General features: G+C 33.4%; 18 protein-coding genes, 1 long non-coding RNA gene, 3 other non-coding genes and 2 pseudogenes across 24 annotated transcripts; 16 read left to right on the top strand and 8 right to left on the bottom strand.

Moving 5' to 3' along the window:
- Positions 1 to 3,990: 3,990 nt before the first annotated feature.
- Positions 3,991 to 8,823, top strand: LOC145605744 ((-)-drimenol synthase-like). Its single transcript, XM_081661814.1, has 7 exons — positions 3,991 to 4,085; positions 4,273 to 4,543; positions 5,863 to 6,235; positions 6,332 to 6,544; positions 6,754 to 6,895; positions 7,479 to 7,733; positions 8,045 to 8,823. Exons 1-7 carry the CDS (start codon positions 3,993 to 3,995, stop codon positions 8,339 to 8,341), a joined length of 1,644 nt encoding a protein of 547 aa, XP_081517940.1. The 5' UTR covers positions 3,991 to 3,992; the 3' UTR covers positions 8,342 to 8,823.
- An 8,807-nt stretch (positions 8,824 to 17,630) lies between these two features.
- LOC145605521 ((-)-drimenol synthase-like) lies at positions 17,631 to 21,070 on the top strand. The gene is made up of 7 exons (XM_081661589.1): positions 17,631 to 17,730; positions 17,845 to 18,112; positions 18,482 to 18,854; positions 19,159 to 19,371; positions 19,540 to 19,681; positions 20,130 to 20,387; positions 20,613 to 21,070. The coding sequence occupies exons 1-7, from the start codon at positions 17,635 to 17,637 to the stop codon at positions 20,907 to 20,909; spliced, it is 1,647 nt and encodes a 548-aa protein (XP_081517715.1). The 5' UTR covers positions 17,631 to 17,634; the 3' UTR covers positions 20,910 to 21,070.
- A 9,533-nt stretch (positions 21,071 to 30,603) lies between these two features.
- Positions 30,604 to 40,103, top strand: LOC145605305 ((-)-drimenol synthase-like). The gene is made up of 8 exons (XM_081661344.1): positions 30,604 to 30,714; positions 30,920 to 31,066; positions 35,989 to 36,115; positions 37,802 to 38,174; positions 38,369 to 38,584; positions 39,017 to 39,158; positions 39,409 to 39,666; positions 39,807 to 40,103. Exons 1-8 carry the CDS (start codon positions 30,622 to 30,624, stop codon positions 40,101 to 40,103), a joined length of 1,653 nt encoding a protein of 550 aa, XP_081517470.1. The 5' UTR covers positions 30,604 to 30,621.
- An 18,681-nt stretch (positions 40,104 to 58,784) lies between these two features.
- LOC145605306 ((-)-drimenol synthase-like) lies at positions 58,785 to 62,648 on the top strand (annotated as a pseudogene).
- Positions 62,649 to 72,403: 9,755 nt separating this feature from the next.
- On the bottom strand, positions 72,404 to 75,391 carry LOC145605468 (mannose/glucose-specific lectin-like). The gene is made up of 6 exons (XM_081661524.1): positions 75,285 to 75,391; positions 75,012 to 75,158; positions 74,561 to 74,809; positions 74,123 to 74,326; positions 73,692 to 73,940; positions 72,404 to 72,684 (listed from the first exon to the last, which is right to left on the bottom strand). The coding sequence occupies exons 1-6, from the start codon at positions 75,303 to 75,305 to the stop codon at positions 72,643 to 72,645; spliced, it is 912 nt and encodes a 303-aa protein (XP_081517650.1). The 5' UTR covers positions 75,306 to 75,391; the 3' UTR covers positions 72,404 to 72,642.
- An 8,274-nt stretch (positions 75,392 to 83,665) lies between these two features.
- On the top strand, positions 83,666 to 86,911 carry LOC145605304 ((-)-drimenol synthase-like). The gene is made up of 7 exons (XM_081661343.1): positions 83,666 to 83,897; positions 84,048 to 84,318; positions 84,508 to 84,880; positions 85,061 to 85,273; positions 85,415 to 85,556; positions 85,957 to 86,214; positions 86,472 to 86,911. The coding sequence occupies exons 1-7, from the start codon at positions 83,805 to 83,807 to the stop codon at positions 86,766 to 86,768; spliced, it is 1,647 nt and encodes a 548-aa protein (XP_081517469.1). The 5' UTR covers positions 83,666 to 83,804; the 3' UTR covers positions 86,769 to 86,911.
- Positions 86,912 to 98,574: 11,663 nt separating this feature from the next.
- LOC145604284 (calcium-binding protein KRP1 pseudogene) lies at positions 98,575 to 98,925 on the top strand (annotated as a pseudogene).
- An 11,251-nt stretch (positions 98,926 to 110,176) lies between these two features.
- Positions 110,177 to 111,375, top strand: LOC145605841 (uncharacterized). Its single transcript, XM_081661902.1, has one exon. It carries the CDS (start codon positions 110,375 to 110,377, stop codon positions 111,047 to 111,049), a length of 675 nt encoding a protein of 224 aa, XP_081518028.1. The 5' UTR covers positions 110,177 to 110,374; the 3' UTR covers positions 111,050 to 111,375.
- A 5,857-nt stretch (positions 111,376 to 117,232) lies between these two features.
- Positions 117,233 to 123,401, bottom strand: LOC145605406 (universal stress protein PHOS34-like). 2 transcript variants are annotated; one of them, XM_081661449.1, is made up of 4 exons: positions 122,768 to 123,401; positions 121,225 to 121,543; positions 117,760 to 117,816; positions 117,233 to 117,587 (listed from the first exon to the last, which is right to left on the bottom strand). In XM_081661449.1, the coding sequence occupies exons 1-3, from the start codon at positions 123,224 to 123,226 to the stop codon at positions 117,806 to 117,808; spliced, it is 789 nt and encodes a 262-aa protein (XP_081517575.1). In that variant the 5' UTR covers positions 123,227 to 123,401; the 3' UTR covers positions 117,233 to 117,587; positions 117,760 to 117,805. The 2 variants fall into 2 exon arrangements, with proteins under 2 accessions (XP_081517575.1, XP_081517576.1); XM_081661450.1 differs by having other exon boundaries at positions 117,233 to 117,531; positions 122,768 to 123,400.
- Positions 123,402 to 126,987: 3,586 nt separating this feature from the next.
- Positions 126,988 to 127,069, top strand: TRNAS-AGA (transfer RNA serine (anticodon AGA)). The gene has a single exon. It is a non-coding gene; the product is annotated as a tRNA-Ser (tRNA).
- Positions 127,070 to 140,556: 13,487 nt separating this feature from the next.
- LOC145605094 (tRNA (guanine(37)-N(1))-methyltransferase 1-like) lies at positions 140,557 to 150,723 on the bottom strand. Its single transcript, XM_081661112.1, has 9 exons — positions 149,707 to 150,723; positions 149,434 to 149,532; positions 145,676 to 145,795; positions 145,430 to 145,596; positions 144,206 to 144,276; positions 143,343 to 143,485; positions 142,101 to 142,209; positions 141,102 to 141,214; positions 140,557 to 140,907 (listed from the first exon to the last, which is right to left on the bottom strand). Exons 1-9 carry the CDS (start codon positions 150,622 to 150,624, stop codon positions 140,761 to 140,763), a joined length of 1,887 nt encoding a protein of 628 aa, XP_081517238.1. The 5' UTR covers positions 150,625 to 150,723; the 3' UTR covers positions 140,557 to 140,760.
- Positions 150,724 to 152,696: 1,973 nt separating this feature from the next.
- On the top strand, positions 152,697 to 165,867 carry LOC145603697 (ubiquitin carboxyl-terminal hydrolase 14-like). Its single transcript, XM_081659655.1, has 19 exons — positions 152,697 to 152,990; positions 153,413 to 153,584; positions 154,625 to 154,737; positions 155,072 to 155,405; positions 156,694 to 156,788; positions 157,392 to 157,525; positions 157,605 to 157,661; positions 157,760 to 157,837; positions 158,825 to 158,879; positions 160,377 to 160,457; positions 160,979 to 161,177; positions 161,298 to 161,355; positions 161,428 to 161,550; positions 163,453 to 163,541; positions 163,633 to 163,722; positions 163,829 to 163,999; positions 164,145 to 164,269; positions 164,363 to 164,489; positions 165,148 to 165,867. Exons 1-19 carry the CDS (start codon positions 152,712 to 152,714, stop codon positions 165,324 to 165,326), a joined length of 2,559 nt encoding a protein of 852 aa, XP_081515781.1. The 5' UTR covers positions 152,697 to 152,711; the 3' UTR covers positions 165,327 to 165,867.
- Positions 165,868 to 166,799: 932 nt separating this feature from the next.
- On the bottom strand, positions 166,800 to 174,464 carry LOC145604875 (uncharacterized). The gene is made up of 5 exons (XM_081660859.1): positions 174,341 to 174,464; positions 170,163 to 171,450; positions 168,666 to 168,932; positions 167,720 to 167,875; positions 166,800 to 167,251 (listed from the first exon to the last, which is right to left on the bottom strand). Exons 1-5 carry the CDS (start codon positions 174,346 to 174,348, stop codon positions 167,132 to 167,134), a joined length of 1,839 nt encoding a protein of 612 aa, XP_081516985.1. The 5' UTR covers positions 174,349 to 174,464; the 3' UTR covers positions 166,800 to 167,131.
- Positions 174,465 to 174,604: 140 nt separating this feature from the next.
- Positions 174,605 to 180,408, top strand: LOC145604754 (uncharacterized). The gene is made up of 2 exons (XM_081660694.1): positions 174,605 to 176,631; positions 180,168 to 180,408. Exon 1 carries the CDS (start codon positions 174,704 to 174,706, stop codon positions 176,606 to 176,608), a length of 1,905 nt encoding a protein of 634 aa, XP_081516820.1. The 5' UTR covers positions 174,605 to 174,703; the 3' UTR covers positions 176,609 to 176,631; positions 180,168 to 180,408.
- A 1,038-nt stretch (positions 180,409 to 181,446) lies between these two features.
- On the bottom strand, positions 181,447 to 181,518 carry TRNAD-GUC (transfer RNA aspartic acid (anticodon GUC)). The gene has a single exon. It is a non-coding gene; the product is annotated as a tRNA-Asp (tRNA).
- A 755-nt stretch (positions 181,519 to 182,273) lies between these two features.
- On the top strand, positions 182,274 to 182,689 carry LOC145606321 (uncharacterized). Its single transcript, XR_014105243.1, has 2 exons — positions 182,274 to 182,331; positions 182,515 to 182,689. It is a non-coding gene; the product is annotated as an uncharacterized LOC145606321 (long non-coding RNA).
- Positions 182,690 to 186,308: 3,619 nt separating this feature from the next.
- On the top strand, positions 186,309 to 190,341 carry LOC145605374 (putative disease resistance protein RGA1). Its single transcript, XM_081661419.1, has 2 exons — positions 186,309 to 189,563; positions 189,664 to 190,341. Coding segments are annotated over exons 1-2 (3,234 nt in total). The 5' UTR covers positions 186,309 to 186,331; the 3' UTR covers positions 189,666 to 190,341.
- A 28,838-nt stretch (positions 190,342 to 219,179) lies between these two features.
- On the bottom strand, positions 219,180 to 220,218 carry LOC145604283 (uncharacterized). Its single transcript, XM_081660211.1, has 2 exons — positions 220,065 to 220,218; positions 219,180 to 219,763 (listed from the first exon to the last, which is right to left on the bottom strand). Exons 1-2 carry the CDS (start codon positions 220,216 to 220,218, stop codon positions 219,180 to 219,182), a joined length of 738 nt encoding a protein of 245 aa, XP_081516337.1.
- Positions 220,219 to 226,834: 6,616 nt separating this feature from the next.
- Positions 226,835 to 231,849, top strand: LOC145603623 (vesicle-associated protein 4-1-like). Its single transcript, XM_081659568.1, has 7 exons — positions 226,835 to 227,295; positions 228,400 to 228,470; positions 228,663 to 228,744; positions 229,358 to 229,476; positions 231,063 to 231,140; positions 231,244 to 231,363; positions 231,519 to 231,849. Exons 1-7 carry the CDS (start codon positions 226,995 to 226,997, stop codon positions 231,579 to 231,581), a joined length of 834 nt encoding a protein of 277 aa, XP_081515694.1. The 5' UTR covers positions 226,835 to 226,994; the 3' UTR covers positions 231,582 to 231,849.
- An 808-nt stretch (positions 231,850 to 232,657) lies between these two features.
- LOC145605166 (uncharacterized) lies at positions 232,658 to 235,336 on the bottom strand. The gene is made up of 2 exons (XM_081661196.1): positions 234,245 to 235,336; positions 232,658 to 233,231 (listed from the first exon to the last, which is right to left on the bottom strand). The coding sequence occupies exons 1-2, from the start codon at positions 234,701 to 234,703 to the stop codon at positions 232,863 to 232,865; spliced, it is 828 nt and encodes a 275-aa protein (XP_081517322.1). The 5' UTR covers positions 234,704 to 235,336; the 3' UTR covers positions 232,658 to 232,862.
- A 117-nt stretch (positions 235,337 to 235,453) lies between these two features.
- Positions 235,454 to 235,537, top strand: TRNAL-CAA (transfer RNA leucine (anticodon CAA)). Its single transcript has one exon. It is a non-coding gene; the product is annotated as a tRNA-Leu (tRNA).
- A 5,455-nt stretch (positions 235,538 to 240,992) lies between these two features.
- Positions 240,993 to 249,779, bottom strand: LOC145604927 (cyclic nucleotide-gated ion channel 4-like). The gene is made up of 7 exons (XM_081660915.1): positions 248,993 to 249,779; positions 245,917 to 246,132; positions 245,061 to 245,374; positions 243,578 to 243,686; positions 242,515 to 242,751; positions 242,174 to 242,260; positions 240,993 to 241,724 (listed from the first exon to the last, which is right to left on the bottom strand). The coding sequence occupies exons 1-7, from the start codon at positions 249,587 to 249,589 to the stop codon at positions 241,209 to 241,211; spliced, it is 2,076 nt and encodes a 691-aa protein (XP_081517041.1). The 5' UTR covers positions 249,590 to 249,779; the 3' UTR covers positions 240,993 to 241,208.
- A 6,588-nt stretch (positions 249,780 to 256,367) lies between these two features.
- On the top strand, positions 256,368 to 259,731 carry LOC145605415 (HMG-Y-related protein A-like). 2 transcript variants are annotated; one of them, XM_081661461.1, is made up of 2 exons: positions 256,368 to 256,568; positions 258,943 to 259,731. In XM_081661461.1, exons 1-2 carry the CDS (start codon positions 256,515 to 256,517, stop codon positions 259,426 to 259,428), a joined length of 540 nt encoding a protein of 179 aa, XP_081517587.1. In that variant the 5' UTR covers positions 256,368 to 256,514; the 3' UTR covers positions 259,429 to 259,731. The 2 variants fall into 2 exon arrangements, with proteins under 2 accessions (XP_081517587.1, XP_081517586.1); XM_081661460.1 differs by having other exon boundaries at positions 256,423 to 256,568; positions 258,930 to 259,731.
- Positions 259,732 to 262,243: 2,512 nt separating this feature from the next.
- Positions 262,244 to 286,982, top strand: LOC145604804 (double-strand break repair protein MRE11-like). Its single transcript, XM_081660759.1, has 22 exons — positions 262,244 to 262,385; positions 263,210 to 263,345; positions 263,720 to 263,877; positions 264,934 to 265,024; positions 268,021 to 268,140; positions 268,213 to 268,281; positions 268,373 to 268,464; positions 268,621 to 268,723; positions 268,799 to 268,906; positions 268,986 to 269,048; positions 269,134 to 269,205; positions 269,400 to 269,477; positions 270,185 to 270,247; positions 270,586 to 270,649; positions 276,786 to 276,868; positions 277,848 to 277,961; positions 278,135 to 278,212; positions 278,311 to 278,373; positions 278,764 to 279,038; positions 285,735 to 285,852; positions 286,142 to 286,333; positions 286,624 to 286,982. Coding segments are annotated over exons 1-22 (2,175 nt in total). The 5' UTR covers positions 262,244 to 262,383; the 3' UTR covers positions 286,657 to 286,982.
- Positions 286,983 to 288,358: the final 1,376 nt, after the last annotated feature.

Raw genomic sequence — 288,358 nt, 5'->3', positions numbered from 1 at the left:
AAGTAATTTTATTATTCAACATAGTTTTTTATGTGATGTATCAATTCTTACTTTTGTTTGAATTGCGTTCATTTCAAATAAAATTACAGAGTTATAATTTCTAGCTGAAATTGGTTGAAAATAGTTTTTATTAGGTTCAATGAGTTCAATAAGTTACAATAAGGTTTTTACTCTCTTACAATCAATTCTAACTAGATTTGTTATATATATATCTAGAAAGGATTTATTTATTTATTTTTTTTTAATCATATAAGGTTAAAATTCACAATTATAATACCCCGTAGTAAAAAAATAAATAAAAATAAAGTAAAATAAACATAAAAATAAAAAAGACACTCAAAATTTAAGCACAACTTACATTATCCGATCCGATTGTCAATCACTTTTTTATTTTTATTTTTTAAAAAAATGTTCTCTACTTTTAAAGGTCAATCATGCATGACAATCAATAAATACTTACATATTTCAAATATGTAACTATTTAGAGAAAAAAATGAAGAACAATAATAGAAGATCATACATGATTATATATGATCTTATATTAATGAAATTCTTCTTTTACGTTATTGTCAAAAAAAAAAAAAAAATATTTACACAAGTGTATGTTTTATAAAAATTATTTAATAAATACAATAACTACAGGGGTATTTTGGGTAATCTATAATTTAGATACTACCAGTAATATTTAACTCTCCCCCCACCCCCCCCCCCCTTTACTTAAGTATCCCTACCTTATAAAAAGTAGAAACATACTCTTATGAATAGTGTAATGCCAATTATACCCTTCAAAATGTGTATTTACATACATACCCTCATTAATATGTAGATGCTATTTTAATGAATAGTGTTTAGACCACTATACCCTCTAAAATATTTATGTACTTTTATGCTTTCATAAATGTTAGTTGTCTTGAACATTTATACCACCTAAATATAGTTGATTACACATTTTCTCTTATTGTTTTTTTTAAGGAAAATTTTCTCTTATTGTTAATTTAACTAATTTTGTGATTTAAAAGCCAAACCAAAAAAACCTTCAAGATATGCCTAGCTATGATGCGCGCGTTAGCTGCCCTAGTATAATAAAGGTTTGCTTCAATTAGGTTCAATAAGTTCATACTGCTCATAGTATAAGGCCGGGCCTATTCTCATTAACTGAACTCACCGTACCTGAACTGAACTGAACTGAGCTGAACTGAACTGAACAATGAATATTTTATAAGAGAAGGAAATTAGGAGCTGAACTGAGCTGAGCTGAACTAAACTAAACTAAACTAAACTGAGCTGAACTGAATTGAACTGAATTCAACGTATGAGAACAGGCCTAAGTTCAGATTGAATGTATTCTAAAATTATTGCACTTGATTGGCAAAAGAGGTTTATCATTAATTAAGTATGAATGGAATCATTCATGGACTACTCTATATATCTTCACCATGACTCACGGCTAAGGATCATATACTGAGATCTCCGGAGACTTTATAATGAGGGAATATCTTCATCAAGTGATGATAGTATTTATTAGCATTTTGGCAACTAATATAACTATACCAATAGTTTTAATATTTGCATTACAATTGATCCAAGGACTGCAATTTTATTTACTCCGTACTAACTAAATTGTTCTTGCCTAAAAAAAAAAAAACTAAATTGTTTTTGTTGTAAGCTTGCTAATTTTATTTTAGTACGTTGAAAACCTTATTGAACCAACACCTTTCACACGTTAAGCCAACTAACTTAGGCCCTGTTCACTTCACCTTAAACAAATAATACTCCCTCCGTTTTTTTTTTATTTTATTTATTTTTTTTTTTTTATTTGCATCACTTGTAAGTGCGCGGGATTTTAGGACAATGAATTAATAATGTGAGTGGATGAATAATTTATTATGATAAAAGTAATATGGGGTCCATAAAAGTGAAATTATATGAGAGAGTAGTGGAGACCGTAAGATAGAGAAATGATAAATTAATTTGAGTGGGGTTTAAAGTAAGAGAGAGAAATAATAAAATATAGTGTAAAGTTACTATATATAGAAGTGATGCAAATAAAAAAAATACCCATGAAATAAAAGTGATGCAAATAAAAAACGGAGGGAGTATTCAGTAAAAAAAATTCAGTTCAGTAAAAATAAGTTCAGTTCAACAAAAATAATTTCAGTCCAGTAAAATTAATTTTAGTTCAGTAAAAATCAATAACTTTACAGAAAAAAATATAATAGAAACTCGGTAAAAATAATTTCAGTTAAGAAAAAATAATTTTAATTCAGTAAAAATAATTTAAGTTCAGTAAAAATAATTTAAGTTCAGCAAAAATAATTTCAGTTCAATAAAAATATTTTCAGTTCAGCAAAAATAAGGTGAAGTGAACGGGGCCTTACATAGGTCAACACTTGAAAATAGACAAGGAGGTAATAGATAATAAGGCTCAAACTTGCGACCTTACTTTTCGTTATTATTTAAGGTGTTTTAAAATATTTGATTCCTTTCTATATTATTGTTTTTTGGTAAACCACTTGTTTCATCTTACACTTAGGCCCCGTTCTTTAGAGCTGCTCTGCTTTGCTCTGCTCTGCTCTGCTAAAAAGAAATTTGCTCTGCTCGGCTGTGCTCTACTCTATATTCAAATAATAATTAATAATAACAACAATAATAATTAATATTCAATAATAATAATATATAATTAATATTGTATTGATGATAATAATTTATTATTTTGAATAGTTATAATAATTATTAATATTCAAAATAATTTTAATAATTATTAATATTAATAATAATTAATTTTTATTAATCGTAATAATTATAATTATCAATAATAATATTTAATAATTCAAACGTTTAAGAATTAATATTTAATAATATTTTCAATTAATAATTTGTAATAATTATAACAATTCTTTCAAATAAATAAATAATAATAATAATAATTAATAAAAATTTCTTTTATAAACATTTGATATTAGAATCACAATGTGTAGAAACATTTTATGTGGGTATTGATTGTTAGTTCATTGAGTTGAATTATTTTTCAAATCTTTCCACACATTTTAAGAATTAAAAAAAAAGAGGTTGTTTACAAGTAGTACTTTGTATATTATTATTATTATTATTATTATTATTATTATTATTATTATTATTTTTTTTTTTTTTAGGGTTAAAAATATATGATTAAGACAAATTTATAAGTAAAATCATTATTACTCATTAAATCATTTTATTTTAAAATTTTTGTGAAATAAATATAAGTAAACCGTTGTCTTTTATCTTTCTACTATTTACATATGTTAAATATGGTACACATATATTTATATTTTCACTCACCTAAATCGTATATGCACTTAATAATAATAATAATAACAACAACAACAACAACAACAACAACATCATTAATAATAATAATAATAGTAATAACCATAATAATAATAATAATAATAGTAATAATAATAATAATAACACCAACAACAACAACAACATTAATAATAGTATTAATAATAATGTGGAAATCTGCTCTGCTCGGCTCTGCTCTGCTGAAATTTAATATGCTCTGCTCTGCCCAGAAGCTTAAAAGAACAGGGCCTTACTAGTTCCTACTCCACATTTTACTTTTTATACACCCTTGTTCATAATTTATCCATATTTTTCTTACACCCATCCATTTTTTTACTCTATATTTCTCGTACTTTATTCAATACTCCCTTCGTCTCTTTATTAATGTTCACTTTCTCTTTATTATGTGAGTTATAGGAGGGAGTACATGATTTCCATAATAAATGACCAAATTAAATAAAGATATGGGCAAATAAATGAGGACATGCCTCAATTAATAAAAAATCAGATTTCATGCATATATCAATTAATGGTTTGGTTGGCACTAAAGCCCCTAATGCTATATAATATGGAGATGTTTCAAACCATTTCCTCCAAGTAACACTACATTTGTAAGTTGTTTAGTAAAGACTCAAACTACTTTCATTAGAAAGAACGAAAGAAAAATGTCATCCCAAAAATCTCGTCCTATTGCTAACTATCACCCATGCCATTGGGGTGACCATTTTCTTAATATCACAAATCCGCACCATGACGAGGTAACTATTTTTTACGCAATCAAGATCATCGAGTCTTGATTATATTATTACTTACTCCATACGTTTTAAGATTTTACCAACTAAATTAGCTCAAGTGCTCAACGACATATATCTTTATTTGTATAGATTATGTATATATTTATTGTAATATTGTTTATTGGTCATGTTACAATGAATGAATAATTAGGCAGTCCAAGTTCAAAAGGAGCAAGAAGTGAAACAACAAATAGAGGAAGTGAAGAAGGAGCTGCAGGAGACTAAGAACAATCAAATTGAGTTGCTGAATTTCATCGATGCCATCGAACGTCTTGGATTGGCATATCACTTTGAACATGAGATTGAGGATGCTTTGAAACAAATTTACCAGAGCTATGAAGAGCAATGTGCCAAAGATGATCTCTACCATGTTTCGACTCGATTTCGTATCCTCAGGCAACATGGTTTCTTTGTTCCTTGTGGTAAGCATTTAAACGTTACATGGTGTCTTGACTTATTTGTAATGTTTGTGCAATATACGATCAGGAAGATTTATCATACCTATATTATTACATTTATCATGAAATTAACGATACACCATCGACAAGTCGACAACATTAATGAATGAAAATAAATACTTTGTATGGAGATCGAACTAAATACTACGTAATTACTAATACCAAAGATCGGAGAATCAAATATAACTAATACTCTTGTACTCCGAACTGTGAATAATATTTAAAACTACGAACAAGCAATAAAAGGTTGTGAGATCAATCTCGACTAGAGACACTTTGAGGTTATTCAAGAATAAAGGTTCTCTTATTACCCTTTACCCGACCCTCACTCCCAAGAGGCCTTGCCTACTAAATTGAATAGGATTGACGACCCATGTAAGGTTTCAGTCTAATTAAACTTATTTTACATTTTAAAAAAAAATTAATTAGGGTTATAATGCAATAAAAAAAAAAAGAAAAAATTTGTTGATTAATTGAATTATTGTTGCTGCGAATTATTCAAATTTCGTTTAGTACAGAATTGTATATGTATGTATAAGCACTATGAAAATTTAACTATAATTTAGCTAATGAAGCTAGTGTATAATACTATAATAGAAATGACTTGTCATTTTAAAATGGCATAAATTTATTTGAGGGTTTTTTTTTATTATTATTATTATTATTTAAAAAAAGCTAGTAATTATTATAATGCTGGCACAGATTTGTTTAATATATTCAAAGATCATGAATATGGAAGCTTCATACATAATTATAGTATTATTATTCCGACCCGATCCATACATATTTAATCTAGCTTTATTTTGAAGGTTGAAACTTCAAAGTAGAATCTTAGGCCTTGATCACTTCTTCTTATATTTTCTGAAGTGAAATTATTTTTACAAAACTGAAATTATTTTGATTGAATTATAATTATTTTAACAAACTGAATTTAATTTTACAGTCTCTATTATATTTCTTTAAAGTTATTGATTTTTACTGAACTTAAATTATTATTATGAACTTAACTTATTTTTATTTAACTGTTGAATGTTATTCTTTTTAAGGTGAAGTGAAAAAGCCTTAAAATTGTATCAATGTATGGCGAATCCGCGATGAACAATTTTTTTTTCCTTTCCAAACTAATAGAAAAATTAATAACTTAAATTTAAATTCAACATGCGAATGGATCGCAAATATATTGATTGAAACAATTTTTTTCTAGCCATTAAAAATTTTAGCTTTCTAAAGCTATTTATCATGTGGATTATATTCAATAATGTGAGTTATTAAAATGACGGCAGATGTGTTTAATAAGTTCAAAGAGGAAAATGGAAGATTTAAGGATTCAATCACAAAGGATGTTCCAGGATTGTTAAGCTTGTATGAGGCTGCCCATGTTCGAGTTCACGATGACAAGATACTCGACGAAGCCCTTGCATTTTCGACAACTCATCTCAATGCCACGGTTGACCAATTAAGGTCACCTCTTGCTGATCAAGTTGCCCATGCCCTTCACCAACCTCTCCACAAGGGCATGCCGCGAGTAGAGTCTAGGCATTACATCTCGGTGTATGAAATGGATCCTTCACATAACAAAACTCTCCTCAAGTTTGCAAAACTCGATTTCAATTTGCTTCAAGCCTTACACCAAAAGGAGCTTAAAGATCTTAAAAAGTACGTAATCACATAAATGTCTAACGATATAGAATTTTTCCAATTAACTTAAATTACGTATATGTTTTACTTGTTCATGATGTTTAATTGACGTAGGTGGTGGAAAGGACTACATTTGAACGCATCATATACCCGAGATAGGTTGACGGAGGCGTATTTTTGGATATTAGGAGCTTACTACGAGCCTAAATATTCCTTGGCAAGAAATGTATTTGGGAAAATTTTCAAGGCAACATCGCTATTGGACGATACTTATGATGCATATGGAACTATTGAAGAGCTTGAACTTCTCACTGAAACATTTCAAAGGTTAAATTTTTTTTTTTTTTTTATTTTGATCGGTATAGATATAGTGTTGGTTTTGTTTATCTCAAGAGAAAATTCCGTATTAAGTCAAGTAAATTTTAATGATAAACACTTAATTACCAACTTTGACTATTTTAAAAGGTGAAATTTTATGTTTGAAATACTAATATAAAATGTGGAGTATTAAGAGAGTGTAGTAAATTAAAATTCAGGCCATGGAACAAAAGTTATGTGGATGAACTTCCGGAGCACGTGAAATGGAGTTATCATGCTATGGTTGAAGCATGTGAGGAAACCGAGGAAGATCTTGCAAAAGAAGGAAGATCATTTTGCGTAAACTATACAAGAGAACAGGTAGGTATCAATAGGATTTAACATGTCTTAGATCTCCTACATCTACGAGTAGTCGTTTTAATTACATGGTTTGATCTGTATATTGATTAGACGATCAATGTGTGTAAATACGGGTCTGTTCTCTTCTGCCTAATTTCAGTTTAGTTCAATTCAGCTCAGCTCAGCTCAATGCGGTTCCTAATTTCCTTATCTCAAAAACAATTTAGTTCAATTCACTTCAGTTCAGCTCATTTCAGTAAATCATAATAGGCCCTACCTCATTTGTAGCTAGATAGTTCCTTCGTTCTAATTTAATTGTCATAAGCTAATAATGCTAAATTAATGTGCCTATTACTAAACTGAGCTGAGCTGAACTGAACTGAATATAGCTAAATTGAATTCAACAAAGGTGTCATAGGCCATTGAACTGAAGTGAAATTAAGCTAAAGAGAACAGGCCCTAATATGTTACAAACGAAAAAGGGTGCTATTTGAGTGTCACGTATGTATAGAAATTATCTCTATGTTATTGGATTGACTTTGATGAATTTTTTAACTTCCTTTCTCATGCATTCTCATCTAACATTTCTACCTTTTATGTGTAGGTAAAAGCTTTGTGCCTAGCTTTCTTGCAAGAGGCAAAATGGTGCCATGAAAAATATGTACCCACGTATGATGAGTATATGAAAATTGCCCTAGTTACCTCACCTTATCCTCATGGCATAATTGCTTCTTTCCTTGGCATGAGTGAGATAGCGGCGAAGGAGGTTTTTGAATGGGCAAGCCAAATTCCAATCCCTAAGGCTGTCAAAGCTGCATCCATTATTCTTAGACTCGTGGACGACATAGGTGGCCATGAGGTACTCTCTACATATATATTACCTTTGTTTCATATGAAGTAATGTTTTTAATATTCACGTTTGAAAATATATATATATATATATATATATATATATATATATATATATATATATATATATATATATATATATATATATATATATATATATATATATATATATATATATTAAAATAAGAAAGTGTATAAAAAGATAGATGGACGGTGTAAGAAAAAAGTAGATAACCTACTACTCCCTTTGTCCCAGTTTATAGTTCTTGTTTGTGTTCTATTTTTACGGTATTATGTACTTACTACGTGGTTTAATGGCAGTTTGAGCAAAAGAGAAATCATGTCGCATCAGCGGTGCAATGCTTGATGGAGAAGCATGGAATGTCAGAGGATGAAGCAAATGAAAAGCTAAGACAAGAAGTCGAGGATGCTTGGAAAGATCTTAATGAAGCAATGCTACAACCTCATGTGATTCCGAAGCCTTTACTTACTCGAATTCTCAACTTAGCTCGTTCGGCTGATGTTATTTATAAGGATGGTACTGATGGTTACACTGAAGTTAACCAGACTTTGAAGGAAAAAACAGCATCTGTTCTTGTTCATCCTATTAACATGTAGTAATCTTGTTCTATCTTTTTTTTATTTTATTTTCATGCAATGTGTGTATTTGTTATTTTGTTTTTGAGGTTGCATTAATGCGTGATTGTGTTTACGTAACAATGATTGCATCTTTTCTTACGAGTGATAATTAATAAATGTACTTTTTTTTTTTTTTATGAATGAAATAAACTTTGAACTTTCATGAATCATGATAAGAATGGAAAACTTGTCTAGTGCATTTTTTTTTTCTTTTTGGTCAATAATAATGTAATTGCGTTTGGAAAAAAATTACAATTAATTGAATGTCCACTCTAATTATTTTAAGCAATAATTGAATTATTAACATATTTCTTCCATTTCCAAAAGTGCAACTTTTAATGTATATATGCATATTTCTCTTCTCTCATATCCCTTAGGTTTACATAATTTATTAATTTCCTATCACTTTTTTTTTCTTTTTTTTTTTTAAATATACAATTAAGCTCACACACATATGCGAGTTATACCAAATTTAACTAACTCAATTACCTAAAACATTGGGCCAGTCATTATGAACTCGCACATTTTAATGAGTAGAAGATTTGTTGTGGCAATTTTAAACATCATTGATGCTTATGAGATGAGATAGCTCATCACAAGCTACTCGGTCAACACTCGAGCTTGACTCGGGACTCGAAACGGTTTTTTTTTTTTTTTTTTTTTTACATAAACAGGAGATATATTGATTAAAAGGCTATAGCCTTAATATTTACAGAAAGCATCCCATTAAGATTACAATTAAGACCACGGTTGCTGCAAAAAAAGCCAAAACCATAGGCACTAAATACATCCCAATTAAAGCTCATACATTGAGCTATATGTACAACAGCGAAAAACACAAAAGCTTCCTGCCATCTAAAGGCTAAATTAACAGCATTATACAGCCATAATTCTACCCCGTTAAGGACTACTTGACTCGAATATAAAGCAAATAAATCAATTATTGTATAAGTAATAAAACGTTAAGGACGTTGGTTATATATATATATATGTGTGCGCGCGCGCACGCGCGCGCGTAAAACTATAAAAATAATAATATGATGTAACACAACTTGTACCACATCGAAAATTTGATTATAATGAGTTAGAATAGAATGAGATCAGAAATGTGTAAGAAAACACTAATGGTATTAGATGTTCTACAAACCTACAGCCCCACATTAAAGTGTTGGAAAAGAAGATAGGTAACTAATGAGTTCGAGTTGAGTTTAGTGATACCGGAGCTCGACTCGCATCATAATCCGTCCCTATATACCTTTATTCATTTATGACTTTGGGCCCATGGTCATGACTATCCTTTTCATCCACCACTGGCACAAGGCAGAAAAGCCCACTCCACGTCTGTTTCTCTTTCTAATCAGGGACAGGGAGTTAAAGACAATATTGATCATCTTTTTTCGACCGCCAATATTGATGATCTTAAAGAAGAGATTATGTATCAGCCAAAAACCAATAAGTATTGAAGTAGTTGGTACAGTGTTCAAGTGTTGTTAAATTACTAGTAGCTGGTGGAGGAAAGTTATATAGTTGCATTTATTTTAGACTACTTTACCCATTCAGCCATCAATATCAATCAATCAATATATATATTAAAACTCATGGCAAGACATGATGTTTTGCCATGTGTCAACAATTTTGCCATTTGGCATATGATGTGTCGTCGCCAAATCATACCATAGCATTAATTATTGAAAAACTCTATGCATTAACTTTCATGTATTAATATTAAATTTAATTGATAAACTCTTCATATGCATGGCATGACAATTTCCCTTGAATTGGACTATAACTCCTTAATAATTACATAATAATAAAGTTTGTAAGAAATTAAACATTACTCCATTTTTATTTTGTGCATTAACTCATAAAATTGTAATCATAGAGTAAAAGATTTTTGTGCATTATGGAGTCGTATATATTTTGACATCAAATTTATAAAGATTTGAATTATCATATTTTTATGATTATTTTAATGAAAAAAAATTATTCTTATAATCAAACCAACTCATACAAGCAACAAACTACTTAAGCTATCATATTAAAAAAAAAAAAAAAAAAAAACCACCACTTAATCTCTCAATGACAAACAAGCCAAAATATATATAGATCGATTAAAGTAATAAATTTATTATAACCCGGGGCATCGCCCGGGCCAATAACTAGTTCTTACTTAATGGTCTCATTAAGATTTCTGTAATATATATTTAAAACCTTTTTTTTTTTTTTGAATGGATATATTTAAAACTATATATACTTCCTCTGTTTTTTTTTTTTTTTTTTAATTTTTTTTTTATTACACCATAAAGGGTTTTAAGCTTGTCAATGTATTACTTTGGCCATTAGTATCTTTAATTATACTTTTGTAAAAATTATAAAAAATTGATATTTGAAAAGTAGAATTCGAGACGAATCTAACTAGATCACATGACTATGTTTTTCTTAATGGATAAATCATAAAAGATGGTCAAGAAAATTAAGTGAATAGTGTAAAAGTCCTTATGGTGGTGCAATAAAAGAAAAACGGAAAAAGTATATAATTATATATCCTTTGTAGCATGATTTTTAAGAAAAAGTATAGGAATATAAAATTTTATTAAAATTATTTTAATATATATTATGGTTGAAATGAGACTCATACGCATTTTTTTTTTCAACAATTCGTTATTTGAGGTATGACATTCCATTGAATTACGAAAGTTTTTATTCGTGACGGATTTATCAGATGCTATGATCAATACTTAGAGAAACTCTGGTGCTCAAACCTTTCAAATTGACCGACCACATATATGCTAATGATAATGTCTCAATGAACCTAATGATAATGTCGCAACGAACCTAATATCTATTTACTATGCTTGAATGTGCACGACAATAAAACTGTGTGATTTATAATTGTTTAATTTTCAAATAATAAAATAAACTCAATTATGAGCCAAAACAACATATTGCCTCCATTTTATATAAATTACAACACTTGAATAGGGTTAGGTTGACACATAATTTAAAAAAACATAGTATAAAGTAGGAATCAAAGTAAGAATTTTTTAATACTCAGATATAGTTAGTAGGAGTATATATGATGTTAGTGGTGTTGCCAAGCTAAGCTTGGTCTAATGCTAAGATTATCACCTTTTAATTTTAAAGTTGGGGTTCAATCTCTATTAGTGACACTTTGAGGGTGGGGATCTCTTACTCTTTGTCTCTTCCCCTCACTCTCAAAGTGTCTGACCCGTAAATACTAAACTAAGAAAACTGTGAGGGTTGAGGTTCGGTCAGAGTCTTTCTTCTTACCTTTTTATAAATAAATAAATAAATAAATAATGATGTTAGTAATGTTATCTACAATTCACTTATATTCACTTGAAGGATCGTGTTCGCGCTTGCCTCTTAAAGTGTGACGGTATCACTAAAAAAAAAAAGATTACGAATTTGAGTAACATAAGGTTTTGTGTCCACACAATGGTCAATGGTGGCCTTTCTTCCCAATAATGTTAGTTTAGCCACCTCGTGTTTAAAATTCTGTCGTTTGATGCTTTTATAAGATGACTTGGTAATGAAAACTATTAGCATACTAATTTGGGAGTAATTAAAGGGTATCGACGTATCGTTATGCTAATGACTCTCACTTACTCACTTAAAGGGTATCGACGTATTGTTGTGCTAATAGCTTTACTCAAAGTAATCTACCCTTCACTTTTTATTAGTACTTCATTCGTTCTTTTCAAAAAAAATTTGGTGACTTGTTATAAATTTGTACCACTTATCTAATTTGTTTTTCTCCGTATTTGATAAATTTTTAAGGAAAAATCTAGTCATATATGCATGTTAGATCTTTTTAATTTATCTAGATCTATACTTTTTTTTTAATACTGGTAACTTACTCTTCTATAATTTATTACTTTTGATATTATAAATTAAGAATAATAAAAGAACTACTCTGTCATTGAGTATAGTATGTACAAATTAAATTTGTGATAGTTAGATTAGTTACCATTATTTTTGTAGTATTCCTACTTAATAAGTTAATATATACGCCCCTTTGTTTATTTTTTTTTTAAATTTTAATAACTAAGTACGGAGTATCAAACTATCAATTACAATTACAATTATTACTTCAGAACCAAAGAAGATAGAGAAAGAAAATTAAGGCAAGTGATGAATTTAGTGTAAGAAAAAGAATAGAGGTCGAGTGAGAAAAAAATATGACACATCAAATTCGTAATTTATCAATATTGGTTTCATGCATTCTAATTATATTTAAAGGTAGTATTCGTGATATTCTAAAACATGAGTACTTATAATTAAGTAATAATTGAAAATTATTTGAAAGAATTGTGACCATTATACATCAAATTCGATCGTAACGTAATGTAATTGCGTGATTCACGACTTAATTAATTAGTTGTAGGGAACCGGTTTTACGGTTCGGTTTGGGTTCGGTTTATCGGTTTCACGTTTGTATGGGTCGATTTATAACGGGTTGGAATCATTATCGGATCAGTTCGGGTCGGTTTTAAACAATTTCGGGCCGGTTAGGTTTGGTACTTTTCATTACAGTTTATTTTCGGGTCGGATTCTAATTAGATCGTGTTGTAATTGGTTAGAGTTGAACTCAGTCGGTTTAAAAACAGGTTTTGTCAGTTTAAGGCGGGTTTTGGGTCAAAACATATCGGGTCCTAATCGGGTCGGGTTGTAATCGGTTCAAGTCGTAATCGGTTCGAGTTGAGCTCGGTCGGTTTAAAAACGGGTTTTGCCAGGTTATAACTAATTTCGGGTTAAAATAGATCGGATCCTAATGGGGTTGGGTTGTAATAGGTTCAGATTACAATCAATCCAGATAGAACTCGATCGATTCAAAAACGAGCTTGGTTCAAAACAAATCGGGTAAAATCGGTTCATGACATAAATATAAAGACTTAAATAAGTTACATTGATCAAGTAATAAATAAGAACAAGTCGAGTTGTAAACTTGTAAGTGATTGGGTCATAAACACGTTATAATAATAATTACTCTGTATCACTTTATTAGTTGTATACTTAAATTTGTATTTTGTTTTAACTTGCAAGTTACTAATAAATAGTAATTACTTAGTTATAATTTCTTTATTACAAGTAGTATATATTTAAAATACAACTATTAATTATTAATCATTAAGTTATAATTTTCATTGGTCGCTCAATTCAAACACGAATCACAATCCAAATTCCTCAACAAATTAAAATACTCTCACAACTGTTGATTAAACCTATCTTTAATCTAATCCCTCTCATTCATCACTAAAACCTGATAAAATCTGCCCAAGCCAAATATAAAACCCTTAGAGCCCCGTTTTCTTCACCTAATTTTATTTTGCTGAATTGAAATTATTTTTACTGAAACAAAATTATATTTGCTGAACTTAAATTATTTTTACTGAACTTAAATTAATTTTACTGAACTAAAATTATTTTTGCTGAACTAAAATTATTTTTACTGATTTTCTATTATTATTCTTCTTTTAGAAAGCTGAATTTTACTGAACTGAAATTATTTTTACTGAACTGAAATTATTTTTATTGAACTGCACTTAATTTTACCGAATAGAACTTAATTTTATTGAACTAAAATTATTTTTACTTAATATTATTTTATAAGGTTAAGAGAACAGGGCCTAAGTCTTCATATCTCATTCATTATACTCATCTGTACCGCTTTAGGCAAAACACTTCCTCTCTCACAATTTTTCTCTCATAACGGGTTATGGACTTACGGGTTATGGGCTTAGGGGTTATAAAACGGTCGGTCATAATCGGTTACGGGTTGTAAACAGTTCGGTCATAACTAATTACGGGTTATAAACGGTTCGATCCTAACCAGTTACGAGTTGTAAAGGAATTGGGTTTATCGGATTTTTGTTGGGTTTAAACGGTTTTGGTTTACAATGGGTCGAGTTGCTATCGAGTTCAAAAGTACTTCGGTTCGGGGTGTTCTCGGTTTGGGTTGTATTGGTTCGGCTTGATAACGGTTACATTCTCAAACATTCTGATCGGTTCAGTTTCAGGTTTAAAAAATTGGGTCGGGTCGGTATACGATTTTAAAATTATAGGTTCTTAGCAGTTCGGTTCCTTTCAAAATGGTTCGTATTCACCAGTTCGGGTCGGGTTTTGGCAGATTAATTTGTATAATTTAATGTAAATTATGTACCGTCGTCAAAAAAGTAAAAGTAAAGTATGAAATCACATGATTCACATGATATCAATTTCTGTCGCTAAAATGGGGAAGAAGTTTTCCTTCAAAATATCTTTGTGTCGTGGTAGTGTGGCACTAAGCCAAATTTTTTTTTTACTTTGTCTACCTAATTAAACTTAAAAAAATGTTTAATCACCTGATCATGAGTTCTGTTGTCGTCGATTGCTACTTTTAAGTTGAGAATATTTGATTTGTTTTGGTGAAGAGGAGGTTCAAGTCTTCAAGATAGTTACATTTTCCCTTTATTCTATGATTGGTTGTTTTTAGGATTTTTAGCACTCTCTGCATCCAAATTTTATTGTCACGCACTCACACCTTTTATTCCTTTAACTAATTAAAGGCCTGTTCATATTTTATTTAAATGAGCTGAACAGAGCTAAACTGAACTGTACTGAACTAAACTGCACTGATTGGAGCTGAACTGAACTGAATATTTTATGAGAGAAGGAAATTGGGAGCTGAACTGAACTGATTGAAGCTGAACTGAACTGAAATTAAGTAAACATGATCATGCCTTTAGTTCGTGCGTTGCACAGCTTATATAGTTATTATTTGTTTAACTTAATTGTCAATAGTCTTTATTCGAAAATAATGTACTTCCTCCATTCCCAAAACTTCGACCCTTTTGGGTTGATTTCGCGGTTATTAAGAAACTTAAATAGAAAGAAATAAAAACATATTGGAAAGATAAATTTACATGGGGATTGTAAAAAAATATAGAGATAAAGTATTTTTTTTATTTTTTGACAGGGAGAGATAAAGTATCAAAAATACATGAAAAAACAAAATTTTATATGGGGAAGCAAATTTTGCACAAATATTGTTGTAAATTGGTGGGTATTTTAATGCAAAAGGATCGATTATTTTAGGACTAAAATTAGGCCAAAAGGGTCGAAGTTTTGGGGACAGAGGGAGTAACATGTTCTCAATAATTAATTTTGAAAGACGTATTTGTATTCATTTTGTCTTGGAGCTAATATGGAAAGAATTAGAGAAAAAAAAAGATGATGTCAAAAATAGTTTCGACGAAATTTTTTTTTATTAAAAGTTGACATGTGTCTATTAATGATGTCAGCATATTTTGTATTAGTAATAGTTAATTTATTTGTGTCTATCTCAATTTAATTGTCATGTTGTTGTCGATCTATTACGACAATGACTTAGCTTAATCATACAGTATAATGATATTAAAAAAAAAAAAAAGTCTCAAATTGTCTAGGTACATCAGTACCTATGCTAATGTAAAATTTTAACCGATAAAAACTTTAATTATCATGCAATAAGTATAAATTATAATTAAAAATTATATATTGAAATTAATATTGATAGTCTAACAAGTAACCACATGACTATGTTTTTCTTATGTATTAATCACTAACATAGGTTAAAGAGAATTATGTAAATAGACAAACAGTGCATAAAGCCAAACAGTACACTTATATTATAGCAAAGGGAGTACTACATAATCCCTACAGCATGTTCGATTTTTAAAGGACTATTCAACTTTATTTTATTTTTTTTTATTTTTTTATTTTTTTATTTTTTTTTTGACAAAGATATTCAACTTTGTTTGATGACAAAGAATTATACCATTGAATTGCTGTAGACTTTTGTAACAGTTTATATTAAATAAAATATGTATATATACTACTCGTATGCAATATAAGCCTAGAAGGTATATTTACCTAATTACCCATTAGTCAGGGTTATGTAAAAAAAAAAAAAGAGAGAGAGAGAGAGAGATCAGGTTACCTTTCTATAATACTAAACAAGAATTTATAAATATTGGTCACATGCATTCTAATATTTTGACACGCATTGAATACATATAGTGGTAATTTAAATAAGGTGAAGTGAATATGACCTTTTATTACTATTACGGAGTACAACGTTTAAATCATTTACTTAACTGATGAAAATTGATATTTCATAAATAACTTTATAACTAGGTCTGGCTTTAATTTGTTAGCCCCATGCAAAAAACAGATTCATAATAATAAGATTCATTAAGAACGATAGTCACTTGAAACATAGTTAATTAAAATTAAATGACAAATGTATTTGAATTTATTTAATTAATGTCTACCCTTTTAAATTATTTAAATTCTAATGTGCTGCATATATATAAATTTTTTTTAATACCTTTTCTAATAGATTTTTTTTCTTAGAAAATAAATAGCATTTTGTAGGGAAAATTTCTCATAAAATTGTTCCAAGTGCCATATCCGATCCGATGATTACTTAAGTATTTAGTAAGTACGTATAGATTTTTGGTGAACTGAAATTAGTTTAATTTTAATAAATAAACTTGTTTCATTTTACTAATTAAAACTTATTTTTACAGATACTCTATTATACTTGTTCTTTGAAGCTACCGCCTAAAAAATATTCTTACTGACCATCATATTCTTATTTTAACTATTTTATTGACCATCATTCACTTCCTCTATTTTCTTTTACCAGTAACATAGTCCCATGACATGCATTTTAAGAAAGCTAAGTGATTATTGAAGTAAGCATCGAATCAATTTATATCAAATAAATTTAAATAGCAATAGCCAATAAGAGGAAAAGGTAATGGCAAAAGGGTATTAGGTAAGATGTACGTAGTAGATTATACAAGTATATCTTTGAGGGTCATATTAATTTTGAATTACTAAGCAAAGCTTGGTGGAGTTGGTGGGAAACTCACCTTGTGACTTTGAGGGTCATGAGTTTGAGCCCCACCAACTACAAAATGCTTGGGAGTAGGGGGATTCCCTTACCTCCCCCCTCTACTCTCAAGCGATGACCTGTGGGCTGCGGCTGCGGAGCTGGGCTGGCTAAACCTGTGAGAGGTGCCGGCTCAATAGGGTCCTTCTTCTTACCTTTAAAAAAAATTATTAAATTTGAATTATTTTAATTATTGATGCAGATGACCCTTGCTATATAAATAAGGCTATTATTCAAGCATTTTTATTATCCAAGAGTTAACATTAATATTGCATTACAATTGGAAGTTGTTAGTGAAAACTCAACTTTCTTAAAAAAAAAAAAAAAAAAAATGTCAACTCATCAAAAATCTCGTCCTATTGCTAACTTTCATCCATGTCATTGGGGTGATCACTTTCTTAATATCACTAATCCTCACCATGACGAGGTAATATCCCAATAATCTACTAATTACCTAAACAAATTCGAGAAATTTTTTTATGCTCAACTTTTTTTGTAATCTTAATTGTTACGTACTATATTTTTTTTTTCTATGATTTAGGCCGTCCAAGTTGAAAAGGAGCAAGAAGTGAGTCAACTTAAAGATGAAGTGAAGGAGCTGCTGGAAACAAAGAGCAATCCTCTTGAGCTGCTCAATTTCATCGATGTGATCGAACGTCTTGGATTGGCATATCACTTTGAACAGGAGATTGAGGATGCTTTGAAGCAAATTTACGGGAGCTATGAAGAGCAATGTGCCAAAGATGATCTCTATCATGTTTCGACTCGATTTCGTATCCTCAGGCAACATGGCTTCTTTGTGCCTTGTGGTAAGCATTTTACTTGGTGGCTTGGTGCCTTGGTGTTTTCACAATATAACAATGCCTCAATCAAGTAGAATAAAAAGAAAAAAGAAAAAAAAATAGTCACTAGAAAATTACTTATAAATTTATTATTGTTGACAAATATACAATTTTAAAATTCATATAGATAAATCGCATAATGAATAGGATGTTAAATAAATAGAAAGTGATTTATTACAAAGTGCTTTGTACATATCCATTCAAAAAAAAAAAAAAAAAAAGTACATCGTACTAGTATATATTATTATTTTGAAAATTAGCTAGCATTATACCTATTTAAAAACAATGAGTAATTAACTAATAACTAGTTAATACTATTATGTCATGATGGCACAGACGTGTTTAACAAATTCAAAGACGAAAATGGACATTTCAAGGAGTCATTGACAAAGGATGTTCTAGGATTATTAAGCTTGTATGAGGCTTCCCATGTTCGAATTCATAATGACAAGATACTCGATGAAGCACTTGCATTTTCTAAAGCTCGTCTCAATGCCATGGTTAACCAATTAAGCTCACCTATTGCTGATCAAGTTGTCCATGCCCTTCACGAACCTCTTCACAAGGGGATGCCGCGAGTAGAGACTAGGCATTACATCTCGGTGTATGAAATGGATCCTTCACATAACAAAACTCTCCTTAAGTTTGCAAAACTTGATTTCAATTTGCTTCAAGCCTTACACCAAAAGGAACTCAAAGATCTGAAAAGGTATTCATTTTTTAGTTGGGCCCTGTTCTCTTAAACTTATATTTACTGAACTGAAATTAATTTTACTTATATTTTATTATATTTCTTCTTCATAATTACTGATTTTTACTAAATTGAAATTATTTTTACTGAACTGAAATTAATTTTACTTATATTTTATTATATTTCTTCTTCATAATTACTGATTTTTACTGAATTGAAATTATTTTTATTAAATCTTTTTGTTTTAAAGGTGAAGAGATTAGAGCCTAGAAAAGTATTTTATTGCTAGCTATTCAAATCTCTTGATATTTGAATAACACAGGTGGTGGAAAGGACTACATATGAATGTATCATTCAGTAGAGACAGGTTAACAGAGGCGTACTTTTGGATTTTAGGAGCCTACTATGAACCCCAATTTTCATTTGCTCGGAAAGTATATCGAAAAATTTTCAAGTCAACATCGTTATTAGACGATACATATGATGCATATGGAACTCTTGAAGAGCTTGAACTTCTCACTGAAGCATTTCAAAGGTTTGAAATTTTCAATTCCCATGTAGTCTTACCATAATATTTAATCAAGTCATACTAATTAAGTTTCAGTTATTAACAGCTTACCAACTTTGATTAGGCATTATTTGTCTACTATCTAAGATTAAGCATTTTACATTAGTTGTAATAATCATTATTATTAAAATTCAGGCCATGGAGCAAAAGTAGCATGGAAGAACTGCCGGAGCACGTAAAGTGGTCATATTATGCTATGGTTGAAGCTTGTGAAGAAGCTGAGGAAGATCTTGCCAAAGAAGGAAGATCATCTTTTGTTAATTATACAAGAGATCAGGTCCGCCATGCACTCTTCAAAGATCAAATTATCTTTTAAGTTTATTTTTAGCTCACCTTATTTTAATACGTACCAAAATAAATTCAAATCATACCTTATATCTTAATTATTTGCCATTTTTTTATCACTATATATTTTCAAATTTGTGATGAAAAATACTATGCAAATTTCATATTTTAAGATTACACATTGGTTAATACAAAATTAATAATACATCATTTTATACAGCTTTTTCATTATGGATTAATGTACACAGTAAGTCAAAGTTTAATTTAGTGCGATCAAACAATCAAATTAGACATTAATTTTCATATACTTTTTGTTTGAATAAATAAAGGATAATGCTATATGCAACCCTATGATGATCTACGAGTATCATACACTGCACAGAACCTCAATCAAAACTAGGCCAAGATCTCATTATTGGATTTTTGTTTCTCTATTTAAGGTGAAAACTTTAACCAAAGCCTATATTCAAGAGGTAAGATGGTGCCATCAGAAATATGTTCCTACATATGATGAGTATATGAAGAAGATTGCCCTAGTGACCTCTCCATACCCTCATGGAATAGTTGCTTCATTCCTTGGCATGGGAGAGATTGCATCAAAGGAAGTATTTGAATGGGCATGTCAAAATCCTATGCCTGATATCATAAAAGCTGCATCTACAATAATAAGACTCATGAATGACATAGGTGGCCACAAGGTACATAAATACCATCTAATAGCAATAATTACTACCTCCGATTCTTTTCATTTGCAACAAATTATTTTCTTATATATATCTCACATAAAATACCTCTATGCTGCAAATAAAAAGAAACAGAGGTAGAATTTGATTTAAACAACATATATATTCCGTATTAGTACAATTTTACCATTTTGCAACCGTTATAATTGTATTTGTGTTTGAATTTGTATTTTGGAGTAGTTTGAGCAACAGAGGAAGCATGTCGCGTCAGCTGTGCAATGCTTGATGGAGAAGCATGGGTTTTCAGAGGAGGAAGCAAATGAGAAGCTAAAAGAAGAAGTTGAGGATGCTTGGAAAGTTATTAATGAAGCAATGCTCCAACCTTATGTGATTCCAAAGCCTATACTTACTCGGATTCTCAACTTAGCTCGTTCTGCTAATGTAATGTACAAGGGTTATGATGATGGTTACACACATGTTAACCAAACTCTCAAGGACAAAGTTGCATCTGTTCTTGCTCATCCAATTTCAATGTAATATTTTCTTATGAGTGATGTACCCCTATAGTATATTATCTCTTTTAAGCACGTATGTATATGGTTTGTGTCCTGTATTTTATTTTTATTTTTTATTATAATTATTTTTTTTTACTATATAAGTCTCTAAGTGTTGGTTTTTTGAGGCATGGGAAAAATGCCTCATAAATAATTTTATATATTATTGTGAGAATGTATGTGCCGCCTAAGTTTGTTTGTTTCCTTATAAATAAAAACATTGTTTTTTTTAATAGAATTTTCCAACTACCCCTTAGCTTTGCTTCCTTTTTTGACAAATGTTATTGTGCTTTATTTAGTTGATGCACTTATATACGAGTATATAATATATAAGTATGCGCCTACCAAACTCATTTGTTCCATCATACTCGCCTTTTATTTTTAATTGCACTGTGGAACAATAATAGTGTAGAAACAAAATTTCTACTAGCGAATCTACATATATCATCATATGTAGTTGTATGTGATACCACTAAAATAAGTACACACAAGGATATAATTTGATACTTACGTACATATGTAAGCTAGAATAAAAGAAAGTTTTAATTTTTCTCTTTCACTTCTCTCTAGCTCCCCTCAATTGGCCAACTAAAAAAAAAAAAATTTGTTATGACTCTTATTGATAGAATATACGATAGATATTCTGTATAGAAGGATATATTTGTGAATATTGTAGCATTATCTTTTGAGTTTACCTAACGTGATTAGATTTAACAAGACCAAGAATTTAACAATGGCTTTGAATGGTGATAGAATATACGATAGATATTCTGTATAGAAGGATATCTTTTGTGAATAAGAGTGGACCAATAATCGGTGGAACAAGACCAAGAATTTAACAATGGCTTTAATGGTGCAGCCCAATGATGGAAATCTATATGTTGTGACTTTGAGTAGTTGCATATGGATGTCTGTCGCTATTAGCCTTTACTTACCACCATCACCATTCACTTTGGCTTTAATGGTGCTGATCTCACTGCCATCATCATAATATAGATTCATAGGTATTTTTTTCCTTTCATTTTGTATGCATTTGAAGCTTTAAGTTTTGCAAATTTGATTTTTAAGGTATATGAGTGTTTTGGCCAAAATCTGCTCGCTAGATTCGACCAGGTTCTATAGGACAACGGCTAGATTAGAAAGTATGCAAATGATAGCGTAGGTTTAAAGAATGGGGCTGAATAACCTACGAAAGATGAACAAAGGGGAAAGGGAAGAAGAGACACAAGATGATGACGCAAAAAACCCCAAGAATAAGGGTAAAAACTGCGGGTGGCGTTGAGTCCACCAATCTACTAGTTTGAGAATGAATTACAGGTACAATACAGGTTGTTTTGTGACTAAGAAAAAACCCGTAATTTAGTACTAATTGCTAATGACTATGAAATATGATGCCTAAGGCTCGTATCTTCCCCTTTAACAATGGTCTTCCATCCTATTTATAATAGGGGAGTCTTTTAAAGTCTTGTAACAACTTCCTTGATGATTCCTTGAATATAGGAGTTAGCTGCCTGGTTCAGCTACGAGATTCATACCATGTTCTCTTTGTGTTTATCCTTTGCCTTTTGACTTGTTCTTTGTTGCTGATTAGTTGGAGGATAGTGGGAGTGTCCCCCATGAAAATAGGAGAAGTAGTTTGACTCCTTGATTTGGTCTTCAACGAATGTAGACTGATTCGTAGTGCGGATACATTTAACATTTCCGATTGACTTATTCCTGGTGGGAAATATCTCCTCCTTGATTGTAGGAAAGCTTATAACAACTTTGACTTCATTCAAACTTGGATACTTTTAGAATATTCCTTGGAAATATCTTTGTTTGATTTTATTTAAGACCTGAAACCAGGTAGCTGATCACGTAGCAATCTGTAACCTGCAATCTAGCAACCCATAACCTGCGACCTAGCAACCTGTGACCTGCGATCTAGCAACCTGCAGTCATCTGAACATGTAGTAAAATTTTAGGCACAACAATGAGTATTTTAATTTTTTTTTTTTTTTTTTGAAGGTAATGAGTATTTTAATTTAGAACCCTAACTTAGCTTTTTGTTTGCGTATAATATTTTCCGTTTTCATGTTGTACTTAAATGATCGTTTACATCATTTTACATGTGGACCCGCAGCGTATAGTAGAAAAGATTTTCTAATCAAGATTCACGATTTCCTACACCATTAATTATGCACTAAAAATGTCAATTGATAAACATAAGTTTTTTTACTTGTAGAAGATAAACCGAAACTCCGTCGTGGAATATGGACAACCATTTATGTTAATTTAATTCCTGTAATTTGTTTTGTCATGAACAAGACATTGCATTAAGTGATGATTGGATAACAAGTTAAATTTTGTAGGGTGATGGTTTTATAAGCATTTAATACATGTTTGTGGACATTTTATGTTAGTAGTCTCTCTTTTAAACTCTTAATAAAATAGGTATGGGCTGACATTGCAGAATGTATGGCAATCAACTTTGCTGTGATCCTGTGAAGTTGGGACACAGATATGGGCTGGAGAAGTGGAATCTGATTGCCAAGCTATTGTTAAAAGACTTGTAACAATATAACAAGGGAAGAGAGGTCATGTAGATGGCTTTACCTATTTTTCCGTTTAGATAAAATTTAAATGATGTTTTGTTTAGTAGCTCGCATTTTGATTTTATTAGTTGATCTCATATAAAACGCGAGGGTAATTAAGTTGCTCAACACCTCATTGAGTTAATGCTTTCTGAAGTAGAATAAGGGCCAGTTCACATTTACTGAACTGAACTGAATTGATTGGAGCTAAACTGAATTGAACTGATTGGAGCTGAAAGAACTGAATAAACTGAAATGAATATTTTATGAGAGAGAGAAATTAAGAGCTGAACTGAATTGAACTGAACTGATTGGAGTTGAACTGAACTAAACTGAACTGAAATTAAGCTGAAGTGAACAGGCCCTAAGTATGGGAAAACAATTGTTCGTGTGAGGTTTTCTCCTCCGTATGTACTCATGGACCGGGCGGTTGTATTTGAACTTGATAATTAATAATAAGGCACTAACATTTCTTCAACAAAAAAATATACTCTCAAAAATAGATGTAGACATATATACCGTTTCCTTTTTTCCTCATTAATGATGTCAACAACTAAAATTATAACATTAGATCACTATTAGATTAAAAGATTGTCAAAATACTATGAATAGTATTATCTTGGTTTTTTTTATTATTTATTTTATTAATAGTAGTATAACCAATCTTTAACTGACTATGAAATCTATACTTATCATATAATAATAATAACTAAAATATAAAGCTAAACTTTTATCCATGTCACGAGGCAGCGACACTTGGCGTCTTAATTATTAGCTAAGTGTCGCGACACGTAAGCGATAAATAAGCTACTCCCTCTATTTTTTTTTATATGCATCAGTTTGACCGGCATATTTGTCGAGACGTTACTTTGACCATTAATATCTTTAATTGTGCATTAGTAAAAATTGTAACAAAATTATATTATGAAACTAGACAATATGACAAATCTAATGATATATTACATAATAACATTTATTTATTTTTTAGAGGTGAAAAAATTAAGTCAACCATGGTATATGAATAGTGCAATTGTCAAAGTGATGCATATAAAAAAACGGAGGGAGTATAACATGACACATATGACACTGAATAAGCGAATTTAAGATAAGAAAGTTATTTTAGAGTTTTATTTATGATACTTTTAATATTCCATGTATATAAAATAGATAAACGATTATAAGATAGATTTTTTAAGATAAAAAAACTATTTTACACGAGGCAGGGACACTTGTCGTCTTAACTATAAGTCAAGTGTCGCGCCACGTAAGCGATAAATAAGCTATAACACGACACCTATGACATTGGATAAGCGAATTTAACATAAGAAAGTTATTTTAGAGTTTTATTTATGATAAGATTTTTAATATTCCATGTATATCAAATAGATAAAGAATATAAGATAGATTTTTTAAGATACAGAATTTATTTTAAAGGTTTATTTATGATAGAACTTCTATTATTCCATATGTATATAATATTAAAATAGATTATAACTTTTGAGAAAAAAAAATCTTATAGTTCATATATGTTTTTTTTTTTTTTTTTTTTTTTTGATAGAATTCACATATGCTATTAACATGATTTGTATTAAAAAAATGTTGATATCTAACATTTGGGACAAACACGTATTCAACAACCTGGCAATTGCCCGGACACAAAACTAGTATATAAAAAGGGGTTTCTAAGAACGTACACGTGTCATCTAAACCCCCCTCACTACGCCACGTCACCTGCTCATTATACCACATGGCTCTTCTATTTGTTTTTCATTTCATGTCATGCACTCATCATAATATAATAAAAAAGTTCTCCACCAAGATTTGAACACGCGACCTCAAATTATATGTAATTTTTTATGCAATTTTTTGAATACAACAATATTAATATGTACTTCCTCCGTTTCTTATAGTTGCATATACTTCCCTAACATGGAAATGTCACAATAGTTGCAACATACTATAATTAAAAAGTCTTTTATGTCAAAAGTTGTATTATTACCCTTATTATAATCTCATGGCACACTAAATTATACTCTTAACCATCTCTCTCCTCCATTTAAAGTGTTTTGAATCACATGAGACCCACTTTTCTTAAATCATGTGAAATGTGGTGTGTTGCAACTACTCCCTCTATTTTTTTTATATGCATCAGTTTGACCGACACATTTGCCGAGATGCTACTTTGACCATAAATATCTTTAACTGCGTATTAGTAAAAATTGTAACAAAATTATATTATGAAAATAGACATTATGACAAATCTAATGATATATAATATAATAACATTTATTCAATTTTTAGAGGTGAAAAAATTAAGTCAACCATGACATGTGAATAGTGCAATTGTCAAAATGATGCATATAAAAAAAACGGAGGGAGTATTAAAAAACGGAAGAAGTAGGAAATAACAATATAAACAGCAAATTTAATTACAAGAAATTTAATTATAAATTAAAACATATATTAATGATCAGTTTTGTGTAATAATCTGGGACATCGCTCGAGCCCAAAAACTAGTGATGATGAAAAAAGTCTAAAAATAAATGTCATTATTAAATCCTTTCTTTAGAGTAGACTTCTACTAGCAAACTTGTAGCAATTAATTCAATAATTATAGGCCTTTATTTCAGATCTTTTATTAGAGTAGAAAGAGGTATAGACAGGGAAATGATACACATACAATCATTGTATGTGGTCCCAACATACATTACCAATGAGATTGTGCCACATCAACGAGAGCCAAAAAAAGAAGAGGGAAAATTAGGGGGGAAATATTTTACCATTTTGCCGCCTAATACCATTTTAGGTGGGAATGTATAGTGCCAAGTAGAGCATTAAATACAAGTTTGATTTTTTTAATAAGAAATTTTTATGCATTTAGCTCAAATTCCAAACAATCAACCATACATTTTACTGTTAAAAAAAGGTTTACCCATTAAAGGCTCCAAATTTGAAGAAGATGAAAATTTTACCGTCTTACCGAAGAAAATGACTGAAGCCATTGAAGCCGCCGGCGAATTTTTTGTTGAAGTTATAAAAATCTAAAAATTTAGGAGCTTGTTCCAGTTAATTCAGTTCAAACAAATTAGATTTTGTTCAACTATCCACCATGTTCGATTTAGTTAAAATACTTCTTTATATTTTAATTTTTCTTACATCTTTTTTTATCAAATATTCAGATTTTGACAAAATTCGGAAGGCATTATATTGATTCAGTTAAATATTTATTTAATTTTAATTAATGTTATGTCAATTATCTCAATTATTCATATTTTGACGAACTTCTAATATCCCATAGATTTTGACAACATCAATGTTAACCGGGCATGTCATGCTTTGTAGTTCTTGCAGCGTCCTGGCTCATCAAAAGCTTTATAATTGTTTGGTAACTATCACTATTGATTAATAATACCTATAAATATAATAACGTCAATTATTCCGTTCATTTATTATTTGTAATATAGTTGTAATTGAATTAATTGACAAGGGTTACCATTTAAACATTTGTTGTTACTAGGGAAATATAAAACATATCAAATATATTGATGAATGGAGAATGAAATATATTGATGAATGTGATAAAAGAGGGAGATGGAGATTATAGAGATATGATAACTTAAAAATAAAACAAAATATTTGTTGTACCAAATTTGTAGCTACAATTTTTAGTAAATTTTGCATATAATATGAAACGGATGAATTAAGGGTCTATTTTGTTCAGCTTAATTTCAATTCAGTCCAGTTCAGCTCTAAAGCTTTCAATAAGTTTAGTTCAATTTAGTTCAGTTCCTAATTTCCTTCTCTCATAACAATTCATTTCAACTCAGTTCAGTTCACTTGTTTTTAGTTAATCGAAACATGCCTAAGTTATAAACAAGTGCCAAACTTGTTTTTATTCTCTTTATTTTTACTATATAACACATTGTAAATTGTAAAATAAACAAGTTTATCATAGTTGTTTTTGTTTCAAAATATTAAACTCAAGTACTTTTTTTTTTTTTTTTTTTTTTTTTTTTTTTTTTTTTTTTTTTTTGAAACGTAGCATAACTTATATGATCTCTTTCTTGTTGATGTATGTGATTTATACTTAGCTATAGTGTATGATGTTGTATGTGATTTATATTTTAGAGAAAAGATCACAAATTATGATCCTAATTACAAATCAAATGTATTAACTATATGATTGTCTCCAACATTAACAACTTATTATTGCTAAGTAATTTCATGGGTTTACAATTTATTTATTAATTAAAATCATGTTACTAGAAAAGTGGTTTATAATTATTGTTTATTTGACTCTTAACATATACACGGTTACTAAAGTATTCTTTTGTTACCAATTTATGTTAAAAATGCAAATCTATACTTACTAACATGAAATTTATATAGGGAGTAAGAAATATAGAGTGCCACTTATCGTTTTAAATTTTTAGAATTTTAGCTTAAAGAAAAGGGGAAAAAAAAAAAAAAGCTTTTGTTTTGGTATTTCTCAAATTACACATTGCCATTCTTTCAATCATTCCTACGGAGTATTTGATTTCTTCCCAAACAACCTTCATCATTTTCCTGTAAGTTTATCCTTTCATAGTTCATACAAAGACTAATTACAGTCCGTTGATTAAAGATCTCATTTATTCTTCTTCCCTTTTTTCACTTCTAAACCATGATTAATGCAAATTTTAAGTAACCGTCAAACTCATCAAAATTCTTTATTCTTACTGCAATAAACCATCGAAAGCATCCATTTTTTTCCGTTGATTGAAGGTTACTATCAGATTAAGGTTTTCGGGGAAATCATGAAGAAATGAACATCCATGGCTCCTGCTTTCATTCGTTGGAAATTTGTTGTCCATGGTGGAAGAAAAATAAACAATATTTTTTAATTTAATTCAAAAATTAAATGTAAGCATTGGAAAAGATAAAAAAAATTTGAAATTCAAATAATAGAAACCAAAAATTTCATTTGAAATTCAAATAAGTAAAAAGAACATGATTTGTATTATTATACCCAAAGAACATAATTTGTATTATTATAACCAAAGAACATGATTAATATATATTACCTTAAAGAACATTGTTTGTATTGTAAAGAACATATAGTTTAGACTCAAAGAACATATTGATCAGACTTAAGAAGCATATTTCATTGCAATTAAAAAAATGATAAAAGAACATTCATCAAAATAGGAAGAACATCATCTTCAAACTTAGAAAATAACACCAAAACATAAAAATTGATAACAAAAAATATTTTAAAAAAAAACCTTTTCTCTCAACAACGAATTTGTCAATTACATCAATCTTTCAATTAAATGATTCATCAAACCAATAAAATCAACTCCGAAATTACATTAAATCACTTTGAAATTCAAAATTTACCATAGTTTCTCTCTCTATAAACCCAATTTATTTCTCTTAACGAAAAAATGAAATTTTGTTTATAAAAAATAATATGGAATGTAAATAATGAATCAAGGAATAAAAGTAACAAATCAATCTTTAAAATCAAGATCGAGGAGAATCGTTTTGATTTTTTTTTTATTACTCGTGTACTTTGTATTTGTATACAATGTTCTTTCTACATTTTTATGACTCATGTATTTTGACCAGGTGTACCATGCTCATGGTACACCTGGGTGTATGATGAGATTTTCAATCTTTTTTCAATGTGGTTTGTTGTTGAGAGTGATTGTGAGGTTCTCATTGACATGGTGAATGGGAATTGAAGTGTTGAACCGTTCTTAGTAATGCTTGCTAGGGAGTTTAACTCTTTTACTGTTATCTTGAGAATATTGCTTTTGTTCATGTTTGTAGAGAAGCTTTGCCAGAGGGTTTTCCGCTGCCAGTCCCAAGCCTGAATAAATGAGGAAGGTTATGATAGGCTAGTGATAGCCAATGTAAAACTTTGTCACATTACTTGACATGAGCCACAATGATTGAGTGGTAATAGGATGGGTGACCTCCTAGGAAGTCCTCATATTGGTTCATGTAGTCGACCCCACTAATGAGATTAAGGCGTTCAAACAAAAGGAGAAGAAGAAGATAAAATAGGGATTGGAAGCTCATTGTGTAATAACTCACGCTATGGCTCATCTTAGCCCGCTCGTGTACTCTACTAGAGTGTGGGTAGGATGTTGTCAAGCATGGTGGAAGATTTGCTTACCTCAGATTTTTGCTTAAGTGCTAATAATATATAGTTGGTGTTCCGGCTTGCTAAAAAAAATAATAACTTTCTTAATTATTGTTAAGAAATACAAAGTTCTATATATACAATGCGTTTTTCTGTGTGGCCGGTTTTGAATGCATGCAACCACTTCTTTTCTTATCCCGCTGCACATCATTTACATGGCCAAAACACCAAAGTTTCACCCGGCTTTGACAATCACCAACGTTAAGTCTCTTGTGCCAATCACGTTGGACGCCGATCATGGGATTTATCAATCTACCCTATTCAAGATTTCAAGGTGCTTATTAGGGTTCATGATCTCCATAATCATATTATTAGTCCTACAGAAAAGAAGGAGAACCTATGTACTCCATATCTATTAAATACACTTGTTAATTTGAAGGTGATTACAATTGTTGTATACAAATTCATAAAATGTGATGCATGATAGAATAATATATATTAATTCGAGATTCCAACCATCAGCTTAAGTCATTATTAATAAGATAAATAGTTCACATTATCACATATCTAGACGACACGTTACAGATATTTATTTTCTAGCAATTTATCTTTGGAATGTCAAAATCAATACAGTATGAATTTGTAATGTCTTATGTCGGCTGTTGGCTATGTGATAGGAATGGGTACAATAATAATGATACAATATAAATGTCAATTTGGGTACTTGGGTCGGATAATTTTAAACCGAGCCATGCTAAATTAATTGTGTCCATATGAGTGAAAAATCTAAATCATAATTTTTTCAAATCAGGTCAGATCGGAGTGTCAGCTTAGTTTTTGACACCTTTAGATGCAGCCAATTGACGACGAATTAGTGGAGAATTCATTTATTGACTTAGATGCCCTTGAGGCTTGAGCTATATAACAAGGTAACATCATATTCGGTAGTTGTAACTTGTAAGTGAAAGCTCGACTTTAGAAGGAAAAAAAAAATGCTTGCTCAAATTTTTCGTCCTGTTGCTAACTTTCATCCATGCCATTGGGGTGATCACTTTCTTAATATCACAAATCCTCACCATGACGAGGTAAATTTTAAGACGACAAACAATTAAAATTTATGTCTTGTGTACCACTTCCCAAAACATATGAATTAAATCAACAAGCTAAGCTTGAGAAATTTTATATGTATTATATTTGTTGTATGTACTAATATTTTTTGGCTCTTTGAATTGTTTTTTTTTTTTTTTTTTTTTTGACATGAACTTTGAATTGTTTAAATGTATGATGAAGGTAGTCAAAGTTAAAAAGGATCAAGAAGTGAACCAACTTAAAGATGAAGTGAAGAAGGAGCTGCTGGAAACAAAGAGCAACCCCCTTGAGCTGCTCAATTTCATCGACGTAATCGAACGTCTTGGATTGGCATATCACTTTGAGCATGTCAATTTAGAGAGAATAGAGAGAATAGAGACTTATCTATTGTATTAGCATGTACATGAGTATATATATACAATCCTAAGAGATTAGGGCTCGAAACTATATCACGGCCCATTAGCTACATAATACATATATGGCCTAACACCCCCCCTCAAGTTGGAGCATGCAAATCACAAATGCCCAACTTGCCAAGCAAATACAAAAATTGTTGTTTGTTCAATGCCTTAGTGAAAATATCCGCAAGTTGATCCGTCGTTCTCACATACGACGCCTAATAATGCCATCCTGAATTGCATCCCGAACATAATAACAATCAACCTCAATGTGTTTAGTACGCTCATGAAAGACCGGATTCCGAGCAATATACAATGCAGACTGGCTATCACAAAACAAACTCATGGCGCGGGGATGCGCGACTCCCAAACTCAAAAGTAGGGCCTTCAACCACTTCAACTCATCAGTGGTTTTAGACATTGAACGAAACTCGGCCTCTGCAGAGGACTTAGCCACAGTATCCTGCTTCTTAGTCTTCCAAGATATGGGGGAAGCACCAAGAAACACCAACCAACCAGAAATAGATCGCCTCGTCAAAGGACAACTAGCCCAATCCGAGTCACACCAACCTGTAATATGCAGATCACAATCAGAGCTCAAAAGGATTCCCTGGCCCGGACATCCTTTCAAGTATCGCACCGTATGAAGAGCAGCCTCCCAGTGATCCTGACGCGGTTGTTGCATAAATTGAGACAAAATATGTACCGCATATGCTAAGTCAGGTCTGGTGAAAGATAAATAGATCAAACGGCCCACAAGTCGACGATACATTTCAGGATCAGAAAAGAAAGGAGACTCCGATTTAGCCAGAGTATGATTTTGCTCAATAGGAGTACCTGCAGGACGTGCTCCTAGCAAACCGGACTCTGCAATAATATCCAGAGTATACTTCCGTTGACATAAAAATATGCCCTCCGGACTACGTGCAACCTCAATACCAAGAAAGTATTTCAACACACCCAAATCCTTCATATGAAAACAGTTACTAAGATATGATTTGAATGACGAGATTGCAGAAGAATCATTACCGGATACTATCAAATCGTCCACATACACCAGAATACTAAGTTGAACATTTCCAGATTGCAGAGTAAAAAGGGAGTAATCAGAGTACGACTGGATAAAACCGTACCTTTTTAGAGAAGAGGCCAACTTGGAGAACCAACAACGAGGTGCTTGTCGTAACCCATACAAGGACTTTTGAAGACGAAAAACCATCCCTGGTTCAGAGCCATGAAAACCCGAGGGAGGCTTCATGTAGACCTCCTCATCAAGATCCCCATGCAAAAATGCATTATGAACATCCATTTGGTGCAATTCCCAATTTTTCGCAGAAGCAACGGCAAGAAAAGCACGAACAGTAACCATTTTTGCCACGGGGGCAAAAGTCTCGTTATAATCGATACCCTCAACCTGATGATTACCAAAAATAACAAGACGAGCCTTCAATCGTTCTAGAGAGCCATCGGATTTAAGCTTGACCTTGTACACCCAACGACAACCCAATGCTTTCTTGCCCGGAGGTAATTCGGCCATAACCCAGGTTTCATTATTTTCAAGAGCATCAATCTCCTTTTTCATAGCCTCTCTCCAACCCTCATGCTTCATTGCCTCGTTAAAATTACGAGGTTCAACCATAGTGTCCACAGCTGCAATAAACACACGGTGTGGCATAGAAAATTTATCACAATTCACAAAATGTGCTAAGGGATAAGGAGTACCTGAGGAGCTCGGAGTAGACGGTGAACACGGAGAGATAGATGAACTTGGAAGGGACAAAGTATGTGCGACATAATCTTGATGCCAACCCGGTGGGTGCCTTTCTCTTTGACCACGACCCAAGTCAGCAGAAGAAGAAGAAGAAGGGTGGCTCGGATCAGCCATAGAGCCACTGTCCGTGGCTGTGTGCGTGGCAGCAGAGGCCGCGGAGGGGCTGCGGGCAGAGCTGGAGGCCGCGGGTGGGGTGCGGACCAGCCTGCCAGTGGCAGCGCCACCCTCCGAGGCAGAAACAGAAGTAGCAGGGGCAGCAGTGTCGGGCATAGCAGAAGCAGCAGTATGGGGCGCAAGTATGGCATCATCAGGGGAAGGAACAATAGGGGGTAAGTGAAGAAGTGTCATGTGTAAGAGATGTCTCACCCAACTCCAAAATGTGCTCCAAATCCTCTAAAAAATCAACATCAACTCCAACATTGTCATGAGACACAACCCCCACATTATTGCCACTAACCCCATCATCACACACAAACGGAAATTCATGCTCAAAAAATTTGACATCTCGTGACACAAAAATATCACCCGTTTCCAAGTCATACACCTTCCAACCCTTTTTACCATGAGGATAACCCACAAACACACACTTCCTACTTCTAGGAGCAAATTTGTCACCTTTAGCCTTTTGATTGTGAGCAAAACATAGACAACCAAACACCCTCAAAACATCAAAATCGGGTTCTTTGTGAAAGAGAATTTCAAATGGGGTTTTATTGGCTAATAAAGGAGAAGGAGTACGATTAATTAAATAAACCGCCCCCAAAACACATTCTCCCCAAAAACCAATCGGAAGGTTCCCTTGAAACATTAAGGCTCTACTCACATTTAATATATGTTGATGTTTTCTTTCCACTCTACCATTTTGTTGTGGGGTACCAACACAAGAAGTTTGGAATAAAATGCCATTCTCATTAAAATAGGGAATTAAGGGTTTGAATTCGGTTCCATTGTCACTCCGCACACATTTGACAGTAACATCAAATTGACATTTAACCATAGCAAAAAATGAGAGAAAAGAAGAGTAAACTTCGGTTTTGTCATTCAATAAATAAACCCAAACACCTCTTGAAAAATCATCAACAATAGTCAAAAAATAGTGAGCACCACAAGTAGACGGTGTCTTATATGACCCCCACAAATCACAATGTATTAATTCAAAAACACGGCTAGCCCGATTATCACTATTGGGAAAACTATCCCGAGTTTGTTTTGCTTGTGGACAAATATCACACGCTTTATTCAAGAATTTGCTACTAGAACTAGTACTAATAGCAGGAACTAACTTGACAATCTTATCCGACGGATGACCCATACGACGATGCCAGAGCTCGAATGTTGAAACTGTCGGTTCCGTCACCGCACATACTTTGGGAAGACGCCGGAAATAGTAGAGTCCATCTAATCGTTCACCGCCTCCAATCAGGCTCCCCGAGAGTTGGTCCTGTATAGCACATAAAGAATTAGTGAATTGAACAACACAATGAGAATCATCAATCAATTTAGAGACCGAAATTAAATTGCAATTTAATTTCGGAACGTATAAAACGTTAGTAAGAATTAATCCGTCATCCAAGTACACTCGGCCCTCCTTTGTTGCCATGGCTTGAGAACCATCCGGAAGACCGACGGGGCAAGGAGATATGAATGTGACATCCATGAGACATGACTCGGCACCGGTAACATGATGGGAAGCGCCGGTGTCGATGATCCAAGATAACGAAGGAGACTCACCCGTCATCTTATCTTGTTGACGATTAGTAGCCATAGTTAAGAGAAGACGAACGTGCTCTGGTTGAAGCTCGGCCAAAGCCGAGAGAGTGTCCTGTGAGGGAATAGAAGCAGCAACAGCAAGAGAGGTGCCCACGGCATTAGCTCGAGCCGTGGGCTTGCCTTGATCAGACGAGGCAGCAGCACCAGGGGAAGGGGCAACCACGGCAGCAGGTCTGCCAGAAACAGAGGACCCCTGCTGCCCCCCCTTTCTACCATACTTCTCAACTCACCATTCGGGGTATCCATGAAGCATAAAGCACCCTGAATTGTCATGGCCGGTGCGTTTACAGTGATGACAGTAGAGCTTTGTTTTGTCCACCCGAAACGTGGACTGAGAGGAGCGACGATCAGAGGGCAAAGCAAAAACATGAGCCTCACCCTTCTCAGAATGAGCATGGCTATGAGAAATCGAACGAGAACGCTCCTCCTGCAGAAAAGCTTGGTAAGCCCGGTCAAGAGTCGCCGGAGGTTGTTGCGATAATAGATTAGTTCGAACCACTGCATATTTTTTATCATCAATACCAATCAAAAATTGGTGCAATTTTTCTTCCTCCCTATCCAATTCGTATTTGGCAGCAACATTACAAGAACAATTCCCACATTCACAACCATGGGGGGGTTTGAGACGAATAAGATCATCGAAAAAATTCATTAGAGTAGTGTAGTACTCCTCAACCGTCATAGTTGAGGTTTGTCTGCAAGAAGTAATTGAGGCTCGCAATTGCTGAAGACGAAGACCACTTGCTTCACAAAACCGAGTCTCCAAATAGTCCCAAAGTTTCTTCACCTCCTCGAAATAGGGTATAGAGGCCGCAAGTTTAGGATCAATAGCACGCAAGAGCCATGAAATTAACATGGAATTAACAGTATCCCAGTCAAGAAGCTTTTTCTTCTCGGTGGGTTTTGAAATTGTGCCATCAATGAAGCCAAATTTGCGGCGAGATTTTAGAGATAGAGTGATCGCCCGAGACCAAGCAAGGTAATTATCAGATTTCAATACCACATGGGTGATTAGATTCCCTGGTTGGTCACCAGCACCAAGATAGAACGGAGAAGATGGATCAATTTTGCCTTCGTCTCCCATGTCGATCAATCAAGCAGTAGAGTAAAAAAAATGTAGGAATTAGAGAAATTGCAGAGTTTAGGGTTAGAGTTTAGAGAGTAGCATATAATAGCTCCGATACCATGTCAATTTAGAGAGAATAGAGAGAATAGAGACTTATCTATTGTATTAGCATGTACATGAGTATATATATACAATCCTAAGAGATTAGGGCTCGAAACTATATCACGGCCCATTAGCTACATAATACATATATGGCCTAACAGAGCAAGAGATTAAGGATGCTTTGAAGCAAGTTTACGAGAACTATGAAGAGCAATGTGCCAAAGATGATCTCTATCATGTTTCGACTCGATTTCGTATCCTCAGGCAACATGGTTTCTTTGTGCCTTGTGGTAAGCATTTCACTAGGTGCTTTAATAATGCTTTCACATAATATTTATGCCTTAATCACGTAAAAATTAAGTCGTTACTAGAAACTACTAGTAAATTGATAGGCGTGTCGCATACCTAACAAAAATAACCTAACAAGACCACTACTATGTAGACGGGCAAGTAAGGGTCGGATCCCAAGAGACTATGGTTCAACTAATTAAATAGACTCAAATAAATACTAAGCGAGTAACCAATCAATATCGATAGATCAAAACTAGAACAATATTAACTAATAAGCAATAAATAATAATAATATGAAATTAATCAAGAACTAAAAACATCTAAGATTAAGTATCCCCACTAATATGAATCAATGCAATAGAACAATCCCTTTCCCTCAATTAAATCAATAAATATTCCACAGGACAGATGCTCCCTAAAACAATACTAAGAGTTTCTTTCGATCAACTAATAGCTTCCCTAACATGCAATCATACCTACTTTCATGGAATCATGCATATTAAAGACATTGAGAACGACATCCTATAAGTCCTAGCAAGAACAATTAGCTATTTTCATGCATAAAAGCTCCAACTTTTAATTAGGGTTCTAATATCATTTAAGAATCAACTTTCGTTGTAAACCTAATCACATTCAATAATACTATTTCTAGTTAATCATTGATAATAAAAACCAACCCTAACAAAGAGGAATTATAAATTAATTAAATTGGAAATTGGGAATTAAATAACACATTAATCCATATTAGGGTTCAACCTAACCCTAGATTATGAAACTACTCACACATAATAATAGAAATAACAAGACAAATAATAAAAGAAAACATAATAACAATAATAATTAAGAAAACAAGAAAGAGAAATTAATACTTGAATTAAATTGATGAAATCACAATCATGAATGTTGAGAACAACGAAACTCCAAACTCACGTTCAGGAGCAGCCAAAGAGAATGAAAAAAAAATAATATTTTCTAACCACTTATTAAAGTCTATCCCAAACTATTAATATGCTAGGATTATGATAAGAGTTTGACTAGGATTTAGACTCCTAAATCACTAGTAAATGTACAAATTCGCTACAGCAAAGATTAGGCCACAACCACGTTGCGTCATGCGATAATATGCCACACCTTGGTTGCGGACTAATCTGCCATATACCATTAAATAGCTTGCAAATCAAGTGCCCACAACCTAGTTGCGGTATATCTAGTGATCTCCACTAGCAGGTTGTGTAGGTCTTCATAGTCAACGTTTGGTGAAGCTTTTCTCCCATGTAGACACTTGTAGATTACCCAACTTGATCAACATCCAGCCAATCAACTCTAATTGCATCTTCAATAATCCTAGAATCGTGCACTAAATCCTACAAAAACAAAGTAAAACACACCCGGGAAAAGCAACAATGGGATATAAAGGATAAAAGCTTTAAAAGATTAAATACATAGAGAAAATGTGATGAAAACACATGAATATAACACATAAAAATGAGTACATAAACGTGTTATCATAAATTTATTAACATCGTTACAAAAATTGTAAAAGAGTAACAATAATGTATATTGCATGGGATGTTGAACGCGATCTATTAGTTTGAAAGTCAATTTTATATCTATATAGATGTACCTTTGTGTACCGCCACTGTTAGTAATAGTTATATATATTTATGTATGTTACGATGATGTAGATGTGTTTAATAAGTTCAAGGATGAAAATGGAAGCTTCAAGGAGTCAATAACAAAAGACGTTCAAGGATTGTTAAGCTTGTACGAGGCTTCACATGTTCGAGTTCATGATGACAAAATACTCGACGAAGCCCTCGAATTCACGAAAACTCATCTCAATGCCATGGTTAACAAATTAAGCTCCCCACTTGCTGATCAAGTTGCGCATGCCCTTCACCAACCTCTCCACAAGGGGATGCCGCGAGTAGAGACTAGGCATTTCATCTCCGTGTATGAAATGGATCCTCCACACAACAAAACTCTCCTTAAGTTTGCAAAACTTGATTTCAATCTTCTTCAAGCCTTACACCAAAAGGAACTCAAAGATTTTAAAACGTAATGATCATTTTTTTTTATTTATTACAAAAGTATTTAACTACCAACCTTTGTTTCTTTTTATTTGCAATATAAAAAATTCATTTGTTGCAAATAAAAAGAAAAAAAAGGTAACATTTAATTTGCAACCATGAGAATATACGAGCAAGTTTAAGCTAACTAAATCTCTTGACCATGTTGAACTTATGTCGTAGGTGGTGGAAAGGATTATTGCATTTTAATGCATCATTCAGTAGAGATAGGTTGACGGAGGTGTACTTCTGGATTTTAGGAGTCTACTATGAACCCCAATTTTCATTTGCTCGAAAAGTTGGTCGAAAAATCATCAAGTCAACTTCATTATTAGACGATACATATGATGCATATGGAACAACCGAAGAACTTGAGCTTCTCACTGAAGCATTTCAAAGGTTTGAAATTTCAAACTCCATAGTGTTGTCTCAATCTGCCTCATCATGATATTAATTGATAAATTTCATGTACAAACATTAACAACTTAGGGCCTGATCTAATTTACTGAAAACAATTGAACTGAATTGAATTGAACTTAACTGATTGGGGCTGAATTGAAACTGAACTGAATAGAGCTGAAATGAATTGTTTATGAGAGAAGGAAATTAGGAACTGAACTGATTGGAGTTGAACTAAACTAGAATTAAGTTGATCGAACAGAACAAGCCCTTACTCATACCAATTTTATATGTCCTTTATTTTGCGACGTGGACATTTAATTTTGTTTTATAATATGACTTTGAATAGTAGGCCGCTGCTATAATTTTTATAATTAGGGATTTAAATTAGTTGGAATATATATTAAGAGGTTTAAGTAAATAATGATCCAGACCATGGAGCAAAAGTTGTATGGAAGAACTCCCGGAGCACGTAAAGTGGTCGTACTATGCTATGGTTGAAGCTTGTGAGGAAGCTGAGGGAGATCTTGCCAAAAAAGGAAGACCATCTTTCGTCAATTATACAAGAGATCAGGTCAGCCATATGCATATATTCTCCAAAGATCTATTTTTTTTTTTTAAATGGTAAACTATGGGGAGGGGCCCCTACCCTATCACTGGAATGGGGGGAAGATGGAGGGACTCCAAAGATCTATTTAAATCTTCTAAAATTGACATTTTGTGTGTGTGTGTGTAGTTTGCATACAATATTAGTATTATTTTTCAAGTTTTTAAAATATAGATATTCATTGTATTTGAAAAGTGTAAAATGGCAAATAATGTAGGTGAAAGCTTCATGCAAAGCCTATATTCAAGAGGCAAAATGGTGCCAACAAAAATATGTTCCTACATATGAAGAGTATATGAAAAAGACTGCCCTAGTGACTTCTCCTTACCCTCATGGAATAGTTGCTTGTTTTCTTGGCATGGGAGATATTGCATCAAAGGATGTATTTGATTGGGCATGTCAAAATCCTATGCCTAAAGTTATAATTGCTGCATCTACAATAATTAGACTCATGAATGGCATAGGTGGCCACAAGGTACGTACATACATACCATCTATCGAAAAATAATTTGATTTAAACTATAGTACATTTTTAGACTATGAAGTATTATATAAGCCATAGTGTTTTGCAATCTTAACAATTGTGTTCGTTTTTGGATTGGGGCTTTGGAGCAGTTTGAGCAAAAGAGGAATCATATCGCGTCAGCTGTGCAATGCCTGATGGAGAAGCATGGATTGTCCGAGGAGGAAGCAAATAATAAGCTAAAGGAAGAAGTTGAGGATGCTTGGAAAGATATTAATCAAGCAATGCTTCAACCTTATGTGATTCCAAAGCCTTTGCTTAATCGAATTCTCAATTTAGCTCGTTCTGCTGATGTTTTATACAAGGGTGATAATGATGGTTACACACATGTTAACCAAACTCTTAAGGACAAAGTTGCATCTGTCCTTGCGCATCCAATTCCCATGTAATGTTTCTTTGTAAGCATGTATGTGGTGTGTGTCCTTTTTCCTTTTTTACAATGTACTTTTGAGTTTTCTAGTGTTCGTTGGTGTATTAAGGCATATAGAAAATGCCTTAGAAATAATGTTACATGTGAGATTGTGCCTAAGTTTGTTTTATTTCTTCATAAATATAAACGTTGTTCTTACAAAAGAAAAATATTCTTACACCTTAGCTTTGCTTTTGTTCTTTGAGATATCTTTATTGGGCTAATCCGCTAATGGGCTTTATTGAATACATATATAAAATAAAAGCATATATATAGATACTTTGTTAAAGAATCATCTTAATTAAAAGTTTAAACTGATAGTTGAAATCTAAAATTAGTTTATAATCTTTATATTTTGTATAATGCCCCCTTTTGAAAAGTGGAAGCAACATGAGCCACCTTATACCCACAGCCGGAGGGGTGGATGAGATTTGATCCTGTGACCTTTGTGTCACATTAGCTCTAAGCCTCTAAGCCATGATGGTTATTAAAGCCCAAGATTGATTTATATACTCTATCTTATTAATTGTTATTACTAGCAAAAACATGCCATGCAAGATTGTATAAATGCTTATAGACTGTGCTCCCTCCGTTTCTCAATGATCTTCTCACTTTGATTGTGCACATATGTCAACGGATTACTTTGACCATCCATTAATATCTTTAATTCCATATTAGTAAAATATCTTTAATTCCATATTAGTATAAGTGAATATATATTCGAAAAATATATTATAATTGAATATTTATAATTAAACATTGACACGAATCAAACAAGACTCAACATGACTATGTTATGTTTTATAGTATGTTATGAGTAATTTAGAAGATTCTCTCATCTTATAATAGTGTCAAGATTCTAAATAAGAAAATCATTATGAAACAAAGTGTGTACTATATATTACACTCAGTACAACATCATATCACTATTTTATACTATACTCCCTCCGTTCCCGAAATAACGACCCATTTGGGTTGATTACGCGAGTATTAAGAAAGTTAAATAAAAAGAAGTAAAAGTATATTGAAAATATAAATTTATATGGGGTTTGTTAAAAAAAAATAGAGAGAGAAAGTAATACAATTACATGGAAAATCAAATTTTTATATGGGGAAACTAATTTTTTATAAATATTGTTGCAAATTGGTGGATGTTTTAATGTAAATGGGTCATTCTTTTTGGGACTAAAATTAAGCCAAATGGGTGGTTCTTTCGGGGACATAGGTAGTATAATACTCCCTCCGTCCCTTTTTTACATTCCTGGTTTCCTTTTTGGGTATTCCAAAATTACATTTCTCCTTTCCTTTCTTAGTAAGTATTTTATTTCCAAATATCCCAAATTATCGTTCTTTTTCTGTTTTGTAATTAATGCTCACTCTTATTTTCTCATTCTTACTTTCCTATATTCACCCTTATTTTCTCACTCCTCCTTCAGAATCCTTGTGTCTAAATTTAGATGAATATGATTGGTTCTTAATTTTCCAATAGGAGCATGTTATTGGTCCTTTTTTTTTTTTGCAAAGGATTGATGACATGGCATCATTAAATATTAATCCATCTTTATTTTATTCAAAGACATCATTTAATGTTTTGTACTTCTCATTTTGTTTTGTTTTATTGTTAGTTCCTTAATCCCCGTGTAATTTTACAAACATGAATATATTTTTAAAAAGGGACGGAGGGGGTACCACCATTAGCCTATGTACGTAATTGTGATGATGCGTTTACTATCATTGATTAATCATTCCCTAGATGTCTTGTATACTTCCCTAGGTACTTAGGCAAGGAACATATTCCTACACCAATGTCCCAATGAGTGAATCGATAAGATTGAGTAATTGTAATAAGTGATAATGACTTGTCCTTAAAAAGAAAAATATTGAACGCAGGTTTGGCCCATGTTATTAACCTTAACCTAGAACGAAGTCTAATGATCCAAGCCCACCCTCCCCCCTCTAGAATCGGCCCAATAAACCTTCATCTATACTAATATATTAAAAGGCGTTTATAAGAACGTCCACGTGTCACGTAGACTCCCCTCATTACGCCACGTCACCAACTCAACTAATCATTACGCCATGTCATGCACAAGGGTGTTCCTAAGAACGTCCACGTGTCACGTAAACTAATCATTACACCATATCATGCACTTATAATAAAAAAGAAAGCTCTCGACAAGATTTGAACACACAGCCTCTAAATCTAAAACTAAGTGTTTTACCACCAAACTAAGTTATTTTTTATGTATTCTTTTGAATATAAAATATTAATATGTAACAAATGACAATTCAATATGAATAATAAATATAATTACAAAAAATTGAGTTATAAATTACAATATATATTAATGATCAACCCTATATAATAACCCGGGGCATCGCCCGGGCTCAAAAACTAGTTTATCTAATTAAAATAGTCCAAAAGCCTTGGCGTTGAGCATGTACACTTATTTCATCAGGGAGTTATATCAATTTCACAATTTGGTCAACATAAATGAAAAACAGTTGAATAATGAACAATTTCTCTAGTTGACTTTTTTCAAAGCTTGTGCTAAATAAAAAAATCTATGAGACATTCCATTATCATTTATTTTATGTGTTGTTGCAAATGTTAATTAATGATTATATACAACTATTCACCTATCCTATACTGAAAGCAAATCTTTCTATGACATTTGTCATTACCTTGTGAAAAAAAAATTCTGCCTTTTTCGCTTTTTTTTTTTTTTTTTTCTTTGCGATATCTTTTAGTAAACTCTTTATACCTTGTGTATTTTCTTTCCAGTTTGACAATCATATTCCATATATACCCAAATGAAATATTTTGAATATCTTATGTATACTTTATATTTTGTAATATTACTGTCAAAAATATTAAACAACTGTGCATTGCACGGGATTTTAACCTAATTACATATAAACTTGAAGAGCAATATTTGATGGGCCGGACTTGGCCCAAAGGTACAAGTATGTCATGAGCCTTATATTGGCTTCATCCAGTCTAAAACCTTAAGGGTGTGACCTCATATGAACCAAGTATAATTAGTTACAAAACCCAATTAATTGGCTTAGCCAGTCAAAAACTCAAAATTGGTTTCTAGCCAAACACTAAACAACCAAATTAATTAATCTTCAAAAGAAACCCTTTCACTCTTATTCATTGCTTTTCAATTAAAACAACAGTCTGAGCATTAAAAATTTGGAACCATTATTCATTGTTTATTATTTTTACATAATGTATGGCGGCATGATAGGACAATTGTCGTTTAATGAAAGATAGCTTTTATCCTAACATAGTGATAGTCAGATACTCAGATAAAAAAGGGACTTTCTCTCTCTAGAACCTAAGCCATCGGAGAACACCTCCATCACAATAGTGATTGGAGCTCCGGGAGCTTCCTTCTAGCAGGGAGCAAGTCGGGTTTCACTTCAGATGTCATTAGGCATTTGATTAGCATTATAGTTTCTTTCCTTAAATCAATTCGTTCGTTCAGTCCATTGTGTTAACTAAGATTATGCAAGTATCTACAGATATAGAAATGAGGTCCACTCAGGAGGTGGACTTAATCAATAGGTCAGTCACAAGACTTGATTTGGAAATGGAAGCAGAGAATCCAAATCAAGCTATTGCAGACATGGAAATTACCCAAGGAAGCAAGCAAGAGAGTATGCAACCAGAAACAATGCAGGAGCAGGAGCAGGAGCAGAAAGTAATAACAACAACTCACAATGTGGCAGAATCTGTTACATGAGAAAAGCAGAGCATCAATGTGCCAAGAAAGACAGCAAGCTCATTTTGAGAAGCTGTTACAAGCTCATCCCAGTGGTTCAAGGAAGCAAGAAAGATAATGATAGCCTCACAAGAATGGGATGATGAAGAGGAGGACTCCACAACACACATTCATGCTGTTAAATTCCAGAAAAACAAATTGCAGGAACTTAGGAAACCATGGAGTTTAACATTAATTGGAAAATGTCTTGGGATAAAAATTAGAGCAGAATTCATGAATCAAAGAGTCAATAGAATGTGGAATCCAAAAGGAAGTCTGGAAGTAATCGAAATGGAAAATGGAGTTTTTTTATTTCGCTTCTCTTTGCAAGATGATCTAGAAAAGGCCCTATTTGGAGGACCATGGTTCATCTTTGATCACTACTTAATGATGGCTAAATGGAAACCGAACTTTAGACCATCATCGGAGAGTTTTAAGCACATATCTGTATGGATTAGATTTCCGGAGTTGCCAGTGGAATATTACGACAAGGAGGCACTCTACAGCATCGCAGAGGTGGTTGGAAAGCCAATCAGAGTGGATTACTCCACTGATAAAGTAAGCAAATGTCGATATGCAAGAGTTTGCATTGAAATTGATCTTGAGCAACCGTTAATCACTAGAGTCTGGGTGGGTAAAGCTTGGCAAAGAATTGAATTTGAAAAAATTTATACCCTCTGTTTTGAATGTGGTAGGATTGGACACACTAAGGAGCAATGTCAAATTAAAAAAAAATACAGAAAATCCTCAAAGCACGCTGATGTTGGAGCATCCTATTCCTGCAGAAAATACAACAGGGGAGAGCTCGAAACACCAAGACACCATTCCAACAGCTGATGTATTGCAGAAGAAAAAAGAAAAGAGTATAGGGGTGCAGTTAGAGCAAAAGGAAGGCTACGGCCCGTGGGTGTTGGCGGCATCGAGAAAAAAACATTTTAAAAAAGATGAGAAAAGTAGAAAGGAGGGAAAACAGGATAGAGAGCAAAAAAACACAACTGAAAAGAATAAAGGGAAGCAATCTAGGGAACCCAACAGCCGCCAAAATCAAAATAAAAAAACCCATTGGGAAGTGCTTTTGGTAGAGGAAGGAGAAGAGCCAGTAATAAAAAATAAGAAAACACCAAGTGTACATCGGGACCTTGCAATAGAAAAGAAAAAATACAATCAGAGACAATACCTAGAAAAAACATTAGTGTTGGAATTTACCAACATTAATGGCGTCGAGGTTCCCGGAGCTGTTACCCACGAAATCACTAATGGTGCTTCTTCACCAGCGCCGATTACCGAGTCAAATCCGAGCCTTATATCCCCTTCTCAAACAAATAACAATCCAATCATCCATCCAAACCATTCTGATTATAATTTACCTACTCCCTCTCCTCTCGTTTTCAATCATGGAAAAGCAGGATTCTCTGAGAAGAGAAGTGGAAATGAGCAACAACACAACCACTCGATTAACTCGAACATTACTCCCTCGAATCCAACCAAGCCAGATGAACTCACCATCGAACCCGCAAATCCATCGATTATCACCTTACCATCCATCCTAATTCCAGATTCAAAATCCACCAATTCATCCTACAATTTTCCCCCCACCTATACTCCAATCCAGAATCATAATAACCCCCTCCTTGCTATCCCAGGGCTCACATCAATCACGAGCACAACACCTTTTTCCTACATTCCCAACCCCCTTCCTTTGGCCAGTAATGAGAATGAACCCGATTCCGGTGGAAAGATTGAATTTAATCAATGCGGGGTTGCAAGCAATGATGACTCAATTCGTACACCCATCCCTCCCAGAGTACGAAGCAATCTTCGCCCCTATTGAGGCACCACCAAGAAACCCTCCAATTTATCCCCTACAATTGGTAAATCAGTTTTTAAATCTCATGGAACACAAAAATCTATTTGTGGTTATAGAAACAAAGAAGGAAGTCGTAGGAGCCGAGGTGAATCTCACCTACATGAACACGGGCAATCTGATGCAGGACATTCGGATGATTGCCCAACCACTGTCGATGGAAGAAATATGGGCAATGGGGAAGCTCGACCAATGGAGGGATTGGGGGATGTTATTCCCGACAACGAATAATTATCTCGAACATTCTAGGGGAATTTTTCCTTCTTGCCCTTTTCCCTCTATTTCTATGAAGATTATATTATGGAATGTTAGAGGTGCTTCTAACAAAGAATTTGTTCTACATGCTAAAGAGGTGGTTAGACTACATAACCCGGATATTTTGTTTCTTTTGGAGACAAAATCTACTGATGATATTGCTAAGGCAGTCTGTCGCAGATTAGGGTTTGAAGAGTTTCGAACTCTTCCTGCTAATGGGCTTAAGGGTGGAATTTGGTTATTTTGGCGGAAACCGGCCATCCTCATAGATTTCGTGACTGACTCTCCTCATGTTATCCACTCTTTATTCAAAATTTCTCCTGTCGATCCGGAGGTGCTTATCACAGCGGTGCATGCACCATCGAAAGCAAGGGATAAGAAAGCATTGTGGAATGCGCTAGGGGAAAACTCTCCTCCTACCGCAACTCCATGGATGCTCTTAGGAGACATGAACGAGGTGACTTCCCAATCTGATAAGATGGGAGGAAGACCAGTCTCTAACTCGCAAGGCAGAGATTTCATGGAATGGACTGACTCTGAGGGTCTCATTTATATTAAACACAATGGCCCGGCTTTCACTTGGGACAATGGGAGAGAAGGAACGGAATTGATACGGGAAAGACTCGATAAAGCTTTTGCAAATGTCGAGTGGATGAAGGTACACCCTCAAACACAGGTATACCACTTACCAAAAACGTATTCTGATCATTGTCCGATTCTTATTGATACTAGAAATGCTAATCATGTGTATAATTACCCTTTTTGTTGTAAAGAAGCATGGCTTGAAAATCCCAAGTTTGATGATTTTTTTACCAATTCGTGGAGTAGAGGAAGCAATTTCCATGAATCTTCCCTCTATTTCACGAAAGATGTGAAAATCTGGAACAAATATGTGTTTAATGAGTCCATCCAAAATAAAAATAGATTAATAGCTCGTATTCATGGTATACAAAAAGTGCTTAGTACTAAGTACTCCTCCTTCCTAATTAATCTAGAAAAAGATCTTTTAAAACAATTAAATGAGGTGTTAAAAATCGAAAGAATTAGCTGGGCTCAAAGGGCGGGGGTAGATTGGAGAAAATATGGAGATTGGAATACCAAATATTTTCACATCTTGGTTAAAATAAAAAACTGTCGTAGCAAAATTTTGTGTCTTAAAGATGATAATGGAAATTGGGTACACGGCCAAAATTTGCTTAAACTTATGTGTGTTAATTATTTCAAGGCTATTTTTGCATCAAGGCATTCTAGTCAACCTAGGATTGTCTCTTTTCAACCTAATGCAGTAGTTAGTGAAGAGGATTTGGCTTATCTTGCTAATAGTGTCACTAGGATGGAGATTAAAAATGCTTTAAATATGATGGCTCCAATGAAAAGCCCGGGTCCGGATGGTATCCAACCAAAATTTTTTCAAAAATATTGGGAGGTGGTTGGTAATTCTATTGTCAACCTTGTTACTAATTGCTTTAGGGAGGAAAATATTCCAACTTATATCAATGAGTCTTATATTTGCCTTATTCCTAAAGTTGAAAAACCGGAGAATATGAATGAGTTTAGGCCGATATGTTTATGTAATTCCATTTATAAACTTATCACTAAAGTCATTGCTAATAGAATCAAGCCTCTTCTAGGATATTTAATTAATCCGGTTCAATCAAGTTTCATAGAAGGAAGAACTATCGATGAGAATGTTCTAGTCATTAAGGAAGTTGCTCACTTTTTTAAAAAAGCTAGCTAGAAACGCCTAATGGCTTTCAAAATCGATATTTCTAAAGCCTATGATAGCTTGGAGTGGGGGTTCATTCGTGAAACTTTAATTGGTCTTAATTTTCCTATCCCCCTTGTTAATTTGATTATGAGCTGCATCACTACTCCCTCGATTTCTATCCTTTGGAATGGAGAGGTTACTAGCAGTTTTAAACCATCTAGGGGAATTAGGCAAGGTGACCCGTTATCATCCTACATTTTTGTTCTTTGCCTTGAGAGACTTTCCTTAATGATTGAGCATGAGGTTAAAAATGGTAGTTGGATTCCCATTAAAATTGATAACGAAGTTAGCATTTCTCATCTCTTTTATGCCGATGATGTTTTTCTTTTTGGTAGGGCCTCGGTTGAGAATGTGGATACTATCAAGAATGTTCTTCTTAACTTTGGAAACAAGTCGGGTTTATTTATAAGCCCTACTAAGTCTAAAGTTATTTTTCCGCCAAAGATGAGTCTTTCCCTTAAAAGAGCCATCCTAGATGCCTCGAATATTAAGGGAGCACCATCTTTCGGGAAATATTTGGGAGTTAACATTAGTCCTAATAGACTTAGGAAAGCTGATTATGTGGACCTCCTTAATAAAACAAAAAATAGGATTAAAGGGTGGCAAGCTAAACTTCTTAATATGGCCGGAATATCAACCTTAATAAAATCCGTTCTCAATTCCTTTCCCCTCTATGTTATGCAAACAACGCTTCTTCCTAATTCTATCATAGAAGACTTAGAAAGGAGTTGTAGGCGTTTTTATGGAATAAGGTTGATAAATCTCATTACCTTCCTAGAACTAGTTGGGAGAAGGTTTGCCTTCCCTCGGGACTAGGAGGTCTCGGAATGCGTAATTTAAAAAATTGGAATCTTGCTTTTATGGCTAAACTAGGGTGGAGAATTATTCATGATCCGGATAAGCTTTGGGTTAAAATTCTTCGTACTAGATATTTTAAGAGATCCTCTTTTCTTAATAGTATTCCTAGTGTTAGGGACTCCCCCCTTTGGAGGGATATTCTTACAGGAAAGGAACTTCTTATGAAAGGGATTTCTTATAGAATTGGCAATGGGAAAGACATTTGTCTTTGGTATCATCATTGGGTGGGCGAAAATCCTATTTATTTACTTATTGATAAACCGATTCCTAGCTACATGGCTCATTGGAGTGTGGATTACATAATTGATAGGGGTAAATGGAATACTAAGAGGATTAGTCATATCATTCCCGATTATCTTTGTAGTCTTATTGAATGCATACCTCTATCTAATGTCGCCTTAGTTAAAGATACTCTTTGTTGGGGTATTGAAACTAATGGTCAATTTAGCATACGAAGTGCATACAAGCTTGTCTCCAACTTCACTACTCACCCTTCTTTCCCTTCTATCAATTGGAAAAAGATTTGGCATTTCCCAATCCCCTTCAAGTATAAAATGCTTATTTGGAATGTGTGTCACCAAATCCTCCCTACGGCTACTGTTTTAGCTAATAGAATTAAGAATTTTGACCCTATGTGCACTAGATGCAACCTTGATAAGGAAAGTCATATTCATTTGTTTCGTGATTGTGTTAATACTAGAACTCTATGGTCTAGAATTTTCGAACTTAACAAAATGGATAAAGATTTTAATTATCAGATTTTTTTCAATATTAATTGGGAAGGTTGGATAAATTATAACTTGAATATGAGCACTACATGGAGAGTTGTTTTTGCTGTGGCTTTATGGCATATTTGGAGAGCTAGAAATTACACGGTCTTCCAATGTGCCATTTACCACCCTCTAACATTGTTTAATAGATATAAGATGGATTTGGATACTACTCTTAATATTTTTCAGGGAAAGGGAAGAATCCCAGCCATCCTTATTCGTGAGTCGAGGTGGCAGAGACCACATCAAGGAGCCATCAAAATCAATACAGACGGTGCGTGGGAATGGAGAAACAAAAGCAAGTCTGGAGCTGGTGCTGTGGCTCGCACCTTCGATGGACTCTGGTTCCTGGGGAATTCATGGCGCATCAGTGCAGGGAGTTCTGCCCATGCAGAATTTGCTGCGATCTGTGGAGGTATGCAGATGGCAGTAGATGCTGGCCTTAAGGAGGTTATAATAGAAACAGACGCTCTCTCCCTCAAGCCTACCATTGATGATGTGGAGAAGAAAGAGACGCATGAATTGGTAGCTATTCTAAAGGATATGCAGGAACTGATGAGCAAAGGATGAAACTTTTCTTTTAATTATGTTCCAAGACAAGCTAATAGGGTAGCTCATTACTTGGCCAAACTAGCTAAGGAAGTGGAAGGGGAAGTTAAATTCTTTGAGAATGCTCCAGATTGTGCCAAGGATGCCTATGAAGATGATATCCTACGCAGCATCTAGTATCTACACATGAGGATCAGCCTTTTGGTTTTCAACAATATGTTTTCACCTGATTTTTTTGTTGTAAACCTTAGAAACTTGGCTTCGGTTTTAGATTTCAGTTTGTCTCTTTGCTATAGCCTGCAGATTAGTAGCTCTAATCTGGACTTTGGGCTGCTCTTTTATTGTACTGTAACTATTTCTAATTAATTAATTAAGTTCCTGTTTTATAAAAAAAAGAAAGATAGCTTTTGCCTTGTTTAAGATTTTTAGATTAGATTTAAATTTGGGGATGCCCGGATTATTGCATGGAATTTAAAAAGTATTATAGTTTTGGCCTACACAATCCAATTTTAAGCTATGTATTTTAGATTTTGAGAAAATTTATAAACTTGTAAATCCTTTCAAAAATCAATCAAACTTGATCTTTAATTTCCCTGCCCAACCGATTGACATAAAGGTGTTAAGCCCTGTTCTCTTCATCTTTAAAAAAGTATTAAGTAAAAATAATTTCAGTTCAGTAAAAATAAGTTCAGTTTAGTAAAATTAAGTTCATTTTAGTAAAAGTAAGTTCAGTTCAGTAAAATTCAGTTTTCTTAAAGAAGAATTATAATAGAAAATCAGTAAAAATAATTTTAGTTCAGCAAAAATAATTTTAGTTCATTAAATTTAATTTAAGTTCAGTAAAAATAATTTTCGTTCAGCAAAAATAAGGTGAAAAGAATGGGACCTTAGTGTATACAATGAGTTGGTGATTAATACTAGGGTTGCTTTATTGATCGGACAATGTAGCTCTAGAAGTAAATTTCCAATCCAACATGAATAAGGGACAACATTAGCAACTCCGCGGTACTCGGCTTAGCTCTGCACTAGATTTTGACAGAGTTGGTTGTCGTTTAGACGACCAAGAGACCAATAAGTTGCCACGAAGAAAAACACAATAACCCGAGGTGGAACGTCGGGTGTCAGGGCATACATCCTCCCCAATCAGCATCAATATAAGAAATGACCTTATTGAAAGAAAATTTATAAAGATGGAGATCACAAGACAAAGTACCTTGCAGATAACATAGAATACGTTTGAGAGCATTCATATGCTCATTCCTGGTATCGTGCATGACTGCATGTGAAGACATATCTACTGTACTACATGGGAGATGTCGGGCCAAGTAAAAGAAAGAAATATTGCAACGCGTTGGCCAGAATACGTTACTTAGTGGGATCCTCATATAGGGAGTTCGCAGAGGCACTAAGCTTCGGTTTAGTGTCAATTGGCGTATGGTATATGGGCTACAGTTAGACATCCATGCCCTATCAATGATATTTGTAGCATATTGTTTACCAGTAGCACTGTGTGTGGCTGCAATCCCTAGAAAGAAACTTAGAGGACCTAGATCCTTCATAGAAAATTCAATACCCAAAGAGTCATAAAATGCTTTTTGGGATGATCAGAATTCAGAAGATGCTGTCATAATAATAATTTCATCAACATATAACATAATATATATATAAGCCATATCTGAATTGAACCCTGTCTGTAAATGAACAATGAAGTTTTCTTATATATATAACATAGCGCGCACACAGCTATACAAAAATAATAATATGATATAAAGATGGGCATCGTGCCATGCCATGCCGTGCCGTGCCAAAATTTGCTACACCCCAACCCACGGTATGTGGGCCAACTCGTTTTTTAATTATTATTTATAAAAAATGTAAATAAAAAAAACTATATATATATATTTAATACTACTTAATTTTATATAAATAATGTTATCAATATATGTTTATGTTAATATATGTTTATTAAACAACTTTAATTTAATTAAGTTTATATAAATAAACTTATTTATTAATTAAATAAGTTTATATAAATAAACTTAATTATTAATTAAATAAGTTTATATAAATAAACTTAATTAAATAAGTTTATATAATCAGGCATGGGCCGTGCCACGGGCTGTGTCGGCGGGCCGACGACCGTGCCGCCCGGCGTACCCATGCCATGCCGAATTTTAATTTTTTTCACGGCACGGCCCACAAGTGGGCCTCCGTGCCGTGTCGGGCCCGTGCCCATCTTTAATATGATGTTACACAACTTGCACCTAATGCACCACATGGAAAAATTATAATGAGGTAGAGTAACGTAGAATGAGAGATATATAAGAAAACACTAATAGTATTAGATGTTCTACAAACCTACAACCCCGCATTGCAGGGTTGGAAAAGAAGATAGGTTTAAGAAATGTTTTTAAAGTAATACAACATTATACTACATAATTTTTGTAGGCCTTATATTGAGACATGCTATATTGAATTCAAAATCAAATTGAACTCAAATCGAGCACGAGCCGAGTGCAAATCGAGCACGAAGCCGAGTATAAATCGAGCTTCAGTCGAGCCGAGTTTGAGCTTGAAAATGTAAGCTTGCGAGTTTTCGAGCTCGAGCTGAGGCTAACGAGTTCAAGTCGAGTTACCTCTATTCATTCATGACTATGGGCCCATGGACATGACTATCCTTTTCATCAACTACTGGCACAACTGCACAACAGCCCCGTTCCTGATAATTTATGGGCCCTAGGCATAATGTAAGAGAGGGGCCCTATACATAACCAAAATTTCTATTGACGCAATAGATTTTAATATAAGACAAATAAAAATAACTTATTTGTATTTCATTTGAATAAAACATCCAAGAAAAATTAAAGAGGAATAGTTGTATTACCTTTGTCTAATTGACAACCAAATAAAAGTTGAACAAGCCATAACATTCATCGGAGTAATTTGTGATAGAGAATTATTTTGCTGCTATTTATCTTGCTAATTTTTTTAACCATTGCCATAGTATTAATTAGCCAAACATTTTTTTTGACAAATTAATTAGCTAAATAAAAAAGGGTTTAAATTTGGATAATTAGAGAAGATTTGAAGCGGTATAATTGAAAATTATGTATTTTGGGAATTGTTAATCATGGGAAACTGAGTAAAAGGATGGGAAGAGATTAGTTAACATTGTAAATTCCACCTAATTAAGTGATATGAGCGCTAAATAATAAAAGCTACTCGTAATAAATCTATTTTTCTAATTAACTTGTTAGAGGGTATCTAATACTGTTGGACATATTTATAAGTACGCAAATCAAGCCCATAAACTATTATTCTAATTGGATTTTTTTTTTTTTTTGTAATTTTGGGCCCCTTTCTGGCGTGGGCCCTAGGCCACCGCACCCCAGGCCTACCCTCAGGGCCGGCCCTGCTGCACAAGGCAGAAAAGCCCACTCTACGTCTGTTTCTCTTTCTAATCAGAGTGTTAAAGACAATATTGATGATCTCGAAGAAGATATATGTATCTGCCAATAACCAATAAGTATTGAAGTAGTTGTTATCAAAAAATAAAATAAGTATTGAAGTAGTTGGTACAGTGCTGTTAAATTAGTAATTTAGTATGTAGTAGCTAGATAAAAATAAAATAAAATAAAATTAGTAGTAGTAGCTGGTAGCTGGTGCCTGGTGGAGGAAGTTGCATTTATTTTAGACTTTGTCCATTCTTAATTAATGGTCCCATTAAGATTTATGTACTATTTAAAACTACGGCCTTGTTTGGCAATTGGTTGTTGGCTGTTGGCTGTCGGCTGGTTTGATTGGCTGGTTTGACTGACTGTTTGTATTGTCTTTTTTGTTGGTTGTTTGACTTTTTATTAGTATGTAAACATGTTTGGTAAAATTGGCTGTTGAATGTTATTAGTAACTTAGAAAGCCAAAAGCTACTCCAAGTAGCTTTTTCATTTTGTCTTAAAAGCCAGCTTTTCAGCTAGCTGAAAAAGCCATTTACCAAACACGAATTTTGGATGTTTGACCAAATGAAAAAGTCAAAAGCCAATAAAAAAGCCAATGAAAAGCCATTTACCAAACAAGGCCTACATGTATATTTTTTGACAAGAAACTACATATATAGAATTTTATTAGAATAATCTTAAATCTTAATATATTTATAATGAGTTCGAAATGACATTCATACCCATTTTAATTTCAATAATTTAAGACGTGACATTTCATTGAATTACGAAAGTTTTTATCCGTGAGTGGATTTATTATCATAACATTTGCTATGATCAATACGTAAAGAATGCCTGTTGCTCAAATCTTCCACATATATACTTATTATAATGTCTCAACGAATCTATTTTTATTTTTTTTTATTTTTTTTTTTATTTTTTTTTTTTATTTTTTTTTATTTTTGAGAAGAACGAATCTAATATTTATTTACTATGCTTGTATGTATGTGCACGACAATATAAAACTGTGTGATAACTGATTATTAATTATTTGATTTTCAAATAATTTCAATCAACTCAATTTGAGCCAAAACAACATATTGCCCTCGGTTTGAATAAATTACAACACTTAAATTGGGTTGACTTGACACATAATTTAAGAAAACATAGAGTGAGGAATAAAAACCAACAAAAAACTTCCCACTTTTGATGTATGGAGTAAGGATTGATAATATTTCGTATAAAGTACAGTTATTAGGGATATATATGATGTTAGTGGTGTTATCTACTAGTCACTTATATTCGCTTGAAGAAAAGCGTGCATGTTCGGGCTTGCCTCTTAAAGTGCATCTGACGGTGTCACTAAGAAGATTACTAATTTGAGTAACACAATGGTGGCCTTTCTTCCCAATAATGTTAGCCACCTCGTGTTTAAAATTCTGTTGTTTGATGCTTTTATAAGATATGACTTGGTCAGCATACTAATTTGGGAGTAATTAAAGGGTATTGTTTTGCTAATGACTCTCACTTACTCACTTAAAGGGTATCGACGTATCTAGACATATATGTATATTAGATCTTGATAATTTATCTAGATGTATAGGTTATTTTTAATAACTTACTCTAATTTTTACTTTCGATATTTTAAATCTATAATTCTATAATTAATTAATACTAAACTAGCAACCGCTGATATCATCTTTTTTCAAAGTTGTACACGTGGCGCTATTTTATTAAAAGATTTCCCGCTCAAATGCTATTTATTTTTTTTTTGAAAAAAAAATGCTATTTAATTTTATACAGATATATATAGTAGCTATTATTTAGGTAATTAATTTAAAAATAAGTACATATAATTTTGATAATTTATGTTTTATAGGAGTTATTAGCATAATTAAGGTCAATTAAATTGAACTTATGAATATTGTAAACTCAAAAAAAATTACAAAACTCCCAAGATATATTACTGGTAAATCCATGCATTGCACAGGTACTAATCTAGTAAGAATATTAAAAGAACTACTCTCTCATTGAGTACTACTACGTTAGGTCCCGTGCCATGCACAATAATTTTAATTACTCCATATTTTCTTTAAATAAATTAATAATTTATATAATAAAAATTAAAATTTGCTTATAATTGCGATTGGAAACGCTCAATTAAAGAGGCAAATAATGATCTTGTACAAATAATAAGATAGATATAAGGTTAATTATCCCTCTAAATTATGTTTTATGAAAAAGAGAAAAAAAATATATAATCTTAATTAATTTCTACTTTTTAGAAATAGTCCATAAGAAATTAGTTGATGTAAACAGATTAATTCATTACATACATTACTATTCGGTTACTAAAATGAAGAGAGAAAAAATAGTACTATCCCAAATTTTAAAAAAAGAAACAATTTGAACAATAAGAGTGTAGTCTATTTAAATAACTGGATTATATTTTTGAGAAATATCTCCATTCATATAGTATAGTGATTTCTAAAAAATAAAAATAAAAATGTATACATGAAAAATTTGTAAAATGTTTATTGATATTTAATTTAGATTATGTTCTAAATTTTTTTTAGCTATGTTCTAAATTTGTTCCTATATTCGAACTTTTTTTTTTCAGCCTGTGTTCTAAATTTGTTCTTATGTTCTAAATTACTTTTTCAGCTTATGTTCTTAATTATTTTTTCAGCTTATGATATAATTTTTTTCCTGTGCAATAAATTATTTTTTCAACTTGTTTGCTTATGTTCTAAATTTTTGCTATCTTCTATTTTTTTTTCCTTATGTTCTAAATTTTTAAATTTTTTCAGTTTATGTTCTAAAATTTTCCTATGTTCTAAATTTTCTTTTCTATGTTCTAAATATGAACTCCTCAAAGAGGATAGAGATAGAAAATTAAAGCAAGTGATGAGTTTAGTGTTAAAAAAAGAATAGACAGTGAGAAAAAAAAAATGTCACATCGAATTCTTAATTTATCAATATTGGTTACATCCTTACATGCATTCTAATAAAATTTAAGGGTAGTATTTGTGAAATTCTAAAATAGGAGTACTTATATTTAAGTAATAATTGAAAATTGTTTGAAATTGTGACTATTATACATTTATATATTGAATTCGTAATGTAATGTAATTGCATGATTCACGGCTTAATTAGTTGTAAATTTATATTAATGTAATGTAAATTATGTAATCACATAATTCATGTAATGTAAATTATGTAATCACATGATTCACATGATATCAATATTCATCTCGAAAATATCTTTATGTCGTGGTACTAAGTGATTTTTATTATTATTTATTATTATTTTTTAAATCTTGTTGTCGTTGATAGGGTTGCAAACGATTCGGGTCGAGCCGAGTTTTAGTCTGTTCGAGCTAAGCTTCATATGAACTATTCGTGTTCGAATTATCTCGAGCTTGAACGAGTTTTTAAAAATCTTGTTCGATCTGGGCTTGTTATGAATTTGGCTTGTTCGAGCTTTGTTCACGAACGTACTCGTTTGCATTTCGAGTTTAAGTTCGAGCTTGAACGGGTCTAAATCGGGCTTGATTAAATGAACGAGCCTTAATTTATCATTTAAAAAATGGTTTCTTTTATATTTTATTCATTTAATTTTACTACCTCTGTTACAGGTTATGTGCAACGATTAGACATATTCCCTCTCTGCTTTATGTCAAATCGTTGCACATAACCTGTAACGGAGGTAGTATATAAGATGTTTATATTCTTACTATAGAAAAAGGTAATGATGGAGGTTTCATGCTTTTACGTGATAAAAAAATAATTAGTACTTTTTACAAATACGTATGACTAAAAGATATATAAATTTGTTTGAATTTTAATTGGGCGTGAAAAAACTTATAAATTGACTTAAACGAGCTGTTCATGAACATTAACGAGTCGAACATGATGTTGTTCGAGCTTTGTTCATTTATTTGACGAGCTTAAGATTTTTGTTTAAACTTGTTTGTTAGCTTAACAAATGAGTTTTTGCCAAGCTTTGACCAAGCTCGTTCGCGAGTAGTTCACAAGCTCATTTACATCTCTAGTACTCGTGGACCGCTACTTTTAAATTGAGAATATTTGATTTGTTTTAGTCAAAAGAAGGTTTAGATAGTTTCATTTTCCCTTTATTCTATGATTAGTTGTTTTTAGGATTTTAAGTTCTCCCTTCATACAAATTTTATTGTCACACACTCAGACCTTTTATTCCTTTTATTTATATTTATCTCAATTTTATTGTCCAATAATTATGTTTTCATTTCTTTTTTGTAATCAGCATTATGAAAGTTAATGAGAAGTTTTTGGGACAATGATGGACATTTAGATTAAAACAGCATCCATAATATTATGAAAGAACTTCCATGTTATTGATAAAGAACATGATATGTACTATCATGTAATGAATGAACAACAAGTACATTAAACTTATCAACAAAGGATATGGACATTTGAAATAATTTATTAGAAAATTCAAAAAATATCATTATATGAGGTAATAATGTACATATGGAAAAAGAACGTTGTTAAATTATACAAAGAACATTACAAGTAGTACGCATGGACATACCAAATTAAAAATGAATATAAGAAAAATAATATTGATGAACATGATATATATTATTATGAAAAGAACAATATTTAAATTTTAACTAGCATGAAAAAATCTTGACTTATATTTAAGAAAAAAAAAAAAAATCTCGTAGAGGATAATTAATCTCAGAAACTGATTCTCTTAAAAAGATTTACTATAAGATGTGAACTAAAAAGATAAATAGCAATTATCTTTTACTTAATTAAAATCTATGCTAAAAAATTGTCATGTAATTTACCTTTTAACGGTATGTTCTTTCACTCTAATTATTTGTTCTTTACATTCCATCTCAAAGATTTAAAAGCATTGTGTTCTTTATGTGTAAGCACTATGTACTTTACGGGTGTACTTGCTCGGTGCACTTGGGTGTAGGAATCATACATTGTTTTAAATATTTGCACGACTTTTTATTTTCGGACGTTTTTTAATACTTGCTCCATTTCCTTATTTGGAAAGCTTTTATATCATTTAATTCATTTTCTTTCAACTAATGGACCCAATATAAATCATATTTTATTAATTTTATATTTTCTCTCCTCCAATTCTCTCAACTATTTTTGCTTTTTACATTTTTTTCTTCTTCCACCTACGTCACTGCCTCCATATTTTAATAATTTATCGAAATTCTCCTATAACTCCGCGTATAGAAAAATGGCACAAGTATTTGAAAATGGAGGTAGTATGTTTTTGTGGGTCATATGAAATTTGAATTATTTAAATTATTGATACAAATGGCTCTTGCTATATAAATGAGTCTATTATTCAAGCATTTTTATCCAAGAGATAACATTGCATTACATACATTATTTGAAAGTTGTTTATGAAAACCCAACTTTCGTAAAAATAAAAATGTCAACTCAAACACCTCGTCCTGTTGCTAACTTTCATCCATGTCATTGGGGTGATCACTTTCTTAATATAACCAACCCTCATCATGACGAGGTAATATTAATTTTTGTATTTTGTATTCTTAATTGTTATTTACAAATTAAATATGGTTGCGTTTGGATACAAGTAATTAATTTCAAATGATTCATTTCAAATCATAGAATTCAATTCCGAAATATATGTTTGGGAAACATTCGAATTTTAATTCTATGATTTCAAATTCTAAATGGTGTTTGGAGGTGAGTAGAATTTGTGAAGTAAAACTAGAAATTTATGAATGATTTAGATTTATCTACATTAATCAATGGTTAACTAATTGAATGATCAATCAATCATCAAATCATACAACGATGTCATCGGAAACTACAACTAGGTGCCCAAATAAAATTTGGTAAAAGAAAGCAACGATAATCCAATTCTAAATTAAAACCATTTAAATTTTCCTAAAAACTTTGTAAATTAAATTCAAAGTTTGAAAGCTCTTTTGTTAACAAATTCATACAAGTACTTTTAAAAAAAAATTTATGTCTTAACCGTTGACCCAATTTGATTATTTGAATTGAAAAAAAAAAAAAATCAACTGTAAAATTATCAAATCAATGCTTTGATACTTGTAGTTTGCTTCAAATCTACCAAAAACAGCTTGTGAGTGATTGTAGTAACGGAGGATAGAGAGAGAAAGTTGTGGTTGTTGGAGCTTTGGAGGAGAGAGAAGAGAAAATAGCATGAAAGGAAATTGAAATGACATGTACTCCCTCCGGCCACAAATGATAGTCACTTTTGAAGAAAAATCACAAGAATTAAGGAGAATTAAAGAAAATACATTGAAAAGGTAAATTTACATTGAGTGTGCAATAAAGTGGAGAGAACAAGTAATTAAAGTACATGGGAAAGTAAAATTTACATTGAAAAGTTAAATTTGCACAAATATTTATGCAAATGTTAGAGAATTTTTGTAAAAAGATAATATTAATGATACTTGAAAAAAGCAAATATGACTAACATTTTGGGTCACTAAAAATGGAAAAAGTGACTATCATTCGGGGTCGGAGGAAGTATTAAGTTGGAATTTAAAATTCATCAAACTTGACTGATTTTGTAATTGACTTGGATTTGGGCCAAATACAAATCCAACTATTTGCATTATCTAAATAAGACAATTGACCCAATTCCTGGATTTGAAATGCCAAACAAGCCATAAACAAATTCAAGAAACTTCATATCCGCTAAGAATTTTGTATTTTTAATTGTTACGTACTAAATTTTTTTTTTTTTTTTTTTTTTTTTTTTTGGCTCCTTTCATAAAACGGATTATTTAGGCAGTCCAAGTTGAAAAGGAGCAAGAAGTGAGTCAACTTAAAGATGAAGTGAAGAAGGAGCTGTTGGAAACTAAGAGCAACCCTCTTGAGCTGCTCAATTTCATCGACGTAATCGAACGTCTTGGATTGGCATATCACTTTGAACATGAGATTGAGGATGCTTTGAAGCAAGTTTACGAGAGCTATGAAGAACAATGTGCCAAAGATGATCTCTACCATGTTTCCACTCGATTTCGGATCCTTAGGCAACACGGTTTCTTTGTGCCTTGTGGTAAGCATTTTACTAGGTGCCTTGATGTACGTTTACAAGATATAACTATGCCTAGAAATATAAATTTATTATCGTTAAAAAACAATTTTAAAATTAATATGGATGTTTATGTATGTTATAGAAAGTGATGTTTAAGTTTTAGGAAGTGATTTCTTTAGAGAAATGGCAATTAAAAACTGCGAAATGGTAGAAGTCCATACATTATAATTCATGAAAACAGAGGGAATGGGAAGAGGCAAAGAGTATTTGCTTTAGGTACATAACATTTTATCTAAATTTTTTATGGTCTACTTAATAAATAGTGTAGATTTAGATTTAAAAATGAATGGTCAAGATTATTAAGTTAAAATGACTACAAAATTATTGTAGCCATTACAAATTTGTCCTATTTAAAAAAGCTAGTTTTATGTTTACATATAGTGAGTATGTAACGATTATAATTATGTCACGATGACACAGACGTATTTAACAAGTTCAAAGATGAAAATGGAAGCTTCAAGGAGTCGATAACGAAGGACGTTCTAGGACTGTTAAGCTTGTATGAGGCTTCCCATGTTCGAGTTCACGATGACAAGATACTCGATGAAGCCTTTGCATTTTCAACAACTCGTCTCAATGCCATGGTTAACCAATTAAGCTCACCTCTTGCTGATCAAGTTGCCCATGCCCTTCACCAACCTCTCCACAAGGGCATGCCACGAGTAGAGACTAGGCATTACATCTCGGTGTATGAAAAGGATCCTTCACATAACAAACTCTCCTCAAGTTTGCAAAACTCGATTTCAATTTGCTTCAAGCTTTACACCAAAAGGAGCTTAAAGATCTTAAAAAGTACGTAATCATATGAATGCAATTTGGTCTAACGATATACTAGAAATTTTCAACTTATAATACGTAAAAGTATAACTTGATCATGATGTTTAATTGACATAGGTGGTGGAAAGGACTACATTTGAATGCATCATTCAGTAGAGACCGATTGACAGAGGCATATTTTTGGATTTTAGGAGTCTACTATGAACCCCAATTTTCATTTGCTCGGAAAGTGTATCGGAAAATTTTCAAGTCAACATCGTTATTAGACGATACTTATGATGCATATGGAACTATTGAAGAACTTGAACTACTCACTGAAACATTTCAAAGGTTTGCCTCATAATGACATAAAGTATACCGTGTGTTTAGTTTTGTCTTCGTCTGTCTCATAATGATATTAAGTCATAGATAGATTATGTAAAGAATTATTAGATAATTGTATTATGCAAATGAGAGCATAACTAGATTAGATTCGTGCATTACACGATTTAAATAATTTTGTTATTATGCAAATGAAATAATTTTGCTAACATGCATAAACAATTAATTTTATCATTTATGTAAAAATGAGAGTCAATTTTTTAATTCAGAAATGTGTAGTGTAGATTAAAATAATAATTGTTTTAAAAAAATAAAAATAAAAATAATAATTAATGACATCATCAATAAAAATGGAGGAAAACTTTTTAATTTTTTTTTTTTTGGTGTTTAGAGAGCCACAAAGGGCGGGTGATGAGAATCGATCCCAAGATTTCTTGGAATCAGGAGGGAAGCTCTAACCACTTGAGCTATCCCTCACTCTCAGGAAAACTTTTTAATGTAAAAATGACACATAGGAGTATGATAATCTAAGGGATGATGATGTCAGCAATGTTTTGTTTAGTAATAGTTAATAGAATATAACATGCAATACATACTTTGCCCTAATATAAAGTTTATCAATTAGCCATTTGAAATGTTTTTTTTTCCTTTTCTTTTTCTTTTTTTTTTCTTTTTCTTTTTTTTTTTAATGAGATGAAGTATTTAGCTATAGATTAGAATTTAAGAGGATAAAGGAAAGTTTATTTCAGGGTATGTTGGGACAAAAGTTGTATGGATGAACTTCCGGAGCATGTGAAGTGGAGTTATTATGCCAATGTTGAAGCTTGTGAGGAAGCTGAAAAAGATCTTGCCAAACAAGGAAGATCATCTTTCGTTAACTATACAAGACAACAGGTTCCCCTTATATTCAATTAAAACCATTTTTTCTAAATTTAAGAAGCTTTTAATTTGTTGATAGCCAACTTTTGTTAAGTTTGATTACCACTCAAAAAACCTTGAACACCCATATTTTTTATGCATCTTTCTATCTATCTATATTATACACTAAACTAATCATCAGAGTTATCCCTTAAGTACAAATGTCACATTCACAATAAAAAATTTCCCGCCCAAATATTTTAATTTTTAGCTTTTTTTAATTTCTTTTTTTCCTCTTAAAAACTAACATGATAAAAAAAAAAATATAAGGAATAAAAACTTACAATAATTTTTAAAATATTTTAAATAATTTATCTAAAAAAAGAATTTTAAAGATAGACATGATATGAATTCAAATTGAAAAATAAAAAAAATGTTATATATATGCCATTTCATTTGAACTAACTTCATTTTAATAAACTTTCATTATTTTCAAGTCTTATTATTATAAATCCGTGCATTTGCACGGGGATAAAACTAGTAATCAATACTAAAGTAATCACCGAGATGGGACACTTGGCATAATTCTGTGAAAAAATTCCCTCTAAAACGCTATTCATTGATTTTTTATATATAAAAAAAATCTAAAATTCTTTTATGTATATATATATATATATATATATATATATATATATATATATATATATATATATATATATATATATATATATATATATATATATATATATATATATATATATATATATATATATATATATATATATATATATATATATATAAAGTTTAGACATTAAATAAATTCAAATTTCAAAAAAAAAAATAATGAAAATGTTACATAAGTCATTTAATTTAAATTAACCCCATTTCAATTGACTATCATAATTTTAAATGTTATTATTATTTTGAATCTGTGCATTGCACGGGGCCAAAACTAGTTATATGTTAAAATGCTGTAATGCAAGCTTTTTGAAATTTGACGCATGAATAGTAGGACTGTATGAGTATGTATTTAAATCTACTCCCTCCGTTTTTATTTAAATGCACCACTTTCCTTTTATGGGTGTTTTTTTTTTATGCATCACTTCTTTATTTGGTAACTTTATATTATATATTATCTTCTCTCTCTTACTTCAAACCCCACTAAAATTATTTTATCATTTCTCTCTCTTCCATGGTCTCCACTTATATAATAAAAATATTTACTCTCCCTCACATTCTTTCCCTTTCATGATCCCCATCTAACTTTTACTATACTATAATAAATTATTAACCCACTCACAATATTATATTACTCTCCTAAAACTCCGCGCATCATCAAGTGGTGCAAATAAAAAATACGGAGGGAGTATTAAATAAATAAATAAAAGCCATCAACTATATCTTTGATGCATGATTTTCTCTATCCCTTATCCCTTTTCGCTGCCCCAACCCCAACCCTGAAACCGGAAAACAACCCCCTCCCCATGGGACCCCATCCCCCCACCGAAATCGGCCCCTCTCCCCTTCCCCGACCCTGAATCGATCCCCCTCCCCTTCCCCCTCCCAAAATTGCCACCCTTAACCTTTAAACACCAGCCCGAAACCACCCTAAATGGGATTTAGGGTTTCGTTTATGGTGGTGTCAGGCTGGTGTTTAAGGGTTAGGGGTGGTTGTTTTGGGTGGGGAAGGGGAGGGGGTCGATTTAGGGTAGGGGAAGGGGCGATTCTAGTGGGAAGGGGGTTGTTTTCCGATTTTGAGCTGGGGGTTGGGGCAGCGAGAAAGTTTTTTTAAAAAAAAATCATGGTGGGTTGAAGGTGGCTGACAGGGATCGGTGGCAGTGAGGGTGTCCGAGGAGGAGGGTGGCAGTGAGGGTTCGTTGTTGATCTCACTAACGAAAATTGTAACTAAAAGTATTTAAGTGGTACCAAAATTAAAATTATGTGATTTTGTGTGGTAGAAAAATTAAAATTATGTGATTTTGTGTGGTAGAAAAATAAAATATAGCGTTCGATGGATAGCAAAAGTGAAGTAGTGGTGTTTGAGTGGTAGTAAAGTGATATTTACCTTTAATTAACAAATTTTTTTTTTAAAAAAAAGCCACCACTAGTAGAAAAAACCAATTAGGCACCGATTCAAAACCCCCCCCATAACCCATCAGTTTTGAACCGCTGAATATGTGGGGGGTGGCAATACTCCACTAAATAGCCATCGGTTCAAAACCGGTGGCAAAAACAAGTATTGCCATCGATTCCGGTTAACTGGTGGCAATGATGCTACCCGATTTATTTTTTTTTAAATAATTTTGAACATAAATGCCACCGGTTAACCGGTGGTAATAACATGTATATAATTTTTTTCTGCAATTATAATAAAAAAAATATAAATACAAACCATATAAATACAAACCAAACAACATCACAATCAATATAACAGAAGCGGAATTTCTCACATTATATTCAACAAGTAAATTGTTGTTGTAAAATTAATAAATAAATTACAATACAAACGTTAAATTGTTATTGTACAATACAAAAAAAAATTACATCAAAAACAATCGACCAAAATCAAAGTCTTCTTGTTACATCAATTAACACCTGCATAAAAATTAATAAATAAATAAATAACCATAAATTATTACAACATAAAAAAATGCGAATAAAAAAAATCTCAGAAATCATGCATTTACCCATAAACTTTCGAAAAAAAGTAAGAGTATTTGAAACCCAGAAAAACCCAGAAATTTGAGTCGATAAGAAGCAGAAAAAAAAACTCAAAATCGAAATCCAGAAATCCCCAAAATGGAAAACCAAAAAAATCAAAATCGAATAAAAAAAACCCAAAAATTATTACAAAAAACTCAAAAAATAAACCCTAAAAACCAGACTACTCAAAATATAAATCAAACAAACCCAAAAACGCATGCATGTACCAAAAAAAAATTCAATTAATTAAACCCAAAATTAACCCAGAAAAATCAAATTAAAATCCAAAAATCGATTTAAATCGATTAATTAAACCCAAAAAATTCGAATTAAAATATAAAAAAAAATCGATTAAAATAAACCCAGAAATCCCAAAAAAAAAAAAATTAAGAAAAATCAAAACCAGATAAACAAAATAAGAAAAATCAAAATCAAATTAAAACCCTAACCTCGATTAAAGTCAGTGTTGTATGTTGATGGAAACGAAAGAGAAGAACTGGAGAAGGAGACGAGAATCGAAGAAGAACGAATATGTCGGTCTTCGGTGGTGGTTTTGGTGGTCTTCGTAGTGGTGGTGGTGGTGAGACCAGAGAGTACGCAGAGCATGAGAGAGAGGGAGTGGGAGTGGAGAGAGAGGAAGAGGAGAGAGACGGAGTGAAGAAGGAGGCAAATGAGGGCAGGGACGTAAGGTCAGGGTATAAATAAGAGGGTTTTTTAAAAAAAAAATTAAAAGCCACCTATTTAGTTCAAACCTGTGGGGAAAATGGTTTTTCCCACCGGTTCGGTTTGAAATGGTGGCAAAAACCTCCCCTCAAAATCTCGACTATTTTTCCCCATATTTTCCCCACCGGTTTTGGTGGCCTTAGCTCGGTGCCAATCTCCTTTTTCACGTAGTGCACCCACGTCCACCCAGCCAGGCACCACCCTATTCTGACACCGCAGCCGGTGTGAAATCCGATCAGCCAGCGCGGAATTCCTTCAGCTAGCCACCACCACTATCCCACCACCTAAAAACCCTCTCCCTCCCTTAAAAACTCTCACTCCCCAATTACCGACGCACAGACCGCCAACGCGCGAACCCCTTTCCCGTGCTGGCGAACTTATTTCACCCCTTCTGCTTCCAACTCCACCCCTTTCCCCCCTTTACCACCGCAAAACCCTAAAACCCCAAAATCAAAATCTAGGGTTTCAGTTTTGAGTTTTGGGGTTTTGGCTTGGTTATTTGCAGCTAAATATCAGGCGGCAGCGACGTAAGGGCAGGAGATCTAGGCCGCTGGCGTTGGGTTTCGGCAAAGGTATTTTGTCTAGTTGTTTGTTCGCCGGTAAGGGAGGGGGAACTCGAGTTGGGTATGGTGGTTTAGGGGAGGAACGCGAGCATTGATGCCGGCACGGTGGGGATAGCAACTGGGGGCTGGGACGAGGGGTAAAGCTAGGTGGCGATAATGGGTAGCCGGGATGGTTGCTAGGCAGTAAGTGATGGTGGTTGTTTTTTTCAAATAATTTTTGTAATTTTTTTTTAAAATTAATTAATTAAAATAAGAGCCAATTTTAGGCTGCCACGAGCTTAATTAACTAAAAATGAATAATGGAGTTAAAGAAAATGGCATGTTATGACATTTCTGTTAAACTCTGTGGTATATAGTGAATTTGAAAGTATTTGATGGTATATGGTGAATTAAGTCAAATCTCAGGGGTACATGGTGAAATATCCGTAAAATTCTAGATGATGTTTTGTTTTATAGTTCGCATTATGATTTTATTAGCTAGTCTCTTGTACAACGCGAGGGTTATTATGTTGCTCACCATCTTACTAAATTAATCCTTTTCAGAGTAGAACAAGTAGGGAAAAGCCATTGTCTGTGTGAGGTTTCCTCGTATGTACTCATGGACCTGCTGATTGTCTTTAAACCTTGATTTATAAAGCACGAACGTTTCTTAAAAAAAAAATTAAAATAAAATAAAAAAATAAAAAAAAAACTCTCTTAAAATAGGTGTAGACATTTATGCCCCTAAATATATGTGTTTTTTCCCCTCATTAATGATGTCAACAACTAAAACTGTAACATCAGACCACTATTTTTGTAGATTAAAAGAATGTCAATCTGTTGTAAATAGTATGGTCTCCCATAGTTTAAATCTAGGATAGTATAATGACATAAACTAACAAGCATCCTGAGACGTTAGATAAGAGAATTAAAATTGGAAATATTAATATTAACTACACCAATCGACTCATAATTGTGTCATGCATTTCAAACTTAACTAGTGTGCGGTCCGGGCGTTGCACCGGGTTACCACTTTGATTAAATTGTTTATTTATGAAATATATTATCATCCATTATGTATGTTATGTATAAATGTTAAACATAATGTTACTAATTAACAAAGAGTATAGAAAGCAATTTTTAAAACTCTATTTTTTGAGAAATGTTGATTTTATTCCTCTTAATTTTTTTTCAAACTGTTTATCTCATTTCTTTTTAATTGGTGCGTGTCATTTATAGTTATATTTATTTGTATAGATGATATGAATTATTATTAGCTATGACGGTAAAGAGTTAGATCTTATATCATCAAGGTTTAGTGTTCGAAACCCATCAAATGATTTTTAATATTAATTGATAATGACATGTCATTAAGCGATGATGTGGCACAATGCTATGAGAGGTGAATGACGTGGCACATAAACGATTTTAGGAACGCTTTTTAATATATAGGTATGGATACTATTTTAAGTAATCTATATATATACTTAGTATATAAAAACTCTAACCAAGAAAAACACATGTCTCCAGTCCAACCTATTACATTTCAATATCTTCTTCTCTAACTCAAGTGTCACATGTCTTCTTAAATTCTTAATTTTTTTATTACACTATTTTTCTTTAATTCTTTCATTAAACTTATACGTCCTCCGTTACGAATTACTCGCAACAAAGGGGTATTATTTGTGATACATAAAACATTCCTTTGTTGCGAGTAATATGTAATAATGGTGGGAGTATTTCATCTTCCATGCCCACTTCATCTTCATCTCCCCTCTTCGATTCAACCGTTTGTTTTTCTCTCTTAATTTTAGCCCCTCCACCTTCTTTATTTATTCCTCATTTTCAATTAAAATTTCAAAAAAAAAATTTAATCATGTATCAATTACACATCATAACCATAATGAATTATTGATATTTTCTAATTCATCATTCAATGCAATATTCTATGAATAATTTGTGCATTGCACAGGCTAGAAGCTAGTTTTCATTAATAAATCCCCTTTCTCATATTAAAAAAAAAAAAAAAAAACACTAGCTTTTATTTAATACATATATGAATGTTAATTGATTCATTTTCCTCCAAATTAATATCTTCTACAATTATATTTAATTTCCACCATTTCTTCCCCATTATAAACTATTCATTTTTCATTTAAAACATCTTATAAAATAAAACTAGCTAGTATTTGGGCCCAGGCGATGCCCCGGGTCATTAAATTTTTTCTTGTTGGTAACATGAAATATTCTATAACTTGTTGGTAAGATGCTCAACTTTAGAATTAGAGATTGCATGTTCAAATCTTGCGTGGAACATTTTTTTTTAATATAATTGCATGACATGCAATGAAACATGTATGGAAGGTAGAGCCATGTGGCGTTGAGTGGGTGACATGGCGTAATAAGAAGTTGAGTAGATGATGTGGCGTAATGAAGGGGGCTACGTGGCACATAGACTTTCTAAGGAACGCCTTTTAATATATTAAAATAAAATGTAGATTTATATTGTACTGTACACCTATAAACATTCGGAAGGCTAGTATATTAATTAGTTATCTAACATCTCTTGACACTTTTTAGCTAGATTTTAGTATAAATTCATTAACGGGCCATGAAATAATAATGAAAGAGGTCTAAAATAAATGCCATTATTATTTCCTTCCTCTAGATTGAGTAGACTTTTACTGAAAACAGTATAGTGCAGCCGGGTGCATCATGCGCATGATGCATCCAGAATGAATTTCAGACATAAATAATAATAATAATAACAATAATAATAATAATAATATTAGTGTTTGAAAAAGAACATACATGTGTTTGACAAATAAAAGAACATGTTTGCGTTTGACAAAAATATATGACATTACAAAAAATATAAAGTCTTTACAAAAAGAACGTGATAATACATTAAAGGAACATGTTATTTTTCATGGTTACTCAAATGATATCTTTGAAAAAGAACCTTATGTTTAACAAAAGAATATGTTTGTATTTGACAAAACAGAGGTGATCATTGGGAGGGGCGGGCCAAGGTCAAAAAAATCAGCCCACTTCTTAGGCCAGGTCGGGCCAAGATTCGGGTGCCCAAACTCCCAAACCCGCTCAAAATGGTCAGGTTATGCGGGCTTTTCGAGCTAGGAAAAAAAAAACCGTATAAAAATGCATTCCCAAACCCGCCCAAAAAAACAATGTTTTGGGCTAAAAAATTCTGCTCAAAACCCGTCCAAAATCGGACCGGGCTAACTTTGTTGACCCTTAGGCAATGAAAATAAAGCATTTCTGGACGAGCGGGCAGAATGGATGAGCGAAGGTAGAAAGAAACAAAAAAAAAGAGAGAAGACTGTCTTTTTGAAATGAAGTCTACTAAATAGATTTTTTGTAAACTTCTCCCCCGTGGGGACGGTGCCTCGCATATGGGTAGCAAGAGAGCGCTTACGGGAGGTTCAGTCAAAAACATTTACCGACATTCAGAATCTTTTTTTTTTTTACAAAAAGAACATGCCAATACATTAAAGAACATGTTTTTTTTTCATGGTTACATAGGTGGTTAAATTTAACCTTTTTTTTTTATGTACATACATTAAACAACATATAGTATAATGTAAAGAACATATAGTTTAGACTCAAACAACATAATAATAATCAAATTCAAATAACATATTATGTTCTCATTCTTTATAAATGTCTATAATGTTCTTTTTTTTCGCCCATATTATTTTAAATATACTACTTCCTCCGTTTCTATTTAATTAACACGTTTGATTTAGGCACATATATTAAGAAGAGGAGAGAGAGTGAGAGAGAATGAAAAAGCAAGTGGAGTAGTTTGTAAATGCAAGGTAAAAAAGTTACCCCAAAAGGAAACGTGTCAACTAAAAAAAACTTAGCTTCCTGAAAAGGAATACGTGTCAACTAAAATGAAACGAAGGTAGTATGTACCTACGAGTAATATTATTTTCGGGTGCACCAACCACACATTGGACTTTTACTAGCAAAACAATAGCAATTACTTCAATAATTTTTGGCCTTCATTTCGGATCTTTTATTACAAGGTACAAACTACAAAGTACAAAGTAGAAAGAGATAATAGACAATGTCAAACTCAAAGGTGAAAATATGGAATGGGCCTTTGCAATTAGTATTATATGCACCATGGTGCGCCTAGAAATAGGTGCACCACGACTATACTTTTGAACATTTAGTAAAAAGAAATTGAACATTTTACAAAAAATGAACATTTAGTAAAATGAATATGAATACGTCACCAAAATTGAACATAAACATGCAATTTTTATGTTCATATTTTATCAAGAAATGTTCATTTTGTATACATTAAATGTTCAGTTTATATCACAAAACTATTGAATTATTACGAGTCAGTTCAAAATTTGTCTGACTCGTAATAATTCAAAATTTGCGATTGTTCAGATTTTTTTTACTAAATGTTCAAAATTGTTGTTGTTCATATTTTTTTACTAAAACTTCAAAATTATAGGCGTGGTGCATTGCGATTGTTCAGATTTTTTTACTAAATGTTCAAAATTGTGATGTTCAGCTTTTTTAACTAAATGTTCAAAATACTTGATTGTTCAGATTTCTTTTACTAAATGTTCAAAAGTATAGGCATGATGCATTGCAATTATTCAGATTTTTTAACTAAATGTTCAAAATTTGCGATGTTCAGATATTTTTTACTACACGTTCAAAATTTGCAATTGTTCAGATTTTTTTTACTAATTGTTCAAAAGTATAGGCGTGGCATAGGTGCACCGGTGCATTTTAAAATTTGCCGGGCCTTTGTCCTTGAACCATTCAGTGGTTGGTGATAATGGTAAACTTGTAGTCACGCCAATGGGCTCATATAAACCACGTTTAAATCGCCACAAGGCCCACAACTATATGGTTTTTTTTTTTTTGTTTTTTGTTTTATTAGTTTACTAGATAATGCACGAGCTATGCTCGGTTTTTAATAATGGTAATTGAAATTAAATATAGAAGTCTCATGAAAAATGTGGTCTAAAAATCCATCATAATAGATAATTAAATTGTAAAGTTTTTAGACACATTAATAATTCTAAAAATCTAAACGAAAAAAAAAAAAAAAAAAGTTTAGGAGGGGAAATTCCCTCCAAAAAAAACTTTTATGTAGTTTAGGTATATAGATATTAGATAGATGAGTTTAATATTTGAGTGGTAAATATTAGATAGATGAGTTTAGGTAGCGCCACATGTACATCTTTTGAAAAAGATAAAATCAGCGGTTGCTACTTTAGCATTAGTTATAATAGATTTATCTATTTATTTTTTAAATGCGGATGTGTAGATAGAGGTCCAATCAATTTTGAGCCATTTATTTTTGTCCTTTCATTTTCAAACGAAAAACACCCAAAAAAAATTAAAATTTATTTAACACTTTTTTGTCAATTTTTAAATCATGATAAATCTAATAAGACTAACTTATTAATTTGTGATATGCTAATCCAAGACACGTAATGGAGCGTAGTCTTGGATTAGCATATCACTTAGAACAAGAGATTGAGGATGCATTGAAACAAGTTTATGAGAACTATGATGAGCAATGAACCAATGGCTTTGGTAAAAAAAGGACTAGAAATTTCCACGAAGTTCTAACTTTATTAGTCATACTAGGGCCTGTTCAATTCAGCTTAATTTCAGTTTAGTTCAGTTCAGATCCAATAAGTTCATTTCAGTTGCTAATTTCCTTCTCTCATAAAATACTAAGTTCAGTTCAATTCAGTTCAACTCCAATCAATTTAATTCAGTGTAATTCAGTTCAGCCCACTTCTAGTAAATGTGAACAGGCCTTTAGTGTTTTATTATTCTTGTAGACTTAGCTAATAAACCATGTCTTAGTTTTGGATTTCATCATATAAGAATTATTAACATATGTTATATCGTCATACAACCTCAAAACATAGATTTACTCTGAATATACAACAAAAATAAAATGAAAATAAGGGGACAGTAGCTCAATTACGAGTAAAAGAAAAGTCCATTGATATTGAGAGTCAACAAAAACGAAATGTAAATGACAACACAATAAACACTGGCTCAAGTTCAAATAGAACGAAAAGAGCTTATTGAAAAAAGACAAAATGAAAAAAAAAAAAAAAAAAACAAACAAACGATAACGACTCTCTTCATGTAAGTTGCGAAACACGTTCCGACCATAAGCTTCAATTAATAACATTAAGTACGTCCAAATGGCCCGTAAGTGTCAACCTTCTTGTACTGAAAAATATTGTTTAAAAAATCTTAATTAGAATGTGATACTAATCTATATCTATATCTATACTTAGTATTTAAAAACACAAACCAAAATTGACACATGTCATCATTCTTTCTCACCTTTCTTTATTCATTCTCCCTCCTTATGTTTTCAAAGAAATTCTCTCTTCATCTCCCCCTTTATTTCTTAATAATTTTTATATTTTGTAATCTTTATTTTAATTCAATAACAAATTAAATTTCCTAAACCTTCTCCTCTTCTCATTATTCCATCTATCAATTCAATTTATTCACATTCATAATTCATTTCTTTAATTTGACCCCTTATCTTCCCCCTCTTCTTATATAAATACAAATTTTCAATAAAGATTTTTTCACACTCATTAAGTTTCAAAAACTAAAAAATTAGAGAAACATCTTTCAAAATTCTATGTGAAATTTCTACAACAATTAGGATGATGATTGAAAAGGAAAATATTGAGGTGGCAAGAATACTATGGAAATTCCATAGGATGACATTGTTTACGTGCCATGGGGCTTTAATTTTGAAGATATTAAGCGCAATATAAGAGCCATATATTGGTAAAGACTAAAGAAGAATATCATGCCTTCACATTTCATGTAAAAATTGTAAAATTATATTAAGTGTTTGGTATTTACAAAGTAGTTTTTTATACAAATTGTTGATTAATATATCATGCGATAGAGATATGATTTTACGATTTTAAGCCATTTTTTCTACAACTATTAGTCTATTACCACTAATTCATAAAATATTATAATATGTCAAAAGACGATAAAATAAATTCATTCAAATAATTTGTAAAGGGTTTTTTTTTTTTTTTTTTTTTTTTGGTGACAAGATAATTTGTAAAGTTTCAAATAAATTTATAATTTAAGCATAACCCATGCGTAGAACGGGTCCAAAAGCTAGTTAATTGAATAAAAAATCATACGTATAATTTAACAATAATTATCGCTAATATAATGTTGGATGATAATTTAATTACCTTATCAGATAATCCAATTGAGTTAAGGTAAATTCCATAGGATCCATTAAAACCAAAAATAGTAGTGCCTTCTAATGGCACAGGAGTTGAGAATTGCTTAGCTTCTGTGACCTGCTCTCCACGTCCATATGGTCCATATACTTTTAAATTTGTATAGATCATTATCGAAGCAATTCTGATATCCCCGTTGAAGTATTTTCCATACTCCCCGCTTATTTGTGTCATATACTCTTTTTCATCCAAATTAATCTGTATAGCAAATATAAATACAGTTCGAGTACATTATTGTATTTATACATATCTTTCACTATATTTTAAAAACAATGGATCCGAGATATAATATACTTATATACAAATCATTAGATATGGTCAAAACGTAACATAAAAGTTATATTCGTAATAATAATAAATAAAAAAAAAAGTACTCGTACCTCACTAGTGTCCCCACCAGGTCCACTAAACATTTGGGTACTGATCTTTCCGGTAGGACTTGATACTTCAAAGCCAATTCCATCGACAATGAATCCATGTTTGATAAATACTTTGGAAAATCGCTCACCATCATTAAGCTCAATGTGCCATTTTTGTCCACTTTCTTGGTTACCAAATGGTCCATATTCTTTGATTATATTGCGCTGAAATTTAAAAATTAAAATAACTATATAAATATATATTATATACCAGCACAAATATTAAAATTAGATTTGTTTCGATTAAATGAAGATTTGTAGCACTTAATACAAATTCTTAATTTGGTATTGCTAGGAAGATCAAGGAGGGAGATGATACCAACATATAAATAAAGTTCATTTAGACAACAAGTTATAAACTCATGATTTTATAATGAAATTTGTATATTTCTTACATACCGCGTTATAAACTCCAATAGAATTTAAATATTTTCCATTGGATCCCAGGAACCCAACAATAGAACCATCCAATGCAAGCGGAGTTGAGAAAGGCGTTACGCTGACGGCCCCCTTGGCCACACCATATGGTCCATACCCCTCTGGGCGTAAAGTGGTATATATCTTAATTGTGGTGATGCATATCAGATTATCGTACCTCCCGCTTGTCCCGCTAATATGGGTGAGTTTTTCTCCAACACTTAGCGGAATCTACATTAACATTACATATATCATAGTAAAATACTAAAATCAGATAACTGATAGACTTTTTTTACGAAAGACTGTATTTAATTAATCAAACCGATCAGATGTGAAATAAGTGTTATAATTCAACAAAATCGTTAAATCATATACTCTCTCTTGGTACTAAACTCGACTCGACTCGACTTGTTATTATTACATGTTATGATACCTCAGAAAGTGTTCCGCCAGGGCCTGTAAACCACTGTACAGTTTTTCCAACTGAATCCATGATTTCGAAGCCAATTCCATCGACAATGTCTCCATCTTTGATCATAATTTTTGTGATGACTTGATCATCTTTAAGCTGGAATGTCCACTGCAATCCTCGCACAATAATTAACACAAAGGTTAAACCAAAGAAAGCTAAATTAGAGGAAGAATTTTAAGAGACATATAATAGGGCGAGTACATATGTACGTAACAGAACTCTAGAAATTCGTACGTTGTTTATCGGTGCTGCCATTTGTGGTTGCTTAGCAAGAAATCAACGGGAAGATGTTTCTTTTTTTTTTGAACAATAATATTTTTGTTTAAGCATGCATGAAATAGAGAAGGATGGTTAAACTCGAATGAGGATGAGTAAGATGTTCGATACATATATATAGTTGAGGATATGGTATGAACACTTAGAATTTTACCTATAAAATTAATCAACGGAGGAGTAGTTACTGTTAGTTGAGACAAACTACTACAAGGGAGGGTGAATTGTAATAAGTTTCTATAAGGACATTTCTATTAAATTCAGTTGTATATGGTGAATTTGAAAATTTTTGATGGTATTGGGTGAATTAAGTGAAAACTCAATAGTATATGGTTTTAGATGATGTTTTGTTTAATACTCCCTCCATTTTTAAATACTTACTCCATTTCTCCATGCGTGGAGTTTTAAGAGAAATTGGAGAAATTAATAAAATATGGAGGTAGTGGGGTTGGTGGAAAAATAAAAAACCAAAAGTAGTAGAGAGAATTGAAGGAGAGAGAATATCGAATTAATATTGTTGGGTCCACTTGGTAAGAGAAATTAAAAATATTGTAAAAACTTTCCAAATAAGGAAATGGTGCAAGTATTTAAAAACGGTCGAAAAAGAAAAGTGCAGCAAGTATTTAAAAACGGAGGGAGTAGCTCCCATGATGATTTTATTAGTTAGTCTCGTGTAAAACATGAGTAATTATGTTGCTCATCACCATCTTACTAAGTCAGTGCTTTTCAGAGTAGAACATTATGGAAAAACTATTGTCTGTGTGAGATTTCCTCGTATGTACTCACGGATCGACCAATTGTCTTTAAACCTTGATTTATAAAGCACTAATGTTTCTTAAAATAGGTGTAGACATTTATACCTCAAAATATATGTGTTTTTAATTTTTTTCCCTCATTAATGATGTCAACAACTAAAATTGCTTGTAACATTAGAGCACCCACAATAGTTGTATATAAGGAGCTGCTAGCAATTTCTATATAATTGCTAGCTACATGCTAGCCATTTCTAAATAATTGCTAGCTACATGCCAACCATTGTCGAGCTACAACCTCTTTTATCTAAGTCAAACTAAATAGTTTTAAACTACATAGCTCTATAGATAGAGCTATGTAGTTTCACAACACCCAACACACATATATTGATTTGTTTTAAATTTTTTATTTATTTGTTTATTTTTTTTTTTCATTTTTCTTATAATTTATTTATTGCAAAAGGATGTAGCTTACCATTGTAGAGGTTGCAGTTTAAATCTTTTAATTTAGAGATTAATGATGTGGCAACCCAAAGCTACATGTACATGTAGCTAGCCATTGTACATGCTTTTAGACCACTATTTTAGATTAAAAGAACATCAAAATGTTGTGAATAGTATGGTCTCCAATTTTTTTTTTTTCTAGGATAGTATAAAGACAGAAGCTAACGAACGCCCCAAAACGTTAGATAAGAAAATTAAAATTGATATATATGACAATTAACATTAATTACATCAATCGACTCATAATAACTTTGTCATGCATTTCAAACTTAACACTATTTTAACTAATATATTAATTAGTTATCCAACGCCCCACAACACTTGTTAGCAAGATCCTAGTATAAATTCATTAACGGGCCATGAAATGATAATGAAAAAGGTCTAAAATAAGTGCCATTATTATTTCCTTCCTTTTGAGTTGACTTTTACTGAAAATAATATAGTGCATCCGGGTGCACCATGGGCATGATGTACCCTGAAAGAACAAACATTAGGCATATTTTAAAGAATGTGGGGGAAAAAAAGAACATAATAGTGTTTGAAAAAAAACATACATGTGTTTGACAAAAGAATATGTTTATGTTTGACAAAGAATACGACATTACAAAGAACATAAATTCTTTACAAAAAGAACAAGATAATTAAAGAACATATTGTTTTTCATGGTTACTCAAATGTGTTTGAAAATGAACCCTATGTTTGACAAAAGAACATCTTTTGACAAAAGATAGAGGTGATTGGGCGGGGCGAGCCGAGGTAAAAAAAATCAGCCCACTTCTTGGGCCAGGTCGTCGGGTCAATCTTCGGGTGTCCAAACCCGCTCAAAATGGTCAGGTCCTGCAGGCTTTTCGGGGCCGGGGAAAAACAATTAAAATTGCATAAAACACAATTCCAAATTCGCCCAAAAAATAATGTTACGGACCGAGCCTAACATGACTCGTTTTCAGGCCGAAAATTTCTGCCCAATATCAGGTCGGGCTAAATTTGATCAACTCTAGACAACAAACATAAAGTATTTACAAAAAGAATATGATAATACATTAAAGAACATGTTCTTTTTCATGGTTACTCAAGTTGTTGTATTTAACATTTATTTATGTACATACATTAAAGAACATATAGTATCAAAGAACATGATAATCAAACTCAAAGAATATACTGCCTCCGTTTCTTTTTAGTTGACACGTATTCCTTTTTAGAAAGTTTCTTTTTAGTTGATACGTTTCCTTTTCGGGTAAATTTTTTACCTTACATTTAAAAGTTATCCCACTTGCTTTTTCATTCTCTATCACTCTCTCTCCTCTCCTTAATATATGTGCCTAAATAAAACGCGTCAACTAAATAGAAACGGAGGAAGTATATATTATGTTTGCGTTTTCTATAAATATCTACTACTCCCTCCGTCCCCAAATGATAGTCCCTTATGGCATATTTTTAGTCCCAAATTGATAGTCCCATTTGCTTTTTTCAAGTACCATTAATATCACTTTTTTATCAAAATTTCCTCTAATTACAACAATATTTGTGCAAATTTAACTTTCTCATGTAAATTTTGTTTTTCAATGTACTTTTATTACTTTCTCACTCTACTATTTTATATACCCAATGTAAATTTATCTTTTCAATGTAATTTTACTACTTTTATTTAAGTTTCTTAATTTCCGTGATTTTTGGTCATAAGGGACTATCATTTGAGGACGGAAGGAGTATAATATAATGTTTTTTTTTTGTTTTTTTACCCATATTCTTTAAAATATACTTCGTAGTTCGTACCTAATATTTTTTTCCGTATGCACTATGACTTTTGCTAGCAAAACAGTGGATTACTTCAATATAATTTTTGGCCTTTATTTCAGATCTTTTATTACAGAGTAGAAACTAGAAAGAGACATAGATAAATATCAGAGTCCTTGAACCAATCAGTGGTTGGTTGGTAGAACTGTAGTCACGTCAATGGGCTCATAAACCACGTTTAAAATCGCCACAAGGCCCACTACTATATGAAATTCTTTTTTTTTGTTTTTTTTTTCTTTTGTTTGTTTGTTTTTTTTTATTTATTTATTTTTAAATGTGGATGGTACTATGGTAGAGGTCCAAACCGTCCAATCAATTTTGGGCCATTCGTTCTTTCATTTTCAAACGAAAAACACACCAAAAATACTAAAAATGTATTTAACACTTTTTTGTAGATTTTTAAAATCATGATAAATCTAATAAGACTAACTTATCTTTCTTTCAAAAATAATAAAAAAAATAAAAAATAAAAATAATAAGACTAACTAATCTTTTTTCAATGTCATCCTAGAAGGATTGTTGTTGACACTTGAGAGTGACTGAGAGGTCCTTAACTCCTTATTAGATGGAGAGCCTATTGTGCGGGTGTATATAACAAATTTTAGGCGGTGAATGGGAAGCGAAGTGTTGGGTCGTTGTTACTTGTTATAATGCTTGGTAGGTAGTTTAACTCTTTTTACTGTTATTTTGAGAATATTACTTTTGTGTAGCCCATGATATGGCTCATCATAGCCCGCTCGTGTACTATTGTGGGTAGGATGTCCAAGCGTGGTGGAAGATTTGATTGCCTCTGATTTTTGCTTAAGTGCTAATAATATGTAGTCAGTGTTCCGGCTTTTGCTTAAGTGCTAATAATATGTAGTCGGAGTTCCGGCTTTCTAAAAAAAATACTTATTTTTTTTAAAATTATTGTTATTAAGAAATATGAAGTACTATATATACAACACATTTTTTTGTGTGGTTGGCCACACCGTGTGGTCGGGGTTTGAATACGGCCACTTCTTTTTTCCTTATTCCGCATCGCATCATTTGCATGGTCGAATTACCTATTCAAAGTTTCGCCCAACTTTGACCATCACCAACGTTAAGTCTCTTGTACCAATCACGTTGGACTCTGATCATAGGATGTATCACTCTTGGGCCGCCCTATTCCAGGTGCTTGTTAGGGGTTCATGATCTCCATAATCACATTATTCCTCCTACGGAGAAGAAGGAGAACCTATGTGTCTATTAAATTAAATACACTTGTTAATTTGAAGGAGATTTAATTTGTTGTATACAAATTCATAAAACGTGTTGCAACCATGAGCTTATTAAGACATTGTAAATAAGATAAATATCACATATTTAGACGACACGTTACGGATATTTTCTAGCAATTTATCTTTGAAATTTCAAAATCAACACGAATTTGTAGTGTCCTATGCTAGAACAGGTACAATAATAATGATGCAATACTGCAATAGAGATGTCAAATCGACTACTCGGGACATCTCGGACCGGATCAATTTAAAATACAGTGAGTCATGATAAATTAATTATGTCCATACTAGTGAAAAATCAATATATATATATATATATATATATATATATATATATATATATATATATATATATATAGAGGAAGGCTCATGTAAGAACCCTCCTATATATAAGAACCCAATCTTATATAAGAACCAATCTCAGCCCTTTATTAGTTTTGATCTAACCATTTAAAATGATCCTTTAGTAATGACATTTCTGTAATTTTGAGAATTTCATATTTAAAACATAGAAAAAAAAATTTAGAACATAGTAAAAAAATTTAGAACATAAGTAGAAAAAATTTAGAACATAAGCAGAAAATTTTAGAACATAAGAAAAATTATTTAAAAGATAGCAAAAATTTAGAACATAAACAACCAAAAAAGTTAGAACATAAGAAAAATAATTTAGAACATAAATTGAAAAAAATAATCGTAACATAGGTTAAAATTAATAACATAATCTGAAAAAAACAATTTAGAACATAGAAAATATTTAGAACATAAGCTGAAAAAATAATTTAGAACATAGGAACAAATTTAGAACATAATCTAAAAATAATTTAGAACATTAAAATTTTTTGGAACATAAGTAGAAAAAATTTAGAATATAGGAAAAACTTTAGAACATAAGCTGAAAAAATAATTTAGAACATAGAAAAAAAAATTTAGAACATAAGCTGAAAAAAATAATTTAGAACATAGGAACAAATTTAGAACATAATCTAAAAAACAATTTAGAACATTGGAAAAATTTTGGAACATAAGTAAGAAAAATTTTCGAATATAGGAAAAACTTTAGAACATAAGTTGAAAAAAATTTAGAACGTAGGAAAAAGTTTAGAACATAATTAGGGTTCTTACATAAGAAAGGGTTCTTATATAAGGTGGAGTTCTTACCGGATCCCTCCCCCCTATATATATATATATATATATATATATATATATATATATATTAGATCAAATAAGATCGAATCGGATCGATCGAAATAGTTTGTGACACCTTCATATAGTCAATTGACAGCGGATAAGGGGAGAAATAATTTATTGACTTCGATGCTCTTGAGCAATAACAAGGTAATCTTTTATTTTTTATTTTTTTTTCAAGAAGTAACATCATATTCGGAAGTTGTAGGTGAAAACTCAACTTTAGAAAAAAAAATTTTAAAAAAATGTTTGCTCTAATATTTCGTCCTGTTGCTAATTTTCATCTATGCCATTGGGGTGATAATAACTTTCTTAATATTTTTTAGACCAACAAACAATTAAAAGTCTTCAGTAGACGGTACCACCTCTTAATCTTCACTACTACGTTAAATAATCAAACTTGAGAAATTTTATATGCATATTTTTGTTACTATGTACTAAGGTACGTACCCTTTTTACATGGATGATGAAGGTAGTCAAAGATAAAAAGGAGCAAGAAGTGAGCCAACTTAAAGATGAAGTGAAAAATATGCTGCTGGAAACTAAGAGGATTAAGAACAACCCTCTTGAGTTGCTGAATTTCATCGACGTAATCCAACGTCTTGGATTGGCATAACACTTTGAACAAGAGATTGAGGATGCTTTGAAACAAATTATGAGAACTATGAATAGCAATGTGCCAAAGATGACCTTTACCGTGAAAATACTAAAAAGTAGTGAATTTTGACATTATCACCTCAAGCTTTTTTTATTGTATTATACCACCTATTTTTTCCCAAAAAACTGATAAGTACCACCACATTTCTGAGTGATGTCATCATAAGTGCCACAAACGGCCTTCTTCTCATTTTCCCTCTCTTTCCATCTTTCTAGCTTCTCTCGATTTCCCTTGTCTTCTCTCCTCTTTCCATCTGTTCATTTTGTAAATTTGATTTCAATTTATCGCATTTTGGCAAATTAGGGTATTAATTTCTGCAATTAAACCTTCAACGAATTGAAACTTCAAACAAAAATAGAGCAATTACTTTAAAACGGAGGGAGTATTAAAAAATCAATATATGTGTGTGCATTTGGAGGGAAACTACATAGATGTATAAAAATATGTAGTTTGGTCTTAGCTACAACCTATGAAGTTCCACCATGGCTACTTGGCTAGCATACATCTCTAGTTATTTAGAAATTGCAAGAGGATCGTTTTATGCCCAGGCTAACATATAAGTTGAATATGCCTAAGGACTAAAGTGGTCCTTTAGAATAAGATTATTTGTAATTACATAGATCTCTTTGCATGTCTCGAGGACATACAAGGGAAAGAAAACGTTGGATGAGATTCGAATCCGCGATCTTTGTGTAATGTTGACTTTAATAACATGTTAAAGAATTAATTAAACCCAAAACTTAATCATCGGTTTATATATCTGTCACAACCTCTAGAGCATCACCTTGCAATCTTGCATGCCCCGAGAACATGGGCAGAAATAAAACGATAACGATGATCAAAGGAATAGAATACGTACTAGATAAGAAATTCAATGGACAATCATCAAAGGGATAGAATACTAGAAGATGTACGTGGCACCAAGTCACCAGTATTTTGTTATTTAACACATTTTTCTCACATTTTGCAATTTCTCAATTGTCCCACTAGCTAAAATTTAGTACTACGTACTTCATCAAAATTAAAAGTTGAAAAATTTTCAAAAATAATACGTAATATAAACTTTCACCCATCCTCTAAAAACAAGTCGAATTTTTGATTTTTTTCTAAAACTAGTCGAACTTTCATATCCTCAGGCAACATGGTTTCTTTATGCCTTGTGGTAAGCATTTTACTAAGCTAGGTGCCTTTATGTTATCACGATATTACAATGCCTAGCTAGAAAATTACATATATTTAACAAACAATTTTAAAAGTAATATGGATGTTTATGTCATAGAAAGTGATTTTTTTGAGTATATATTATTATTTGAAAGTTAGTTTTATATTTGGAAAAATACACTTTAATAATCTCAATTATTGGCGATTTACCTAGAATAATCCCAACTAAGGATTATTTTCTAACAGTACCAACTTTGCCTCTTATTTTCTTCCAGCGGTCCCAATGACTGGTAACCTGTTGAAAAGGTAATTTTTTTAATTTTTTTTTATAAATGACACGTGTCAACAAGTAATTAGTTTAGAATTAAAAAAAATTAGGAAAAAAATCAGAAAATAAAAAAATTAGAAAATTCAAAAAAAATAAATAAAAATAAAAACAGAAAATTAAAAAATAAAAAATAAAAAATTTTAATAAAAAATCAGACTTAAACGGCCAAAAAATTTAGAAAATCCTAAAAGAGAGGAGGAGAAGAGGAGCGTTTTCAGCAATATTGTTCTTTTGCCCTTATTTTATATACTACCTCTGTTAAATGTTATGTGCAACTTTAGGGTATTATTTGTGAGATATAAAATATTCCAAAGTTGCACATAACATTTAACAGAGGTAGTATATATAACATTAAATAATACTTTATTTAATTTTGGGGGTTGTAAGGTACACTCTTGGGTATATTTAGACTCCTAACAAAACTGTAGCAATTACTTCAATAAACATTGGCAGGTTCATGAACCATTATTCTCATGATCACATATCTAGCTAGATGTCGTTGTAATGACTTTATGGATATTTTCTAGCAATATATATTCTCCACCAATTTCTCTTTGGAATATCCAAATCAAAAATAAATTTGTAGGTTGTCCTACGTGACAAAGGAATGGGTACAATAATAATGATGATGCAACTAACCAATTGATAACAGATCTTTTATGTTTTTAAAAAAATCTGACAACAGATTAATTATAATGGAGAAGTCACTTATTGATTCTAATGCTCTTGAGCTATATAATAAGTTAAATGTTCAATTATTTTTGTCCAAGAAGTAACATTATATTCAGAAATTGTTAGTTAAAAGTTAAAACTCAACTTTGAAAAGAAAAAAAAATGTTTGCTCAAATATCTCGTCCGGTAGCTAACTTTCATCCATGTCATTGGGGTGATCACTTTCTTAATATCACTAATCCTCACCATGACGAGGTAATTTTTAAAACCGATAAACAATCAAAAGTCTTGAGTACCACCTCTTAAAATATACGAGTACTAATCAAATAATTGAGAAATTTTATATGCATATTTTTGTTGTTATGTACTAAAATTATATGGTACCCTTTTTGCATGGATGTGAAGGTAGTCAAAGTTGAAAAGGAGCAAGAAGTGAGTCAACTTAAAGATGAAGTGAAGAAGGAGCTGCTGGAAACTAAGAGCAACCCTCTTGAGGTGCTGAATTTCATCGACGTAATCGAACGTCTTGGATTGGCATATCACTTTGAACATGAGATTGAGGATGCTTTGAAACAAATTTACGAGAGCTATGAAGAGCAATGTGCCAAAGATGATCTCTACCATGTTTCGACTCGATTTCGTATCCTTAGGCAACATGGTTTCTTTGTTCCTTGTGGTAAGCATATTACAAGGTGCCTTGATGTTTAAAATAACTATGCCTAGAAAATTATATATAAATTTATTTTTGTTAACATTCAATATTATTATGGATGTTTAAGATTTAATAAGTGATTTTTTGAGTATATATATATTATTATTTGAAAGTTAATTATAAAGCTAATATAATTATGTCTCGATGATACAGATGTGTTTAACAAGTTCAAGGATGAAAATGGAAGCTTCAAGGAGTCAATAACAAATGACGTTCCAGGATTGTTAAGCTTGTATGAGGCTTCCCATGTTCGAGTTCATGATGACAAGATACTCGATGAATCCCTTGCATTTTCGACAACTCGTCTCAATGCCATGGTTAACCAATTAAGCTCACCTCTTGCTGATCAAGTTGCCCATGCCCTTCATCAACCTCTCCACAAGGGGATGCCGCGAGTAGAGACTAGGCATTACATCTCGGTGTATGAAATGGATCCTTCACATAACAAAACTCTCCTCAAGTTTGCAAAACTTGATTTTAATTTGCTTCAAGCCTTACACCAGAAAGAGCTCAAAGATCTAAAAAGGTACATATAAATATACTACCTTCGTTACTTATTAGTTGCAACTTTGGAATATTCTATCTCTCACAAATAATCACCAAAGTTGTAACTAATATGTAACGGAGGTAGTATATGAGACTGATGAACATCTATTAATGAACATAAATGTAAGCTATGTAAACTCTTAATATTTGAATTATACAGGTGGTGGAAAGGATTACATTTGAACGTATCATTCAGTAGAGACAGGTTGACAGAGGCGTATTTTTGGATTTTAGGAGCCTACTATGAACCTGAATTTTCATTTGCTAGAAAAGTGTATCGAAAAATTTTCAAGTCAACATCGTTATTAGACGATACGTATGATGCATATGGAACTATTGAAGAGCTTGAACTTCTCACTGAAGCATTTCAAAGGTTTGACAATTTAAAACCCACATATAGTGTACTCAATTTAATTTGCACGTCTCACCATACATGATTAACAACTTAATTAATTTTACTATTTAAGATTCATTTGCAATAATTATTAAGAGAAAAATGTATATTAAAATTCAGACAATGGAGCAAAAGTTGCATGGAAGAACTCCCGGAGCACGTAAAGTGGTCATATTATGCCATGGTTGAAGCCTGTGAAGAAGCTGAGGAAGATCTTGCCAAAGAAGGAAGATCATCTTTTGTCAATTATACAAGAGATCAGGTCCGCCAATGCATTCTTCAAAGATCAAATTATTTTTTAATAATTTTATTTTTATCTCAACTTATCTTTGTACCAAAATAAATTCATAGCAAACCTACTCTCTTATTATCTGCGATTTTTTAACACTATATAAATTTTAAATTTTGTGGTGAAAAAAATTATAAAACTTATGTATCTAAAAATTACATATTGAGTAATACAAAACTAATAGTAGGTCAAAGTTTAGTCAAATCAGACATTAATTTTCATCTATTTTTTTTTTATTTGAATAAGTCAACAACGATACTCGATACATATTACAAATGAGGGAAGGGTGATTTTAGCTATGATGATCTACGAGTATATAAGCCAAGATCTCATTATTGGATTTTTTTTTTCTTTTTTCTTTTCTCTAATCCAGGTGAGAACTTTATCCAAAGCCTATATTCAAGAGGTAAGATGGTGCCATGAAAAATATGTTCCTTCATATGATGAGTATATGGAGAAGGTTGCCCTGGTGACCTCTCCATACCCTCATGGAATAGTTGCCTCATTCCTTGGCATGGGAGATATGGCATCAAAGGAAGTATTTGAATGGGCATGTCAAAATCCTATGCCTGATATCATAAAAGCCGCATCTACAATAATAAGACTCATGAATGACATAGGTGGCCACAAGGTACGTACATACCATCTAATAACAATTAATTAATTACTACCTCAACAACATTTTTTTATTTGCTACAAATGAGGTGTCTCACATTAAATACCCATGTACGTGTTGCAAATAAAAAGAATCAAAGGTAGAATTTGATTTAAACTACATACTCCATATTAGTACAATTTTAAACATACTATGAGGTAAACTATAGTGATTTGCAACCGTAACAATATAGTAATTGTGTGTTCGTTTATTGAATTGGGGTTTCGGAGCAGTTTGAGCAACAAAGGAAGCATCTCGCGTCAGCTGTGCAATGCTTGATGGAGAAGCATGGGTTGTCAGAGGAGGAAGCAAATGATAAGCTAAAAGAAGAAGTTGAGGATGCTTGGAAAGTTATTAATCAAGCGATGCTCCAACCTTATGTGATTCCAAAGCCAATACTTACTCGGATTCTCAACTTAGCTCGTTCTGCTAATGTAATGTACATGGGTTATGATGATGGTTACACACATGTTAACCAAACTCTTAAGGACAAAGTTGCATCTGTTCTTGCTCATCCAATTCCCATGTAAACTTTCTTTGCGGTGTGTATCCTTTTTCCTTTTTTACAATGTACTTTTGAGTTTTTAAGTGTTGTTGTCTCGAGGCATAGGTAAAATGCCTTAGAAATAATGTTATTATATGTGAGATTGTGCCTAACTTTATTGTATTTCTTCATAAATAAAACGTTGTTCTTACAACAATTCTTTCTTACACCTTTGTTTGCTTTCGTTCTTTTATATATGTTTATTGGGCTTTAATATATAATAAAATTAAGTTTATATTGATATTATGTTAAAGAATCATCATATCAACCAAAAGTTTTAACTGATGGTTGAAGCCTTAAATTAGTTTATATACTCTATCTTGCCCCCTCGTGAAATGTGGATGCAACATGAGCTGTGGATGAGATTTGATCTCGTGACCTTTGTATCGCGTTGACTCTAATCTCAATCAAAGATAAAACTGATGGTTAAAGCCCACGATTGATTTATATACTCCATCGTATTAAATTTAATTACTAGCAAAAGTATGTCACGCAAGATTCCATCATAAAACCACTTGTAATAGATTGAAAGTCTTTCTAATTCATACATTCCTATCCTCGCCCTCAAATGTTTTAATATAAATAGGGGGGATTGTGCGCGCAACGCATGCTTAGTTGTTATGTGCAAGTGGTAATAGCTTGCTCTACCAGCCGAATCATGTTGGGTCGATGTTTTAGGACACTTACCAAGAAAATGAATGTCAATCATAATGGATGAAGTGTACGTACCGAGTTAACAATAATAGTAATAGTAATAGAAAATACGATATGTCACAACCTTCGCGTTTTCGCCCTGCATGCCCCGAAGACATGCAGGAAATAAAAACGATTATAGGAACTTTGATGGACGATCGTCAAGGGATATTACTAGAAGATGTAAGTGGCACCAAATAACCAATATCACCTTATTTCCCATTTTTCTCACATTTTCCAACTTCCAAATTGTCTCACTAGCTAAAATCAAGTTGTTGAAGCTTAAAGGTTTTGATGATGATGAACTCAAACTAAAGCAAACTCAACTCATAAGGGTTTATAAGTGTTTGATTAGTACAGGTGAAGTTGACCTTAGAGGTGGAAGAGTAACTCAAGCTAAGAAGACATGAAGAGACCTTTGAAGAAAAGTCAAACAATATAGAAGAAGAGTTCTCTAACAAGAACTGAGTTCCTTAACAGGAATGTTCCCTAACAGGAACTTGGAGGATGCAAGCTGAAGACAGTAAGTTCTGGAAGGAACTTAGTCTGCAAAGTTCCAGTTGAAGACTAGAGTAAGAATGACAGCAGGAACTTGGTCCTGGTCTGCGCGAAGCCCAAGTAATTCAATATTACAGAAACGCGGCACATCAATATTTTTTTAGTTAAGATTTTATCTTCTAGATTTATTGTTAAATGTGTTAAGTAGATATGAACAAAACTTATTAGAAGCATGACGAGATAATTGGCAAATTTAATTAAACGCAAAAGATAAAAGATAGATTTTAAGAAAAAGATTTTCAAGTTATTTTATTTCTTAAAATCGGTTTTAACAAAAGATATTATTCTTTTTGCTATAACTCATCTTATCTTATTTTCCGACAAGATTTTCTTTGAAAAGATTTACATAAAACTATATTTTGTGATTTAGTTAAATTAACTTAATTATCTTTTAAAACCCCTACTTGCTATATGAGTTAATCTTGTATAAATAATAGAGATCACATTTTCATAAGTCTTTGTGAGTTTGCGTGAAGAAATCTCTAAGCTTAATTGTGTAAGTTTGTCAAGATTTTAATCTTGTCATAATAGTTTCGGGTTTCGTGCATTGCTTGCCTAACATATTCTAGGTGTTATATTTTCTAGTAATTGGTTGGGTTATTGGGTTTGTGTGTTTGTGTGAAATTTATATTACATACAAGTGTGTAAGCTTTGAGTGAAAAGCTGTGAGGTAGTACTGTGATAATACGAGTGAATTCAAGTTTGGAACTTGAATTGGGTAGGATAGGGTCCTAATGTGTAGCAAGTTCAATCTGGAACTTGTGAGAAAAGGTCTGTCATATAATAAATTTGTAACTTGGTGTTTGCCCTATTATAGTGGATTGGTTTTTATTTGGAAATTCCTTATAAGGGTCGAGGTTTTCCAATTGGGCCCTGGAAGGTTTCCTCGTAAAATCCTGTGTGCATTGCAAAGTTCCTTTATATTCTGTTTTATATTTTGCAAAAGTAGTCACTAAAAACTCACCTACAATTCACCTCCCCTCTTGTAGTGTTCGTTTCAACTAACACAAGTACTAGGTACTTAATAAATCAAAAGTTCGATGTTATGTATCAATATATCCAACATTATCTTAATTGTATAAAGTTTTGAGGGATGGTATTCAATATTAGTTTAACTGAATAAAATTTTCAGGGATGATATTCAAGATTTTTAGTTGAATTCCTTCTACATTCACATTAGTTAAAATTAAGATCCAAAGTTAGGGCCTGTTCTCATTGACTGAACTCAGCTGAACTGAGCTGAGCTGAGCTGAACTGAACTGAACTGAACTGAATTGAGGTGAACTGAACTGAAATGAAATGAATATTTTATAAGTGAAGGAAATTAGGAGCTGAACTGAACTGAACTGAGCTGAACTGAACTGAACTGAATTTTAACGTAAGAGAACAGGCCCTTAGTATTTAAAAATACTTCATGTTTCTAATACTTGCATCAAATCACACAAAAATATAACTAACTAGGTTAGGTTCCGTGCCATGCACGGTAATTTTATAACTATTTTTAAATAAAAATAACATTTAATTAAAAAAATATAAATTTGTCTAAAATAATATAATGAATTTATTATTAAAGAGCCTTCCAGATAGGTATATTAATATACATATTTGACAATACCTAGCCTATAAATATTTTTATATTTCACCAACATATTAGTATCATCTTTTTTGCTTCTAAACCAAATGAATTTCTTTAAAATATGTACTACGTATTTAACCCGCAAATATATTTCTATTTTAATTTTTTTAGAAAGTAAATTGTTGTTGTAATAATTGTATTAAATTCTTACACTCAGTAAATCACATGTTAAGAATCCGATTTTTTTTTTCTAAAATTTATACTCCGTGATTGTTAATATATTTGTGGAAAGGATATATCAAATCTTTTATTTTAAATAATTTTAATATTCTAATTACTTTCTTGAAGCTTCTAAATATACTGTATTATTTTATAATTTTATAAAGATATTAAACAAAAAAAAAATAAATGTAATTATTGAACTACCTGACACTATGTTTGGCAAAAATTATATTGAAGTTTTAATATTTTTTTTCCTTTTACTTAAGTTTATATAGCTGTTAAGAATACATCAAATCTTTTATTTATGTATAATCTTGTAAGTTTTTTATACTTTATTTTTGTTTTAGATTTGTTTCATGAATAGATTTTTTAATTTTAAAAAAATAAAACCTAAGGGACACACCAGATAATGACATGTGTCATTATTGGTGTGTCTTTAAGTATATAGTTATTGATTGATTGATGTTATAATGAAAATAATCAAATTGTATCAATTATAGCAGAAAGAAAAGATTATACTTCATATCTAAGATTCCTAACTTATCAAAACAAAGGTAGCTAACGAGTACGATGCGCACGCGAACTATAACTAGCCATTTTTAGAGAGCTCTTTGGTAGGGAAAATAAGTAAACAAATATTTTTAGGATTAAATGTGCTCATTATTCTTAAATTATTTTAAACAAAAGTGACAATTAACGTTAACGATGGCAAATAAGTAAATAAACATATTAAATCACATAAGAAAAAGCTTAGTGACAATTAACATCATATTAATAGGGAAAAAAAAAACTAAGATTTCTAACTTATCAAAATGCATCTACATACCCATACAACAAACTACGATGAAGTAGTAATGGAGTAACGTTATGTATTTGTTGGCGCATAACATGACAATTCTTAAATAATTTAAAAATTAACATTGGTAGCATTAAGATGTGAAATGTATCATTGTTAGTACAATAGTTTTGTAAATAGTTAAAATTACACTAAAAGATTGTTACAATGATATACTTTCGAAGCTAATATATGAACCACTAGGTTGTGAAATCATGCCACTGAAGTGTAATAATATAAAAGTAGTTGTAGTGGTACTTTTTTTAACAGGAGTTGTAAACTATAGTGGTCAAGTAGTATAATTAAAACCTGAAAATTAAAGTGCTAATATTTAATCTCATCACCTTTTTATTATACTAAGTTACCATTATATCCTTTTTATGTACCAATATAACATAAAATTACTCGCTTTAAGACCATCTCCAATGGTGAGACTCAGATTTGAGTATTGAAATACAAAATGAGTTGTTTTTTACCTCCAATGGTGATACCATGAGTGCCACTTCTCAATTTAGCAACTCATGTGAAGTCTAATTATTAGTGCTGTCAAATTTCAAACCGAAACCGTTTAACTGTCCGAAATCGACCGACCCAAATGAGAACCGAACCGATTAAAAACCGATTTTTTTGAAACCGAAAACCGACCCGAACCGTATTTTAGTGAACCCGAAACCGAATCGACCCGAGTAATGTTAAACCGTATAAGAACCGAACACGTTAACAAACCGAACCAAATATAAACCGAACTGAAAGAAAACCGAACCGAAAAAGAACCGAACCATATCTAACCCGAAACCGTTTAAACTGGCAAAAAAACCGTTTACACCGGATCGTTAGCAAACTGCTACCCGTTTGCACCGAACCATTTAAAAACCAAACTGATTGTAAACCGAACTGGTTATAAACCGAACCGTTTATGAACCAAACCGCTTCTAAATCGAACCGTTTACAAACTTTTTTATATAATTAAATGGGTTTTTTTTTTTGACGGGAATATAATTAAATGGATTAAATATTAGAAATCTTAGAATATTTTTTAAAAAAATAGCAAGGCAAATCATTCATTAAGGTCTTAAGGATAATCAGTGTTCACAAACAAGAGCAAAACAAGCCTCAGGCCCTGCCTTAAACTATTAGCCACACTACTGCCTCTATACCGCCATCTCCTCCACCCACCAAACATTGGTATGAAATTCTAACAGTAATAATCAATTAAAATTAAAATACAAAGTACAAAAAACTTATATTATTACAAACCCAGATTTACAAGTTCAAATAAGACAATTATCCCTACAAAAATTAATTATACTAAAAATTCTTACAAAAAATATAAACAAATCTAACAAAAATAAAATTAAACAAATAAACTTTTTACAAACAATTACAATGAAATCTGAGGTGAGAGGAGTAATTAATAGAACAAATAGATCTAAAATTGAAAACCAAATAACAAAATAATCTAAGTAATAAAAATAACTAACTGGTAAATTTTTCCTTGCTCTTGTTCCTCTAAAAAATGCTTCAATGGAAGATAACTGAAGAAGTAGTGCTAATTCAATGGTCGGAAGAACGGAGAACTCATAGATGCACCGTGAGGAGAAAGTCAAACACTTGCTAATTCAATGGTCGAAGAACGGAAAACTCATAGATCTCACAGTGATACACATCGGCGGCGAAGATTCCGTTTGTTTTTCCATTTTTTTCTCCTCCCTTACCATTTTAGCATCCAATAATCAACCAAAAATTGCTGCTCTTCGAGTTTTACTGAATCTTTCTTGCTCTTCTCCGCCGCTCCACACATTACGAGCCTCACAATTCGAAATGCGAAACCATGGATCAAAATAAATGAGCAATTGAAAACATTGTAAGAAATTTTTAGATCGTAATATGTCAATCTAATAGTGGTAAAGTGAGAGTGAGAGTGAGAGTGAAAGGGTTTCATGTAAATCTAACCATTGATTTTTCAATCTATGGTTCAGATTGGTGATCCGTGTGTGTTGTGGGAGAAAGAATCTAACCATTGATTTTTTTAATCTATGGTTGAGAGTGGTGATCCGTGTGTGTTGTGGGAGAAAGAATCTAACCATTGATTTTTTAATCTATGGTTGAGAGTGGTGATCCGTGTGTTGTACATTCATCTACAAAAATATTATTCCTTCAATTCTTTAGTATTTTTTTGCCCCATTTGATCGGGATCAGTGCCCAAGACACGTATTAAAACAATTACTAGTATATCTTTATTTTCATACACGTAAAAATTATAAAAACGTTATATTAATAAAATGTATAAATAGATAAATTTAAAAAGATCACTAATGAGTCTATAACTTTGTAGTAATACATACGAATAACGATGATACGAATATTTAACTATGAGATGGTTAGATGCCATGTGTTAATAATGTGTACATATGATCGATTGAACTAATCAATATTACCATGTTAATTAGTTATTAGTGTTTTCTTTCATTATACAAATCAAAGCACTTTGTAATATCTTCATAATTTCATGAAAATAAATAATGATAAACGAGTCATAATTATCAGTCTTGTTGACTAATCAAGTATCGAATTACCAAATTGCAAATTTCCATTTCATAAGAAGTCAAGAACTCATCAAATCATGATTATGATACTATGCGTAGTATATAAATGATTAAATAAGAAGCATATAATAACCTAATTGTAAAACAATAATACATTAATACACTAACTCTTATAATCAACTTCGTAATAAACTAGTAAAATCAATATGACTAAACTTGAAACAGAACATAATATGTATTTATAAAATCAATGAGAATTTGTTTATAATATGATGCCTAAATATGAAATGATTCGCGACTTGCCGACTTTATATAACACTTGTGAACGCAAAAGGTTAGCAAGTACTATCAAATTTCAAGCCAAAATCATTTAACTGCCCGAATCCAAACAACTCGATAAACAATTTATTTTTTGAAACCGAAAACCGACCCGAACCGTAATTTAGTAAACTTGAAATGGAACCGATATGAATAACGTTAAAGTGGTTAAACCATCGAAGAACCGAACTAGTAATAAACTGAACCGAAAAAGAACCGAACCAGTTAAAAACTGAACCGATAAAGATCCGAACCAGTTATAAACTGAACCAAAAAAGAACCGAACTGTTTCTAACCCGAAACCGTTTCCAACCCGAAACTGTTTGAACCGGGATAAAAACCGTTTACACCGCACCGTTAACAAACTGCAACCCGCCTGCACCGAACCGTTTACTACCCGAACTGTTTACAACCCAAACCGAATTAAAACCGCTTAAGAATAAACCGAAACCGAATCGAACCGAAAACTATTTAAACCGAACCAAAACCGACCCATGAGACAATTAAACCGATTCCAAACCGACCCGATTAACTACCGAACCGATTTCAAACCGAACCGAAACCGAACTGTCAAACCGTTTTGACAGTGCTACTAATCATCCAATGGTGGGACTCTCTAAAATATATACAAATGTCACTTTCAATATATAGCCCACCAAATCTATTTCTTTTTTAATATCAAATATTGTAAGATTAAAAAAAAAAAAAAAAAAAAAAAAAAAAAAAAAAAAAAAAAAGGTAAACTTAAAAAATTATAAAATATATTAGAATATTGACAAGGGGTCCACACTTTTTGTCAAAAAAGACTCAAAGTTGAGTATCTAAACTTAACAACTTTCTTTTGGAGTTGCTAAGTTTAGATACCAACTTATTGATATTTATTACAAAAAAATACTCTCTCTCCTAAATATACTCACTCAAGTCTCACCATCGAAGAGAGTCTAAAACTCCTACACAACTACACAAGCTACTCCCATGAGTGAAACGATAAGATTGACTCATTGCAATAAGTGATTATGAATTGTCCTTAAAAAGGAAAATCATGAACGTTTGGCCCATGTTCTTAACGTTAACCAAGAACAAAGTCCAATGCTCCAAGCCCAAACTTCCCCCTCTAGAATCGGCCCAATAAACATTCATTTGTCTAATTAAAATAAGGCCATTGATAGAAATTAAGTTTAATTCTATAAAAATAATCCAAAAGCCTTGGTGTTGAGCATGTAGACTTATTTCATCTGGGATTTATATCAATTTCACAATTTGGTCTATACAAATGAAAAATAGTTGAATAATGAATAATTGACAAGTTAACTTTTACAAAGTTTGCTTAATAAAAAAATCTACTACATCCATTTCATATATTTACAACTTTGGGGTATTATTTGAGAGATATAAAATATTCCAAAGTTGCAAAAATTATAAAATAGATGTAGTATGAAGCATTCCATTGATTTTATCTTTCTCAATATGCTAGTCATGATTTAATTTTCATGAACATTGTAATGGAGCAAAAGCAATACTTGAGCTTTCTAAGTGGTTCAAGTTATAAAAATAATCAAGAATTCGCGGTCTTCTATTGCTCAGGTCACTTTGATGACGGGGTATACAACACTACTATAGACTACGAATTACACAAAGTTGTTTTCCCAAATGGTTCAAGTTATATTGATTACACTGTAAATGATCAGGGGTGTTTCTCTTTTATCAACTTACACTAGGTTGCAAATGTTAGTGTTCTTCATTATGATGGATATTTTTTTAATGCAATTATTTGCAATGATTCATCGTTTACTTTTCATTGGGATGAGCCAAAGTGTAGAGAGTGTGAAATAATCAACCGTGTTAAGAGCGAGATTCTACTCATGAAATTGTTTTCCCTATTATAATGGCTGGAATCTGGTTCTTGGTTGTAATTTTAAATGCTAGGTGTGTGTTTAGGTTGCATTTTGCAAAATAGACTTAAAAGACTAGAAATCCCTCTAATAAGTCTACGACGCAAAAGGACAAATAATGGTCGGCGTTTTTACTTCTAGATTTAATGTACAAGCACACAAAAATGTACAAACATGCAAGATACAACCCTGAGAGTGAGCGATAGCTTAAGTGGTTGGAGTTCTTTCCCGGTTCCAAGCTAAGAGATCTTGGGAATTGGGATCAATTCTCATTGCCCTTGTGGCTCTCTAAACCCCTAAAAAAAATTATTAAAAAAAAAAAAAAAAAAAAAAAAAACACTAATCAATATGTATAAGAATTATACTTCATAAACTTGTATAACAATGTTTGATGGGCCAGACTTGACCAAAAAGCACAAGCATGTCATGAGCCTTGGATTAGCTTCTAGTCTTCTTTGCTATGACCTTATGGTATGTAGAGGTTAAACAAAGAAGCCTAAGAAAGGGCTTGCCAAAAGCCCCATACCTAAGGCTGTTGATGCTACAAATAATCGCCTCGTAATTCACATGTGTGCCCACAACTTAAGTACGAGTACATTCTATAATTACAATTACGTAGTGCAGTGTTTACTTTGTCCAAAAGTTCCACTCAATTATAAAATTTTGTCCAAAAGTACAACTCATTAACTATATCAATTGTCTGCATGCCTTATATTTTTAACTTTGTCTTTTAGAAGTGGGTAATTAATCAATTGATGCATTAGACATATAGGTATGTTTAATTTATTACTAGTACTAGTAATCTAGTATGATGAAAACAACAAGAGGGTTACCAACAAGAGGGGTGAATTAGTTGGGGTTACATTAGAAAATGACCTTAATTAATAGACCTTCTATTTTATTTAAGTTTTTACTTATTTTAGATAAATTGCATTTAATTAAGGGTTTGCTCTCTTCGGCCTATTTTCAGTTCAGTTCAATTCAGTTTAGTTCAGTTCAGTTCTTAATTTTCTTCTCTCATAAAATATTCAGTTTAGTTCAGCTTATTTCAGTTAATCAGAACATGTCCTTAGTTCATATACTTCGTATTATAAATTTTATAAAATATTTTCTCTAGACTCCAAATGAGTATGAAATTAATGTTGTTTTTGAGAGTAATGTGTCTTTAGACTTTAGCTAGAGTAGTCGTCGGTACCCACATTCATTCAACATCACCTAATTTGAGGCAAATGTAAGGTGGGTTTCCACTAAACTCGCTCCACTAACATCCCTAAATCTGTACGGCTTTTTAAAAAGTATTCAATGTTTTTGTTTCTAAGTACGTTACTACTATCATCGATCACAATGTATATTTTGCATTTCTATGGTGTTGTAGAACTTTCTTTGTTGTTAAGGAAGGTGAATAGGAAGGTTCCTAGTTAATTATTCTATGAGCCAGTGAAAGCGTTTTTTTTTTTTTTTTTTTTTGAGCCAGTGAAAGCATATTATAACTCCAAAATCAATTGGTACGTAGTAAATTAGCACTCATATTCATCAACTAATTTTTCCTATGTCACTCAACTTTCTGGCTAATAATAAATCAAATTCACAATGTGCCGTAAAATAGAAACTGCGATGAAGCTTCCAAGCTAAGTTGGATTACATCGTTTGATTTCAATGGAGTGGTTCAAATTTCTTAAAGGTGTAGTAGCCGCAATTAAGTTAAAGCATTATTTGGCTCTAGCGATGGTGAAAGCACAATTCAAACACAAATTCTAATACGCGGTTCACACATTGTATATTAGTTGATGGCATGAAATTCTCTTTTTATTTTATTTTTTTTAATGGTATGGGGGATCCTAATCGGATCTCAACCCTCACAATTGTTTGGTCCAATATTTACGAGCCAGGTATTTGGGAGTAGAGGGCCGAGATGATAAGGGAATCCCTACCCTCAAGCACCCTGACAATATAAATACACGAGGTTACTATTCTTACTAATGAGGTTACTAACCGGATATAAATGAGGTTATTGATTCAAATGAGATTAGTGATAATGCATATATGAGATTACATCCTAGCCATGCATGTATGAGGTGCGATTTCTGCAAGTTTATCAACTGACGTATATTCACATAAAGCTAGAAATAATGGAGAGTTGTTAGGCCTCATCTAATAATTGAAAATTGAATAATCGAAGTTGAGTTTGATTTACTTAAACAAGACGAGGAAGACACAATCTAACATACACGGTATGCGACATTGTGGAAGTGATTAAAATTAATAAAATATGCGTGCCTTGAATTAGTTAGACTCTTACGATGTTTGTTAAATTACGTAGGCTATAAACTTTTCGTTTTGGGGCCTATCTCGATTTCTGTTATGAGAGTACGTTATAAACTTCTTAAGGTTTAATTAGCCACTATTTAGTAACATGTACTTTCCTCAAGATCAATAAAATGTAGCTAACTCGTTGTTAGTGAACCATGAATTTTGTGCTCTTGTTTGTTGACTTCTTAAATCTTTCTTGCGTCGGTTGTAATAGTAGTGTATGTACGTAGATGTAGGTAAAAGAGTATATAAAGTGTTTTCATTGCAATATACGTACACTTAGACCAAGCAATTAAGCGTGCATCACATTCCAAAAAGTGATAAAACCCTTCTATAAATGTAAATCTAAGAAACTCCAAAACACACTATAATTAATGTCAGCAAAAGGTGGTACAAAAAGCTTCATGAGAAATTTAACACAGTACAATAATATATACATACGTTATTTCATTTATTTACATAAAATTAGATATGCATGTATTTAGTTTTGTCTACATGCAAAATTAAAAGACCTACAATGCTACATGACATATTGTCCGTTGCCCATGATAGAGACATTGTTATACTTACCATCTTCTAATGCAACTTCCAGGAAGGAGAGAATTCCTCCTGATAACCTCATAAAAATAGCTAAATCATAATAATAAAAAGGAATCTCATCATCAAAAATCACGTATATTATTATTCACTTGTCATTTTGTAGTAGTCATCACTACTTTATTTCTAGTACATTCAAAGATTACAATTGCTTGCTCTTTTATTCATTCTATCCATCTCTATTATTTCTCTACATACCTCTAGTACTACCTTTGCTTAATAACTTCAATTCAACACAAAAAGAAATGGCCCTAATCGACTTATTGCTCGATTTTGAGGATTATTTCCCATCAATGGTTGCAAGACTAGGGGCGGAAGCATTCGTTGGAGAGCTATGCAACGGGTTTATTTTGTTGATGGATGTCGAAAAAGGGGTTATCACGTTCGAAAGCTTGAAGATGAACTCCTTTTTGTTGGGTTTGAATGATATGGGAGATGATGAATTTTTGTGCATGCTTAGAGAAGGAGACCTTGATGGAGATGGAGCTCTTAGTCAAATGGAATTTTGTATTCTCATGTTTAGGTTAAGCCCTGGTCTTATGGATGAATCAAGGCTTTGTATGATGGATTATGGTGGCCTTCCTATCTTGGCTTGATTAAGTCTAGCTAGTTAAGCTACCGCCCTTTCGAATTGAATCATGGTTTGTTAATATAATCTTCCTTATATTTCTAAAGATGTAATACTAATTATATCATTGTTATTAGCCTCTACTTAGCTTGATAATAATGTTCTCCCTTTGAATAATAATATATATTCATTCATAAATAAATCTAATGTTATGTTATTGATGAATTAATTTCTTTGTTGTGCTAGTTAATTAGTTACTCATTTTACATGTTGAACATTGACATGCAAATTTCATTATGTTTGTAATGATTACTACCTATATCATGTATGAATCTTGAGTTGTGCTTTTGATTTTTGCAATGATTTGTTGATTGATAGAAAGCTACTCGTACACTTTGCTCACCTATAAATGGTTGATATCTCACCTAACAAGTAACAGGTATACTTTTTAATTAGTTTATGAGTTACTGCAAATTCTTTGTGGTGGGGTTATAGTTACTATGTACGAAGTATTTTGGGCTCAACTAACCCTATCCATCAACTCTATAATAATGGAGTAGAAGAAGAATAAAATCCCTATTCTCTTCATCGATGAAAAAAGTAAGTAGAACAAAAAAAAACAGTAATTGTACAAATCCGGTGTGTCATATGAAGTACCATATATACTTAATTGAATTTATTCTTCTTAAGTAATAATTAGAAATGAACTGTTGAAATCAAATTGAGAGAACTTTATATTCTTCATCAATCATTATTATTTCTTATCCAAGAGTTGTCTTTAATGAAAAATATACTACGTAGATTAATTTTCTTTCCATTGAAACAAATAAGGAAAAGCAACCATAACTCCATAAGAAGGTAGTTTGTTGTTTAAGGAAAGCATAATGATAGGAATGTGCATTAATCTCATCTATAAAGTTCTTTCAATTTTATTTTTTTAACGTCTTGTTTAGCCTTTTATTGAGATTACAAGATTATTTAGCTAAGTATCATCCAAACTCTCATTTAGATTTTACTTAAGACTCTCAATTATTCTAACGTAGAATTGAGTTAAAACAACCTTAGATAATCAACTTGAAATTTCATTATATTGGTGAGCTTTAATTTGCATATATACTTCGTATATGATTTCATCCAATTCTAATTTCTAAATATGCCATTATGGACCTCCTATAGTCTTGGAATTCTTAACAAGAATGTTGGAGCTAGCCTTTCATATCTCTTCAATTCTCAAGAGCCTTGCTTGTCTTTCACCTACATAATAACCCGGCCTCGGGCCTTGTCTTCAGCCTTGTTGGTGGCTCTTGGGCAGCCTTGAGAGTGGCAACTCGATCGATCAGCAGCGAATGGCCTTCATGGTCCCCTTACTACTCTTCTAGTGGCGTTATCCTAGGACTTGTCACGATCATTGGATTTTGGATGATGCTTGAATTGGGCCATTGCCTTAACCTTTTAATGGAGACAAAATATTGGTTATCTTTGGCAACATGCATGCAAATACTGCTTCCTCTCTTCAACATAGTATTGCTCATTTCTATATCATAGTTCGACTACGTTTAATAATGTATACTTACTTCATTTTTAAAATACTTGTAATTGTTGTAACTAAGCTCTACGACAATATAAATAATTGACATGACTTAAAAACTATAGTAGAAGATCAATTAATAAAAACAACTTAAACAATGGTAAGGGGTGGGCAGGCCGATCTTTTCAATTAATTATAATCTTTATGGAGGTCTTGTGCAATTAAAATTTCTTACGCACTCATAAAATGAAAATTTAGAGCGTAGATAATTGCATACTGTTAAATGCAAGTGTGAATATTATTTGTCCCACATTTAAGAAAAAAGCAAAGGGTATTCTGTTTATAATTCAAGCGGACTACTTGTTTTATTGTTAATTGTTTTAGGATGAAACTTTGCTTTGCACTTTATAGTGACTTTTTGGGCTTCTCTCCCTTGTTTATCCTCTCGTTTGTATGTTTTAACCAGACTTTACTTTAGTAAAGATTAATTGGTGTAGGAGAGTCACCACGGAAGATGATATATAAACTAGAATTTGATCTTGCTTACCACACTACTACCCTTTATATGTCACTTGATTCCTTAATTAAAATTGTAAAATTTTAACTTTACATTATTAATATACTCGTACTTAAAATAAAAGAAATGGGATTTTGAATTGACCATCACCATGCGCCCGGGAAGAACATTAGGAATATTTAAAAGAACATTATAGATATTTATAAGAACACGAGCATAATATGTTCTTTAAGTTTGATTATTATGTTCTTTGAGTTTGAACTATATGTTCTTTAATATATGTACATTTAAAAAAAAAAAAAAATACCCGAGTAACCAGGAAAAAGAACATGTTCTTTAATGTATTATCATGTTATTTTTGTAAAGACTTTATATTCTTTGGTTAGAGGTGATCAAAGTTAGACAAACCCGGCCCAATTTTGGACGGGTTTAAGGCAAAAAATTATCGCCCCCCAAATCGGGTCGGACCAGACCCGTAAATTTTATTTTTTGGGCGGGTTTGAAAATGCGATTTTATGCATTTTAGTTGATTTTTTTTACTCGACTCGAAAAGCCTGCACGACCGGGCCATTTTGGGCGAGTTTGGACACAAAAACTTCAGCCTAAAACTTGGCCCGACCCGAGAAGTGAGCTGATTTTTTAACCTTGGTCCAGCCCGCCCAATGATCACCTCTATCTTTTTTAAATACAAACATGTTCTTTTTTGTCAAATATAATGTTCTTTTTCAAACACATTCAATCACCCGAGTAACCATGAAAAATAACATGTTCTTTTTGTAAAGACTTTATGTTCTTTGTAAAGTCAAGTTCTTGTCAAACACAAACATGTTCTTTTGTCAAACACGGGCATATTCTTTTTCAAACACTAGCATGTTCTTCTTTTTTTTTTTTTTGCCTATATTCTTTAAAATATGTCTAATGTTCTTTCCGGGTGCACCATGCGCATGGTGCACCCGGGTGAACTATACTATTTTCAAGTCTGAGTCTAGGAGAATGGAACAGAGTAAACTTACCAAGGGAAATTTGTTTCTTGATGTAGCTTTTTATTAGTTTCAGCTACTAGTTTAAGAATACAATTAACTTGCAAGTCCTTTTCAAATATCGTTGCCAAATATTTTTTTAACAGTATGACTCACATTATACGTATACTTTACTTTGATTATACATGAAGTGATGAAGATTATTTGAAGGGGTTTAGTAAGAATTTCCTCAACGTATATTTTTAAACTATCAACTTTTTACTATTACAGAGCCATTAGCGATAAATATAAAAGGGATTAACCTTTAAGAGGCAAAGGTAGATTTGTATTAGGGTGACGATGTGATGTCATACGAAGTATGTGTTTAAAACCATCGCTCTTTCTAGCTAAATAGTGTAATTGGGCCTTACAATGATAAGCTCAAGAGTGTTAAAAATTTGGGCCCTTGAGCCATGTTTTTAGGTGGTTTGGAAATAGCACACATCCAATGGAATTTTTGTTGGGGCTAGTATAGGCTCATTTTGTTAATAAAACCAGCAATCATGTTGGTTTGCTCCGTTCTTTTATTAGTTTGTGACAACTGAACTTATAGAAATGAAAGTACATGTTTGGTGGATTTTGATCTAATTCAATTGATTGTATGTAGACAAAGATTGGAAATCAATATAATATAACACAAATTATAACTTTCCATCAAAAACCAATCTACAATTAATGTGACACAAATTGTAAACTCTTGAAAGAGATATCGAGAACCCATAATATGGGTTAATATACGCCTAATTATGGAGATTGATTGTAATCAAGAATCAACAATCTATAATAAGTTGACAAAATTTTATTAAGGCTTACCACGGCCTAGAAGGCCAATAGTAGCCCAAAATGAACAAGAAAAAACTAGGGTTTTAAGGAAGTATAACACTATAACAGTATAAGAGAGAAATGAGAAAGCCAAAAAGGAAACTCTTGTAAAGTTGTCCGATCCTAAAATGAACATTTTAGGAGTGTTTTAGAGTTCTTACAATTTAAGCCATAAAACATCTCAAGAGCCCAACCTTATTATTGAAATAGATGGATAGAAACTTTCATGAAGGTAACAAAATATTTAACATATGCCGTATAACATTTCACATTCTAAGCATAATGGATGATTCCAAATTAAAGATGAGTGTGTTCCTTCCAACTTTTAAAATTAAAATATTTAGTTAAAAGAACAATTAAGTCTTAATCACTCGACTTAATAAGATTTGAATTAGTAAAAATATGTTTCGATCTATCAAAAATTATATTGTTTATTACTTGTGTGAAATTTTTTTAATCAATAACTTCATTAACTGAAAATTAGTAACTATGTAAAAATCAATTTTTTTTCTAATCAATAAACAAAAGAGAATGCACCCTTAAGCCTTTACTAAGCTAATAGCCCTTCCCTCCTAATTGATCAATAGTGGTCTCACATAGATTTAAGAATTATAGCTATCTTTTTTTTGTATTTTTATTATAGAGAGAGTGATAAAGGGAAAATAATGTATCTATGAAATAATCATATATATATATAAGATATTATTCACAATTATTGTCATCACTTAATACGCATAAGTTGTCCATAATACATGTACCATAACTCCATGAGCCCCAAAGTACATGTACGTGCGGACCACACCCTAGCATGAGCAACACCATTAAATACATCGTAGAAGACAACCGTCACGGTAGCGAAATTAGACCCACATATTCCAACGCCATCCATGAGACCATGACGACCCTAGTTCTTAAGGGCCATTACCCCATTGTATAAAATGTTGGCACATACGTAGTATAGTATTATTATTATTATGGAACCTTCATTACAAATTTAAGTCTTGATGCATAGAACACATCTTATCTTTAATATTGTATCCATCATCCACATTTGGATAATCTCACCTTACAAATTATTTTGAGTCAAATCTATTATAATTTGGTACACATGGGCTAAAGATCTATTTACCAATGATCTTATGCCATGTAGGATTTGTCACATGGGTTTTGTGCCATGTCATCAGACAATTCTAGAAGAATCATATGGGATGGGTTGAATTTCGTGGCTGTAATTTTGCCATGTCAGCAACAACCCTCTCTGTAGGCCCCATCTTTATCTGATCTTTGTTCAATTGGATATCCTAAAACTACAACTATAAAAAGGTTGGATTAATTATTTAAGTAGATCACCATTTTTAGGTCTTTCTTTTGACAATTCGATTATATTTAATAAAATAAAAGCTTAGCTTTACAACTATACAAATCTTCTTATTATTCAATACTTTAAGGTCTGGTTCAAAAACTTTAACCTTTAAAAATATTATATTTATTATATACTAGTAGTATAAATTTAATATTGACCTATTTGTATTAAATGATAGATTAGATTATACAAGTATTTTCTTAATCCCTAAATATCAATTTAGTTTCGTAATTTGACTTTTATATTTATTTTTTCCTGACATTTAAATAAACACTTTAACACAATGGATATTATTATTAATTTATTGTAATATATTTCACAATATAAATTTTGTATAATGTAAAAACTTACTTGTACGTAATATAATAGATATTTATAGTCAAATATGACAATATGTGTTACAGTAACTTCAATGGCAAGCTAATTGTCAAATTAGCTTGTCATGTCACACAAATTTTAACGCTAGTTATCTTTATAGTTAGTTTGAGTCCCAATAGCTAGTCATTAGCTTACTGTTTAAATTATTAATCTATTATTTTCATCTTAATCACTAATCTACTTTTATCTGTTTTTTTTTTTTTTTTGTGCAAGTTTTTATCAGGCAACCTAATTATACATTCTAGTTCAAATGGTCAAACTAGTCCCTAGCTACAACTATTGAAATTGCTCTTAGAAACCAATAAAAAGGCTAATGAAGCGAGTATAATACTACAACAAGAAATATAATCATGTTAAATAATAATATTTATACGTATTAATCCACAAGTAGATATAAACATGATCAAAGTGATGCATAACTAAAGTGAGTATTTTACACTCCATATTTTGCTTTTTTTTCAATTATCTTATTTTACTTTTGGCAATTTCCAATGCAAAACGTAAATATTCTCAAATATGTATTGTATTATAATTAAGTATTATAAGTTGGAATTTTGAAACTACACATCGAGACAAATTATGCAAGATTTTCAAATTTTTGTACCTAATTTGTTAAGAAATTTATAATAATAATGATTATATATACTTTCGTTAAAAAAAATTAAAAATAATTGATCACATTTGGAATGTATATTGCAAAACTAAGGGTGTTACAATTACTAAATTCATTGATTATTATGTGCAACTTTTGGGTATTATATGTGAGATATAAAAAAATTCAAAAGTTAACATAATAATCAACGGAGGTTGTATTTTAAAATAGAGGAATTTAACAATAAGAAATTCTTTCTCGTTGGTGGCATATTGATTGAACATTCTATAAATGAAATGAAAGTCGATGACCATTTATAAATAATTAAATATGTTAAAAACTGAGACACCTCGCAAAAGTATTGTAAACTTTATTTAAAAGTCAAATAAGAATTGCATATTTGAATGGTGTAAAAACATTGTGATCGTCTAACAAAGACTAATTAATATGTGGACATAATTTAATTTCAAATTCTTAGTATCACCTTTTATAATTTCATCAATTAAGCTAGTTGATACTCATTATTTTCTAAACGCATTTGATTATTCAATAATATGATATAAAGTAACTTGAGCCATGATTTTATGCTCTCAACAAATAATAGTCTTTGATCACATTTGATATAATCTATTAATTTGCCTATATGGCTTGTATCTATTAAGAGTTACTTTCAAGAAAATTAGATAACTACTACTTAGTGTAGCTATAATGTTTTTGCAAAAAAAAAAGTGAGATTCACATATAATCACATGTATGAGGAATGGAAAATTAGACTTGTACTTCATATTCGAAAATTTTAATTTAAATCCTCATGATCAACAATATGGATTCCTTTCTTCATTGATTGGACTTGATCGAACAATAGAAAATGAGATAGATGATTTATGATCAATAATAAATATGCTAAAAACACTTGCACCACAGAAAGAGATAAATATGCTAGAAACATGAGACACCTCACAAAAGTATAGTAAAGTTTATTAGGAAGCAAAATAAGGACCACATATTTGAGTGGTGAAAGATATACTCCCTCCGTTACTTTTTACTCGCAACTTTTACCATATTTAGCCGTTACACATTACTTGCAACAATTTTTTTTCTTTCCTTTTATGGTAGGTTTTTTTGTATGATTTTACAAAATTACCCTTACTTTTTTTTTTAAACACCCTAATTAAACTACTAATTTTATCTCCATTAAACTTTACATTAATTAACTTAACCATTTCCACCAAAATCATTCCCTCCCAATTAAATTCATCATCACTTTCAATTGCCAACCACCACCACTACCTTCACCACCACTAGCACCACCACCACCACTACCATACCCAGATTTTCTCTCTCTTTCTTCACCGATCTCCTCTCGTTGTCGCCGCCTTCCCTTCTTTTCTTCTGTTTTCTTTTCTTTTTTTCCTTGTCGCCGCCGTCCTCGTTGTGGGCTTTGTGGGTTTTGTGGGTCAAAATCGGGGTTGTGGGTCGAAATCGGGGGTTGTGGGCGAAAAGGTGGGTGGTGGGTCGAAATTGTGGGTTGTGGGTCAAATAGGTGGGTGGTGCTAGGTCGAAATCGGGGGTGGTGGGTCGTAATCGGGGGTTGTGGGCGAAAAGGTGGGTGGTGGGTCGAAATTGGGGGTTGTGGGTCAAATAGGTGGGTGGTGCTAGGTCGAAATCGGGGGTGGTGGGTCGAAATCGGGGGTGGTGGAGGAAATTCGTGGTGGGTTGTGGTGCGAAATCGGGGTTGTGGGTCGAAGGGGGTGGTGCTAGGTCGAAATCGGAGGCGGTGCGCCGGTGGTGGGTCAAAATCGCTGATGGGTGGTGGTGGGTTGAAGTGGGTTCGGTCTTTGCTGGTGGTGGTGATAGGTGGACAGGTGGTGGTGGTGTTTCATGAATTCCAGTTTCTGGGATTTCAACTTTGAATTTTTTTTTTTTTATTTTATTTTTTTTTTATTTTTAAAGTAGGATTAACACACTTAAATGTATGCCCTTATTTTTCATTAATCATGGTTTCAATATTTTGCCTAGGAGTCCGTTCCTACCCTCAAAGTTGCGAGTAAAAAGTAACGGAGGGAGTATATTGTAATGGATGGTCAAATTTTGAGTACCGACCTCTTATAATTTCATCAATTAAGCCACTTTTTACTCCATTCTTATCAATTACTTAAGCACGCGATTTTTGATGTAGTTATAGAGTCTTATACACTTGTCTTAATTCATCAATTGATTAACTCTATTAGTTTGTTTATATTGTTGATGACTTCGATCTTTCCATGTCTTCTCAAATTAAAAGTTTTTCTATGGATAAATACAAACTAAAAAATAGTAGAAAAGCAAATGAAACAAAAAGTATTCTAATTCACAAAAAAATATTTAACCTAATTCTTCATAATGTGGCAATGAAAACAATAAGGTTTCTTATCTTCTTTGATTGAATTTTATTGGAAATTTCAAGAATGAGATAGAAAAATTGTGACCAATTCTAAGTATGCTTTAAACATGAGACACCTCACAAAAGTATAGCTCACTTTATTTGTAAGTTGAAAGCAAAAAAAGGAATACATATTTGAGTGGAGCAAAATTTATGATGGTCCAATGTAGATAGATTGATGATGTAAACTAAATTTGATTCTAAAATTTTAATATGTCTCCAGTCTCACATTATTTTTTCACTTAAACTAATTAGCACTCGTAGTTACAAAAGCACTCACAAATAATAATGTGATATGATATCGTGTAACTTGAGCCACTCATTTTAAACACTTGTTTTTGTATCATAACTCGATTAGCTTTTGTCTCCTTCCCAAATCTAATCAAATTAAAAGCTTTTCTAGAAATAATAAAGTAGGGAAAAATAGTTAACTACTATAACAATTGAGAGATAACATATAAATGAAAATGAAGGGTTAGATTCACATGTAGGAGGAATAAAAAAAAGGTACAAATTTGTAAATATCATGCACCCTAATTTCAGAAATTCGAACTAAAAACATCACTAGGAATCCTTTTTTCTTTTATAAAATGGGGAATGAACAAACTTTCTATGTATGAGAATGAGATAGAAGATTTGTGACCATACACAGTAATAAGTATGCTAAAAAAAGAGGAACCTCACAAAAGTATAGTAAACTTTAATTGGAAGCAAAATATAATAATTTTATACAACTAATATAAGTATATTTTAGTGGTGTAAAGCAATATTATTATTGAAATGGCTCAATGAGGACATCAAGGATCTTTATCGAGCCCATACTGAAGCCACGAGATTTCTCTAAATTGTGTGGACACTAACAATTCTAAGCAAATACCACCATTATGGTTGGGCCCCATATCTAATACTGCTTATAACCACCTACGGAGTGGTAATTCATAACTCCCTTCGTCCCTTTATTTTTGTCGTATTGATATTATTTTGGGTCAAACAAACTTTGACCTTAAATTACCAGTAATCTAAAAGAAAAGGTATAGTTACTTGTGATCTTATTAACTTTGCTAATTTTATATTTTATTAAAATATCACGTTTTTGTAATTTTTATATGTATGAAAATGAACATATATACGTTTTAAACGCGTCTTAGAAAACAAGTCAAATAGGCCTAAAAAACTAGGGACAGGATGAGTATTATATAGGGTTGAGCAAAACTATGTGAATGTTCGAAATTCAATTCGCATCCGATCGATATTTTAGAATATTCGATCCGAAAATTTCAAATATTGATTACCTATTCGAATTTCAATTTCAGATTTTCAAGTATCCAAAATAATTCGGATTTTTGTTATCGTCTAAGAGTCGAATTTTGAATATCGATTAACGGATGTCCAATTGATAAATAGGCCTGCACAACCGTCACGAGGGTCCACTTTATAAGACTAAGGAGGTTTCACCTCAAAACCATATGACAATGGTTTCACCTCAAAACCATATGACAATGAAGAAAGTAGCCCCAAGCCTTATAAAGTGGACACGATTTTCTTATTTCTTCAATGTGAATACAGTTCTACACATTGTACACTCTTTATATACGGGACTTACATGTGAGTTTTCTCATGAGCTTAACCGCTCAACACCAATTTATATATTTGGGCGTTCAAAAAAAAATATTGACATTTAAATAATTTCACAACTTAAAAAAAACTACCCGAATGGCCATACCTATACAAATATTCAATTCGAGTAATAAATTAGAGGTAGTACGACAATTGCATTAGATGTTCTTAATCGAATCCGCACGACAATTGCGCTGGATGTTTCTTGCAACAAGCAATTAAAAAAGAAACAAAAACAAAAAAAATCAACTTTCTGGTGGCTATTATTAGAAGGTGGGGCTTAGGGGTAAACACTGATTTGTCAGCTAATTAGACTAGCAATATCTAAACTTTGACGTTATTATCTTTCACGAAATTATAAATTTAAAATATATAAATAAAAACTTTGACATCACATTTAGTTAGGAATTTAGCATTGCATCATTATTCTTTGTAAAATCTTGCAAGTTGTAAATGATCATTTAAAGCCAACATGTTATGCAAAAATATCATCTGAATTTAGGCGGTATACTTGTATGCCCCTATTAATTAAACTCTCCAACAGATATATTCTCTCCGTCTTTAAATGTATACAAAATATATAGATATACGGAGCATAGACAAAGAAATAACAAATTACTACAAGAAAATGTTACTTTTACAAGTGAATTATAAAAGGATATGACTACATATTGCTAGGTATGAGTTCTAAATACTAAGAATGACATGGTATAACGGAATATAAAAATTAGACGAATCATGTTCAGAGTACCACCACATCAGCAATGTTACAACGGCGACCAAAACCATATTAGCCACACAAAAGAAGGGTAGATGTACGTTGTACACCTTAACACCTGCATAACTCAAAAAATATATCCACGTGTTGAATGTTCAAAATGAACTGCATCACACTCCACATACTTTCCCTGCTATCAAGTCTCATACCCCACAACTCTCTAACTCAAAATATATGGGAAGAAATAAATAAAGAATCCAAAGACAACTTCAATTATTTTCTTATCAATCTTCTACAAAAAAATAAAATAAAATAAAATTAGTGAATATCCTTAAAATACCACCAACTTGCACACCCTTCATTCTTAACTCAATATATATATACTCCTCATAATACCAACAACAAACTCTTAAACTTACCATATCAATATATTATACGTATTTTCTCTGTACACATATATTTTCCGATATTTCATATCTCTAATTAAGAATTTTATTTTCCATGGAAAATAGTAAATCTAGTTGCGAGCTATGCAGCTCGCCGGCAACGACGTACTGCGAGTCGGACCGAGCAAGGTTATGTTGGCACTGCGACGGCAAAGTACACAAAGCAAACTTCTTGGTTAGCAAACATTGTAGAACACTACTATGTCATCTCTGTAATAAACCAACTCCATGGACCGCCTCCGGTCCTATGCTCCCTCCTTCGCTATCCTTCTGCGTTGCGTGTGCTTCCACAACTTCTTCTAGTCATGCCGCGGCTGTGATGACGCCGGTGCAATCGGCGCATCTGCCGCTGGCTCACTCCCACCACGACGAAAACGATGGGGAGTACGAGAGTTACGACGATGATGAGGATGAGGATACTGATGAGGATGAGGACGAGGATGATGATGAGGAAGGTTATTCGAGGTACACGGGTGATGACGTGGATGAGGAGGATGATGATAATCAAGTGGTACCATTGACAACGTCGTCGAGTGTTACATCTAATAATACGATAACTCGAGGGTTAAACAATGTTTGTTGCTCGAGTAGCAATGAAGCACAAGGCGTGGATGAGGATGAGGATGAGGATGAAAATGAGGAGGAACATGAAGGTAATGATGGTCGCATTTCATCAATGATGTTACCATCATCTTTGAAGCTTAAGCGGCAGTTTTATATGCTTTCATGATTAATTAATTAAGTGATTAATTACATGGGAATAATAATAATTCTCGATCTAGTATGATTATTAATTAATTTGATGAATTAATATTATTGTACTTGGTGATATTAATTAACTTTAGCTCTTACACCAATAACATATAATAGTACGAATATGTAGTTAGTTTAATTATTTAGTATAAGTAGATTGGTTCTAATTTGTACAACGGCTTGAATTCCTAGCTTAGGTCTTTTTAGATTATGATGATCTTCGTTCGTTTGGTTGAAGAGAGATACGTATTTATATAGTTATTGAATGATAAAATGTGAATGTAATAAATAGTTTTATTCATATGTAGCTAGCAAGTACTACTATGATTTTTAAAGGTTGTATTATAGTAGTAGTCTCTATTCAAATATATCCATTAGCCTCACTTTTTTATTGCATATTGCACATGATTTTTTTTTTGACGAGACACATGAAATTCAATCTCATATTTAACTACCATTGCTTAAAACTTTAATTAATTTATTATTTTAGAAATCTTTATTAATTTATTATTGCAAGCGAGTCCTCCCAAAAACAAAAGATCTAATTGACTGTATATTCAAGAATAATCTTGTTGATTAACTACGGATGAAAAACAAAAATATATACTAATTGTTTATATTAGTTCTAAAATTGTATCACAAGATAAGAGATAATTGCGTTGATCTAAAACTTTGAATTGGCGCAAGGTCTCTCGATGAAGGAGGATCAATGAATAAAATATCTTCACTTCATATTAAATTAAAGTATCTTTAGTGATGAATTTTGATTAGTCCAAGTATTACTTCATATAAAAATGATTTGTTACATAAGTAACATAACTACCCTAAAGTATTATTTTACACAAATATTTTAAAATAACTTTTGGTTTTTATTTTTTTTTTTTTATTTTTTTTATTTTTTTTTAATGTAGTACAACCCATTATTATTGTGCATTTGTGCCTCTAGGTTCAAGTAATGGGAGTACGGAGTCCTCGAGCGAGATGTGGACGCAGGATTGATTGTTTTGGAAGCTAGGTGGTAGTGTGGTACGTCAACTACCAACTATTAAGTCTTAATTTTGGGCCCTAAATAATTTGACTAATATTTATGGTCTATTTTGGCTATAATCTACTCCATTACCAATAGTCTCAATCAATTCATGTCAACAAGATTTCGATTGATGATAATACTACTTGAAGAACTAACTCGATTTGTTAGACTGTCACAATTAACAAGTCATGTTAGAAATTGATGATATAAAAGATCACTACACCACATATATGTCCAAATTTGTGTCCATTCGATCAAAGTAGGCAATGCTTGGTAATAATAGAGCACATGTGAGTATGTGACTTATATTGTTTATTATGTATTTGGCTAAAAGAAACTTAAATGACCCACCATTGGTATTCAATGGTGGTGGTGAGAGTAAGGATAGAACTTAAAAATTAAAGGGCGACATTTGATGAAAAAAAAGGAGTCGCTTTTGGCATCTTTAGTGGTTGACAGGGGTAAAAGTTCACAAAGACGACAAGAAGATGTGTGAGGGATTTGAGATGACAGTGAAAGACAGATTCCATAAAACACGATAATTTATAGTTGGGTATACTTTTATTTCCCTCAATTATTTTTCTAAAAAGATTTTCTCCTAAAAAATTAAATAGAATATTAGTTAGCTTGTCTCAAAAAAAAAAAAAAAAAAAAAAAAAAAAAAAAAAAAAAAACCTAATTAGCTAGACAACTATGAGAGATGAGGTTAATTATTTTTGTATCTTCACTCTTCAATTCCAATCATATCAAATCTCGTGTATGAAAATATTACTTGTTTATTTATATAGAGGTGACATTTGATTGATTCATCACATCGAATATATATAGATAAACAAAACATTGCAATTGAGCTTAAGATAATCTATGTAAAGAAAAGAAGTAGGTCGAGAATCCTTTTATTGGCATTTTATGAAGAAATAGGAAAAGAAACACTTTAAACAATGCACACTATGTTTTTCTTATAATATGTTTCCATGAAATCCCTTGAGGAGTTTTCTGAGTTATTAATAACTCTAAACTCACATGGTCATACACCATTTGAAAGTTCCTTTTTGTTGGAACATAGGACTTCCTCATAAACATGTAAGAAAAAACAACACTCAACAATTAATTTAATCTTAAACTCTTAACACTCTATTTTCTTGATTTAAATTTATTACATACCAATACATCAAATCATAAATCCACATGATTGTTGGCATTCGAATCATACAAATGGTGTCATCTTAGAGTTGTTCTCAGTGCCAAAAGCTAAACGATACACCTTTTGTTTATACTGGATCAAAAGTTACATCCACTACTTATCCAACCCAACCCACGCAGATTGTGTGATGACAAATATTTTCAAAAATCAAATAATATTCCAAAAATTAAATTAAAATGTTACAACATTTGGGGAAAAGATTCTTAAAATTTGTAAGTAGAAAACCTAATCTATTTTGGTACCCATTTTAACACAAAAGGGTTTATCCCCACATGATATGGATCAATAGAATGAAGCAATAATGTATTTCTATTTTAGGTACAAAAAATTGGAGGAAATTGAAAGTTTTTAAAGTACAATAAGGGCACATTCAAATATTCTAAGTGGGCCCCTCAGTTGAACGTGATATTACATTACATGGCCCACTGCCAACTTGGTAAACTTGACAATGAAGCTTCTACTCCATAAAACACATTCCACGAATACACAAATTTTTCACGCAAATCCATAAAAACAACTTCATTTGCTTTGATATTTTGCTTTGCCCATCCCATGCACCGATACATCCAAGCTAAAGTCTGGTGGAGCAGAACTTTAATCTATCTACATTCATTTTTTTTTTAATGTTTTAAATTTGGAATAATAATTTATACCAAGTATTATATACTTGTATACTAGTATTTACATTGGTTTGCCCCAAATATAAAATATTTATATTGGTTGATTAGTTTTACTTTTTATTGATTTTGAGTGGATGGAAACTTTAGGTTACATTGAATTTATTTCATTTTTGTTTTAATAAATTCGTCCATTCATTGAAAATATCTTCGACGAGTAAAAATTTTAAGAAGGGCTAAAGGAATCAAAGCTTAGCTCCAATTACATATTGATTCATTTCGTGTCGCATACCTGATTATATTGTAAAATTTCTTCTAATTTGTTTATTTTATAGAGAAATTATTATTAGAATACATTTCTTGCGATGTTTAACTTAATAACTTATAAAATTTCACTCATGAAACTCTTAAAGGGATATTATTCTTTTACTAATATTCTACAATGTATATATAGTGTATGGTTTGTTGTTTTTCAGTTCTCTTAGACTTGTAATTTGCCATTCGATTATTGAACTTCCTGTCAAAGAAAAAAAAAAGTTTATCATGAATAAGTAATAACTAAATAAGTTAATGGTGCATGTTACTAAGTTAGATCAAGTTGTTGAAACTCAACCACTAAAACAATGTTTAAATTCAACTAAGTTTACATATAAGTTCTAGCTTGCATTTTTCTTGGTTTGGATCTTCTTAAACCATATAACGAAAATACTTTGTACTTCGTAGTTCTTTTTAATAGAATTTTCCGGACTTGACAGGTTATAAACATGTGGTAGACATGTCACATGTATATTAGTAGATGAATTATACAATTGAACAAATTAGCTAAAACAAAACCATGGATGGTTCAATCGGTGGTAATTGGAGGGACAACTAGACAAAGGGAGGAAAAAAGGAAATTGGGAAGAATAATAAGGTCAAACAATTAGAGTCAATTTAATTAGATAGTTGATGGGAGCACCTAACAAGCCACATTAAAGAGGCCAATTTTTAATTCTTTGGTAGGGTTGGATGGTACCTACATTGTCAATGTTATATTGTTTTCCTAAGTGGGGTTGTGTGGTTCTTGTGAAACACCAATTTTTTGAATCTAGTTTTAGCCACTAGATATTTTAACAGAGATTGTCAATATTTCAGGAGATTTGAGGTCATTGATTTGGCTTATAGTCTTCATTTGTGTGGTCATTAATTGATACAAATATTTGTGTACTCCATGAATCTTTACATACAAAATCTTGAAAGAGTGCCCTTGCTAATTTGCTATTGGTGAGTTAAAAATCAGAAAAGGGTACGAGTACGAATATGTTTAGTGTTTTACCTCCTGTCACTTTCATTCATTAATTTAAGAAGATTCTTACACGGTGTTTTTTCGTGTATTTGACAAAGGAGAAATTTCCACAGCCACATTTTAATCTAAAATATATAGAGGTAGGTTCGAATAATTAACTGAAACTTTAAAGAAACTAGTAGAAATTGATTGGGCGAAACCATTTGTACATTTTGTCAAGTTGGATCTAACACTATCCAAACTTCTTTTTTTTTTTTTTTTTTTTTTTTTTTTTTTTTTTTTTTTTTTTTTTTTTTTGTGTTTGGTGTAGAGTCTCAAATAGCAAATAAAATATCATCCCTCAAGACTGTAACCAAACTCTCAAAGCATAAGCCACCTCTAATTTTAAATTAATGTATACACACAAGTTGACGATTGTTGTGGTTCATATTGCTCCGTTATAAGGGATGTCTTCAAAACACAACCATCATAAAATCTTTTCTTTGTTGCATCACAAGAAATGTCCCATTAAGCAGAATTCCAAAACGACCCTCCCATCAAGATCCAAGGCTGTCATCTTCTTCCACCACTACTCTTATAATCAATGCTCAAAGAAACAAAGCAATGAACTCGAATTTGCTCTACTTACAAGTTACAACATAATTTTCGATTTCAAAATTGGATCATCATCCAATCTTGAACATTGTCTTCTATCTTACTCGTCACTGAGATTAAAGAGATACAGGAGGTTAGCAGAGCTTATCATAACCCCTTTGATCAAACAAATGCCTTAACTAATTAGTCACTCAATAAGGATCATCTCATCTAAACACAGACCCAGGACCCGAAAATAAAAGACGGACAATGCAGCAGATGTAATAATAATCCTTTCTATAATGTTCCTTACGTCGTGCACAAGATTCCATAGTCACTTGCAGTTTAGAATGCTAATTAATCCCAATCTGTAATCAATCTGGTTTGCCTGTGTACATACGAAATAGTGGCCAGCCGCCAGCCGGTTAGGACTTGCCAAAACAAGGTATTAGAACTAGCCTTCGCCAATGGTCGACAAGTCTGGCCATGTATCTAAGGCGAGAATACTCAAGAGAGTAATGGGTACACAGAACACTCTTGACACTTAAGGTATACACCATAGCTCACCAGGTACAGATTATAGTACCTAGCCGTCTGTTGTTGAGGCAGACGAGAGGTAGCTTAAGAAATGTACTAAACTAAAAATCTCTCGCCTCCAGCAAAAATCTGGGTTTATTCAACTTAGTGAATAACCTGAGTATATTTAAATTTGTAATCAGAATTTTTTGCACCCCCATTACTTTAAGCACCAATCTAGTGACACAATTGAAAAGCATTACAGTTAAACAATCTTATGTTCTGTATTAATCCTTTACCTCATTACTATTACTGGATTCAGTATTTCACTACACCAGTAGTACCAAATCAACAACAGTTAAAAGCTAACTATACCCAACAAGAACAGCGACTAGCTACCATTGCACGCTTAACACGCATGGCCTTCACATTTTTTGTGGTCTACACATAACGCATATCGCCTTCACATTATTCGTGGTCTCAGAGTTTAGTTTGTAGCAGTCCTAGGGAATTTGTTCGGAGTCTCAACATAGTAATCTTATAATCACCTTTCTAAATGATAATGGGCAAGTCCTCTCCCCAATCTATCCAACCAATTGGTCCTCTATCTGTCCTACGAGTCAGAATCAAGCAACCACAACCTCAATCTCTAATACTTACCAACAGTCCCGTAATACACCCTTGCCTGCCTACACCCCTCTCCCCCCCACCCCTCGGAAGCCCTTGACATGTAAGAGCACAGCTGTATAGCCTGTAATGAAGCGAGCTTTTACAAAAATTGTAACAGGCACAAACTATTGGGTGATAAGAATCTAACATTAGAACTTGAGATTTGAGATCTATTCCCAAAGATTTACTACTGCATATAACATTGGAGTTTATAAAACAGAATATAAAGGAATTAATACAACAATTGGTGTCATATAAAACCATAAAAGAAATGAAATGTATCCACAATGCCAAAGCAATTTCAGATCTCAAAGATAGCCTATTCTTATATCAGCATTAAGGCAGCAGCAAAATGTTATACAAGGAGCAAGGCAGGTTCTGAAACGGCTAAACCAGAATTCACAGCTAATTAATACACATTTAAGAAAAAAAAAAAAAAGAAAGAAAAGAAAACAATTCAGAAGGTGGTAAAATCCAGGAAAGTAAAAGATGGCACCAAGACTCCACACAAAAGCCAACATGCTTCAGCTCATGTTGATAGATCCCAATACCAGCTAAGCAATTTCTACACAGCAAAATACACAAGTGAAGAGTAAATTTCATTGTTCTTGAGATAACAATCTGACACATTAGTTACAATAACAGCATGTCAGAAACATAGAGCCTAAAGGGAGAAGATAATGGCAATAAGCAAACTCTAATAAAGAACACGATTTCTTCTTCCTCTTTAGTTGAGACTCGCGAGTATAGCAACAAGCAACCATCATATAGACGTCAGGTCAGATTTTTGTACCTGCTACTGAATAATCACACCATATCCCAGTATCAGCTCAGGGTCTTCAGGCTGTCGCTGCACAATAAACAACAACATTAGCACACAAAAGAGTGAATGGTTATACTATAGAATAATGGCAAGAACATTGAATCATCATTGAGGTTAAACATTTTTCCAAGGGAAAGACAGGGAGCATAAATATACAGTGTAATAAGCTAACTTTCGTGATGAGAATAGATTGGATGGGAGATAAGCTAATTGGTCTTAATATATCATATCGCCAAATATATGTAAGGGCAGTAAGAAAAGATTCCTAACTTCCGTGATGAACACTTAGGTAGCCTTTCTTAGAAAAAAAATCTAGCAAAACTTCTATCAATTTTTTGTGTCCAAACCCTAAAACAAGATAGCTTGGGAGAATGTGGAAAATCAGCCCCATAACTTATGTTTCATGTGCAAATCAGCCCCCAACTTTTTATTACAGCAATTCAGCCCTGCAACTCTATATACAGTGTAATCAACTCCAATCGCTAATTTACAGGCGAACTTATATCGAAACAAGAGCATTATACAATCCCAAATATAAAGACAAAATAAAATTTTAAATGTGCCAAAAGCCCAAAATCCACCCAAATTAATCACTTTATCCTTTTCTTTCTGCTGCAGCCTGCAAGATCTATTCTGCAGAGTAGAATTACACGTTTTATCTTCTAGCAACAGTACAGCATTTGGGAGATGGAAATTTGGTTTTGGCAGAAAATTACGGTTCATAGGGTGGATCATAGTTCGTTTGCTGCAACTTTACTTATAAATTCTAAAAACAAAAAAAAACAAAAAAAAAAAAAAAAAAAAAAAAAAGTGGAAGAGGGAAGGGCAAATCAAACAAATTTCATCTTACAGCTTTTATTTACGAATATTGAGAGGTAATAAAAAAACGGTGAATTGAGAGAAGCCACTGAGGTTGCGAGGATGTTATGTGAAAGAAGACCTAAAGACAAATGCAAACAAATAACAGATAAAGAAATACGTGTTTAGTGAGGTAATATAATCACGTCTGTTTTTCGCAATGATTATGCTTACGGTGTAATTTTGCCAGAAAATGACAAATTGAAGTTAATTGCACATTGTGCAATAGTTGCAGGGGCTGATTTGCCCATTTTCCTACTACTAGGGAAACCCTACCTTAACAAGGAACCACAAAACTAATAAGAAATTGGCTACGCTACAACTTCAATAAAGTTATAAAACTGTGGTACAGCAATACACAAATAAGAATAATGTTTCAGTTTCATTGTGAAACTTAAATATTGTAAGAGGTGACATTTTTCAGGGACCAAGGCTACAATAATTATCACAGTTTCACGTATCCAAGTAGTTTGTACAACTTAAAGCTCTTTAAATACTATGCCAAGGGAATCAAATAAATTTCAACCCCTTGTCAAAGTAATGCTTTTGTTTTTCTGTAAGAATCCAAAGCATACAATTCCACAATCCTCATTTAAAGATACAGTGTAAAACCCAACACTGAAGCTTCTCAAAACAAAGCTTCTTAATTGCCAAAAAAAAAAAAAAAGAAAAAAATCCAGCTGCAGTCCTTAGATTGACAACTCTAAATATTAAGAGAAAGTCCAGCCCACTTAAATCCCTCCAATGACTCATTCATGACACTGTGAAACATACTCTTAGTTCTGAAGGGCCACAAGGGAGCAAAAGTCTTTGGAGCCTAGGCTCAACAAAGGCGTGTGCCTGCAGGTGAGGCGCACTTCATATACATAAGAAAATATATTGATTTCTATCAAATAAGCCTAAAAAAGGAATTCTGAGAAAAGGTGAAATCTGTAATCAATAGCTAAGGTTCTTCTCATTGAATTGTGGGATATGGGGATTCTCTCCCCTCAAGAATTTAAGTAAACCTAACCATCACAAAGTCCCCTGGGTTCTTTTTACAAAAAATTTCTTATGCATTACCTATTGATGCCTTACAACTTAAGGGGCAAAGGCACAAAAAGCAGCCAAGAAAGAAGTGCATAGGCATGCGATTTTTGGAAGTCTTTTGAGCCTCTTAGAGCTAAGGCTCTAGCTCTTGTGCCTTGCGCCTAGGCGAGCTTTTTATAATTAAACATATACATTACGCAAAGTTGGAAAGGTCTACTGTGGGCATAAATCCAGGGGACAGACATGTCTACTGAAGTGTTGTCACCTTTTTTGGAGTGTTGTACCGCATTCACTCCAATCTCCAAAGGGTAACATAATTCTTGAGATAAAAATAGGTTACAAATAAATTAATACAATATTCATATTCACCCAAGGGTCCCGAAAAATTAATGAACTAGTGACACTTTTTAAGATTCAAATGATGAACCCTAGTAGAGCGCAACTACAAAAGATGATTGGGCCCAACCACCAATTTAAGACTATATGGACACAAACGTAAAATATAAAATGAGGGTAATTGCAGCTTATTAAATACCCAAGTATATGACATACTTCATTCTTATTAAATTGCAACAGTGTAATTTTGGGAAGTTTCACAATTGCTGCAAAAAGAATGAGTTCACACAATAATAAGCTACAAGTTTACACTTTCCCAAGCCACTTGTTTAAATATATATCTCTCTCTTCTATTTATAATCACATAGGGGTCATTTGGTCCAAAATCCCCCCTTTTACTTTTATTTAAACTTGGGCTAGCTCATCCACTTGCTATTGTTGCAATAATATAAGAATGAAAAAAAGTAGATTAGATCATAATGCCATACTAAATAGTTGAATAAATCTGGCACAGAGAACTGAATTAATTCAATTATGCAAATAGCATATTCGTTAGCAGATGCTCCTTGTCCAGACTAGATGCCATCTTGGCAATACTTTAGAAACTTTATTCCTTCAAGATCTTCCTACAGAATTAAAGAAAATTATTCATGAAGATTTTGTGGGAGTGGCTTTGCTACGCTTAATTCATGTAGTTTTGATAAAATAATGTTCCCTGTGTTTACCAACAGAAAGAACTTCAATTCTTAACTTCAAGAAAAGAGCACCATTAAATTGTTGCATCACTTGCATGCATATCAGTATAACTTTTATAGGCTTTTTTTTTTTTTTTTTTTTTTTTTTTTTTTACAAATTACTCTTTTTTGAACATGAAAAGGTTATGGAATGTATATAAAGCCACACATCAGCCTTGGAAATAATACAAGCAAGCACATTCAAATGACCTTCATAGAGAAATCAAGACTTACGAATTTCCGATAGAGTAAATAAAAAAGGTATCAATACTTCTTAATCCCCACTCACGCTAATAAAACTTAAACAGCGTCAGAAATTATGAACCCTAAGCACCAGATGGATAACAATACTCGGTACATATAATCAACATTCAAGTATTCAACCACACAATGACACAGCATTATTGACATGTAGATGGATTGGTTATCAATAAAGCACCTAAATCAATCATTTCAGTCAATAAGGTGAATCACTTACCCTTGCGTTCATCTGATGCATCATGGTACTCTTCATCCTCTTCGACTGCCCTCACTTCATCTGCCTCAGCCGCAGGAACCATTTCGTCATCTCCATCATTTCCCTCCTTTTCATCAGGATAACGCACAACCACTACAGGACAGACACAGTGGCGCACACAATAATCACTTACACTCCCAAGCCTACCATTGCTTCCTCTCTTAGATGCACCAAAACCACGACTTCCCATGATTACAGCATTGAAGCCCAATCGCTCCACCTCCAAACATAGTCTTTCCTTCATGTCATGGTCTTTAACAATATGAATTTTGTATGGCACCTAAAACAATAATGGAAATTAAACATCAGCACTAATGTCACTGCTTGATAACATCTTAAACTAGAAATAAAAATACCAATAAAATAAATATGAACCAATATTGAGCAGAAAAGATAGTAATCACAAAAGTCAATGGAAGGAAATAACAAATTACTCAATAACTCCCTAATTTGAAATTTCATCTTTTCTCTCTAAGAAACCCAAAGTGATTGATCATTTCATACAACATAACTACTACCAGCCAGAAAAAAGACAAAAGATTCAAACATTTTCTGGCCGAACTCACTAGGAAATAGGCAAATGCAAGACCCCAGTGACCCTGTCACCATGAGTTGCATGAATGACTTTTAAATTAGACATAAAATATTCTAACCAATGACTACAAGGGTCAAGTCAATACTTCTACAAGTTCAACAGACTCAATACACAACACCACCATAACACTTTCATGAGAAGATAGAAAAATCAAAAAGTCCTATCCAACAAAGTAAACAAATGACATCCCCAGAATTGACAACTTCATCACCTTTCAACAATTGATTTTATTATAGTTAATCGCACCCACCGGCCACCACATAATCTGCACTAATCCATAATTGCATAATCAATAAGTTATGACCTTGTTATATTTCCCAATCAAAAGCCTTCAAAAATCCCACCAAACTCATCACTTAGGCTCAAATTTTGCAATTGTACAATCAGAATACTTACCCATGTCTGTGTGATATTTTCAATACAAACCCGACAAAGATTACGGCTTGATCATCATAATTCAACAAGAGTCAAACTAATGCTGATCATCAAAATGACCGTAATCAGCAAATTTCTACAAATCCCAAGTCAAAAAACCCTCTAATTCACCTAGAAACAATCAAAAACCGTGAAATTAACAGGTTTAGAGGATCGAATTGGACATCACTGTACATTTCTACAAAAACCCAGATTACTAAACCCCTAAAATTTCAACATACAAATTAGGGATTTGAAATTTGCAAAACCCCAAATATTCCACAAGTACAAAATTAGAAACTGTGGACAAATAAAATGGGTCTTTTAAAATCAAACAATTTACTAAACCCCAGATGACAAAAACCCCCAAACATCAAAGATTAGGGCATTTATGCAAGATTAGAATTGGGTATTCACACAATCAAAAACCCCAATAAAACCCTAATCACAAAAAAATTTAAAAAATCAATTCTTCAACAAAATCAAAAATCAAACCTGAGCTTGAATAAGGGGTTGAGCAAGATCAGCAGCCTTAGAACTAGTAAAAGCGTCGAAATCATCTTCAAGCTTCTGATGCGATTCTTCATTATCATTACCCTCAGCATTATCAGAAGCAGAAAAATCGACGCAACCCCAATCAGCGCCATAAAGTACAGAAGTAGGACGAACATGAAGAAGAACAACAGCATCACCAGGACGAAGGTAATGGTCAACAGCCCATTTAACAGCGAAAGCACTTTCGTCGCTCAGATCCACAGCAATCGCAATCTTCCTCGCCGCACCAGCCGTCGGAGTCTCGGCGGCGGCGCCAGTTGCGGTGGCAGTTGGGGTTGAAACAGTCACTCTTGGCGAAGATGATGTTGTTGATGCTGGTGGTTTTACACGAATTGGTGGCATTTCTGGGTATGATTGATTTTGTTGATCAGAAAATGGGTTTTGTTGATTACTTGCCATTTTTGATTTTTTGGGTTTTTTTTCGATTGATTTCTAGGGATTAATTTGGGTTGAATTTTGGGGGTTTTGGTTTTCTATGTTGTTGTTTGTCAAATGAAATGAATTTTGTTATGGTATGACCATGTCTTATTATGAGGAAATTGTTTAATTTAAATTTATTTTTTTATGTACCTAATTTTAGAGATGATGGTTTTTGGGCTAATTAATGTAAGGAGTGTTGATTGGGTTAGGGTGAGTTGTAACTTGGAAGGGATAAAAGTTTGGTTGGGCTAAACCTAACTTTGTCTATATTTTGTCTTATAGAGTACTTGTAGTTTCAATTTTGATTTTGTTGTTTAGAGATTAGAGCCTTAGAGGTAGTAAGAGTTGACTTGGTATACTCCATACAAAAGAAGAGGTATCAAGCAAAGTTTTATCGACTTGATTCCATTACTCAAGAAAAATCAAATACAAGTACTCCGTACAAAAGAAGAGGTATCAAGAAAAGTTTGACTCACTTGATAAGACTCATATCTTAAATTTGAGAGGTATGAAGTTCGAATTCTACTAAGTGACGGTAGTTGAAGGTGGGGGTCCCTTTACTTCACCCCCTACGTTTCAAGTATCTAGCCCGCAAATATAGACTAAATATACTATGAGAGTTTGATTGAGTAACCCCGAAATAAGTAATCTTGGTGAATACGCGTTAACCGATTGAGTAATCCCAAAAATAAGTAACCTTTGACCGGCTGAGTAACCCCTGTAAGTAACCCCTGAATAAGTAACCCCGATCATACAATTTGGCCAGCCACACTAAAAAAGCATCATCCCTATTTTTTTTTTTTTTATATATTTATAAAAAGTATGAAAATGCTCTTATGAATAGTGTGATGACAATTATATCCCTCGAAATGTTTGTTTACCAATTTTCCCCCAATTAAAAAAAAGGAAAAAAGATATTAGTATATGCCTATGTGGAATAGTAATGGTTTTTTTTTTTACTTTTCAATACTAATTTGCACTAATAAATTGAAGACTATTCAATGGCTACATAAATATTGTAGTCATTGTAATTAAATTAACTTAGCCCTTTCAATATCTAGGACCAATCTTATCTGTTCATTATATTTGACTTTTAAATTATTTATATACTTAAAAAAAAAATTATACAAAAACTGTATTCAATTACTTTTTTAATCTGCTGAAAAAATTTACCGATGGCCAGACATACAAATATACAATTCATAGTTTTTGTTACTTCTTCAAACAATTGAGATTTCAATTCCCTTTTATAGTTGTCAACATATAGTCATGAAATCAGATCAATTCTTTCAGCTTTGCTCTTTATGGAATTATGGATCAATATGGCTAGAGGCCAGATAAGTGATTATTAGTTCTTTCATCAAAATGATTGAACAAGTAGAATAATATATAATTAATCTTCATTTCAGTTCTTCACCCATATAAAATACCAAAATCAGCAATAAGATGGGATATTAAACTATCAACAAGATCATCATACTAAAACCATATATCAATGGAAGGAGAAGTGAACATTGTTAAAGGAATAATAAAGTAATCGATTATTATTTTATTTTAATTTTTAATTTGTCAATTAAATGAATGGTCAAGATTTAATACCGTATATCAATGGTTTAGATTAAAAGATTACAATCGCTACAAATTTGTTGTAGTCATTGCAATTTGCAAAATTGTCCCTAATAAATGCTTCGTAAGATTAACATTAAAAAAAAATAAAAAAGGTAAAAAGATATTAATATGTGGAATGGTAATAGTAGGTTTTTTTTTTTTTTTTCTTCCAATATTATTAATTTGTACTAAATACTTCAATATATTAACATTTTTTTTAAAGAATCGCAATATTAACAATATGGAATTATTTAGATGTTTCGTATATAATACTTGTAGTTTTGTAGTAGCTTAGTTACAGGATATTTCCTACAGTGGAATGGTAAATTGGTAATAGTTCTTTTTCTTCCAATATTAATTTATCTTAATAAATAATATTTACATTAATGAATTATTTAGATGTTACATAATACTTATAGTTTTGTAGTAGCATAGTAAGATATTTTTCCAAGCTTTTAAAAATTAGATTTTTTTTCATAATTGTTATATATTTTGAGTGATGTGTAAACCTTAATCATGAATAAAAAGTCATTTTTGCAAATAATTTAAACCAAAATACCATACACATATAGTCAAAAAGTATTAGTGATCTGATAGGCATACAACTGCAATTACTCTTCTCAAAGGGTAACCATATCGCGCGCATCGCGCACGCTAGACCCCGTAGTATAAGTATACGTTGTGCAAAAGAATATTCTTAAAAAATAAAATAAAATAAAATGATGGCCTCTTATGCTGAGAGTGAACCGAGCTTGTAATAGATCTAATAGGGCCCAAGTAAGAAAGGTTGTGTTTACCTCAACCAAGTTTCTTTCTTTAAGGTATGTGGTATGTCTATTCTGTTCCTTCTCTCTCTTTTTCTCTTTTTTTTTTCCTTATATTTTTAAAAACTATTAAGTCACACAATTTTTAATTTTTTTTGAAATATAAATGTACATCTATAAATACATTAAAAAGTGTTTCCAATCTTTCATTTCATGTGTTAAACAATATGGATTGTACAAAATTTAAATTCTCACTCTTAAGTTAAAAAACTAAAGTGTTAGCCACTAAACTATTGTCATATTAAATGATACTTTTGTGAAATTTATTATAAATTAGTGTTTGAATTATGGAATTTAATGCAGTAAGACATTGTTCGGGCCTTAGAGCTAGTTGCAAATTAAATCAAAGTGTAACTTCCTTTGCACAAAGCTATACTATATGATAATCTTTCTCTGCATATTAAACGTACATTTTATTTTTATATCGTGATAATTTGTAACCCTTTCTAATAAGGGGGTCTATCAAAATTTTATATTCGTAGAGATGATTTTTATTTGATTCATTCGATTTTATCGATGATTTGACATTATTGTTTTTTATTCTATATAAACCTTTATTAAAGAAAGAGTTTGGACTGTACTAAACTCAAACAACTCAACTAGGATTAATCTCACCACACGGGAGTACGGGACTTATCAAGCACTCACAATTTTATATACTAGTAGAAATTAAGTACAAAAACATAAACAAGATTAAGATAGTCAAATTTCCCATTTATTTGGTTACATTTTTTCATATACTTGAAACTTGAATTACGGTTCAGATGACTTTGCATTGGTTATTATTTGGTTACTTCAGGACAATAGATATGCTCTTTCATTTTGAAATTTTTAGCATTACAATGTAAGGTTCCTCGTGGATAGGTTAAACCTGCTCATTGGTTGGTTGTAAAAACTGATCAACAGCGACAATTTTATTTTTAGTCTGATAGATTATAAAATATATTTTTAAGGGCATAGTAGTAATAGGCATAGTCGGCATACCCTTCATAAAATATTCCATTAAACCGTTGGTTGAGGCTCATGAACATAAAATATATGGTCCTTTTTAGTTTTTATAGTGTATTTTTTTTTTTTGTTTATTTGTTAGAGATTCATATAAAAAAAAATTTTAAATAAGAAGTTACATTTCTAACAGCAAATAATAAAATTAAAAATAAAAATTTATTTTCTTTTTTTTAAAAAAAAACTTTTCATTCCTACATAAATTATTGATATACTCGGTATTTTGGTCTTCCTGCAAGCCAGTGATTTTAAATTTTTACATAACACATCATATATTTAAAGTAAGCTAATATATCAATAATAGTGGACGTGCCGGAGTGGTTATCGGGCATGACTAGAAATCATGTGGGCTTTGCCCGCGCAGGTTCGAATCCTGCCGTCCACGTTTTTTAATTTTTACAATTTATGCAGCGCTTTCATTCCTTATTTTTTTTTTCTTTGAATGTACTTTTTTTTTTGAGGACATTCTTTGAATTTACTTATTATTGAGCAAAACGAATATAATATTTTGTGAATCAAAGTATGATGATTCAATGTTGTTTAGTTACATAAGTGTCGGATGACTTTACTCCGTTCTTTGTATGTATATATTTATCTAATCAAAATATCACCATGTTTTTAAACTAATGTATAAGAAAAACATGTTAGTCTAATCTGATTTCCAGGTATGACACGATTCACTTTACAAAAAATTCATGAATTATAAAGCTCCAAAATTAATAAACAAATTAAATACCATACATTAATAATTTTTGAAAATTTTACCTAATAACTTGTGTACATTACATGCTACTATTATATTCTAGTCGTACACTTGTAATTCCTTAGCACATTACACATTTGAACTACACTTAACACTTGTAAAATTAATTGCTAACGTAATATATATGTACAAATAACAATCTAAGATTTTAATTTTTTATTTTTGAAGGAAATTAGACCATCTTATATCAAGTTTTGAACACTACAAGTAATCTAGTATGACCTTTGGTAAAATGTTGTACTTAAGATATGTACTACAACAACGGTAATGTCAGATTGGTGATCAAGTACATAAAAACAATGTAGTGTAGTAGCCAACAAACAACATTTTAAATGATATAGAAAGACTAGCTAGTAGTAAATTCTTAGTTTTTTAGCCAATCGAAAGAGAAGAAATTTTTTAGAAAGTGTTTTTTTTTTTTGGTATGTAAAAGTAAATAATAATGGTATTTGGCTATTGTAAAGTAAAGTCGGCAGATCAGATCAGATGAGCCGATTAGCTTAGTCTGCTCTCCGCTGCCCCATTCTTATGTTTCCTTTTTTTTTTTTATTTTTTTTTTATTTCACATAATATTAATGTAAATATATTTATGGTATGTTCTTCACGGGTTTTTATGCATTACCTAAATAAGATATAGTGAATTCTGTAAGTAGAACTAAAAAAAAAAACAGAAGCCTACTATACTATTTGTCTGAACTTTCAAGAGTCTGCTGCATGTTAAAGAGACACATACTACAGAGAGATTTGGTAGCTAGTCTAAGGGTGTTGTTCTCTAGGTGTGTAGCCAATTCTATATTAAAATTCACCATTTTGGGATGTAAGAATATCCGAAATAATCCTTGAAAAAAATCACTACATACACGTAATAAATAAATAAATACGGCGGAGTACTTTGTACCTTATTTAAAACAATGTAATTATACGAGTAATGAAAGTCGAAAAAGGTTGTCAAATCAACATATTTTTAAAAGCACTTATTAGTACTAGTACGTAGTAATAATTGTGAATAATGGAATAAAATGATGAAGGAAAAGAGACAACTATATTAGTGAAATGGTAAAAGATACGAAGTACTTCGTATTTGATTACTAAGAATATTTTACGTTATAAAGGTTGGGATAGCGTGATTAGTAATTGCAAATAGGAGTTCTGTACGTACGAATTAGACATTTGATCATCACAAGTTATCTTAGCTAGCCCGCCCAAACCGACCCTTAAACTAGTAACGTTATTATTCCATATCTCTTGAAGATTTCATAGCTCATACATTAATAGAATGCCCTAGATCAAACCAAAGCTATTTGGGACATATAACCACTAGCATAGGTAGCTAGCTAGCTAAAATGACTCCAAATTAATGAGGACATTAACCCTTAAATGAAAAGGCACCCTTGACCCTCCTCAACCCTAACCCTTATCCCTATAATATTTCTTGGGATTGGAAAAACTCCTTGATCAGAAGCTTCATTCATAGGGGGGGCATATGGAATTTTGCATCCTAGAGAAGTACTACTGTAGATAATATTGTCTGCTGGCATGATAGTAACCTTAGCTTCAAACTTCTCTCTACTCCGTAGTCCGGATGCATACTCCCTTCGTTTCAAAATATATGCATAATTCGTGTCAGAGTCATCACGTAACTCACTACAAGTATTCGTGCTTTTACCGACTAGTTTTACACTTTTACCAATTGGCTTAAATCCGTCGGCACATACATTATCAGCATGCACACTTATACAAATATGTGCAAAACAAAGTTCATTCATGCCTTCAGATCACAAAGCTAGATATATAGCTAATTCTTTTAGAGTTTTGCAACTGGCAATCTCAAGAACTTTTGTGTACTACTGTCTACTTGTGCTAAAAGGCATATTTTAACTGAAGTTTATACTCAGAGAAATAATCGAGTACCATTGATTTGACATTTTTCATCATTTAATTTGGTCAATCTCACTTTACAAATAATGTTGTTCATCATCAACATATAATTGGCTGACAAGCTACCTATTTTAATGTGGAAATGTAATGATAATTGGATAAAGTCTTGTATGAATGTGTGATTTAGACACATTAAATAGGGGCTAAAGAATGTATGGTCGAGACTATTTCACACTAATTCATTCATTTAGCCTTAATATTGTTAGTTACACTGATCACAATATTATACTCTTAGTTTGATCATATCATATGAGTATATACATTAACCTACCCTCGTGGTATAATTAATCCTTAGTCAAAAATGTGGGATTGCTTTAGTTTTTAACTTTAATGTATAATTTTAACATATATGGACAATTAAGGTCCAGCCCTTGTCCCATACACTTTATTGAATTAACGTGAAAAAACACAATTTAGAGACGGACGGAGTAGAAACATACTACATTTAAAGCAATGCTTAATTTGTGTGCTAGATTAACAAAACAGCAAATAAGTGCTGAACATCAAAAACTTTGTAGAAGTACAATCACACTAACTGCATTGGCTATCTAAAAACTGAATCATAGATCCTGACCACTTTAATTAATGTTGTATCCCTCAAAAAAAAAAAAAAAAAAAAAAAAGTTGCATTTATAAAACAAAACAAAAATTAAAATCCTGCATATTTATTTATGAATCAATGAATCATGAATTATTGAAGTATATACTGTACATACCCAATCAATAAATGTCTAGGCTTTATATTTATCATTATTATCATAAATAACATAAGATTCACTCATTTAATAATCACACCCAAGAAAGATACTACAATACCCAATATAAAAACATACTTGTACTATATTATAAATTGATAATTAATGTCATACTACAATTTTGGTAGCAGAACAAGAACAGACTTACTTCAAGAAAAGGAGTAAGCAAAAGAGGCAAAATTTAATCAGTACTTTTTAGGTTTAGGTCTGATCATTTCACTAAATTATATAAAATAACAGAAAGTTGATTTCTCATCCCCCCAAAAAAAAAAAGAAAAAAAAACCCATTAATTAATTAATAATTACAACTTCAAATTAAGATCAGATTTTAGTAATTTTAAAAAAAAAAAAACTTGTAATTAATTTAGTAATTAGAAAGCTTTAAGGACAAGTCAACAGAAGAGTTGGAAGTAGTTGTAGTTGATGTGGTAAGAGAAGATAAAGATGATGATGAAGAGGGAGATGGAGAACGAAGGTGATGAAGAATCTGAAATAAATCCCATTTTAAGGTTTAAATCTTCCATTTTGTTGTAGTAATTGTTGATGGTGTTATCATTGTCATCGCGGTTGAGTTTGATCATGTTTTCTTCAGATTTTCCTGGGAAAAATCCATACTCCATCATTACATTTCCTGATCCACTCCATTTTCTGTGAATTGCTACCACCTGAAATATATTTTGTTATCATTTTCTCATTATTATTTGACAAATTTTTTGTAAAATAAGAGTACAAATAAAAATAAAAAAAAAAACCAACAATTTCCATGGACAAATTTATATAAACTCAAATCTTCAAATTAGAAAATTTAATTTTTGTTATCATTCATTATTTAAATACTTAGAAATAAAAAATATATGTGTACACATGGCTACTTATAAACTTAAACTTTGAGGATTTCATTAGAAATGTATGTTCCCTTAAAAAAAAAAAATTAGAAATTTATGTTATCAATTCCTTTACCAAAATTTAAAAAAATAAAAATAATAATAAAATAATACGGAGTAATAAAAAAGAGGTGGTTAAAAATCAACAATTATACTCAGCTCCATAATGTTCTATTCAAAATTTCATAATTTAAAAAATAGAATTTTGTAATTGGTACTCATGGTCATATATAAACTTGGAGAAATTAATAATTTATGTTAATTTTTTTTTTTTTTTTTAAAGTGATGTAAAATAAACAAATTCAATATGAATACCTCACTGCCATTGGTAGTAGTAGGAAGAGCAGAAAATCCTCCATTGTTAAATGCCAAGAATTGACTGTAATTGTCTCCATTTTTCAGATCAAAGCCTCCAAAATGACCATTATACCCTTTTGAAAACCCTATTGTTTCCTCACCAATTACCCTCTTCTTCTGCAACACCAATTTCAAACCAAATTTCAGTTAACAACAATTAGTTTTTATACAATAAAATCATTTATCTACTAATAATAATTATAAAAAACCAAAACCCCTAAAAAAATTTGGATTAGATTATTTATTTATTATTTTAATTAAAAAATCCAATGGAACAGTAAAATTCAAACCAAATTTCAGTTAATAACATTTATTTTAATTAATATAAATACAATCATTTATCCACTAATAATAATTATAAAAATCCAAAATCCCTATAAAAATGGGATTAAATTATATAATTACTAAGGAGTATTCTAATTTAAAAAAAAAAAAATCCAATGGAACAGTAAAAATAATCAACAGCAAACCTTGAAAGAATTAAGAATGGAGTGATCAAGTGAAGAAGGGTTTGGCATTGAAGGAAGCTCTGTGTAGTAAGGAGCTGAACCTGACTCCGGAATGCCGACCCGGTGAGTCAACCTCGGGTCAGAAATGGGCTGACTCGGTAAACAGTACCGGATCAACGGTACACCGGCAAGCGGGTTATTCGAATGATGAAAAGACGGGTTTACCCGGGGATCCGAAGCAACCTGAGGAAGAGTTGAAGGGGAAGAGTGTTGTTCATCGAGGAGGCGAAGGCGTTCGAGCTCAGCCATTCCAACACCCCTTTGAGGAGTCTTGTTTTTAGGACCATTTTGGGATTTGTTACCGCTCTTTCGGCCTCGAGGTTTGGGGTTCGAAACCGGCTTGAGGATGGGGTAGTGATGGTTAGTGGGTTGTGGGGGGTTGATGATGGACCATTGGTTGGTGTTAGTGTTTGTGGAGGTTGTGTTTGGGTGATCATTGTTTGAGGTGATGAAATGAAGGGGAGTTGCCATTTTTTGTGTAGAGAGAGAAAGTTAGAGAGAGAAAGTGAAGGAGTGGAGTGAAGGTAGAAAAGAAGAAGAAGATGAAGTGTGGTGTGGTGTGGTGTGGTGTGGTATAAAAAGGGTGAACCAAATAACATGAATTTCAGTCAGAAAGAAATTTGGTCTTTTGGATGTTGTCCTTTTCATTGCTACTCTCTCTTTTTGTTTTTGTTTTTGTTTTTTTTTTTTTGATGTGAGTAAGGAAATGCTCAAATGCTAATAACATGAAATATAATGTGGCTAGTGTATAATGATATACAAAGTATAAAAATTGATGATAACTATTAAGATGTTTCTAATTATTAAATTAAATATCGGCATGGGACATGGCTACTTCGTGACTCCGTGTATTTAATCGTATGTACTTTGTATGAGTTTAGTACAAACGAAGGCCAATGTACTGTATGTTGATAGTGCAAAAGTCAAATTTTGAAATGAATAAAGTACGAAATATGTGATTATTATTTTCGGACAAATGTATGTACGAAGTATGTTTGATTTGTATTCGGCTTGTAACACTAGGATTAGGAGAACATATTTCTCATTATTATTTATTTAATTAATTGCTCAATTTATCCCTTTTTGTATTTTGTGTAAGTTAATATTGTATGTAATCATGATTTTTAGTGGATGATAAATTTGCTCTAAGCAATAATTCTTTAAAATAGATATCCAGTATATTTTCCCAAATTAATGTACTTCGGAGTATAAAATTAACACGTATTCAAAAATTCCACCCTTGACCTAGGTCTACGGTCTACCAATGGAACATATCTTCATTTTAATAGCAATTTCAAATGGCAAGGGATATGTAAAATATTATCCAAGAAAAAAAAAAATCTCAAATTTATTATATGTAACAAGCTAAGGGTATGATATATCTTTGTTGTTTATTAAGTTGGTACAATGTACTAGGACATGATAATTTTGTTTCAAGCATTTTTACCCTAATTTGTCTAAAATGAGTAAAGTGAATAAAACCATTATAAATAAACCAACAACCCCTATCAACTTGTACATCACATCATCAAAATAAAAGTAGAAAACTCAAAACATGCTAATTAGTAATTAGTATGAAATGATACTTCTATTTGACAAAGGAAGTCATCTTTGGGAAATGACTTTGATACAAATAAGATACACTACTTCATAACATACACGTAACAAGTATTCTAATTATACAGAGTATAAATTATATTGGGCCTACATTTCACTGTAATTGACTACTCCGTATGTATGTATCCATAAAAGTGTAAAGATTCTCTATTATGGATACATTTGTGCAAAAATAATTTCATTCGCATTAGAGTTAGTTGTATAAACATGTATCTGGATCAATAGAAATGCTCCAACACGATCAAGCGTAATTACACAAAAACACAATTCTAAATGTTAACACCCTTAAACTTATTCATGGATATGATCATAATGTAGACGTTCCTTAGAATCAAATTGGAATATAGAGGTACTACTAACAAAGTTTTGAGATATATATATACAGTTTTCATTTGGTGGATCATGGATGAGTTAGTTTGCAATAAAATAAAAAGAACTATTTTTGCACATTAAAATATTATTTCATGTTGTTATAATACATAAGTTAATTAGTAAGGATGGAGTTTTTTCAGGCCTTTCTAAACATAAAGTTATTATTAAAATTAAAAAATTGAAAAAATTGTATAGTACAAGCAGAAAACAATAAAGGTGAGAATACTAATAAATAAATAATAACAAAATAATACAAAAATAAAGCTTTATAGCCACTGTCTAAAAAAAAAAAATAATAATACAAAAATTAAGTGATGATGAAAATGAATTTTATGGTGATCTTACTACTAGAAGCAGTTAAAAGTGGTCCCTAAAAAAAGGAGGTAAGAGGGAGGCGGAAAATGCAGGAGTGGTCGGGACCAAAAGAGGGGTTGGGTGATGGTCGAGTACCAAAACAAGCAGGTGGCTCATGGTTAACGCACCTTCTGTCACCCTTCCTTCTTTTGGTAACTTCATCATTACCCTTTTCCTTTTTTTTTTCTTCATTTTCACCTCCTCATTTAAAAATAAATAAAAAAAAAAATATTTTTTTCAAAAAAAAAATTCATAAGTTTGTATTTATCCTACAACACTTGATAGATTAGCTATTATTGTTAGTACGGAAATTGACCCTACGGTATTTTAGGTTCGATCTTGTAACCCCAGCTCTAAGTTACGACGTGAATGACCAAACAACGAACTACACTAGTTAAGTATTGTTACTGATGATTTAAATGTGTAATATGGACTTGTTATATGTGTGATGTTCGGATTACAACGTGCCAATAAGAAATTGAAAATCGATGATGAAAATATCAATAATGTATGTAGAACTTAAAACACCAACGAACGCCACCAAGCAGCCAACCCTTAGGTGGCACGTGCTTCTTACTCTCCATTGAACATCACTAATCGAAATGTACTGTCGGAGCGGAAATTCTCTAACAAACCATTAAGCTAAGGTAATTGACATATATTGATTGATTGTATTGTACACAGGTATCAGCTAGACCACCAAAGAGATATACCAACCCTAATCACAAGTTTCCTAATCTATACCCATAGTAGTAAATCATTGTGGGTTGTACTCAAGTAATATATGCTTGATTTATTGATTCTACGGGGTATTTATTACTTAATTCACAAAAGACAATATATACCATGTAGCTAATGTAGCTATACATATATAACATACACGACTGTATCTTCATAATACTTGAGCACTTAACTAATAAATGTAATGCGAAGCTTTTGTTATTACTTGGTATCTAGCATTTCAAATAACAAACACGGAGTAACATTTACACAATATCGAACTACCTTAATTTATCTTAAATACAATCATTTCCAAGGCTTTCGGGTATGCCATGTCGCACTCCCACGGACATTAAATTATATGGAATTATGGATGCAAGCTACAACATTTGATTGAGCAATGGAGGAAAACAAATCCCAAGTCACTCAATTTACAAGCAATAATAATAATATAATATACATGTATAGAAAGATTGAGTAATGAATAAATTGATACGGGTGTGATGAAGGGTAGTACGAGTAGATAGTAGTCGACTAGTCGTATAGGGTTTGCGAGCAGCAGCATGTAAATTCAATTGTGGAAATTGTATAAAAAAGCTGCCCCATGTGCTTCCTTTTTCTTTTTAACTGGGGTTATGTTAGACCTTGTCCACCCTTCCAAATACACTCTTCATCTCTTTTTTTAGACCACTATATGAAAATGATGTGCAATTATCTCGCCCCATCATAAATTTTTCTATTAACTATATTAAAAAAATTAAAAAGAAGAATTGAATGGGTGATCGAGAAATTATGCATTGATCGATGTACTGAATTGATGTTTGATTTAAGTTTGTATTTTTAATTTTAACTCTAATATAATCCATCTGTTCACAAATAATTTTTTTATGTCCTTGTTTGGATATTCGAAAAAAAAATATTCTAGTTACTTAAATTTGAAAATTTTCCAGTTAAGTGGACCCTTTCACGGCTCTACTAACATCTTCTTTCACTCCACTCTAATAAACGCCTTATTACTACAATGTATATATTTAAATCTAACAAGAGGGCGGAGGAAGTATATCATTTACATATTAAAATTGCTTAATTCTTCAATCATGACTCTCCAGTTTAACGGGTCTCACCGCAATGTTTCTAGCCCATGGTTTTGGATCACTAATCACTAATGTAAATATTTTCATCACACCATTAATATATATGGTATGATAACCGATTATTGATTAAATATAAATGTAGGAGTAGATCTTTTCCCAAGTAATGGTGATTCTCTTATCCATTGTTGCTTTCCATACATAAGACAATGTTTCCATAATTTGGAAATGAGAGGTTTCAGTTCCCACATTAGCTAGAAGCTAGAATTAGCTAGGTTATGATTAATATTATCAACCATCAATGATGTTTGTACAGAATAAAGAAAAGAAAATAAAGCTGAAAAAAGAGTTGCTTTGTACTAGAAATCATTTAACAATTTTTTTCCCCTTATGATCGAGTAATATTTATTGCTTAATTGTAAAATACGGAGTACTACCTTGTGTTGCTTCATCCGGAACTAATAGTCACATATATTGAAGTAGTTGTATTTTGGATTTCCGATAGAAGTTGTAGTAAACTAAAAGGTGTCTTTAAAGGGTTTTCTTACCCAGGAATAGTCTCTTTTTGCATCTCTAGCTATTTCTGATCTGAAAGAGGTGTCTTCAATTTAGAACTTTTATGTGCAACAATTTCTACAAAAGATTCACCCTTGTAGTTAGTCATATTACTTGTAAAAATCTTTGTATTAGTCTTTTACTCTTTGTCAATGTCACATTACTCGTATTATAGTGAGTACTCATGCATAAATGCATTTTTTATTTTTTTTATTTGGTAAGCTTTTCTTTAAAACAACAATATAATAAAAAGTGACATCTTATGAGTTATGATACTACACATCATAATCCTAGCATACAAGTAAGAATGTATTCTATTAATCTATCTGATTTTCCCTTTTTTTTAATTTATCTAATCTAAAGTTATTGAATTTAAAATAAGTGAAAATCAAGTGAATAGAATAAACCCATAAACCTTAGGCCCTTAGTAAATTAAATTAGATACGAAACTGAACATCATGATACACCATGCAGGCATGCATGAATTGGACTTTTTTTTTTTTTTTTTTTTTTTTTGAGTAGAGTGATTTTCTTACTTTCTCTCACTAAAAAGAAAGGCGAAGAAGATATTTTAGGTGTATGCATGAATTGGACATAATATTGACTAGTTTATAATTCTATTATGTCATGTAAAAGTTTATGAGTATTCAATACAATCATTGATAAATGGTGAAATAGATTCCGTAGATTAGTGCATGGATGTGTGTGACATTTGTTTTTCAAATTTTAAGTGGAGTTTTAAAGAATCTAACTACTCTCATGTTAATGATTGAAATAACGATAATGGCAATCAACAATAGTCAATATCATCTCAACTTCTGTTTTTCTTTACAAATGATTACTTTATCTTTTCTATCCAAAAAGTATTACCAATAAAAAAAATTAAAAAAAAAAAAAAAAAATTGGAGAATTGCTTTTCACTATCCCCATTTTTTCTTGCTACAATTGTAAGAACTTACGAGTAACAAAGAATGACAGTAATACCAAAATTTGAGGCCTTGTCTTTTTTTTTTTTTTTTTTTTTTTTTTTTTCCTAAGACCTGGTACGGCCACCTATATATCTTACACATGTTTAGAATCATTCCTTCTATACACTGCAGACAATTTAAGGTATTGTAGGATGTCTAGGAAGTAAGAACATAAAGGGTAATTTAATTATGAATTTAAATCTCGTACTTACAAAATATATATAAACACTAAAAGTATGTTCTATTCACTTGATATAATAATTTTTATTTATCTGATATTATTAAATCTTATTAAAGAAATTATTTTCAATGTAATTTGAATAACCTTTATCAATTCTTATTTTTGAATAAAACTTATCTTATATGAACTTATTACCCCTTAAATAAGTAAAAGTAAGACAAAAACAAAACAAATCCTAATAAAAAGTTTAAATCAAAATCACAATGATCATTCAAGATATCTTAATTTTATGCCACACTGTTAGATCAAAGAATTCTGTGGTCCCCATATACAGAACAGAGGGTGGGTCCAAGAATGGGGATACTATGCCTAATTGAGGTACTAGGTTGGATGAGCTACTCCCTACCTAAGAACTGGAGTCATTCGAATAACGGCTGTAAGGGACTTGTGAAAGAGACTATGTAACACGTGTGATGCTACCACTTGGCACGTGTAAACTCTTTAGAAGCTGTTTGGTTAAGTTAAACTTAATAATGCAAATTTTATCCACCATTTTATGTGCAAACATAGGTGGATTCTCTAGTCTGTAAAAGAGGACATTTGCTTATTAGAATTAATGATTGATTGCGATTCCAAACAGAGCCTTAAACTCATAAAATGGGGACCGCTTCTCACGTGTGAAATCCGTAGGACATGGATAATGAATTTGCAATTTAGGTTATTCATGTGAGTGCAATTCTCTTCTTCATGTATATTCAATCTAATTTTCTACTTAAGGGAGAAATATATTTTTGGTTTTAGTTTTAGTTATATGAAGAATCTAACAATCTTTGTGATAGAAGCAAATCCAAAGAGATTCAAGGCATATACTTGTATATCATTGAAGAGACATGAATAAAATTGCTCGAGATTGAAAATGATTTTTCTACGTAGGTTCATCAGTCATCCATATTCATTTCTGATTTCTCAATCAATATAAAAACATACAATGATACAGTTGAAGAAAATGATCGTTAAACTATTTGCAGAATTCAAATAGATATTGGTGAATCCAAGGGAGGCTAATAATCTAGGTCATGTGGTTCTCTATTATTTAACAAGATCAATTATATTTTGTCAAGTGTAGCAATAAGATCATGCAACCTAATTGGTTATAGGGTTTTTTGTGACATAAAAGTGTTCAAAATCATACCAAACTCAACTTCCGTTTAACCTTGCTTCAAATTCCTCTTCCGCTTTTGCTTATTTGGCAAATCAACAAGAATTGTACATGACAAAACATGTAACACAAAATGTATCACCAAAACAAATCTCGAATGCATCTTCCTATCATTTTAAACTGAGTGTCCCGAATTACCAGTTTAAATTGCTACAAAACCCTAACATCTATTTGGCCATATAAAGTCATCATAGAATTTATCCAATACAATTAGTATAGATACAATATATTGTTGTAAAAATAAGAGTAGTTAATAAGGGATGCATGAAGATGAGTAGGTGAGATAGAAATAATGTATGTGTTCCCTATAGGATTGTCACAAAATAAGGTAACTGTTAGTTCCAACTTTACACAATATGTGTCAAAGCACATCTCATTTTTTTAGCAAAATATAGCAACAAAATCCCCCTTTACTCCTTCCTTATTAATTTGTCTTCAAACACTTTATATTTATTTGGCAACATAACCAACAGATCCAACCTTCTCCTGCACTTTGTCTTCTTCCTAAATTGTCTACTTAAGATTTCAGATCTGAACTGAGATATGCTATGCTCCTCATTTCAAAATTACCATTTTACCCTTCTGCAGTAAAACTCTGATTGCAGTCTTTTTTTAATAAAAATTAAATTTTTAAAATTTTTTGATTTGATAATAAAAGACAGCAAATGGAACTGGGGACCACAGAAGGGGTTTTTTGTACTGTAGAATTTATGGGGTGGCAGGATCAAAGGTTCAGTAAAAAAGGATGAATCTTGGCCGTTCAAATGCAGTGACAAATCTGTATGCTAAATATTCGATGTCTAAAATAAAATTCTGTAATTTTCTAAGGATTGGAAATTTGAAGTTATTTTTTTATATAGTACCCCTTTTCATTGGGTCCACTATACTTGAAGCAGTAAAAAACAGTCACTTTCAGAACTCACAAGGGATGTGAATAATGTGATCATATGTTGGTTGCATTTTACCTGTTGTTTGATAAATTCTTTTATTGGGTTTTGTAGGTTGGGTGTAGGATTTTGCTGATTTAGACCTCACAATTGTTGGTCCGAAATCTCTCGTAAGTCAACCTAGGCCGGATTATCGGACTAGACACTTTGAGAGTAGGGGGAAAAAGGTAAAGGAATCCCCATCTTCAAAATTTTACTAGTGGAGATTAAACCTCTAACCTTAAGGTTGTAAGGAATTTTCTTTCCCATTAAGCCAATACTTGTTTTTTTCACTCAAACATTTAGGTTGTATAATATAGGGTATGAACTCGTTACAAAAGTAAAAGTCATACCACAATCCTATAAGTTCGCCTCATATAAGAATTCACTCAAGCAACCCTAGAAGAGGGGAAAATAGGGCTTGATTTGGGAGCTTAACATGTTCTTAAGATGACACATTTCTATTGATGTTCATGCTCGTAGAAATAGCTTGAGCTGATTAGGTGCACCAAAAAATGTGGGCTCTTAGATATCATTCATTCATACTGACAATTAATGGTTAACTATTGTTTTCTTTTAAGGCAATGCCATAATATGGGAAATTAATATGCTCAAAATAACCATAGAAAAAACAAAAAGGTCATTTATGTTGTACTCACTAACTCACTTAATAAATTGGTCGGTCTGGTTTGTTTTGGATTTGATTAAAAAAGGTAAAAGAATAAGTATGATTTTCAAGAAAAATAACCCAAGAGAAATTACTTTTAAGGCTAATATAAGTATACAACTAAATGCAACTAATTAAGGGGTTATATAGCATGGAGCAAAAATGACCTATAATAACCTATAATCAGCTTTGGATAAATATTATTTACAATCTACATTGGACTTACTAAAAGCTACCTTCTCCGGAAGTACAAAAGAAGCACACAGCATCCATTTTCCTGGTGCAACAGCGCGAACACGACGCATTTCAACAGCGACAGCAGCCTCTTCTAGCGCGACTCTTATCCGCTGCAATGTCATGTTAAGAGGTATTTTCTTGTAAGAAATAACTATGAATAATAAAAGACTTTAGGATGAAAGCCACTCAGCCAGTGAAGCTGAAAACAATGGCAACATATATTGAAGTAGAAAAAAAAGGTGCATTAATATATTCTGAGACAAGAAATTACAGTAACAATTAGCTACAAATGATAGAGACAAACCTCATGGAAATCAAATTCCGGATCTTCAGCCTTTGAGAATCCGTAAACATGGATCATCGGCAAAGTCAATTTTCTATCTCTGGTTCTGTTACTAAAAATCCCACGAAAGGCATCTGTAATATGAAAAGGGCGAGCAAAACATTATTGCAGAAGCCACTACATTACATACGATGAGTGTAGACTGTAGAGTGTGGGTGGCATGTGTGTGTGCCGTGATGAAACAATAAAAAAATAAAAAATAAAAAATAAAAAACAACATACAGCATACAGAACAGCATAGTGTTTTCAAATTAACCAGCTTGTGTAATTTAAGTGGATTCTGTCCTTAAAATTCCGCAAAACAGAAGTTCCACTTCCAAACAAAACAATCTGAACTTCACCAATTTCAGATTTACAAGGCCTAATTTTACAGGTAATTTGTTCATTAAGTTTTTGGACATTCATAAGAACAACAATAACTCTCTAATTGAATTGATTCCTCATTTACAACTTCCATATCACTTAGATCATTGTAACAATCTTTTCCTGTATATGCATGTTTATCACTTCCGTAAGTCTAGTTCATAAAGATTGGATCACATGATAGCCCCATCCCAAGTACCTGCACGTTTATCACCTTTTCAAGGGTGAGGGATGGGGGGCTTGCAGCACTACACAGGGTGAGGGATGGGGGGTTTGCAGCACTTCGATGCCCTGCTGTACATCGAGTGTCGCGTGTTGGATCCTTCGACGCTTCGACACAACACGACATGACACCCAAATATATAGTGGCCTTGTAAGAAATTTTATAAAATTTAGAGCGTCAGAGGATTAAACAACGTGTCGAACACGACACCCAAATCCAAGTCTGAGTGTGCTCAGAATTTTGAGCTTATAAGAGCAACAAGTCTCAGCCCTATGAGCTATGACAAGAACGCTGTAGGGACCTTTTTTCTTGGGATATTTTATCACTACCAGCATAAGATATAATTTTGAAAAACTAAGAAGCGAAGTACGTACCTAGAAACTCCACTGCATTATTTGGCAAATTCATGACAACTTGTGTGACGGGATGGGTCTCACTCGAGAATATAGCCTCGATAAATCTTCTCCCGTCCATGTTATATACCTAAGCACAGAAACAAAAATTAGAAAAGGTTATCCCCAAGTGTACCTTACAAGTATAGTATAGACCTGAAGCACAATGCTCATCAGGTAAAAGAAAATAATACATGCTACTGAAGAATGGCATAATTAAAGAAAATTACATATACGACTGAAGACCACACTGGTTATAAAGCATGAACAAGGATAAGAAACAATCATGGCATTAGAATATTAGACAGAAGAATAGCCAACTGTTAAGAATTTCAAAAGGAAAATTTTGATATCACAATACTTAATACTATGAGCTGCAATAAAGTTGAACATTTTCAAAACCAAAGCCAGCCACCGACTGTAACAGCAGACATTAAGGTTTAAATTCTCCAAGCCATTTATGTATGACTTGGAAGCTCTGAAAATTAATATTAAATTCTTGATCTGACTGGTGAGCTACGGTACTTCGACACTTCATTCTCTTACATACTTGAGCCACACTCAAAACTGACAAGGGTATAGAGTCCTCATTACCTAACACTCAATTCTCATCCAAACATCTCAAAAAAAAAAAAAAAAAAAAAAAAAAAAAAAAAAAAAAAAAGGTATGTGAAAAATGCTCACAAATGGGCTTAAGATCATAATAAGAACTACCAAACAAGTCAACCAATAAAACGTGCAAATGTATTTGTGACAAGTAAAGCAAATGCAAATTTAGTATCAGGACTATGTTTGATAAATGCTGTGTCCCCGGCCTCCCTGCACCCGTGCCCAATTTTGGAAGTGTCCCCAGGTCTGAAATTCTGAGACTTGACAAGTAACACTTCCAAGTACCCGAACCGTAGCTGGTGAGTTGCTTGTCATGGACTAGCATTCGCCCATATGGGGAAACTGTGCAGCTCGACATGCAAGTGCCCACAGGGTCACAGGTTTGCATGTCCAATTAGTAAGCCACCAGATGGTCGACATACTCGACAAGACAGGCTCATCCCAGAGAAAATGACAATCAAATTTACAAGTTTTTTATTTTTTATTTTCATAGCAGTGTGAATTAACTTCCAAAATACTGGGTCCATTCTATAACAGACTTTTGTGAATAATCATGAAAAGTGGCAAAGGGAAGAGTAAAAAGGGAAGAATATGCCAAGAGTTTCAGTGCTTTACCTTAATTTTCCTCTCAAGTTTATTGAGGACAGTGTTTCTTTCAAGATAATCAACTGCATAAGGATTCAGATCATTTGCATATACACGTTTTACTTTCTTTGCTGCAGATATAGCTATCGGACCAACCCCAGAGAAAACATCACCTGTAATTCAAAAATTGATAAATTGGTTCTTCAGTGTTTACAGATTATTCTTTAGGCTCCATTTTCCAAATAGAAGACACATAAAAAGTAAACTTCCACCCAAAAACTTATTGGCAATTTCAAAAATCACTTATAACCACTGAAGGTTGAGCTGCGTCATATTGTTTCAGCACTCTACCTACCGGATACATGAAGTTCCTCACAAGTAGTAGACTGGTAGTTCACATTGGTCAGAGATATAAGTTAAAATACTCTATGTATGACAGTATTTTTAACAACAATAGCTGCAATGAAAAAGCAAGATTATTAATCAACAGCTACTAAAATGGAAATCATGAAAAGCTTATATTTACCCTAAGCATCTAATGCATTCATTTTCCTTAGCACTTATGAAACTTTTTCATGATGATGCGGAACGCAGCAATATACTTCAAATGACAAACTAAGATTGGATGAAACAGCTTCATTGATCTCCAAATTAGCCTATAAATGCACTTAACATAAATTAAGGTATTCAAAAATCAAAACAGGTAAATTTTTACGCATAATGGGTACAAGGCTACAAGCATTAATGAAAAAGATGACGCTTTGCAGAAAATATGTGATATTTTGCCCATTAGACAATAAACAAATATAAAGAATACAAATATAATAATAACAACAATTGATTGCAACAAAACTCAAAAAATTCACACAAATACCACTGTGAAGTGAACATACATAAGACATCATCACTCGTAAAGCAACTTATGAGCCTCTGTCTTTCAGTTGATAGCCTGGAATTCCAGTAGCTGCATTGTATCAAACAAGGTATCACTTCAATGAACATGTCAACCCACCTCTCTGAATAGGAATATGTCAATTCTTGTTAGCCTCAATATAAAATAAATAAATAAACAAGAAAGAAAGAAAGAAACAAACAACATCAGCATCTTAGAATATTTTAAACTTTGATGGTATATTCGATTTAGTATAACAGAATTGTACAGTTCACAATAGCAGAAGGATCAATTAGACCACACATTTACCACATTGACTTGATTTTGTACTCGGAAAATTTACCATTTACAGCAAGATCTACTTCCAACTAGCTTGTTCCACTCCTGCTATAAAACATGGCAATCTAATCCCACTGATTTTAGAGCAGTGTTTCTATGCCTGCCTGAGAACTGCCTCAAAATCAATAATAATACTTCATTCCAAGGTGATAAATCTCTTTGGGAAGTGGGAATGAAAAAATACTTTGAAAGGGAAGATACAATCTAATACCACACACTGTATCAATATACAGGCCAAGGGGGTATAATATCTAATACTACTCAGCTGCCAATCTGGACAGAATCAATTGGTCAACATTCAAAGGAAAAAATTTCAATTTTTTCACAAGCAACAGATTATAACATTACCCTCAACCAATAAGCTAAATTTATGAGCTTGCATTTCTGTGGCTGATTATCATGACTGCAAGACTATCTATCATAATTCAATAGATATATTAGCGAACACCCGTAGGAAAGCTCATCAAAATAATTCTTTAATTATCATGTGTCAACAGATTCAAATTAAACTTTCACCAATTGATAAATTTTTAAATTGGTAGTGAATAAAAGCTTTCACAGGTATAAACCCTGCAATTGATCAGTTAGAGGCTGTTGCTGAGGGTAAAGGATATCATGGAACACAATCAGCTGCTTATCAGAATCAGAACTGGTATATGCAGAAATTCAATTGAAGTAGGTACTGTGACAATAATATATGTAACAGAAAAATGCAGCAGAAACATATAGTCGTAACAACCTAAGCTAAGCTGGGACGGATACAAAAGAGACATGACACAGAAAGCTGTAGTAATTATAACCAAGATGATGTCTGAAACTGCACATTAGGAAACAATGCATCTAAAATTGACCATGTTGATATGAATGGCAGGAGAAGAATGCATACACTTTTGCTAGGTCGATTTGGAAACGCAACCCATTCTCACTGAGAATCGTAACAAGGGAATGATTTCCAGCTAGTACCTCCAGCTCCATCGTTCTGAAGTCATTACTGATAGCTTCAATTTTATTTACAACTGTTTGAATCTTTGGTTTATTTTTGTCCAGAACTACCTGAAGCCAAAAATTAACTATTATACAGCAGGAAGCAAGTACACAAAAACCAAAATAAGTTTACATCTCCAGTGATCACCTTTGCAATAACCTTCTTGTACGGTAAATGTTCTTCTTTTAAGTTCAAGTGTGCAATATGCCCAACAGTTTCAAAAGCAGAGGGAATAATCATATCCTTTGGCAACAAAGCCTCTAAGACCTGCAATAGAGAATCTTACTACTTACACGCCATAACTAGCAGACATCAAACATATAAGCCCAGGTAAAATCTGATTGACATTGTCAGAGAAAGGACAGGCTTCTCACAATGTAACATGAAAACCAGCTCTGAAGCCACGTTAAATGTCATTCACAAAGGCACAGATTTACAAAGTAAAAGGAAAATTTGTGAACAACTACCTATTATGACCTATGTTACATTGACACGGGTACGGGTATCCGATATTGGTACGGATCCGAGTGTCCGATACGTCATTTTCAAAAATTTAGGACACGGGGACACCGTCTTTACTTTGGACTTGGGTACGGATACGACAATAAAAGAAAAAAAAAATAGGATAATCATAGCAAGTCCCCATAAAAAAATTTGCAATTTTTATTTTAAATTAGACTGTATAATATACTCTGTATAGTAATACTATTTTTTTTTTTAACGAAAAGTAGTACTACTACTAGTCTACTACCTAAGTACCTAATATAATAGTCTAATACTGCCAAAACTCTTATTGATACTGCCAAATTTTAAAAGCATATGTTGAAATTTCTGTAAAAAGAGAGTGGAGTGTGGGTCCAATAAAAGACTCAACCATTCATTTTTTATTTCTCTCTCCTCTCTCCTCTCTCCTCTGTTGAGTGTTACTGTTCGCCATTTTTGAAGCTCTTCCCTGCTATTTTTGAAGCTCTTCCCTGCTATTTTTGAAGCTCCAAGACAACTATGCCATACCCGAGAGCCAAACGGAGTGTCCGGAACGGATTTCATACCCGGGTCCGTGTCGGGTCGTACTGACCCGGGTATGAGGCCAAAAATGGCGTGTCCGAGTAACATAGATTATGACACAATATTTTGTAAATAACTAAGTTATGCAACACAATTTTTTGGCCGCACTACATCCAACCCCTTTCCTCCCTTTCTCTGACTTCTTCCACCCTTTCTTTGTCTTTTCCCTTCCATTCCAAATTCATTTCCCCCATTTCGATATAACAACATTGGAAGAGCACTAATCCTACCAATAAGCTATTAGCAAACCAAGAAATATTACAGCTATGACTTTAAATTTTTTGTGGATACACGCCTAATGTAATAGAAATCACCCTCAATTTAGATTTGTAAATTAATATAAAAGCTTGATATTTATTTGGAGCATGCTGTAAAATCAACATATCAATATCAACCTACTAATTGGCCATCTTTAATTGGTTAAGGATACACCTACTCGCAATTTATTCAACAGCTGTTCTTTGTCTTACGCGCAAATCTTATCCATTAGCAAGGAAAAAGGCCCAAAACTTCAACATCCAGCAACTTGATTACAAGAGTAATCACCGTGTTAGTACCTAGTAGCACACTCCTCCTAACAAACACTAAGACTAGAGACACATGCCAACTCAATTCAGTACCTTAGTCCCAGAACAATACCCTTAACAAAGCAAATTCTCCAGGTAGCCAAGGTTATCTCAGCACCATGACATTAAGCCACACATTGCACGCTCTAGTGGTGGGCAAATTCCCTTCTCCAAACCTCACTTAGTTAGCATCACCTTAGTATCTATCCCAACTCATTTCTTACGATCAAACTCGCTTTGATAACATACGCTAAGTGTTGAGAATTAAAAATTATTCTCCTGTGATAATTTCTCTAGTAATCTTTGACATTATAATTTGGCAGGCATGGAAAATAATCATGAAGATTCCACCATGAATTATAAGCATTTTACCATGTGCTATAGAGAAATGCGAACAGTTCCTTGAAAAGGAAACAATAGATTTTCATAGATTGAGAAAAGCAGATAATGCTTGTGTAGGATATATCTAGCGACGAGATGATTCTAAATATGTAGCAGCATGTAAGATGGTTGTAGAGGGCCACCATAATGCAAGTAACCTTAATCATAATACCAAAGTCTTAATCTCAAATGGATATGGTCAACTAAGACCATCTCCAATAGTGAGACTCAACTTTGAGTATTGAAATACAAAATGAGTTGTTTTTTACTTCCAATGGTGAGATCATACCCACTTCTCAATTTGACAACTCATGTTAAGTCTAATTTTCCAATGGTGAGACTTTCTAAAATATACAAATGTCACTTTCAATTTATGGTCCATCAATTATTGTAAGATTAAAAAATAATAATAAAAAAGGTAAAACTTAAATAAATTACAAAATATATTAGAATATTTACAAGGACCCACACTTTTTGTCAAATGAGACTCAAAGTTGAGTATCTAAACTTAGCAACTTTCTTTTGGAGTTGCTAAGTTTAAATACCAACTTATTAGTATACATTGCAAAAAATACTCTCTCTCTCCTAAAAAATACTCACTTGAGTCTCACCATTGGAGATGGTCTAAATGAACCAAGAATCTATCCCCTGTCAACAAAATACTCTTAAAGCGCAATTTCCTCATATCATTATTAACTCCCACCCCCCCCCAATCCAAGTCATTTTTACCATCATCACACTTCTAATATCTCCACAATTCAAACATTCCACTTCCTTATCGACATGACGCATGCTGGAGTTGGTTTTCCTTACCTTATCCTCAATAACTACAACTCTTACCTTCCTTTGTATTATTGTATGTTCTCATTTTGAGTTCTATCCCTTAAAGTGTTCCCAAGCATCCATCCCAAACATAAAAGTCTTTGCTACACTTGCTTCCTCAATTGGCAAATATAACACAAGTTGTCTTAATTTTTTGATCCGTTGTGATCACTCCAGGTGCACAAACACTCATAACATATTTTCCTATTGAAACTTTCCCAATCATGAAGAATCTCTTTTATAAGCATGGAGATTGCATCGTGGTTTTCATTTTACTGTTATTCTCCTTCACCATAAACCTTAATTTAAGTTTCCTAATTCTAGTTGTTTTAGCCTTTTAGATCGCAAGTGAGTTGTTATCTATGCCATTGTTATTAGTATAGGTAAGTATGTTAGTTTCCTAATATATATATTGCTTTCTAAACCTAGGAAGAGTCTAGAATTATTTCCTCCTTAGGGTGAAGGTAGAATTCTAACCTCTATATAAGGGGGCTTGGGATCATTGTTTTGTAGGCTTAATATGCGTGAGAGAACACTCTTAGTAAGACTTGCTAGTGTTCTTAAGAGAAAACAAAGTGTATTTATGGTGTGTAGGAAAGTTGATTATATCTGTTGAATTGATTAGTAATATTGGTTGCTTATCCCCTGCTTGTTAGTGAGGGGTATTTTCCAAATACATTGTTCGTAATTGTCATCATCTTTGCATATTGGATTTTTTTTAATATAACTTGCTTGTTGGTTTTGATCCCACTAAAGCTTACACATATAAGCTTTCAGTTTCATTAACGGAATGCACCCTATTATAAGGAACAACAATGCACAATTTCCCACAATTCAAGATTAAAGTTTTAACCCTTGAGTCCCAACAAGCATCTAATCTCCAGGTTCTCATTTCTCTGCAGATAACAATTAATGGTATTAATTGAATCTTCCTAAGGTGTCACATGACTAGTTGAAATCCCATTTTAAAGCAAGTAACATATAATCCGTACGATGCATACCTCAAATAAATAAAATAGGCATAAAAAATATGAATGATGGCACAGTGTAAAACTTTGAATACTTATGTACCTCATCATTTGACCAGTAATCATACGACAAGGTCAAATTACACCTCACTAGCTCACAACTTGACTTTGTAGCCTCGTTTGAACCTTCAATAAAAGCTGCCTGATAAACAGATTAGAAATGTTAACAAAACTGAATGTCAGATAGTTTGATAGTTGAGATGCATATAAAATTATGCAAGAAAGATAAGTAAATAAAACAAAGATCAATTGTTCACTTAAGCTCATTACTAATCTTTGAGTTACAAAGACAACCAAAAGGGTGCAACATTATCACCTTAACAGCTTCGGGAAGCTCATCAAATTTCTTCCCAGCATATCTTTCATCCAAAAGCAACAACCTAGTAGACCCCCTCCACTTCCTCCCCTTAAACTCATCCCCTAACAACCCACTCAAATCACCACCACCATTATCGCCCTCGCTCTCGCTCTCCTCCACAACCTCCACCATTACACTCCTCCTCTTCCCCTTCCACTTCTCCCCATCCTCACCGCAACTCCCCTCCTCACTTTGCCCCTCCTTTCGCCTCTTCTTCTTCTTCCTATTAGGCCTCGAAATCTTAGCCAAATTCCGAAACTTCACAAACCCCCTAGCATTAAACTCCTTAGCAAGCTTATCCCTATACAAAACCCCACTCAATTCCTCCCCATCCCCTTCAGCTTTCCCATAAATCCTCCGACTCACCGCCTTTTCAACCTCATCTTCCTCCCCAACCCCTTCCCCCTTATCCTCCATCAACAACCCTTGAACTTCCTCATCAATTTCATCCCCAGGAACCCTAGCAATGTTCGAAACACGAGGCCAATTAAGCAAATGCCCTCGAATCCTACCCTCTAACTCAAAACACCGATCCGACGGAACCCGAATCGCAGCAATCTCAAACACCCGGGTAAAATGGTCTTCCTCAAATGGGGTTTCATCCCCATTTTCGGGGGTTTGAGCTTGTTGGGGTGGATTAATGGCGGAATTTGAAATGGGGTTTTGATGGGGTTTTAAGGGAAGAGTACCCTTTTGAAGAGAAGGGCCATATGAGGTGGAGGAGAGAGAATGGGATGAGATTACAGCGGCGGAACATGCGGCGGTGATGCGGCGAAGAGAGAGAGGAGAGGTGGAGGAGAGAAGTTTTGGGAAGAAGTTGGGAGGAGTGAGAAAATGGGAATGAAAACGCAGAAGCATCAGTTTCTTGGTGAACATTACTACGCACAACTTCACAGTGGTAGAGTTGCCTGGAAAACCAGTGCTTGATTGTTTGGCTCAACGGATAAGAGGTTGGGTGCCCAACATTTCGTCCAATACTCCCTCCGAGCTCGAATAATCTTGATACGACCGTGAGTTGTAGTGTATAGGATTATACAGTAGGTGATTTACGAGATTAACTTGTAAAATAATTGAAGATTAACTAGTAAAATAATTGAGACTATGGCCTGTTCTCTTACGTTGAAATTCGGTTCAACTCATAATTTCCTTCTCTTATAAAATATTCAGCTTAGTTCAGTTCAGTCAATGAGAACAGGCCCTATATGATTGTATACTACTGAGTATTACTTTGTACGAATTAACAACTATGTATATCTGTATTGCAATCTAAACGGTGTACTAGAACACACAATGTTCATCGTGCATTTCTACCAAAAACAACGACTCTAATTTAATAAAAGGTGTATGTTTCCCTCTACATATTTTAAAAATAAATAAACATGATTCAATATGAATAAGAACACACGAAGTCTTCTCCCTTCCATTGTATATGAAAAGAATATAACTCAATAAAAAAAAAAAAATTTAAAAAAAAGAGTATAAAGTTGTTTAAAAATAATGTAATTTAAATTCATTCATGAGATTACTTTTTACTTTCAAATTTCAATGTTACTAGCATTTAATTTCTTGATAAAGTTAAATGATATCCTTAATTTTGGTTAGTTGGATTTCAAATATTTGGTGAAAACTTTGGATTCAATCTGTGGTTGAAATTACATAAACAAAAATAATACTACCTCCGTCCCCTTTTGATAGTCCCTTATGGGCATTTTTCACGGGAATTAATAAACACAAATAAGAATTAGTAAAAGTACATTGAAAAATTAAATTGACATTGGGTATGCAAAAAAGTAGAGAGAGAAAGTAATAAAAGTACACGGGAAAATAAAATTTACATAAGAAATTTAAATTTGCACAAGTATTGTTGCAAATTGGAGGGAATTTTGGTAAAAAAATTAATATTAATGATTGTTGGAAAAAGCAAATAAGGTGAACATTTTGGGACTAAAATTTGCCCATAATGGACTATCAAAAGGGGACGGAGGGAGTATAATGAGTACAAAGAGAGAAAATATCAATGAGAGAAATAATAGTTTTTAGAAATATATAAATAGATAAATGAGCTACATTCTAGGTTATTGGATTCATTGTTTCTAATTTGGGGTAAATAGTTTCATTTTATTCAAGCTCTTCAATTTTTAGCTTTTTAACCTTTTTCACTCATTTAGGTTTTTTTTTAGGATAAGGAAACACTCTTTTACTGTTTTGATTTTGAGACAGGTGCATATGACACTTAATTTGCAAGTTTAGTATCAAAGAGGTTTTCTTCAAAATTGAGCGCTTTTCAAAAGATTCTTTAATTAGACTAGAAAAGATTTGGGGCTACAAAATATTAGGTGGAAGATTGGTAACTAGGCCAGGCCGGTGTCACTACAAGTTTCATGGGTTTTTAATGTCTAGTTAGGGCTCATGAAGCCTATATAGGTGTAAACACAAGGTGAGATTGTGGCTAATCAATGTCTGTTTAGGTTATTATGAGTAGTCAAGTTCAGGTGAAAGAGCGCATCCTAATTACGGTGTTTGCTTGTATAAAAAGCGTGCCATTTTAATGATCTTTAAATCGTTCAATTGGAGGATTTAAGTGGCGTGACTTGACAGGTCGACCCAGATAGCCCTAAAGATTAAGAAGCAATAATCTTCATTAAACTTGGTAGTGTAGTCCTTAGTTCAGGTTCGTTTTCTTTTGTTCTTTTCTCGAGGCTAATAATCACAATTAAAACTATTTCTCAATAACAAACATAGGTCAATTAGAAATATGAATAATCCAAAATGATTATCTAGATAACATTACTATATCCTCTATATGAGATATAGTCACGTAATAACGTAATTTGAATTATTACACGACAATCAAATTGCTACCGAATGTGATCCAAAGTAATGGGAAGAGCAATTTCCTTTCCTAGCATCACATCGCCCCTAATACCTCCCATTAAGACTGAAATTGAAACGTGTATATATGAATGAACAACGCTTCTTCTGTTGTTCATTTCATTTCTTTCGGCGCAAATTCACTTGCTCTTAAGCTTAGGGCAAACTCACTGATTCTTTCCTCCATTTTTACTCTCTCTCTCTCTCTCTCTCTAACTCTTTCTCTCTCCTCTCTTCCATTGATAATCAATCAAGCTTCAACAATGGTGGAAGCCATGGATGTACTCAGAGCGAACCTCTCTCGCGTTCGAATTCCTGAACCTACCAATCGCATCTTCAAGCATGAATGCTGCGTTTCTTTCGATACTCCTGTGAGTTCTTTTTCCTCAGTTTCGCTGATTTTTGCTGGAATTTATTCAATTGGAATTCATGCAAATGTTTAATTGATTTTTGTTATTGATTGTTTTTTGACCTAGTGATTGATTTTGATGATTGTTTGCGTATTGAATTTTACTCGGAAAACGTTAGAAATGGCGGAATTGCGGTTTTAGATGATTAAACTTAGGTTTTTGGTGATGTGATGAAGAATGATTGAAATCTTGAATTTGAAATGTGTGCTGAAAATTCATGCAAGAGAATAAAAAATCATTGGAGTTAATCTTTTGCTTGTTGATTTATTGTTATGATTACGCTGCATTTCGTTTTTTAGAACTATTCAGGTTGCTATTAGTAGTGTCAGTGATATAATTTCTTGAAATTTGTCATGCTGAATGCGATTATGGTGGTGTTGTAGAAATCGGAAGGTGGATTGTATGTGGATATGTCTTCATTCCTTGCCTTTGGGAAAGATTTTGTGCAATGGAACTATGAAAAGACTCGGAATCCGGTTTATCTACACATTAAGCAGACAAAGAAGGTGGTTGCAGAAGACAGGCCTTCAAAGAAGCCAACTATTTTGGCTATTGGTATGCTGTTTCAATTCTTACTGTTTGCCTTCTTCATTTTGCCTTTTCATGCTGTTTAATTGTGAGGATATGGTAATTGAACTGCATTACTGCTATGGTAACATTTTATATATATATATTGTGTTTTGTATTATCATTGCTTAAAGAATTGGAGCAGACTTCAAATTAATAAGCATAATGTACTCCGTAAGTGATTAAAGTGGCAAAATAAAGAAAGGAATAGGGATAAACATGTCTAGAATGCCTATAAGGTGCCATTTTTTTCTTTTTTCGTTTTCTTTAAGACACATAAAACAAGCATAACTTTTACATTATAGCAGTGGTTATATAAGACAAATAATATGTAAATGCAATTTAAAACGTGCATGGCAGTGATCTTGACTCGGGTTTGAACTTCTTTCAGCATTACATGTGTTGCCATGATCCTTTTAACCTCAATTTTGGAAGCTCCTTCAATTTATCCTTCTTTTAGCCCTCAAACTATAGATATTTTAAGGAGAATGAACTTGCTACTTTATTTTTCATTAACTTCGATTTTGTGGAATCATGATGTAACTTTCATGATTTAGAATTCTAATATAACTCTTACATCCCAAATCTATAAAATTCAAGACATGTATAATTTTCTACACAGATAATTGATATTGTGATTTTGTGATCTCTGGCCGGAACTTCTGCATCTTGAGTGTATAATCAGAATGACAATTCTTAGATTGGTTCTAAATCTACTGCATTACTGGAATCCCTATTGATGTGCTTTTGTTTTGAAAGCCTATGTCATGAATCTCATTATAGTGGGATGATTCTGATATCCTTGGTGTGATTGTAGGTGTAGAAGGGGGTTTTGGTAGTGGTGAACCTGATTATGAAGAATCATATAGCATTGTGATATTGCCAGACTATGCTAGTCTTCCGTTCCCCTCAGTGGTTCTAAATCTACTGCATTACTGGAATCCCTATTGATGTGCTTTTGTTTTGAAAGCCTATGTCATGAATCTCATTATAGTGGGATGATTCTGATATCCTTGGTGTGATTGTAGGTGTAGAAGGGGGTTTTGGTAGTGGTGAACCTGATTATGAAGAATCATATAGCATTGTGATATTGCCAGACTATGCTAGTCTTCCGTTCCCCTCAGTGGAGTTGCCAGAAAAGGTACTCTCTGCTCCTTATTTTTCTCCTTTCTTAAGATCCTTGGCTCCATTCCAGCTTGTTGGGAATAGCTGGCATTCTTGGTCTGTGTATAGTGGAAATCTGGTTCATAGAGTAATTTAGGTGTGCAATATGAGAGTTCTATTTATGAAGCAAATAGGATAGTAAGCTGTTGAAACAATATGATACATTACATAGTGGTAAGTACCCTAAGTAGGTAAGTAGTATGTGTCTAACACACTCAATTGATTGAGTTTGCGTACGGGTTTGCTGAATGTTTCAAATAATCAGATAGAAAATTGTCTTGATCTTTGTGTGACATGTGTGTATGTTATAGGTAAGGTTGGCAGTTGATGCAATTTTGTTGGCCGAGGATGCTGAGCGAAAAGAGCAAGTTGCAGCCTGGGTAGCTGAGAAGCAAGTTAGTGCATATGCCTTGGGTTTGCCACAGATTGGCAATGGCATTGTTGTTCCTCCATCTGGGTGGAAGTGTGCAAAGTGTGATAAAACAGATAATCTCTGGTTAAATCTAACAGACGGAACAATCCTTTGTGGTAGAAAAAATTGGGATGGTACTGGTGGCAACAACCATGCTGTTGAACATTACAATGAGACAAAATACCCTCTTGCTGTGAAGCTTGGCACAATAACTGCTGATCTGGAAGCAGCAGGTAGTGTTACTGTTAGTCGTTAGTGTGTCATACAACAATTTTTTTTTATAAATTTTTCATTTAAATATTTTGTTATCTGCTCACATGTTTCAAATTCTGTCGTCCAATTATTTCTTTTGCCTGTCCTGTTATTTGAGTAGTATCGTTTTCTGTGAATATGCCTTTTGTTTTAATTTTATTTCAATTTATGTTGCTTTTATCATTTTTTTTTTTTATGTGTATGATGCTTTCTAAACTTATTTCTGTCAAAAAATGCCTTTAAATTTGGAATACTGAGTTCTAAACCTGAAAGTCTTAGTTTGGACTTTGGATGCTTATGATATTATACTTAGGAATACTGGTGTTGAATCTTCTAAACCATGATCAACCTCACAAAGAGATCCCAAATTTGATTCTTAATCTTGCAAATTGCTGTAATAAGTAATCATCATATTTCATCTTCATCGTTATGTGACGCCATGGGAATTTATTTTTCCTTCAGAATTCTTCATCTTCTGGTTTGCCTATACACATGTCTTTAGAAAACTTGTAAAGTGGATGAAATTGGTTTATTTGGCTGATAATAGTTAACAAAGGTACTAGTCATGATAACCTTTAAGCTGACATCTTGCTTACTATTCGCTTAATTCAACTCTTAGTGAGCCCCCTTAGTATCCGTGTGTTTAATTTCATCTTTTGTTAAAGCATTTTGTTAGAAGCTTTTTATTTTTTATTATTAAAAGAAGTTGAAAGTTTGTTGGAGTTTTAGCAATGTTAGAAAAGCTCAAGGTGCACCGAGGCAATTTGGAGTTCCTTTCGGCTAAGTGTGTCTCAGTTAGCTTCGTTGAAGTGAGGTGTATCTAATAAACAATAGATAAATTTGTGAAGCTGTTTGAATTGAGACTAACTCTCCACTAAATCATTGTGTATTCGTTTGCATTAAACCATGCTCTAGATCTCCCATCTGCGACCTAGTGGGCTTGGTGTTCTTGGAATGTCTGCAGGAAGTTGCTTACTCCTTTCTTTACTCTTTCCCTCTCCTTTCTCTCTCTTCTTTATTTTCGTTCTATTAGTTAGCTTGTAGCTTATTATGACGGGTACATTTTCCGATACAAAATTGAGAAGCTTTAGTTTATCTTATTGATGATTGCCACTTATCATACAGTATTGCTATTAGCTTTAGCTGAACAGCTCCATAAGCTCCCTTCCTGCCAAAAGAAATATCTTTTTTATTTTTTATTTTCTATGAAGAGTCCACTCATTTATTGAGGCCATATATAATTATGGACTATACATTTTGTCATCTCAGATGTTTTCTCTTATGCGGAGGATGAAAGTGTCATTGACCCGCTTCTTTCACAGCATTTGGCACATTTTGGGATTGATTTTTCTTCATTGCAAAAGGTTAGTAGCTTAATTGTCTTTGTTGATCCTGTACTTTTTGTTTCTTTTTATGGTTTCTTGAACTTTTAGGTGTAATCTTGAAAACTGGAAAGGGACTTAGTGAATTTTGATTTGACTTTCCACCTAGCTACAAAGGAGAAATGATCAAGCTATGGCCTGTACACTTATTCATTGCTTAGAAGTAGGCTAGAGTAATACTTGGGTTGTTGCATCGGCTGAGGATAAATAAAAAGGTCATTTAGTATCCTGTTTGTTTCTATAAATTGCAATTCTCTTAGTGGCTGACATTCACATGATCAGTGTCACCCCCTACAAAGTCTTTCATGCTATTTATATTTTGCATGCTAAAAGCAAGAAAGTGTGTTATGGCTGTAGCATTGTTAATTTGTCTCATTATCTGACAGGCCTAAGATGAGATACCATGGTATAGTAGCTTATGCCTACCTCTTTCACAAATCCTTTACAACCCATGCCATGTCATGGGGTTTATATGAAATTATTCTTTTCTTTCTTTGTGGGAGAAGGGTGAATCCTTTCTGACTTGTTCTCTCTCATGTTTTGCTCCGTATAATCTGACATTTTTTTACTTGTAATTTATGTTAGACTGAAATGACCACTGCCGAAAGGGAGCTTGACCAGAATACAAACTTTGATTGGAACCGGATTCAAGAAAGTGCTGAAGCACTTCAGCCAATATTTGGCCCAGGCTATACTGGGCTTGTCAATCTTGGCAACAGGTGATTTAATTGAATAAAATGATTCTATTGAGTTATTGCTTGCCTTTCTTCTGCTAATGATACTTGTGTTTCCACACAGCTGTTATCTGGCAGCAACTATGCAAGTAGCATATACCACACATGCTTTTATATCTAGGTTGGTTTCTATATAGTTTTTTTCTTCAATTTTTTGTTGTGCTAGAATTTGAATATAGTTCTCTGAAGAGTGGTTTTATTGTGGAATTAACCAATCAGATATTATGCAAATCAAAGCTTGAAAAGTGCTTTTGATGCTGCTCCTGCTGATCCAACGGTGGACCTGAACATGCAGTTGTAAGTGAGCTATCAGTTTCCTATCTTTAGTTCTGCCACTGTAAATAATCTTGTGGGTTAGTTGAAATTGATACCTCTCATCTCTCAAAGGTATGGGTAAAAAAAGACTGAAAATATAATTTGTTATGAATTGATTTCATGTTGGATGTTTTGTGGGTGAGCTAGCAGTCCTTTGTCTTTAGGTCTGTCACTGAAACTATGTCTTGCGGATTAGTTGATATTGATACCTCTCATATCTCAAATGAATGGGTAGAATATGTTAGGAGTAGATCTCTGTTTGGGATGTTTGATGGCTGCTTTACTACAAAATGGTTGATTATAATGGCATACACTGTGTGTGTGTGGGGGGCTATGCTGCCTGACAGGATTTCAGTTTTCTATCTCACCAATGCTCCTCTGTAGTGAACCACTTAGCAGTTAATGTAGTGAATGAACTTAAGATGTGTTTTTTATTGCTGTTGAACTATTCATTAAGAATTCATTTTCATGCTTTTGTTTGTTTTTTTGGACCTGTAATAGTCAGACTGGACTTAAATACTATTTCTTTGATTGACTTTTGGAGTAGCTCAAGCTTAGTGATTACCATGATAGTGTAAATTCCTATTAGTACTTGCAGTCTTCTCCTTGTCCTTGATCATCTTTTGTATTTAATCATGAAGATTGGTCTTACTCCATTTTTCTGTTACATTTAATTGTTTGGTTATTGTATTGCGAAAAGTTTTTATGATTTTGCCTCTAGAAAGAAGAAGAGTTTCTACTTTTGTGATAATCCTTTTTCAGCACTTTGAGTATATCATGTCAATGCTGAGGTCAGGAGAGTAGGAAGGCTAATATGTACATGGCCTTATTCCTTATGGATTCTTGAAGTACTTTTAAAACATATAAAATTTCATTTCCTTTTCTTTTAAAGTAGTAGTAATTATCTTTATAAGTTGTAAGATTCTCATGTTAGATTTTGCCTTGTGACTGACATCTGTTGTGTGGCAGGGCCAAACTAGGTCACGGATTGCTATCTGGGAGATACTCAATTCCATCATCAGAGGTGTGTTTCTGGAGTTAAATCTACAAACAATTAGTTCCTTATCATCCGTTGCCCTTTGAGCATGCTCTGCTATGTCGAGTTTAGTTCTTATTTTTATTTTGACTTTTATTAGATATATTGACATCTTTACCATGAATTATTTGCAGATAACTTTAGTATCTGTCTGTTGTTCCTAAAAAGACAGAAGGAAAGCTCTTTGATTTTATTGTTAGTATAAGGATGCTGTCTGTACTTGGATGTTAAGTACATTAATTGCTGCGAGTAATTCTGTGGAGGTGTTTTTTGTGATGAGGTTTGTACACTGGGTCTCCCTATACCCAGGGGGGGGGGGGGGAGGGGGTTATACTCGAGTTTGGGGTCGGGGAAAGGAAAGTGGGTTTTAAAGATCCCTTTTATCCCTTCATCATTGTGTGATATTTAAAGTATTACTTTTCTTGATGATCAGTTGTGGACATGTGGTTTCTTATATAAATACCCTATCGTCAATATTATTGTTGGGGGTCAGTCATAGCGATAGCTATTCCCTTTGTTGAAGATCAATTGTGACATTGTCCCAACCCTACATATATAAGAATTCACCGTGCACTTTAAAACAGATCAACAGAATCAATATAAATCAGGCTATTTTGTAGGAAGAAAGTTATGCTAAGATCATTTTCATATGAGAGCCATAATGTTGGCTTAGTATTAATTATAATTTTGTACCGTTTATGCTTTTAAAAAATAATGTTTTATGTCCATGCCCATATTATTTATTTGCACACATTTTTCTGGTTGTATCTTGTGAGTTGTGACAAACAAACCATGAGGAGAAGCTAATCACTAAATTTAAACTGTGATAAGAATTTAGAGTAAATTTAAAGCACCTTTTGGCAGACATTTATGGTTCTAGCTTCAAATAAAAATAATTTCATTTCCCTAATTTACTTTAGTTCTGACAAAATTTAATATGTGCAACGTAGGTCATAAGATGATAAGATTCTCCTTTTAATATGATGGGAGGGAAAGAGAAAGAGGGTGGGTGGGGGAGTGTGGTTAGAATAAAAAACAAGATATTGTGTGTTTGGTGAGGGGATGAACATAGAGAACCTAATTTTTAACATTGGGTAGGCCTGAAACATTCAGTGCTTCATTCTGAGCATTGCTATTACCTGAAGAAAGGTAACAATATGTTACATAGCTGTACCTCTTGGTGCTAGAGGCTTTATTGGAACTTTCATCCAGGCACTCAAATGTTTAGGGTTGCCCATTTGATATATTGGTGATAGTTTTTTTCCCTTAATCTCCATCTTGAGTTAAGAAAACACAGTTGCAAACTGGGACTATCTTGAGTTAAGGAAACACAGTTGCAAGCTGGGACTGTTTCATGTAGTGTACGTTTTGATGGCTTCATTTGAATATTGCTACTGCTGAGAACTTTTTTACCTTTCCTCCTCTTCACCTCTCATTTAAGAAACAAAAGAATAATTTTGGCCTTGTTTGTATTTGAACCTTCAGAAACAGGAAGGCATTCCTCCTCGGATGTTCAAGACAGTTATTGCTGCCAGTCATCCAGAATTTTCTACCACGAGACAGCAGGTTTGTCCAAACACTAACTGTACACATAAAACTATTGCTTTTTGGATGACATTTTTTGTTAATATGCTGCTGCCTCCTTGAATGTCATGTAGCTGCATAGAACTGCATTTTGTTAAGAATTCCTGCTTGAAAGCATGCAGTCACTGCCTACATCAAATTTGTGCTTGTGCAGACTTATCAATATTAAGTCTGATTGAAAATATTGGGTATGAGCATATTTGGACCTGACTTGAAAGAGTCAGCCTATGGCACCTCCCAAGTCTGCAATTCTACATGCTTTAAGTGGTTTAATTACTAAATTACTCTATTGAAGATACCTGTTCAGCGACCTGAGTATTTAATGATAATATCGGTTAACACGATTGGTATCTTCTGTTTCAATTTTTTGGCCTAGCTTTTGGATGGTTCATTGTTCTGTAAACTCTCTGTTTACTACGCACTTGAGATAGTTTTCTTTGTATGACACGTTATTTGGTAAGATACTTGAAAATGTTAATGACTTGAATGTTTGACTTGACTAGGACGCATTAGAGTTTTTCCTGCATCTTCTAGAACAAGTTGAGCGGGTTAATGCAGGGAATCCAAAATTGGATCCCTCGAGAAACTTTAAATTCGGTATTGAAGATAGAATTCAGTGCCCCTCTGGAAAAGTTACCTATAATAGGCGATCTGACTACATTCTTTCTCTCAATATCCCATTGCACGAAGCTACAAATAAAGGTATGTGCTGTGGTTATACTGAGTGCTCTATGGAAGACCTTAATCGACTCTTTCTAAACTAGGCGGAGAAATTTGTTCAATTTTTTTCCTTGACCTTGACATTTGTGTTTTGAATTCTAGATCAATTAGAAGCGTTCCAGAAATTAAAATCTCAAGCAGAATCTGAAGGAAAAGAAATGTGAGTTGTCTTGGTTGTCATGCATTTCCTGCTCTGCTTTAAATATTTTACTCAGGTTGTATTATACCACAGGGCTGCGGGTGAAGTAGTTCGTCCAAGGGTGCCATTAGAAGCTTGCCTAGCTAGCTACTCAGCTCCTGAGGAGGTGATGGACTTTTTCAGCACTGCATTGAAGGCTAAGACAACTGCAACGAAGTAAGTATATCCATCAATCCATGTGGTACTCAATAACCATTATTAAGGTAGACAATGTCTGTCATTCAAGCATGCTATTCTTGTTTCTATTAGTTATTAACAGTAGGGTAGTCCGGAGGTTTGTGATTTTCAGCCTAGCATCATTACCTCAAGCACTTATATAGTTATATTGTATAGTTTGTAGCGTTAGTTTTTTAGAAAAGGCCCCCTAAGACACACAAAGGTCTTTTTTTTTAAAAAAAAAAACAATGCACATCTTTCTCTTTTAATTTTACATCTTTCTTAATGATAAATTATTTTTTTGTTCAATAAATACTTAAAATAAAACTATTTAAAATATTCAGAAAAGAGGGGGGGGGGGGGGGGGGAGGGGGTCATGTGACTTGGTTTAATAAAAAAAACTGAAAAAGAAAAGAAACAAGGTAAATTTCATAATATACATTTGTATCATTAACTGTATAGATTGAAGAGAGAAAGCATACTCTGTAACCTGCAGACCAAGAATTGGAGGAAGAAGAAGAGCAAAAAATGATATTAACAAATGATGAGATGTTTTAAAATAATCAATAAAAAAAACTGAAAAAGAAAAGAAACAAGGTAAATTTCATAATATACATTTGTATCATTAACTGTATAGATTGAAGAGAGAAAGCATACTCTGTAACCTGCAGACCAAGAATTGGAGGAAGAAGAAGAGCAAAAAATGATATTAACAAATGATGAGATGTTTTAAAATAATCAATAAATACTTTCTCCATTACACAATAGTTTTGTCGTTTTGACCATATGCATTTGCCAGTGCTTTACTTTGTCTATAAATATCTTTAATTATTTTTATTAAAATCTTAGAAATATATATGAACTACTTAACAACAATTAAGATAATGATACTTATTGTTAGATATTAGTAATTAAACATGGTCAAAGTTCATATGGGAATAGTGAAAAGAGTCTATATGATGAAACTATTGTGAAGCAAAAGAAGTAAATCTCTGCATCATTAACTGTTTCTTTGTGTCTTTTATGATGATTTGGGTTACAGAATGCAGAAATATCATGTTCATTACTAATATCTAAGAAGTATATTGTATCTTGGCCCACGCCTTCACTCGCTTGGTGCCAAGGTGTGCACCAAAGCCAAATTTGTAGTGTAATTTTGTATTTATTTCTCCTTTCATCCCACAAATATGTTCCTAGTTGCTTTGGCATTAAGAAAGTGAGAATAAGAACAGTTAAAGTTAAATACAAATTTTAAAGTTGATAGAGTGAAAATATTGGGTATGAGAGAAATAGTAAGAGAAAGTCATAGTAGGAACATTTGGATAGACTTAGGATACCATAAAAGGAACTTGCAAAATGTTTCGGGCATTCTTATAAGGAAACCATGAAAAATTTTGTGGGCCAGATGGAATATTTTGTAGGTCTCTTTTGTCAATGTCCTACTTTGTATATGATAGCTTCATGTGGTCAAGCGTGGTGATATATGCTTGGTTGGTTTCCATGATTTAACATTTATTATTGTCATTCGCAGAGTTGAGTTATGTTAAATTGTTAATGTATGTATTGATTAATGCTTACAAATACTTTTAGTGTCCTTGGTTCATCATTTTTCACCATGGTAAAGACTTGGTTCAATTATTGATAACTGAGTATGAATATTACCCTGTCATGAGATGTTTAATACATCTGGCCAAATTTTGGTTCCTTGTATCTGAACCATCCAATGGCTCAGCAACATAAGAAATAGGATATGCTACAATGTAGTTACCTTTTTTTTGGAAGATATGTTTGGGCCCAAGGCTCTTTATGGTTAAATTAAAGGAAACATTGTTGTTTGTTGCATCCTTTTCATGTGCTGTAACATGTAATTATACTTTAATCTGTCAAATATTTTCCATGCAGAACTACTGGTCTAACATCCTTTCCTGATTATCTGGTCTTGCACATGAGAAAATTTGTCATGGAAGATGGATGGGTGCCGAAAAAGCTTGGTATGCATTTTTATGTTTGTGAATATCCTGATAATTTTTAATGAGTGGTTGATTTTTGTGACCAATAAATTTTCTCTGTTTTGCATCATAGATGTCTACATTGATGTACCTGATATTATAGACATAAGTCACATGCGGAGCAATGGCCTTCGACCTGGAGAAGAGCTTTTACCTGAAAGTGGTGGGGATATTCTTGTTCTTTCCTGTGCACATGTGCATGCTCTTTTTGATCACTGGGGATACCCAATGATTTTCTAATTTATATTTTGTTTGATATCAATCTGCAGCAGGTGATGCTGAAGCAGAATCTACTAGACTTGTAGCCGATGAGCTAATTGTTTCTCAGCTTCTCTCCATGGGTTTTGGCCGATTACCTTGTGAAAAAGCTGCCATATTTACTAACAATGCTGGAGTTGAAGAGGCAATGAACTGGCTGCTTACTCACATGGATGATTCTGGTAAGTGTAATTATATACTTCATATATATTTATATGATATGGCATATGCTTGACCTATATCACTGAAGTATATCAACTATTAGTCTGCAATTTCTGACAGCTGTAAATAGTATATCTGACTTTAATTCTTGTACTCTCTTGTCAGATATCAATGATCCTATATCAGATACATCTCAAAATGCTGCTGTTTTTGTTGATCCATCAAGTGTTGAAGTATTGATTTCATTTGGTTTCCAAGAAGAACTTGCTCGGAGGGCTCTTACGGCTATGGTATGGCGGTGTTGCATGTGGCTTTGTGCATCTCTGTTCTGTGCTGTTTAAACTATTGTGACCTTAAGCTTGCTTTATTTGATAATTGTTCAGGGTGGAGATATTGAAAAAGCAACTGACTGGATATTTAACAATCCTGATGCTTCATCTACCTCAGACATGGATACATCGAGCAGTGGTGCTGCAGCTGCTGATGCCGAGCTACCAGATGGGTCAGGAAGTAAGTTATCTTTACTCATCCTCATGTATCCACGCAATTGTCAACATGAATTTCTGGTGGTTATTTTTACTGAATATTAATATCTAGAATATTATCTTGTCTAAAAAAAAAGGTATAGTTACCCTTTTTTTTTTTTTTTTTTTTTTATTTTCCTTCCCTTTTTTTCTTCTTCATATCATTTTTTCAAGCGAGCACAGTGATTAAGAAATTGAAAAATACCTGTTAAGGCTGGCAACCCACATGCTCCTGATCAATTTATATACTCTGTCTTGCTGAGCTTTTGAGTTCTGTTTGTTTCTCAGAATTTGTTTTAAGGGGAAAAAAAAAATACTTGAATGAGAATTTTGTCAATGTTTTCCAGAGGCAATTTTAAAGAGGACAGGCAGAGTAAAATATCTGAAGCAATTTTCTATCTGATAAGTTTATCAAAATCTTCCCTGTGCAACTAGTAGTACCGTCGGTTGTACCTTGCAACAGGGGTAAGGTACAACCGAGCAAAATGAGCTATAAAAATTAGCCTTGGTTGTTCCTTGAACCAGCAAATTGCCTATATTAAAGTTAGCTATAAAATTTAGCCTTGCTAATATGAATATTCCCAATTGTTAGACTTCAATGCTTATACATTCAATTACAAGAGAGCTTACTAATTGAAATACAGGATACCGGCTTCTTGGATTTGTGAGTCACATGGGAACTTCAACTCATTGTGGTCATTATGTTGCTCACATCTACAAAGATGGTAAATGGGTACTATACAATGACGAGAAAGTTGGAGCTTCTGTCAATCCTCCAAAGGATATGGGATACTTGTACTTCTTTGAGAGACTCTCTGATTGATGATGTTTGCAAGTCCATATTCAACAGATCATCCGGTCTTTGATAGATCTAGCTGTTAGCTTTGTGATTGCCGAAGGACTATCTTCTTCCAAAGTCAATTGGCTCCGTGATGCAGGCTGTTTGAATTGTCTTTCGTTTCCGAGTTCGTTTCAGCGTTCTAGGAATGCAAATTTCTTTCATACATTGCGGGCAGAAAAAAAAGGTTATGTTGACAAATTTTGCTATATTCTCTGCTTATATGAGACAGGAAGTAGCTTCCGTGGGAAGGATAGTTGACAAACTGCTACCATAGAGTTTAGCATGCATTTATAGTGAAATTGTATTCAGAGTGTCAATTGTAGTGAATTTTTGAGTTTATAACAAATCTTGCAATTGGACTTAAGATCAATTGCGACATAACACACAAGTAAAAGGCTAAAAGCTAGCTCAAGGCTGATTCTTTATTTAGATTGAATTGCTATGTTTAGTTTACAAATTTGAATTTGTTATGTTAAACGATTATGCTGTGGAATCTCAAGAACAAGTTGTTTGGCAGGAACTTTACGTTGTAAATACTCCCTAACTTGTTCTATTCAAGATCACTATATACTACTATACTAGTATAATCTCCCTAACATTGGAAATAAAATCTCCTTCTTTTCCTTTCTATTCCTTTCTTTTCCCCTCCTTTCCTTTCTCTTCTTTTCCTTTACTAACAATGAACCAAACAAAGCCTAAAATTACTTCCACATTCTTGCAACATATCAAGGACGGTGCATAAAATTTTAGGGCTTACGAGAGAGAGACGAACCCTAAAGCACATGCAGTGAGCCAATGAGGAGAGAAAAATGACATGTAAATAAAGAGATGTTGCAACAAATTTAATAATCATAGATGTAGTTGTGTTCCTAAATACTTGCAACACTTGAGTTTGCATAAATTTAGGAAAATAGTGGATAGTACATGAAAATAATTAAATTAATGTGCAAGTGGGGCTGATTAGGATATTTATAATTGTTTGTTGGAGAAAGAAACAATAAAAAATTGGTGCAAGTGGAATTAGTGGGAGAGAAACATTAAAATAATAAGTGGTTTCATGCTAAATAGAAAGTGTTGTAAATATTCATGAATAGACGAAAGAGAAATGTATTAGAAACAGAGGTTGGAGGGAGTAAATATTTACAGAATGGAAGAAGTATAGACAATAAAAAAAATCAGGCATGGCGTTAGGTTTGTACCCTTCAATATTTTAACCTTCACTTACATGTCTACTCTCTAGATACTTGTCAAGATTTAAAGATCAAAGATTTAATGACCCCCACCACCTCTTCCTAAAAAACATATTCTATCAAAGGTATTATCATTTTCAATTTTTTCCCTTTTAATTTGGTCAACTTTAATTATCTTATGAAACGGTCACTTGACTTCAGAATCAAACGGTTGCAAAATGAAAAAATATTACAAGCAAGAGATTAAAAAAAAGCCGAAAATATATATTTTAGTTTGCAAGTATTATCCTGAAGCAAAGGTATTTCTCATTATTCCAAAAGTTCAAATATACAAGATCCAAGGACCGTGCATCCTCACTTATTTGTTCAAATTTGAGATCAAATACATGAATGAAGTTTCAGTGTTTTGCCGAGATCAATGATATTGTACACTATGGAACAAAAATGAAAAATTGTAGGCAACTTGTAAAGATGCCATCATCTCTGCCAACCTATTCTAAAAGAGAGATTCTATAGTTATAGTCACAATATGTATGAATCAAAAATTTTGTTTTCCTTATTTTCTTTAAATGTCATGAAAGTATAGTTGACATCAGCTCAGGGGGCAACCAAACCTTCAATTGTGTAGCTCAGAGACTCTGCCCAGTCAACTTTGAACATCATTGCCTTTAGAGTATCCAATACATTGTAATCTGGATCCAACTTACGCTGCCAACCCTGGAGAGTACATAATTATAATATACCAGAAAATTGTGAGTACATGATTGTGTTAATTACTTTATAGCAGATACATCTCATTGCAAAAGATTCACTCATTATACATGACAAACACCTAATGTAAACCACAATGTTGATTTCTTAGGGCACATTCAGTTATTTATTTATTTATTTTTTCAATTCATAGTCAGCCACAATATCAATGATTAATGAAACGGTAAGCTTCACTAGTCACTACAGTAGCCCCTCCTATTTACTCTGTTTACAAATGTATTTTATGGTACAGAAGAAATGAATTGCAATGCAAAACTGTCAGTTTGTAAAGAACCAGACTACACTAGAGCAACATGCACCAGTTTATAGAAGAACCTGCCATAATTTTAAGAGGCCTTTAAATAAAACCTATACTGAAATAATGAAATCCGAATAGGGAAAATTTGAAGCTTATAAGATGGGGCCAAAAAATACCTCAAGAACCATCGTTGTGACAATCACAGTACAAACATTTCCATCAATGTTAACTTTGTGGTGCCGAACTAGTTCCAGAAGTTGCTGCATGCAATCAGCAGCATGTAAAGTGGAGCTCTCAGGTGAACCCCAGGAATTGAACTGTTTTTCTACTTCCTGTAACCAATGTATTGAAATTACTGCAGTGTCAAACAGCATCATGCCTTTAAGATATTCATGCAAAATTTGAAGGTCCTACAGTTAGATAGTATACATTCCAAATTTTAAAAGAACAAAGCCTAATGGTCACCACAAAACGAGTTTCTTAGTGGAAACATACAGGGTGTTCAAAACGTAAAGTCACTATTGTGCCTGTGTGAAATCCAAACCTTCTAACAGAATTTTCCAAGAAAGCAGGGTATATCTAGAACCTGATGATCCCTTTGCAACTGATTGTAATTTAAGAGTGACTTATTGGCCTTATGTAATTTCAACGGTTACTTATATGACTGAACTGACCATATGGCTTTGGTTTAACTGGGTTGAACTTTTGTGTCTAGCAAAAATGACAACATCAATCTGTCTACCCAATGTGTGTTCCAGACATCTCTTGAACTATGAGATGGCAGGGATGATAGTGGCTTCAAATATCAGGTTGAGGTGGTTGCCTCATCAAGCAAGAGCAAAAGAAATACTGCATGAAAACTTGATCTCTTTGGTGCAGATATGAAGGACTAGAACATTGTCAAAGGAAACTATGTAAAAGCAATTTCTACACAGAGCTGTGGCTTGGATGAGTTGGAATATAGGCAACAATGAAGATAAGTTAGACAGAACATTAGGTACTAGAAAATTGAAAGAGGGATCTTGACCGAAAACTAGTACTCAATAGCAGGAGCTAACTAGGAACAATCAACTTGACTCACTAATTTTGACTGCTGACATCTATAACCAAAAGTTAAATTACCTTAACAAAAGCCCCAGGATTTGGGCAATTTTGGTTTTCTGATAACTGTAGAGTACATTGAGCAGCAGTGCGACCATCTCGAAGAGCAACGGCCTTGAAAAACTCCAGTATATTAACCCTATCTCTTTTAGAAAGTTCAGCAGTCATGCCTACATCGAGGAATACAACATGCGGCCTTGATTCAAAGAGCTGTTTCCCAGGGATTCTCTTATTTATCCGGACAAGTATATTTCCTGGGTGCATGTCAGCATGGACAAAATTGTCAACCTGCAAAGGCATCCTGTTTCTCATTAATATATCAAACGAAATACAGTAAGTATTGATTGCAATCAGAATCAACCAGATTTCTGAACATTGATGGTATTTTGAGTTGATAAGGTCAGATAAAAATTTAGATTGTAATCAGCACTCAAGCATATGGTGTAAGACAGTTGCCAGCACCTCAAATCAACCATTACAGATCGGGTCAAATTCTACTATTTTTAAAGCAACAATTTAGGTGACTTAGAGAGCTTATTTCCTTAGTCTGGACTACTAGTGCTTAGGACAATCATTTTCTGCCCTAAAACACTCAGATCTTTTGTCCCAAAAATATTGATCTGTATCTTTCCCTAACACTCATTTTCTTGTCCTAAATTTTTTTCTTAATTCCCGCCTCAGCTAGCACAGGGAAGACCAAGAGAGAACAGAAAGCCCTCCTCTTCTACTGCTTCCACTTCCTTACATTCAACATTCTTTAGTCATGTAATGTTAGCTGTGCTATAAATCCATTCATATAAGTACTGCTGAATACAAAGGCAACAAAAACTCGTCTGATAGCAACAATTATTACATTTTTTAGAAATGCATTAAAACTGTTAAATTTGAATCACAGCTTACAATATCAAGGTATTTGAATGATTATAATAACTCTTTTTGTGTCATATAAACCTATATACCAGACACAGATGTCAGGTCAACATGGTTCAGTTACTCTGAAATGAAATCCAAGATTTAACTCATATCAGAAATATATATAATCTAAAAGCAAAGAACCAAAGGCCAACGATGACACAATAAGCATTAACAAGCACTGTACAGCAAGCATGTTAGGAAGCTAAAACCTCTTGATGGATTTAACGGAGCTTACTGGTAGCAGAACCATCAAGAAACATAACATATCTTTACTATGTACATTATATTTTTAATTCTTTACCAATTCTCAGGCTGTGTCAGAATGAGCAGTTGAACCCACAACCTTAAGGTTAAATGGTGGGCTTACAACTTTACAGCCAAAACAACCTCATCCAGAAATCAAGGGAGAGGAAAATGGGAGTAATGATTTCAGGTCATTGATGTTTTGCAACTTTGATCTGCATCCAAAGACTATTTCTTCTTCAATTTTGGCAAAAAGTTTCTCAATAAAATTTCTGTTGTTTTTGCAAAATAAATAAGGAAAAGTAAAAAGAGATATATTCTCAAACGAAAACTAGTTGATTTATGAGTATAAAATCATACCAAAAGCATTTTTAGAAGGGCATGACTCCCAATGTGAGCAAGTGATGTTTTGATACTATCATGTCCTTCAAGTTTATCAACGTAATGCAAGATACTTTGGCCATGCTCATAAGTTTCCACCAGAACCGCTGGGTGCACTAAAGGATAGAGAGGCTTTGGGAATGAAACATCCTTCCATCTGCGGAAATTGTAGATGAATCGACTCAAATGTGCAGCTTCTCTTGCTAGATCAACTTGAGACATCATAAACACAGCAAACTGTTGCAAGCTTTCATCCAGTCTCAACCACTTCAGCGTTGGTATCAAGTTTGAAATTTTAGCAAAGACATTTATTATCATGAAGTCTCTACGAATTGCTTCACCAACACCAGGATGCCTAACTTTCACAGCAACTAACTTAGGCTTCATTGGGTGACCAGGATAACGGAATTTCAGAGTAGCTCGATGAACCTGAGCAACACTCCCAGATGCAACAGGCTCCTCTTCAAACTTTTCAAATATTTCACCTAGCTTGCGGCCAAATGCCTTCTCAACTGTTTGCTTTGTGAAGGCAAAGCTATGTGCTGGTGCTTGGGAATGCAGCTGTGCGAGTTCTGTGCAAATATCCTGAGGGAAAAGGTCGGGCCTTGTAGCAGCCCATTGTCCCCATTTTATAAATGCTGGACCAGCCATTTCAAGGGTGCGGCGAAGAATACTAAGCCAGGATTTTCTAAACTCTACACCAAGTGAATTGGTGAAAGGAGCCATAACTACACAAGGTGAAAATATGATTGCTAGATAGATTGCCCTAAGAAATATAATAATAGCCTCTACCAGAGAAAATGCAAAGGATGCCAAGTAAACATGTCCATTTTGCGCATGATCATACAGAGTGCTGGTTGCTGCTAAGCTGTCTGCATGAGTCCACTTAGATTGTCCACCTGAAAACTTCCCAGCTATTAAAGCAAGCATACTAGGAGCAAGCAGTTGATAACGGCTCAAAGCTAAACATACAGCAGCAGCAGCTTTGTTAATATGAGAAAGAGCTTGTCCCCCATTAGTCTCCATAGATAAAAGCTTTCTCCAAGCAACTTTTGCTTCATTTGACAATATATAGCTTGCTGAGAAACTATGCATTTTCCGTTTTCCATTGTTGGTAAAAAGATGTTTTGCTTCAGATAAATTATGTGAAGCATAGCTTTTTCTCACAAAATTGTACTGGGAATAGGAGTCCAACTTGCTACTGCTACATTTCTGCTCTTGCAGAAAAGTGCGAATGATCCTTCTAACTCTCCCAGCAGCCAAACATCTGCAATCAAAGAGTCCACCAGAAAAATTCATGCCATAACTAGGTGACGCTTGTACAAATAATAAGAAAAAGATCCACCATCTGATAGATCATTGGGTCTATTTAAAATTAAAAAAATCCATGAATTTTATGCCTTATCACTAGATATACAACGATTACATTCTGGAGGCTGGAGCCACAAAAGCAAAGTAGTGTAACTGGTGTTCATGTAGTTTGCAAACTTCTTTGTGTCCAGGAGGCATTTTATAGAGTTTATGCTCCACATATCATAGAAGTCTAGATCCAAAATCTTTGGTCATGAATGGCAAACCTGAGAATGATTTTTTCCCTTTAAAAAAAAAATAATAATTTTTATAACAGTTTTGGGACTAAGGTTTTGTTGTTGTATTAATATTTAATATAGGCGTAGAAGCACTATGAATTAACATTAATCTAATTATGACAAGATTTGTATGTGTTAAATGTCATGACAAGATTTGTAGGAAGTTTGCAACATCTATCACATTTTATGTTTTCTATGTGTTAAATGTTATGACAAGATTTATAGGAAGTTTGCAACATCTGTCACATTTTTTTATGTTACTCAACCCAACCCAACATTTTTTTCCCAATGGAAATATAACTTCTAAGAGTGTGCCTGGAATTAAGGGTATCAAATTAGGGGCATTATCAGTTATTGGAAACTATTATGGGGGTAGATAATAAGTAAAATAAATAGGGTAATAGATAACCCTCAAATGGAAGTTACTTAATCTCTCTACCCTCTTCTAGAATAATAGGGTAATTTATTTTGACTTCAACACCACATTTCTCTCATACGTCATACTATGGAAAATTAGTAATTTAGTACTTAATAATTGAGTCAACATAGTTGTACATACTTATCTTCTTCCAAAATTATCCTAACTAATACGAAGTACATTATTTCGGTAGTAAGTAAAAAGCTCTTTATCTAGTGTATAAATTTATTATAACCAAGGAGGGTAAAAGAAGTTTACATAATCTTTGACAGCTACTTTCAGAATTGAACAATATCTCACAGAAAACCAAAATAGCCAGAGGGACAAAATATGAAGACGGAAGGAGTAGATTATTAGGTGTACTTAATTCTACCGACTCAAGTCATGATATGGAAACAACCTAAAGAGGACAGAAGGAGTAGACAATACAGCATTTAAAATTTTTCCCCTTGTGACTGCTTCCAAAGCCATACAATATGTGAAACATTCAACTCAAATTCCGTTCAATAGGTGACAATTTCCATCCAAAGAACTAAAGAAGGCATATATCCTTCTTCTCCCCCCTAGTATTCTGCAATGAACCAGCCTTATGATGAGTACAGTTGAAGCTTGAGGAAAAAGGCAAAAAGTTAGTTAGAAATGACAGTGGTGATCTAGAAAATGTGCCTATTGGGGTTAAGATAAATGTGAAAAGTTTAGTGGGTTCAAATAGCTAAATTAATAACAAATCTTGCAAAAAAATTACAAATCCTTAGAGAAAATTTCCACAATTATCAAAATAAAGTGGGGTCAATTGTGTCTTCAGCCAGGAAACAAGAATAAGAAATCCTGTAAAGGAGAGTAGGGAGAGAGAAAGGCATCCAGAATACTGGATTGTTTTAATTTAAGTTAGCCATTAGGAGTGAAACAAGCCACTCGAAAGCTTGTGTTTATCATCTTCATTTACGTGAATTTCAGTTAGCAATTTTCTACTCTAAATCAACATCACTAAATCTGTCCAAGCTATCTCAGTTCACAACATATTCATTGCAACCCTAAACCACCTGTTGCCACTCATCACTCCTCTAGGTGGGCAAGAGATTATCTCCCTTAAACAGGACGCATCAGTGCATCACACTTATTTACATCTTCAACAGAGTTGAAAGAGACATCATTAGACAGCTTTTATAACTGTTACATTTGACAGCATAAGATAATCAGAGAAAATGAGCCACTGAATTGTCTCTCAAAGGTCAACATTTTCACTTAAAGAAAGTACACATCCTGGTTCTTCCCCCAGTATTCCTTGCATTATAGATCCAACCTTAAACCCACATAGTCTGCACTCATGAGCAAGAGTTTATAACTCCATAAATATAGGATATGCAATAGTTTTCACAATATATTTCAACAGAGTTGCAAAAGTCATAATTAGACAACTTTCATTATTATTTGCTAATGGACTAATAGTCGAATATCAATCATCTCAGATGCTTGTCATTTGTATCAAAGAGTCAAGGGTCCAACGAAATCAACTTCTTCACAGTCATAGAGGAAATCCATATAGATTTACCCTTTCGACCCTCACCCTAACAGCCGGGATAAAGTAACACATTACGGGGCACCTAAACTTGAGACATTCATCCAATTTATACCCTACAGGCAACAAGATAAATTATTCCTAGCTGAAACAAATCATATTCGTACTATCCCAAATTCAAAATAATCTCCCGTTCAATAACCATAATATCTAGGAAAAACATATTTCCCTACAAAAATACAAGATCACTACACTGTTACACCTCACAATCCCAAAATTCCCAATAACCTCAATTTCGCACGTATAATCTAGATAGCAACAGTGGAATCAATTAATCGAGCTCAAAGTACGACAAACAACTCCGAATTTAGTTATCACATTACTTCAAGTAGTTCAAATTACACTATCAACGCGACAATCAATCCTAGTCCAGTGAGTAAAAAATATACAATTAAACAGATCGCTTTTTTTTTCAAATTCTATCACTAACATTTCCTGTAAATACACATTACAAAATCAAATCATTTCAATTCAATGCTTTCATCAAACATTAATCAAATTCAGCCCAATTGCAGGAAAAAAAAAATCGAATTAAAATTTGAAAATTAAAAGTGAAAGAAAGAGATTTTACCTGGACATGATTAATTGAAAAGGAGTTGAAAATTTGCGACGGCGATACGGCGGTGCAAAAGAATCGTCGGCATTCTCTGATTCGCCGGAGATTCAAATAAATTTCCGACCACAATTAATTTGGGGAAGAAATTATAATTTATAATTAGCTTGAATTTTTATTTTCCTTTTCTTTTATAGTATTTTATATTTAAAATTGAAATGTCCAAAATACCCTCGTTTTCTTTTTCAATTTAAGGCTGCAAACCTAAAACCCCTAAAAAAAACTTCTGAAAAAACCCTAGTTCATCCCTAAAACCGCCAATTGCACCCATAATTGAAGTTCCAACAAAATCAAAAACCCTAAATCATCGAAAAATCGAAAATGAAGAAATTGTTCGACGATGTTGATGACGATGATGTTGCGAAGATATCGAAGATTGAAGTCGACAAAGAATACGCAAAGCGATATGAGCATAACAAGAAGAGAGAGGAATTGCAGAAATTGGAAGAGATGGAGAAAAAGGGACTTGTTCCTGATTCTGGGTCTGATTCTGAGTCTGACACTGATTCAGAATCGGAAGTTGTTGATGCTGTGAAAGCAGCGAAAGAGGAGAGGAAGTTACTGGTAGCATTGATGAAGGTTAGGAATAAAGATCCGATTTTGAAGCAGCAGGATTCGAAGTTGTTTGAGAGTAGCAGTGATGAAGAAGATGAAGGTGAAGGGAGGAAAGAGAAGAGGAAGAAGAAGAAGAAGCCGAAGTATTTGAAGGATGTGAATGCTGAGCAATTGATTGAGCGAGGTGCCGAATACGATGAGGAGGAGGAGGAGGAAGAGGAGAGAGAAGTGGGGAGAGTGAAGAGTTATAATGAGGAGCAGGATGAGTTGAGGAAGGCGGTGTTGGAAGCAATGGCGGAGGCGGAAGCCGAAGGCGGGGGCGAAGGTGAGTTATTGTGGGAGAAGGAGAGGGATGATGAGGAGGAAGGGGAGGATGATGGGGAGTTGAATAAGATATTGGATGAGTATTTTGGGGAGGATCATACATTGGGTGAGAATGATGTGTTTTTGAAGAATTATTTGAAGGGGAAGATGTGGATTGATAATGATAAGGGGAAGAGTAAGGTGAATGTGGATGAATTAGCCGAGTTATCGGATGATGAGGAGGCAATTGAGAAGCAGGATGAGTATGAGAAGGGGTTTAATTTTCGGTTTGAGGAGAATGCCAGTGATCGAGTGTTGGGGCATTCGCGGTTTGTGGATGGTTCGGTGAGGAAGGAGACGAATGCGAGGAAGAATCAGAGGGAGAGGAAGAAGGAGAGGTTGGCACAAGCTGAGATTGAGAGGCAGGAGGAGGTTAAGAGGTTGAAGAATTTGAAGAGGAAGGAGATTCAAGAGAAGCTTAGTAAGATTAAGGAGATTGCGGGTATTGATAAGGATATTCCTTTGGATGAGGATGATTTGGAGGAAGATTTCGATCCTGAGAAGTTCGATAAGAAGATGAATGCTGCATTTGGGGATAGGTATTATGAGGAAGAGGATGTTGATCCTGAATTTGGGAGTGAGAGTGAGAGTGATTTGGAGAAGCCGGATTTTAAGAAGGAAGATGAGTTGCTTGGGTTGCCTGAGGATTGGGATGTGACTAAATCGAATGACGGGTTTTTTGCTGAAAGGGAAAGGTTGAAGAGTATAGCCGAGGATGGAAGTGATGCTGATGAGCTGCAAGGAGGGGAAGATGATGATGAACAGGTAGATGAGGGTAAGAAGAAGAGGAAGAGGAAAAAGTCTGCTATTAAGGAAGCTCTTGATAAGAAGCTTGAAGAAGAGCTATATAAGCTTGATTATGAGGATAGTATCGGAGATTTGAAGACCCGGTTTAAGTACAGGGAAGTTAAACCCTCGAAATATGGATTGACTGCTGCTGATATATTGATGTTGGATGAGCAGGAGTTGAATCAATATGTTTCATTGAAGAAGCTTGCGACTTATAGGGAGAAGGAGTGGAAGGTGCCTCAAAATCAGAAGAAGATGTTCTTTGAGAAAATTGTGAATGATAAGATGAACCAAAAGAAGAGAAAGAGAAGGGATAAGGGTGATGTTAGTGAAACAAATAATGAGAAGGAATCTGTAGATGCTGGGAAAGCACAAAGTGAGGAGCCGGGTGTTGATGAGAGCCAGTTGTCTCGAGCAGCCAGGAGGAGGCGCCGGATGAAGGAGAAAAAGCTGCCTGAATCGAGGCTCGTTGCTTATGGAAAAGTGCCATCTAGTTCTAAGAACAAGTCAAAGAGTTGAAGCAGTGACATGAGTCACAGGAGGTAATTCCAGACTATAATTTTTAAATTTAAGCCTGCATATTATAAGCTTGTGACATTTTGATTTGAGTATAGGATGGAATATGCTGTATGTGTGTTTCATTGGCTTCATGTTTATGCAATTGGTATTGAATTCACAAACTTTGCGAAGTTGCCAAAGTTATCAGAATCGGGATTCTACTTAGAATCGGTGAGTGGGGTAGAATCGAATCGGTAAAATCGAATTGTAGAATCGTACGATTCTACCAAAATGTAAAATTGGGCTTCAAAATGTAACAAATGACTACATACATAATTTTATAGCAATGAGAATGATAATAATATATATTGTTAATAATATAATATTGAATACAAACGTTAAATAGTTTTTTAAGTAATTTCGCACGCGCATAACTCAAACAATACACTATAAACTATAAAGTTGGATTATCAATACACATTCTTAACCATGAGAGTACACGACAGTTGTTGTTAAATTATGAAAAAATAATGTTGTTGACTCGTAAAGTTGTTTTCCCTAGACCCATGCATAATAAAAAAAATCCAATAAAGATAGAAAACTAACTGTCAAGTTAGTTCATTTAACGAGATAGCTAAAGAATGACAACTACAACAAACTCATGTTATAAAAGTGTTTTTTATATGCCGAAAGTTGAGTGCATGAGACTCATGAATACATTCTTATGCCCATAAAATTTAAATGGTTGGATAGAATCTTAAAAGCTATCTAATTGATGTTTCATAAGCTTTATTATGATTTAGATTGAATAATATGTAAGTCATTGACTAAAGTTAGGTTCAACTATGACACCCTTACACTCTTTACTCTATAACATAAAATATATAAATGATATAGGTACGAAACCAATTTTATCAGAAAGTAGACTTCAAGAGCTTTCCAATGATATACTATAAGCCTAATTCCGACTTCGGAATCAAAAGTTATGGGTGTCCAAAAATCAGGTTTTTTGCAGGAGTAGAATTGGTATAGAATCGGTACCGATTCCACCGATTCTACCCGATTCTATGAGCGATTCTACAACATAACGATTCCACCAGCGATTTACATCGTTTAGGTGGATTAGGTCGATTCCACCAGTACGATTCTACGATCTGAATCGCGATTTTAATAACATTGGTAGTTGCTCACTTGTTTGAGTTGTGTAGATTTTAGCATTGTTCTGGCACTACACAAATGTACCCCTCTTTATAATTTAACTGAGTGTTGCAGCTACAGTTTTGACTATGTCTGAAGTATGAGAAAGTGCTAACGAAGTTGTAGTTATGGTAATTCTAATCTCAAATGATTTTTAGTTGGATAGGATAGACATTTAATACTTTGCAAACTGCAGAACTGTGTGTATTATATTCGTACAGTTAGTGGCTTGATGCAGGCCGGTGCCGGTGGATGTTGGTTTGCTGGTGTGAGTGTGGCAGTGGGGATAAGGGTGCAGTTAGGGGGGGGGGGGGGCTGTGAGGGGTTTGGTGGTCATTTGGTCAGACTGTAGTTTCTATCTCTTAGTTTCCTATAAATCACATGCAACAAAGTAATTTAACCTTCTTTAGTCTTTACTTTTCTCCTCCTGCCCAACCCAATGTCCCAATGGTTCCATTAAAAAAGTTGGTAGAAAGTATAACACCACCAGGTCTAAGAACAAGTCAAAGAGTTGAAGCTGTGACACGAGTTAGAGGAGGTAATTCCAGACTATAAGTTTTAAGTTCAGTTAGCTTGCCTGCCAAATTTAAGCTTCTGACATTATGATTTAAATATAGGATGGAGTATGCTGTATGTGTGTATTATTGACTTCATAACTATGCAATGGGTATTGCAGCCTGCATGAGAAAGTATTACATATTCACAAAGTCTATGCAGTTGTTTTAGAGATATGTAGATTATAACATTGTTCTGGTTTAAAATTCAAAATTTAACATTTAAACTGAGTATTGCAGCAATGTTTTTGACTATATGTATACTCAGTGAAGTATGAGAAAGTGCTAAAGAAGTTGTAGTTATGGAATTTCAAACTTCAAATATTTGTAGTTAGATAGGAATATAGGATAGACATTTAATACTGTGTGTATTGTATCCATACAGTCAGTGGCTTGATGCAGCCGATGCCGGTTGGTGTTGATTTGTTGCTGGGACTATTACAGTGGGGATATGGGTGCAATTGTGGCAGGGCAGGGTGTGGGGGAGTGCAGTGAAGGGGCATTGGCGGTGCTATAGACTAGGAAATCTGAATATAGACTTGCAATTATAATAACAGAAATATAGAGGAAAGCTTGAAGGATTTTCTGATTAATACGAAGATAACGGCTACAATGGAAGAAAGCTACTTCACTACACTACACTACTAGTACACTACACTATACTTACTTTCTCCAATAACAACCTGCCTTATTCTTACTCTTCCCTCTCTATTTATACTAGGGGCTATTAACCTAGCAAACTATTATTACTAAAATTCCCATATTACCCCCCTTAGGTTAGTCTATTACAGGCGGCAGGGCTTTGGGAGGGGTTTGGTGCCTTGGTGGTCATGCAATGGTTTCTGTCTCTATATATTCCCTTGAATCATGGGCAACAAAGTAATTTAACCTCTACTGTTCCTCCTAAAATCTCGTGCCCAACCCAATGGCTGCATTGCATTTAAAAAAATGGAGAAGTCTGATACATCCACTTTGAAAACAAGGGGAACTATGTCGATGGCTGAGGAAAATCAGATAGTACAAGACTTGTAGTATGTCCTTCATAAGCAATAGATCCATCATTTGAGCCATGTTGAACCTGCTTTATGGATAAAGTGAGGAATCTGAGGATATTCCTGCATTTGCTGCTTTTTATATATTAGACATTGCAGAGTGTATAATGTACAGTTACTGTCTATCTGATGTAAAAATCTGTTGGTATGATGATTTGAACTAATAATAAAATCAGGGCAGAGCTACTAGTTATTTTGATCAAGGATGAACAGTCAAATGGGAAGTATAAAATCTCTATTACACCATGCTGTCATATTTGTTCCTGCCTGTTGCTGTATGATTCTGTTGTCTAAATTTAATCAAATGGGATGTATATAATCTCTTTGTTGCACCATATTGTCATACGAACATATGGAGTATGTTTTAGTTCTACTATAATGATCTAAGCATTTGTTTCTCCTAGTGTTAAGACTTTTTAGAAATTTAGTCCTAATTTGCTAGTATTTGTGTCTTCAAATTGCTTGGGTGATGATGGTTCTGAAAGGCTTCTTTTGTTTCTGCCTGTTGCTGTATGATTCTGCCATCCATATTACTGGTATATGTCATATGTGCCTCGATGTTACTGTTAATTTGGGTGGCACTAATTATGAAAACCTGGGAAGTCGAGATAGCTTTTTGATGCTAAAGAACGTTCTATGATCATGGTTTTCAATAGATCTTCAATACATCTTTTAAGGCTCACAGTTTGGGGGCTATCCTGAATGTGTGTGTGTGTTTTTTTTTTTTTTTTTTTTGTTTTGAGCAGTTTATTTAACCATTGTTTGAATACTTTGCAGCAATCTTTGAAACAATTGTCGGAATCGGCGATCCAAGTGAGCGATAACTGTGGAGCTCCTCTCTTTTGCTATATCTTTTAAACTGCAGTTCTTGGAGAGTTGGAGCTAATATTTGACAGCAATTTTGTCCCGTCCTTCAAAATTTATAGGTCTTATAACTTCATTGTTCAAAGCTTTTACTACCTGATCAAATTTTGTATTAAGTTATAACTTGAGAAAGAAACTTTTTTTTTTAAAACTATATTTTAGTTATTATTTTGAGATGGTCATTTTAGTTTGTATATTTTTTCTTTCTTAAGAAAAACTTTTTTTTTAAACAATATTTTAGTTATTAAGTTATATTTTAGTTATTAGTTTGAGATGGTCATTTTAGTATATGTTGTTTGAGTGAGTTGATATGCAAAAAATTCTCAATTCCACATTTTTAAAATATGTGATTAATATTTACTTTTTAGCAAACCAAGATTTGGCACTTTTGGTAGACATTCAATCAGAACTCTCTTTCCTGGGTCGAAAGACATTCATCTTCCGCAACCAAACATACACTAACAAAGAAATCCTTTTCTCGAGTTTGATCAAATTTAAAATCTCTTTATCAGCTATCTTGAAGATAATTTCTACTTAAACAAGATGAACCAACAAAATCTTGCAGTTGAAAGCACAGGTCTGCTAACTACCAGTACGAAGTATCGTAGTAGTTGGTCCATCTTGCGTAAATACTTACTGGAAGCCTTCACTTATATCAGTTATAGAAACCTGCAGAAGATGCCTCTAATACAGAGATCCATCTCTAGGTGATGTCTCTCTTACCCTATACGGCTATACGCACATCCTTCAGAAGCCTGTACAGGTGAAACATGAGTTAAACAACTCCCAAAATAGCTAGGGAAAAAAAAGGAAAATGATTACCACCATAAAACATACAAGACGTACTATGGGTTTTCTAATAATCTTTGGCAAGTAAAACACAGTTATAAGTACTCGTATCTATTATCATGCATATACTCTCTCCATCTAATTACAAATGTAACATTATTAATTCAAATAGCGCTATGAACTTGACAGTTAATTTTAGATAGAGGGAGTATGGTATCTTGATTTTGTAATATGGATGGTAAAAAAAATACTCATATTTGTTGATACGATATTGATGGGACAAACAGTACATCGGATTTACGGTGGTGCAAGGATGTCCTCAGTATTGTTTGGGGAATGGTGTATATAAGCTGCCTTATATCAGGATCCCAAAAAAAAAATAAAAAAATAATAAAAAAAAAAACGCCGTTGCCGGGGATCGAACCCGGGTCACCCGCGTGACAGGCGGGAATACTTACCACTATACTACAACGACACTTGTTGTTCTTTCTTTCAAGCAAATTACCATTATTTTATTTTTTAGTTATTTGAATTTATTTTGTGTGTGTATGTTTTTTTTTTTTTTTTTGAAATCTATTTTGTGTTGTTAGTTAAATTGATGATGGGAAATTGGGAACAATACAGAATTACAGATGATTTCACCAAAGGATGTTATTAAGGTAATAAAATTGATCCCTTTTCTGTATGATTAGATTTTTAACTACTACTACAACTTGAATTTTCTGCGCAAAAATTAGCCGGTTTGAAATTGCTTCGTCAAAATCTAGGGTTTAACGTTGATTAATTGAAATTGCTTCTCTCTCTTAAATGTGCAGTAGATTATCCTATAAACCCTATTGCACTCGAAAATCGGTTGAATTTGATCAATTTGTTTGTGAATTTCGCATTTTATGTAGACCTTGATTTCACAAAATCTGTCACAGTGTTTTGAGCTATTGTTCTTGTTTAATCGACTGTTTGTATCTAGATATAATGTTAGAGCAGTGAAATAATCATACAAGTATATGGAATATAATGCATTCTTGAGTTTTTTTTTTTTCAAAAAAAAACTTAGGATTATACAGCTAAAGCTTGATGACATTGGTTAATTGGTTTTTATGTGGTAAATTGGTGAATTGCAGCATAGATAATGATGCCATTGTTGCAGGTGCGACCGTGGTTGAAACAGCATAGATAATGATGCCATTGTCATTAGTTTTATCTAACATAATTGAATTGTCCTTCGTTGACAAGGTTGCAGAAGGGCTCACTAATGAAGGCATACTCGAGAATTGGACTAAGCTGAACGGTAACTTCTTTTTGTCCTTCTTCCTTAAATTGTCGGTTCATTTTCACATTATTTCTGTGATTTGTTTATTACTCTAGTTATTTGCAATGATGGTTTTGATCTGCTGAAATGTATTCTATGTACTGCTGGATTCCCAATTGTTTTATCAGTCTAATTTTGTGAAACAATTCTTGTGAATATCAGATTTACCAACCTTTAGAAGAAGAAGAAGTTAAGGGGAGAAAGAATGTAATCAGGATCTGATGAAAGTGTACATTGCTGCAGCAAAACGGCTGGATAAAGGAACAGTCAGCAGTGGTTAGTGTTCTTTATATGTATTTTTTTTTTTTAATCAAAGGGCCATATTCTATTTTCTTTACATTTCACTATGTCTTGTTTTGCTGAGCTTGAGTGATGGCATCTTTTTTCCCACTCAACAGTTTTTTTTTGTTTTTTTATCTTCTTAAATAATTTGAAGAAAATGCATGCATGAAAAAGAAACACTGAATTTGTCTGCATTTTTTACTTTAGCTAAAACAATTATGAGTATAACACTATATAATTTGGTTGGAGGGAATTGTTGTTGTTTAGCACCTGACTTCTATTTTGCCTTCAGCACCTTATGAAAATAGATTAAGGAAGCAATGTTTAGTGCTTAACCCTAATTAACTAAGTTCTGAAATCACACCAGGTGTCGTTCAGCATTTAAATTGTGTTTGTACATTAGAATTTGATCTAAAATCAAGTTTACCTCATATTTTGATCAAATTATGTCATGTTCAAATACGAGGTAGGATTGTAGCAAAGTATTCTTCGATTTATTCAGTTAACCAGAAGTACATTTACTTCGGCTGGAATGCTGGATTAGGTAGGGCTGGGGCAGCAGTCCTTGATTGCATATTATGACAACCATCATTTCTTGGACCCCAACAGGCTTAGGGCAGGGAAATCACAATAGAAAACACCATAACCTGACTGCATCAATAGAAGAAGTAAAGTGTACCATCTAGGTAGGGAAACTCAGCTATCCTTGTGCAATGCTGAAATGGAAGAGAGAGTTTGGGGAAATAAAGGAAAAAGGGGGGATACTTTTTGGAGTTTAATTGAGTAAGGAGATGAGAATACTTTTTATAAGATTTCTAAAATGCTCGAAATCATAAAAGACGAGTAAGAGAAAGGAAAAGCTAAAGGGAAGGAGAAATAGAGTGAGCAAATAGGGGTTGAGCACAACTCGATGATAGATTTGGACAAGTTTCGTTCAATAAATGTAAGTACTCAATCAACGTGGTTCTATGACAATTATGAGAAAGTCAGGCTAATTAATAGCACCTTTAGAATATAAATTTAAACCTTATAGTTGTGCTAAATTTATAATTAAGAGAGAGAGAGCGAGAGGAGGGGGAGTATATACAACCTATAATTTTTAAAGTCATTTAATGGAAGAAATAAGGATAGGAAGAAAAGAAAGAGAGTTAGAGATAATGACTTCACGCACCTTATTTAAGAGAGCAAGTATGACCTATAAGACGTATTTAAGAGAGAGAGAGAGGGGCAAGGCAAAAGGGAGGGAAAGGGGAAAAAAAGAGGTATATTTCGGGGATATAGAGTAATGGAAATGTGGGACTTTCTCCCCTCTCACATGCTTCCCACAGCCTTTTTTTTTTCTTTTTAATTTGATCCCTTTCTTAACTCACATCCATTTTACTCTACTGTTTGAAACTAATGGGGCACTTTGTATAAGATGAGTGAGTAGTCGTTACTCGTTAGTACTTTTAAAAGTTGTTCTCTTCATCTGAAATAAGGAGATTTGATATGATTTTAATAAGATCGGATATGAATCTTAATTATATAGTCTGGTCTGATCTGATTTATTAATTTGATAAAACTTTTACCACATTTTAATATTTCCTCCGTCCTTTTATTAAAGTCCCTTATTCCTTTTTTAGCAAATCAAAATTAAAGTCAATTTTTAAAATCTTTCCTTTTTTAATAAGTGGTTTTTTTTTACCATTTTAACCTCATTTTCCTAATTTAATTCCCAAAATATCCTCAACTTTTACTGATTTTTTGTGCCAAATATTTTTTGCATTTAATGTATTGTAATAACAGCATCTGATTGGTCCTTTTTTTCTCCCATGCAATTATGAGTAAATTATGTATTCTCTTTTTTCATTTTTCTCACTAATTATTTAATGCATTTAATGTAATTTGGACTTTCAATCACATAGTTCAATGAATTTACAATTACCTTAATTCTCGTGAAAAAAGAGAAAAGGGACTTTAAAAAAAGGGACGGAGGGAGTACTAATCTATAAAGAAAAACATTATCAAATTGGATCTTGTTAGATTCGACTCATCATGTACTTTTAAAATACATAATTTTCATAATTTTTTTTAAAATACGTAATTTACAATTTTTAGCAACAAGTAAATAATACTCCCTACGTCCCTTAATACAAAACCTTCGAACATTTATTACTCACATAACAAAGAGAAAGAGACTTTTAATTTATAGACGGAGGGAGTAATAAAAAGTTTTGATCTGATATGAATGTTATGATTTGATTTGATTTGAATTTATTAAGACTAAGGGCATTTTCTCTTCAGCTTATTTTCACTTCAGCTCAGCCCAGCCCCAATAAGTTCAGTTCAATTCAGTTCTTATCTTAATTTCCTTTTTCATAAAATATTCAATTCAGTTCAGTTCATCTCTAATAAATTAAGTTCTACTCAGCTCAATCATAACGGGCCCTAAGCTATAAGTATCTGAAACAAGTTGAATAGAACAAGTCCTTAAAGATAATTATATAACCAACAAACTAGATTAAAATTCAACGAACTAGACAACCTATTAATGTTACTTAGAAAACAATCTTGAAGATAATGATCAAGTGGATATAACTTATACTTGTAATTCTTGTAAAAAAAAAATTAATTGTAATTATCATAAATTCGTAATAAACATGTATCGAAAGCGTTATTGACTTTTTTTTTTTTTTTAACTCCTACAACTAGTAAATTATAATAAGTTTAGTTGTACATAAGTTCTTAAGAGATTCAGACATGAAGGCTTACAATTACAGTAAATTACAATTCCCTGCATACAATATTGTGCAATTGGTTATAGTTGTTGATTTTTGAACTTAAAATTGTGGCAACTAGCAACTCAATTGTGATATATATATACTAATAATGTCAACTCAATCGTGACATAAGGCTTTTCTAGCTTTTTTTTTTTTTTTTTGAATAATTTCTAGCTCTTATTTCTATCAAGAGACATCATTGAACTACTTTCTCCTTGTTTTTTTTTTCCATGCATCACTTTTGATTGCACGGACTTCTACCCAATTTTTGAAGTATAGAGAGATAGAGAGAGAAAAATAAAGATGGCACGTGATATTTGAGAGAAATAGTGTGAAATTATAAATTAAAAAGGAAAGTGATGCACCCAAATTGAAATTTTCATTTACTTCGTATAGAAATTTAAAAAATGATACTCTATCTAAAAAATGGTGGAAGTAATTTATCTAAAGACTTTGACTTCTTCTCAACAACCACATTGATACAGTCAAGATGACTATATTCTGCAATCATGCATGGCGTAAAGACTTTTGACTTCTTCTGAATTTAAGGTTGCAACTAGCAACCACGCATTCACACGGGGCTGCCTAAAGTCAACCAAATTAATTTAATGATTGGAAAATGGAAGTGTTCTTTAGGTACTCCACAACTGGTTGCATAATTAATGTTAATGTGAAAGATTAAATAGAGTTTGGTGGACAATTTGCAATATTGTAACTTTGTAAGCTGTTGATCTTTTCTTCCATTTATGTCTATTTATTGGCATTGGTTTAGCAGAGCTGAATCACAGAAAATATACCAGCCATTGTTTTTTTCTTGGTGCATTCCACAATACAAATTAAACACCTAAATACACTTTTTTTTTTTTTTTTTTTTTCCCTTCCCTTTTTTTGTTCCTTCAACCCCTTAAAAAAAAAAAAAAAAAAAGAGAGAGAGAGAGATGGATGTTGCTATAGTTCTCAAAATAGTGGACACTTGTTTAAAACTGGCAGAATCTACCATGGTGAAAGAAATAATGTCTCATTGGAAATACCAAACAGAGCTTGAAAAAATAGAAATAGCCATAAAAACCATAAATATGGTTCTCCTGGATGCTGAAGAGCAAGACCAGAGGCACTCAATGCAACACAAGGACCGAGAATGGCTCAGGAATCTCACGGATGCTGTTAAAGAAGCAAATATCTTGTTCGATGAGGCTGCTACCATAGCTTACCGCAAACAACGTAAGCCTGGTGGTAAACTGAGCAAGGAGGTATTCCTTTTCTTTTCTTCCTTCAACCAACTGGATTTTGCTTCTACTATGTCCCATGAGGTCAGAAAACTTATGGAGAGTTTAAATGAAATTGCTAAGATTCGTCATGACTTTGCCTCTCCATCACAGAGTAGTTCAGGGAATAGAAAGATAATTCCAAACAAAATGAAGGCTAGTCCCTCTTCGTTACTTGGAAAGAAGGTAATTGGAAGAGATGAGGACAAGAAAAAAGTGTCTGACTTGTTGTGTGTTAGTCAGGATTTTTATTTTATTTCAATTGTTGGAATTGGGGGATTAGGGAAAACCACTCTTGCTCAATACGTTTACAATGATACGGAGGTCAGAAGCAAGTTTCCATTTAGATTGTGGGTTTGTGTTTCTGATCATTTTGAGTTTGAAACGATTCTCCGGAAATTGTTGCAGTCGGTAGAGCCTAAGAACTATGACCACCTTGAGATGGAAGCACTCTGCTGTCAAGTTGAAGAGCACATTTTGAGTAAAAAGTTCTTGCTTGTTTTAGATGATGTGTGGAATGATACTTATGCGGATTTGAAGGAACTAAGGGACTTTTTATTGACAGGGGGAAAGGGAAGTAGAATATTAGTCACTACACGCTCTAAGAAAGTTGCTAAACATATGGGAGACGTAATATATGAACTTGGAAGTCTATCCGATAGCTGTTCATGGGAATTGTTTGAGGAATGGGCATTTACAAATGAGGATCGGATGAACAAGAGGCTGGTTGAAATTGGGAGAGAAATTCTAACAAAGTGTGCCAAAGTTCCCCTTGTTATAACGACTGTTGGAAGCCTTCTTAACGGTCAAGGTGAAAAGAAATGGATGTCTTTTAGAGACACAGACCTAGACATAATCATGAAGGCTGACACTAAGGATGGCATATTTAAAGTGCTGATGTATAGCTATGATAAACTTACATCACCATTAAAGCGCTGTTTCAGTTATTGTGCTATATTCCCTAAGGATTATAGGATAGACAAGAATACTTTGATTAGTATGTGGATGGCACACGGTTTCATAGAGCCAAAAGCTGGTCATAGTGTTGAAGATGCTGGAGAGGAGTATTTTATGATTTTGTTGCAAAGGTGTTTCTTTGATGATATTGAAATAGATGAATTGGGTGAGATTACTTCATGCAAGATCCACGATCTAATGCATGATGTAGCTAAAGAAGTAGCCAAAGAAGACATACTAGTAGTAGATTCTGGTGTAAGGCAGTTGAAGATAAACGCTAGGCACTTGTCTTTAGGCAATATTGACGTCCAAAGCTTTTCGGCCTCTGTGGATCAGATGAGACACCTGCATACAATATTTTTATCAGGGAAGATGAAAGGTACTTTTAACCTTTCACTGGACACTGAAACAGTATTACTATCCAAGGCAAGGTATTTACGGGCTTTGACCTTGTGTCAAATGAGTATTGAAGCCTTGCCTAAAACAATAAGTAAACTGTATCATTTGCGACATCTTGACTTGTCAAATGATGAACGTTTACAGCATCTCCCTAAACAGGTTTGCTTGCTACTGAACTTGCAGACATTACAGCTAAAGAATTGTACGATGTTAACAGAGTTGCCAGAGGACTTGAGTAAACTCGTACATCTTAGGGAATTGGATATATTGGGTTGCAACAAGTTGACTCATATGCCGACTGGGTTGAACAATTTAACCTGCCTTCATAGGCTATCAATGTTTGTTGCAAAATACAATCCCTCAGGGTACACTTTTAAAGGCAAGCTACAAGACTTGGAAGCTCTTACAAACGTCAGGGGAAGTCTTGAAATTAGTCTTAATTTGGATAGTTGTTATTTACCCCCACCCCCAGGCTCCAAATATGTCAAGGGTATGAAATATCTCAAAGAACTTTCTGTATTAAGCGGTACAGAGAAATTGCTTGAAGCCCTTCAGCCCCATCCTGATATTAAGAGCTTCCAATTGCGTGGGTATCGCGACAATATATTTCCTAAATGGGAATCATCATCGGACTTGGAGAAATCCCTTCCGAACCTTATCAAGTTCTCCCTTGTTAGCTGTCATTTGCATTATATCCCTTTGTTGGGTCGATTGCGTTATCTTAAAGTCCTTAAACTCGTGGGCTTACGTGATTTGAAGTACATAGAAGAGAGTACGGATGAACATACTGAATTCTTTCCGGTCCTTGAGACACTTGTTTTAGCACATTTAGATAAGATTAGGACATGGCATAGAGATTGCTCCACTCCACAAAAGTTACACCCAGTATCACATCATTTTAATCATCTCTCCTCGATGCGCATATACGGGACCCATTTAACCTCCGTTCCTCTGGGTGCTAAGTTGAAAATACTGAAATTGATTTCTTTGACCGGTAAAGGACTTATCCCCCACACGTTTTTAAGAACTCAGTTTGACCAGTGGAGACCTGATATGCTACTTATAAGACTAGACATCTCACAGACACTGAATAGTTTGTCAGAGGTAATAGATGGGGATTCATTTTGGAGCCGCCTGTCCTCCCTTGAGAGGTTTGAAATTCGAGAATGGAGGTCTCTAAAGAGTCTAACTGGAGTGAGGTTCCAGCATCTTACTTCTGTCCGGACTCTTAGACTCGGGGATTTACCGGAAATCGAATACGTAGAGGACGATACGACTTGGAAATCACTTACCAAGCTCTGCAACCTGCATTTGCACAATCTTCCTAAACTGGTGAACCTCCCACCGGGGATCCAACATTTAACATCTCTTCAATCCCTTTTAATCGTTGAATGCCACAGATTAACAGTATTACCACAAGCCATCCTTGACCTCACTTCCCTAACTACACTTACTATAAAGAATTGTCAAGGCTTGAAGGAGAGGTACCAACCGTCGAACGTAGAAGATTGGTCCAAGATACAACACATCCCTCATTTTTCCATTGAATGTAAGCATATACTATGATACTTTTTCTCCTATTTATACTGCTCTTCATTCATATTTGTAACTGTAAATTTTTAACTCATCAATTTCCTTGCATCTTGCAGAACTAGAGTGTCATTTCGGCGTGGTGATACAGATCAAAGTATGTTCAAGTCTGCTACAATAAAGCATGAAATCTGTAGATGATTGATAGCAAGCTAAGAAGGCTAGCTTAGACTGTGTTGAAGACACGAAGAAGAACTTTGTCTGCGAGTTCTAGCAAGATGCTAGAGAGAAGAAAACAACAGGAATTCAATTCTGGTCTGCAAAGAACCTAAGTGCTTAACTTCCTATATACTTTACGAAGCTTGAGGGCAATTCAGTGATAAACTTAAAAGTCTTTTATTAAGGTATTGTTAAGTTTATTGTTGCTAGGATTGCTGTAAATATGTGTTGGTTAATTATGCATGAGATCTATTAGAAACGTGATAAAGCTTGGCAAGCTAAGTATATATAATCGAAAGTTTTATACTATCTCCGTTACAGGTTATGTGCAACGATTAGACATTTTCCCTCTCTACTTTATGTCAAATCGTTGCACATTATCTGTAACGGAGGTAGTAAAAAAAATAAGTTTTAATTTAGGATTTATTGACTTTTACCACCAAAAAAAAATCAAAAAAATGTTTTTTACCACCAAAAAACTTTTATTTTACCACCAAATAAAAAATTAAAAGTTGTTTTTTACCACCTGTCGTCAAAAACCTAACGGAATTTTTTAAATTCTTCGATTTTCGTGTCAAAAACATGCTCTTTAGGGGTTTTGGGCGGCACTTTGGCCCTTTGAACCCAATTTGAGGTCTAAATTGACAAAAAATGATCGGAAATGCCTCGTTTTGTGTGTTTAAAAAACCTCGATTTGCGTGAACACGCAAAACGAGGCATTTCCGATAATTTTTTGTCAATTTTGACCTCAAATTGGTTCCATAGGACCAAAGTGCCCCCTCTAAACCTATGAAAAACATATTTTGCGCACGAAATTCGAAGGAAATTTTTTTAAGCCGTTAGATTTAACGGTTTTCTTGACGTTTGGTGGTAAAAAACAATTTTTAGAAATTTTTTTGGTGGTAAAATAAAAGTTTTAGAAGTTTTGGTGGTAAAAAACAATTTTTTGATTTTTTTTTGTGGTAAAAATCAAAATTTTCTTTAATTTATGGAAAAGATCTTTGAGAGATTTTATCTTATAAAATTTTATTTACTAAATATTAATTTTTTTTTCCTAAATTATATCTTTGTTCGATTTTCCTATAGATTTTCATAAAAACATTCATTTCATATTGTGTTTTATTAAACGGCGGTTTAAATGTTTATTTTTTGGAAAACCCTACTTGGCTTATTTTTATTTTATTTTTTTGAATGGACCTACTTGGCTTATGAATACTTCTTATAAATAGTGTTGTTTATATTCCGAAAAAATTGTGAGTTTATGCGTGAAAATCTCAAGAGTTCTTAAGAGTAAGTTTGCCGAAGTTAAAGTTTTATCATATTAGTTTCGGGTTTCATATGTAACTTTCTAATCTCATATTAGAGTCAAGTGTTTGTATTGTTATGGGACTTGGGTTAGTGTTTTAATATTGCATACAGTGTGTAGGCTTCTATTTTTGAAGCTTTGTTTTGAGTGCTCTGGGAGTCGGGTAGAATAGGGTTCTCTCGTGTAGCAAGTTCAGATTGGAACTTGTGAGTAAAGGTCTATGAGTAATAGGTTGTAACTAGGTATGTTGCCCTATTATAGTGGATTGGTTGGTTTGAAATCCCTTGAGAGGGTCGAGGTTTTACTTCCAGTTGGGCCCTGGAAGGTTTCCTCGTAAATATCGTTGTGTGCTTTGCAAATTCCTATTTAGTTTGTTTTAATTTCCGTAAAAAAAAAAAAAAAAATCAATTAGGAACTCACTACAATCCACCTCCCTTGTAGTAGTTCGTCTCAGCTAACAATTGATTGATATCAGAGGAGGTTCTCACATATAACAAGTAACTTTGTTGAGTAAGATCATGACTTAAGATGAATTATTAAGAGAAGCTTTAAGAAGGGTTTTCCACTCAATGTCCACCGATGTTCAACGGGAAGTTTTACTCTTACTACAAGAATAGGATGAAGATCTTCATCAAGGCTGAAAATTACTAGGTTCGAAATGTTATTGAATCTGGTGATTTTGAGGTGACCTAAACTAATGAGAAGAACGAGGTAGTCTCTAAACCTTTATCTGAATTTGATAAGGAAGATTTTCAAATTTTTGAATTGAATGCTTTAGCTATTAAATTGTTGCAATGTGGACTTAGACCCCATGAACACAATAGAATCATGGGATGCAAGTTTGCTAAACAAATATGGGATTTACATGAAGTCAATCATCATGAAGGTACAAATGAAGTGAAATGCTCTAAAATTGATATACTGATGTCTAAATATAAAAGATTTGAAATAATACCTAAAGAAACCATTGAAAAATGTTTACTAGATATAATGATATAATCAATGAGTAGTTAGGTTCCTAGGCAGACATATTCTTATAGATGAACAAGCTAGAAAGGTGTATGTAGACTATAGAGGAGTCTTCTTCAAGATGAACGCTGGAGATTCAAGGTGACTGCACTGCAAGAAACCAAATTTCACCAAGTTCAACAAGGAACAGTTGGATCTCTGATGACTCATGAACTTCATTTAGGAACTAATGCTGAAACTTCCAAAAAAAAAACAATAATCTTAGCTCTAAAGGCTCAAAATACAAATGATTCAGAAGCTGATGAAGATGAAATGGCCTAACTAGTGAGAAGATTCAAGAAGATGCTTGAATTGGAAACCAGAAGTTTGATAGGAACAGAATATTCTAAAGTTCTAAAGAGACATCCAGCTTCAAGAGTGGTTCAATTTAAAGCTATGATAGTTGCCTTGGGAGATTCGGAATCTGAAGAAAAAGAAGAAGAAGAAAAGTAGCCTATAGAATATATAAGATTGACGAGAAGGCCCAATTGAAGGAAATAGAGGTTGAGGTATGGTTTGATTATAATCAACTTGAATATTTCTCTAAAGGAAATCTAATTCATATGTTGGGTTTTACGGTGTTACGACTACAAGAGAATTGCGTAATCTAAAGGTTTTCTCAGATTTATGTTGAAGATGCCTTTTTCAAGTCCAACGGTTGCAATTCAATTCCCAAGGCAAGCTTGGGTATTTATAGACTTGTCATCTCCTATCCCCTTGAAATCTTTCAATGTGGGACTTTTCATAAAGTGAAAAATCTAGCAATTATATAGCTTGAACAAATAGTCAAGCAACACTTGCATGTCCAATAATAAGAATGGCTAGGTGAGAATCACAAGGAGGACCACAAATCACTTCTTGATCCCCAAGCAAACCAAGATAACCAATAGCAAGCAAGCTTAGCTGGCTGACCCAAGCCTTGGGCTCCAAGGCACACCTAGCTGACGGCCTTGCCCTTGGCTGGCCTGGCCTGCCAACCTATCGCAAACCCATGTGAGGCTTGCTTATAGCTAGCGAGTATATTATTGTATTATAGTTTTCATGGGTAGATGAATTTAACATGTCTTTTGTCCCTATGAGATACGAGATTATAGTTACATTGCATACATATTGAGTTTATTCTTTGAATAAAAAAAATGAATATTGTGATTTTCAGTTATATAATTTTTTTTTTTTTTTTACATATTGATAACATGATGGATAATTGGCTTAGACGATCGAATAGCCAACTTTGAACAAAAGTGTGGTCCACATTCAACATGTCATCATCATAATTAATTCCAATCAATAATTCACCTCAAATAATAATCCATGCTTCACAAATCAATCCAACCAATAATTATATTCCAACCAATACCTATCATGATACTAATTCGGTATTAATTAAACAAGTTCTAGCATACTTCTACATAAACACTTAAATAATTACCGAGTACGTGAACATACCTCGAATATGATCTCAAAATTGTCACGACTACGCAAAGTTACTCACTTGGAAATCTCCTACAACCAGTTTCGGATTTAGGGGGTACACAAATGTACAACTGTACCCCCATTATCCCCCCTCCGAAAAACAAAAGCTGGTATATAAAAGACTGCCTGTATAATAAAACAGGTCTATTCGGGTCGGGTCTGTTCGGTTCGGATATATTCGGGTCAAAATTATTCTTCTAATTCGGATCGGGTCGGGTCAAATCCAGGTCGGATTAAATTCGGGTCAACTCCAGATCGATTCATGTTCGATTCGGATCAGGTTCAAAACTAGTTTAACCGGGTTAATTTCGGGTCGGATGAATATGGGTCGGGTTGATTTCGGTTCGGTCAAGTTTAGTTTGATTAAGATAAGGTTGATTCGTTGATTCATTAATGGTCAATTTCAATTCAATTCCTTTCTGTGTTTGGCTGGAATTTAATCGAGTTGTCCCAATTCATATCCAAATAAGGTTATTTTTAAACTAGAGTTATTATTGAGTTTTTACCTTATTATTGGGTCAATATCAAGTCATTCTTGTATCATATTTTTTTTATCGAGTTGAAAAAAGAAGTTTTAATGTTCAAGTATTACAAATTATTTGTAACAAATTAAATTTTAGATGAGACGAATATAAAGCTTAGAAAGTAATTCTATATAATTGGTATATACATGAAGTAAACTTGTTACTCTAGATTAATTCTGTAGTAAAAAACGTTAACTTATTAATGATTAGTAAATGTAGTATGGAGTAGTATAAGAACTTGGATAAAAAGGTCAATAATTAATTATGGTCAGGTTAAATTCGGATTGGGTAAAAATCAAATCAAGTTAAAATCGAGTCGGGTTAATATCAGTTCGGGTCAGAACAGATCGGATTAGATCGGTTATTTGCCGGGTCAATCTAGAATCGGGTCGGATCAAATCGGTTCGGTTTTAGTTCAGGTCTGGTCAAATCGAATTCGGGTTGAGTTCGGCTCGAATCAAATCGGTGCCAGGTTAAGTTCAGATCGGGTCAAGTTCGGATTGAGTTTAGTTCGGTTACAGATCGGGTTTGGGTCTTTAATTTCTCGGATCAAATCGGATCGGTTACAGTTCGAAATGGATAGTTTTTTTTTTTTGGTCGGTTCGATTTTGACACCTCTATGTGCAACCAATTAGTGTTATCATGAAGCTCATTTGGCAAGGATTTTTTCTTGAGTTTAAATGCTTAAGGTTGGAATCTTTACTAACGGCACTTCACCTGCCTGATTGAATTTGAAGTTAATTAAACTAAACTTACCTAAGCCTGTTCGATATGATTGAAATTAATTAGATCGAGTTGATAAAAATTTATTAGACATTATAATTGAAACTTATTAGAGCAACTCCAATGGTTGTAGCTAGGGACTTGCTTGTAATTTCAATAATTCCCTAGCTACTAGCTTGACCATTGGAGCTAGAAAATTCAATTAGCTTGGCTAAGCAAATTAGCTTTGCCAAGCAAATTTGCTTGAGAATTAAACTTTCCAAAATAAAATGTTCATTGCACCAATTAAGCTATTTCCATGTATTTTCTATCCAACACCTACTACTAAGCTAATAGCTAGCCATTGGAGCAAAATGTAGCTAAAATGATAATTAGCTTAAAAGCTTATGTGGCATGGCAAGCTAATTGTCAAATTAGCTTGTCATTAGAGTTGCTCTTAGATCTTATTGAAATTTATTGAAACTTAGTAAAAATATAGATTCCTTTGCCTGTCTTCATAAGGCCAGGTAAACCGCAAGTCCTTCTTAAATCTTTACCTTTAATTTATCCGCTTAATAGAATGATATATTGGCACTTTCGCGGTTTTTCTAAAATGGAGCAAATATAGAATAGTACTCATGCATGTGCAAAACCAAAACAATACGTGAATTATTACTAATGGAAAGATTCTGACTTACTAAAACAAAGCTTTCACATAAAAAGTACATAAATGGACTCAAAAATAGAGTAACACGTATCAAACATGGGTTCGTTACGTGGGTTCAACATTGATCGTGAATCCTTTACTAAGTGACACTAACCGTTGGAAGAAAGACACGTTGATGATCAACTGTATTACTCCAAAATTTTATTAACACGACTCATCTTCATTTCCATGTGCACCCAATTATAGAGAGCATAATAAAATCCCCAAATCTATAAATACACAAACAAAGTGTAACATATATTTTCATCAATCAACATTATCATTCAACCAAACATACAATATATATACTAGCCCCCTTAAAACCTTGAAATCTTACATACTTCTCCTTCACCTTCAAATTATTGATCATTTGATCATATATATACATTAGTATTTTATTTGTGAACCAAAGGACGATTTATAACATCATTTTTTCGACTTATTTTTTGTGTCGTTTTTCTATAAGATAATAAAGAATATGAACAGCACAAGAACATGGGTAGTAGCATCAAGCATTGCTGCATTTGAGGCCGTAAAGGATCAAAAGTGTTCTAGGTGGAATTATCCTATCATGAAATCAATTCAACAACATGCCGTGAAAAGCATCCGATCATTCACAAGTGATCAAGCTAAGAGAGCTTCAACCTCGAGTGTTAAATCCAATAGCATCCTTATGAGTAGCAAGGATGAGAAGTTGAAGCATTCTGATGAATCCCTTAAAAACGTTATGTATTTAAATTGTTGGGGTCCTAATTGATCCATTACCCGAAACGCTATATTGTGTATAAGTTATTTTTTTGTATGCAAAGAATTAAATAATTAATATTAGGATGTGTTCGATGGTTTATGAAGGAAAATGTCCAATTGGGTATATGGAGTTTGTGCTTTTTTTTTCTAGTCACTTCTATTCGAAGTGCAATGAAGAAATTCTTTCTTTATATAGTAATTCCCTAGTATGTTTTACATAGCTATCTACTTATCTACAAATTTATTTGTTTGTGGTAAAATAAGCTGTTTTACGTTGGTCATCAATTAATTAAATATTGGACTATTGGAGCTAACTAAGCTAACGCACAAGCTAGTAAAGTAGGTCTACTATTTCCACTTGAATAACTAAGAATCATCATTAATACTATGGGTCTGTTTTCTTCAGCTTAAATTCAGTTCAGTTTCTAATATCCTCCTGACCTTCTCTCATAAAATATTCAGTTCAGCTCACTTCAAACAATCAGAACAGATCCTACACAAGTACGTATCATACCTAAAGTCACTGCATCGAAATCCATATTATTCTTAAAATTAGACTATTCAATATCAACTCAAGTGCCTAAAAATAAACACGAAATGATTAACATTAAAATATTTTGATTATATATTAATATATCTTGATTATATTTAGATCAACTAATTCATGTAACACTTAATTATCTGCTATAATTTGATCAAGTTTAATCCAAACCAATCCGCCTATAACATGATTTAAACTGATATAATCCAAACCGACCGGTCGAGCCTTATGTTAATCCGAACCGGTGGACCTTAGAAGATACACCAGGGTCACCAGCATCCCTCCTGACAGGGATATTGACGTTGCTCCTCGTGATATAGATATGGGGGGGAATGGGGGATGCACGTCCATATACGCTTTAGTTACGTTGGATGTGTCTATCAATAATGGTGCCAATCACACGCTCTTTTTTTAACCAAAACCCACGTGATATCCCTCTCACCTTATCTCTAAATAATTTTTTAAAAACCAAATCATCTTCTTTGATGTTTAAGTTTAACCCATTATTAATTATGACCACTCATTCATTCGACAAACTACAAAAATACATATATACACTAATGGAAATCACTTTCTTTTTTTTTTTTTTTTTGGTGAGTAAAACTAATGTGCTATCTACAATAATGATTAAATAAATATGACAAAATGACTTTGCCCAATCTATAGTTTAATTTAATACCCCCTAACTAGTCATTTATGTAGCCCATTCTAAAAAAAAAAACACCATTTGTATAGCCCATAACTAGTATTATCATCCAAACCAAAATTGAACGTTCAGCCCAATTCGCTCATAAACATTTCATGGGGGTTTTTTGATTAGAGTTGAGCAAGGTTAAGCTATAGATGGTGTACACACAGACAACAAAAATTTATAGAAACGATCAAAGGACCATGCCTAAACCATATAAACTTATTTTACCAACTCAAAACTTGGGCAATTAGCCAATTTGATTTAAGAGAATAGATAAACAAAGTTATATCGAAATAAAACAAATAATTGACGAAACAATGACATTCTAGCCTATTTTTCTCTAAAACTATATTTCATCGAAATTGAGTGTGATACTTTTTTGGATATCTATATTCTTCAAGTTTTATGATGTAATGATGTTCGATCTCTATCATTGTTATGTGCATTCATTTATTATTCAATATGTAAAAAGTAGTTACAAAACTAAAACTTACAATAAATATGTCAAATTGATGTAATCATATTGTGGATTGCGTTTTATTGTTACTTCCTTCGTTTTTAAAGTGCGTTAGTATGAGTTTTGAACTATTAACAAATATGGCTTTAATAAATATTATTGCTTTATACATAATACAGTATTAAACATTGTCATATAGCCATATGGGTACTTACCTTTACTACAATCCTTCTTTTGAACTTCAACTTGCATAATTTGTAGCTAAACATACATATTGATTAATTTGCAATCCACTTAATTCTCCCTATAGAAGATTAGAAGAAGACAAATGTCTCAATTAGTGTTGATTTGTAATTCAACTTTCTAGTGTATATTTGTATAATACTTCCAAAATTATTAAAGATTCTCACACGTAATCCCACCTTATCCATTTTATAATATGGCTAAATTACAAAAATTATGCTATTTCTGAATTTCTCTTTATTCAATGAACCTTTTTTGGCTGTATTTGAGTGCTCACTTTCACATTAACTGTCCCAAAAAACCAGGGGCACCCTTCCTTCTGTATTTGCCAATACAACCAACAAATCACCATCTTTTGTGTCAAAAAATAAAAAAAATAAATAAATAAATAAATAAACCACCATCTTTTTCCTCCTTTATAAATCCAACCAAACCCCAATTAATCAACCATTTCTCAAGCATCAAACTTTCAATAAAATTAATCAACTATTTTCCAAAATAATTCCCAAATCTAAGAAATTTACATTTTAAGTTTTTAATTCAAATAGAATGAGTTCAGTAAAAAGTAGAGCATGGATAGTACTGGCAGCAATAGAAGGAATGAAAGATCAAGGTTATGCAAGGTGGAATCATACAATAAGGTTTCTTCATCAACATGCTAAGAATAATGTTAGATCAACTTTTGTAATTTCCCAAAACATTAGAGATGATAAATTGAATCAATCTGAAGAATCTCTTAGGAAAGTCATGTACTTAAGCTGTTGGGGTCCTAATTAGTCTTTAGAGTTTTGTTAATTAATGATGTGAACGAAATTAGATGTAAAGTCTTACGATTATTTCTAAGACTTTACCAACTAAGTTAATTCACATGTAGTTGGGTCGCCTGCCTTGGGATTTTGACTATATTGTATCAATTGTATATTTGTTATTATATTACATAATTTGGCCTTTTTAATCAAGTTTTCTTTTTATTCATATTTTAGAATTTATTCGATTCTGGTGGCAAGTAGTTTGGAAAAGAATTTATGTTTCATCATTTAATAAGTATAATCTAGGGTATAACTCATGCACAAGAAAAGAATATATACATTGTATTGCCTTACATGTAACCAAATGTAATTTAACCCCTTCTTAAGCAAAATCTTTGTAACAACTTTTAGTATGATCATTTCTTAGCTAGATTTAATTTTGTTGATTTTAAGCCAAAAGTTACAAACCCATATGCCAATTTTAATATTTTCAAATTCAGCAAAAAAAAATGGGTCTTTTTGATTTTTTATTCAGCGGTAATAAAAAAGTCAATGAAGCTAGAAATATGATCAACCAGCTTGAAGGACAACTTTCATCAACTCAGAATGAGTTATCATCTACTAGGGCTCGTTTGGAAATGTTAAACCAAAAGGTAGCAAATCTTACAAAAGATAATTTGGGTCGGGAAATGATAATTGAAAAATTGTTAGAGTTACAGGAACTCCAAGAGCAATTTTCTTCTACTAAGGTTGAGGCATTAACAAGTAAGTATAACTTAGAAGCATCGAGAAAAGAGGAAGAAGAACTAAAAGAACAACTGTTAAATCGACGAAGAATTGAAGAGGATGTAGAAATGAAGTTGCGAAAGGTGATTGAGTTTGGAAAACAAGTTGCATGTGTCAATGAGGAAGTATTATCTACCAAAGTTGATTTAGAAGCATCAAAAAAGGAGGAAGATATGCTCAAAGAACACCTTTTAAGTCTAGAAAAGATCTTAGAAGAAATGGAAATGAAATTGAATATGGTAACGAAGCTTGAGAAAGAGCTTGAGGATACTAAGAATAAGGTATTAACATCAAAGGGTGAATTTGAAGTGTCGAAAAAGGAGAAAAATATGCTTAAAGAACAACTACAAAGTTGTGAAAATTTTCATCAAGATATGAATACAAAATTGCAAAATGTTTTGGATCTTGAGAAACAACTTCGGTTTATTAGGGCTGAGGGTTTGTTTGTCAAAGCTAACTTAGAAGGATCGAGAAAGCAAGAAGAGCAGCTTATGAAACAACTCTTTGAATCCGAAAGGTTTCAACCAGACATAGGAATGAAATTACAAAAAAATATTTGAGCTCGAAAATGAAATTTCTTCCTATGAAGCCGAAGCATTATCCGACATGGCTAATTTGGAATACACTAATAAGGAAGTAGAAGAGCTTAAAGACAAACTTTCATTGCTTGAAAAAGTCCAACAAGCTGTGGTGGAGCTTAAGTTATTATAAACTAAATTTAATTGCAATATTAGGCTAGCTAGGTGGCTGGTATAAATTGACGAATTTGTGTGACAAAATATATCATCGATTACAATTAAAAACATTTGTATATGTGCGATAAATTGACAATGTATGTATATCTAAGTAAAAGATATGTAGGACTTATTTATTTGGTTAGTCCATAGTCCTTACTCCTTACTGTAGTTGCTAATACTTTGTACTTTAACTCTTAGCATTTACAACTTAATTTATACTTTTTTTTTTATAAAAATATTCAAACCACTTGGAAATCTTATCCATGTAGAAATGCTAACTTAATTTACAATTTATGTACAATCAAAACATTTGAAAATCTTATCTAAGTAAAAGCGCTTTAATTGAGTCAGTATTTCCTCAGTCCCTTTGTTTTTTATAATTCTAACAATTAATATTTACAGAACTCCACATGTCATCAATACAGGAAAAAAAATCATTTAATACTATTAATTCAAGAAAAAAACCGACAAATAAACCTAAGAAAATAACCAAATAACTCATTGATCATTGTATAAACAACTCAATATGACTAAGATTAGCAAATTAAAATCAATTCAAACGACCTGCTTGTCACGTGAAAAACCCAAAAATCCGTCACATGGGTTTGGCCTATAGGGGGTTGAAGGGAGACAGTCATGAGCCCTATAATGCCTCACAAAAAACCCATAAAAATTGGCTCAATTATATGGGGTAATAGACAGTGGCAGTATGTAACCAAGACACGTCCATAAAATCTTAACTTCATCGTATGACTCATCCCCCTAATCCTATGCCCTTAATTTAATCACTCTATCCGTACAACCAAAACCCACGTGACATCCCACACCTCTTATCTCTTCAACAACCAATAGCATTCAAGTATTCCACCCTAATTTCCTATATATACAAGCAATTAATATCATTCAACAAAAAAAAGAAATAACTAGCAAATTTTTATCATCATCTTCAATTACATTCTGAAATTTTATCATATAGTTTTTATTCACATTTTTGGAGTTAGTAAAGATGACTACAAGATGCTTGATTGCAGCAGGAAGCATTGCCTCAGTAGAAAGCTTAAAAGATGAAGGATTTTCAAAGTGGAATTACCAAATTAGGTCTCTTCATCAACAAGTTGAGAGCAATATTCGGTCATATTCTGAGGGTAAAAGTGTAAATTCTTCAGCCTCGAGTGTGTTATCCAATAAGATTATTAGGGATGATAAGTTGAAACATTCTGATGAATCTCTTAAGAATGTTATGTATTTGAATTGTTGGGGTACCAACTAAATTAAATGCTGTATCATAAACTTGATTATTGTGAAATATATGTACATGTTGTATATTACATCTTTTGTTATAAATTAATAGAAAGTTTGTTTTGTGAGTTTTCTGACTTATATTATGATTAGCAACGTAACGATCAACTACATTAAACTAGATTTAGCTATTACTTCCTATATGCTCGATGCCTCCATGTGTGCATGAATTTCAAAATGACAACTTATGAGTACGTAATAATATTAGATTAATGTTGAAAGCATTGTAATATAAATTTATAAGAGCATATAAAGGAGAAAATATAAGTTGATTTTCGTGATAAATAAAAAAAATAAATTTTTATAAGAAAATACAAAATTAATTGAAATATTTTGTCGATTTAATTTATTTATAAAAATAACACTAAATAAATAATTATTGTTTATCATTATAACTAGGCTCCTTTTATATAAAAAGGTATTTTAAAGTTGTTTAAATATATTAATAATGAAATTACGAAAGTACTATGTTAAGGCAAGTGCTAGGTAATCATTAATTTGGGAAATATGCATTTTATACAAATTTTTCTATTGTTTTCTATTTCATCTGTAATAATTGTAATTTGGAATTGTGGGGCTGGTAGCAAGTTGCATCTATTTTGTCTATCACTTTAGGCAAGTACTAGTATTATAGAAATGAAAAAGAAAATAAGTGGTTTCAATAATTTGTGAAACTATAATCAAATTAAATAAAGCTTGATAAGGACTGCCCCTTTGTTTGTAATTATGTCTTCTAATAGTTTCGATTAAAGTTAACAATTCACTAAAGATAAATGGTATTGGGTGAAGTAGTATTCTTGGACAGCTATTCAGTACTTTTTGAAGTTAGAAGAGAACAAAACTATTTTTAAAAATAAAAAAATAAAAATAAAAAATAAATAAATATAACCAGTAGTACTTTAGTTCAATTAATTTTAATTAAAACACTATTATTGACATAAAACCCCTAACACCCAACAAGTCAACAACTAGTACAACATCTTTTTAGAGGGAGGGAAAAGAAAGGGGTGGTGAGCATTTGCACAAACTATTGGAATTCAGGAAGGGTCATTCAGCTATTCTATGAACTCTCTCACAATTGGCATGATGAGCTTCATTCAACATTTTGTAGTTGTATAATTTGATTAAAAACTGAATATGCCTCCCAATGTGACTCATTTTGTACAAAATTTTCATATCGTGGCTCGACTGACCAAAATAATCCCACCATCTTGCATTTATGCTTATACGATCATATTATATTGACCATGAAGAGACAACCCAATACTAATTATACCCGATCGATCTTCAGTACTCAAACTACACACCAGCGTAATCTATCAAATCCAAGGTAATTATCATTTACGAGTTTTTATCTCTGATATCTCCATGATAAAGTCTTAGCCACAACCTTTTTTTTATTACTCTGTACATATGTGCGCATGTGCAATAGTTAAAACTTACGCTACTTTCCCAAGGTTCATGACTAAATTAAGAGTATGCTTAGGGGGACAATTAGCTAACAATTCAGATCTAAGTACACTTAAAAAATACAATTATATAAACAAAGAATCCAAGATTCTCACACGTAAGTAAAGTCTCACCTTATCCAAATCTCACCTAAATCAGTCCTACCAATTTTGGGACATTTCATCAAACTGCCCTTTCGTTGTTCTTGCCTTTTGTGGACCCCATCTTATCTTTTTTTAATAACCACTTTAATTGTCCCATAATTATTAATAATGGACCCCACTTTCCATCCAAAAAACCAGGGGTTCCATTCCTCTTGTTTTTACCAAAACAACCCCACTATTCATTTCACTCTTCTTCTATAAATACACCTCACCCTTCATCAAAAATTTCAATCAATTTAATCAAATTTCCTCCAAAGAAAATAAAAAAAAAAAATCCCAAATTTCTAAAATTAAAATTTCTAATTTAAAAAATTAATTAAAAAAAGAAAAAAAAAATGAGTTCAGTAAAAAGCAGAGCATGGATAATAGTAGCAGCAGTAGAAGGGATGAAAGATCAAGGTTTTGCAAAGTGGAATTATGCAATTAAGTCAGTTAATCAACATGTTAAGAATAATATTAGATCTTATTCTCAAGCTAAAAAGCTTTCTGGGTCTTCTTCTTCTGTAATTTCTCAGAATTTTAGGGATGAGAAATTGAGAGAATCTGAGGAATCTCTTAAGAAAGTTATGTACTTGAATTGTTGGGGTCCTTGTTAATCTTCTATTTGTATAATCTTGATTGTATATTTGTTGTAAAAAATAGTGTTTAATAAAGTTTTTTTGGTCTCATATTTGGTTGTTTGATCATTGTTTTAATTAGCAAATATTCGCACCTTTGAATCTTTGATAATTTGTTAAGTCTAACTTATGAAGATCATACTATAGGGAACTACCATTATTTGAATTGAATAGGCTATTTAACTATTAGCCCCATGAAAAGATGGTTTTTGACAAAATTTCCGAAATATAAGTAGATGATTAAACTTTATCAATCCAAATGAATGAATGATACAAGCATCAGCTACGATCTTAACATTCTTAGTTAAAAATATGATTGTAGTGTACTAAAGAAATGAATCTTAAATTCTATCAAAAAAAAAAAAAAAAAAAAAAAAAAAAAAAAAAAAAACAAAGAAATGAATCTTAAATTGATTAATCTTTTACTAAACTTTTGTGCAATTTGGTAATTTGGATATTTATGATTTGTAATGGAAAAACATGGTAAAAGTTGATGTATAATTTTATAGTATCTATTGAAGCTTGACGTTTTTTTTTTGAAACGGAAGAGGATTCTCATCTTACACAAATACATTATTCACTCATAAGAGCTTTTTTTTTTTTTTTGGGGGGGGGGGGGGGGGGGGTGAAGACACTCAAAAGTTTTTATGCTCCTTTAATATCAGTTTTGTTCAATTTAATAAGATTGCTTTAATATTTCTAATGATGTAATACTCCCTCCATTCCTTATTGATGATAGTGTCTTCAGTGGTGGAACCAGAATTTCTTTATGAGGGGAGCCAAGCGTAATATATGTACTAATAGGTATCATATTAAAATAGTATGGGGTATATTGAAATATTAAAAAAGAATGAGACCAAAAAAAAAATGTTAGGGAGAAAGTTCGAACTTGGAGCTAGAAATTAAAAAGATCTCTATATTCTCACCCAAAACCAACTCATATGTTACAACTAGCATAATTTAATGCAATATTTATTAGATAACTAAAATCAAGGGGAAGGCCAAGGCCCACCTCAGCCCCCCTTGGTTCCGCCCTTGAGTGTCTTATGGCTAAACATGGGCACGGGCCGTGCCGGCACGCGGGCGGCACGGGCCCGGCACGACTCCGTCACGGCCCGGCACGGCAAGGGTGGCGGCACGGCGGCCCACCTGTGGGCCGTGGGCCGTGCCATGAACAATTTTCTAGATTTTGGCACGGGCACGGCGGGTGGCACGGTGGCCGGCACGTGGGCCGGCACGCTGGCACGACCCGCCGGCACGGCACGTGGCACGGCCAGGCACGGCACGGCTCGTGCCAAATGACCGTTGGAAAACTAGCCGTTTTTGGCCGTTTTCCAACAGCTATAAAACGGCTAGTTTTCCCCCCCTTTTCCCACCCAAATTCCCTATAAATACCTCATATTTTCCTCCAAAAATTTCACAATTCATCAACTCATCTCTTCTCTCTTATTCTCTAATTTTCTTACTCTTAAATTCTCAATTCTCAAATTCCTACAAATCATACAATCTTGCTCTCTTTTGAGAAAAGAAAAAAAAAATTCCTACTCTCTTATAAATTTTACATTTTTACTATTATTACTTTTATTAGTCTACTACAAAAAAAAAAAAAAAAAAAAAAAAAAAAAAAAAAAAAAAAAAAAAATTGTTATATTTACATTCGGGAAATTAAAAATTTGGGAAATTATAAGTTCGAGAAATTATAAATTTGGGAAAGCATTGAAGCATTGAAGATGTTGAAACTTTTAAAAATAAGGTGACGGATGAGTTTTTTTCTTTATATAGAGTTTATGAAAGTAAATATGGAACCGTGTCTCGATTTGCCCCTTCTCAAACATCCAAAAATGTAAGTAAACGGGCCAAAGGTTTATTTGCCCAAGCTGCTAACATGATGTCCAAGTTTTCAGGTACGGAATCATCATCAAGTAAGAGAACACAAAGCGATGTTTCGGAGTTGCAAATGTACTTAAGTTACAACTTCATGAAAGGCATGGACGATGAAGAGAAGTTTGGCCTCGACATCCTCGATTGGTGGAAATCACAAGCCGTGAAACATCCAATTTTGTCGGCAATGGCTCGTGATATTTTTGCTATCCAAGTCTCCTCTGTTGCCTCCGAAAGAGCTTTTAGTGCGTCGGGACGAGTTTGCTTGAAATGTGTGTTTGCTTCAAGGATTGGTTGGATGCCGAAACTCGTTCTCAAGATCGTACTTATGCACAAAACGACGACGATGAAGAAACATCGACTTCTTTTAGTTCTCATACTTCTCAATCAACTCAATTGGCGGATGAACTTGAACCTCTAGGAGACGAAGACGAAGACGAAGGCGAAGACGAAGACGACCAATAATAATTACATGATTACATATTTACATTATACACTATTGTATTCTTTTTGTATTATCGAACTTCGTATTCCGTATAATAAATGAAGTTATTCAATATTCATACACTATTGTACGATTTTTAATTATCATTACTTATTTTGTATTATTGAATTATCGTACATTCGTACCGGCTACCGTCATATAATAAAATAAGTTATTCTTCAATTTTTTGTGTTTTCGGATTATCGCATTCGTATTTTTTTTATTATATGCATTGTTGTTTTTTTTTGCTAAATTAATAAAATTGTTTTTATTTGTTTAAATAAACTTAAACATAATTATTAATTAGATAAATAATTTATATAACCTAAATTAAAATAAAGTTGTTCAAAAAATGAAAACAAAATATATTAACATTAACATAAACATAAATTAATCACATATATTAAGTTGTACTAAAAATATATATATTTTTTAATTCGTTTTTTTTTTACATTTATTAAAAAAAAAAAAAAGAAGGTTGGCACGGTTTGGCCCGCGGCCCGGCACGGCACGGCCCGCAAGGCACGTGGGCCGTGCCGTGCCGTGGGCTGGGGTGTGCCAATTTCAGGCACGGCACGGCACGGCCCCCACCCCGGCACGGCCCGTGCCCATGTTTACTTATGGCTTTATGGGCAATTTTCACGGAAATTAATATACATAAATAAGAATTAATAAAAGTATATTAGAAAGATAAATTTACATTGGGTATGCAAAAAGAATAGAGAGAAAGTAATATAAATATATAGAAATACAAAATTTACATGAAAAAATTAAATTTGCACAAATATTGTCGCAAATTGGAGGGAATTTTGGTAAAATAATTAATATTAATGGTTGTTGAAAATTGCAAATGGGGTGAACATTTTGGAACTAAAATTTAGCCAAAAGGATTACTCCCTCCGTTTTTAAATATTCACTCCACTTTCTTTTTCCGGTCGTTTTTAAATACTTGCTCCATTTCCTTATTTGAAAAGCTTTTATAATATTTAATTTATTTTCAAAAACTTTTGCATGCCCCCGGTTTACAATAATTTTATTGTATATCGAATATTTTGCGAAAAGTGACCCTTTTGTTTTTTACAAAAATGACCCATATTTCACAAAGTGACCCTTTTTCTCACAAAAGTGACCCTTTTTTTCCACAAAAGTGACCCATAATTTACAAAAACGCACTAACATCTGCCAACGTCCTTGCCATATCCATTGTTGACGGGTTGCATCCCTGTCATTGGATTTACATTAGCAACACAGTAATTGCAGTACAAAACTAGCTCCATCAAAATAGTTTATAATCACATTACTTTGCCACATTTCAAATGATTTCACAAATTTGCAGATGGTAAACTATTTAATTATCAATTTCATGTGAAATACCAGATATTTAATGAAATCAACTACGTGTATTACCCAGAAATAGTTGTCATCAAAACTGCCATGACTTGCACAAAATGAACACATAAAGCGTATATGATCTACAAAAGTTACCCTTTTATACACAAAAGTTACCCTTTTAAAATAAAAAAAGTTACCCATTATATCTTCACTCATAAAACATTACTCTTATGTTTACAGAAGTTACCCATAATCTAACAAAAGTTGACAAAAAACATTGAAAAATCAACAAAATAAACAAAAAAAATAAAAGAATTAACACAAAAGATAAAATAAAAAAAAAAGTTACATCACAACTTCAGAAATTATACTGGTACTTCGTATAACATCGATTCCTTTGTTTGAAAAGTACAAGGAGCAATTATCTTCTCTATAAAAAAATAAAAAAAAAATAAAAAAAACACACACTTACCATTATAATTAGAAGCTGAGAAAAAAAAAACCATAAAGTAATAAAGACAATAAACTTGAAAATCGAAGGGATATAATAAATGGAAGGCAGAAAAAACTTGAAGCACCCAAAAAAAATGGAAGAGAAAGTCTGAGTAAATGAAGAGGAGAGAGAAGTTCTAGTATCTGAAAGTGGGAAATGAGAATGAAGGAGCGAGAAATATGTTTAACTTGGGTGGGTGAGTAAAACCTTTCTTTTCTTTCCGCTGCCATTCAGTAAAATACTGTACACTGGGTTTTTTTTTAAATATTTGTGATTTCTTTTTCTCAACTAGTGGACCAACATAAATCATATTTAAAATTTTCATCCCTCTCCTCCAATTCTCTCAACTAGTTTTACTTTTTACAAACTTTTATTCTTCATCCCACCCCATTATCTCTTTATTTTATGACTTTATCCAATTAATTCTAAAACTCTGAGTATGGAGAAATGGAGCAATTATTTAAAAACAGAGGGAGTATTAATAGGGGACAAAGTGAATATGAGCTAAATGCTAATGATCATAAAAGGATTGTTACCTATCTATCCATACGAAGTAATATATCAAAAATATTATTTGCCTCCATTTTTTTTAGTTGACAAGCACTTCTTCCCCCCCCCCTTTTTTTTTTTTTAACTTGACCCGCTTTGACTTTACACTATTTATCACCCCTCCTTTGACCATATTTTGTGAAGAATATGTAAAGAAAAATACATTCATATTAGATATTTTTTAAAATTTGTCTTTAAAAATAGTTAAACACTCCCTCTGTTTTTAAATACTCGCTCCATTTCTCCATGCGCCGAGTTTTAGGAGATTTTGAAAAAAGTAATAAAATATGGAGGTAGTGGAGTAGGGGAAAGAATATAAAAAATGTAAAAATCAAAATTAGTTGAAAATTGGAGGAGAGAGAATATGAAACTAATAAAATATGATTTATGTTGGGTCCACTAGGTGAAAAAAATGAATTAAATATATTTGTACTGTAAAAACTTTTTAAATAAGGAAATGGAGCAAGTATTTAAAAATGACCAAAAAAGGAAAGTGGAGCAAGTATTTAAAAACGGAGGGAGTACTATCATAATATACGACTTTTATAATTTTTCTTGTGGAAAATTAATGTTATTGATCGTTAAAGTTTTGGATTGGCAAGCATAATAAAAGAAACAGGTTAAGTAAAAAGATAACATGAATATTCTTTTTTTGGAAGTTTATTTTTAGTTGACATGTTTTCTTTTTGGGTAATTTTTTTCTTCTTATATTTAAAAAGTCTACTCTACAACCAACCCGTGAACAAACGTGATGAGCCACAACCTATCCATGGAATAAATTAGTGAAATGCTAAATACCGTCGTCCAAATTTATCGCCGCCGCCATCATTTCGAGCAAACTGACAATTTTGCCCTTGTTAAACCCTAACCTATTTTTCAGCCTTTTTTTTTCTCTCTCCTCAAACACCAACCACTCACCTTTCTTACCACACAACCACCACATATTTGAGAATTATTGGGAAGCAATTAGCGGCAAGCTCAAGCAGCGGTGGCGACTTCGACGGCGGAATGGGTGGAAAGGAGGTAAGTAGTTTGTTTTTTTTTTTAATTTTTTATTTTTTTATGTAATAGGTGGCTGGTAACCGAAGGTGAAAACCGGTTTCCAGCACCGGTAACCGGCGACCTAATCCGATTGACTGCAGTCGGTAACTGGTTTTCACCTCCGGTTACCATGGTGGGCAACCGGTTTTCACCTACGGTTACCAGCCACCATTTTTTTTTTTGAAGAAAACTAATCAATTTTTTAATTGGGCTCCGGTAACTGATTTAAGCTTCCGTTTATCGTGGACGGTAACCGGATTTGACCTCTGGTTGACCGTGGTGACCGGAGCCCAAATCCGGTTATTGTCCACGGTGACTGGAGCCCAAATCCGGTTACTGTCCACGGTGACCGGAGGTCAAATTCGGTTACCGTCCACGGTGACCGGAGGTCAAATTCGGTTACCATGGAGCTTCGGTTGACCCCGATTCTTTTTACGTCGAGCCACCTCGATCACCATCCATTTCTTGTCGACTTTCGTTGTCATTGTAGCTGTCCGGTGTAGAAGGTGGTGGTTGACACGGTTTTGGTTGATGGGCTAATGTTAGAGAATGAAATGGAAAAAAAAGTTAATAAGGGCAAAATCGTCAGTTTGCTTGAAATGATGGCGGTGGCGATAAATTTGGACGCGGTATTTAACACCCCCATAAATTAACCAATCTAAAAAACAAATAATTCCACCAAACAACACGTCTTTTACTCCCTTTCCTCAAATAGTGATTGGAGTAAAAAATTTCATACGGCCGTATAATAATGGCCATATGGGTGTGTACAATAGGATTGTTAGATGGAGACATAATTCAAATTTCAAAGACGTATTTTGGAATAGAGGTGTCAAATTGGATGATCGGATCGGGTCTGATAAAATTAGGTCAGGTCAGGTCGAGTCGGGTCAATTTTAAAATCGAATCATGCTAAATTATTATATCCACGCGAGTCTAAATTTGAATCAAATATTTTTCGGGTCGGTTTAAGACCGAGTCGAATCAAATGTGCTTTTGACACTCTAATTTCGCAATTTCTATCATACTCCTGGAGTACCATGCACACGGTTTTCCAGGTTTTATAAAACTCATGTTATTTTGATGTGGAACTTTTTGTTACTTCAAAATATATATATGTTATTTTTAAATACATGTATGTTATTTCGCCCTTTTTCTCATTCATCTTCCTCCCGCACTCACTCTTTCTTCCTCCCAGCTACTCCAACTCAAAATCATACACTTTCTCTCTCCTTTTTTCTTACAATTTTCTAGGTTTTCTAGGAATCAACCTCACTCCCACTCACTCTGATCTCTCTTCCTCTCACTACTCCAACTCTAAATCAAGCACACTTTCTCTCTCCTCTTTTCTTCTTCTAATTTTCTGAGTTTCTTAGAATTCAATTGATTTGAAGGTAATTTAAGGGTTTTAATGTGTTTATGTCCAGAAATTTAGTATCTTCTAAAGTGTTTGATTCTCTTCACGATGCCTTAAAACTCAACACTGCTAATGTTATTTTGATGTGAATTTATAATTATTTTAATTTATATATATGTTATTTTTAAATAAGTACATGTTATTTAATGTAAATTAAAAATAGCATAAGTTAAGGTTGAAGTACTCCCTCCGTCTCATAATTACAAGCAAATATACTATTTTGGGTGTCCCAAAATGTTCCTCCTATTACTAAAAATAACACCCAATTATTACTTACTTTTTACCTTTTCCATACAAATTACACACATACCTAAAAAATCATTACTTACTTTTTCACTTTTCATACAAAATACACATTATATCCAAAAAATCATTACTTACTTTTTAACTTTTCCATACAATATTCTCTACTTTTTATCAACATTCTTTACTTTTTAGCTTTTCATACAATATTCCTCTACTTTTTCCATCCTCCTTAAAAACCGTACTTTTTAGAGTTATTTGCCTGTAATTATGGAACGAAGGGAGTAATAAATAAGTAAATAACATATTGTTGTAACAAAATAACACAACATTTAAACAAAATACTCCCTCCGTCCCTTTATTACATGCTTGTATTCCTTTTTGGGGTGACCAAAATTAAGTGCCTATTTCTATTTATAGGTTGTACTTTTTGCCAATATTAAACTTGTTTTGATGATTTGTCATCAATTTTCCTTTTCTTTTTTGTACTTTATATCAATTCTCAATACTTTCTCTCTCCTAATTCTCAACCACTTTTTCTTTCTCTCATCTCTCTCTAACCCCACATGCATATTTGTACTCCCAATTTTTAGTTTTAAGGAATCTTTAACTTCTTAATTCCCGTGCAAAATGAGAAATAGGCATGTAATAAAGGGCCGGAGGGAGTAACATAAAATATACGCAAAATAACTCAAATACATTGTGTAAGGAGTATCATGATCCATAGTACTATAGGAGTATATAATACTAATTGCTCTAATTTTGAACATCATGGAAAATCATACTCCATACTTTATAGTTTATACTCCGGATGGAGTAAACTAATAAGGACAACTGGACAATGGTATGTCCCAAAAACCAGGGGTATCTCTTCCTTCGGAATTCCCCAAAACAACTACCTCGTCTTGGTTCACTCCTACCTCTACTATCTCTTCCCTCTTTTATGTCCCTCTATAAAACCCAATTTCATCTACCATTCTAAATCATCAAACTTTCAACAATTTAAATCATAAATCCAACGAAATAAAAACCAAATTTACTCAAAAAACTACTACTTGTAAAAATGAGTTCAGTAAAAAGCAGAGCATGGATTTTAATGGCAGCAGTAGAAGGAATGAAAGATCAAGGTTATGCAAGGTGGAATTATACTATAAGATCTCTTCAAAATCATGCTAAAAATTATGTTAGATCTTATTCTCAAGCTAAAAAGATTTCTGGGTCTTCTTCTTCTGTAATTTCTCAGAAAATTAGGGATGAAAAATTGAAGCAATCAGAGGAATCTCTTAGAAAAGTCATGTTCTTGAGTTGTTGGGGACCTAATTAAACAATTGTATACATTGTAGATGAAATTTACAATTATATTAAGTTGTTTCGCTCATCAATTAAATTTAGTTTCTTGTTTGATTTTTTTTTTTTTTTTTTTTTTTTTTTTTTTTTAACGATGACAAAAAAAACTCAAACTAATATGAGACATTGAGACATACCATTATTAATGCTTAGTTTGCTTAATTATAAGACTTTATAACTCAATTAGCAAATAATTTCAATTATTCACACCAATTATCACAGTCTTCAACCTTGCGTGTGTACTACTTATATGTTTATTTGATGAAAAAAATGTGATTAGATTGATTCTATCAACCAATCATCGAGAAAAATGTAACTAAGAAAAGCAATTAGGCAGCTCTATCACTTGATCAAACAAAATACATCATAAAGGTGACAAAAACAAATTAAACCCATTTGTTTTGGGAAAAATACACTTTAATAATCCCAACTATGAGCGATTTATCTACAATAATCCCAACTATCGTTTATTCTACAATAATCCCAACTATTAAGTGAGTTTTCCTCTAGCAGTCCCAAAAACCGGTTACCTGCTGAAACGGTAAACTTTTTTTTTTTTGTTTCTTAAATGACACATGTCAGTACATGAGTGGCCTAATATTACAATAAAAAAAAAAGAAAAAAAAAACAAAAACCATCCCAGCCACCCCTAGTCCACCGGAAACCACCACCAACCCTTAGCCAAACCTCCAGATCACCGGAAAACAGCCGGCGGGCCCTCCCAATCCCCAACAGCACCAACCACGATCCACCCCTACCCCAATTGCTCCTCCCGCACGGCCAACGATGCCAATTACTCCGATCCTCCCGCACGACCAGCAACGCCTACGCAACCAGACCCCTCCTCTCTCTTTCTCGTGCCTCTTTTTCTCTCCTCCGCCGACGAACACCGACGAACGACCATCGAATTCTCACGAACACCCACGAATACCCACCGGATTCTCACGAAAACCCACGCTGACGATTTGGCTGCGATTTTGGTGCGATTTGGGGCTGCGATTTTGGTGCCTTTTGGTGCGATTTGGGGCTGTTGGTGGTTTCTCGGGCAAGGGATAGGTGTTTTGGCCGGTTTCGGGGGTGCGGCTGGTCGTGGGAGTCGTTTCCGACTTGGGTGGCTGGTGAAGGTGGTGTTTTAGGGTTGTGGTAGGTGGTGGAGGTGGTGGTTATGGCTGGCATGGTGGCTGCCAGAATTTCTTTTTTGGTTTTTTTTTTGATTTTCTTTTAAATTTTTATTTTGGAACCACTCACACGCTGACACGTGTCAAACAACCTACAGTAACAGGTTAATGACTTTTGTTGACCGGTTTGGGACTGCTGGAGGAAAACTCACCTAATAGTTGGGATTATTGTAGAATAAACGATAGTTGGGATTATTGTAGGTAAATCGCCCATAGTTGGGATTATTAAAGTGTATTTTTCCTTTGTTTTGTTAGACAACTCTATTTACTGTGGATTTCAACAAGTTAAACTAAACGCTCTATTACTTGGGATCATTTTGAGCGAATGACCCCCAAAGTTCGGATTATTTAAAAATAATTCAAAGTTGAGATTATTTTGAGCAAATGGGTGAAAGTTGGGATTATTTTTGTCAATTTTTTCTAAATTAAGTGCGAGTTTGTCTCATACATGATTAAGTAATCGGTTATATTGATATTTTCTATCTTTCCAATTTCAATTGAAGACCAAACAACATTATTATTTGTGAATAAAAAACAAATTATAGGCCACAAATGAAGTGTCTATAAATTTATTACTGTATGTCAACATAATGAATTAATGATCATAATGGATAATTTTATTAACGTGTAAGGAACAACTTGAAACATTAATTTCTCGGTTATATAAAAAATTTAAGGTGCGTTTTGTTCACTTGAATTTCATCACTTACATAAATTAGACTGAACTTACGTTATTTTTAATTCTTATATGAACTTAGTTATCCTTAATTTTAGTAGTATTTATTCATAAATTAATTAGAAACAATGTACAAAAATATGGCCACAATAAGTTGTTTTTTTTTTCGCCCAACAATGTATTATAGTTTAAATACTTCGTATCTGCAATACTAGGTTCTCTTCACCTGAATCTGGCATTTTACTATGTTTTTGTATTACAGGCTAGTCTATTGAGATATACTGCTTTGATTGCATCTATATTCTATACCCATACACTAATGACAAATACTATACAAGTATGTTCTTGTTACATTCATATTAATGTGTACTCTGTAATATATAAATTAAAATGAAAATTATATGAATCTATTAAAATTTGAATAAGATAAATGTTATGCCATAAAAAAATGTCTTTACTAATTAGGGTGTCTTTAGCATAGATCATCACTCAAGACTCAGCTTGAATTTACTCACCATTGCTTCTAGATAAATGCATTGCGTTTAGTTGCCACATTTGTCAAAATACAAAGTATATATAACATTACTCTGTAATATTGATCTTTAATTATTTACCAATTAAAACTATAAAAATTGATACATAAAAAATATATATATTGACAATTAATCCAACTACATTTTGATGTATAATTAAATTTGTTGAATATATTAACAAATCCATTCTCCTCAGCCAAAGTAAACATATAGGAATGAGCATCAAATAATGTCATTAATGTTCGTTGACTCGTTGTATATTATCATTAATGTTCAGTTTAGCTTAATATTCTCATTATCTAATCTTTATACGGAACCCTAAGGACCGCAAATACCATTTTCTTAAATTAAACAATAAATTAATATCGGAAAACGACCCTACTAAACCGGTAGGCGGTAGAATTAACCAGAACGCCACTTCCGAAACCGTTGGTACTACTTGCTACTCGCCACTTTAGCCCATAGTTTCACTTCTTACATCCCCTGTTTTTTCCCCAATATTTCCGCTCTTTTTTCTCACTTTTTCTCCTTATATAAATCAAACCAACTTTTCCAACCAACAATCATCAAACACAACTCACGTATTTTTCACAATTTAAACACCAATCTTCTTCAATTCACTACTCATTTTAATCAAACTCAAAACCCGATAGAAAAACGATCAAATATGAGTGCAACTAGCGCGTGCAGATCATACGTCGTAGCAGCAAGCATTGCGACAGTAGAAGCACTCAAAGATCAAGGATTTGCGCGATGGAATTACCCTTTACGATTACTTCATAATCGCCTTAAAACCAATCTCCGATCTTCGATCCCGCAATCCTCCAAAGCGGCCGCGTCTTCGTCGGCCGCTTCGGAGATTAGTAAGAAAGCGAAGATGATGCAGACAGAAATGAAGATCAAGAAAGTTATGGAGATTGATTGTTTTGGTCCTTCTACTATTAGATTTTAAGATATATATGATATGAATGGATTCTTTGGATTATTTCCCCTGTTTTTTTGTTTGGATTATGTATGAAGTGCTAAAATGTTGGACTTCAATTTGGGGAGTATTTATAGAAGAAATTTATAGTAGCATGACATGTATTGCTCTATACCACTAATTTAGCTTCGTAGAGAGTATGTAAATGTAGTCGATTTATATTATGGAGTAATGCTAATTTTCACTTTTTGAATGATGAACTTAGTTAAATTTGGGAGTTTAAGGTGGAAGAAATGAGAAGAGAGAAAGAGCAGCCATTAATGGACCTTGAACAGAGGAAGAGAAGAAGAGGGAAAGAGAGAAAAAGTGAGTATTTTTTATTATGTAGAATGAATAGAATTGTACTGAACACTATTACATGTATTATATATACTACATACTAAACTTATACTAGTATACTAATACTTATAATACAATTATATTCCAACAACTTGTTGCTCTACATTGATTCATAATTGAAAGATTTGATTGAAAAATTGGTTTTTACTATCTTAACACCAACTACCAAGTTGTTACATTGATATGTTAACTTTATTAAGTTTCAATAGAGAAATTATTATAAACTAAATAAGGTTAAATGAATTATTATAAACTAAATAACTTTATTAAGTATGTAAATGAATTAATCAAATAGGAGGCCCGATTAAATACAAAGGTTGCATAAAAAATTATACAATGGTATAACAAGCTTATTGTTACTTGTTAGAAAGGCTAATAGCTGGCTAATAGCTAGCTAATATGAATAATCTAACACGTTGTTCTGATTGTTTTTTATGGATGAAAATTATGTTAAAAAATGGTAAAATTTATTGTATACAAGGATATATAACTTCAAATACTTTTAGGGGTAAGTTGTTTTTTTTTTTTTTTTTTTTTTTTTTTGAAAACATTAGGGGTAAGTTTAATACGTCTTAAAATAAAAATCCACCTTTTAATGATTTGTGTTAACACTAATATGTTGTCATTACACAACAAAAATTCTACTAGTATCATCTTTTTGCACCTTGACAATGATAGTGGGGTTTAACTTTGCATCATACTTCCTCCGTTTCTTTTTAGTTGACACGTTTCTTTAGTCACGTTTGCCAATGCATAAATTCAACCATTAATATCTTTAATTACGATAAGCCAAAATTATAAAAAGTTAATATTCTAAAAATATATGTTGTGATAAATCTAACAAGATCCCACATGACTATATTTTTTGTTACGTATAAAGCACAAAACACGGTCAAAGGAGAGTGTGTAGATATTGCTAAAGTCAAAACGTGTCAACTAATATGTCATAACGTGTTAACTAATATGTATCAAGTCAAAACGGAGGTAGTATCATAATCTACCCTTGAAACCATTATGACATAGGGCATGTTTAATTATTCACCTTATTCTTGCTAATATAATTTGATTTAAAATTATATTTTCTAATTTGAAATTATAATTTTTAAAGTAGTTGTCAGATTTGACTAAACCTTGACTTAATAAGTAAGTCCACACCGAAATATGTATCAAGTTTGATTTTGTTAAATTCGTAGTAATAATATGTTTTTGATTAATAAACAATTTTAATTTTTTCACTACGAGCCTGTTCTCATTGACTGAACTGAACTGAACTGAACTGAATTGTACTAAGCTGAGTTGAACTCAACTGAACTGAGCTGAACTGAACTGAACTGAACAACTGAACTAAACTGAATATTTTATAAGAGAAGGAAATAAAGAGCTGAATTGAACTGAACTGAACTGAATTTCAACCTATGAGAATAGGCCCTACGAAATAAAAGATAACGATAAAAAAAAAAAACCAAACATAAAATGATAAAATATACGAAGTATCTATTTTTTCTTTATCTGTTAGGAATTTATTTTTTCAGATCTGATCTAAAATAAGTTAAAATTAGATTAACCAAACATAGTTGTAGTAATTATTTTATTATTACTAAATGTATTTGGGTGAATATTTACTTTGGATTGAATGAAGATTCTCTGAGAGTGTGTTCAATTTACCTGATTTTTACTTATTTGAACTTATTAGACCTGAAATAAGTGAAAATAAGGTAAATTAAATAGGTCTTGAATCATGAGTCATCTTAATTATAAGTTCAATAGGGCATTTCGCAAATTGGTCATTCAAATAAGATCGACTTATTAATGTTGAATTAATTTATTTGATAAGTCCGAGTTAATTTTTTTAGGTGTATTTGAGCATCGGTTAATTCAATATTATTCCAATTATTATAATTTACATGTAATCATAAAAAATTCTACAACAAATTTGAAATTTATAGATTTTTTTTTTTTATTTTTTTTATTTTTTTTTGGTACACGACTTTAAGGGTCATCCTATCAAGGGGTTTAAAACATGAACTACGACACTAAATGAGGCGAAGCACTAAGGGCCTGTTCACATACATTTACTGAAGTGAACTGGTTATAGCTGAACTGATTAATTGAACTGAAATTAATATTTTTTGAGAGAGAGAAATTAGGAGCTGAACTGAACTGAACTGAAATTAAGTAAATGTGGACCGGCCCTAAGTGGATATCTAAATATGATCTAAAAAGTTTTGGATATCCAAATATAATCAGATACATTGGATATCTGAAAATTCAATAATCTAAAAATTGATATCAAAATAGCTATTTGATATCCAAAATTAATATCCAATCGATTGTTAATCGAATCTTCGACTATTCAGATGTTTGGATAGTTATATATGCTCAGACCCCTCTAAATAAAATCGAGAGTTGATCATCAAGATCACAAGAACAAAGAAATACACCAGTCCAGTTACAAGGTATTATAAGATGTATTTTTACTTATTTTTACCCTTGAATCCCTTGATAGAAGTTTATCTCATTGCTTAATTACACAATACACTATACACATAACACATGCCTAGTGGGCAGTGGCCAATCATCAAAGCTTAGATCATAATACACTAGCACTTTTATAACACGCAATTTGAAGAAAATCTACTACTACTCGTACTTTTTTTTTTTTTTTTGATGCAAGCCGGGGGCATGAAATTAGATTAAAATAAGGTCAAGCCGATACAGAGAGTTAGGGAGGTCTATCCTCCAATAGTACATCACAAACATAATCAGGGGGATTAGTTAAAGTTACAATCAAAATGCCCCTATCTGGGGACTTTCTACAATATTTAGCTAGACAATCTGCTACTTTGTTAGAACTCCTGCCTTCGTAATATATCCTTGCTGAACTAAACTGCTCAATGAGGTCCCTGCAAGATTGGAGGATGTGCATATTAGCATCTTTAACTGTCACTACATCTTGAATTTGATCTACCACCTGCTTTGAATCAGAAGCAATCTCAAGCAACTGCCAATTTCTCTCAATAGCCAACTTTAATCCAACTGCAATAGCAAGCATCTCTCCCATAGCCACAGATTTGATACGACACTTTTTCTGAAATCCCAACAACCATAGACCTGAAAAATCACGAAAAACACCCGCTATCCCTGCCCAATCTCCATCAGAAGTAAAAGAAACATCACAGTTCAGTTTAATGTAGGGCTGAGGCGGCGGTAACCAATGAGAGACAGGAGGAGATGGATTGAAAGACCCCGAGGAGATCCTTAGAGAAGTGTGGAATTCCCAAGCTAAAGCTTGAGCCTCTCTAAGTACTAATTCTCGAGATTTGTTTGAGTGGTTGAAGATGCAGTCATTACGGTTAGTCCAAAGTTTCCAAAGAATGAAGGAGAAGAGAGTTTGCCAGGGATATTAACACAATGAGCACAAGCATTAGATGGAGTAATACCTCTAGTAAACAAAGTACACATGTGGGGGAGTCTATCCAAACAACACAACCAGATAAAAAAAATCTAACTTTTGGGGCAGCTTTGATCCCCCAGACCCAATCCAAGGTACTCTGCTCACCATGGTCATATTGCAAAAGAGATAAAGCTTTTTTAAAATCAAATTTACCTTTAGAAGTTAGAGTTGAGAAGATAAAATCATTGCAATCCATATTATGATCAGGGATAGGAACACTTCTACAAGAAACAACAATGTCATCAGGAAATTCAAAGGAAAGAGATGAGAAGTCCCAATTCCCATTCACAATACACTCCTCGAGCATTATCTCCTCCTCCCCCCGTTGAAAAGGACCATGAATCAAACTTCTCAGAGAACCTACTCGTACTTTTATTACACGCAATTTCCAGGAACTGCATTCAACTACTCGTACTTTAAACTACGAGTTTTAGTCAGTCCAAGTACTACTATAATAGTACAACTCGTATAAATAAATGTACACTACCTGTATAATATAAGCTAATTTATCCTTTTGCAACAAACAACACAATAATTTGCGGCATTTTTTGTCATTTTCCCCATTTTATTGGCTTTTTCTGCAATAAACTTTCACTCCCACAAACCATGTGAAAATTCCTCTGGTATTTTACAAAAAACCATCAACTTTTTCCCACTGAATTTTTCAACCGCCTTATTTTCTCTCAACTATATAAATACCACTCTTCACTTCTCAAATCATTCAACCAAATCACAAACAAAAACATCATATCATACAAAGTTACAACAAACTCACAGAAAAATCACACACTAAAATCTTTGATTTATTTCATCAAAATTTGAAAGAAAAGATGAGTTCATCATCAGGAATGAAGTGGGCAGTAGCAGCAAGTATTGCAGCAGTAGAAGCATTGAAAGATCAAGGAATTGCAAGATGGAATTACCCAATTAGATGTGTTCATCAACATTTGAAGACTAACATTCGATCTTATTCTCAAGCTAAGAAGTTATCTTCTAATTCCTCTGCTATGGTTTCTAAGAAGATGAAAGATGAGAAATTGAAACAATCTGAAGAGTCTCTTAGGACTGTTATGTACCTCAGTTGTTGGGGTCCTAATTAGTTTTTTTTTTTTTCCTTTTTGTTGTTGTTGTAGTATTTTTGTATATACTATATCGAGTCATACGAAGCATGGCTTGACTCACTTGGTACGTTTCTTATGAAGTTCGAATCTTACCAAGTGAGGGTGTCTGGGGTGGTATCCCCTTACGTTTTAATCAGTCTCAAAGTGCCTCGATTGCAAATAGTGGTTTAAGGAATGATAGTGGTTGAGGTCTGATCAAGGTCATTCTCCTTAAAGAAATGTTAATATCGGAGTCATGCTCGGCTTTGAAATGAAGTCCGAGTTATGTTTGGTTTTATAAAATTATGTATACTGTATGAAATTAAAGAGTAAATCAATAAATTTCTGTTCTTGAAGCTTTACTTGTTGCACTTGCACTGTTTTTCTTTTTATTTTTTTTGAAACCCTGTTTCTTGTTAGTAAGCAACTTTTTTGGTGCCACTTTTTATTTGTTGGGATTCAAGGATCTAAATTTATGCGATTATCCTCAACACTTCTTGTATCTTTTATGTAACTATTGATAGTGTTAACTTGTAAGGAAAACTGTTCAAATATATCTATTTTGTACCTAGTAATATCACAGATAGGATATTTATCAGTCCAAGTCCAAAACTATACGAACAACAAAAGATTATTACAAGAAAAACTAGATCGATTGATCGGTTTTAGAATAATTTTTTTTATTAATCCGGAATGATTTATAAACATTCATAAATTCAAAGGCTCATAAGAAAAACTATTGGATGATTAACACAAGTTTACATAACAAAAACTAAAAAAATAATTTAAGTTAGACATGTTAATACTAAAATTGACACAAACACACATGAACTTGTCAATAAAAGATTGAAGGAAGAGGCCTGGATAATTCTAGAGAGTGCGTCTCCACCGACTCATCATACGTGCCTTTGATTGCCTACTTATGCAATTATAAATGTTACTTTGTTCTTTAAAAACCTTTATTTCATCCATCAATCTAAAAAATTATCACAATATACGTAGTATTTTCACTTCTTAACTTATTCACTCCTTTCTAGCTACCCGTCTGCCACTCTTAATCCATCCACATCAAACCCAATTCTTGAATTTCACTAAATTTTCGTGCTCCGGTTTTAAATGAGGAGAATTATATTTATTAGAGTGTTCAAATGGGTACCAAGTACCAACGACCTAAAGATTCAATATTTCTGTGATTATATAGAAAATAAGCATCATAATAGCCAAGGTAACAGTTTTGGAAAAATGATACTCTCTCCGTCCTAAAAAGAACGACCCATTTGGGTTGATTACGCGGGTAGTAAGGAAGTTAAGTAAAAAGAAGTAAATTATATTGGAAAGATATTTACATGGGGTTTGTAAAAACATAGAGAGATAAAGTAATAAAATAACATAGAAAATCAAATTTTTATATGGGGAAACTAATTTTTCACAAATATTGTTGCAAATTGGTAGGTGTTTTAATGCAAATGGGTCATTCTTTTTGGGACAAAGTTTTGACCAAATGGGTCGTTCTTTTTGGGACGGAGGGAGTAATACTCTTGTTGCAATGTTTGTGACCAAAACTATTTATGTCACTCTTTTTTTTTTTTTTTTTTTTTTTTTTTTTTTTGAGAAAAACATGTTGTGTAGTTGTTGGGTATTGAATTAAGTGATCTGTTGATATGTTCAAATGATGGACAGTTTTCAATTTGCAAGTGGGAAACAAATAAAGCCCAATCAAGAATACAAAAGACCCGAATGGCTAAAATGAAGTAATTGGGTTTACAATTGTTTATCATATAGCCAACTATTTGAGTTGGTCCTCATCCCCAATAACACGAGATTTTGTTATACATTCTAAAATTGGATTTGCTTAACATGACCACGTATTAAACTATAAAAATACGTATTTTTCAACATATTGGTTACCAAATTAATTGAAATCCCCCATAAAAGAAATGAAGTAAATAGGAATACAATCAATCCTAAAGCAAAATTTTAAAACTCCACCATTTTAAAAATTCTCAAATTTTTCCTACTGTGAAATCAATATGGAGTATTATTTACCGTATTTTATTCACATAATTTTCACTTATTATGTACTCATATATATATTAGAATTTCCCTTTTATCATATTACGAGGATTAGTTATTATTCATTCAACGTGAAATCTTCCTATTCCATAAGAGACAAAAACATCAAAGTAAAAGGGAAATTTAAAAAGATAAAAAAAATAATAATAAAAAAAAAAAAAAAAAAAAACCTTATCAATGAGGAGAAGTATTTGAGTGATCTATATCTCTTCTGCCGTACAACAAAAACAACGAAATTCAGCTGCAATTTAAAACCATTATCCATAAACCCGGGGGTTTTAGACTAAGCCAGGACCCAATGGAATAATTAAGCAACTTAACTCAAAAGTCAAAAAACACACCTTAATAATTACAGTATACAATGACCACAGAATTATCGTCAAACCATGTCTCACCCCCTTTTTTAAATTTAGAACCAACTAGAACATCGTTACTTTTTATTAAATCATAATATACCCTACCTTATTTAAACCACTTTGGACCCATATATTTTACCTATTCAAACATCAAAAATTCCGGTCATTTAATTTAAATGTTTATATTCTTCCCATTTTTTGAAGATGGGTGATTTGAATAATGGAAGAAGGTGCAAATTTGAGGCAGCTTTCAAGTCTATACAGAAGAACATTGCCAACCCTGTTAATGATCAAGTGAAAAGTACTAATAATACTAATACTGGTAGTAAAGATTGCCATGTTGGTGATGATCATGCTACTAGTGTTAAAAACTCGGGTAATTCGAGGAACGGGTGGCGATCGAAGGAGGAAGAGAAGGCCTTCACTCTTCTCCAATTGATTTTTTGGGGTCCTGATTGAGGATGACTAAGGAGTACTAGTACTCTAGCTGTGTGTGTTACTGCCTTTATATTTTCTTAGTATAATGTTAGTCTTGATCTACATGTAGGGACTAGGGAGTATTGTACTATTACGATTTACGAAGTAATTCGTATGTGTTATGATATTGAAGTATATGTTATGATTAGAGGTGTCAATTCGGATAACCGGATGGAGTTTGGGTCGGGTCTGTTCGGGTCGGGTTTGCTTGGGTCAGATATGTTCGGATCAAAATTATCCTTTTAACTCGGATCGGGTCGGATCGGGTCAAATTCGGGTCGGGTCAAATTCAGATCATGGTCTTTCGAGTCCGGGTCGGATATGGGTCGGGTCAACTCCAAATCGGTTCACTTTCGGTTCGGATAAATTTGGATCGAGTTTAAAACGGTTTTAACCGGATAACTTCGGGTCGGATGAATTTGGGTCGGGTTGATTAAAGTTCGGATGATTTCGGTTCGGTCAAGTTCGGTTTGATTAAGATAAGGTTGATCCGTTGATTCATTAAATGGTCAGTTTCGATTCAATTCCTTTTTGTGTTTGGCTGGATTTTGGTCAAGCTGACCAAATTCATATCCAAATAAGGTTATCTTTAATCTAGAGATATTATTGAGTTTTTACCTTATTATTGGTTCAATATGATTATTAATTATGAAGGACGAAGTTTTAGTTTTCTCATTTGATCAAGTTATGTATAATTTTTATCTTAAAGGAAGATTGAGATTGAATAATTATCGATAACTTATCATACCTATATAAGTGAGATCGAGCTAGTGATATATTGATGAGTAATAATAGTTACATATGGTGATATATACAAAATAGAATATCAATTTTTTAAGGTTATTACAAGATTACAACTCTTCATCAATTGTACAATCTTGTGAGGTTATGAGTTCTGTACTATTAGTTTAGTTTATTACTAATTCAATTTGTATAAAATATTTGTTAGAGTTGTTAGAATTACTTTAATACTAATTCAATTTTTATATTAAAAACTTGACATTATACATAGTGATAGTTAATTGTTACCATGTACATTCTTTTTATTTGAGCATAAATTATTGCATATGTATGTAGTGCGTATATAACCGTACGATGTATAATGCCTATAATTCTAGGATAATGCACAGTTGTAGAGGAAGTAGTAATGAAGGATTGTTATGTATTTGTAAATACATAACAACGATTAAAATATTCTAAAAACACATGGTAGAGAGAGAAAAAAGGAGAGAGATAGGAAGAGGGAGCTCTTTATATGGACCCCGCCTACTTTTTGGTCAAATTGTCTCATGTGATGGGTTTGTAGTAAACTTAAGACTCCAGACTATTTCTTTGTAGTAAAAAAGTTAACTTATTAATAATTAGTAAATATATAGTATAAGAACTTGAATAAAAAGGTCAATAATCAATCATGGTCGGGTTAAATTCGGATCGGGTAAAAATCAAATCGAGTTAAAATCGGGTCGGGTTAATATCAGTTCGGGTCAAAACAGATCGGATCTGATCGATTATTTGTCGGGTCAATTTCGGATCGGGTTGAGCTCAAATCGGGTCAAATCGGTTCGGTTTGAGTTCAGGTCGGGTCAAATCGGATTCGGGTTGAGTCCAGGTCGGATCAAATCGGTGCCGGGTTAAGTTCAGATCGGGTCAAGTTCGGATTCGGGTTGAGTTCAGTTCGGTTACAGATCGGGTTTGGGTCTTGAATTTCTCGGATCAAATCGGATCGGTTACAGTTCGAAACGGATAATTTTTTTCAGGTCGGTTCGGGTTTGACACCTCTAGTTATGATAGGGAAGAAACTATGTAGTGAATGTTGTCAAAGTTCCAACTTCCAATTCAAGTATACACATAACACTTGTATGGAAGTAGTGCTAATTTTTGTGGCCAACTAGGCCACAGTACTTTGGGGCTTTGGTTTGTGGTCTTGGACCGGCTTGTTCGTTACTTCGTAGTTCGTACTATTACTTTATGTTTTTTTTTTTTTTTTAAGAGATTACTTTATGTTTTTTGTTATCTATTTAATTGAAAAAAAAAAAAATTTTTATTGTCACTTTTTTAAATCATGATGATAACAATAGGTTTGACTAATTAATTTTTTTTAAAAAAATGAAATATATCACATGAGTTTTGAGGGTTTTTTTTTTTTTTTTTTTTTTTTTTTTTTTTTTTTTTTAAAGAAAAAAGAAAAAAAAATTATTTATAATATCTTGTAATGAAAATAGTGCCCTACTGCCCTCATTAAGATTTTGTCGTGAAGAAAATTTCGTATATAAATCTTTTCTACACCTTCAAAAATTTAAGATTACAGAATAACTAGGTGGGTTAAAGAGTGAAGATTTCTTATCAAATAAAGATTTTGTGAAACTAGAGATAATTAAATTCAACCTAAATCTAGTGGAGTACGTATTGACTAAACCATACACATATTATTGACTTAATTGCTATGGATACATCTCATAAAAGTTTATCAACATGTTTGAACTTTACCAAAAGCCAAAGAATAGTACAAATGAATAAATGATACAATTCATACAATAATTAAAAGGTTTTGTCACTTGAAATTGTACTCTGTTCTGATTTACTGAAATGAGTTGAACTAAATCGAACTTATTGGAGCTGAATTGAACTGAACAGAATAGAGCTGAAATGAATTGTTTACAAGAGAAGGAAATTAAGAGTTGAACTAAATAAAACTAAACTAAACTGAACTAAAATAATTGGAGCTGAATTGAACTTAATCTGAAGAGATCAGACCTTATTTACTCATCTTCTCTAGTGCTTGAGTTTCACACGAATTTCACCAAACGCCATTATTTATTAAATTTCCTTTATATTTTGACTAGATTAAAAGTCAATATTAACTTCAACCCCCTTTTCCAACGCGATTACAAATAAACAAAAAAAAAGGAAGTAACCAACTCTGAACTGTACCATTTCCTCACCCTTCTCTCTCTTCAACTTGTCAATCCATTTCACACGGCCAAATTATCATTCAGAGGAGAGAGAAAACCAAAAAAAATCAACCCAATTTCACCGGAGATTCCGATTCTCCGATCACCGGAACCCTAACTCCTCCAATGGCGTCGGCAACTTCCGGCGGAAGTAACCATACCTCAGAAGTTAAGCTATGGAAGCTCTGTAATTTCTGGCAGTCTACTACTAGTAGTACTTCTGCTACTAATCATACTTCTTCTTCGTCTTCTTCTACTCAACAACTTCACCAGAGTAATCATAATTATCGCAGTAATTATGACGGTAATCATCACGGTATTGGCGGCGCTGCGAGGCCAAAACCGACGGTTTCTTCTGTTGCTCGTTCTTTGCTTCCGGCGAAACGTCGGCTTCGGCTTGATCCTCCTAATAATTTGTATTTTCCTTGTGAGTTTTTTTGTTTTTTGAAGTTGATTTGAATTTTATTAGGTTGATTTTGTGTTTGTTGTTTGTAATTTTGAATTTTATTTGTGAATTTGTGATGTTTTTTTGTTAGAGTAATGTTGAATGAGAATTTGAGCTTAATTGAAGTTTATTTGAATTTTATTAGGTTGATTTTGTGTTTGTTTTTTGTGATTTTGGAATTTTATTTCTGAATTTGTGATGTTTGGTTTGTTAGAGTAATGTTGAATGAGAATTTGAGGTTAATTGAATTTAATTTTTCAGTTTTATATGGTAGGTATTTAAAGATGAATGACAAATTGAATTTTATTTGTGAATTTGTGATATTTGTTTTGTTAGCGCAATTTTGAAAGAGTATCTGAGCTTAATTAAAGTTAAATTAATGTTTAGTTCTATAAGGTAGGTATTTAAGAATGAATGTTGTTTTGAATTTAAGTGTTGTGTTAAAGTTACTGAATAAGGAATGGTATAATTACAAAAAGAAGCTTGTGCTATGCTTGAATGATTGTAGACTTGTGTTTAGGAGATAATGAAGTACAATTCGGGGACTTGATTATGTGGTTGCTTTAATGCTGTTTAGACCTTTATATATGATCTACTTTGGAGAGAATTTGGTTTTAGGTTTGATGTGTTGTACGGAGTATTAGGTTGGTGGTTTATTTTTAGTCTAGGATTGTTTGTAATTTTCGTGATGAAGCTTGTCATTTCGGTTTCTTTGTTTAGAAGATGAATTTGTCCATCTTGATTGCGCTTCTTAACTGAATTTACATCTATAGTCATGATTAACCTTTTTAATAAAGGAGGAGCTGGTTGTTATGTTGTGCCTTATTAACTTTGTTGCATGAAGTTTGCGTTATTAGTAACAGGAAATGGTAGCGTTGAAAACTGGAGAGAATATTTTCAGCTTACATTACTGTAATGGGTTTGAAAGTGGTTTCTATTAGTATACTTGTGCTAGGAAGAAGCTCATATAAGTGCTAGGTTGGAATTTTGCAAGTTAAACCAACACTGATGTTTATGCAATTTAGGGTTTTTTCTCCTTGTGTGCTCTTTCGTCTAATGTGATGCTTGTTATGTGAATGTTTGAAGATGAACCAGGAAAACAAGTTAAGAGTGCAGTGAGAATTAAGAACACTAGCAAATCCCATGCAGCTTTCAAGGTATCACTTCTTTTCAGTTTCCATGGATCATGGCAGTTACAATTCTATGTAATCGCAATTTCTAATTGGTTTTTTTTTAAGCAAGTATTAAGTTGGATGAACGCCCGAGCAACCTTTTCGTTGGCAATTTTTATCTCTTACTATTTTAATTACCACTAAAATGGTTTTCTTTGCATTGCCATTCTGTCTCAGTTTCAAACAACCGCACCAAAAAGTTGCTACATGCGCCCACCTGGTGGTATTCTTGCCCCTGGAGAAAGTATTATAGCAACTGGTAATTTGCCATGGTCTTTTCCTTATGGTCATTGACAATAATTTTTTTCCATGGCATCTTTTCTTTTTTTGTGGCTCTTTTTTGATGGGGATTTTCTTCATAATGATCTAGTGTTTGTATTAAATTCGACATTTTGCCCTTGCTTTTAGACTATTCTAGACTATACCACTATGGTTCTAGATTTGCATAAGCGTTATCCTTGAGGTCAACTCTACATTGACCAGTTCCGGTAGTGAATGATTCAAAGCTTTTTTAACATAAGTAAGCTTATCTACATACCTTTTCAGGATTGTTTTGAGGTGATGGGAAATTCTTACCATGTACTACATATTAATTACCCTTGCAGTCCTTCTATGGAAGGAAATTTTTCATCATCTCACAACAGTCAAATTAAAGCGCTCATATAAGCTTATTTATATGCATATTGCTTTTAATCTTTCACTAGAAATACAATTTATTACAAAGTTGGCAGCAAGGATAAGCTTATGTAGTTGTTATACCATAGGGGTATTGTATAGAATTGTCTGAAGGCGAGGTTATGATATTTAAGTTCACATAACATTGGGACAGTGCATATAAGAAAAACCCTAATTTTTTGTTTTGAATTTGGCAGTCTTTAAGTTCATGGAGCAACCAGAGAATAACGAGAAAATGCAAGACCTCAAGAAGAAGGTTAAATTTAAGATTATGAGTTTAAAGGTGAAAGAAGAAACAGAATATGCACCTGAGCTGGTGAGGATATTGCTCTTCCATTATCGGTTGAACTTTTACCTGGCCTTTAAATTGCTTCTCTTATTGCTTGAATTCTACTCTCCTGATTACTTGAGTACTTATAGACTAGTTGTTCTGGCTATAGCTTATGGCTTATAAATCATTCTAAAGCCTCTCACCTTGTGGAGTAGAAGTTCTTGAATCGGACTTTCTTTTATTTCGTTAGCAATAAGAGGCAACAATCAAGCTAAAGTTACAAATTTGGGATTTCTGAAGCTTAATTCCAATTGACATTATCCATTTAGGGTGGATGCCTGGCTGATTTGAGTTAGAATGCTAATTGTAAGGGACAAGTGTTGTAGACTTTTGGTGTAGGTATGTAGAATAGATATTTAACGGATCTGAGTTCGGAACTTAGGATGCCATCTATAATCTACATTGGTGGGAGGTTTGAAATGGTTGCCGCAATGCAATGTTGCTTATTGGGTCCAGCAACTCATATTCATGTTCTACAGTATTGCCATAAGTAGTTGCCTTCAGGAAATGGATGTCTGAATTCACTAGTTGCCGTAAGTAGTTCATACCTTGGAACTTCATTGACTGTGATTTTTTATTTTTTTTATTGTCAATATGGCTTCTTTATTACCACAGCCTATATGGGAGGAGGTTTCCCCTGGGGGGGGGGGGGGGGGGGGGGAGGTTTCTATGAGCTCATCTGCATCAGATAAGTTCAGAGGTTTTTGGAGATGCTACTTCTTTCCCATTCTCCCAAGGTCTTAATGTGGCCGAATTCTCGTTTGGACAAGAATATCCTGCCGCAAACTTCCCCCAGTATGATAACCCAGACCATCAAATCTTGTGGAGATCTTTGACTAGTATTAGTTTTAGTGTTATTTCCTTATCTGGAATGTTATAATCTATTGAAGATATCTTTAACTTATACAATGCTGTTGTTGACTGTGCACTGCAGTGAGTTGTAGGAAGTGGTTTACAATTACCATCAAATTTATCAAGGAAATCAATGTGTAATGAAATGTGTTTTTTTTCCAGATTTATACCTTATACTCGCATCTCTTTTATAAACAAGTTATTCTGGATGGGGGCAGTTCTGTGACTTTTGTGATGTACTGAATATTGTTTAAGAATTACTTAACACCCTTCCCTCTTCCAGAAACCAGAAAGCGTGCATGCATCTTGTATGGAAGAGTGAGTGTGTGTGTGTGTTTTTTAGCAGCTATATATATGTTACATAGTATTCTTGATTTTACTTTTTTCATTCATATGGATCCTTGGTTATTAGAATATGTCCAATATGAGCAAGATCTGTGCTGGATTATTGAAAATTAGTCTATTACTCTAATACACATGTACATCAACATGGGGCAGAGTCCATGTAACATAATTGCAGAGGAATTTTTATTTTTCTTTTATTTTTTATTTTACCATTGTTTGCATAGGAAAATATGGTAGTGTAGAATTAGTTGAGTAGGAATTTTATAATGTTATTGGAATATCTGCAATTGATCTTCTTATTACAAGTATTAGATAAATGTTAGAAACAAAGTCTATTTCAGAATCAACTCCTCACCACTTCTCCATTCCTGCAGTTTGATGAACAAAGGGAGCAGGCTACCGTAGAACGGGTATTACGCGCTGTTTTCTTGGATCCTGATCGTCCTAACTCAGTGAGTTTCCATATTCATTTCCCTCACTTCTTATGATCCTTGTATAGATATTCAGAGTTTTATTTTTTTTTGGAATGAATCTCATGCTCATGTTCATGCTTAGGCACTTGATAAGCTGAAACGCCAATTGGCTGAAGCTGATGCTGCTGTTGAAACACGGAAGAAACCTCCAACAGATAATGGTCCAAAGGTGGTTGGTGAAGGTCTTGTCATAGATGAATGGGTGCGTTCATGTCTCCTCAAATTTGTTTGATGCTCCCTTCCCCACTACTCACACACACACACAAATCCATATAAAGAATGAAATAATTGTTATATTCTTATCCTTTCTATGTTTTCTAACAACGATTATTGTTGTTTTGTTATTTTGAACTCCAGAAAGAGCGCAGAGAGAAATATCTAGCTCAGCAGCAGGGTGATGCAGTGGATCTATCAGTGTGAAGTGTGTAGTTTTGTGGGTAAAGTGTCATCTTTTAGTATGACAATGTTTTGCAATCAAATACTTGTGGATAGTGGTATGGCTTTTACGACGTATGCAAAGCATCATTGTGTAAAGTCGATAATAATTTGGCTGCTTCGTTTCCTTTTTCAGTTGAAACTTGAAAGCATCACTTGCGATGGTTATCAGGGCACCTATTCTTCTCATTGTAGATATTGAATTTTGCTTTATGAAATATAATTGCTATATTCTGGTGGGGGCTTCATTGTAGATATCAAAACTTTATCCATTTATCATTACCTTATGAACTTACGGGAATCTCAGTTTCTAGTTCAGATGAAGTTGCTTTTCTCAGGTTGGTCTTTCGCAGTCTCATTGTTCTCAGGTTGGTACCTATTAGAGTATTTTGAGTAGATAGTCAGAGAGTCGATTTAACGTACAAGCTGGGGTGATTTGGGGTTGGAACATTTGATTTGGACAAGTTCATGGCACGGGTTCAATAAAAAAACCTATTGAGCTGATCAGATTATTTCCATTTGGTCAATTGAAAAATCATTATGAATGGCAAAATAACAAGCACTAGAACAATATAGAAACTGTGCCAGATTATGATATAGAATGTTATATCTGCTCAGCCCCATCCTAGCTATCATCATCATCCCGTCGACTGGCCTAATTGGGTCACAGCATTGCGGTCGCCATCTCCTCTGACTATTCATATGAAAGGATGAGTTATGTTCACTGATAAATAAACCAATATAAGGCTGCAAGTCTAAAAACTCTCAAGGGCCTCAATACACAGAATTCATGGTATTTTCATTCATGTTTTTGCAAAATAAAATGATGATCAGTATTCAGTAAGTGCTCTGGTTCTTCTCTTAGTTATTTCTTTGGTGTTTCACTCAGGTTATTCTAATAAGCAATCCTTCGGCCTTTAACATAGCACGAACGCCATCAATGTCAACATCAAATCGTCTACCACTAATTATTAGAAACTCGCAAGACAAACATTAACATGAATACTCAAATCATGTATTTGTACTAAACATAGCATATATCATCAAATGACAATCCTCTCTTCCAAACCCTAGATCAAATTTAAGATACAAAACCAACCGAAATGATACAAAAATTGAAACTCTGTACAAAGCCATGTAAGTGGCTTAGAATCATCATGTTTCAAATCCTTCATACAAAAACATTTCGCATTCACATTGTCAGTGAATTTGTTCCACTTCTTCAGAAGTAAAAATGCCCTTAAACTTCTCTTCCGAAATCACATATCATACAGACAGATCTTGTGGAATGTCGAATTTCTGAGAGCCAAAGATATGATGGGAGCTGTTCTGCTGTACAAAGAGAGCCATACCACAGTGGTGGCTAATGAATGGCTCCCATAGAGCGAAGTTAATAGTCCCTGAGATATTCTTCTTGGCAGAGGTGTCTTTGAGGGAGCATAGCTTCTCGAGCCTCCTAACGACAAAATCATTGGAGAGGACCATGCCTTTATTCTCCCCCTTTGGACAATCAGTCATCAACCCATTCTCGTACAATGCCACCATAACGTTAGCTCCCTGATTGTCTATCTTCATCCGAATTTGTCCTGTGAATGTAACTTCCAAGGTTTCAGGTGTTGGTCTTTTGATGGTTGCCTGCTCCACAGAAACATATTATACTTTAGCTATGCATCGATCTTATCCACATTATCAAGTTACGTATCATTCATTCAATATAGACTGTTGTAAGATATAGTTTCAGCTAACATACTTCAACGTTGATCATGCTTATTAGATTACACTTGCACAAATTTCGTAACATCATCATCAGACACCGAGACACATTGGTCAAAAGAAGCTCAAAAACACCGTCATTCATTCAATGAAGACTGTTGTAATAAATAAATAAATAAATAAGTAAAATAAAATAAAATAAATTGCTAGGCGCTCACTTGCTTAGTTACATGTAAACTTCTAAGTATAAAGTATGCAACTATGCAACATTAAATAAGTTTAAAACTAGCTAAATCAACTAATATTCGTGCATGCAACATAAGCTTAACTGGCTCATAGACATAACTTTTTAAATGAAAGATTCTTATTGTATAAAGTTGACATTGCCTTTAAACATAACATGCACATCATAAACAAGAGATTGTCCTCTAAAATAGAATCTCCTAATTTATGTTGAAAGTAATTTAATTTGTTTGTTTCTACGTTCAAGGAAAATTTAACCAATCTAGAAGTCTAGCACACATACATCTCCTATTTTAATCAATGGTTTATGTAAATTAACCTCTCAATTTGACATATCTATTATTTAACTCACCAACATTACAACATAAACCCCCCCCCCCCCCCCCCCCCCCCAAAAAAAAAAAAAAAAAAAACAAAAAAAAAAAGAAAAAAGGCATGTAATGATCTAAAATTTACTCACAAATATGAATAACTGATCATGGCCCAATATGGACAAACAAATAAAACCTAGTATGCAACACATTTAATCCAGTATCATATACAAACGTGCTCGGGTCACTGATTGTTGAATAGAATATTATGTCAATACATAAAAAGGGGTAACTTTTACGTCATTGAATCAAGTATAACCTTCATCTAAAACAAAAAATAATACCAAATCAAAGACAAAAAAAATCAAAACAACAACTAACCTGAAAATTAGGTGAAGGAAATCTAGGAGCATTAGCAATATTAGAAAGAAGTTTATCCTCTTCATTACCAACACATTGGGACCCACCTTGTACAACAATTTGAGGGGTAAACATGGTATCAAGTTGTAATGACTCAACATATGCCTTTTGTCTAACAGTCCATTGACTTGACCCATATGGATCTTTCCAGCCCATATAATCCCAATAATCCACATGAAAGCCCAATATAATTATGGGCTGGTCCAAATTAAAATCTCCTCGGCCCAATCTTGATATTAGAAGCTCAGCTTCAGGAGATGTTTTACATCCTTGTGATGAAAATAGCTCCACCAATACAGGGCCATCTCCACCTCTTCTTTGCTCCTCCGCCGCCTCGACCGCGGTTGCTGCGACGTCGTTTTTATTGGCCTTAGATCCGCGCCCTGATTTTCCGAAGCAGGAGATTAGCCGAGGAGCCATCACGATTCAAAACGACCTCGTTTTGGCTCGTGAGAAAGAGGAGGGAATGATTGTAGTAAGATGATCAGAATCAATGGATTTTTTTATTTTTTTTTTTTTGAAATAAAAATGAAAAATGGGAATGTAAGAAATGATATTTTTGTAAAAAAAATTCTTGGGTTTTCTTAGAAAGTGGGTTTTGGATTCTGTGAATTGTGAGGAGAAGAGAGAAATGAGGGGTTAAAGATGGAATATGAGAATAAAGGTCTTCAAATATTTGATTAAAGATATATTTATATGTATATATTTTATGGAGCCACATACAATTGAAGGAAGGCGAAAGGGTTAATAATATAGACGTGATTTGATCTCAAGTCTCGAGTAATTCGATTGACAGAAAACGAGGTGCAACCGTACAATTGATAAAGTATAGATGTTCCGTCAAAAATAAAAAGATAAGTATAGATGCTCTGTTTTGGAGATTCTTGTATTTGTACGTGTAATTTTGTTTGAGCTTGATTAAAAAAGATATAATTGAATACTTTAATTAATTGAATAAGAATAAAATGAAGTTGGGTAAGAGATTTGTTGGCGACACGACAGAGTCGGTGACACGTTCCAAGCAGTGGAAGGTGCAACAACACCATCGATCTTGCGTTTTTTTCTTTGTTTTTTCTACTTCTTATTGTGGAAGACGGTGAGATTGGAATATTTTTAAATTATGGATAAATTAAGGTTTAATTATTTTGTTGTGTAATATTGTTCAGCAAAGTCAGGATGGCCGAGTGGTCTAAGGCGCCAGACTCAAGTTCTGGTCTTCGAAAGAGGGCGTGGGTTCAAATCCCACTTCTGACAATTTTCTATTTTTTTTTTTACTAAATTATTTCTATCTTCTTTCTTTTTTTTTTTTTTTTGTTTTTCCCAAAAACAAAATTTGAATATATAATTCAAGTAATTTAAACAAATTGTAATTAATTTAGCCCTTTCTAAAAAAAAAAAAATTACATTTTTCAACTCTCTTGAAATTTTCTCTAATGCACCTAGCTAACATTGATCATTTTGTTAATTAACAATTTGTTCACTTTACTTAAAAATCATTTTAACATTTTCTCAGTCTCTTATTTTTCCTTAAATTTTCTTAACTTGGATGGCCTTTCCTTTGAACATAATCATCACATCAAAACTTAATTTTCTATCTAAAAAACAAACAATGTTTAAATCATTTCAATGAAAACCTGTTCTCTTACTCCACATCATCGACGTTTTGTAGAGAATTATAATCATTTATCAAATGACTATTACCCATATATAATCACATCTAAACAATCACCTTTATTCAGGTCAACCTATTTGGTCAGCATCATTGCACCACCTTAATGAGCTACCACTATATCAATTACCATAGCTACTCGATGTCCAACCCGCCCTAAACCACCATGATCCATCAACCACAATCCACCCCATCCCAATTTCACCTCCAAACAATTCAGTCCAAGTTCAAGGCCTAAAAGTCCAAAGGTTATGTGTTAATAAGGGTTGTCCATTACACACCTACCCTCATCACATAATTACATTCTCACACAGTACAACATACTCATAAATAAGTTAGAGTGTATAATTTTACACTCGGATGTATAATATATTGAAAAGTGTGATAATACATCCATTGATAAGCCATAGATGAATTAAAAATTAACCTATCCTATTAAAATCAGGGCCATTTTGAAAAAGAAATAAATAAAATAAAAAAATGACCGAATGTTCTTGAGAAATGAAAATTGTAGAAACCTCATTATGTAAATTGGCAACCACAAGAAAGCAACACTCAAATCCAAAGAACAATAAAAATTCAGCTCTTATTCGTTTTCATTATAAATTGAAAGACAAACCTAATACCCTACTCTTTTGTGCATGTAAAGGGACTTTTGAATCATACCCTGCCATAGAACATGAATATTCTAGACTAACTATTATGTTTAGTGGTGTCCTACTCCTAGCTAAGAAGAACATCTTTCTTCGTTCTTTAGTTATTCTAATTAACAAATTGTATCCACGAGCCTAGTATCAGCGGTTTGCAGATTTTGTCACCTCCATTGGATTTGCTAATAGTAAATCTGATACTTCTCTGTTTATTTTTAGACAGGGATCTGATACTGCTTATATTCTGTTATATGTTGATGATATCATTCTTACAGCATCTTCTGACCGTCTCCGGACACGTATTATGGATCTTTTGAGCTCCGAATTTGCAATGAAGGATTTAGGTCCTTTGAGTTTCTTTCTGGGCATTGCAGTGACTCGTGATGCTAATGGTATGTTCTTGTCTCAGACACAGTATGCTTCTTCTATTATTGACAGAGCCGGTATGTCCAACTGTAGTCCTTGTCCTACCCCTGTTGACACGAAGTCAAAACTTAGTGCCACTCATGATGCTCCGTATGAGGATCCCACTACGTACAGGAGTCTTGCAGGTGCTCTTCAGTATCTGACTTTTACTAGACCAGATATTTCATATGCTGTTCAGCAGGTTTGCCTTCACATGCATGATCCGCGCAATGCGCATATGGGTGCCTTGAAGCGTATTTTGCGCTACTTACAGGGTACATTATCTTTGGTTTGCATCTTTATAAGTCCTCTATTGACAGGCTTGTTTCTTATACTGATGCGGATTGGGGGGGATGCCCCGACACCAGGCGATCTACTTCAGGTTACTGTGTATTTTTAGGGGATAATTTGATTTCCTGGTCTTCCAAACGGCAACCCACATTGTCTAAGTCCAGTGCAGAGGCCGAATACCGTGGGGTTGCTAATGTCGTATCTGATTCTTGTTGGATCAGAAATTTGTTGCTTGAGCTATCTTTGCCGATTCGGAAAGCAACTATTGTGTATTGTGACAATGTGAGTGCCATCTACCTTTCCGGTAATCCGGTGCAACATCAACGCACCAAACATATTGAGATGGATATTCACTTTGTTCGAGAAAAAGTCGCTAAAGGCGAGGTACGAGTATTACATGTTCCCTCTCGGTATCAGATTGCAGATATTTTTACAAAGGGACTTCCCCGGGTTCTGTTTGATGATTTTCGTACCAGTCTTAGCATCCGTGAACCTCCCGCTACGACTGTGGGGGAGTGTTAGAATATATGTTAATATATTCTTGTATATATCCTAGTTAGTTAAGTGTATATTTAGAGTATATCCTTCCTAGTTTGTTAGCATAATTATAGCCTACGATTGTGCTTGTAATTTGTATATAATCTTTACACAGCAATGGAAATCGGCAACGATCATAATCTTTCACTTTCTCTATAAATATACGACATTTTAAAAGTATATATATCGAGACTAATTTAACAAGATTATACACTTTATTAATAAAAAGTGCACGGCTAAAAATCCATTCCAAATATGCCTAAGAAACAAAAACTCGGTATGGATTATAATCTTTAACATGTTGAAATAAAATCTTCATCCTAATTCTCAAGAAAAAAGATATATGTAGGAGTTTTTTTTTAAATTAAATTTTCTACATATTGTAATTGATTGAGTTATGAGTAATTTTATAATGAAGCATGACATATTATTAGCGTAATTGTATGAGTAATAAGGTCATTTGTCTAGCTATTGTTAACCTAATTCATGCTAAAACGTGTTTATATAATTCTTCATTTGGTATTGCGCACATGCATTTCTATAAATACTACGTAGTTCAATTTTAAGTTACGTATTATTGATTACATTATAGCAGTTAACTATGTGCTTTATACCTTATCTATACAAATGTGTCAATTAAAAAGCAGTCGTCATAACAAATATCAGAAAATACCGGGAGCAATCACATTGAACAACTCCATGATCAAAATAGGTCATATATACCCTAGATAAATTGTATCTCATTAATCCATAACCATATATGCCTTTAGATTAAATGATAAAAAGATAAAGGGCCCCAAAATAAATTTGTCCTAAACAAAGTACATAATTGTGTGTGTTTAATGGCCACAAGATAAAAGGGTCCCAAACACCCTACTCCCTCCTTCGGTTGAATTGACCCACTTAGAAGCAATATAATCCTCTCTTTCATCACCCAAAAAGCACTCAATTTTAGACATCAAAAAAGGTCTTCAAAAAGAGTTCTCTTGTTATTTTTCTAACTACAATTTTAGGTATATTTTAAATAAGTTAATAAACCTAATTAAGGTAAACATGTTAGAAGGAAAGGCAATTATAGGAGAGACAGATATGCTACAAACAATGCAACAAGATGCCCTTAAATTGGCAGCAAAAGCCCTTGATTGCTATGATGTCACTGAGTCTACTGACATAGCTCGTTTCATCAAAAAGGTAAAATAATCACTTGTACTACTCATATTGATAGATTTAGTTAGAGATTATTGTTGATTGGACAATGAGTATATACTTAAAATTGAAGGTACATGCATAATAATTTGGTTAATGATTGGAAATTCAATGTTGCTCAATCATTATATTTATGCAATGTCATAGATTTAAGTATAAAGATTAGAGGTAGCAAATGTGTCATATGATATCGATGGATTTAGTTAGAGACAATCACTACAAGAAAAAATATTAAAGAGCACGAGATAAATCGATCAAGCAGGGCGAGTTGTATTTTGCCTTGTTAGTTTCTATCAAGGACAGCGAAATTATAATCGCTCCTTTATTAATGTAGCGTTGCTATACTATAAGTGGACACAATGAGTTACAGGGTTCAATTTCGGACCATATTTGATTTTATTGTCAATTAGAGTTATTAGATTCTAGAGAATTAGTTAACATCAATTTGATTGGCATTGTAATCGATTTGTTTAGGTTAATTAATGTTGCAATGTAATATAATTACTCAATGATTGAGTTACTATGACGATAAGGTTCGTTCAAGTTCAGATCATATAGGGTTTTTTGTCAATTAGCTTAGTATATAGTATACAATTCTGGACAATAATGATGAGATCGATTCTGGACAACTTAATGAGAATAAATACACCATGTCAAATAATAGAAGCCGGATTTGATATAGTGTATGTTGTGTTACACTGTTACGTACTTAAATAGAGTAACAATAATAGATTCAAATGAGAATCATAATACACATGTGATCTATACGTACAAAACATAGGTCATCAAAGTGAACAAACAATGAAACAATTACAATGTTTGGCCATCAAATCAGTTCACCAATGAAAGTGGATTTGATTGATATGCAGGAATTTGATATGGTGTATGGAGGTGGGTGGCAATGCATAGTAGGGACAGATTTTGGCTCATTTGTAACACATTGTCATGGATGCTTCATCTACTTTTGCATCGAAAGCTTAGCTTTTTTGCTCTTCAAGGTTCGATGTTACTGCTAAAGCTTGAAACATCTTCACTCTTTTCTCCTCTAGTCATTTCTTTCTATATGTAATTATGTTCAATTTGCAATATTTGTATATTTTTGTGATTCATGTAGGGAATTTGGAATTGTCTGTAAATCATTTAATTTGTTGTATATTTGTTACAATTTCGAAGAACAAATTGTTATTTGTTTAATTTGTGTCAAGGACTTTATCACCGTGATTTGTTAGCACATCTACTTGGTGTATAAGATAAAGCTAATCACTTTAGCCAAAACGATTGTGGTTCAAACTTGATTTGCCCTTTAGGGCCTCGACTCTCATACAGTCATACGTCAAACGATCCAATATTTGCTTTAAAGTTTGACCCATAATCAGCTCATTTTTAAGAGTGTCCCCTATTATGAAATTGTTTTAGCTTATGATTATTTACTAAGAGAAGTTATAAAGTTGAAGCAAAAGTCACATACATTAGAAAAATAGAAAGTAGTTTCTAATTTTCTATACAAAATCAATGTAGTGGTTTTTTGAAACTATATAAGCAAGAGATCTCGTAATCTTGGTTTTAAAATAGGCCCAAAAGATATACATATTACCATATTTTACTCACCATAAAACCTATACAAGATAGCAAAAGGCCTCATAGCCCCCTTATGTCCATTAACGTCAATTTTCATATGGTGCACCTACTAGGCTAGGAACACTTAAAATGTGATCCATCATCGGAGAAAACTCAACACACTTGCTCGTATAAAAGCGGCATATTACTCTTTTACACACACTTGAGCATGTCTAACATGTATTGTAAGTAAATCACATTAGATACTTCCATGCGCATCTAATAATTTATGTATTATAGAATATAATAGAACTGAATATTCATGACTAAAAAAGTTTATCTCAAAGTATTACAATCAAAGTAATTACAAAAAATAACATAGCCTTGTATGCATTGATTTATATTATGAATTGAAACTCGTCACCCTTTTAACAAATTGAAGTTTGCTTATGAATCTAAACAAGATATTTATCATATAAAATGAATGAAAACATGGATATAAAATTTATTTACATTGCTGCAATAATCAAACCTCCTAATGGTAATAAAACTTATTCATATACATCATTATATATCATTGTTCTTAACAAAAACAACTTTTTTCCTCAAATTAGAACTCAAAATCATCCTGATTTGGCTTCGGAGATGTCAATAGAGCAGTATAAAGCCTCAACCTATCTTCCCCAAGCGAAGAACTCCGCGACAATGGCCTTCTAGGCCTAATAAAAGACAACGAAGTAAGTGTCAATCGATGCTTATACCTTCTCCAAGCCAACTGAATCGCGACAGCAGCCCAAGTCCTCCAACCAGGGGAGTAATACCTTGCACTCCTCTTAACCTTTTCGTTAACAAATGTGTAACGAAAATGTTGTGTCACGTACTTAACATCTTCGGCTTCTAGCCCAAATGCTTCTGTTGTTTCGAGGGTGACTAGTGTCGATGATGAAGGTGGTAATCGTTCGATAAATGGCCTTCTTAGGCACCATGACAATAGCTCATCTCCGCTGAAGTTACCAGGGCCTAACATACAACAACTTTTTACACCGTCTCTTAGAAATTGGCTACTTTGAAGATGTCCTCGGACTATAAATAACATTCTTCGTACTGGATCACCCTCTTTGGTTATCTATAGGAAGAAAAAATCAAATTTGAAGTTTAATTTTCGTAGAGTGGATCATTTTTTGTGCCAAAATACCAAAATTTGGGCCTTCAATTCATACACTCATCTTATTATGTTCATGAGAATTTAAATGTGCGAAAATGATACAAATGTGTCATTAATAATGAGACGTTGGAACACTGTAACAAATAATTTAGAAGGTAGTGAGTAAATAGTGCTATAAGTGATAGAGTATAAAACATATTCCTGGGCCTTGCTCTTAAGCTGAAATCTCTAAAATTTGGAGCATTTCTTAGTTGTAGTAGAGGTTTCTATTTTCCTTATCGCACATATCAAACTCATGGTGCAATTTACTAGTGAAACACCTTCATGCTTTTTTTTTTTTTTTTTTTTTTTGACCATGAAACAAAAAAATTATAATCGCAAAATGGATGAATAGTACTTGTAATACTTACCGTTTCTCCCTTAGTGAATACAAGGGACTTCACACGGTCACATATGTTCTCTAAAACTAGGTTGTCCATATGCTGAAATAGTGGCACCTACATAAAGAGTACGGAGTATAAGCTAAATAAGTCTTGATTTGAAATTATTGAAAAAGCGGAAAGGAAATTAGAATTAGAATATGAGCTAGAACTGACATAAATTGTATTACCTCATCTCAGCATTGATAACCCAACATAAATTGAATTCAACAATATTATAGACAGTTTATGTAAAAGAGCATGACACGATAAAAAAAAGTTCTCCATAGTACGTAGTTGTAAAAAATATAATGTGTTTTGTTTACAGTTACCTGTTTAACTAAATCGAGACAAAGATGGTACTTAATGTCCCTCCTTAGGCCTTCAGGCAGGTTTCGGATCATCTCACATTCATCAACCCCTCGCATGGCAGCCCAACGTTGCCATTCATAGTTACGGACTCTTTGCTTTAATTTATAAGGCAATTTTCTCTTTTTCATCCACCATTCTATGTTTCTCATTCGAAGCTGCATTGCTTGCTTCTTTGATGTTGTAGCATGCAAGAACACCTACATTTTTTTTTTTCAATAAACCATAACAAATTAATTATAGGGCTTAATTATATTTAAAATTGGCTCCACAACATTTATAAATTATTGTACTTTTATTCACCTCAATTGTTCCATATATAATTATTGACACATTTAGTCTTTTTTTTCTCTATACATGTATTAACTTTGAATATGGTTTTTGATCATGTAGATATTGCTAAATAGATATTGATTATTGATATAATTTTAATAATATCATTTTTTGAAAAAAAAAAAAAACAAATTTTTATTTACTTATCTGTGGAGGCAAACTAGTGGATTGACAAGCGTGTCAAGCTTGAAATGTATTAATTATTATGGAACAAAAGTACTGTGGTGTATAAATACCAATAATAAAAGTGCATAATGTTGAGCTTATGATTTGCTTTATTCATCATCTCCAAATGCTAAAACTCTGCACTTCACTATTTTCATCAAGGGTGTGTTCTATTTACCTAAATTTCATTATGCGAATTATTTCTAAATTTGTGTTGTTTTCGCTTTTCCATATAAGTCAATACTTTCCATATTAGTATATAACTTCTTATATTAGGTGAATTGAATGCAATTTAGGATAAGAATATCTAAGCTATTTTCATACTTATAATCATCACCAATAGAGTTTCAAATGATTTCTACTCAACTAATTTATATATTTCAAAAATTGCAATCAATTGCTAAAAAGAAAAACTGATTAAGATAATCCATACATGCATTTAACAACCACTTTTATCTTTTTCTTGTTGGTAAGTAACCACTTTTATCTTACTTTCAAGAAGTAAATCATAAAAATTAACTTAATTACCTTAATATTACCAATTAACATGGTGACTAGAAGCAAGCCAGTGGTTAAGACAATGATTACAAAGAGAGATTCTAGCCATTCTGCTGTGCTTTCTAAATTTCCAAAAGTGCTGCATAAAAACAATAACAAAATGACAAAATTAAACATACATTATAAGATCATTCATGGCAGTCCATTCAGTCATATTATGATCAAAACATTTTTTTTTTTATATGGTCCTACTATAACATGTAGCACGTTTTTGAACAGCATTAAAAATTTCAGCACATAAGAAGTTCTTCAATTATTAAAAAAAACTTATTTTGGCTTAAGGTAGAATTTCAAATTCAAATCTTTTTTCATGGACCCAAATATTACCAATTGTTTCGTTGATTTTAGGCAATATATATGTAAATTTGTAGCTATAAATTGGCTTCTTGAAAATTCGACATAAACAGTTTGTGGACAAACTAAGTGGATTAATTGTCAAAAGATTAGTAGTTTGATAGAAATTGAATTTTGTTAGTATTTTGAAAGAAATTGAATTTTGTAATTTATTCTACTAGGGAGTAGCTCACTTCTCGAGAAAAGTTAAGCCTAGTTTTGCATATCCTAATAGGAATCCTAATTATAGTAACCATTTTGCATGTAGGAGGTTGTTTATCGGTCCAAAATCGAATCAAACTAAAAATCATTAAAATTAAATCCAAATTCAGTTTTATGGCCGAATAATCAAGGACCGAGTTGGTTTGTAAGTAGTTGATCAGTTCTAGTATGATCAAAATATGCAACTTCTTAATTTGAGGCGTCACCATAGGATCGAACAATGACATGAAGACTATCCATATATAGCATAATAGAAATATGGACAACATACCATAATTATATGACATGAGATGCTCTTTGCACTTATCTAAAATACTATCACAAGTCCATAACTACTTTGGGATTATATTGTTTAAGAGTGTCAAACAATACTCAATAGTCTACTCACTCTATATACTATGGGCCTGTTCACATTTACTTAATTTCAGTTAAATTCTGTTCAGTTCAGCTCCTAATTTTCTTCTCTCATAAAATATTCATTTCAACTCAGCTCAGCTCAGTTCAGTTCAGTTCAGCTCCAATCAGTTCAGTTCAGTTCAGCTCAGTTTAGTAAATGTGAACAGGCCCTAGGTGTCTAACTAAGCTAATTAAGTTAGTGACATGATAATATTTTTTTATGTTAGTAGTTTAGACTTAAATAATTCATGTCTATCACATTCTATCACACATTACTTAGAGGCATGCATGAAATGTTTTTGTTGGAATGTAGTTTAGACATCAAATCACTCCCTATAATCTCATCACAAAAATTTGCAACATAAATACAATTAGCTAACACTCAAATTTAGTCAATTATATCACAATGTCATAAAAAATAGATTTCAAGCTAAGCATTTAATAAAAAAAATAATTGCATAAACCATAATCAAAGAAGATGAAGAACAACAAATGGCGTTACCTCATAGTCATAAGCCCCCAGAATATAGGCATAAGTATCTTTTCGAAGCGATTATTATTGCTAACAAGATAAATGACCCATTTATAAGCTCCATATTCATAGTTATTGTAACTTTCCAAGCAATTAGACCTTGCTGTTCTATTGGATGCCCAAAAATTACGGCCGTGATCTTTGATCAAGGCTTTATAACCATAGTAGATAGGCTCTTGGGAAGCTAGCAATTTCGCGCTACACCCGTGCATTTTACTACATTCGTCTTGTAAACACTCGGTTACCCTTTGGAACCCTAGCAAGTACCAACATGCTCCTGCTGCCTGAAATATGGCAAAGTAATTCAAACATTAAAATTTCAATTACATGATCGAATTTAACATAAATTAAATATATATAAATTAAAATTTATGTGGAAAATATAGGACTTAAACATAATGAAAATTTCAATTACATGATCAAATTTTATTTGGTTATAAATCCGTACAATTTGGTACGTGCATTACTTTTGAATCACTTTTCATAGTTTTTATCCTAATAAATGCAAAGCTACATGTTGAATATTTCTTCGACATGTAACATGGATTTTCTGTAATTCTTCTAGGCAATAATGTACTGATTTCCTTTATTTTTACACACTTCTAAATTTGATAAACTACATTGTGTACTATATATGTCTATGATCACTTGCTCAAATTCGAACCGTTATTGTCAACTATATATGGTATGCAACTTGTTTATTCATGTTTTCAAAAGATGAATTATTCTAGACAAAAGCTGACTTGAAAACAAAGTACATAAAAAGGAATGATGTTAGATAGCATTGCTTCTATTGAGAAATCTAATTAATGGAGGAAAAACTTACATGTGACGCGACGAAATAGACAATCATGTTTAGGGCAAATCCCCACCAGATTGTACCAAAAACATAGCCTGAGAATTTTTGCATTCGACGAAGGAGGCAAACTGAGTGATAGATCTTTGGGAGATATTGGAATAGGAACATGATCAACAACACTGTAATTATTCCATTTGTTGATCCTCTTCTTACCAAAAATGGGATTACTATCCATAACACAATCTACAAAGGATAAATGGTGTAAACGATGTTAGAATCGTGGCTCCCTAATTATGTTAATCATAAGCAATAATAATAAGGAAATATGTAGTATTTTTATGGCAAGAAACAATAATAAAGTGACACACTAAGACTTAATGTGAAAACCCGAGAACCAAGAGAAAAATCCACACGATTGCACTAGGACTTATGATATGTTTGATGTGATGATGAACTTTAAGGTATTCCCATAAATCTTACTTTCAGCCTAACATCTCACCTGATAATAATTTAAAGCCTACTAGAATTTAATTATTCTGAATTTAAGCTAGGTTAGGCCATGATTATTGAGAGAAAATCTCTCCCAGCATATGTTGCGTTCGCTCAAACTTAAGACCATTAATTAAATTGAAACAATTGCTAGCTGATCTAAGTATTTGTTGGTTACATACGCAAATTACATTAATGGATATTGGATACCCTAAATGGGAGTGCCTTTCAAATGCTTTACTCAATAGTTTTGGCTCAAAGTCTACAAATTTTATCATTGACCTTTGTAATACAACAAAAACATTTAATGCGCAAATGAGTAGGGACAAATCTTAAATATTACTTCGTATGTTTTAGCTTGTTATATCAACAATTGGTTTTTTCTCCTGCTTTTTTGTACAATTTTGTTAGTTCGTACTTGGACAGATAGAATGTTTTTACAAGAACTGAAATGGAGGATTGAATGAAAGAGGTAGAGACAAACATATAATTCCATCATTTTATTACTTCATTAAGAGGAATTGTTGGTGACTGATCATTTTCTTTGTCTTCCACTTCATCTTTAACACAACCTAGTTGTCTTTTTTGAGGAAATTGTGTGCTACACGTTGTCAAAGCAAGTAAAGAAAAGGGTGATCGAAATACTATTTGTAAACTTTAAACACTGTACCATGTGTTATTAGTCGATATTCATGTTAGCAAAACCCTAATATTCCCTCCATTCGGTTTTTTTATTTTCATTCTCTTTAATTTATTTCATTTATAAAGTGATCTGAGAAACTTTGACCATGATTATTATTTATTATTTTATATAAGAACAACATATTAGTCTTTGGGCATCCAGCGCTAGCATAGTAGTTTCAAAATATTAGTTTCCAATTATGCTTCTTGCTACATATATAATTAAAGATAATATGCTCAAAGTTATGCATAGAGGATTTTAAAGGCATTGCATCTCCAATATATTAACGATTGAATTTCGAAATTAATAATTTGCATAGGATAGGAAAAAGAACATTTTGAAATTAATATGAATTGTAGGTATGTAGGCCAAATAAAGTATTATTTGAAAATATGTTCAAATTTTTAGTTCTAGTGGAAATTTCAAAATTTTGCATTATTGTATAAAATACAATTTGATGGAGAAAGTGATACACTCATAGATTAACTTTTGTATGTTTCTTTAGTTGTTATATATCTCATAAATATATAATTAATATATAGCTCTTGAATACTGCTTTAAAAACTTAAAACATTATTTTATGATGTGAAACTTATACATTAGCTTGTACTCATATTTGACTTAAGTTTTTCTAATGACTGCCCATAACTCCATAAGCACTTATTCTTCATTTCAATTCTAAGAACTCGTAAATTCATAAATAACCCAAAAGAAAAATCAATTATATTAACCATTACTTCAATCTTTGGCACTCAGTATCATCTATCCCAAAGGAAAAACTATCTAGTTTCTTGACTTTTGAATTGTTTAAGTATATATAATGAAAAGATATTTTACATTATTTATCACATCGACTCCTTAGAAAAAGATACGAGTTAAATTAACATATGTCCATAAACACTCAGAAAAAACGTAAATGTATATTATTCCAACAATACTTGAGATTTGAGAAATTCTGAGGTTTATATCTTGAAAAAAGTAAAAGACATGAATCATTCACGTGAATACTAACTAGTTTGCAACAGTTAATGAGGTCCTATAATCTGCATGCATAAAACAACTCCAACATGCAAGTGTCGTCTCTTACTGAATTACTGTGCTAACTTACAAATCTCTCATACCCGATAGTTTATAGCGTTTCCCCCTAAAAAGCCTTCTTCTCTGAATTCCCAATTTCAAACTTATTCATTTTTTTGTTATAAAAACAAATTGGGCATTCAATTTTTTGTCCTATTTTAAAAATCATTTGGTTTTATTTTCAAATTTGCTCTCCCATTTACTCTTGAAATTGTTTGCATTCAATTATTCATTATGGATTTCAAATTATTGTTAGTGTTGTATATTCATATTGTACCTTTGATTTATACTTACGACACATGGAATATTTGAATTTGCAACATAGAATACTAAGTCGATCTGTCATATACAATGTAGTTTTCTTAGGGATTATTGGAAGTTACGGAGTATAAACTATGTGTTTTCTTCTTCTTCTTCGTCTTGTCTTATCAAACAAACACTAATAAAATTTAAATATCTAAGTTGATTTACTCTTTCAAAATAAAGGGTTTAATTTAAAATAATGACATGAATCATGTTGTATTAGTTAGACCACCTTATCAAAAATGACTAATAATGTTTTAAGGTAAATGACGTATTAATAGACCATCCCAACAAATAATATAATTATCAAGGTTCCTAAATGAATTTTTTTTAATACAAATCAATTCTTCGAAACCCAAATCAAATAGGAATATTTTGAGCATATTGTATTAAAAAATTATGTTTAATCTAACATTTGACACACTTTAATCATATAACCGATGAGCTATTATTAAAGCTAATTAAAGTACACATGTTTATTTCATTTATCTTACTTTATCATTGAATACTCATTAATTAAGAAGATAAAGGTAGATATTATGTTTTACATACCTGGGGTAAAGGAAGGATGACATACAAATCAAAGAAGAATCCATATTTAGCTTTAAAATATCCAAGAGCCACCCTACGAGCAAAACTCATGTCACCATTGCCTCCCCTATAAGGCGGTTGATTGACCATCTTTAGTTGAAGCCACATGTTCCATACGTGCATCACATCGGTCGTGCACCTCAACACGGTGACCATGATCGCGAACCACCCATCAACGAAGAGGCAAAGGTAGGTCTCACTAATCGAGAGTGCATAGAAGAATAGAGGGTCCACGAAAAGGCCAGTGACACAGACGAGAAGGAATATTCTATTCCACTCTTGCACCCATGTTGCCCTTGGGTCCAAAACTGACCCAAGGGCAAATAAATTACCATGTCCTTGTCCTCGTCCTTGCCCTTTCCCTCCACATAATAAATTGTAAATGATTTTCCCAAAATTGCTCGAAGTTGTTACTTCTTCACCACCATCTTTATAAAAATTAATATCTCCGAATTCAGTATCATCATCCTCCTCTTCCAATTCATCTTCCTCCGAAGTATCATCACTCCTAGCCTCATGCAACCGCGAGACTAGGAGAATTTCTTGAGTACTCGTCATTTTTATACAATACACGCACGCACGCGTACACACATGCAAACTTCTCTTCTAGGGTTTGGTTAGTTTTGAATAATAATCCCTTGTAAAAAGGATGAAGGGAAAAAAGTAGGACTATTGAATTTGAGAATGAAAGGTACTGAGCCTTAGAAATAAATGAGCATAATCATTTATTGCAATTCCAAGAGCCGTACTTTAAGAGGATGATTTTGATTTTTATTTGATTGTATGAGCTAGGAAATTACAATTTTGCCCTCAATGTTTGTGATCCACTCACTTGGCTGTGATGTATGCATATGTCACAAGCCTGTTACTCAAAAAATGTACATATAGTAGTTATAATCATGATAGGTAGAGAGAAAGTGAAGAGGAAGAAAGAATCACCTAAATAAAACTGTTTTTAACTTTTTGTATTGAAAGGACAAAATTGGGCAGAGCTAAAGAAAGTGCTCAAACGTTAAATAGAAACCGTTTCTTAAAACATCTGTTGCTCTCTTTTCTTTTTTCAGTTTCATTAATGAAGTCAAATGTTGTCAACTTCATAACAATTTACGTAGTATATAGTTGGAGAAACAGACAGTTTTGTTCCCATGGTAATCAACTTTAAGATCAAGATTTAATAGATTTTCGAAATTACTATATTTATAAGTTCTTGTGATGTATAGGTTTGTATATATAGAGTAATTTTTCTCCATGAAATTAAAGATATTTTTTATCTTCATATGAAATGAAAAGAAAAATCTTAGTAAATTGAAAGTTGTATGCATGATGTGAAACGTTTTAAATTTACTTTGGTTGAATTGGCCTATCACAAGAATATATTCCCATATCCCAACCCTAATTGGCCTAAACTTATATGGAGGACTAAGTTCGATATTATAAATTGTACATATATTCTCCTATATACATACGAGAACGGACTCCTACTCAGGTTGAGCTAGTATAGTATGTCCTAAACCGATTAAAAAGCTATATGAAGGTACATATCATGAAATAAAATGCCTTTATATTAAGTATAATTAAAGAATAATGTCCCATTAACTTGTAATGTAACACCCATTGGGCATAAATAATGTTTCATAAACATCATTAAAAATATGTTACCCCACTAATTGTAGTTGATAATGCTAAATTATTGCTAATTACCACTAGAAGTACGTTTCCATGCACGTACAAATATTATGGATGAAGAAAAGATGGCGTGAAGAGCACATGTATGTTCTCCAACGCTGGCTGAGAAGCTTATCGGACCCACCATATTACATACTACAATTCCATGATCTTAATTCTTATATCGAAATCTCTCAAGTTAGGCATAAAGTTGGAAAACAAGACAATTGAGGAAGGTGCAATATAGTTCTAGCATTATCTTCGATCTCTCTTTTGATTCATTCATAACGAAGGAGGAAATATAAATGATTTTCACGACGTACATGTATTATCATGACATCATTGAAAATAATTCAACAATGACATTTACTTATGAACCTAATAAACATTGATTATTTAAGGATTTTTGAAAATATATTTATTTATTTATTTACTACTACAAATTGGCAAATTGCAATAATTTCATCAATATAGCTTGTTGAAAATAGTATTCATTGATGATACTTTGTGATCTTATGGCTCAATAGTCTATACTACTTACTTATTTGGTAGGCATAAATTAATGGTACGGGGAGGTTATGATACAAATTACTAGCTGCTTCCGTTTCCCAAAGTTTGACTCATTACTATTCCCGTGGTTAAAATAAAACAGAATTTGACCCTATTTTATGATTTATACAGTACAAAAGATTTCCTAAAGTTTGACTCATTACTATTCCCGTGGTCAAAATAAAACAAAATTTGACCATATTATATGATTTATTCAGTACCAAAGAAATAAATTAGCATGTAGAATCTTATTAAATTTGTTTTGGTGTAAATTTTTCAAGCATTAACTTTTTTGTAATTTTCAATGATATAAAGCCGAATATATCAATGGTAAAATTTGCACATTCGAGACCGCATAAATACAAAGTGGGTTGAGATTTTAAGAACTAACGAAAATAGTAAAAATAATCTTGTAAACAAAGTAATTTTAAATAGATGGAAAAATAAATTATTACGAATACAAACTTTTATAATAGGTGATCTAAGTCTATACCCTAATTCTTTTTTCAAGTGTTCTGTTAATGTATGTTCATAATATTAGTAATAATAATGTATGTTTGAGAATGAATTTTCTTTTAATGAGAATGATATATTTTGTGATTAGAATTTTTATTATAATTAATTTGCATATAACATACACGAATATATTTTATAAGTTTGGACAAAATTTTGCAAATTATATACACTCGTTCTAGAATGGTAAAGGATATTTATGAGAGACAAGAGCAGGAACTATAACTTGTCTCGAAAGTTGAAAGACCAACTTTCCTTATAGACTGTTGGTAAAGACTGGTATATAACCGCTTTTATCATATCTGTAGAGATAGTCGTGGACTCGCGGTATTTAGCAATTATTTACGTGAGCACTTCCATAAAACAATTAGGGGTACTCCCCCATTGGAAACTGCGAATAGAGTTCAAATACCAGTCTTAACCCACTTAATATTATTTATGCGAGTAAATAATATTTGAATACATTATTATTTATGCTATTAAATAATATTTGAATACAATCTATTTTTAATTATTCCTTGTCATCCAATTAAATTCAACTGGCCAAAATATGATAATCAACCCTAAAACTATACCTCAAAACACTAAATGTGTAATTTAGTACATACAAATACAAATGATGTACTTATAGAATACCAAAATAATAATAAAAATATTTTTTATTAAAAACCAAATATAATTAGTTAAATATAATATTTGTATAGTTTAAATTACCTATTTTTCTTTTAATGAAATTATAATTTTTTATTAAATACTACTACAACAACATCATATACTATAAATTATTATCTTCTAGTAAGTCAAAACGAATTGAAATATGATTCTCCTTTTAATCATTAGTAATTTGATCATTATTTTGAGATAGGTAAATACTAATCCAATATGAAATTAAAGAGAGAGAAGAAATAAAAATTGCTAAGAAAAATGGACAAAAGTAAATGAAAACTCTTTTTTAAAAAAATAATTGAGAAATGTGGTATTACATTATGTAAGAGTGTAAGACTAAAATTACGGACTTATATAACACTTTGATTGAAAGTCTTGGAATAACGTTTGGTCCAAAGTATTGCCACTTGGAGCAAATTAAAATTTAAAGTATCTTATCATTATCAATATATTGAATCGTTAATACAGTAGAGGACGAGTAAATTTATGTTCATAGATCTTTTCGTTAAAAAAGAACTTCAAAGAAGGCTAATTGGGAAAATGGTTGGGATGTAAAGTTGGGTTGTGTGGATCGAGCCTCCACCAACCCGAATCGAGCCTCCACCTACTAACCCGCATGTTGCTTCGCCTTTTTGGCTTAGGGCTAGGCTATCCAAGCTACCTCATGACCTCCCCTCCCAACTCCCTTAGGTGCAGTGAACCAAAATTTTGACCGCGATTATCATGTCAAAGATCATACAATACAAGGTTCAAAACAACACAGGTGCTTTGCAACTTCGTGTCTTTGTTTTTAGGTTCATCAAATTACAAGTACATAGTACGTAGTAGTATTTCTTACACTTGTGTTATACTTTACTTCTCAATGATACATAAGATGTGAATAGCCGTTATATGTTATTTTTAGTATCCAACAAAATTCCTTTCTCTTGTAAACATTGTCCTTTTCCCTATTTTCTATCACTTAGCTTGGAATGTACTTAGACTACGCCAAATATATCGTCTTCAAACGAAGTTTCGTCACTTAGTATTATTGGCATGTCACATCATGCATGATATGCTAGAGATAGGTGTAAGTGTATCATGAAGATAACCCCCGTCAGTTTAGATTATTACTTATAAGGATAACATATACAATTGTGACGAAATTCCCTCTGTCTCTATTTTATTGTCCAGTCATCATAAAATGTCTTTTGTTAAGACTTAAACAAAAAATTTACAAGTGAATAGCGGCATTTATATTTTATTATTTTTACATTCATAGTAGGGTAAATAGTAGTGACATTCTACTACATACTGGTAAGAAAATTGAAATATATATGAAGCAAACAAATAGAAATAGAGGGAGTAATATATAGTAAAGTTTATTAGGATACGTACGCGTGTATAAGATTTAACGACAATTCTTGAAAGACTGATTTTCTTGGGTCCACACTCTTAGGAGTTGATCAATCAAATGCTGCCATGTGTACTTGCTTAACTATAAAACTCGTGCATCACCATGATACGGCAGAGATGTATGAAGAGCTAAATATGTTATCCTGCTCTTTTCTTCCCTTTGGGATACATGCAACGTGAACCATCAGCAGGGCTAGAAACCAATAGTATCTTAGTGTCAACTGTCAATTACTTAACTACTCCGTATTATATAGTACTCTCTCCGTCTCCAAACTAGTTACTCATCTAACATTACCACATGTTGTTGAAAGGATTGTTATAATCAATCAAAGTTGTAAACTGATCTAAAATTGGGACGGTTTAATTGACTAAGATTAGAGGTTGCAAAATTGAACATCCAATTAATGCAAGATACAAACCGGATTAACTACATGCTAGGATAGGATAATCAGAGAGGATTGATAAAACCGATCCAAAATCCAAATCGAACCGGTTTGAACTTATTTTAGAATAATTTTTCTACATCCTATGTTTTTTAGATGCATCACCTTCTATATCTATACATGGGAATTTCAATTTAGATGCACCATTTTTCTTTTTTGTTAATAATTACGTTTTATCTCTATCATATCACGTGGATCCAAACTGAACATTTTTGGACCAGACTAAAATGGAGATAAATGAAATTTTTTGACGGGAGACTGGACTTATTCTCTTAAGTTCGGTATAGCCCGATCCAAACTCAAATTTCAACATTGCAATTTATACTCCATAATACTGATTAAAAGAAACTATATCTTGATATCTATATACACCGATGCACGCGATGCATGCTCTAAACCTATACTATACATGAACCACATTAAAAGAGTAAATAAATTAAAGACATTTATTTTAGAAGAACTCCACTATCTCCCATTCTCACACCCCTTAATTTATACACGTTACCATAGTAAAATACAAGCAATTAACATTCAAACAACAATAACACACGAACTTTGATTAGTATGAACTATGAAGTCTCCACGAACTAACTAAGGCCAAGAAATAATAATAATTGGCTATTCGGCCTCACTTATAAGTCCAGTTTAGAAAGCATGCCAATAGCACACAGGCCTTGGCCTAACATTTATTTCCCCTATAATTGGATCATAAGTCCAGAACAATTATATTTTGGATGGACCAAATCTCAGAAACATGGCATATGAAACATAAAAAATAATGGAGCACTAACAAGAGGTCCAATCAAGTGGCCCAATAAAATATACCATGCACCTAATTTTCAAATCTGGACCAATTACTAAAGGTGACTTGGACAAAACTGTTTGAATCCAAGACATAACAAGTTTCGGATTTCCATAGTACTTCCCATCTTATACCAACTTTAATTAGCATCATCAATTTTAAGCCCGAACCATGAAATTGTTAGTCACTCCCCCCTCCCCAGTTGAGGGTTCCTCACCCCAACCTGAGGGGCCCCTATATCTCACTGTAAACAAAATAACTACTATGACTAGGCTTATAAATGTAATTTATCATTTTTTATAATTAATATTTTTTAGACATTATATGATTATGCTACCAACTTATAGTATCAACCTATAGTGTTAGAATAGTATAAATCTAGACAAAATTAACAAAATCACATGACTATATTATCCAATGACCACCATCTATCTTTCACCGCCATGAGGCCTATGACCACCACATCTTTATTAAACTTCACCTTGCCAATGGCCTTAAGGATGCGGCTATGAGGCTTCTTGTTTCTTCATTTCGAAAATGACGAGAAAATTTAGATTTAACAATAATCCTATATCTAACTTGTCAATTTGGGTCATCAGTTGAGTTCATCAGGTTAGACCATTTCAAATTTAAGCTACAATTTATCAGTGTGTTTATGACAAATCAATTATGAATCGGATAACTTCAAATTAGGTCAGCTTGTTTAAGATGCAGACTAACCTAACTAGAGTAAATGTTAGCCCATGCCTCTATGATGATCATCCCTAGTCCTCCACCCATAATAATTCAAACCAAATTTACATTATTTAAGAAGAAAAAATAAATAAATAAATAAATAAAAAGTGTTAACAAGTGTAGGGGAAAAAAACTCTCGAGAAGGGCCATTACAAGTTTACAACCTCAAATATATTAAGCCATACCTTTGTGATGACAACAAGAAAGTTAGATGACCTCCACCAAATAAAATTCCAAAGCCACCATTTTTTTTTTTCTCTTTTATCTTTTCATAAAAAAAACAACCCAAGTGAGTCCAAATTCCAAACTGCCACGTCACCAATCCAAAACAACACTTCCTCAACTAAAACACCAACCCTTGGATTACATCCTTCCATCCATTTTCAACCGTTGATTCTCAAATCCAAACCATTTTAATATTTTTTTTCAAAAAAAAAAATCAAAATAAAAAAAGCAATAAATAAAAAAATAAATAACTCCTTTATCTTTCATTTTAATTTAATTTATTATCCCTCTTTAAATCACACTACACTAGTCTCTCTTTCTTTCTCATTTGATTCACAACTCATCTCATCACATAAAAACGTTTCTTTCTCTCTCTAAATTCTCTTTCATTTTCTCTCTCTAAATTAGAGTGAGGGGGTGGTGGGGTCTTTCTTTGTCCCTCCCTCAAACAACAACATCAACCCACCAAAAACAACAACAACTTACTTCAATGGCTTCTCATGATGATTTCAATAAACATCGCTCTAATCCTCCCTATCCTGAGGTATTCATCTTATCTCTCTTTTATTTTCTTATCGAGTCGTAACTCGTAAAGGGTAAATGATGTAGACGAGATTTGATCTAATCTCGGGTTTTGGGTATCACCTTTTAAGACTTTACCAGTTAAGTTAATTGACACCCATGATAAATCATCGATTACATATCTGATTTCTTGTTGTTTTAGCTTTGTTAAGGGTAATTTCTATAGATTAGGAGGAAATATTGAAGAAAATTTGTGTTTGGTTTGACAAAATTGATGGTAATTTGTGGATGATAATAATGCAGTTGTTAGGGTTTATATTATTTTATTATTCTGCATTTTTCCACTGATGAATTTACCTTTTTTGTTTAAAGCATTTATTTTTCTTTATTTTTTTTACCCAGTGAGTGATTGCCACTTCTTTTTTTTTTTTTTCCTTTTATTATTTTATTTTATATGAATTGCTTATTTTTATTATCTGTATTGTGTGGTTGCCAGCTGTGTGTTGCCAAAAAAAGGCTCAAGCTTTCATGGTTTTGGTTAATTTTTTATAACTGTCTTTGAGTTTTTGCATTGTCCTTTCCAGCAAATTTAGCTGCTTTTTCAATTTTTAAATTTTTTTTTTATTTAATTTAAAAATTGTTATGATTATAATTGTGGTTGTTATGATTTAAGATTTGGGTGAAATAGAGATGATCATGAGTTGGGTCGGATCCGGTTTTGGTACGAAAACTGCTAATTTGAATGTGTTAATTACATGAATCATGGAACTACTTTAGTCTGGCTCATGTAAGTTAAATGCCCAACTATATTATTATCATGGGAAAATGCTGAAAACAATGTAAGAGTAGTTGTCATGTTAAAGTTACTTATCAGATTGACAAGTAATGTGAAATTCATGCTTGATGGGAGTTGACTGTGGCAAACAGATGAATAAAGTGTAAGTTTTGGTGGGTAAAGAAAATATTATGAGGATTCTTAGGTAGCAGTTGAAATGTAATAGTTGGCTGTAAAAAAGAATATGTAGGAAGTTTAGGAACTTGGGAAAAGTATGATGCAAAGATGGATTATGGGTTGTTTTAAGCTAAGTAAACTATTCATTGAACTTGGCGTGGTAGTTCGACTAGATGCATCATATATATGGAATAGGTGGTGTAGTTTTGGAAGATTTCGGATATTTCATGATCTTTTAGGACTGGATTTGAAATTTGCTGATTTTGTAGCATTTATGAATAGTTTAAATTTAACCTTTCATATACAATTTCCATGCCATATTTGTTAGCAAGCCAATCGGCATTGATCTGTATTGTTAATACTTAAGATTTTGCATCGAGCTTTGTGCCTATGTAGGAGTAAAAACCTAGAAGGATAGAATATGGTTTTAATAAATTTGATGGCCTCAATCACATGTGAGAGATTTTGAGCCAAGATTAGGTTAGAGACTTTTCAAAATCATAGTGGCCTATTGTATTTAATGGCAATATTAGGATGTTTGTATGATATATGGAGTTATATCTATAAGAATGACATGAAAAGGGCTTTCCATTGTACCAAATTCCCCTGCATTAGAAGAAGAGTCCTACCATATCAGAAGTTACTAGTTTAGGATTTTGGAAAAGGCTTTGACCTATATTGGGCTATTCCTTTCTGCACCAGTCTTTCTTTCCTTTTGTTTGCCTGCTGTTGACTTTGGGGGAAATATATAATAGGTTTTATAGGAAAATAAATTCATGCTCTGAGAAGCTTCCAGTTTTTCCTACTATAAGGGCACAAAGGTAGCCTTTCTATCCTTAGTTATGGCAGTAAACTGGATGAAGTTTTTTCTGAGCCTCAAACGAAGTTTTTTCTGTTGGCATGTGACTTTTGCTGTGTTTCTAGTATCCTAATCTATATAGTCTTCTGGTTGAGCTTTAAATTATTCCATTAAATAAACATCTGTTTCACTATCACATGATCACTCTCCATTAACCGTGTCTGTGTGTCAGTTTCTGCTTATATAGACTGGTGATGCTGATAGAATTTTAAGTGCTTGTAAAGCTTACACAGTTAATGGATAGTTGCTTGGTTCTGTTCTGTTCTTGTATAGCTTTGACTTTGCTTAACATTGACAATCTCTGTTATCGCATTTCCTCTTATGAGTAGGAATGGGGCTGTTTAGGCTTAGCATAATTTTGAAAACGTAGATGTGATTAATACAAGATACTTGCCATTTATCTCTTAGGGACAGAGTGGAATGGGGAGGGGCGGGGGCGGTGATCTGCTAAACACTAGTGTTATTGAAAGATGCTTGATTGATAAATTGCATTTTGCTTTGCTTCTTGACCAGCACTTCAAATGGACCGTCTTTTGAAGTTCTGTGGTGGTAGAAGTTTTAATTGTTTTCAGTTCTTATGCGCAGATGATTATTGCTGCCATAGATGCATTAAATGAGAAATTGGGTTCAAACAAAACTTCAATTTCGAAATTCATTGAATCTAAGTATCAGAACCTGCCTGCTGGCCACTCAACACTGCTAAGGCACCACTTGAACAGGATGAAAGAGACTGGAGAACTTCTTTTTTGGAAGAATAATTATATGAAGCCTGATCCCAACTTCATCCGTCGTGGTCGTGGAAGGCCTCCAAAGCCCAAGGAACCTGGCATGCCAACACCTCCTGCTGGCTCAGCTCGGCCCAGAGGCCGACCCAAGAAGGATGAATTTGGTGCTGATATTCTCGATCCTGCTGCTGCTAGTGCTCCCTTGAAGAAGGTGAAAGTGTCTACATCCAATAGCTTTGATGGCAGCCTTAGTATTGGATCAAACACAAAATCTGGAAGACCGAGAGGTAGGCCTCCGAAGGTGAAGCCTCAAATAGGGGGTGCAGGGGTTTCAGCACAAGGATGAAAAGAAATAGCATTAGCTTGTAGCAAAAATCAGACTTGTAGCATTTAACCTCCTGGTTTTTTTAGGACTTTATTCAGGTTTGTACGTCGACGTGTTTGTGACCAACCATTGGTGGTGTTTAGTGTGTGAAGTGGTAATTTGGGTAGAGATAAAGAGGGGATTGGGGAGAAGGCTTTGTGTGTGTTTAGGTGTAATTTGGGTGTACATTGTGGAATTTGTTGGTTTGTTTGTTTCTAATGATGATGCTTTGTTCGTGTTACGGCTGTTACCTTTGAAATAAGACAACATTGATTCTAATTCAAAGTGTTCTTACTTGTATTCTACGTATGTTAGCTCCGCCTTGGTTTTTTGTTCTTAAAGTTTAGTACTCCGTACTTTGAAGCACTTATATGTACGATGTACCATTATTGTTTGTTTGTACTCTGCACAAGAAGTTGTGGCTCTCATGTTATGGGCTGACATAAGTGGTTATCACTGCAAATGACTTCATCAGAAGTTTATCAGTACAAGTCAACAACCATTGTCCAAGCAGAAGTTTGCTTGCCATCATCAGTTAGTTTGTCATCAATTTTTCGAAGCTTGTGTAATTTTTCGAAGCAGATTCAAGGAGATGCAGAATACGAAGTATGAAGTACGATGTAGTGTGAAGTAAACTAAAGAAGATATTCGAAGGAAAGTTAGAATAAGGAAGAGAAGTACGCGTAAAATAAATAGATATGCAGGATAACAAGTCTTGGAAAATGGAAGGAGTTGAGAATGTAACTTGGTTTAGAGGAGCATATATAGAACTTGAGCTTGAGCGAAGAAAATGGAGGGAGGAGGTCATAGTTGATGATCATTAAAAATGTAAGTTTGTCCATGTAAGTTTCCCCGTATCACAAGTGATCACAAGGAATTACGAGTATTGTTTTACTCTAACGTGCACAATTGTTTGTTTCACCTATTTTTTATCTCGTGAAAGTCCAACTCAATCAAAATTTATGGGCTTGTTTGTTATGGTTTTTTGTTTTCAATTGTCAGTTTTTTACAGCACATAAAACCAAAAATAGAGAACAAGAAAAAGTAGTGTTCACTTTTATGCTTGTCAATTTTCTTAATAATCATGATTTCAACATCAATATGTCAAACTAATTTATGATTCTTAATATGAGGTATACATATGCCTTTAAAAATAATTTTTTTAAACAAAATAAACAAACAAAAACTGAAAACTACAGTAATTCTAAACAAAACCTAAAAAAGTTACTCCATACAGAGCAATCTCTGATGGAGGAGGTAGTACATTTTTGTCTCTAGGGTTGAGCACATACATGTACCCAATACCCATACCAAATTTTAGGAATCGATATTGGAACTTGTAGGTTTTTTTTGGTCCAATATTTGTGGGTCAAATTTTTAAAGCAAGAGGAAAGGGTAAGGGATTCTCACCCTCAAAGTGTCTTTAGTGAGGGTTGAACCCCAGTCTCAATGAAAGATCAACTTTCCCACAGTAACTTGGCTTAAGATATAAAGGATATATATTACTCGTAACGGGCATAATATCTATCAATGACCTACTCAGCACCGTATCCAATTTTTGTTTTCAAAATCACCGGGTCTTATATAAAAAAGTACCTGGTCATTTCCTACATACCAAACATAGCATTTAGACTTCATTATGAAATAGAAGTGTATAAAAGAAAATTTCACTTCCCCATGCACGTGTGTCAGCATCCTTTCACTTTAGTCATTAAACTATTGCAGTTTTTAAGGGATTGAGTTTTTAACTAAGGGATTGAGTTTTTAACTCACCTTTGGTATATTTTGGACGAAAAAAATGAGTATAAGTTGCAAATAGTAAAAAAAAAAAAAAAAAAAAATTAAGTGTGAGGTCCCTAAAAATGAAAAAATTGAGATGTTAGACCTAGCCTCTACACTAATTTCTCAACATGACAAAAATGGTAAATAATAGAGTAGCAAACTATTTAATATTTTGTATTTTTTTTTTTTTGTTAGCTCTCACTTTCTTCCTCCGTCTTCTTTAGCTTTCGTCATCATCCCTTCTTCATCCTTGTTTTTTTTTTATCATCAGCAGCGAGACAAAACCCAACACTGTAATAAACACCATGCCCAACACCACAACAAACCCCAACCCAACACCACCAAACCCGAATTTAACAAAAAACCTTGAGAAAAACAGAAGTATAAATTAAGGGCATGATTTAACCTCAAATGGTAGGTATTTTTTGTTTGCAAGCTTTCCTCCATTTTGAAGAGTTCCCCGACCTCCATTGTTGAAGAATTCTCAAGCTTCATTGTCGAGGAGATCGAACAGTGGATATGTGAGTTAACGTAAAGATGGCTCTGGGCCGTGCCTCGTGCCAGGCCCACATGCTTTGGTTTTAGTTAGGCCAAACCCATGGCTCGGCCCATGAGGTTCGTGCCTTGCTGGGTCAGGCCAAAGTTTTTCAAAAGTCGGCCCATGCACAGCCAGACCCACGTGCAATCTGCCGGGCCGTAGCAAGCTTGCGTGCCTAAGCAAAATTGCACTGATTTTAGCATGCTTTGTCAAGCCGGGCTCTACCATGCCGTGGCTTATCGTGCTTCTCCCAAATAAAGGCGATCCAAACCCATACGCACAATACTGTACCGCACTTTTTTTGGGCCGGCCAAACCAGTGCCATCTTTATGTTAACATTGTTAATATTCTATTTTACTAAAATGACACAAATAACCCTGCTTATTTGATCAAATGACAAAAATACCGCTTGATAAACATACACCGGAGTGTTGAGAAACTTGTATTTTGTCGAGACAAAAGGAGAATTATGTTCCCGCCAGCAAGTTCTTCCCACTTCAACACTTTCTTCTTCATTTTTCTAAACCCCTAATAAAACCCTCTTTCTCTCTCCTCTCTTTCTCTCTCTAACTTCGAGCAGCACAGCACCAGCAGAACACAGAAGCAGCGCCATTTCTATGTTAGCACTCCTCTCTCTCCTACATTTCAATTTCATTTTATTTTTTTTGCTTCATAATTTAGGCTTTAATATTCAAAATTTGCTTCATAATTTAGGCTTTAATGTCAGAATTGTTTTATATTTATGCTTAATCTGAATTCGTTAATTGATTTCCTACTTAATTGGCCCATTAGTAATGTTTGATTTTTAAACGAGTTCTTAATATTGTACATTATTTATTTATTTTGCTAGTTAGGGCTTTTAATTTGCATTTTAATTACTTTTTAGTTGCGTTAAATTTCAAGTAATTGTAAAATGAATTGTTGAATTGATCACTTTTGTAAAAATGATGCATTACCAATTAAGGGATTATGATTATCAGAGTTGTGGTTGTGATTGCGTTATATTATGAAGGTAGAACAAGCAAATTATAGATCTTTATTTGAACTCTGAAGTAAAGAAATTGCGAAAAGTCTAATCGTAAGACACTGTAATTATAGTCACCTGAAATTATTGTATTGTTTCGAGTTTGATCAAGTTGCTTCTTTCTATCTAAATGTTTGTTGTTTCCTTGTCTCAAGCTTGACCTTGATGTCAAGTTGTGAAATAAATTGAAATTTCGTGCTCAAGTGAACTTTTTGACCTATGTGATGTGTGTAAATCATAAAATCAATTTAAGTTTTGATCAGAGGTTGCATCTAGCTCGCCTTGCATCATGCATTAGTCCTTTTTCGGGTCTTATGTTGTGTATGAGTGGTGCTCTTGGAAGTTGGCACTTTACGGCAGTTATCTTATCAGGGTTGTGGCTGTGGATTTGTGATTGTGATGTATGATATGTTTTCCAGGGAGGATGAAAAGGATACATTAAGAGTGCTTGTAGCAACAGATTGCCACCTTGGTTATATGGAGAAGGATGAGATACGGCGCCATGATTCATTCGAGTCTTTCGAAGAGATATGCTCGATTGCAGAGAAAAAGCAGGTGATTTCCGGTACCTACCAATTACTGTATTTTTATATTGAATTTTGTAAGAAATCAACACCTATTATCTCGAGAGATTGTTATATACACTTGGGTGTAGGGTGCACCCAAGGGTATTTGTTTGCTCATTTGATGATAAAATGAGCAATAATCATCAAAATAAGCAAACAATACTCTTGGATGCACCATTCACCTAGGTGTATATAACAATACATTATCTCGTTCTGATGGAAGCTTGTAATTTTCTTGTTATAGATTGTGGTGATGATGTGATTTACGCCGAATTTTCTTCTGTCATGCTCCTAGAGTTTTTGAGTCTCATTTTGTTGTAAAATATGATTATGTTGTTATAGTGACTATAATATGACCATTAGGTGGACTTCATACTTCTTGGTGGTGATCTCTTTCACGAGAACAAACCTTCAAGGTCAACGTTGGTGAGGGCTCTGGAGATTCTTCGTCAATACTGCCTTAATGATCGTCCAGTGCAGTTCCAAGTTGTGAGTGACCAGACTTTAAACTTTTCAAACAGGTTTGTTTTGCACTTATCTTTAACCATGCTATATTTGAGAGATTTGTATATTTGACATTTATGTCTTTTTATATTGATGAATGTTGGACCTGAATTGCACTTGGGTTTTCTTCAAAGCTTGGTTGCTTTGCTGTTCTAAATTCCTGGATCATCTTGTTTGTGTTGGAAAGGAAGTGGATTTTCCCTTGAAGATTATCTTTTTTTTTTTTGTTTGAATGCATCTACTTCTTTGTCCTTAACTTTATTTCAAATAAAAAAGAGTTATATGCATATGCATCTACTTCTTTGTCCTTAACTTTATTTCAAATAAAAAAGAGTTATATGCATATGAAAAAAGAAATGAAATTCTTTCTGATAATATATGTCTTAGCTCAGCAACTTTTGAAAAATGGGGTTAGATATATAATGTAATCCGAAATTATAAGTGGAAAGTTCCATTGAAAAACGATGACATAAGCGTATTTTGGCTATTTCTGGATTGGGGTCAATGTTAATGATTTCCAGATATCCTTTGTGACTTGTGAGAGAATTGAAGCTATATTATGAAAATTTTGTTGCCATGCCTGGTGGATGGAGGTATGTTTCGGTGCAAGAATCAAACTGAATGACCACTGATAAGATTAGGAAAATAGGAACTACTGCTTGCAATGGCTCTAAAAATTTTTCTTTGTTTGAAACATGCACCACCACAAAAGACTGGCTTGAACTGAGGCCACAGCCATTAGGAAGGAGATTTGAACAACCTCGGAAGCTCTGTATTGTATGGGACTCCCTAAGAGATATTTTATTGTATTCCAATCTAATTTAATCTGGATGGTGTTAGGGATTCACATTCCACCATTGAAAACTTATCGATATGATAGTGATGAGAACTTGGTCTCTTGAGCATTTCATCTCTAGGTAGTGTGCTACTGACTATCAGAGTGCTGTACTGAAGTTAAAGGCATAGATGGCAATTCATCAGTTGTGAATCTTAGGACCCTTTACAACTATTATTTTGGGTTGTGAGCTCTTGCTTGTATGTCTGATAGTTTAATGTGTTTCTCTGCTCTACAGATTTGGTCATGTAAATTATGAGGACCCTCACTACAATGTTGGCTTACCTGTATTCACAATTCATGGCAATCATGATGATCCTGCTGGAGTGGTATGGCCTGCAGCACAGACAAATTAAATCCTTTTCTCTCAATATATACTTGTGAGGTCTGGGTTTGATTGTTTCTTTGTGATATACTCGTCTCAATTTATACTAGGCATTGACTAGCAACTGAAAGGGGGATTGAGTTGACCAACTGTGTCATGATAGTAATTAGTGAATGTACTTAGTAAAACTATTTCTATATACTCAAGCTTTGAGATGGACTGGTCTTAAGGTTAAGTGTTGCACTAAAACAACAAAAACTCCCAATGTAAGTTTTTTCCATAGTTGGAGTTTGATTTATTTATATGTTTCCTTACCTCAGAATTTCACTGCCAAATACTTATTGAGATAGTTAAAGAACCACTGAGTTCATAATTTTTTTGTGTGTTTTTGCTTGGTGCTGATAGGGCTAGATCATTCTCTTAGATTTCATAATGCTCTCGTCTGATGTTCGGAGGAATTGTACTTGGTCTCAAATCAACTATTTTGAAGGCATATATTGCTTTTAAAAGCTGGTTTCATTTGATTATGAAATAGTGGTATGATGTAGAACCATAGAAGATCTTGTAATACCAATCCCAATTCTCCGGGTTAAACAATTAAAACTGATATACCTTCCTTATACTTAGAGTAGTATAAAAAAAATTTATATACACCCGGCTGTAAGGTGTACCCAAGAGTAATTTTGCTCATTTTATAATCTTAAAATGAGAGGAAAAAAAAATAACCAATCTAATGAGCAAAAAACCACCCTTGGGTGCACCTACCTCTATGTGCACCCGGGTGTATGTAAAAGGTGTTTCATGCTAAATAATTTCCTTCCATGAGAAAATTGTGAATGGTCTGACCATAGCTACAATATGTCAAATGCTTTTTGCTAGTCATAAAGTTTTTTTTATTTTTATTTTTTATTTTTTATTTTTTTTATTTTTTTATTGTGTGATGAAGAGATTCTAAATTTTACTAGTGTGAAGAAGAGAATTATCTGTAATCTATTATTTGGTGGAATTAGGAAAGGGTAGGTATTTTCATATGTTTGAGGTTGTAAATGTGGATTATTATAAGCTTTTAAGACTCTTGCTGTCTCCCAAATTAGCAACCTAAATGCTTGACAAAAACACTAATCAATATTCAAGACCCCCTCATTGATTTGCTCTAATTATAGAGCTTTTACCCACACTAATTGAATATCATCTTCTTCAAGCTACTAATAACAGAATTATTATGCTACTACATGAATTGCCCCTCCCTCTTTTAGCATTACCGACCTTTTTGCTAAGAATTAACTTAGCTTTGGACAGAATTAAGAGAAGAAATGTGAGATTAAAGGAAGATGATGAAGATTGGTTGATTAATTTCTGGAAAGCAGCACTGAATGTGGATAGTTTCAAGCTTCTGAGAGGCTTGGCTCTCTCCCAATCAACTATCTAAAAACTAAACAAAACTCTCCACAAAATTCAACATGCCTTCTTTCAACTACCTATCTTCTTCTTCTTCTTCTTCTTCAAGCTATTAATGATGGATCATTATGCTGCTACCTAAATTGCCCCCCTCCCTTTGACACTGATGCAGAGCAATAATGTGGGAATCTAAAGTGCAGTTTTTTTTAAAATCTGATTTGTTTAGACTACAACTTGTGCTATGGATAGCTATGTATATTCTAGGTATTCACCTTGCTAAATTTGAACATTTAATAAGATATTCACATGTCTGCTACATCAATGATTAGGTTTTTCCCCAGAGGGTGTTCTTTTTTCTGTATTGCCTGGCCACTGTCAATGTTTAAATGATCTTTTGAAGTGTTTTTTTTTTTTTAATATAAATTTATTTATTATCTTTTGGGTAGAGGGATTTTATCAATGAAAGCACATGGTTATCATAATATGCTTCCTGGTAATTTGTTGTCAACAAATGTGAGGACATGCGGAGGGTTGACAAAAGATTTCCCTATTACAATCGGATTGCATCAAGGGTCTGTATTAAGCCCTTTTCTTTTTGCAACGGTTCTAGATGAATTAACTAGACCAATTCAAGATGAGGTTCCATGGTGTATGCTGTTCGCAGATGATATCGTTTTGGTGGATGAGACTAAGGATGGGGTTAATGTCAAGTTGGAGCAATGGAGGCAAAGGTTGGAATCTAGAGGGTTTAAGCTAAGTCGGAGTAAGACTGAATATTTGGTATGTCGTTTTGGCACTCAGAGGGGGACAAGCAATGAAGTGGTGAGTTTGGATGGAAAGGATTTGACCATGAGTGAATGTTTTAAGTACCTAGGGTCGATCATCCAGAAGAATGGTGACATTGATCAAGACGTGACCCACAGGATTAAGTCAGGGTGGCTTAAATGGAGAGCGGCCACGGGAGTGTTATGCGACCGCAGCATTCCCTTAAAGTTGAAGGGAAAATTCTACAGGACTGCCATAAGACCAGTGTTGCTCTATGGTACAGAATGTTGGGCTTCTAAGAAAGAGCATATTAAAAAGATGGAGGTTACAGAAATGCGCATGTTAAGGTGGATGTGTGGAAACACTTTAAGAGATAGAATCAGAAATGAGGTTATTCGCAAGAAAGTAGGTGTGGCGGGCATTGTAGATAAATTAAGGGAAAATCGTCTGCGTTGGTTTGGACATGTAAGACGGAGACCCGAGGGTGCACCGGTGCGAAGAGTGGAAGAGTGGGACCATGGAGGGATTAAACGAGGAAGAGGGAGACCAAAGATGACTTGGTTGGAAGGAGTGAGGAAGGATATGAAGTGCATGGATTTACGTGAGGATGAAGTTTTGGATCGTAAGGGATGGAGGAGAAAGATTTATGTTGATGACTACACGGAATAATCAAATTTGGTTCATGTTAGCCGACCCCACTTTTGGGATTAAGGCTTTGATTGATTGATTGATTGATTGGTAGAGGGATTTTATCAATGAAAGCACATGGTTATCATAATATGCTTCCTGGTAATTTGTTGTCTGCTATGCTGAAGATTTACTTTATTTTGATAACAGGACAATCTATCTGCTGTTGATATCCTCTCAGCATGCAATCTTGTCAATTATTTTGGTAAAATGGATCTTGGAGGATCTGGGGTTGGCCAGATTACTGTTTGCCCAATCCTTATCAGGAAGGTTAGTCTTTAATTTTCTCAGTTTTTTTTAATTGTCAACTTCGCAGTGAATGGATGTGTCATTGTTTTGCAGGGTTCCACGTCTGTGGCTTTATATGGCCTTGGAAATATTCGGGATGAAAGGTTAAACAGAATGTTTCAGGTGATTTCTTTCTGTTTCTATGTAGTTTATATGTATACTTCTGAGTTAGAGTTTCTAGTTAAATATAATTTTGTCGATTTCTTGGTCCTAGACTCCCCATGCTGTTCAGTGGATGCGCCCTGAAGCACAAGAAGGATGTCAAGTTTCGGATTGGTTTAATATCCTTGTTCTCCACCAGAATAGGTACTAACATTACCGATTTCTATTCAAAATGAATTCCTTATCTATTCATCCTATAGATATGTGGATGTAATGCTAATGCTGGAGATTTCATAACCTGAGCTCTTAGATGTTAGCAGTAGTGTTTATGCTTTCTAACAAGGTCTTTCTTTTGTGCAGAATAAAAACAAATCCTAAAAATGCTATAAATGAGCATTTTTTACCGCGATTTCTTGATTTTGTAGTTTGGGGGCATGAACATGAATGCCTAATTGACCCCCAGGTGCAGTATTAGATTTCTCACGACTCCTCACCTTTATCATTCATTCCTAAAATTGAGGGACTATTAATTTCACAGGAAGTTTCCGGGATGGGTTTTCATATCACACAACCTGGTTCTTCTGTTGCAACATCGTTAATTGACGGGGAATCGAAGCCAAAACATGTTCTTCTCTTAGAAATTAAGGTGGTGCAATAAATTATTATTGTGCTTTTGAACCTTTTCTACTGTAACTACTTATTGATTACTTATTGTGCTTGTTTAGGGAAATCAATATCGCCCAACCAAAATACCTCTGCAATCTGTGAGGCCTTTTGAATATGCTGAGGTAATTACTTCCAGATTATATAATGCTGATTATGGTGAAAGACAAAATTACCTAGTTCCCTTACATTTTATTGTTCAATTTTCAGGTTGTGTTAAAAGATGTAACGGATATCGATCAAAGTGATCAGAATGCAATTCTTGAGCACTTGGATAAAGTGGTAAAATTGCTCTATTTAAAATAATTCCAATTTAATGTGTCTGTTGAGTACCCCCTACATCTGTTTCTGTCACACCCTTTCAATACCCAATCTCAAAAAGTTTCTACGCCGTAGTTAGTTTCTGGTGGTGATGCTTCATATTCACAGTATCTTAATTTGATTTTAGTGTAGATAATGTAGTCTGAATTGCTTAGGTCAGAGATCTGATTGAGAAGTCTAACAGAAAAGCGGTCAACAAAGCTGAGGTGAAGCTTCCATTGGTCCGAGTAAAGGTTAGTCCTGCTTAATTTATAAAAAAGATTGATATTGATTGCTGCACTTTCGATGAATATGTAACTTACCTCTTTCTAAAATTGTCGTTATTTTAATTGAGCTTAAGCTTTAGGCTCCAATAATGGGTCATCAATATGATTTTCCAGAACTGAAACAACATCAGGAGACTATAATCAATCTGTGGAGTCCCCTATTAAGTATCGTGTTGGTGTTTGACCCACCTATTATTTTCCACCTACTAAGTACTTGCCTCTTAAAGATTTAATGTGTACTAAAACATACGATGAAGTTCATATAATACTGACACACTTCTTATTGGGGGCAGAGGGACAAAGGTTGCATTTGGTGCTTTGGTGCCATCAGTTGAAATCATTGTGCAAGACGTAAGGGTTCCAAATTTCGGTTTTCCGTGAAGATGAAAATTTTACCAGTAGTAATAAATATGTTCTGAGATTTGCCATATTTTGTCCTGCCATCCATTTTTCTGTTATTTCTGAAATTTCTTTCAAGCAGTAGAAGGAAAAATGATTGATTTATAAGTCATGGTGGACTTATTATAGCTTAGTTGGAAATTAGGATTTGTTGAAGGTTCCTTTTTCATATCTTGCATTGCTGTTAATTATGCTTTTCTTTTTCATGTTGAATCACATTTTTTCATTCAAAATCTTTTCTATACTGTGCTTATTTCAGTCTTTTGTGATGATAGGTAGATTATTCAGGATTTATGACGATAAATCCTCAAAGATTTGGTCAGAAATATGTGGGCAAGGTATACCATTTCATTCTTCCCTTGATATTCACACATTATTCTGTTTAAAATCCCATTTATATTATGCCTTAATTCACACCCCAATTACCTACAAGACAATCATCATCTGTGTGATAAATACTTTGCTTTAGTTTAGACTTCAATGCAAAAAGATTGATATGGTGACACATCTATCATGAATTTGATTATTTTCTTTTATTATTTGGAAGGAATTTGACTATGTTTATAATCTTAATGTCTTCAAACTCATGCAAATTACTTGGCATGCTGGTTGTACTACTATCAAGCTACACTGTACTCATAATTGTTAGTGAAATAATAATCTTTGCAATTAATAGGTGGCAAATCCTCAGGATATCCTGATATTCTCAAAGGCTTCACGGGTTAAGAATCGAAGTGAAGGTAAATAATCCTGTAGGCAGTGCCGTTCACAATTTTTTATTAATTTGTTTGATTGCTAAGGTTTAGGAAACGGTGGCTTGTTTATGTTTTTTCTTGGATCCCCATGTCATTTACTCAAATGAACCCGTTGCTCCATATTTCCTCCTTTCTTTAACATTTTGACATGTGGGTTTATACACTATATACAGCCATGCAGATATACTTATAGCAATGCGTATTATGTATAGCTGTGTGGTTTTGTGTATAATTATGCAACTTGATATATAACCGATGGTCTCATTGCTAATCCTTTTGACTATGTAATAGGGTAAGTTAGGGTTGATACTACATAGAGAAGGTTGTTTTATAATCAATCAACTTATTAATAGTAGAACTAAATTGGGTTAGATATGTATGAAGAATAAGCTAGTATAACAATTCAGGTATTAGAGTGTATCCCTGCAGCATGAGTCTAACACAAAGATACTTTCTATCCCTACAAATTTGGTTGTATTGCGATCTGGAAAGATACCCCCCAATAACCAATAAACCTCTCATGAGTGTATATGGTCTGTATAAAATACAATAATACCTTCCTTGGAATTATGTAAACTAAGAGACATAACATAGCATCCTAACTTCCTAAAAATCCATTTTACCTTAACAAACGCAACTGTTTAAGTCCAACTCCCGTTAGATATTTATTGCAAAACCAACATCAAATTACGTCTTATCTAGTATTGATAGTATTCAAAATTGACATATTCATAATCATATAATTTAGGATTAATTTAGGAATTGGGGGAAAATCATGCATCAATTCATAATCAAACCCTAGTTAAAAACCTACTCCAATATATATGTAAATGAAAGCAAAATTCGAAGTAAAGAAAATAAAAGACAAAATGGAAGTTTTAATAGTATAGTAATTAACTAAATGTAAAGTAACAAAGTAAATCAATCCTTGATAAAATCCAACTAAAAGATAATCAGATATTCATATTCTCTTTCTTGCCTTTGTGCAACTAATGGAGTATATTCTCTCTCCCCTCAATGAAAGCTGGCAAGCTATGACAAATCAATAACCTAATTACTTTGCTTGCATGTGACTGCATGGGTATAACTAATAGAAGTATGAGGCAGATGGCCAATCACAAATGCTCTTGGTTTGGTCATTATGTTGGGCCAATAATAATTCTCCCTAGTCCCTCCAGTTTATTTTATTTTATTATATTTTTGCTCCATGTGACCATACTGAATTTTGCATTTGCCAAATGCTTAATTTATACCTTTAATTATGTTCAAGTAAATTATAAAAGAATTCTGATATTTTGACAAGACTATGTTGAGACAAATCCAATAATTTGTTGCATGATAACTTTTGTTTTTATACATTTGTAAGTTAATAGTATTATAAGTGAATAAGGAAAAATTAAAAACAAAAGAAACAAAAAGGAAGTAATTTCCTACATTTTATGAGTCCGTCCTTAAGAAACTCAAGATAGAAATGCCGTATTATTCCTTAATTTTTTCTATAGAGTATACTTATTAAATTATTTAAATACCGTATTGCCAAACCTGTATCTAATAAGGATGGTATTACCATATCCATTTATTTTAAAAAGGTTATATTAGACTCTTGGATCCGCACCCATGTTCATGTTACATGGCATATGAAGCAAATTTTTTTTACTAAGCCTTATTTGGATGTTTCAGAAACTCAATTGCTATGGAAAATTCTATCCTTTTCCTGTTACTTCTTATTGAATGAAAACTCTATGAATGGTTGTGCAGTTTCTTTACCCTGGAATGTGTACGTGAACTTCTAAAATGTTTTCAACCCTTTGACCAGCATCATAAAATGTGAGACTTTTTATGATTGCTTTTAATTTTTGGTGCCATTGGGACTGCTGATGGGAAGCAATCACTGCTTGAAGTCCTTTTGGAAGCCAAGACTTGTGTGGGTTTTTAAGAGACTGGGGAATTAGTTCCTAGGTGGCTGCAGTTACAATCTCATAAACCTAACATTCCTACCTCTGCCTTTTTAGAATTCCTTTTATTATTTTTTTTTTCCTTAGCTTTAGGCAAGATTCATACAAATTATATGCCAGGCTACATAGAATTTTCGTCTGTTCCAGCCTTCCTAACGTCTGGTGTCGGTTGTATGCCATTATTCAATATCAAGTAGCTCGATATCTTTGGAGAAACTTGAATTGCTGAGGATGCTGTGATGTTAGCCTATTTTTATATGGAGATGTAGATCAGTTGGGTTTGCACCATGTGCAACACTAAATTTATGATGAGCTTTTGGTGTATTTCATGGAACATAATTCATGTTTCTTGTTGGGAGCCACTTTATGATGCGACTTGCCTCAATATTCATGCTTCAGCAGAAATACTGGATTAATAGAGACTGGTTTGAAAGTTTGTTTATTTTGTTTATCCTTCTATATAGCAGTTTTTGCCTGCATGTCCTTGATATGTTTTTCATTTTTGATAAAATTGCTTAGAATGCTACCTTTTAGCAAAAAGTGATATGAAATATAAAACTTCGCCAGTGGGTTTCCCGCTGCCAGTCCCAAGCCTGGATAAAGGAGGAGGGTTACGGTAGGCCAGTGACAGCCAATATAAAACTTCGTCACATCCCATGACATGAGCCAAACAGATATTTTCGTGGGGGCGTTCCCTACTCAGCGACGCGCTGCACTTCCTAGACCCGGGTGTAGTGATAAGTATGCAAGGGTTGCTAGGTCGTCGCCCAGAAGCGACGCGCCACATTGCCCGAGTGTGGTGTCAAATGAGCAAGGGCGTGCCATTGGGGCGTTCCCTACTGAGCGACGCGCTGCACTTCCCAGACCCGGGTGCAGTGATAAGTATGTAAGGGTTGCTAGGTCGTCGCCCAGAAGCGACGCGCCATATTGCCCAATTGTGGTGTCAAATAATCAAGGGCTTGGAGTTGGGATCAGGAGGGAGCGTGGGAGAAAAGAATTTAGTTTGCGGATTGGTTCTTGGAATGTGGGGTCTCTTACGGGAAAATCAGCAGAATTGGTAGAAGTAATGAAAAGACGACGCGTGAACATCATGTGCCTCCAAGAGACAAGATGGACAGGAGAAGGAGCTCGAGGCTTGGTTTTGGGGTATAAGGTATGGTATGTTGGGCAAGAAACGAGCCACAGAACAAGGAATGGTGGAGCTAGGAACGGAGTTGGTGTGGTTCTCGATGAGAGGTTGGCAAAAGAGGTGATCGAGGTCTATCGGAAGAACGATAGGTTGATAAGGCTGAAGTTGCTATGTGGCAAGGAGATTGTGAATGTTATCAGTGCTTATGCTCCCCAAGTGGGTTTAGATGCAGAAGAGAAACGACAATTTTGGGAGGACCTAGACGAGGTGGTGCAGGGTGTCCACCACTCAGAGAAGTTATATATTGGAGGGGATCTAAATGGGCACGTTGGGGCGAGCCGAGATGGCTATGAGAGTGTCCATGGAGGCTTTGGGTATGGGCAGAGGGACGCCGGTGGTGAAGCTATTATGGATTTTGCCCAATCATATGATTTAATTTTGGCTAATACTTGGTTTAAGAAGAGGGATTCACACTTGATAACTTTTCGGAATGGAGCAAATGCAACTCAAATAGACTTCCTGCTCACAAGGAGCATAGATAGACAAAGTTGCATAAACTGTAAGGTTATCCCAGGGGAGAGTGTGGTCACCCAACACCGGCTATTGGTAATGACTATTCGTCTGAAAGAGAAGGCGAAGAAAAAAGTTAGACAAGAAGAACCAAGGATAAGATGGTGGACCCTAAGGGATGCAAAAGCTAAGGTTTTTACAGAAAAGGTAATTGAAGAAGCGGATTGGGATGGAGAGGTGGATCCGGACAAGACTTGGTTACGAATGAAGAACTGTTTCCTAAGAGTGGCCAAAGAGGTCTTAGGGGAAGTAAGGGGAAGAACTTCGGTACAGAGAGATACTTCGTGGTGGAATGAAGAGGTGAAAGCAGTAATTAAGCAAAAAAGGGAATGCTATCAAGCCTTAGGAAAATGTAGGAGTGATGAAACCTTTGCAGCGTATAAGGAGGCTAAGAGTAAGGCAAAGGCAGCTGTTCGCCAAGCAAAAGAAAAGGCATATCAGGAGGTTTATGAAAAGCTTGATTCCAAGGAGGGAGAAAGGATCATTTATAAGATGGCAAAGAGAAGACAAGAGGCAAGGAAGGATATTGGCATGGTGAAGTGTGTCAAAGATAAGAACCAAATGGTCCTAGTGCAAGAGGAGGGCATCAAGGACAGGTGGAAGGGGTACTTCGATGAATTATTTAATGGAAGTAATGGAGTTGTGATAGGAGATACCTCTATGAGTGATGAAGAAATCAACATGGAGTATGTGCGAAGGATTAGGAGAGTAGAGGTGGAGATTGCACTGAGGAAGATGAAACCTAAGAAGGCGGTTGGCCCTGATGGGGTACCGATAGAGGTGTGGAGGTGTTTGGGTAAGATTGATATTGATTGGTTAACAAACCTTTTCAACAAGATATGGACGGCTACAAGGATCCCACAAGATTGGAGGAAGAGCACCTTGGTCCCGGTTTATAAAAACAAAGGAGACGCTCAAGATTGTTCTAACTATCGAGGAATTAAGCTTATGAGCCATACTATGAAGTTGTGGGAAAGGGTGATTGAACAAAGGTTGAGGGCATGCACAAGCATTTCAGATAACCAATTTGGTTTTATGCCTGGGAGATCTACTATGGAGGCAATCCATTTGATAAGACAAATGATGGAGTTTTATAGGGTAAAGAAGAAAGATCTTCATATGGTCTTTATTGATTTAGAGAAGGCATATGACAAGGTGCCAAGAGAGATACTTTGGTGGGCAATGTTGAAGAAAGGTATCCCACGAAGGTATGTAGACCTAGTTAAGGATATGTATCGGGATGTGTCAACAAATGTGAGGACATGCGGAGGGTTGACAAAAGATTTCCCTATTACAATCGGATTGCATCAAGGGTCTGCATTAAGCCCTTTTCTTTTTGCAACGGTTCTAGATGAATTAACTAGACCAATTCAAGATGAGGTTCCATGGTGTATGCTGTTCGCAGATGATATCGTTTTGGTGGATGAGACTAAGGATGGGGTTAATGTCAAGTTGGAGCAATGGAGGCAAAGGTTGGAATCTAGAGGGTTTAAGCTAAGTCGGAGTAAGACTGAATATTTGGTATGTCGTTTTGGCACTCAGAGGGGGACAAGCAATGAAGTGGTGAGTTTGGATGGAAAGGATTTGACCATGAGTGAATGTTTTAAGTACCTAGGGTCGATCATCCAGAAGAATGGTGACATTGATCAAGACGTGACCCACAGGATTAAGTCAGGGTGGCTTAAATGGAGAGCGGCCACGGGAGTGTTATGCGACCGCAGCATTCCCTTAAAGTTGAAGGGAAAATTCTACAGGACTGCCATAAGACCAGTGTTGCTCTATGGTACAGAATGTTGGGCTTCTAAGAAAGAGCATATTAAAAAGATGGAGGTTACGGAAATGCGCATGTTAAGGTGGATGTGTGGAAACACTTTAAGAGATAGAATCAGAAATGAGGTTATTCGCAAGAAAGTAGGTGTGGCGGGCATTGTAGATAAATTAAGGGAAAATCGTCTGCGTTGGTTTGGACATGTAAGACGGAGACCCGAGGGTGCACCGGTGCGAAGAGTGGAAGAGTGGGACCATGGAGGGATTAAACGAGGAAGAGGGAGACCAAAGATGACTTGGTTGGAAGGAGTGAGGAAGGATATGAAGTGCATGGATTTACGTGAGGATGAAGTTTTGGATCGTAAGGGATGGAGGAGAAAGATTTATGTTGATGACTACACGGAATAATCAAATTTGGTTTATGTTAGCCGACCCCACTTTTGGGATTAAGGCTTTGATTGATTGATTGATTGATTGATTGATATGAAATAAGACGGTTTCTTTATATTTAGATCTAGATAGCTGTTTATGTTTATGTTTTTTTTTTTTTTTTAAATATCCAAATGCAGGTCTGTATTGGGGTTGCTTCTAGTCACATCCCTTTTGAATTCAATCTCTTGCACTCTTGCTGTAATACATATTCAAATATCCTTACTGTGTATCAATATTTTTTATATGTACTTTGATTTTCTTATTTTAGGGAAAATTGACAATTCTGAGAAATTCCGACCGGAAGAATTAAACCAACAGAATATTGAGGCGTTGGTTGCTGAGAGTAATTTGGTATGTATTATAGATGTTTCATTTACATCCTTTTTCCCCCTTTTTTTCTATTCTACAGTTCTACTACATTCACATGTCTCTTTATTGGTTTAAATTGGTTATGGTAATTGGTAATGTTGTCTTAATTGGACCTCCTCGCACCCTACTTGGCTGGGCTTTGTATTGGGCGGTGGTGGTGGTTGATTCTACAAATATCACAGTTTAATCTACAAATATCACATTCTACCAAACTACAAAATTTCGATCTGCAAAGATTAAAATGTGATATATCAACTCACATAATCTACAAATATCACATTCTACAAAATTTTAATATTGAAATTTTGTAATTTTTTTATGCTACCATTGGACATTTCAACTCACATTCAAAATTGTTTAACAAATTCAACTCAATCTACTAAATCTCCCCAAATGTTCAATGATTGCATTTAAAGAAAAGGCAGAGGGATTAATAATATATAATAACACAGTCACGGCATTATAAACTGGGCAGAATATGATACAAGTGGTAAGCATAAGAAATAGGGATTAGGAAATAAGAGAAATGAGAATGCAGGGGAAAATAGGAAAAAAAAAAAGAGCAAGTGGTAGGTTGGAAAATGAAATAGAAAAAGAAAATAGTGAAAAAAAAAAAAAAAATTACCAACATTGCTTGTACATGGATTTGGTCCCAGAACCTTGTCTATTCAAGAGGATTGTTTTCTGTTTCCCTGTGACCACCTTAGCTAGGCAAACATCTATATCAGACAGAAATAACATACTTGCACATATGGAGGCCAACTTAGAAATATAAAAGGATGCAAATATGGGCCATGGGGCCAGGCCTCCGTCCCCCCTCTGTTCCTCCCACTTCATGTGTGAAATGCATATTTGCTAAACCAGTTTGTTATAAAATGCGTCAGTGTGTCATGGTTATGAAAACAGCTACATGATCTGCCTGAAGTTTGCTTATTGTTTTCTTCTTTTTATCATCTTGCAGAAAATGGAGATCCTTCCTGTCAATGATCTGGATATTGCACTACATAATTTTGTCAGTAAAGATGACAAATTGGCTTTCCATGCTTGCTTGCAACACAATCTTGATGAAACACGTGTAAGTTGTTATTAGTAGAAGATTCGTCTCTGTTTACTCACCAAGTGTAGATTTTTTTATTTATTTATTTATTTATTTTTTTTTTTTTTATGATGATGAGCCCTAGATATTTTACTTTTCCTTGTTTTGTTTATTACCTTTTTTTGAACATAATGCGTCATTCATCTCTGTAGAGCAAAATTGCTGAAGACTCGGACACAGTGAAGTTTGAGGAAGAAGACTTGATTGTCAAAGTCGGAGAGTGTTTAGAGGCAAGAACGCAAGACTTTATCTAAGATATTCCGAAGCTTTATCTTTATTACTACAGCTAAAATTTGAGACTAATTAATCTTTTATTTATTCTCTTAAGGAACGTGTTAAACATAGGGCAACACACCCGAAGGAGAGTTTTTCCTTCAGTGCTCCATCAGAGGTTTGTTCTCTATCTAAAGTCAACTCTGTTTGTTACCGATGCTATGTGTTCATATAATTCCTGAAACCTTTTCTTGCATGTATTTCTGGAAATCTGCTACATATTAGATGAACGGATTATGTATCTGTTGAACAAAAGAAGAGCATCGTTAATCTAGAACTAAAGTCAATCAGACTTTGAGACTGACAGAATGACTGCTGAAATATATCACTTTGCCTTGATATCTTCTGATAATGCAAGGGACTCAATTTTTGTTAAGATGCTCTCATTTAGCTAGAGCACTGAACTTGTTTTTGGATAGTATTTGGATTTGATGAATAGCAGGCACAGAATTTGTGTTGTGATGAATCTTATAGGTTATTGATGATGCATTTTTTGTTCTTTTTGTAGGAGTTCCAGGGTAAGCGCATGGCAGGAACAAAAAGTGCAGCATCTTTTAGTGATGATGATGATGATGATGCCACCCAACTTTCTGGGTTGAAACCTACTGCTCGAGGCAAGAAAGCAACCACTAAAGCCCTTGGCTCCTCCCATGATGCTGCTGAAACTGGTAAAACCTCTACGAGAGGAAGGGGAAGGGGAAGAGGAAGGGGTAGAGGAAAAGATGCCACCAATATGAAGCAGACAACTCTTGATGCATCTTTGGGTTTCCGCCGTTCTCAAAGGTTTGATTTTTTCATGCCTACTTCTGTATCATTTCCCTATTTGTCTCCTCTACCTATACTCTGAATGTTCACATGATTGTACACAAAAGTTGCATATTTAACCCAGAATGGTTGGATTTTTGATGGGGAGCTCCTAAATAACCCCCTTTTCCCTATGTATGTTAATTTGGATTACATATTTATCATACTTCGTATTTGTTTTGCTATGTGAGAATCTATGTTTTCTGTAAGGAACCGGGTTTGTACGAATGTAATTAATTAATTTAACACGATTAAGGCAAAAGCTTGAGTATGATTGATTAATTTGTCAACGAAGATTACAGCACTAGGATAGATAACAGCTTAAGGCTATCACTCTCAAAAGGGTAGCTTGAGGCTACTACTCTCCAATTTGTTCTCACAATTTTCTGGATAAGTTGGCTACACTACAATTCTTACAATTTATACTCAAGCACTACAATTTGCCCTAAACTAATTAAGGTTGACTTCTACAAATTGGGATTCACAGTCACTTTGTCATAGTTGCTAAAGGGGTGTCTCCTCCTTTTCAAGCTTATCTCTTTCCCGAATTCGCTTGCTTGACAAATGCTACTGCTTCCCCTGTTCTTCCAAATTAGTCTCCTCTGCCTCTTGGTTACCGTTGAAATTGAATTGCTCTTGAGCTTGCTTCCCTTGTTGCACGTGATTCTTCTTGGCCCTACGGTGGTAAACTCTTATGGGCTAGCCCAATTGTTGATCCATTACAATACCCGCCGCCTCGAGATTCACCTTGTCCTCAAGGTGGAAGGACGGAAAACACTGAATGATTGAGAAACTGTCCTCCCACGTCGCTTCAAATGGTGGTAACCCACGCCACTTGATCAGAACTTCAGGTGGAGCATTCGCCCCAATTGCTGACCCGCGAACATCAAGTACCTCCTCGGGCTCCACAATTAATTCCATCTCCGCCGTCAGTTGGGCCGGAATTGTAGGATTCACCGGAGTTACCCCCACCGCACGTTTGAGTTGTGAGATGTGGAACACGGGGTGGATCTTACAAGACGGAGGAAGGTCCAAACGGTAAGCCACCTTCCCTACCTTCTCCAGCACACGAAAAGGCCCATAAAATCGAGCACCAAGCTTCTCATTTGGTCGCCTCGCCATAGATTTCTGCCGGTATGGCTGTAGCTTCAAAAACACCTCCTCCCCAATTGCAAATTGCTCATCGCGACGCTTTTTATCAGCATATTCCTTCATAATTTGCTGCGCCTTCAACAGATTAACCCGTAACTCATCAAGCATCGCATCCCTCTCCTTCAAACTTTCCTCCAAGTCATTCACAGGGGTCTGTCCATTACCAATTCGCCACAGCTTGGGAGGGTCACGGCCGTGAACCACCTTGAAGGGTGTGAGCTTGGTTGCGGAATGAGGAGAAGTATTATAGGCGTATTCCGCCCAATCAATTCGCCCACTTTTTCGGTTGATCGGAGATAAAACACCGCAGATAGGACTCCAACCCCTTGTTGACGATCTCGGTTTGGTCGTCGGACTGCTGGTGGTAGGCGGTGCTCCGTTTCAAGTGAGTCCCTTGTAGACGGAAAAGCTCCCGCCAGAAAATACTCATGAACACCCTATCTCGGTCGGAGATGATTGAGGAAGGGAACCCGTGCAACCTCACCACCTCCCTCACAAAGTAATCCGCCACCTTCAAGGCGTTGAATGGGTGCTTTAGCCCAATAAAATGGCTATATTTCGAAAGGCGATCCACCACCACAAGAACCGAATCGATCCCCTTAGACAACGGAAGTCCCTCCACAAAATCCATGGAGATATCCTCCCACACGACTGCCGGAATGGGCAGTGGTTGCAATAGCCCCATCGGACTCTGCTGACTTGCCTTGTTTCTCTGACAGATGGCACACTTACGAAGATACTCGCTCACGGCCCGTCGCATTCTGACCCAGAACCAGTCGGCGGCAAGGCGGAGATACGTCTTGACCTCTCCGTCATGGCCGCCGGTTGAGGTGTCGTGATACTCATGGAGCAGCTTCTGAGTGAAAGGAGATGTTTTTGGGATCACAACTCTCCCTTTAAACATTACTCTCTGACCTTCTTAGTGAAAGCCTACTGGGCTCTCTTCTCCCTTCTCAAGGCCCAATCTGATTTGGGCTAGCCAACCATCAGCTTCAATTTCTTTTTCTAGCTCTTCCCAATTCACAGCAGGAACATGAATCAGTGCACTCAATTGCACCTTAGCTTGATCCCTTCGTGACAATGCATCCGCCACACGATTAGAAGCCCCCGGTCGATATTGCACTTCGAAATCAAACCCAACTAGCTTTCGCATCCATTTTTGATACTCCCCGCTCACCTCTCTTTGTTAAGTTATGTAACGTAGGCTTTGTTGATCGGTCCTTACTATGAAATGCCTCCCAAGTAAATAATGTTTCCACCTCAATATTGCTAAACATATTGCCATGAGCTCCTTCTCATAAATGGATTTCTCTCGAGCCCGAACTCCCAACAACTTACTAAAATACGCTATCAGTCTACCTTCTTGCATCATGACCGCACCCACACCAAACCCGGAGGCATCGGTCTCCACTATAAACTCTTTAGTAAAGTCGGGCATAGTGAGTACCGGGGCCTTGACCATGGCCAACTTGAGTTCCTCGAAAGCCTTAGTAGCTTCCATAGACCACCCGAAGCTATCCTTCTTGAGTTGGGAGGTTAAAGGGCCCGCAATTTGTGCATACTTAGCCACAAACTTGCGGTAATAACCCGTCAAACCGAGGAAGCCCCTCAATTCTCTCAGGTTCTTGGGCCTTTCCCACTTCACAATTGCCTCAACCTTCTCTTCATCCATGGCCACCCCATGGGCCGAGATTACATGCCCAAGATAAGCCACCTTGGCTTGCCCAAAATCACATTTCTTCAAGTTAGCATACAAACTATTCTCGGCCAACTTTTCAAGCACCAACCTCACATGCTCCACATGCTCTTCCTTACTCCTACTATATATCAAAATGTCATCAAAAAATACCAACACAAACTTCCTCAAAAATGGCCTAAACACATCGTTCATCAACGATTGGAAAGTGGCCGGGGCATTAGTTAGCCCGAATGGCATCACAAGAAACTCGTAGTGCCCCTCATGGGTTCTAAATGCGGTCTTGTGAGTGTCTTCGGGTCTCACCCGAATTTGATGATATTCGGACTTCAAGTCCAACTTAGAGAACACCACCGCTCTATGGAGCTCATCAAGAAGCTCATTGATCACCGGAATTGGGTACTTATCCGGAACCGTCTCTTTGTTCAAAGCACGATAATCTACACAAAATCTCTAAGAGCCGTCTTTCTTTTTCACAAGTAAGACCGGACTACTAAAGGGGCTAGTAGAGGGTCTAATAATGTCGGCATCAAGCATTTCTTGGATGAGCTTTTCAATTTCATCCTTTTGAACTTGGGGATATCGGTATGGGCGTACACTAACCGGGTTACTACCCCTTTTTAGTGTAATTGCGTGCTCATGATCACGGTTGGGAGGTAAGCCCTTGGGCATGTTGAACACCCCTTCGAAGCCACTAATCGTTCCCCTTAAAAATTCCGGAATCCCACTCCCTTCCTTCGGTTCCCTTGCTACCTCCACCCGAGTTACCTCTACAAGCAAACCCCCCTTATCATGACAAAGGTTGCGGATCATAGCTTTCAATGAAATTTGAGTTTTATTGAGAGAAGCATCTCCCACCAAAGTAATCGGCCTCCCTTCTACCTCGAAACTCATAACATGAGTTTTCCAATTCGTAGTCACCATACCAAGTTTCTCGAGCCATTGCACACCAAGTATTACATCCACGTTGCCTAGGCCTAGGGGTAAAAAATCTTCTACCAACACCACGCCTCCCCCGAGTTTGATCTCCACCCTTCTACACACGCCACTCCCCTTCACGGTTTCCCCATTGCCCAAGGCTACCTCAAATCCTCCTCCACCATCTCGCGGCACACCTATCTCCTCCACCAACCGGAGTGACAAGAAATTATGTGTCGCTCCGGGGTCAATCATAATTATCACCTCTCGGCCTTTCACTTCCCCTCTCAATTTTATGGTTTTGGGATTTGTAAGTCCTACCACCGAACATAGAGATGCTCGCACCTCTTCCTCGTCCTCCTCTTCTTCGGTTTCATCTTCCACCTCCGGCCCCTCAGCCACCATCAACACACTCAATTCCTTCCTCTTACATCGATGCCCTACTCCCTAACGCTCGTCGCAACGAAAGCATAACCCTTTTGCTCGACGCTCTTGTAGTTCAGCTTCTGTCAATCTTCGTGGTTCATTGATGGATTTTGTCCCTTGGCTGTAGCTGGGCTTGTTGAAGCTTACTGACCCTTGTGACTCATTTACTCTGGGCCATGTTCTACTTGGGCCGGTATTAGTGGGCAGCCCATAAGTAGAAATGAGTCCCCCTTTGCTGCTGGACCCGCTCGAGCTTGGGCCACCCGAACTTGACCCGCTTCGCCATGGACCTACACTAGCCTTACCCTTGTTAACCCGAGTCCTAGCTTCGATTTTTTCGGCTAGATCCATGGCCCGATCCAAGGTGTTCGGATCCAAGAGTCGGATTTCCGCCTTTATCTCTTCATTCAACCCATTAATAAACTGCCCCCGCATGATTTCTTCAGGGATGTCGTCCAAGGGAAAAGCCGCCTCGATAAATCTCCGCCTATACTCTTCTACGGTGGTGGTCTGATGCACGGCCAGCCACTGCTCCTGTAGCGACCCCGAGTTCACCGGACGAAACTCCTTCAACAGTCGACACCGCACGTCGGTCCAGTGGGCGAATGGGCGCCGCCTGTTCTCCTTGTGATACCATTGGAGCGCCGGACCATCCATCGCCACGACAGCCGCCGTGACTCGATCGGCGTCGGAAAGTTGACAAAAATCGAAATACATCTTCGCCCTCATCACCCAATTGTCCGCATCCTTCCTGTCAAACACCGGCATGTCCATCTTTCGGTGTTTCCACCGACTCCCGTCTCCTCCGCCACTGTCGTCCTCCCACCCCAGTGGGTCCCTAGTCCTCCACTCCGGCATTCCAAACCCGCCGCCTAGAGGTGAGTTCACCTCACAATTTTGACTGTTCTCACCCACCAACTGATGCAGCGGTGGTGAAGGTGGTCGTGGGGGTCGGTTTATCCCAGCCGCCTCTAAAGCCGCTCTGATCTCATCCCTGAACTTCTCTTGCTCCTTCACCGCCATATTGGTCTGCATCTCTTGATCCTTTCGAAAACGGTCAATCCTACCCTCTAGTCGGATTCTGTCATCTTCCTGCCTCTTCTTCTCATTTTCGTAGAGGGTGGCGAAACTGTCGGTAATGGCCTTTTGAGTGTCAGCCATGGCCTTACCCACGGCTTCCGCCACGGCGCGCCCAATGGACTCTTCTTGCTCCTGAAATTTGTCCTCTATCAACTTCAATCAAGATTCAACCGCATCCAACCTCTCGTCCGCCGCGTCAGCACGTTGACTCAGCGACGGTCCGCCCGCCATGACCGTCCTGCTCTGATACCAAGTTGTAAGGAACCGGGTTTGTACGAATGTAATTAATTAATTTAACACGATTAAGGCAAAAGCTTGAGTATGATTGATTAATTTGTCAACGAAGATTACAGCACTAGGATAGATAACAGCTTAAGGCTATCACTCTCACAAGGGTAGCTTGAGGCTACTACTCTCCAATTTGTTCTCACAATTTTCTGGATAAGTTGGCTACACTACAATTCTTACAATTTATACTCAAGCACTACAATTTGCCCTAAACTAATTAAGGTTGACTTCTACAAATTGGGATTCACAGTCACTTTGTCATAGTTGCTAAAGTGGTGTCTCCTCCTTTTCAAGCTTGTCTCTTTCCCGAAGCTTGACAAATGCTACTGCTTCCCCTGTTCTTCCAAATTAGTCTCCTCTGCCTCTTGGTTACCGTTGAAATTGAATTGCTCTTGAGCTTGCTTCCCTTGTTGCACGTGATTCTTCTTGGCCCTACGGTGGTAAACTCTTATGGGCTGGCCCAATTGTTGATCCATTACATTTTCAAATTCTTTTTGTGTGTGTGTGTATGTGTATCCTCAAGGTTGGATGACCCAGTTAGCTCCATTAGTGCATATCAAGAATCTCATTTCGTATATTCCTTTACTTCTTTCTTGACTGGAAATTTATATGTAGACAAAAGGTGTGGGGATTATACAAGCTTTTGTTGCTGCTCGATTCCTTGTAGATTATAGTTTTAAGTAATGAAATATTTGGGGGATTGAGAGGGAAAGTAAAAATAGGATATGCTCTTCGTCTTAAGGTGAAATTCAAGTCGTCAATATTTTGTCAGTAATTTACTTTCTTTTTATTTTTTATTTTTTTTATTAAATTGCTTTTTATTTCACGCTTGTCAATGCATTATTTCAATCTCCAACATCTTTAATTACCAATATGAATATTTTAAAATTTAATATTACGAAAGTGTAAATTGAGACGAATCTAAAAAATCCCGCAACTATATTTTTCATTAAATATAAATCATCTAAGCTAATAAAAGTGCAGTATATGAATGAATAGTGCAAAAGTCAAAGTATTGCATGTAATAAAAAAAATAGATAACCGAGGAAGTAGGTAATAGTGTAGATGTTGTCTACTCAATTACATTCTTTACTTAATAGCTCTCTAAACTGCAGATCTTCATCGGTTGCTGGTTCAGCCTCAGTTCATAATATTGCTGGTGATGATAATGTTGATTCTGCCTCGAGTGATGAAGCAGAGGAGTACGTAGTTCAGGAGGTTGCTGACAGTTCGGTATGTGATATCCTCTTTGTATGCATGATAACTTGTAACTAATTTCTGAGGGGGAATTTGAAGCCTGGTAATTATTTTATTATATAATTTCTGAAAGAAAGAAACTAAACATAATTTTATTAGGTGCAACAAAGTTGGTATAAGTGTATAACAGTGACATCATTGAACATGTTGAGGGTAATGTATACAGGCCCTTCTGCTGCTACAGGGGTTGGGGTGCAAAGCTGTGTACATCTCTGTTTTTTTGGTTTCAATGTCTTTAAGTAAATGCCATTGTTTTTCTTGCTAGGGTGATGATGAAAACCTTCAAGGAAAAGGTCGCAAACGAGCTGCACCAAGAGGAAGGGGTAGAGGTTCTACACAGCCCTCGAAGAGGGGAAAATCGGGGAGCTCTTCACTTCAAAAGATGCTTATGGGCAAAGATGATGACGATGACGATGATGATGACATACCCAATCGATTTAACAAGTCTCAACCAAAGGTCAGCGTGTTGTTTGATTGATTAATCTGACTTTAGTTTCTTTCATTGCTCTAATCTGTGCATCTAAACAAATTTTTTTTTTAAAAGTTCTTTTCAGTCTGCCTTTCTACCGTGCTTCTCTGAGCATGAAATTTCTTGTATGTCAAAAGGCACTTGCCCTTGAGCTAGATTTAAACAGTAGTGATTGAAGATTTTGATGGCCTTTGTCCTCACTTTAAAGAACCAAAAGGGTTTTAGACCACTTAAAATATGTTTTTAGACCTAATTTCTAGTGTGTTTTTTATATTCAGGTCACAAGAAATTATGGAGCTTTAAGACGATGAGTTGATGCAGTCTTTTAGTCCTCACCGAATTGGCAATTGCATTGAATTCACTTCCTATAAGGAGCTGTTTCTAGCGCCACCTTAAGAAAAAGTTTGGAAGTTCAGCAATGAATATAGGGATCAAAATACGGTCATCTTCTAGTGAATTTTCCATAATTGGCGATTTTCCAGTTGGCCAATGTATAGTAAAATTTGAAAGTTTTGCTATGAATTTGTTTGCCGTTTTTTCTGTACTTCATTGCTGTATAATAAAACTATTTGGTACGGAGTATATATGTCATCATGAAGGTTTTCCTGCAGGTTCGTGTTGAGTGCTACACTGCTACTATGAGCGTTCTCTATTAAATTGGTGATGTATGTACTTAATGATATGCATAAGACATTATGAAGCATATTCTGTACATAAGGTACTTATATTTAACTTTGTAAGCTGGTAGGCTGGTAGCCCAATCACTTGACAAAATTATGACCAATGAGTATGTTAACAATACAAAAATTTCATATTAATCCAAACATAGGCGTGATTGTATTGGATGCATCCCTAGTCATATAACATAATTTGGAGTCATATGCAAATCTTATTCCGAAACGAGCCTGACTCTATTAATATCCTATATCAAACAAATTATGTTAATACCAACAATAAAAAAATTATTCTTCTTATCTTCTTTTCAAAGCACAAACACAGTGGCACACCAGGCCACCATCACCACACTTGCTTCTTCTTCCTCCATGAATGCCATCAACAAATCTCTTCTTCAATGAACATTGGCATGATGATGGCTTTGTTGCAAAATTTAAAAAAAAAACCCTAAAAAAAGAATTATAAGTTAAGGGAGTAGTTAACCCAAAATGATAGATAATTTTCAACAATACTTGGGCATAGCTTATGGAGCATTGCGGGATTTAATTTGACAAAATTGAGCTTGAATTAAGCTTCGAGCTAAGATTACATTGTTTTTTGTAGTTCGCCATGAGCTCGTGATAAAGAGCGATGGTTGTAGTGACAGATACGCAAACGATAGTCCTCCGTTGTTGAAGGTTAAAAATCTATTGTTGGTAAATTTACAGCACTATTCTTAGAGGTCGTTTGGTTGGATTATTTGGAATGAATTGGAATGGAGTTAGAATCCATTACATCTAGTTTTTTTGTTTGGTTGAGGCTTTTAGTAATGGAATCTCACACCCAAGGAGTTCTAATTCCCTCTCTCCCCCTCATGCCCACCCCACCCCCTAAGATTCGCAATCCACTCTATTAATAAAGGAAAAAAATCCATATCAACTATAAAACCAAACGACTTTGGATTAGTATAAGTTTTATAATCCATACCTCTCAAGGATTTCATACTAATCCATTCCAACTTGATGAACCAAACACCCTCTTAAATAACTCGCTAAAACGACGTTTATACCTGTGATGAACAGCTTTTGTTAATAATTCGTATAGGATTATAAATTGTATTTTTTCCATCAAGAATTACTCTATGTAACCCAGGCCAGGTTGACCCGTGAGGTGTTTCGACTTGATAGACCCCTTCATCTTAAAAAAAATAAAAATAAAAATAAAATAAAATAAAATAAAATTACCTACTCCATGTGAAGTTGTGAACCAAACACCATCATAGGAGTTAATCAATTTGGCTTCTTAAGGAAGCTATTTTTCCCTCCTCGATTTTCATTGAATTGTCCAACGGTCGAGCAA

Source organism: Chenopodium album, chromosome 22 (genome assembly GCF_948465745.1).
Source record: "Chenopodium album chromosome 22, dcCheAlbu1.1, whole genome shotgun sequence".
NCBI classification, from domain to species: domain Eukaryota; kingdom Viridiplantae; phylum Streptophyta; class Magnoliopsida; order Caryophyllales; family Amaranthaceae; genus Chenopodium; species Chenopodium album.
This window is presented reverse-complemented; position numbering and strand designations above follow the sequence as displayed.

What these genes read in the sequence shown, in the direction of transcription:
- LOC145604283 (XM_081660211.1), bottom strand. Translation starts at nt 220,218, where the DNA reads ATGCTCGAGGAGTGTATTGTGAATGGGAATTGGGACTTCTCATCTCTT. An exon ending in CTCAACTCTAACTTCTAAAG is followed by an intron (nt 219,764 to 220,064) that starts GTAAATTTGATT and finishes CTCGAGAATTAG; the next exon opens with TACTTAGAGAGGCTCAAGCT.
- LOC145605305 (XM_081661344.1), top strand. Translation starts at nt 30,622, where the DNA reads ATGCTTGCTCAAATTTTTCGTCCTGTTGCTAACTTTCATCCATGCCAT. An exon ending in TGGCATATCACTTTGAGCAT is followed by an intron (nt 31,067 to 35,988) that starts GTCAATTTAGAG and finishes GGCCTAACAGAG; the next exon opens with CAAGAGATTAAGGATGCTTT. An exon ending in TGGTTTCTTTGTGCCTTGTG is followed by an intron (nt 36,116 to 37,801) that starts GTAAGCATTTCA and finishes ACGATGATGTAG; the next exon opens with ATGTGTTTAATAAGTTCAAG.
- LOC145605304 (XM_081661343.1), top strand. Translation starts at nt 83,805, where the DNA reads ATGTTTGCTCAAATATCTCGTCCGGTAGCTAACTTTCATCCATGTCAT. An exon ending in GAGCTCAAAGATCTAAAAAG is followed by an intron (nt 84,881 to 85,060) that starts GTACATATAAAT and finishes TGAATTATACAG; the next exon opens with GTGGTGGAAAGGATTACATT. An exon ending in TCAATTATACAAGAGATCAG is followed by an intron (nt 85,557 to 85,956) that starts GTCCGCCAATGC and finishes TCTCTAATCCAG; the next exon opens with GTGAGAACTTTATCCAAAGC.
- LOC145605166 (XM_081661196.1), bottom strand. Translation starts at nt 234,703, where the DNA reads ATGGCTCCTCGGCTAATCTCCTGCTTCGGAAAATCAGGGCGCGGATCT. An exon ending in TTCCTTCACCTAATTTTCAG is followed by an intron (nt 233,232 to 234,244) that starts GTTAGTTGTTGT and finishes TCTGTGGAGCAG; the next exon opens with GCAACCATCAAAAGACCAAC.
- LOC145604804 (XM_081660759.1), top strand. An exon ending in AATGCCTAATTGACCCCCAG is followed by an intron (nt 268,724 to 268,798) that starts GTGCAGTATTAG and finishes TTAATTTCACAG; the next exon opens with GAAGTTTCCGGGATGGGTTT. An exon ending in TTCCATTGGTCCGAGTAAAG is followed by an intron (nt 269,478 to 270,184) that starts GTTAGTCCTGCT and finishes TTGTGATGATAG; the next exon opens with GTAGATTATTCAGGATTTAT.
- LOC145605374 (XM_081661419.1), top strand. Translation starts at nt 186,332, where the DNA reads ATGGATGTTGCTATAGTTCTCAAAATAGTGGACACTTGTTTAAAACTG.
- LOC145603697 (XM_081659655.1), top strand. Translation starts at nt 152,712, where the DNA reads ATGAACAACGCTTCTTCTGTTGTTCATTTCATTTCTTTCGGCGCAAAT. An exon ending in TTTCTACCACGAGACAGCAG is followed by an intron (nt 160,458 to 160,978) that starts GTTTGTCCAAAC and finishes TGACTTGACTAG; the next exon opens with GACGCATTAGAGTTTTTCCT. An exon ending in GCACGAAGCTACAAATAAAG is followed by an intron (nt 161,178 to 161,297) that starts GTATGTGCTGTG and finishes TTTGAATTCTAG; the next exon opens with ATCAATTAGAAGCGTTCCAG.
- LOC145604875 (XM_081660859.1), bottom strand. An exon ending in CCCTTCTAAAAATGCTTTTG is followed by an intron (nt 168,933 to 170,162) that starts GTATGATTTTAT and finishes ATGCCTTTGCAG; the next exon opens with GTTGACAATTTTGTCCATGC. An exon ending in TCACAACGATGGTTCTTGAG is followed by an intron (nt 167,252 to 167,719) that starts GTATTTTTTGGC and finishes TGTACTCTCCAG; the next exon opens with GGTTGGCAGCGTAAGTTGGA.
- LOC145605841 (XM_081661902.1), top strand. Translation starts at nt 110,375, where the DNA reads ATGGAAAATAGTAAATCTAGTTGCGAGCTATGCAGCTCGCCGGCAACG.
- LOC145605406 (XM_081661449.1), bottom strand. Translation starts at nt 123,226, where the DNA reads ATGGCAAGTAATCAACAAAACCCATTTTCTGATCAACAAAATCAATCA. An exon ending in AACCCCTTATTCAAGCTCAG is followed by an intron (nt 121,544 to 122,767) that starts GTTTGATTTTTG and finishes TTATTGTTTTAG; the next exon opens with GTGCCATACAAAATTCATAT.
- LOC145605415 (XM_081661460.1), top strand. Translation starts at nt 256,525, where the DNA reads ATGATGATTTCAATAAACATCGCTCTAATCCTCCCTATCCTGAG. An exon ending in CTAATCCTCCCTATCCTGAG is followed by an intron (nt 256,569 to 258,929) that starts GTATTCATCTTA and finishes AATTGTTTTCAG; the next exon opens with TTCTTATGCGCAGATGATTA.
- LOC145605094 (XM_081661112.1), bottom strand. Translation starts at nt 150,624, where the DNA reads ATGTTCACCAAGAAACTGATGCTTCTGCGTTTTCATTCCCATTTTCTC. An exon ending in ACAAGAAGGTTATTGCAAAG is followed by an intron (nt 145,597 to 145,675) that starts GTGATCACTGGA and finishes TTTTGGCTTCAG; the next exon opens with GTAGTTCTGGACAAAAATAA. An exon ending in CAAATCGACCTAGCAAAAGT is followed by an intron (nt 144,277 to 145,429) that starts GTATGCATTCTT and finishes GATACAATGCAG; the next exon opens with CTACTGGAATTCCAGGCTAT.
- LOC145605468 (XM_081661524.1), bottom strand. Translation starts at nt 75,305, where the DNA reads ATGGCAGCACCGATAAACAAC. An exon ending in CTATTGGAGTTTATAACGCG is followed by an intron (nt 74,327 to 74,560) that starts GTATGTAAGAAA and finishes TTTAAATTTCAG; the next exon opens with CGCAATATAATCAAAGAATA. An exon ending in CTGGTGGGGACACTAGTGAG is followed by an intron (nt 73,941 to 74,122) that starts GTACGAGTACTT and finishes TTTGCTATACAG; the next exon opens with ATTAATTTGGATGAAAAAGA.
- LOC145604927 (XM_081660915.1), bottom strand. Translation starts at nt 249,589, where the DNA reads ATGACGAGTACTCAAGAAATTCTCCTAGTCTCGCGGTTGCATGAGGCT. An exon ending in TCTATTTCGTCGCGTCACAT is followed by an intron (nt 245,375 to 245,916) that starts GTAAGTTTTTCC and finishes GCCATATTTCAG; the next exon opens with GCAGCAGGAGCATGTTGGTA. An exon ending in TGTTAATTGGTAATATTAAG is followed by an intron (nt 242,752 to 243,577) that starts GTAATTAAGTTA and finishes AAAAAAATGTAG; the next exon opens with GTGTTCTTGCATGCTACAAC.
- LOC145605744 (XM_081661814.1), top strand. Translation starts at nt 3,993, where the DNA reads ATGTCATCCCAAAAATCTCGTCCTATTGCTAACTATCACCCATGCCAT. An exon ending in GAGCTTAAAGATCTTAAAAA is followed by an intron (nt 6,236 to 6,331) that starts GTACGTAATCAC and finishes TAATTGACGTAG; the next exon opens with GTGGTGGAAAGGACTACATT. An exon ending in ACGACATAGGTGGCCATGAG is followed by an intron (nt 7,734 to 8,044) that starts GTACTCTCTACA and finishes GTTTAATGGCAG; the next exon opens with TTTGAGCAAAAGAGAAATCA.
- LOC145603623 (XM_081659568.1), top strand. Translation starts at nt 226,995, where the DNA reads ATGGCGTCGGCAACTTCCGGCGGAAGTAACCATACCTCAGAAGTTAAG. An exon ending in AATCCCATGCAGCTTTCAAG is followed by an intron (nt 228,471 to 228,662) that starts GTATCACTTCTT and finishes ATTCTGTCTCAG; the next exon opens with TTTCAAACAACCGCACCAAA. An exon ending in CAGAATATGCACCTGAGCTG is followed by an intron (nt 229,477 to 231,062) that starts GTGAGGATATTG and finishes CCATTCCTGCAG; the next exon opens with TTTGATGAACAAAGGGAGCA.
- LOC145604754 (XM_081660694.1), top strand. Translation starts at nt 174,704, where the DNA reads ATGAAGAAATTGTTCGACGATGTTGATGACGATGATGTTGCGAAGATA.
- LOC145605521 (XM_081661589.1), top strand. Translation starts at nt 17,635, where the DNA reads ATGTCAACTCATCAAAAATCTCGTCCTATTGCTAACTTTCATCCATGT. An exon ending in GAACTCAAAGATCTGAAAAG is followed by an intron (nt 18,855 to 19,158) that starts GTATTCATTTTT and finishes TGAATAACACAG; the next exon opens with GTGGTGGAAAGGACTACATA. An exon ending in CTCACTGAAGCATTTCAAAG is followed by an intron (nt 19,372 to 19,539) that starts GTTTGAAATTTT and finishes ATTAAAATTCAG; the next exon opens with GCCATGGAGCAAAAGTAGCA.